We start from the raw sequence: 261,456 nt of genomic DNA, 5'->3' as shown, positions 1-261,456 counted from the left end.
ATGTGGCAACCATTCCACTAATGATTGGTTCCCAAACAAACGGGAAACATACAGACAGACAGACCACAACAAAATGGGCCCTCCCATTGCACGGTCTGTAGATGGTGACATCATTTCCTAATATCACCCCATTACTGAGGAGCTGCAACATTCCGCGATTGCAGCAGGGCTCGGGTAGTAAAGACAGCTGCTTAAAGCACCTGCTGGTAGTACAAGCAAAAATATGGAATAACAGCTCCAACTGCATCATCGGTGCCGATTGTTCTGGAGGGTTCTTGGATACGTGTGCGTGTGTGGATGCAGAAATGTGAATGAGAGAGCGAGGGAGTGATGTGACCTGAGTCTGACCACCCACTTCCCTCAGTAATCATCTACAAACACACTAATCAATGGCAGCTGCCCTGATGCCAGATCAAAAGACCACAGGGAGAACATTAACACCACAGGCTTCCGGACCTCATGTTCTCTTATCCCGCCTCTCTGAACATCCATCTCAGCAAAGGCATGAAAATTTGGGAGGGGAGATGAAGACGGGACGGTGAGAGACGGACTCCCAAATTCATCCAATAAAAAACAAAAGCGGTCCAAGCCACGGGAATCCACACAGGAGAGCGTTTACCTTGAGGCGATAGTATATTGCCCCATAATAGTCATTTAAGGGAATCACCGAGACAAATGATTTATACTGCTGAAGTAAATTCCACCATGACGGTCAGGGCAACATATGGAATACTGTTTCATGACTGTCTCTGACATTTTCTCGGCTCACTCAAGTGATTGTGCAATGTGGTGTGGCCGTTGCACTTCTGAGGCCGGATTTACAACTGTGGCCTGAGGACAAACCTTTAGATGTTACCATAGAAGTAAGATTAGGAGTCGATAGTTCAGCTGAGGGGCTACTCGGGTAAATTTATGAATGAATATTACTGAAAAGATTTAGATTTAGAGAGAATACACAATAGGAATGTTAATGTGGTCTCTGGTATGATATTAGACCACATACAGTCACACTGTATTTCTCCTTGATTCCCTTTTAATTGGACTCTGTGACCTAATGATGCAGCCAATAAACAACCAGGGATTTATTTGGATAAAACTAAAAACTACACTTTTTAGCATTCAAAATATGTGGTGATGAGTACTCGCGTGCCCCCCCCCCCCCCCCCCCCCCCCGCCCCTCACTCGACAAAATCCTGCTCATTTGTCATCTTGAGCATTCCTGAGACTTGTGAATGTTTGAACTCCCTCCAAGACACTGGCATGGGTAGGGGGGGAGAAACAGCAATAACAGAAAATAGGGGCAGCAATCTTTTATCAAAGTGGGTCTCCGCATTTCTGGCACGGGAATTCTCTGTGGCATAATGTGATCCAGCTTTGGGAACCAAGTGGAAAATGACTGGAGGCTAAAACAACTAATGAATACTTACACTGAGAGGTCTGGTGCAACACATGTTTGTAGTGGGCAGCTACTGAGTGAGCTTAGGGAGAGAGGCACTTCTGAGGGGTTGCACAGGTCCAGAGCCTTCTCTCTGATGCATAAATGGTTGTTTGCTCTATCAGTTACATGTAATTACACAACCCCTGGTGCCTTGACAAATATTTTAGATCGATACAGGGTTTATTTAACCCACTCGACTACACATACCCTCACAGGTCCATCATTATGTGTTCATGTTGTGCAGACAACCACCGCCTGAACCCACAAACAGGGCAGTAGTTAACAGTGAAGACACGGAGGTCAAGTCTACGGAGGACAGAAACAGCCAAAATAAAAAATATATGTGATTGAATTAACCAAAAATTATATGTTAAATAAATAAATGTAAAAAAAGATTGTTCTTATCTAATTAGCCTCAGTATTTATTCATCATTGCATTGATCCTCCTATTTATTTTCTTTTTTCTAACTTTTATATGTTTTAATTTCACAAAGCTGTAAATACACACATTACACGGACAAACCAATTGAAATAATTATAAGATTGTGTGAAGTGAGGCAAATAATGATGATGAAAGGAGATGCCAAAAATAAAACAAAATGGAGAGAAATAAAGCATCGAATAAAAAGTAATTACAAATTAAACAGAGGTGTAACAGAGGTGGGCTGCAGGAGTAAAGTCCGGGTTGGTTGTAATTCCAGTCTTAGAAAAAGTTGGAAACTTCTCAATCAATTAAACAACCTTGGAATGTTCTTGGCTTTGTGGCAACCTTCTCCATTAACATGTCCAGAAACCTGACTTTTTACTACATTCTAATTAAATGTCTCATTACTTTTTCATTCACTCATTTATATTCATTCATTTATTCTCGATAAGACAGTTTTTGTCCTCCATAATATCTGTTATGGATTGAAACAAAATAAAATAAAACAGTATTTTTTGTCACCATTCTTTGCAGTGGAATGATTATTCTGACAGAGCATGTAAATGTATAAACATACATAGCATTTGATTTAATAGGCCTAAACATCATGATTTGAATTAAAGATTTTCAAACAGCTTCTGGCTTGTAACCTCAGAATTCCCCAACAGCAGCTGATAATGAAGGACAGTCAGGGAGTATAATTCTTTTTTTCTTTTTCTTTTCTTTTCTTTTTTTTTTTAACAAAACACACTGTTAGTATTTACACTTTACACTATGTTATACTTCTACACCATTTCAAGGGGAAATATTGTACCACCGACTATAAATAGTTTGGCGATGTGAAACTGTGGAGCTAATGTCCGAACATGATTCAGTTAAAAAAAAACACCAAGGAGATGATTTTTAAAAGATACTGGGATGAGGGACGGCTTTGAAAATCACTAGGTGTTTTCGTAGATGTATGAATGTGTTTTGTGTGTAGAAAATATGAATATATGTTATGAAATATAAATGTGTGGTAATTACTTTTATAATAAGATATAATTGGTGAATGTGTATAAATTATGTATATCATATTATAAGCTATGTATACTTGTATGTGTGTGAGTGTATGTATGTACATAGATGAATGTGCATGTAGGTATGTATATGTACATGTGCTCAGTACATATGTATATAAACATATATGGGTGTGTATGTAAATATATTTATATATAATATGTGATCATTGATTGTACATATTAGTTTCTCAAATTGTATATATTTAGATGGGAGCGTACAAAGGTACATAAGCTCAAAAATGGAAGTAAATTGATTGTTGCTGAGTTGTAGAGAAGAGGGGTAGGATTAAAGAAGGGTATACTCCTTCCTACTCTTTCTCAGGCATGTCAATGCTTGTTAATGGAATATACTTTGTAACATACTTTTCCTTTTATCATGCTTTTTGTCAAGCTATTTTAACTTTTGTTTTGTTTCACATGTCTGAAACACATTTGCATGTATTCATTCATTCATTCTTTCAAAATGGCCCCATTTTTTGCATGGGGACTGATTTAGCCTTTTCTTTTCCTTTCCTTTTTTTTTTGGTAGCTGATTTTATTTTTATTAAAAATGTACTAACACTCAATGGACCCTCCCTTTACATGTTTTGCTATTATACAACAAAGAAAAAGTTAGAGGGAACTCACCTGCTCTCCCAAAGTAACTAATACCCTTAATTTAGTAAAAAGAAAATGTACATAATATATTATACAATACAATAATGGTGTCATTTGCATTTACTCAAGTAAATAATCTTGATAATTGTGCCATTCTCGGCAGAGCGCTGCTGTATTAATGGCTGCGCTTCCACTCCGCGCCACTAGAGGGAGCCGGTTCTATTTGATATCAAGCATCGTGGTGGATAAACATCCATGATAATCAGCGGCAACGAGTTTGTTAAAGGAAGTTGCCAAAAAAAAGTTGTGTATATGCTGCGATACTCTCCGATAGAGAAAAAAGCCATGAAAGAGAGATAGGGCGTGTTTTGCTGGGAAAACACAAGCAATAAGCATTTGTTGCCGTGAACAACATCCTCACCCCTTTCTGATGCTGCTTTGAGAGTCGCGGCTGACAAACCAGCAGTCATGGAAGAGAATTTCGACCGAGCTCCAGGTGCAGGGAGGACCCGCAATCTTCCAGTGGACCCCGGGCTGGTGGGAAACGCCGGGGCTGGTGACACCAAAACCGCGCTCTTCAACCAAAGGGAACCGCTGAGACAACCGCGAACATTACCGCCTTTTGCCGAGAACAACATTAGCACGGCCAACGATATGGCTGCTGGAGGTGAGGAGCTGTCAGCTAGCTAGCTAGCAATAACTGAGCTAAGTTTGCTAACGGCTAGTTTCAGATTCGTTTTAATGGAATCGTGAAATGACCACCAAGGGCCCAAGCGGTGTTTGTCTGATTTTAACAGTGTCCAGAACATTTACTCCGGCACATAGTTACCCTGAGAAACGGAGGGAGGGTAACGCTATTCGCTGCCATTAGCTAGCTGTCTGCTAAATACCATTGATGTAACGTTAAGCCAAAGTTAGCATGTTGCCGTAGCTACATGCACCTGTTGGATTGTTGTTTCATATGAGATAACGCAACATCTAAATAAAGCTCCCGCTCAGATGACACAGAGAGGACTAGTTGGGTGCCACAGTTAAGGCAATCTTACACAGCCAAGTCTTGACTTCGAGCAGCTATTATTCACTCGAGCAAACCTATCGTTATGGTGAATTAGCAGCGCAGAGCAAAGAGGAAGAATGAGTTCCCTCTTCCAAATCTGATTAAGTAACTGGGGTTAAGCAGTAGGTGGTGAGCTAGGTTAGTTCACGGTGTAGCTGTGTGTATTAAAACTTATTCTGGGCATCCGCCGCAATATTGGCTCGAAAATTAGCTCACTGTCTGGAAGATTTGAAATCCTTTTTGTGATCTTTCTCTAAATAGACGTTTTCAGTGCTGTAAAAAAACACAAGTATTGTCAAAACAAGTGAAAAACAGTCTTCCCGAAATTAGCCATGTCACTTAAGCACTGTAGTTAATGCTACATTATACATTACACATTATTGAGATATTATGTAATATGGACAATCAACAAAATATTCTTGAAAATAAAAAGTTCACTGAAATATCCTGGAATCACTTTAACCTTACATTTTGTTATACAACAAATATTTTGATTGCATCTCAGACAGGACACACATCTTCTTTAATGAAAAACAATCATTAATCTTCAGTAAGTAATCATAAATCATGAGGTCTTCCTTCACTCTGTTGTATTTAGACACATACGACTTAACTTGCATTTGTGGCGCATTCGGTGTGCAAGCCATTTTGACAGGGTTGGGCAATTCAAAATAAATTGTTGTATTGGTTAGTTTTGTATTGTGCCTTTTGAACTCAACTTACAGTAGGTATTAGTTTTTTCATATTCTAAAAGCATTGCAGGACATTGCGGGGATGTTTGGCATATGCTGACTATGTCTAAGGTTTCACATGCATCAAAAATATGAGGCTGAAAATGGTCCCAAACAGAAGCCAGATGTTCTCCCGTTTGAGTAATGTTTGCTACAAACTACAGTGGCAGCTACTTTTGGAAATTAGATGACGTGTTTGAATGAAAAGTTAAAGAAAAAGAGGATTTGCCCAAGTGAAATGAGTTGTGCCACATATAACACAGACTGATAATTTCTTTCTTCCCCCTCAGATTTAAGGAGACCGAGCAAACCGCAACAAAGTGCAAATGCCAACAGTATGTCTGCCTCTAGAAGTGGTAATGAAGTGGACACCATAGTCAAGTCCTCAAAGCTTTCAGCCAGTGCCCCAGAGTTTGTCCCCTCTGGAATTAACCAGTACGAGGTAAGATGAATTATTAACTATTTTGCATGAGCACAACAGAGTGCTTTGGATTTGTGTTTCATGTTTGTATTGTGACTTTTGTACAGGAAAACACTTTTTATGATGACAGCGAAGGATATTACGGTGAACCAACCTTGGCTGATATGGTCACAGAGTTCCTTGGCCACCTGAGCTCCTCACCAGGGTCCTTTGAGTCGGATATTGAATACATAACTGGCATGTTCAATTCCTGGGTTAATACTGAAGAGTTGTTAAATGAACTGGTTGAACTGATCTACACACAGGTACGGAGAGACACATTCACTCCTCATTTTGCTTTTGCATCGATATATACACATTTGATATATACACATTTGATATAAGTATACTAGCATGGATCTGACAAAACCCACAACTGTATAAAGTACCGTGTTGGGTATTGTTTTCTTTTCATTTCAGTCTACAGCCATTCCAAACTTCGCTTACACAGGTGCCAGGCTCTGTAACTACCTGTCCCATCACCTCACTATCAGCCCACAAAGTGGGAACTTTCGTCAGCTGCTCCTGAAGAGGTGATCTATTTCTGTTTTTACGTAACTTAATATGTGTTTATATCAGAGGCAGACAAGACCTTGTGACAAAAATCATCTTAACTTTTAAACATTCTTTTTTTATTAAATTAGGTTTCTGTGCTACAAACTGAATAAGGAGGAATTGATTTTTTTCACAGATGTCGAATCGAGTATGAACAGAGGGAAGTAGCTGTGCGAGGAGACGCAGAGACTCAGAAGAAACTCCACTCCTATGTGCTCTTTCTGGGAGAGCTCTATCTAAACCTGGAGGTAAGAGCTGCTCTTTGAGACAGCATTATTTATCATTCCTTAAATTGTGTAAATATATTTTTCCTGCAGGTTGTGACCTTATTGGGGCCCAGCGTGTTACTTTTTACGGCACTGAGGCAAAGACTCTGCTGGACATGTTATCCCTTCATATAAAATGGACAAAAGCGGTCTGCAGTTGTCCACCTTTGTATTTGCTGTATATTTCAGATGATGGGCCATCTTTTCAAGTTGGTTTCATCAAAAACTGCTAACAACAATCTACTACTTTTCATGCCTTAAACCTTTACGTTGTATCAGTTGGTTAATTTGTGTATATTTATTCCAACCTGTATTTATTTGTTTAGGTAAAGAGTGCAAAAGGACATCCAAATCGAGCAGATATCCTCCTCCAAGCACTGAATGATCTGATGAACAGTCTGTTCAACAATCCTGTGGATGCGAATCTGATCTGTGCCGTCAAACTGCTTAAGGTTTAAAATCTCTATTAGATACATCTACAGATTTTTAGGTAGTTCTGTTGTTTAAGGAGGATATGAGCTTGTGTTCTTAATTAACAGCTGACAGGTTCTGTCCTTGATGACGCGTGGAAAGAGAGTGGAAAACCCCACATGGAAAAACTAATCCAAAGAATAGAAACTATTCTACTGGATGCCACCTGCAGTAGGTGTGTATATCAATAAATGTTCTTTTTTTGTGCAGTTGCTAATGAAGGCTTGTGATTAAGGTTACCTGAAACATGCTTCTGCATCTGAGATGCTGCAGAGACATTCACAGGTGTCTATCAACATAGCTGCACCTGACAATCCGGTGTTTCTTGGAGGCACTGTGAAAGACAATCATCCATCATTAAAAATGTGATGAAGAATATTAAAAAAATATCTGCTGTTTTTCTTAGAAATTTTATAAACAACTCAGATAAAACAAATGTTTGCCAAAGAGTTAAAGTTGTATAACACACACACACACACACAAACACACACTCACAGCATCGGGAATATGTACCAGTATTAAAATGTCTGCCTTAAACTTGCCAAAGGCTTAAGTGCCAAGAGGCAGTACAGTTGAGAGTTACACCCTCGGACATGGTTAGGGTGAAACTTTCTGATCTGAGTTGTTCTGTCCTCAGGGATGTTAGACAGATGCTTCTGAAACTAGTGGAGCTGAGATCTAGTGACTGGGGCAGAGTTCGTGCTGCTGCAGCAGCCAGCAACGCCACACCAGACAACGACCCCAACTACTTCATGGTGAGTGTCAACTGCACAACACTCCCCATGTTTCTTATTTAATTTCTCTTTTTTTTTCTGTAGTTCTGTTTGTCATGGATTTGTGTCTTCTCAGAATGAACCAACGTTCTACACAGAAGATGGCACTCCTTTTACAGCAGCAGACCCAGGTGAGCCTATTAAAACATATCTGTGGTCAAAACATATCTAGGGCAAAATAGGGTGCACTCTCTACCACAAACCACGGGTACATGCAAGATCATTCTCAGGTCTTAAAACCATTGGAGTAATGTTAAGTGGTCTCGGTATAGTTTGTGCACAAAACTAAAAGGGCTAGAGAACTATAAAAGTGACAGAAGACTTATTTCTTTATTTTTGTTATTTCTAGCTTATAACATCTGATTGTATTATTACAAGAACTCCATCTGTGCAAGCAAAAGTTTAGATATTTACATTTATATAAATTGTGTCAACAGTTTAATATGGAGCTACACTGTTTTTAATACAAGGCTCAAATTCAAAATCGTCCCAGTGTTGATACAAACAGACTTGTTTTTGAATGCATGATTGTGTTGAATATGACAAAAATAAGTTATTTGATTTGAATGGCAGTATGCAGACAGAATGCTATATTTGTGTTAAAAAAGCAGGTTGATCAGTTTTAAATGGGCATCTTGGCTTGACTCATCATGGTTTCTCTTCTCAGCAAAGTCACTGAATGTGTTTTGTAAATGAAAAACTTTCAGCTTCTTTTGTGCTTGAATGTTGGTCTCTCTGCTTTTACAGAATATGCTGAGAAATACCAAGAGATCCTGGACAGGCAGGACTATTTCAGTGACGCTGATGGAGAAAATGGAAACGAGTTGTAAGTATCTATGATAGTGTTAATGGTCATACACACCTTTTTTTTTAAAGCCACGGCCAGCAACTTTACCGTGGGACTCGTTGACGCTCGTTACTAAGGATGCCATTCAAAGATGAAAAACAGTCATCACTTGTTGAGCCTGTTGAGCTGTTGTTTCTTTACATTGGTTTAATAGAAGGCAACTACAATGTCCGTCCCATCACATTAGTTGGATAAGCCATTTCAGTAGCTCCATGTGCTTCATACATTTAGTGGTCTTAGGTGGCATCGACAAGAGCATCAGCAGAAATTAATAGAACCCTAACCCTACATCCCATTTATTTTAGATTTAGATTTTCTATTGACAGACTGATGTTATTGATTATCCCAATGGTTTTATTTAGATTCAAATCTGTCAGAGATCAGCAGTACCACCCTGCTGGCACATCTTCCATCATGTGACTGCATGGCGCCTTCACACAGATCACATGACCACAGCCGACGTGTGGGCCCCTGAGCTTAGCAAATGTGTTTGACTGGCCCACAATGCAACAGGGTCAACCATGGCCTCAGATTCGGTGTAGTCAGCAGTTGGGTGTGAAAGAGGGCTTAGCTTGCTCCTGTTCTCTCTCTCTGAAAAGTGTGTGTGTGTGTGTGTGTGTGTGTGTGTGTGTGTGTGTGTGTGTGTGTGTGTGTGTGTGTGTGTGTGTGTGTGTGAGCGTGTGGATCATGTAAATGTCAGTTACACACACTCATTGCAAGTTATTATTATTTATGATATTAGTTACATAAACTGTTTATCAGAACATCAGAAACACATTTGTCTCAATCGCTCGTCTTATTGGGTTCACAGGTACGACGACTCTGAAGATGAGATGGAGCCTGAGATGGAGGAAGCTTTTGAGCATTTTTGTCGAGAATCAGAGAGGAAACGACAACAATGACTTGAGAGCGAGAACCTGTGAGACTCAACAGGCACATACTGTACTTTTCCCACTCAACCTGCTGGAATGTTGAAAAGCAAAGGAAACTAGCATCAGATAGGTTCAAACGTTTATTTTACTGCAAACAAGCATTTTAACAAAAAGAGCTGTTCATAGTTGCACTTCTGACACTTTTTTCAGTCAGGGTTGATTTAGAAAACGGGGACAATCAGCTGGATAATTGTTTGAAGTATTGAGATGTTTTTGGACACAGGAGTTCTGTTTTCTTGTTTTGAGTTCTTTCAGAAACTTCTCTCCTTTACGCTTAAACTAAATGCCAAGAGGGAAATGGTGTGCTGTGAATTTTTCTTTAGAGTTCTTTTCTGAAGACGGACATATTTCATCAACTGTGTGCATAATTTCTAACGTAATAATTGATCCCCCAATGCATAAACTGCATGCCAAAAATCTAAAGTAGGTTATCAGAGATGCATAAAACATCACGTCAAATGCACTGAAGATGGGTGAGGTAGTTGCTTTACTACATACCTATATACAGCCTGTATCTTCATGGTTGTGAACTTGTGTCTCTTGTCAGGATGCCAATGCTAAACACTATATTCTCCTGCAGTGAAGCTGCAAGTGGTCAGAAACTCTGAAAAGCCGTGCAGCGGGAAACTGGAAGTGTAGATAAATTAAAGTTTTTCCTTTTTTTAACACCTTCTGTGGGTAAAGTCAACATTTTAATTTTTAATTTTCAAGTCAAATGATTCGAAATTCTGAGAACACAGTAAATCTGAATATGTTTTATTTCCTGAATGTAGCCTCAAATATCAACCCATTTTGCAGCGGTCGGTGTGACATAACTCAACTGCAGAGAGGATTCATCCTTATCCAAGACTAAAAGACTGTTTATCGAGAATTCCTGGAACCCATAAAAAGGAATGTTGTTTTATAGTTTGTAAATATTATTTATGGTATTGTTTGCCTGCAATAAATTCTTTATAATGTGAGATTTTATTTGCTTGATTTGTGTCTGAGCCTTTTTGAAGAGCCATGAGATACAGTCTGTATTTTGGTACTTCCACACTAATGTTTGGCTCCAGAGATTTGATTGTGAGTTACCAGTTTATTGAGTACACAAAAACAACGTAGTACATTTTAATTACAGTCATCCAGAGTTTTGTTTACAATATAAACTTTGTTTTTACGCTGTCAGTGGTGTCAATTAAATATAACCGTAAACTGCTGAATCAAAAACTCAATTTACTGTTAACTCGGTTTAATCTTATCAAAGACAAAATCAAAGTAAGATCACAGATACCATCTTTCTGAGAACTGAAGAAGTCCCTGGGTTCTGCACATTAACAAGAAAAAGCGCATAATGTATGACTCAAAGCAAAACAATATCAAGCCCCAGTTTGGTAATTTGCAATGGTTTCTTTTGAAAGTAACCTTTCCTGCTCTCCCTGTGGAATAAAGACAAAACCTATCCCAAAGTAGAAACAAGTCAGTTTGAACAAACTCTGCCATCATGTGGTGACTTTGTGTCCATGCAACACTTTGCAGCTCATTTTGTATTCATTTGATGCTGATTGTTCCAAGTCTCTGTCAGTTAGATGAGAGAATTTACAAAAGATTTGTGCAGAGATACTCTAGTTTACTGATATACAGTTAACTATTAATAGAAAGAGAACACAAATCTCTCCTAGCTAACCCCATTTGATGTAATCCTATAGAGGTATGCGGTCAGACATTTATTGTTTGTACCACATCTTTCCAGTCTAATAATCCAATACTCTGCAGTCAGAGACATTTTTTAATGAGACAGAGAAGTCTTGACTTAGATTCATGCTAATTCTAGAGGAGCTAGTTTGTTACTTAGTTGGAGAAATTGTTCTTAATCGGTTGTAAGGGGTATACATACACACATGTATGTGCCATATGGTACAGCGCAGCATTAACTGCACCATTTATAACAAAACATTTTCTTAATTACATATGCTGTCTTGGTTTTACACTTACTGTACCCAAGTTTGCAGCCTTTCAGCTATATGAGCACGTCCTCTGTAGTAAGTAAACACTGGCAGTGTTTAAATGAGGTTTTAACTTTCAGGTTTTGAGAGTTTTAGGATGTATTTCTCCAACATACAGAATACAATTACTGTTGTGCTAGTTATGCTATACAGATTGCTGCAAATCAACAGGCACATTATATTTGAGCTTTTGCTGCCACCTGGTGACCAAGTTGAGTATTATTATAAAAGTCAGTCCTTGCCAAGACACTGCCTCAGTGACTTATCAGAGGGCTATTAGTACTTAAGTAACTTTTAATATAAGATTCTTCCTATTTTATCTTCAGTATAAGCCTGATTTAAGGACTTTGAATGGAGATTTAAAAGATGAAGATTGAAGCAGCACCATTCTACAAGAAAACAGGATGGTGAAAAAATCAGGTCCAAGTGTTAAATATAACAACATTCAGTTTTAAGCCTGTTTCTCTGATCACCACTTCCTCATATGTTTCATATATTGTTTGTCCCTTGGCTCCTACAGGAACCTTTCACCCACAAAGAAAAGATAGCGCAGTAACGTGTTTGCTGCCATGTCAGAAATTTGTCGTGTGTTCAGAGCGGCCTTGAGAATTCTTAGCGGTCGCCTGAGCTGAGAAGAAAATGACAAACAGTCATACAATAACACTCCCTTAACCTCACTGACACACCACAGCTATTTTTCCTGCCGCCATTAAAAAAGATCTTTTGTGCTTTGTAACTCTCAGCACCAATGTTGAAATTACAAAGACTTATAAAGAAATTGCTTTGCTCTCCTGACACGGTCAACATTTCTTTTATGTCCGTCAGGGGTACAGTATCCTGAGGCATCCTGGTGCCTTAAAACCCACAACAACCAGCCTCCAGCCCTGCTCAAGGCCTTTGTTGTGTGTCACACGCCGGGTGTCAAAAAGAAAACTCACTTGAAGCTAGGTAGCAAACTTAAATGTGGTCGTCCCGTTATTATTTTAAACGTAAGATATCAAGTTTTTAGCTCACAGTGTAAATGCTGAGTACAATGCCTCGCAGTGAGTTCAAGTAAATTGTTAACATCTGCCATCTGCCTTTTGTTACTACTGTAGACGAAGGACCGTTCTCCCACAAGTCTGTCTCCAATTTATTGCCAGCAAGCATCTATGGCACTTATCTAAACCCAGAAAAGATCAGAGCGTGTTGTTCTGCTGTAGATGTTGTGCAGGGTTCGGTCAGATTACTTCTACATATCTGACTACTTTTAATTTGATTACTTCTGGGTTTCTTTAACATCGTCATTCAAATAAACATCGGAAATGTTGCACGTCCAAGCAAATACAACTATTTAGCATATTTAGCATTGAACGTTGGTCTATAGCACTTTTCTAGTCTTACCGGCCACTGAAAGTGCTACCATGCAAGGCACCACTACACACTGATGCAACGTGGGCTTCATAACACCCCCAAGGACCCTTTTGACAGTAGACAGCAGTGGCTGCGAATCGAACTACAACCCTCCACTTGATGGACAACAGCTCTACACCCAAATCTGATCACATAAAAACATTACGGGCACAAACTCCAGGTGAACTGTGTGTGCTCTTCATCACGTGGGAGGTTGTTTGTGTACGCTTGTGGCACAAGAGGAGCACTTACTAAAAATGTTCGTCTTCCATTTTCAATATAAAGAAAAAGAAACAACCACACACATTTTACACATTAATTAAAGCGTCTTCACAGGTCTTGGGGAGCCTTACTGCATATATAAAAACAAGTAGTGTATAGTCGTGCCTACATTACCCATAATCCAATTTAGCCAAGTGACATCACTAGAAGCAGTTTAGCAGATTACATGCAGCTTCCTCTGGAGCCACCAAAGGCTTCATACTGCTTTTTACGCATATGCAGTAGAACTCTACCTATAAATGCATTATAATGTGTCAGATTAGTGGATTTGCTATTAACAGAACTGACAACCAGAGAGGAGTAACTTACTCTGATATACAAGAACCTCTTGAGCAAGTTAATATTCATAAAACAGTTTCATAATTTGACATTTTTGGTGTTTTTAAAGACAATCAAAAACGTGATCAAGTTCTCACTGAACATGTAACTATAATGTGATTACACAATTTTCTTCAAATGTAATGTGGGGTTGATTATTGTGACTTTTTTTTTTTGGTAATCTGATTACATGATCCCGATGCAGCCCGACATTACAACTCAAACCTGTTTTCATACATGGCTTCTGCTTTTTTATTCATTTTTCTGAACAGAAAATGATGTTTGTTAGTATGTGAGTGTGTTTTGAATGAGCGCGTCATCCTTAAGGATGTCGAGGAAGCATATTGCACACTGCTGATATCTTTATCTGCAAACCGCCGGCTGCCAACTAAACTCCTCCACCGTCTTGCTCACATTTACACATAAATTGCATTCTTTGCTGTCTGTGCTTCCTTTGAGGATCGTTGGAAAAAAGCACCTGCACAGATCTTACAAAGGGAAAAATAATCTTGGGTCATGTGACAGGACAGTAACTTCACCCACAAGTCACATTACCAGCGTGTCTGTCTGTGTGCAGTCATTGACTCGTGAGCCCCTCTGAGCCTGCTGGATGTGACTGTCTGGCTCACAATGCAACAGGGAAAACCAGGGCCTTACATTCCCATTGGTCAGCAGATGGGTGTGAAAGAGGGATTAGCTTCGTGCTACAGTCCTCTCACCCAGAGCACTGTGTGCAAGTTTCTGTATCTGTATTCATGTCTCTGAATATATTACATACAGAATGTGGTTTTTAAAACATAGGATTTCGTTATGAAAGCACGAAGAGGGACGTTTTTCTTCGAAGCATATTTGTCTAAAAGCTGTAGAGACTCTGAATCCAAGTTTTTGTTTTTATAATGTTCGCAAATTATTCTGTGTACTCTTGAGGACTGAAGGACTGTTTGTGAATATTTCCCTTAAATCAAAGAGGATTTTCAGACCTGGTATAAACATGCATCTCTGGGGTGATCAGATCTATGTACGGGTGTAAACACCCCCAAGACGAATTGTCTGAAATCTTCTTATCATCTTACATCCCAGCATTTTGACGTTTAGAATTTACACAAAAATGTATGGGAGGACAACATTTTATTGAAAAATGTTAATAAATATGCCAAATTTTAAACATACAGTAAACAGTACGGAGTATAGGCGACAGCTTTGACGCCTGTGGAGAAAGTCCCCAGACTCCCTTAAAGATATCGCTCAATTTTGTTTGTTGTAGAGTTATGAGAAACTTTATAAACATTTGAAATGCTGTCTATAACAATGTTTTAACTATTTGGACCTCCGTGTTAATTCGGCAAATGTTATACATGAAGACATGTCTTTATTTTTCCAAGAGATGTACATTAGGTATTTATTTGCATATTGAGTGGGGATGTGAGTGTTGCTGGAATGATTCTGACATGGTAGTTTGATATATATACAATTTCTGTTTTTACATTGGCCATATAGTTTGCTGTGAATGGCTTATCTGAAATGATCTGAATAACCCTTGAACATGAAGTGGAGAGTGTTGACGTAAATATGAATATCTGTAAAAAAATTTAAAAAGCAATCGTCCTGCAATGAACGACACCTTTCTGAATCTTTTGTTTTGACTGGATCAGAGAGCAGGTGAGACTCATCTAAGTGTGGAAATAAATGTACAGGAAAACCCCAAAAAACACTATTTCTCCAGCCGAAAGTAGTTCCAAGGAAAACTGCTTGCATACCACAACTACTAGGATGGCAAGAGGCCAACAGGTGCAAGGGAGAAATACCCTTTTTCAAATAGTGACAATAGCTCGTCCTGTGATTATACGTGTCATGCACCCATGCCAACTTCAAATGATTCATGATCCTCCTCAGGGGGGGATTTTTAATGACATGCCCGCACTGTTCCATTATGTCGGGGCCTGACAGGAAAATAGACCACAGGCCTCGCTAATTCGAGATCCTTCCTTAGATTGTTCAACATGGTTTAACAGAGAGAGCTGCCAAAAGCCCTCTGGACTGTTCTCAGAGGCATAATGTATACAAATGTTAAAGGGGATTTAACAGATGACGTGTGTTTGTGTTGTTACCTTTTTTGTGAGAGGTGAATGACTCTGCTTCTTAAAGCAAGCAACACAAATGACTGACCTTTTCCAGGAACCGCTCCGAGTCACTACCACACAAGTGCTCAGTCCTGCTCGTTTTGATTTTCCCAAGGTGATACGGCTCACCACATGAATCATGAGTGCACAGAAAGAGGAGTGAGCAGAGGGGGTCATCTGCTGAATGAAGGTTGAACATTGTTTCTCCGAGGCTGCCCGAGCCCAATGAAACATCCACTTTATGACTCACACAACTGAGGGGTCATGGGTCTGTGCTCATAATCACTGAGCAAGATCAGCCAATAGGTAAATCAGTTATAGTTGCTTCAAGACTTGGAGCGAACATCTTGTGTTTGCTTCACACTCTCTCTTTGCACTCAATAGGAAAGTTTGCTGCTGGTTTTGAAGACCAGAGCGAGAGCCTTTAATGAATTTCTGTGGTCATTTAATATGAAAGACTAAAGTTTGGCAACTTGCTGTAGAGGATCCGCCTATGTTCATAAATGTGATTTAAGGATTGACATGAGCCGGCTTACTTGGGAAGGGTGGAGACAGCTAATGATTTTCAACTCATCTTTTTTTATTAGTTTATACGTTTATTGGTCTTAGCAGGGCCGGCAGCACAGAGGCACCAAGACCGACTGTCTATAGGCAAGAGAGAGGGCAGGGTTCTTTCAGTCTTTGCTGTTCTTTAAGCTCTGGCTGTCCAAGTAAAATGCAGGTAGCTAGACTGTAATTAGTAAGTATCCACATGTTCTGACAGCCTTTTAAAGAGATAGCACTCTTCAAAAGCCAAATAGCTTCATTTTAACCACCAGTGTCGTCCAGTGAAAGTGGTAAAGAGGTGATTTGTTGATTGCAGTATAGAGAGGTGAAGTCCCAAACCCTCCCAGTGTGCCCACTAGGGCCTATCTTGGGGAGAAATCTGCATAGTAGTCAGTGGGGAGAGACGAATACATTTTAAATTCTGTTTGAATTGTGCCATGAGGTAAACATATGATGTTTGTCAATTTACAGATTACTTTACAAGTAAAGAAAGTCTCAGTTTGTGGTAAAGATAGTGAAGTATCATAGCAACAACATCGACTCGCTCAGTGTATGTCACCAACACCAACATGGCCGATAATCACATATCAAAAGCTGCAGTTATCTGAAAAGGAGATTGCTGTGTTCTGTGAGCTAGCTGATATACATCAGCGACTCTACGCAGCTTCATTCATGGTTTTTGGTGGGCGTTAAACGAGATGACACCTCGTACGCAACTGTTGGGCGTTTAGTCTTTCTCCCAGTCATATACTTCATTAATTTTATGACAAACTGCAACTTTCTCAAGCTGAAAACATGTATATTAAATTGTCAAAGATCAAATGTGTCACTCGTGGCACAGCTCAAACAGGATCGAGTGTTATTTGTCACTTGCCATTAACTAGAGCAATATCCCACCTTTAACTCTGGAACGATGTATCCTACATTTCCCATAATGCAACCAATACTAATCCTTGGAGTCTCCCTGCCCGGAAAGCGCCCACATCTTACAAAATTCCACAACCCCCGGTTCACAATGCAGGCCTTCTGTCCACCAAAGATCTGCAGCCTAGATGATGTCATGAGGGTTATTTTCTGGGACTTCCTCCAGAGCCACTGCAGACATTATTCAACAGTGTTCAGAGGCTGACTTGTACTTCCAGTGACCACTAAACTGATGTTTTTCTTGCACAATTTCAGCAGAACGTCTCCTTTCATGATGATAATGATGGTGACAACGAAATAGTAACATACGGTAACTGTTGAGTTATTTGCTCACAAAACAGTGTGACATTAGGAGGATGTAATTTTCTGTCCTGGTATGAAGCAACACACTCCATCCAGCAAATCACTTCGAAATGAAACCACTCATTGGAGAATTAATTGAGACTTGATCCAATGGGGGCTCCTACGTCATTGTTTTCCAATAAAGGAACCTCTGGTGTTTCTTGTCACAGATCTCACAATAGACTTTACATTGTTTGGGCTTCAGTTTATAGGTTCTAGATATTCTAAATATCTTGAGCCATTCTTTGTCTGAACCATAACTCTTTCTCTCTCTCTCTCTTTCTCTCTCTCTCTCTCTCTCTCTCTCTCTCTTTGAATGTTGAAATTAAATGAATTACAGGGATGATGAGACAAGTGTCAAACTGTGAGTTCTCAACTGATGATGTTCATTTTATTTATTTCATCTGACATCTGATGATTTGTGTGTTTGTCCGCTCATGATGTGGCTTTGGAGCGGATTAAAAAGACATTCAAATGAGTTCTGGGTGGGTGTGGACATTTTTTTTTTTTAAATGTTATATTTGCTTCCTGACTTCAATTACAGTTCAAACCATTAAATTACTTTAAACTTGAGACGTCATGTCTCAGGCTCTTTTTTCTTTTTCTTTTTTCTTTTTTCTCTACGTCTTGTTATGGCTGACTCCGGCTGAATCATAGCTGGTCCCTTTGGTGTCCCAGTCAGACTTTTATTACAGACTTCACTTCACGCCCTCTGATAACACTTTGGGTCATGTTTGTATGGGCAGGTAAGAGAGGAAGAACACAAGTCCTTATTTAGGAGCTCTATCCGGCGCGTCACGGGCTGAGCTCCCTGCGCGCAGCGGAGCCTCACACTCTGACAAGTGCTTCGTCCCATCACAAATGGAATAAAGACGACGATGGAGTTCTTCCGGGGGTATATCTTCTTCTTTATAGCAGTCATCGGTAAGTTTTTTTGTTCACTTTGAAACTTTTATTCTACCTCACCCGAAGAGTTAAAACATCTAAAACATTCTCGCCGGTTTCATAACTGTGGAGTTCGGAAAAGTTCAGCCCTGTGAGTTGCTCGTCCCGGCTCTGAATGCGACTGTATACTTGTTTTTTTTTTTTTTTTTTTTACACTTTAAACACACGTGAAGAGCAACAGAGGGGTTTGCACGCTCACCATGCAGTCTGTTTTACTGATTGGATCTGCCTGGAAGTGCTTTTTGTTTTGTGCTTCACTTCACTTCATCCTGCAGCGTTTTCCTGTCCATTCTGCTCCTAAATGCAGGATCCACAGCAAACCTACATGGATAAGAAAAGAAAGAAAAAAAAGAAAAGAAAAAAGAGCAGACTCGTTCTATCACAAGTCATCATTTGTGTTGAGTCGGTAACCTGTGGAAGCCTTCCAAGCAGAAGACACTTTTAATTACTCCCCATTTTGTGAACTGAGAGGAAACATGAATATGTTATGGGCTTTGCAGAGAGCCCCAAGAGAGGAGGCAAAGTGCTACTCTGTGCTGCAGGTAAACAGGCGTGGCACAGGAGCCTGTGAAGGTCTCCCAAGTCCAGAACCAATCCAGTCCACATTCCTCCTGCCTGCCAACTGAGTGGAAGGCAGGCTGATAGCTGAGCTCTGCCTGTATGGGCTTGTGGCTCTGTGTCTGCATCAGGAGTCACTGTAGACAGGCAGATTCCATGTCCTGAGGGGGCTCAGAGGGCTGTGTTTGAAGGTGGTTTGTGATTATGGAGAAACACTGGCAAATGTCTGTTAACGCAATCCTCGACACCTCACGGATAGCATCACCTTTGTGTGTTGTGAAGCTGTTTTAGTGGGGTGCCTTCTCCTCATGAGTCAAACCGATGTGGTTTTTTAAAGAAGTCAATGATTCAGCCACAAAAACCACCCACTCATCTCAAAGGAGGAAGTGAGGATGTCTGACACATGAGAATTAAGATTGGAACTGTAAGACGCACGAGTGCAAAAATTCAAAATAAAGATAATATGATCAGTCGTGTTTATAGTAGGAGCGGCTTCTTTGATAGTCACAAGAGGTATATGATGTCATAAACTATCCGTGTCACTGTCATGCACCCTCATCTGTCTCCTCCACCAGCTGACACAGTCTGGCGCTCACAGTCCTTCAACGTCGGCACTGCAGGTGCCAAGATTTTCAGCGGACCAGCGGCGGAAGAGTTTGGCTACACGGTCCAACAAACGACAAACCATGAAGGGAAATGGTATGAATTCAAGTTATGGATCAATGATTTACTTCAAGGAAAGAAAATGACTTTCTCAGCCAGCGTGAGTGTCTTATCAATATGTTCAACACTGGTCAGTCCCAAGTGGATACCAGTTAGTCATTCATTTCATGAACGTTTCTTTGGGTTAGGGTTAGGGTTAGGGGTTAGAGAGTAGAGAATAGATGCAGAGAGCAGTTTGGTCTAGAGCAAATAAAGGGGCAGGCTTTTGAGGATACTGCATCAGTACAAGCCTGTAGACTAGAACAGACTCAAGTCCAGATTCAGCGAGGTGCCTGACATTATCAGCCTCCATGCTGAGAAAAAATTCCATTCATCAAATCCCAGCGTTAAGATCTCAAGGCTGTGCAAGTTGTTGTTGTACAGCAACTGTAATATTTCTCAGTCTTTGAGCTGATAGGTGCATCTTCATCACATCATGGACAGTTCTGCACGTGGAGGTATCCATTTTGCAAATGAAGGCCTGATGCTGTAAAGCGGTGCACCTTGTTATCAGTAATCTCTAGGTATTCAGTGACAAGTAAACAACTCACCGCGCTGTTATACTAACACCAAGCCTGCACTGCTGGCACGAGACACTGTGATACAATCTCACTTCATTTGTTCAGCTATATCATTTTCAATCCAGCACTTTGGTCCAGACTGAAAGATCTGAGCAGCCTCGAGATGGATTGTTATGAAATCGCCTGACTTATCCTCGAGTCCCACCACCAGGTTGACGTTTGTGGTTTTTTTTTTTACAGAGCTGTGAACGTGTTAGCACACAGACGTTAACATTTACAAGTCAAAGCACCAATGTGCCTAAGTACAGACACACCAAGCTGCTAGCATGGCCGTAGACTCTAAAGGCTATGTTCGGACAGTTCAAGTGGCCCAAATCTGTGACTGTGATCAAGACATCTGAATCTGACCTTAATTCTGATTTGGGCCTCTTTAAGGTCTGACTTTTACTCCACTCACTAACTTGAGCTGAGTGTCTTGCCTCCAGAGTCTTGTGGAGAGGCACTGATAGATGGAGTTCAGGTACTCATCATACATCATGAAGATTTGGGATGGAATAGTTTTTGGGAAGATGTTCACATCACCTCAAACTGATTACGCTGACTTCAGTGACGGACAACGTGCATTGACCAAATTTAAAGCACTTAGAATGACACACGGTCGAGGGCATAACTCCGACAAAGCCCAACAGTCTCTTTGAATTCAATCAGGCCTAATTCGGTATCAAATACAACATATTTAAATCTGCTAGAGCCGAATTCATAGATACCGGCGACCTAAGTGTGCCTGTTCATGATCCATTCATTATATCCTGAGAAAATGAACGCTGCAATAACTCAACATCAACTTCATCTAATTAAGTTGATGTTGAGTTATTACACCCTCCTGCAGCACCGTAGAAGCTGTTGTCTTAAAACCCCCTCGGCGCTTCTACAAACAGTCCCGCCATGTTTAAAGCCGCTGACATTGGCCCTGCTCATTTGTATCAGTTAGTAAAACATTAACTGACTGTCTCAGTGATGTCTGGATATTGTGCGGCTTGAGTCACAGTTTCTTGAAGCAACCCACTGTCTGAGGGAGTGTCCCGTTTGCGCAACTTGGTGAAGTGCGCCGTATCCGATAGCGGTCTCTGACTGTAATGTATATTCCACATGAGTGTCCGTGAGAAAACAGCAGTGATTCATCCTGTTTCCTGTCCTCTCACGTCTAATGAGGAATGATGCCTCCCACTCATTGGACACTGGTCACCCTCAGAGTCTCTACTGAGATTTATTTTCTGATATCTGGATTTGAGAAATGTCCGAATGTTCAACAGCTTCAGCAGCTGGCGGCGTCTGGATGTTGTGACTGATGTGGGAAAAAAAGGCTTTGAAGTGGATAATTATCTGTGAAAACTTGTAGAATGTTGCTGTTTCATGAGACGTTAGAAGAATGACATGTCTCGCTTGTTGGAACTCGCTCAGAGCAAGACAACATGAGCTTACTGCCACGCTGATGAAGACTGATATTTATGTATATTAAGTGTTGTTTTTGTTTTAGAGGTTACAGCAGTGAGGTTTGGTTCCAGTATCATTTTGACACGCACTTAAAGTAGCAAAATAACAAAAGTTTGTTCTTGTTACAGATATTCTGAAGCCACTTTCCGGCATCAAGTAAATTCTGATGAGTCTTATTAAAATACTGTGTGTTCAGCTGGTCATGCGCTGTACACAGAAACATTCAGAGTTACAGCTCATGTTTATGAGAGGGTGGACGAGATTAATATTGTTGTCCTCCGCAGGCTCCTGGTTGGTGCTCCGTGGAGTGGTTTCAGTCGAAACAGGAAGGGGGATGTTTACAAGTGTCCAGTCTCGGGGTCCAAAAACAGCTGCGACAAGCTCAATCTGCAAGGTGAGGTTTGGTGATTTATCGTTCAACTTTGACCTCTCTGCCAAACACTGGTCGTGTACTTAAAATGCCTGAACAGACGCCGGAGAGATGTGTGTCACCTTAAACTATCCAGACATTTGGATTTTTGTCTGTTTTAAAAATGGAAAACAGGTACACGCAACATCAGTGGATTACAGAGAAGCTTTTTATTCACTTCCACAGATTCTCTCAGTATCCCGGATGTTAAAAACGTCAACGTAAACATGTCCCTGGGTTTGACTCTGACCCGGATGCCCACGGCCACGCAGCCTGGTTTGATGGTACGTGTGTTTACTCGTGTGTGTGATTTTTTGTCTGCTTTTAAAACTGTGCAGATGTCTTATGAGCCCATTTCATGTGTTTGTGCTTTTACGGGGTATATTCATACTTTTGATGCTTAATTAGAAGCCTCGAGGTCCTGACAGATATGTTCTAAGCACAGCAGAAGATGAACACACTTTGACAACACAGCAATGTGCTGAGTTAAAATTTCCTCCAAAATGTACGTGTAAATGCTATTTTTAAGAGAAAAGGAAGGAAATGTGTCAGTGGCCGAGGTAAGTTGCTTGTTCTCAGTAGGAAGTAGTGCCAGTCCTCTGTGCTACTCAACACTGCACAAAAACCTTTGTTGCACTTTTCACTTTTTCGTCATTTACACATCAGTTACACTGAATTTACAATTGAAATTGCTGGTGAACTCAGACATCAGAGCTTTTAAAAATGCAGTGACAAACCTTTCTTTATGTCTTTTCCTTTCTGTTATAGATGTGTGGTCCTCTTTGGGGACAGCAGTGTGGCAATCAGGACTTCTACCCAGGAATATGTGCCAAACTGAACCCCCTCTTCCAGCCTCAAGCTGCCTTCTCTCCTGCCGTCCAGAGTAAGATCAGTGTTCTCCGATATTTTGAAACAAGTTTGCTGATATTTTTGTTGTTGGCTGCATGGAAGCTAGAAAATAAATATAAATATATACAGAAAATGTTCAGAGGTGTGACCTCGCTGCTGTTCAAACGTCTCCTGTTGTGACTTTACCAGCATGCGGAGGACCTATGGACATAGTGGTCGTTTTGGACGGCTCCAACAGCATTTATCCGTGGCCTCCGATGACCCATTTCCTGCAGAAGCTGATACCTGCGCTTGACATCGGGCCCCAAAGCACGCAGGTGACGGCATGCCTCATCAGCCCAGAGTGGCAAATCAAAGCGGCGATGAAGCGGATAACACTTTCTGTCTTGACGTCGTCACTGAGGGTTTTCTGTGCTTTCATAATGCCAGGTCAGCGTCATTCAGTATGCAGTCAATCCCAAGTTTGAATTCAAACTGAACGAGTATAAAACCAAAGATGAGGTGATTGCTGCAGCATCCAGAATTACACAGATGTACGGTCACTCTACCAACACCTTCGAGGCGATCCGATTTGCCAGGTTGGTGTTGTCTTTTACGCGTGTGTATGTGTTTGTCTAGTTGCTTTGGTTTCTTCTTTCTCATAATTTGTAAGTTGCTGTCTGTGTCGCCTATTTATGTGCTTTATTGTTGGCCAAACAGAACTGAATGATTGTTTTTTTTTAACATCTGTCAATACATTTCCATTGCGTCTGCTGTCTTCAGTCAGTGGGGTTTCCATGGTAAATACGGCGGTCGACCAAAAGCGGCCAAGGTGATGGTGGTCGTCACTGATGGGGAGTCTCACGACGAGGCCCTCTGGGATTCAGTCATTCCAGAGTGCGAGGCAAAAGGCATCACCCGCTTCGGTATCGCTGTAAGTGGTGATCCTCAGTTTACTCTCACCATGCCAGACAGTAATGGTACAGTAATGAAAGCTTGGTGAAGTGAAGTGTAGTAGTTGTAGTCTGTGTTCTGACATGGAACCAGAAATATAGCTGTAGTTTGTGAATTTAAATGGCTTCAAACTACTTACACAATCTATATTTTGATAATCTTTATATTTACTGGAGATGTGAATGGGCCTCAAGAGGTTATGTTTTGATGTGCCGGTGTCTTTGCCTAGATGTTTTTTTCTTCCTCTTTGAAGTCCTGACTTTGTGGTGTTTCCTTTTCTTCTGCAGGTCCTGGGTTATTACATCAGAAACAACATCGACACGGAGAACCTGATCAAAGAGATCAAATCCATCGCCAGTTCACCCACAGAGAAGTACTTCTTCAACGTGTCGGAGGAGGCGGCCCTCTCCACCATCGCTGGAACACTGGGGAGCCGCATCTTCAACATAGAAGGTGAGTATTTTTGTTGTCATGCTGGTACTGCCTGTTAATTCATACACAAAAAAAGAAACTGATCCAGGCACGCCCAAGCGTGTCTGTCAGGGCTGAAGATTCCAAGAGAGATCATAAGAAAATCTTGCACTTTGTCTTGATTCTGGATCTGCTCCTCTGTTTTTTCGATACTGGCGGTTATGTAATGCTCTGTTAATCCACAAGGAACTGGCAAAGGGGGCGATAACTTCAAGATGGAGATGTCCCAGGTGGGATTCAGCGCTCACTACTCCAGCCAACAGGTACGGAGTGCTTGCTGCCTTGTACTCCTCTAAAACTTTTCTATGACAAACAAGACCCAGCTCACATGGTCGCTTTTATGTTTCTGTCCTAGTTTAATGTTTTAACACTCCAGCACCTCAGCTAAGTTTGATAACGGGTGTGTTTTTGTCCTTGTGTCCTTATTCCCAAATTCAACAATCAGACGTGCACCACTCCACAAGATTGTGGATCTCCTCCCGATGTAAAGTCTACTCGATGTCTGGGAGTGCAGTCATGGGTGCACAGTGCTCACAAACTGACAAACAATTTCAAACATCAGTGTTTGTATATGTTTGTGGGAGGATGTTAGATTGGTGTGACACTGGATGCCAGGAGGGAATTCTACAAATCTGTAAAGTTATGACAGCAGCAATAATCTTGTCTGACGTACGAGGCTAGCGAGTACAGGCTAAACTGTATTCTTCACTGCCTGCTTTGTATATTTGGCCATAGCAGTGTTGATGAACAAGTACAAAAGTTCATCCATCTCCTGCATTTCTTCGCGAGACTATCATTTCATTTTCGGCTGTTGTTACTCTTCAGTCTGTCACACATTGAACAGATATTGTTGGTTGTGCTTGCTCCGCCACTCACTTCTGCAATCAAAGTTACGAAAAATGTCTGACAGCTATCGTAAAACTACATGTGGCCACGGTTTGAAGAAACAATAAAGTCTGTCACAGACCCTCCTGCTGTACCGGTGCAGCGTTCTTACTAAAAGGAAAGAGGAAGCTGCATTTGCTACAGAAGCCTGACCAAGATTTTAACCAATGTTCTCTTCTCACGCTATTTGCCTTCTGTGGTTTGTGGTTGTATTCTGATGATATCTGTTGACTGCTCTTTGTGCTGTTGAAGGATGTGATGATGCTGGGAGCAGTGGGAGCCTACGCTTGGAGCGGCACCGTCGTCCATCAAAAAGGGTCCCGAGCAGACATTCTCCCTTTCTCAGCCTTTGAGGGAACACTTCAGGACAGAAACCACAGCTCATTACTGGGTAGGCATTTAGACTTGTCCTCTGCAGCTATTCGACCAAATCTGATGCTTTAAAGTCTTTGCATGAAACAATGAAGGAGTGGGGTGAGGGGGACAGGGTGACTGTTCACTAAGCTAGAAACACTGTAGCTACCCTGCTTTGGCAGCCATAGTGGACCGTGGGGAAAAAAAACCATATAGGTGCTGTTTTTAAATTTGAAACCAATTTGTGTTATTGAGAAACAGCTTCTCAGCAGGCTAACCACTTTGTCTGTCAGCCGACCACATCTTTCCTCTTGTTTACAATTCAGAGAAGCAGAACATGGGCGCGCAGGTGGTCGAGTGGTTAAAGCGCATGCCATAAACGCAGCCGACCCCGGTTCGATTCCGGCCGGAGGTCCTTTGCTGCATGTCATATCCCCCTCTCTCTCCCATATTTCCTATCTGTCTACTGCTTAATAAAGGTGTCTATGCCAAAAAAATCTTTAAAAAAAAAAAAAAAGAGAAGCAGAACATCACGGAAAAACAAGAACGACCTTATCTGTACTGAGTATTTGAGAGATAACATTCATTCGACTAAACTCTAGATATCACAGGGTTAAAGTCAATGTGAGTGGATATCTGTTATGACACATTGTGCTGACTGTCAGTGTAATTATGGTGCATCCTCAAACCTTAACATTAACTTAAAATACATGTTGAAGCAGTAAATGGTTTGTTTGCATTTGTGTGGCAACTCCAGTCAAATGATTATCATTTCAATAGCTTTTAGAGAATCCGTGAACCTACGGTAATTATGTTACAGATATTTTTTAGAAATTGCGATATGTATTCCACGGGTCTTTTGCAATGTTTGGTTCTTTGTCGACATGTCCGTGGCGTTTAAGTACACTGGGGACATCCTTAAGTCAGATTATTTACTTCAGTAGCGCTCAAACTGGCAACAGACACGTTTTTTTTTTACGGCAGGTTGCACAATGTAATAGATGTAGAAGAATTAAACCATCTGCGTCAACATTGGTTCCCTGTTTACACTGGTGGCCTTTACTATACAATTTGGTTTGCCACCGGACACACAGTCAATCTGTAAAAGTAAGCTTCAGTGGTGATCCAGCCAGGATGGCAATTCTCTCTGCTTTCACATTTCTATTATAGACTAAATGATTGAGTAACCTTGTGTGTCCTCCTGTGTTGTTTTCATCTGGGACTCTGGCGAGAAAAGAAAACATCCAGTTTTCTTTGCAACAGGAGCACCAAGAATAACACCACTTGGAAAAACACAAGGGGGTGTGAAAGTTGTTTGTTGCCAGTAAAAGTACAAAATCATGTCAGGAAAAGTCTGGAAATCTTGTATTTTTTTCACTTTAATGTATCATAATGTAGCAAATGTTGAATCCACAAAGTAATAGTTATGAGACACAATCTCGTTTAACCTCGCTTTCACTATGCAGTTTTTGTCAAGCTTCTTTGAAATCGCCTTTGACAAAGATGCTTGATTGGCCATGTAGTCAGGCACCATTTCTATCTGCTAACATGTCTGTATAGACTAAATGAAAGAATAAACTCACGTGTTGCCCTGTGTTGTTGTTGGTAGCTGCTACTCGAAGGAAAACAAAAAAAGCTAAACTGATTGTCTTTGCGACAGCCGTGGCGACTATACACAGTACCACCATTTTTTTAATGTTGTAAAAAAAAATTGAACTGTTTGTTATAGTTTGTTTTTCTGTTCCCGACCTCGCTTTGGGACAGTGTGGGTTTACAACCTGTCCAGGCAGGACAACTAACCGTGTTATCATTCTTTCTAGTACACTGAACGTAGTGGAGTCATTTAATTCCCAGCAAAGTTCCACCCAACTCACACCTGACTGGATGTCTAATCAGCCAGTGTAATTGCAAACACATGTGTAGGTGTGCAGAGCCTTTCATTTGCAAAGTTGTTGTTGATTATACCTTTTCAGTGAATGTACTTCCTCTGTTGAAGAGTAACAGGAAAAGCAGCATTTAAAGTACAGATACCTGAAAAATGATCTTGAGATCAGTATTTGAGTCAGATACTATTTACTGCCAAAAAGTTCAGATGTTGACCCTTAAATGTGCTACTCGTGGTCATTTCCAGGTTACGCTGTCACCACACTGAGCGACGGAAGGACAGAATACTTTGTGGCTGGTGCACCTCGCTCCAACCACTCTGGACAAGTTATTGTCTACACCGTCAATGCCCAGAAGGAACTTGATGTCATCGATTCAGAAAGAGGGAAACAGGTACTGACATCGGAGGATTTTGCAGTGGACTGTGTGTGTAGTTGACAGCCTAGACAAGTTTCGCTCATTATCAGTTGCCAACTGTTGTCCTAGATTGGCTCGTACTTTGGAAGCGTCCTGTGCTCCCTGGACGTGGACAAGGACGGAGCGACAGACCTGTTGCTGGTTGGCGCGCCCATGTTCATGAGCGACCTGAAGAGAGAGGAGGGCAGGGTCTACCTCTTCTCTGTCACCAAGGTATCAAATGTCAGAAAAATGTTTGGAGTAACATTTTTAGTGACACGATCATTACTGTTCACACTGTGGCGTGATGATTACACTTTCTTTTGTGATTTAAAAATTCTATCAGCACTGGTTGGTATGGAAAATTGGTGTATTTTAAGATTAAGCTGATCTATTTAATTTCTTTACAATTCAAAACCGCCTTTACTACATTGTTATTCAGCCTTTTGAGTAAAAAAGACATGGTTTTAATCCATAGTTTTCTTAAAGCCACATACTTTCTTTTTCCCCCCATTTGAAGGGTATACTGAACGAGCAGGGTGTCCTCAGCGGTCCGTCCCCGACTGAAAATGCACGTTTTGGGATGGCAATCTCTGTCGTCCCTGACCTGGACCTCGACGGTTACAACGACGTCGTAGTTGGAGCTCCACTGGAGGACAAAGGAAAAGGTGTCATCTATATTTACAATGGGGAGAAGAAGACATTAAAGAAAGAGTTCTCGCAGGTACAGAGAAAAACAAGGTGTTGTTTACTTGGCCCTGTGCATTCAGAGCTTATTTTGTTTTATTTTGTATCTTTTATATGATGATTATGTATAATGTAGTGGTTGATCATTTTTTTCAGAGAATCTTCGGCTCCAAACTGGATCCTCAGTTGAAGTATTTTGGAAGATCCCTCGACAGCTTCACAGACCTGAATGATGACTCACTCCCCGACATCTCCATCGGTGCATATGGCAAAGTGGTGCAGCTTTGGTAAATAGCGTGATAAAGTTAACCTAACCTTAATTGACCCTAATTAACTGTGAATTATCATCATTACTATCAAGTTCAGTTAATAAACCCATCATTCACAGAATTGACATGGACGGTAGTATTTAAACATTGCGCTTGGTTTTTCAGGTCCAGAGGTGTGGCGTCGGTCAGCGCCAAGGCTTCTTTCAACCCCGATAAAATCAACATTTTCAACAAACCCTGTGACATCAACGGACGCAAGCTTACATGTTTCACCACCAACCTGTGTTTCAGTGCTGCGTTCAGGCCTAAAAACCCTGTTGGACCTCTCGGTAAATCTCACGACCTGTTTGTGTTCTTGGGACTATGTTGCTGTTTCCTGTTAAATGGATTTGTTTCCTTCAGACAGAGCCGGGCTAGCTGTTTTGTTTTAGTCTTCAGTCTAAGCTAAGCTAATAAGCTGCTAGCTATAACCTTATATTAAACATACAGACCGAGTGTGGTATCAATCCTCTCATCTAACTCTTGGCAAGAAAATTAACAAGTGCGTCACCAAAAATGTCCAACTATTGCTTAAACATATTCAAATATGATTGTTAAAAAGTGTCTGATATACTGCACTATTTTCACTTCTTTCAGATATATCCTACACTTTGACTCTGGACGCTGACTTGCAGGCGTCACGAGTGACGTCAAGAGGACTGTTCACCAAAAACAACGAACGCTTCCTCACAGAAAAGGCAAAAATATCATCTGCCCCCGTGTGTCGAGACTACAAGGTTTATATTCAGGTACAGAATGAAAATCACCTCCTTTCTCTTAATGTTCACTTGTCAGTACGGAGCATGTACTATTTGTTTTTCCAAAATTGCCAAAAAGTACTGGTAGAATATCTCCTGATTTGTGCGTATGTGGTCTCTTCAACAGGAGGCACCGGACTTTGTCAACTCCCTGAGTCTGAAAGTAGAAATCGAGCAGCAGAGCGCAGATGTGAACCCCGTCCTCGATATGTCTTCTCCAAGTGCCTGGGAGTTCTTTGTAAGTGACTGACTCACTGCAGGAAATCTCAGAGACCGTGTTGACATTTTAGGAAAGGAAACAGACGAGGTGACAGAAGACTGTAGACGTAGTGGTTATTTAGAGATTTTTGTACAGTCATTTAAATTGACATGCCGAGCGTGTGTCGTGATGATTACTGGCTATTAAAACCAGAGTCGCTCCTCTGAGTCACGTCATGTCCTCAGATTAACACGGACTCACAGTAAAAATGTAATACGTTTTGTACATATGTGAAATTATGTTATGCTTTTGGAAATCCGTTGACATTAAAGGAGAATGGGCATCTATTGAAAATGCAGCCTTTGAATGGTAAAAACAGCTCTGTTGTGGTTTCAGAACCCCTTCACTAAAGACTGCGGCTCTGATGACGTGTGTGTCAGCGATCTGGTGCTGAGCGTGAAGACAGACACAAAGGCGACCAGGTGAGAATGACTGACCTGTCTCAGGTGTCTGGTACAAGATGTGATACCCCATACCTGCTCGACGTTACATGCTCGATATACTGCAGTAGACAGTAACGGATGTTTATCACACAGGTTTCAAAATAAAGACAAGGTGTGCTCTGTTTCATGGTTTCACTTGTGTGATGATCCGGATAAAGAATTTTGTTGCGTGTTCTGTGTGAGACGGAGCAAGCTCGGGCAAGTCTGTCAATACTGAGTCAGTTGTTAAATGATGATCTGAACGGCCATGGACACCAGTTTTCTACATCAGGTTCTAACTATCAGAAAGGGGGCCTTATAGTACACACATACATATTTTCTTCACCAGTTATTGTTTGTCTCAATTTCTGTATTTGAGCCTTTTTAGTTAAAATGGCGGCGTTAAAAAAGGCTTCCCAAAATACATCCAAGCAAAATCAAAACAGAGCATGTTAATAACAGAGAAATCGTTTTGTCAGATGCTGATGACAGCGACGACCAAGAATGTTTTCTTGGAACTGTAAAGGTGCAGTATCTAAGAACTTTTGTTTAAAACGTTCAACAAAATGTGAAGAATTAATGAACAGTTTTGACATTATGTTAAAGACGTCTATGTGTTGTGTCGCGGAGGTATCTAGTTAGATTAGCGTGCTAACATGCTAGCAGTATAAACACCAACACTCCCTCTTGTGCTCTGAGCTCCCAGTCCAGCCAGCGATAGCTAATAGGACTGCGACTAACTGAGATAATAGCTAACGGCTACTGTCAGCAGCAGGGATACGCTATCAGCTTTTTGTTTGAGCACGAATTCTACAGGTGGCACCTTTAACTTCTGAGTGTTGCTCATCTGGTCATCAATAATTAATGTCATAAAGAAATACTTAATAATCAATGTGAGAGTCTAATGAAAGATCCTCAGTGACACTGCCTCTGTCTCACATTCTTTCCGTTATGCCACGTGGTGCTACATATTAATGTTTAATAAATGTGAATAGGACTTTGTCAAAGCCCATTTTGTTTTCCCTGGAGGCAGAACTTAACTCACCTACCGACTTGCACCAACCTGTATTTCTCCAAAAATCATGACTGGTGTGAAATAGCTATGACTGCGCAACATACAGGCAGCGTATACTATAGTAATGTACAGTTGTATTAAACAGAGAAGAAAGGATTTTCTGAGTATCAGATCAATTCTGGCAAATGGAGTGATCCTCTATTTAATGTTACACCCTGGTAACTCCTGACAAACATGACATCGTTTTCTATTTTCTCTGTTTTATGAGTCTGTCTTAATTGCTCTTAGCTGCGCGAATTAGAGTTTTCCAGTTTACACAGAGACTTCATACCTTGTAAAATGGGTGGATTAGACTTGTGAGCTTGGAAGAAATAAACTTTTTAAACAAAGATGTTTGGGTGATACATGCTCAGAGAATTAACTCAGATGAAAAGACATGAACAAGGACTCGTTAGAGAGTAAACAACATTTTATAATGCACATGCAGCTGCATTGCATTTTCATTGTTGCAGACTTGGCTGTACACTGTGCCTCTCTTTGTGCTTCTTATCCTTAATGAAGGCCTGGCCCAGAGGAAAGACCACTTTAACCATTCCTTCTTATTCCTATCCGACTTTCGTCAATTAAAAAATACATATACAGTGGTTTATGTCACTTTAATCTCTGACAGGAGATTAATCTGTGCTCTTGTGTTGCAGCTCCAGTCCTGTTCAGGGTCAGCGCTAATAACCGAGAACTGTCCTTTCAAGTCGCCGTTAAGAACAGAAAGGAGAACGCGTACAACACCCAGCTGTTGGCCACGTTCTCCAACAACCTCTACTACTCATCCATCTCGCCTCCTGTGAGTGAAAAGTGTTTGTGTTGACATGATGTTAATGTGGAAAAAAAAATAGTGAACAAGTATTTTCTTCACTTTTCTGTCTTTGCTTATTTAGGTATTATCAGTGTAATAAAGTCTCATAGTATTCATCTACTGTTCTGATATATACACTCACAGACAGATGAAGTAAAATGCACCTCAACGCAAACTCAGACTGTGACGTGCCAGGTGGGATACCCAGCACTAACAAAAGACCAAGAGGTAAGAGCAAGAAAAGGAAATCTATTTCATGACTAAACTATTGACTTATTATGATTCCTTTGTTCGACTGCTTATTGTAAATGATGCGAAACGTCACGTTATGTCATTGCAGATGAAATTTCAGATCAATTTTGATTACAATTTCGATCAGCTGCAAAACCGAGCCGAGGTGAAATTTGAGGCCAAGAGGTACGCTCGATTAATAATAAAAACTCAAATTGAAAAGTGAGACTCTTAATTACATTGTAGACATATTAATGTTATGTACCTGTTTTGTTTACAGTGATAGTAAAGAGGACAGACCTGCAGACAACAAGGCGGACATATCCATTCCTGTCCTCTATGATGCAGGGGTTGTTTTATCGAGGTGATCTTACTTTTTATTACTATTTTCTCTCAGTTGAAGTCATGCAGGGTAGAATTGATGGTTAAAGATGACGAATGCCTTTAAATGTCTATTTCTATTTTTTTCTTATCCTAGAGAGACCAATATCAATTTCTATGTGGCAGACGCCTCCATCCCAGTAATAACGATGGTGAAAACTCTGGACGACATCGGCCCGGAGTTTAACTTCACAGTGAAGGTGCATTCAAGGAATCCATCTGTTCAAACATCATCATCTAATTTCTCTTTTATTTGTTAAAAAAAGTGATATTAATTCAGACAATTTGTATTTAAAAGGTTTCAACAGGCAACTTCCCTGTCAACCTCCTGTATCTGACCATTGCTCTGCCGATGACCACTAACGGTGGAAACCCGCTCCTCTACGTCACCAAAGTGGACACTCAAGTGAGTACTAAGCTCGAATGCCATTAACTTTTTACAGATTTTTTATTTCATACATATCTTTATAGAGTGTGTAACTGAGCTGACAGGAGCTGGTGGTGATCTGATGGTTAACGCTAACGAAGTGCTCAGTTTGGTCAGTTACCGCTCAATAGCCCCAAAACATTATCTGAGTCACGTCAAAATGTTACTTTTTTGACGCCAACTGTATAATTTGGAGTAGGATATTTTGGATATCTGACTTAAAGCCTCGCTACCTGTAGGGAGGTTCTGTCACCTGTGACTCCAGCGACCTGGTTGATCCTCTGAAGATTGGTGTGAAGAACCACAAACAGTCGTTCTCTGAGGAGAGCCTCCGAGGCATCAAGATGCTGGTCAGTCACCTCCATCTTCTCTTTATTGTATCAACTTAAATGGTCACTGTGCTATAAGTTATCTATTGTATATTTTTAATACATAATATCAAGTGATTATGATTTGATGGATAATTTGTGTGGCTTTTTATCTTTTTTGAAGCTACATATATGAATGTACACTTATAAAACTGCAAAGTGCATACATGGATGTTATTTAGCAAATTTAGGTTTTTTGTTTTGTATTTTTAAATCATTTTTTATGTTAATTTATGCTATATTTCTGTTGTGCTGTACTTTATACCTTAATTTCACCCTTCAAATTTAACAGCTCCACAGCAGAATATACATATTTCTTTTTAAAAATTACCCAGATTGAGAAGAAATTCAGTGATGTTGATTTCCTTTTCTTAACGGTGTTCGACTGACAGGACTGCAAGAGCGCAAAATGCAAGTATATCAAGTGCATCCTCAAAGACACTGAAGATAAGAGCGACTACATTGTGAAGGTTAAAACGAGGATCTGGAGTGGCACATTTCTTCAGGTAAAAATATTCAACAATTAATTTTGTGATGCTGGTTGTTTTATCTGCTTTTATTACTATGTATTTTCTGATGTTGCTGATCGAGAAGTTCATGCTGAACTTTCAGTGCATTCATTCGTGTATTTGTCTCACGTCAGGCAACATACCAGACCGTCGAGCTGACCTCCACGGTTGATGTTGAGACCTCCAACCCTGATCTGCTCGTTATTGACTACAAGCAGCTGCCGGTAAGATCACGTTCCTTTTTTTTTTTTTTTTTTTAATGTGGTGCCTCACATTAAGAAACAAAGAGGTTTATGATACTGAGCACATTAAATTGGTAACGTAGAGCATTTCAAGTCCCAGTTAAGATTGTTGAGCAGTCTGTCAGCCATATGCCAACATATAAAAGAAAACATGTTATTTTAGGAGATTCAACACAAGAACGAAGTTGATTTTAGTCCATGGAATGCAGCATGCAACAAAATTGTTTTATTTATGTGTTCCTTGCAAATTCAGTCGGCATAGTCTGACATGTGAAATAGCTGTTTATTTATATGCCTTTGCGCCAGAGATAGTCGAAGAAGGAATTTTGGCACCAACGTCCACTTCTACTCAATAATGAACTGAATAGAATTTAGTGGTGAAAGGTCAAAGTTACTGAGACTTCACCAAACACGCTCGATACTTTCGTTTCTAATGCATTTGGGGGGAATTATCGATAACTTACCATGCTTAACCAACAACCCAAACAAACAGCTTAGACAATCTTACTGATTCTACCCTAACTTTAATACTCTTTGAATTATTTCTACTTAAGTACTTTATATTGAGCTTCAGTCCTCTGTACTTCACATGTGTCACATGTTATCATATGATATCGCCATATCTGGACAGACAGGGATGTAAACTGTAACCTGACTGGTGTGTGCAGACATACAACCATACCTGAGCGAGACAGCGGTGTAATTACCTCTCCTGTCCTCCCGCTGTCCAGGTGGTGCTGACGGTCAGTAAACCCGGCGAGAAAGGTGACGTTCCAGTGGGAGTGATAGCAGGCAGCGTCATCGGCGGACTGCTGCTGTTGGCTCTGGCTGTCGGGCTGCTGTGGAAGGTAAGTGTCTGTGCTGTCATCGAAATGTGCGGCTTTGTGTTTTATAGATTCATTCAGAAAACTTGACTGCAGTGTATTTAGAAGAATGTAAAAATGTGTAAATGTAATTATCTAGCAGTAACACTGGAATCTCTCTTCCTAGTTTGGGTTTTTCAAGAGAAAGTACCAGCAGCTTCAGAAGGAGGCGGAGGAAGACGGGCAGAGCAGACTCGACAATGAGGTGCTGTGATCCAAAGAGGAAAACTTGCAGCTTTTTCTCTATACTGGGTTGTTCCCAGTGTAGATACTGGTACTTGTCACTGGTTCCTGTAAAGTGCAAATGGACTACAGCTCAATCACTGGCATTAGAATGAAATGGAAGCTGTTCAGTTTGTAAATAAGCAGGGTTCAAACTTCTGTCCATTTTACAGAGGATTACTGTTATATGTCTTTATTTCTGAGCATTTTGGACTGTACATTGACTTTTTTGTGGTTATGCACTGATTTAAATAAATGTAAAAACTGTATTTTTCTTCACATGACAGAACCATACACAATGCTTTTCTTAGGCCTTAAGTAACACTGGATGTAAATGTTGGCATCTTGAGTTTTACACCGACAAATTCTGGGCAAGGCAGCTGACAGACAACAATTAAGAACATCGTGACTTTTGCTCATTTGTCCAATCATTAGACACACACACACACTCCAGCCAGTCAGTCGGGCATGAACTAGACTTGACATGCGCTGTCGCCTCGGGCACTCAGGGCTTTTCGACTATTGATTTCAATAGTTTAGATGCACACAGGACACAATACATATCTTGGAAAGGGTTCATTCTGTCATGACTCTGTTTCACTGTTTGTACTGTACATACTGTAAGATAAAAATTATGATCTTTTGTATTGGGTTTTAAATATGGAAAGAACTGCGACAATGTAAGTCAATGGAGTGTTATTGGTGATGTTTGTGATATTAATGATTTCTTCTTTTTTACCTCTTGTGGCACAACTAGTCAGGTATGAGTACTTTAGTAGCACATGTTCAGGTCTGCAAGTGACCATTATTTTCAGAATGGAATGGTTTTCTCAATAAAAGGTCCAGTGTGTAGGATTTGGTGGCACTGAGGGGTGAGGTTTGGAGATTGCAACTAAGTGAACATCCCTGGTCCCTACAGTGGCCGCAAAAAAAATGTGAAAAGCCCTTTCTAGAGCCAGTGTTTATCCCTTCCGGGCTACCGTAGAAATACATTGCATTGCAACATGATGAAGCCTGCTCAGTCTGTAGGTACAAAAGGCTCAACTGTTGTTAGCTTCAGGTGATTTAACACCAATAAGCAGACAATTATGAACAGAGGTGCCAAGTAACAAAGTGCAAATGCTTGATTACTTTACCTTTTACTTTGAATCACTACATTTTAACACAAATATCTCAACAATCAGCCATCTTTGTGGTGCATTTACAAACAGCTTGGACAAATCCTACTGATTCTACCTTTAAGTTTTATAGTCTTTGAATTATATTGATATGATGTGAGGTTTAGTTAGCTTTGCACAGAAATGGCTGATAGAAGAGTGTATTTTTCTACTTGAACGTCTGTATTTTTGCCACCACTGATTATAATATTCTGTTCCTGCCCCCGAATTCTCCTAAATCCTACGCACTGGACCTTTAATCGATTCATAGTTGATGGTTCATGTTTTTTAAAAGTGCCTGTCACAGTTTCACAGGTTTCAACGGGATGTTTTCAAATTCCAAAATACCCAATATTCACAAAGAGAAGCAGCTTGAACCAGCAAATGTTCTGCGTGTTTGCTCAAACCAATAAATCGTTTATCAAGTTAGCTGAAGACAAATTTTGTGTGGATCGACTGATTGATTAGTTGACCGGCTGTGTCAGCTTTAATGTTATTCATCTGTAGGGCAGAATGTCACAGTGCCCTACATCAACAAAACACACTGTAAATCTTGTTCCCTACAAAGTGTCTTACTCAGAAATGTACCTGAGGTGGCTCTTGGTGGCTACTTGAAGCAGAACCCTGTTTGGTTTCCTCCCCAAATACTCCCAGTTTGTTCCTTTTCTTGCTTTCAGAGGGAAGTTTGATTGAAGCTAATCCTGCAGGAGCTAAACGTGTATTATCACGGCTTTGCCACAAGATGGCAGCATGATATAAATGACATGTTCATTATGTTTTCACTGCTCTGTTGATGACTTGAACTCTCATTTATTAATTAATACATCATAATTTATGACTTTGTTTTGGTTTGTGTGTCTCCCGTCCTCTCCTGTCTTCTGTTCCGCTCTCCGGCTGGAACACCTCTAGAAAACCCCCGAACTTGCATGCAACCCCACTTGGACCACGTCCCTCCAAGCATCAGTACAATTTTCAGCCTTCCCTCAAACTCGATTACTTTCCTCTCACATTTCTGACTGTCTTGTTCTCCCACAGCTACATGACTCTCTCCCTGGACTGTTTAGGAATGTGTTTCGGACTGTTTTCCTTCTGAACAAGCCAACTCCAGCACCCAGCAGAGTCTTTAGTATTCGTTTCTTCGGATCTGGCAAGGTGGAATATGCTATTTGTCTCTAATAAGTAGCATATTTTCTGGGAGCTGGGCTCGAGCTCTCCTTGTTGGAGGGGGTATATAGAATTTGATAAACGACCGGACTGCCCTGTTTCACAATTGCTCATGCGCTACGCTGTTGTGAAACAGCCTTTGGATTCTATGTACATGTATATGTGTACAGGGAGCAGTGTGGAAATAGTTGATGAAATGAGATACGGTGGATGTGTTTGAGTACCTTTGTACAACTCGTCCCTCCAGGAATTACCGCAGATGATTGGCAGGTACAGCCAAAGTACTGACCCAGCATGATTGCTCACAAATTGCTGCAATGTTGTTGTAAATCACAAATGATGTCATAGCAAATTATTCAATAACTGTTGGCTCGTTTTGCACTTTGCAAGACCTTTGGCGTTACATAAATCTTGGCTGTGATCCTCTCTGGTTTCACTGTAGCTGCTTAAAGACTTTTCTAAAGAGGATTCTCTCTAACTTGAAAAACAGCTGATGAGCTGGCACGCAGGAGGCCCTGAACATTTTGTCACACGTTTAGAGTAGATGGTTCACAGTTTCACAGCTTCAACTTTGGGCTTTCTTTAATGGGAAAAATTCCGAATCAAATGAAAAGAACATCAGCGTCAACTCTGCCATCAGGAACATGTACAAGCAGTCCCAATCGGAACTATGACAGCAATTTTAAGTTCATCTCAAAAAGTTCCCATCAGTGCCAGTCATTCGCTGCGTGGGTCCGTGTGAGCCTCATGCAGCTCAGACCCCAGGACAGAGATCACTGGTGGGACCCTCTGCTAATGCCATTAACGGCTTCAGGACAACAGCCAGCACTTTAAAGTTGATACAGTGGGGCAGAGAGGTGCTCGCATGTCGGGAAATGTTTTGGACGCTTTTGACTCTTCAAAGACACACAGGAGGCACTCAGTGATCGGCCAAACATAACTCAACATCACGTGAGGTAATGGTCGCGACTGGTGCCTCGCTGCTTTTGCAACAGGTTTAATACTCAGTAGATTCCCAAAACAACAAGACATAAATCTTAAAGGTCTGTGTGTCAGAATAGAGATTGATGGCAGTCACAGTGACAAATTGGTCAGACTTTTGATTCACTACTAACTCAAAACATGTCAGTTTTCCTTCCTTCATGTTTATTTCTGCTTTATGGAATTAAATACAACTTCAGTGTAGGCATTAATGGGTCTAATGCTAAAGTACAACTCAGTAACTTCGCTTTCAACACATGAAAACTGTGTGAAATACTAAAAACAGTGAAATTCATGATGTGACATCGTCTAATTGACCCATATTATAATCATCACAGGTTAGAAATGATTGTGACTAGCCTTTTTTCTGCAGTGCAGCAGAGCAGTGCACTCTGCAGATACAGTCACTGAGAACTGGCTTGCAAGGAGGGAAAAATTGCAAAATAGGGCCATCAAGAGAATCAAAAACATCTGGAGATAACTGTGACAAGGACAGAATATGTGTTAATAGTTGGATATTCTGAGTATTTAGGAGTAATTTTAAAAGATGTTATGCATCCTCGATCTCTGAGTCTTTTAAGTGACTGCCGATTTAAGCAGGTGAACTATGAAATCTGACAAAATGACTTACTACTTTTAAAAAAAACACAAGTAAACCGATTATCTCATCGGTGTCCAAGTAAGATAGTCTAATATTTTTACAGTTATTATGGGTTTTTTTTGCTGTACAACCTAAATTTAATCATGTACCTTACTTGGTAATTCTGAGGTAATCAGATTCCTGTTGGACCTTCAGTATGTATCATGAACAATAAAAGGTACACGTCTTAAATAATACTCCAACAACTTCTTCCATGTAAGAAGCATAAAATGCATCTGGCTAAAATCCTCTTTGCCTTGGTGTCAGATTAGAAGATGAGGATAGTCTTGATAGATAATGTGTATAATTGACAGTATTCTTTATTGCAGAAATGTAAACCAGTTTGTTTCCTGTGTGTCTCCTTCTGCTCCTCAGATGTTTGTGTCAGTGATCAGTGTGTAACCAAATCAACAGCACATCCAACAGAAGTCAATGCCTGGGGCTGTTTGTAATGAAAAATGAAAATAAATCTAAATCTGTGATCATATTGGGTTTTGGTGGGAACGTAAAGTGACGTTCCCGCCACTCTCATCCACCTCTGGATACTTGCGGTTATGATGTTCATGTGTTGTCACGTTTAGTTACATAAACGGTACCTAATTGGTACTTCGGTGGAATTAAAGCAGAGATTACAGTGTCTTCTTCCTGTCCGAGGGATAATTAACTCCCTGGTGTCTGATTCACGCAGCAGACTCTGCTGCTCCGGAGAGCTGTAACCAGAGTTCCGCTCAAGAGGTCGCGCAAGGACTTCAGAGGGAGTCCAGCCTGTGCGTCAGTGTGCGTGCGTGCGTGCGTGCGTGTGCGTGTCTGTGTGTGCGTGTCTGTGTTTCATTCAATGAAACGCAACACCCTGCTCCTCTCTCTCTCTCTCTCTCTCTCTCTCTCTGTCTGTCTGAAGCCTCTCAAACAGGTTGATTATATTTAAAAGCTTGACCCGGGAGAGAAACCCAAACAACTGTCTGTTCTAATATTAGCAGTGCGGCTGCGGACTACTATGAATTCTATTATTGTCTGGGCTCGGATACGTTACAAAAGGCAACTCTCATCAAAAGATTTACACTTTTGTCTGCAGTTGGTGGAAAAAATATCAGTTACCAGACAAGTAGTGCCCTTAATTTGAAGGAGCGGTGGTATGTCCGGATAGGTATCCTAGTCGTGGGCCTGTTTGATTATACAGTAATAAAAGACTTTGATACATGAGTGACCTTCATTATTATAATCAATATTATTATTATCAATATTGTTATTATTATTGTTATTATTATTATTATTATTGATATTATTATCATTCTTATCAATATTAATCAAAAGCCATGCGTAAAACCCATGCTGCCCACTTTAAAATATCACATGATCAGAAATCAAAAAAATGAAAAAAAAGACACATAAATATTAATATTCTCCATCAAAAAACAAATTCATATCAACTGACACATTTCTATCTGATCTGCTTTTGTCCGCTTCTGTGTCGCCGCAAAGCCGCTTTATTCTGAAAGTCTGGCGTTCTGTCGCAAATTCACACATATTTCCACGTTCTTTGATTATTGTGGCGAGAGAGAGTTGTTTGTAACGATGTCACCTGATTGGGATTGAAAGAACTTTGGTAAGAAGAAAAAAAAAAAATCTCTCCACCCCCACAGAAAAGGAGACCGCCCACCAGAGACAGTCAACCCCAGACCCCTTATAGATTTAAAAAGAGAGGCTGCATTCTCAGACTGACACTTATTCAACACTGCCACCGTAAGCAGATTACTTTTGCGCTGCCTGTGTCAAATACGTAGTTCACTTTGCCTCTCCATCATGTTTAGGATGCTGAAACACCACCTCCACCCGGGCATTTTTCTCTTCTTCATATGGCTTTGTCACCTCATGGAACATCAAAAAGTTCAAGGTAAGCTTCTCTTCATCAGTTCTCCTGTAATTCTCTCCGTTTCTGGAAGAAAAGAAAAGAAAAACTTCGACTTGCTGTCAGCCTTCAGAAACGCGCCCGCGGTGCCGAACACTTGCTTTGCAACCGAGAAACTTTTTCAAACTCAAGTTTCCTGTCTTGTTTTTTCCTCCCGCTGATAAAAAAAGGAAGAAAAAAAGTGTCTCCGCATCAGACGGTGCGTAAAGCGTCCATAAAACAGGTGCCATATGGGACACTTCAAAGTGAGACTATACGGTTAAGTTTTGCAGCCCTCGCCAGGCGCACACACTTAAGCCGCCACGCTGTGTTTGTTGGTGGCAGCCTGAGCTCTCCATAATACCTGAGCATATTCTAAGACTTTTGTATGAGCGTGTGTGTGCGTGCGTCGCGCGTTTTCAAAACTTCAGAATGTCCTCTTTGAGTTTATGGGCGTGTTATTTATATATTTCCCGAGCGGAGCCATCAGCTTTGTGCGCAAAAATGCTTCTTCTTCTTCTTTTTTTTTTTTTTTTTTTTTTTTTTTTTTTTTAGTTATGTCAGAAAAAAAAAGAAAAAAAAAGGTGACTTTGTGCACCTAGCATTTTTTTTGTTTTGTTTGGGAGCTTACAGTGCAAAATATAAACCTGTCTTCAATTGAAGAAAAACACAGCAGTCCATGAACACTTCATGTCATGTGTGTCTGAGTCGGTGCAGACATCCTTCTGCTGTCTGGATCAAAAGCTGTTTCTGTGGATTACTCTTCTGCGTTTGAAATAAACTTTACTCCGGGTTGTTAATAAGCAGGACATTGTCTGCTGGGTACATGTCTGGGATATTGTTCTGTGGCGTTGGAGACGGCGGTGTGCTCAGCTAACGACCGTGGTTTCTTCTGAAGGAGATTGGCTGCTATTTAACGCTGTCTAGACGCTCCACTTTCTGTCCAGTGATAACAAGGAGGCTCTAGGAATAAAGAACACCCCCCCTCCCTTCAAAGATTCTTCTTACTTTTTGAGTTTGTGGCCGCATTGTAAGGGCTGTCAGTCACAGATGGGGATAGGCAAGTGGTAACAGTCTCGCAAAAAAAAAAAAAAAAGAAAAAGAAAGAAAAAAAAGACAAAATACAGCCGGGAGGGCGAAAGGGAGGGAGGGAGAGTCTCGGATAATACAGGCTGCGTGTGTGTGTAGTGAGTCTGGGTCAGCGGATTCAGACGTTCAGCTTGCGACACTCGAGCTTTTTGTGTTTGTCTGTTTACAGCTGGGAACTGCTGGTTGCAGCAGGGGAAGAACGGGAGGTGCCAGGTGCTCTACATGCCCGGGATGAGCAGGGAGGAGTGCTGTCGGAGTGGAAGGCTGGGGACGTCCTGGACCGAGGAGGACGTCCCCAACAGCACGCTCTTTAGGTGGATGATCTTCAATGGCGGAGCCCCCAATTGCATACCTTGCAAAGGTGGAGGTGCACTCATTTCCCTTCGTTTTTCTCACAATACACATACACCGCAGTCATTTCGTTTAATAAATCCGACTGATGACCTGATTTACGCACAACAACGTGCGTAAGCGACCGCTGTAATGTGTGCTTTATGCGCAATTTGCATTTTTATAAGTAATTCTACGCACAAGGCCAGCATCACATAACACTAACTCCTTTGTTTTTTAATCGTAGAAACCTGCGACAATGTTGACTGTGGGCCTGGGAAGAGGTGCAAGATGAACAGAAGAAGTAAGCCGCGCTGCGTGTGCGCACCAGACTGCTCCAACATCACCTGGAAGGGACCGGTGTGCGGCTCGGACGGAAAGACGTACAAAGACGAATGCGCCCTGCTGAAAGCAAAATGCAAAGGCCACCCCGACCTGGACGTGCAGTACCAGGGGAAGTGCAAGAGTAAGTACATATTATTTCAAATCTGCCCCCTGCCAGTGAGATTCCACATTTCTCAAAGCTGCATGTGCCAAGAATCCAGCGCTCCTGTTTTTCTGCTTCTTCCTCTTCTCACATTTCGTGTCGTTTTTCACCAAATCTTCCACTGTCTTTGTCTCGACAGAAACGTGCCGTGACGTCTTGTGCCCCGGCAGCTCCACATGCGTCGTGGACCAGACAAACAACGCATATTGTGTGACGTGTAATCGGATTTGCCCCGAGGTGACGTCGCCTGAGCAGTACCTGTGTGGAAACGACGGGATCATCTATGCCAGCGCGTGTCACCTGAGAAGAGCTACCTGTCTCCTCGGCAGATCCATTGGAGTGGCATACGAGGGAAAATGCATCAGTAAGTCTGCAACGAGAGACGTGAGAGTGTGAGGCTCGACTCTGCGAGAGCGCCTCCAGCTACTCGCTCTGAATATTGTTTGAGTGCAGTTTCTTCCTGGCCAGCTCTGCAGCTATTCACTCTTCATTTTTGCCAACATTCCACTGAGGAAGGGGTCTTAGCGAGAGGGAGTGTTTGGTAGTTGCTTGTGTTTGCTCAAGAAATGATAGACATCTTATTATTTCCTGATGTTGGCAGCACTATCCCATATGGGAAAAGGGGAAGGGGAGGGGGAGGGAAACAGGGGAGTGCTGGGGGCCATGAAGACATGCTTCAAGTTAATATTTGAGTCAGATGGATTCTTATCCAGAAAGCAGTCCATCTAAGTCATGTAGCCTTAAAAATGCTAATTAAAACATGACTTTTTGTTCCCCTGCCACAAGGCCCAACACCATAAAACAGGATTTAGTTTTTTATTCTGAGCTTAGTTCTCCCAAAAACTCAGCAGCCATCTGATCCTGCTTGAAAAGGATTCATGATAATCCATCTAATCAAAGATTTCCCCTGTGCTCACTCCTTCCCCTCTGCTTCTAGAGGCCAAGTCGTGTGAGGACATCCAGTGCAGCGCGGGGAAAAAGTGTCTGTGGGATGCTCGGATGAGCCGGGGTCGCTGCTCGCTGTGCGATGAGACCTGTCCAGAGAGCAGGACGGACGAGGCGGTGTGCGCCAGCGACAACACCACATATCCCAGCGAATGTGCCATGAAGCAAGCTGCTTGTTCAATGGGGGTGCTGCTGGAGGTCAAGCACTCGGGATCTTGCAACTGTAAGTAAACAACAAAACCAAAAAAAAAAAAAAAAAAACAACAAAAAAAACAAACAAAATGGGAAAATGAAACACCCTCCTCCCTCTCCAAGCAAAAGACAATATTCCATGTTGCTTCCCCTGAAAGTGCCCCCCCAACCCATCCCACATCCTAACTTTCCCCAAACTCCTACCCCAGCCACACCACCAAGCACAGCTTAAGCAAGCAGAAAAAGGACTTTGGAATAGAAGAACTTGCATGACGTTGTCTTTGTCGCTGGCTTTTGTTCTTGTGTTTTTGTTTTGTTTTGTTTTGTTTTTTTTTCTTTTTTCCTATTCTTCTGCAAAAACAAAATAACAGAAAGAGGTGGACAAAAGCTACAGATCTATCTCAACAGACTCAGTCTAAGAGTCTGTGAGAAGCTAACTCCATTAAACTAATAACAAAAAAAGAGTCATTTTGTTTGCAGTGGAACAATCCTGATATTTAAAAAGTCCAGTTACGCTCATGGTCATCATGCTCGTGACCTACGGGGGGCAGGTTGCCTTAAATCTCATGAACTTTTTTGTTTTGTTTTATCTTTTAATGACAGTGGTCATATCTTTACAGCTTGTAAATTCCATGGTCACATTGCTAATTTTCAAGTTAATGGTATATTTGTGTTTTTGTATTATTTTTTTTCTTTTCGTTGCTTTTGGCTGTAATCAATCAATTCGAGAAAAAAAAAATGCACTGCCTCTTGTGACATATACCACACTGCCAACATGTCAATAAGAACAGAACACTCATATGATGTGCATAAGGTGATTGTAACATTGGTGCCATGTTAGCGATAACGACGACGGGTGTTGACGTCGATGTTCACGTCGACCAGTTTATCCGTAGAGCCATTCGTGCACCATCCAATCTGTCAAATCCGAAAAATAGCCTCAAGGAAGTCTCGTATTAACATTCCAAGAAAGAGTGTCTCCTTGTTAGTTTCTCCCTCCTGACCGAGTACCTTAATGTGATGTGCCTAAGGTATGCGACGGAATCCAAGGGACCAACTTTATGATCACCTCATGAGCTGAATAGAAAGGTACCACTTCACACAGGAGCTTGTAGAAACCGCGCTGTCTCATCTCTTCACTAGGGAAAAAAAAAAAAAGTTCATCAGCTTACCTTTACTGTCCGTGCTGTTTCCAGTGAATGTGTTGTCTACCAGAATATGTATCAGTAATTACAAATCCATTTGGATTGATGAGGGACTGCCTGTTTTTTTTTTTTTTTTTTTTTTTTTTTTGTGTATTGTCACTCCTGCTCTTGCTTCTGTGCTCTTTTTTTCTTCCTCTTTTTTTTTTTTTTTGTCCGATGTAAATCTCACCTGTAAAAAGAAAAGAAAAAATACCTCAAAACTGTGTTGATGATCTCTGACCTGCTTGCTGAGGCCGAGCTGTGACACAGGGTCCTCCCTCCCTCCCTGTACGTTTGAGCCAGAAACTAAAACAATAGTAACTGGAGCAAGGAAAAAAATCCAAGAGCACAGAAACACTTTTCTGTGTTATGTGCGTCTGCTTTCAGGAAAAAAAGAGACCCTCCACCCACCCGAATCCACCCTGTGACCCCCTTTCAACCTCCCAACCTTCCCTTTTTTCCATCATCCCACTTTTTTCTCTTGTTGCAGCCTTGACTTGCTAGATTATGTAAGTTGCATAATTGAGGATGCCACAGTAATTGTTACACACAGACCCTTCCTCACACACACACACACACACACACACACACACACACACACACACACACACACACACACAAACATTAACATGTACACACACGAAAAAAAAAGAAACAAAAGGGAGGCTGTGTGCCAGTGGCTTTTTTTTCTGAGAACATTCAGTGATATTCTGCGCTGTTGTGGTCCACATTCATACAACAGCTACCGTATATTCTCCCACATAGCCATTACAGAAGACCAGGAGGAGGATGAGGAAGATGAGGACACAGACTACATGCCCTATGTCCATATATCTTCTATACTGGATGGATAGGTCCCCGTCACTAGGGGAACAGTTCTAGGGCAAGGAATCATGTCCATACTGTACATTATGTGTATGCTTATTTATTTTTTAAAGAAAAAGGAAGTATACATATAGTTCAGTCTGCTAGATGTTTATTTATACTTTTTTTGTGTTTTATAATTTATACATTTACAATGTCAGGCTTACTATCTACCATGATATATATTGTGTTACCACTCATTTCTCCCCTTTTTGTTGTTGTTGTCCCTTTTACTTTCTTTTTTTTATCATGAAGAAATATATTTGTCCAAAGAGAAGCAGTGTTATTTATTTGTCATGTTACCGTGTAAGTATAAGTCCTCTACAAGCTGTAAATTGCATTCCCTGAGCTGTAAAAATCTGCTTGTTTCTGTCAAATCTCTATCACAGATGTTTATGTCACACATACGTAAATGCATGTTTAGGCTGTGTGTTTATTTATTGGGAATATATCAATCATTTTATGTACAGAAGTGTTTCTGGTTTGTTTACAACTCATAATAACTGACCAAAGGGATTCTCTCAATGGTATTTGCAAAAGAGCATTGTAAAGGTGGCAACACAGCAGTGATGAAATGGAAGAGAAAAAAAAAGAGCCATTTGTTTTTTCTTTTCTTCTTTTTTATTTTTTTGGTCACTAGCCCTTTAGATTTGATTCCACATGGAGACCACAACTCTAGACATCATTCGATAGCATTTATTTTATGATATTTCTCACCACTTTAGAGCAGAGGTAAGTTTTGGACGATACTTGATTATTTTCTTGGAAACAATGTGCCATTTATTAACATTTGTGTGCTGTCTTCTTGCCAATGTGCTCCATATTGCTCTCGCAGAGCTAAAATAGGACTAACGTATAGCAGTACTCTACACTATATCAGACTTCATCACTTCGTTTCTTTTTTTTTCTTTTTTTTCAGAATACATTTTTATTTTAAAGCGTCACAAGAGAAATACAAAATTCTGTTATGAATATATAGTTTTGTATTTTTTATGTAAATGTCATATGTACATACAAAGTTTGATGGTATTTGTACAGATATGAAGAGTGAAACAATAAAAGTTTTTTTCCTTATACTTCTTCTGACTCTGCTGTTTTATTGATTTGTAATTAAAACGTAGCCAGACATATTCAGTGTCAATGCATGTGTTTAATTCAAAGGAGAAGTCAGACCTTAATCTTATTTTTAGACCTACATACAGTTAAGGGTTGGGCAATGTGATGATAGGTCGTCCACTGTGAGATGAGATACATTTATCTACCGTCAGACATTTTACAAATCTATTTTAACTGTGGAATCAATCCTTTTATACCATAGGGGGGATTTCGCTAAATTGGTGATTGCATTGCACCATTTGTATGGTTTGGTGATTATATCCATAAACAGTTTATGAACTGATTTGCCAGAAACTTTACTATGATGATACAGAATTAGATATGCACTGACAAAAAGACAACTCTGATACAGTGTTCTTTTAAAAAAAAACTGATTCAATACAGAAACAAACTCGCATGTACTGTTACGTGTTAATAATATTCTCCAGCAAGACAGTCACTCTATAAACTAAATTAAAAAAAAAAGGTATTTAAAAAAAGACAGAAACCTGTCGCTACGTTAGACGGATTATTCCTTTACATTGATTGGTCAATATCAGAAAGCTCGTTTTCACTTAAGTAAACCAAAGTTAAGCCGAACTTGATTACGATAGCTGCGTGGTACACTTTATACTGATAATTCTATCAAGCAAAAACGTAAGAAAGGGGAAGAGAAGAGAAATATTCATGTTTTAGAGCTTCTGGGAGTGTGAAGCAATTACTTGACGCCAAAGGCGAAGGCGAAGTTCCCTTGGATGAGCCGAGTTTCTTTCCATTATCACCATCATCGTCGTTATTTCTGATATGAAACAACCATCAGCGGCGTAAATAGACGCTAGATATGTCTGGACATGTCTCTCTGTATGTAACGAATCCCTGTAGTAAATTTAGTCGCTGGCTTCCGTCCTCCTCCATCTCTCTGCCAGCTGCAGCTGTCTCCGTCAGCCGCTCGCACTGTTTGTCCCTCCACGGTTGCCGTACGTCAGTGTTGACAACAATCATGGCGTCCTCAATGTCACTTCTCGGCTTGGGACGTTTGTCTGTTATCAATGCAGCTTCTAAATTGGCCCTGAATCCTATCAGGTAATTCACATCAATTGTTTATCAGTTTTGTACTCGAGCGTGCTACTGTGAGTCATTTTGTCGGAAATATTTAACTCCAAGTCGACGTAAGACGAAGGAACGAGGCCGTATGCCTGGTGTGTCACAGGCTAGTAAGCTAGCCACCGTGAAAGTAATACGCACGTAAATGAAGCGTGTTAAAGGTTTCTGGCACTTTACTGGACACATTGTGTGAGTTAACACACTCAACTACGTACGTGTTTGTACACTTAGTCTTTATCTGTCCGGGCAAGTTGCCAATGTTATGTTATGCCATGTCCTTACAGCACTCGGCTAGCCAGCCAATTAGCTACCTCTTACGTCTAACAAGTCAAGTAATAACAGCTAGGAATCAATTTAAGAGCTAACGCAATTAAAGGTTGCTCGGTGCTTAATAGAACACGTACTACATACCATTACTAATATTATGCGAGACGGGAACTTTATTCAAAACAGACTTTGCTGGAAAGGTCATTATCACTTACTGACTCACCACAGCTAGCCCAACAGTCAACTCTTACTGGTGCCTGCAAGTAAGCTAACACTTGGTGTCAAGATAACACATCACAGTCCACGTTTGTTATGTTCAGACTCATTGCATTATTGCAGACTCATCTGCATCCTGAGATAAACTTAGTTCACATACTCCTCTCCATTATCCATTTAATTGATAATGTGTATACAATGTGCACTTAAAAATAATATATCATCAAACTCGTTTAGTAAGCTGCATACTACTGCACGAATAATGCTGCAGCAAGATGTGGTTAAGGTATCTTGAAGTTACATTTGATCACAGTGATGATATTTCTAAGCCTGTTTTCCTGCACAGATTAGTTGATCAATAAAGTCTTAAACAATGGTAACCAACAGTAGCTAATAATTAGGGAGCACCCAGAAATATGCTGCAGTGAATGAGTTGGTGGCAAGTGATTCTACTTTTAAAGATATGGCACAAAATAGGAAATTGCTTTTTCCAGGGTTGGCTTTAAGATGGAAGATCCACACTGAAAATTTGATAGAAATTTTATGTGACTTTGGCTGACAAATACTTTGATTCAGCAGTGTTCTGCTTTCCTGACAGTAAGAGCAGAATAACAGTTCAATGATGGGTTTCAAGTCTCATATGACACATTTTACCATCTCTATGAAATGATCAATATGTGCCTAGTTACTTGGTTATCATCAAAACATTGCTTATAATTTTTGAATTCAATCCATGCAAATAGTCTTCAATACAAATATAAAATAAAAAAACTAATAGCAATAACAGTAGCCACAGTAGTTCTGTATTGAGGTACTGATTCAAACATATCACAGTATTTTATTGTGTCAGTATCTGTCTGCTCTAACTAAGCATGTGGTCTAGCAGACATCAGTTGGATATCACATGATGATATACGATATGCTGACATGATTTATCCTCATGGATTTATTCATAAGCCTGCAGCAGATGCTGCTCTTCATGCAGTGATTATTGCCCAATTGTTGAATTGTCCCTTTAACAGTTGGGATGGAATGTTAATGTAATAACGTTATGAAAAAATTTTTGTGAAAAAGATGCTATCCAAAACTGACTTTATGTACATTACAGAGGCTCCTGAAATAGTGGATATTAAGGCAGGACAGGTTTAGATTTTATTTTGTCTTACAGAATGAAAGAATGTGAGATATTCTCTCAACAAAATCCATGTGTCCTCCTCAGCTTGTATAATTAGACACTGGCCTCAGCATGCACAAGATAAGATAATACATGATAAATAACAGGTTTGATTGCATTTTTATGCCAAAAGATACATGCTGTTGTCCAAGTGGAAATTAAATTGTCAAGTATGGAATAAATTGTATGGCCTAAACATTAATGGAGATAAAGATGATAAGAAAGCGCTGCCATTGGTCGCTAAGACAGTTTTTTAGCCAAGAAAGTTTGCTTTTGAAACAACATTTCTTTGAAGATTGACCTAAAAATATTTTCACTACTGACTGATCAGTCAATTCATAAATGTTTTCCTTGTCAAATATTATACGTTAACTTGTAAAATGATGCACTTCATCTGATGGGCAGATAAAAGCTCAAAGCATTTAATTTAAAAGTAGACAGTCTTTCTCATATCTGCAGCTAAAGCAAACACGTTTGAATATTTGCTATTTTTACTTAAAGTTAAAAGACTAATACTAAATCAGTTATCAGGAGTAGAATCTGTTCATTTTCACTACACTATAATCACAATAGTGTTGTGTTTCTCTAATCAATCATTTAACTGAAATATGAGTGTAAAAACCAAATCATTAACATAAATATAAAAATCAGATTATCTGGGTACAGTCTAGAATGTGATTATCTGGAATAGCCCTTTGCTGGCTCAACCATGATGGCACATTGCCGTTTTGTGACAGGACACGGCTGCACATTCACAAAGAGCTGCACAGTCCTCGCCTGACGGTTGACCACAGCCAACATTAAGCACGTCCTGTCATTAGGATGAGAGCGAGAGTCTGCCAGAGATGCACCAGACAGAACTAATAGGTGGCGGGGGGGATTCCCTCCTTGTCTCTTCCTTTTCACTGTATCCTCGCCCCACCGCTTCCTCCAAGATAGTCAGCGTTTGCAGAGTGTACCGTGGTTGTGTAATTTACCTCTTTGTTGCTTGTCTGCCTTTGGCAGGTTGTGCTTTGCGTGTAATGTCTTTCTAATGGTTTTCAGGTCTACAAGCACATCAACGTTGAGGCTGGCAGAGAAACCAGGACAAGACACGCAACTTATTACAGTTGATGAGAAATTGGTAAGAATCCCTCCCTGGTCAACGTGACACTCTTTGTTTGTCTTCCAATTACATGCCTGGAAAAATTGTTAAAAAACTCTGCATCCACTGCCAACATGAGTTTGTAGTAGACAGTGGGCTTTTGTAGCAATATGATGGTAATGGCAAATGTGTTGGTACTTCTGTGTGTGATCACAGCCCCCATTAATCCTCTCTTTTCAACTTTTGATGAAAACTAATTAAAAAAGTTACTACTGTTTAGTTTAATCCATTGAGTTTAGGTGAAAACTTGTTTTACTACGACATGGTTTGATGCCACTCAGATCATCTTTAATTTAGATTATAATTAATCATAATTTGTTGTCTCCACTGGCCAAAACTAATAGTTACATTGTATTATTTTTATTTTAAAGCATCAACAACAATGAAACAGTTTAGGCCATCTACACTTTTCCAGCTCCAGAGCTGGTTATGGCCACTGATTCCCAGATGCAATTTACTGATTCAAATTCTGATTTGAGTTGATTTAATTTGGTTAGGAGTATTTCAGTTGTAAATCCCTGTTGTCAAATCGGTACCTGTCATGCATCCACAGGAGAAGGCATATATCATATGTGTTTTGGGATATTATGAATAGATATTGCTTCATTCAAATTAAGATTGATTTAAATTTGAAAACCAGTTATTTTAAACCAGCCCTATCTAGCTCTCAGTTTATCATTATTCAGTCACTTTGAATAGTGGTAATGATAATTTTTGCGTTAAATTTAATTTTTACGGAGAAATCTGCTATAATAACGGTGATGGGACATTTGTTGGGTCTCTACCAAACAGACATGTTTTCTTAGGCCAGGGCATCTGTGCAGCTCTACAGTACTTCATTATAACGCTGTTTTATCACTCATTTGACATTGGTCAAATCATAGCTGCTTTCTGTGATTTGGGTATTACACTGAGCCATATTGCGATTTTTATCTTCTTATAAAACTTTTTCATTACTTGTGGAATTTGAATCAGTATGTGAACATACACACAAGAAACCAGGTTACACAGGAAATTAGGTACCATGTTTACAGTCAAGTAACTTTGATACTATAATTAAAATGTTTACCCAAAACACTGACAAACAGTCAAACGTCTGATAGTCGAAACCAATATTAAATACTAAGAGAGGCTATTTGGACTTTCTGCACTTCTGCTGCTTCTGCAATACTTGTCTGTCTGAAGTCTTTGTCATTCTTGATGATGATTAGTCGATAAATCAGTTTGTAGATAACAGAAAATTATTTACTTATGAATCTACTTCTTTGATTACAAACATTCTCTCAGTCAATCTTTATGCAAAAATGCCAAACTTCCAGTTTTTCCTGTTCTTCCATTGTGATGAGTTGCAATTTTTTCCATTTTACATGATTGCAAACTCAATATATTTTAGATTTTTGGCTATTGTTTGAACAAAACGAGCAAGCTTTAATCCTGTATTTTTCTCAGTTTACCTAGTGGTTGTAGACTACTTCCGTGGCTTTGTTTCATGATTTTCTTTGTGCAATCGTACACGTGAGCACACACCATATTTCTAAAAGCAGTTGAAGAGCAAGTTTCAGTTAAAATACGTAGCTAAATTTAGTTCACAGGTCAATGGGTTACTATGAAGTCATTGTTTAGAATGACCTTTAATATGAAGTATGTGGTACAGCTGTATTTAGCTTTAAGTTTCATCGGACAGGTTCTTTGTTGCTTCTTTTCATGAAGTTCTGAAGCACAGCTTAAACAGCAATAATCATTTGAAGTGATGAAGGTTAGAAATGTACCAACTGTACAAAACAAAGGAGGGTCTTTTGAAGTGAACGCTTTGTCATTAAAAGATGAAGGAGATAGGAGATAACGGAGAAAGAGGGAGTTTAGGGAGAATGTGGGAGTCTGTTGTGGACTCGTTTGGGGGGGTTTTGCTGTGTGTGGGCAGCGTCAGTGCGCTTTTGTTCCAGAGCAAAGCTGACCATACTGGCAGACAAACCTTTGGCTGGGCGGAGTGTCTGTCTCTGTCCTCTCAGTAGGGGCCACTGAGAGGAACAGCAGAGGAGAGGAAAAAAAGGGCCTCTAAAAAATGGGGAGGGGGTGAAAGAAAAGAAGCTTGCATGGAAAAAAGTTTGTGAGACACCCTGAGACTCACGAAAAAGACAGTGGCCACTTCAGTGTTGGCGGTCACAGAGGTTCCTTTGTGGCATGCTGTTGCTGGCGACGGCGGGAAGTACTCTAATGCTCACCCAGACAGGCCAAAAAGAGAGGCCCTCAGCTGTTTACAGTACAGTGGTCTCCGTCTCACATGGAAGAGGGCAATGAGAGCACTCTCCCTTTTGGGCATTCAGCATATGTCAGCACGCTAGTCATTCATCAGGCTGTCAATAAGTGTGAATTGCTTTCTGGTTTGACCAATCAAACAAAGGTCTCGATCCATTGAGGGGTTACGTGGGGTTCGCACGCTGTCTCTCTTTCTCTTGGGCAGCCTGAGGAGAAAGTGGTGTGCCGGTTTTTCTGTAGTGAACATTTCTGAATAACCTCGTTTAGATGAGGTTGCATTTTGGCTGGTGCAAATGATATTTTGCAAATGCGCTCCAAAAAACTCTGTCTGAATATTTGTGTGACACTCATTATCCTGTCCTTCGTTCTCGTCTGTCCAAAAAAATGCAAGCCTAGCAGGAACTTCCGTCTATGCAGTTTGTTTGGCCGTCTCCATTACAGGTAAATTTAGGCGATGAAGGGCGACAATCTCCTGCAGGTCAAATATATAAACTCATCCAGTAAATAGGGTTTTTAATCGCATTTGTGAACAATTTTACTGAGGGTTGCAGACGGAGGAATCATGGGAACTGCTTTGATAATTGATTAGTTATAAAAGAGGCAAAATGTTCTGATCAGTTGTTATTATAAAAAGACTGCAAAAAGCCACTAAAGCTGCGTTTCAACTCAACAGTTCTGGTATAGTACCCTGAAACTTGTACGTACGCGTGACTAGATAAACCTAGATCTGTTTTTAATTGCCACAGCGGACACAACGCTTAAAGAGGGATGGGAATTAAGAACCAGAACTGTTAAGAACTGGTTCCAAATTGTTGAATCCATCGAAATAATATGCTTCCAATGCCTCATAAGAATCAAACTGATAAGCAGATAAAGGGATGTTTGTACCAATGAAATCTTATCGATTTCTATCCCTATTCTTAAATGTAGGCATGGTTGTTACTGGGGCAGTTAGGAAACAACAAACAAGACTTTTCTTAGTCTTGAGAAGCTGCGTTTGTTCACTGACGCACTTTACCATTTACCAAACATTTCCTGCCAGACTGACGTCTAACTGCTAACCTTTTCCTCCTGCTCTCACTGTTAATTTTTCTGCTGTCTTCTCGCAGTCATTTGCCAAACCAACATGCTCATTTTGCTTACTAAGTGATGGTCAATGACGTCAGATGTTTCATCTTCATTCTTCTCTGTGATATTACAACAAGCAGACAAGCTTTTTTTGAGAAATGGCTGCAGGTGGCAAAACATACCAATAAGGTCAGAGAGACTCTGACCTTTAAGCTTCATTCAGACCAAATCAGGCGTTGCTGCAGTGAGGGTTGTGCCGCGGTGTGGGAGTGTCATTCCATGGCCTGTTCGTGTGACGCAGTGTTGCAAACTGTAACCCCCACCAATCCAGAACGTGGCAAAAATGCACCTAAAAGCAGTTTACCAACCGCCATTAAACGATAATCTGCAATGTTGCTGTTCCTACGAGTGATTCTATGTCCAATTTTCCGGATGCAACAACATGATGCAAGGCCTTCCATTAGAGTGGGATTCAAACTTGTGCATAAGCCCAAACTGAGTGAATACAAGTAAAACATATGTTACACAGAGAAATTTCCATTGAGTTCCCCGTGTGGCATTTAAAGAAGCTACTAACACACACCGACTGACCTGATCTACTCTGCCTTGACAAAGGAATATCCGTAATTAAGTATGCTAATCTGTATTGACGGATGAAAAAAAGGTCAAATTGAGTGAAAGCTCATGAAACATTACATTACATGCGACTGACCACCGCAAAATTATATCTGGTATCTCCAAAAGCTGATTCTGCTTCAACTTTTTCACCACAGTTTCTGTGTTTCTTTACAGCACCCCTTTCGGTCTGCAAGCTACACACTAGCTCATTCAAGACTGCTGATTTTACCATTAAGCCTGATTCTGTCTGGCTGCAAGTGACTGCTCAGCTCGCTCAGAACCTCAACATAGGTGCAACAAGAAAAAACAGGATGTAATTGAGTGATTCTATCGGTCCCTTCCACAACTTGATCCCGTGGTATAAGTGTCCAGTAGTAAATGGAGGACAGTTAAAGTTAGCAAATAGCTGGTGAAGATAATGCAGTAATCTAGGGCCTGAAGAGTCAAACATTACCCTTAGTAGTCAGTGCAGACAAAAAGTAGAGCTAAAGAAGAATGAATATTGGATTTGATTTTTCCAAGTTGACAAAAAACAACTCTTGATGAATGATAATCTCACTCTGTTTCTGATGGATGTGTTATGGGTCATGTTTGGTTTTGTTTTCTGAGCAAAAATGCCAAACTTTGCCAGTTCTTGCTTCTAAACGGTTCACACACTATGATAATGCCACAAAGGGCTTTAGGAAATTTCGACGGGTGTCCTTTTATGAAGACGCTAATGTGTTTATTAAATAATGAAAACAGTTTGCTGCAGCCCGACTGACCTCATATTTCCCTCTTAATTTAAATAAAAAAAACCTGGCCAAAGTTTTAGCTTTTTACGTCCAAGGCTTTGAAGGCATTGTCTGAATTTCAGAAATAATGCCAAACCAATAGACCTGCGTGATGGAGCTTCTGTGTTCCCCGGAGTGCCCATGCCGACCTGCTTTTGTTTGTAATTACTGTTTGATTAAGCATGCTGGGCAGCTCCCAGGGTCCGGCTGGCCGGCCAGTGATACACAGCTTTACACGGAATGTCTGCGACCTCCCTCAATTAGAGTCGGGTTTGCTTTACTCTCTAACCCTCTGCAGAAACAACTGCGGTTAAAACCACAGCAGCTGCCTCAATATGCAATAATACAATATCTCCCGCGTATGGCTAAGTGTGTGAGCGTCTGCCCCTCCTACAGCAGGGGCCAAGTGTGCTCCCTCTCTACACATAAAGACAACACCATAATCTTAAAGCGCTTGTGAAGCCTTGTTATAGAGTTCTCTAAAGGCACTAGGGTTTTATGAGACCGAGGAGGACAGTTATTAGAGTGTGGGGAATTGAGGGGGGAGGAGGGAGGAAGACTGGGAGAGGAAGAGAATATGAAATTGGTAGGACCATTTGATGCTTTGCATGTTGAATTTGCTAATTCAAAACCTTTTCTTGCAAATTATTCGAGCACAGAGCTCGCTTGGCAAGTAACGTCACATCTGGACAAAAGATGTTTGGTTTGATTGGGGTTGAGTAGTTGAGTGTAAAGGCAGGTTGTTGCTTGTTTTTGAAAGACCCAAATTGAAATCAGATTGAAGGATCCCGACTAAGTCAGTCAAGATTGATCTTCCAGATATATCAGAAAACATCCTGATACAGAGGTCACTCAAAGGAAGCTGGTCAACACCGGATCATCCTCAGCTCTATACAATTAGACACGCCAGTTTGCTTTGTGACACTCGAGAACTCAATTTCCGCTAAATGTAATGTGTGGCTGAGAGTGTTGTTAGCCAGAGGACTCTCAACCACCGTGACCTCAAACAGGTATTTGCTTTCACATGCTGAAACTGGAAAGATTTCAGCACGAAGACACAGATTCCCAATAAAAATCCAGCAATCCCAACTATGAGGATATATTTAGCACAGGCAGTTTAAGTCTGCAGTACAGGGGTGTATATTCTCTAAGCCTGTCTAGCCTCAGACACACAGTGACCTACAGTGGAGCAGACCACATTGACCACCCCACCCCCCTTCCCCTACCTCTCATCCTACTCTCCCACCCTCCCTCCCTCGCACATAGACAACTTAAGTGTCTGTTTTGTCTGGTTGCCCTCTCATATGGCGCACTTATGCAAAAAAAAAAAAATAAATAAAAATCTCGCGGCTCAAGTTTTGAGTAGCGGGTCAGAGGATGCTGGTCTTTGAAGAGTGCCAGACAAGAGGCTTTATCATGTATCATCCACTAAATAGTATTTCATTCATTAACACTCTCTTCCATAGAGACTAAGCCTCTTAAGAGGACTCCTCAGCCCTGTTAGCGCTGGGTAGTTTTAGGAAGTGTCTAGCTGCTAAGTGTTATGTTTGCAGAGCGGATAAAAAGAGGCTTGCTACTTCTGTTGATCTACACATCCTGTTTGTTCATTAGTTGTAAGCAATCAGCTCTTTCTTGTATTTCACAAACTAGTTCTGGTGTTTCCTAAGTAAGTCTGTGACTTTCAAAATGTTCTTGGTACTCCGAAAAACTACAAAAAGAAAACTTTTATCATTTGTAATCCAGTTACCTCAGGTTACTGCCCGATTTAAGTAGAGGGGACTAGGCCATTCTCGTTTGTTTTGCATTTTGAATTTTATGAAACACGTGATGTGTATTAGAGCTGTAGCGATAAGTGTTTTTACTCCATTAGCCGTAGCAGGATTTGTTGGCATCTTTGATAATGAGTTAATAGTTTGTCTTTTTAGGGTTGGGAATACTTTTAATTTTAAAAACATTATAATGAAAATCATTTTAGTCTTTGGCAAAACAAGACATTCTCAGATGTCATCATCAGCTCTGGGAACTTGTGATGGGGAAAATTTCAGTAATTGCTGAAATTGACCGAATGATTAATCCACATATTAAGAAAATAATTGGTTAGTGAGTTATGAACATAATCATTAATGTGCACAACAAAAAAATGAGTGTTGTCATACTGTTTTAAGGCTGATACTAATGTATAATCATTCAAAATGTTTCTACTTTCCAATTATTTTCATTCATTCATTGTTAACATATATAATCAGATACTTATTTCCAGGGGGAAATTTTTTCAATTATCAAATTGAATAAAATGTTGAAAGACCGTTGTGACCAATGCCACCGGTTCCCAGAGTTTAAAGAGACGTCTTCATATTGCTTGTCTTGTCCGACTCACAGTAAAAAATTCAAATAATCATGAAAAAAAAATACACAAAACAGAGAGAAAGGAGCACATAAGTTTTCCTTAATAACTTTAATTGTTTTGGGTTATTAATTAACAAACGGAAACCTTTCAGCGGCTGTCTTTTACATGCCGTCCAGCCAACAAACAAATAAGCTTGTCTACATCTGACATCTTCATAAATGCCCCCTCCTCTATCCCCTCTCTCCGATCCTCGCAGGTATGTGTAATGTGAGAGTGACGATGACCCTCTCGCCTGCTGCTTCTTGTTCCCCGGGGTTGAACCACTCCCGCACATGGACAGGCAACATAATATTTGTTTCTATTAGAGACGCCCCCTATGTCCAATCAGTAATTGGCACGCTTTCTCCACTTCAAAGACGTCTGAAGGTGGGAACCGGCAGAGGCTGATGAGTGACGCTCTTGGTCTGGGTGTGAGCCGGACAGTGGGGGGTTAAGGGTGATGTGTTTGGGCTTTCACCACATGCTGACTCAACATGATTCAGCTTGGCCGACCTTGTGACCCCTTCTGGCTGCCGAGCTGCAGTTTTGGCATATGGATGTTCGTGCTATAATGGGCTGGACCGTACTTGTGTCATGGCTGTCACTGTGTCCACCATTACCCCCAACAATGTGGCAGTGACGCTGGAAATGTTCAGTGTGACCTGGTCATGCAAAGACATTCTTTATTTGTTTGTTTGTTTGGTTACTACACTAACAGGAAAATACACTGTGCCTCAGTTTACATTAGTAAACCCTAACAAGTCTTAAAATAAGGACTGCCACCACCAGTGTGTTTAGACAGTTTTACCTTGTATCTGGGCTATTTTCCTACGAATAAAAGACGCGTCTGCAACTAATGATTTCTTTCATCGTTCATTAATTTGTTCAATATGTTTTTCCTATCAGGAAAATAATCCTTTAGTCCTTTGTTATGTCTTTTGATGACCTAAACCCAAATGTACTCCAGCGATAAAAAAAGCAGAAAATCCTCACATTGTAGAAGCTTGAACCAGATGATGTTCGGTCTACTTGCTTCAATTAAATTAAACCAACCAGTTATTAAACAAGTTCACAATCAAATCTTCACTTCAAATAAATCAATAACTTATTTCAGCGCAAGTCTGGTTATGGATGGTTATTCATTAAAACTGCTTTTGTAAGTCTAACGCAGTCCACATTTCTGGTTTATTGAACAGTCGATCATTTTCACATCTATTGTTTTAGCTGCTCAGAGTCATTGCAAGAACAGATGTTAACTTCCTCTTTATGGTTTATTTTAGCGTTAAAATAATCCTCTTTCTCTAAATGAGCACAGAGGGAGTATCAAGTGAATGAGTGAAAAAGACTGGGCTGCTCAGTTCACTAAGTGAGTGAGCAGTAATGTATTCAGAGGATAAAATCCTTATACGTATCTCATATTTCAAGTCCTCGTCTACATTTTGCCAAACCCCAGGATGCTCCAAGTACCACGGTGTGAACCGCCTTTCAAATCTGCCCGTGCAATTGATATTTTCATCAAAACTGTCCCTGGTTAAAAACACTCATCTCATTTGTGTATACTTACTTTACATTTTTTTCACAGATACATCCAAAAGCATTGCCTGATGCATGAAGAGACATTTTCTTACTGGAAAACCACTTTTGGGCGGCAGGAAATGTTGACGTGTACCTGCAAATCATCTAAAACTGACAAGATGCGCTGAATGACATAGGGACTGTAGGACAGTTTAAGAGTCCAGTGAAGCTATACAGGAAGATGTGTTCTCCTGATTTCTGTCAACCACATCTCCAGTTTCTTTGACTTATTCAGTTCTTCTTGGTATTGTTGCTCTTTCGAAGCTGTTTCCCTTGTTTGAAAATGGCAGCTGAGGAGAGATTTGTAGGTGGGGTTTAGAATGACGACGTAACCTCATGGATGAGAGCGTCGCACCTTGACAAGTTGTTAAAAGTCGACCTGCACAAGTAACAGCTCTCAAAGGAATAGTACTGTGCTGGTTCCACTTTGGTTTGGATTTAACAAATGAGACGTTAATTGGTGAACTTTAGAGTTATACAATCTGTATGACATCCTATATGAAGATATATTTAGGGAAAGTCACACCAACTGTTTGCAGTCTTTAATGCTAAGCTAAGATAACCGGTTCCTGGCTCTAGTTTCATATGAAACAGACAGACAACTAACTCCATCTTAAGCCACGGTTCCACCCAACTTTCAGTCTTGTGAGCTACTTTTCAAGGGACTAAAATGTTGTCTGCATTTCCACGGCGGTGTAAAGACCCACAATGATTAGGCAAACCAGTCGGCTGACGAATAGAAAAACAACAGCTGTTTTTACATGTCATTTTTGAGCTCGTTGGTCCATGTGTGGTACGGTTTCCTCTATCTTCAAGTTGATGTGTCAAAGCACAATAACCAAAAAAAACGATCTTGTTTTTAGCTACAGATTTTCAAAAAGGGTAGCTAAGAAATAGGCCACGAGTACCAGACCAATCAGAAAACACTGCCATCCCTACCCCCACATTACGGTGAATACGATTAATCTGAGAACAGTTTGGAACAAATGTTTAGACTTTGATATCATGCCTCAGCCCTCCCATACCCCAAAGAAAAAAAATACTCTCCTTTTTACTTTTCTTGCTTTTTTAAAATCTCATTATTTCCTTCACTTAAGTATACCGAGATCATTGAATCTTGTTTACACAGAAATCCTCTACCCCAGGTCTCTGCTGGAGCATTAGGGGTACCAGCTTTCAGCATTCTGGTGGGCCCAGTGGCCCCACAGCGACAAGCCCCTATGCTCTTTATTTGGCACGTAGCCTGGAGGTGTCAGAAATATCGACACGCTTTCACGTGACGGAGACTTTGCCAGCCTTTTTCCCCCCTTTCTTAAGCCCGGCATTCTGCCTGCCCAGCCAGGTATTGTAGGGCCCCGTGAAGGCCCTGTGAATAGTGTCAAACTTGATAGTTCTCATTTTGCTTCCTGTACGTGGCAGAAGAAAAAGTGCCCACCGTGTGGGTTTTCCTTTTGTGATGGCCCTCTCTAGTCTTCCTGGGAACACACCACATTCCAGCCACAATCATTCCCTTTGTGAATCCGGGTATTGTGGGTGAGCCTGTTATGCCGATAACCCTACTAGCTTTCAGTGTAATGCATGCAAGTATCATAGAAGTCTAGACTCGTATTTTTGCAAACAATGCCAAATAATGAGCAGAGTGTTTTCAGTGATTTGGCAGAGCTTTTGTTTTGACACATCCTCCCTCATTCATGAAGGACCTTTTGTGCTCATCCACGCCGAAGATGTGATTTAAGGTCTGCTACATCTGGACAAATTATTGCACCAGTTTACCATACATGGGCCTCATGTGTCAGTTATGATTTATGTAACGTACATACGCGTAACCATAGTCTGGCCTGCTAATCCCAAGGGTATAATTTCTAATGCGTCTCGAAGAGGGATTGTCATGCATCTATCCCCCTGAACAGACCAGACCAACTACTAAATGTTTCAGACCGCAAATTTGATTTTACCTCGACATAGATTTGTACATGTTTTTTTTTTCCCCCTTGATTCACAGCTCTGAATGTGTTACGGTTCACAGTGTACAAAGCATTTTTATGGTTCTTGTGTTTTCTCCAAAACTCCCAGGAAGTTTTTCTTACCTCTCAGTTTTTGTAGTACAGATCTTTTGAACATCTTCCATTGAGAATAAATTATATCCCGCAGACATCGACGTATTAAACAGCTTTGATTACCTGCCGCAGGCTCCAAGACGAAAACAAAAAACCCTGGCATCTCATTTTGCTGCTCTCTCACACTGTCTTGTGTGTTATTGTGTCATGAACCGTCCACCATTACCCCCTTTGGGTGAAGAGAACATGTTTTCTTCCTCTCTGTGACAAGAAGGAATTGTTAAGGTTAAGTAGATAGGGCAGCCGGAAATAATTACCAAGCACTTGTGAAGTCCCCCCCACCCCCCCCCCTTTGTTCGTCCTTTCCCTTTCATTTTAACCATCTTTTCAATGTGCAGATCTTGTTTATGATTAAATTCAGACTGCCTCTAAGCATGGCAAAAAGATGTTTCACTGAAACAAGCAGTGGCCTAGCAGTTGGACCTGTAATTTACTGGGTTTAAATACTGCTGGAATCTCCTTTGCCAAAAGGAAAGGCGGGCTTTTGTGTGGGGTTCATGCAAAACGACCCCCTTTCTACAAATCAACTGGCAGATGACAGACAATGATGAAAATTTGATTCTTTGAAGTTGTATTGGCCATTGAAATGTGTAAAATTCTTGTATTGAAAGGAGAGCGCTCTGGAAAGCCCTCAGTCTTGGGTGGCTGGTGCCTGCGTGCTGGGAGGTTCGTCTGTGTTTTGTCGCCGACTTCCCATTGCTTGTTTGCTAATTCCCTGAAGAATTGGACCAGATCCTTGATCGGAGCTTGTAGGGGCTCCAGTTGCTCAGGAATATGCATTTAGTGCACCCAAAGGCCCCTCCTCCTCCTCTTGTCGCGCTGGCCTACTTTCTGATGGTCTGGAATAAATCACCTCAAGTATAAGACATTAATTTCATCCACCTCAATGCAAACGAGTATGAATAACAACATGAAGATGGCTTTATTCCATTTTTCTTTTTTGGTCTTTGAGTCCTCGTTTTGTTTTTCCATTGCTGTTGTTCAGTTATTGCACATAAATTAACACCGATGTCTGAAAACTCAAAACAATACAAAATAAGAAATCAAAGACAAAATCAGCACAGCAAAAAAGACGAAAATGCCCACAATTGTGAACAACAGATCCCAAAAACAATAACAACACAATCCAAACTTGAAGTTAATTTGATTGTACCTATAAAAAGCGCTCACTCTTTGAATTGTTCATGTTTTATTGTTTCTCTGATGCTGAAGATGTATTTGAGCTTTTTTTCTTGTGCTGATATTTAAACGGGGAAATAAATCTCTACAGATTTAGAACACGAATATAAAACTTCTTTCTACTTTCACAACAAAGTACTTTTTTATAGCCACTGAACATTTTCCTAACCCCATTTCTCTGACAGTTAAGAACACGTCAGAGCTTCAAGTTATATTTATTAACACCTGCAAGCTCACTTTCAGATGACCTTTCCTGACAAACACGAACGCACATATATCTTTTCATGAACTCTTAATCTTTGCAAGGAAAGAAAAAGACATAAGTTACCGAGTTTAATGAAAGGCAGAAAACCGCGGGCTGATCTGCAACCAAAAACATGTCAAGTTATTTTCATACACGTGGAAGTAGAAATGGGAAGCTTTGACTGCTCAGTTAAAACCTGTAAGATTATGGGTTATAAAGTTGATGCACTTTACAAATATTTTTAATTCACTGTAGTTTTACAGATCTTTAACACATCAGCTATAACATACGTTTGTAACATGGGATTGATCTGAATAGATGTTAGTGTTAATTCATGATATTCTCCAGTGTGAAAAACACTTCGGTGAGCTGTATTTCTGTGTGCCCCTCAGGACATCACCACTTTGACAGGGGTCCCGGAGGAGCACATCAAAACACGTAAAGTTCACATCTTTGTGCCCGCCAAATCGGCCATGCAGTCAGGAGCCAACACCAAGAAGTGGAAGATGGACTTCGATACCAGAGAGCGCTGGGAGAACCCTCTGATGGGCTGGGCTTCAACGTAAGAACCTCCGAGCTGAACCTGCTTGTTTCAACAGCACATAAACAGAAACCAGATTAGGTTTTTTTTTTTTTGGTGTGCGTCAAGACTTTTGTATTATTTTTAGCACATTATTTTTGCTATAAAGTCAAATTATTTATATAGCCCAAAAGTGCTAATTAGCCTTAAAGCATTTTTACAATCTGTATGACATCCTTTTTTCTGCCTTTCAGCGCTGATCCCTTATCCAACATGGTGATGTCCTTCTCCTCTAAGGAAGACGCCATTGCTTTTGCAGAGAAAAATGGTAAAGAATTTTTTGATACGCTGCCACTAATTATGGCCAATTAGGCACACACACACACCATCCCTTGAGTATCACTGAAATATAATCAGTGGAATCAACAGACTGTTAGACATTTAAATAAACACAATTTAAGTACATTTAACTATGATTAGATGTATTATTAGCACTGTTAAGAGCCATGGTACGTCAATAGGAGGCTTGTGATGCTGAAGTGAGGCGGTTGCCAGTTTTGCTGCACCGACTGCATCAGAGAGTGATTTGTTCTGTGCAGGAGTGAATTGGATTTCATCTGGATCAATGTGCACTCGTAGCCAAAATCTCTAAAATAGTTCCAGTAACAGCATGAATACAGTATGATGTCAAGTATAACTGGAGCACGTGTGCATCCTGAATAGTATATGAAAAGCTTATGTTCATTTATTTAATGAACAGAAATACTGCTTGCGTGAACTGTACATTGAATGTGTGAGAAAGAACCCTCTACATGTGAGAAGCTGCAGTTTATGCTCAGGAAAGATAAATGGTTATGATTTTTTCCAGCGAGTACGTGAGTCCAAGCACTGATCCCACAGCACGTAATTTAGATACAGGACCCTGCTATTTCTCAGTTAGCGCTGTTAGCTCTGCTTAACCACTGTTTTTAGAGCGGTGAAAAAAAGTTGATGTCACTAGAGTCAGACAGACCAATACCCAGTATTGAATTGATACTAGTTTCAGCTGATACCCAGGTATTGGAAACGGTATTGGAAACGGTATCGGGAAGGGGAAAAAAATTGCATCGGAACATTTCTACTTATAACAAATCAAATAATCAATTACGAAGAGAATTCTTTTGGTTACTAGACAATTTTAAAACAGTCACATGTGAGTTAAAGTGAAACGTAGTTGATGTATTTTTCCATCTAACAGAGAGTTCCCTTCACTCAGAGGACTGAACCATCTGGCCGTTTGTTGAAACTAAGCAGAGGAAACTGGCTTACTCTGTTTATTGCACCATGAAAGTGATTAGTGCAGTTCTGACTACATGCAGCCTGTTGATGTCTCCAAAACACCTCATTGTGGTTGGAACTCATCCAAAGTGAATATACGTGACGTTCTCGGACCTCATCACTTATTCTCGTGTTTGTCCTTTCAGGCTGGAGCTACGACGTAACGGAGAAGAGGAGCTCAAAGCCCCGGGTGAAGTCCTACGGATCAAACTTCTCCTGGGACAAGAGGACCAGGAGGTCTACTAAGTAAACTGAAGACGGCCATCTGTTCGCCAGCTTGACCTCAGTGTGTCCCTTTATCATTTTCGTCAATAAATGCATAATTATATACTCGTGAACCAAACATTTTGGTCATTATCGCTTTTTTCCTTCTAACACTCACCTCATTACCGACTACCCAATGTGGTCCACTCGATTAATGAAGTGTTTGTTTCTTTGAGTCAGCGACACAAAGGGGAACATATTATTACAATTAGAACCTGTTTAAACACAGTGATAAATATATCTGTAGGCCAAAAGCAGCAATATTTTTCCACCCTGTTATCCTGGATCGTTTCAGTGTTTGGAGAGCCGCTCGACTGGAACCATCTTCTTTTACTAAAACATGTGTTTTATGACCATTTTCATAAAATATTAACCGTCACTGCTATTTTTAGAGAGACCTGCAACATTAACATGTGATTCTGATTTCTTTGGTATTATTTATCTGTAAGTACCTGGCCTTGAGCAGCAGTTAACAAATACTTCAAATGATTAATTATGTCTTCAAAAGTCTTCAGAAAATGAAAAAATGATCACAGGTGAAAAGCTAAAATTAAGGATTTGGCAATTTGCTTGTAAAATAACTTTAGAAATAGTTGCCAACTGACAGGGTGTCTGCAAATCCGGCAAAAAACGTTTAATATATTAAATATTAAAGGTGCTATATATGACATTTAGAGACATTTGTCAGTTACAACATTTGAAGAAAAAAAACAGAATATTGGTACCCATCATTGGTTAATAAACTATCATGCCCACTCTAGCGTGTAACATTACATACACAACCAGTTACTCTTAGCAGCTTGTAGCACTTAACTCACACACAAACCAGCCTGGCTACTAAAACAAAGAGCAGAGAAGCTTGGATTACAACACACACAGGAAGTGGTCGGGATATCATGACACCTTATTTTATAGTAAATAAAAGCCTTAATAGTGTTTAATTTGTTTGCCACCCTGTATTTAATTTCCCCATTATTACTCCACATATTTATTTCCCAAAATGGGTCAAGCCACATTCCTATGGTATATTTAGTTTTTACTTCCTCTTACCTGTTGGCAGAATGTAGACTTACCCAACTCACTCTTATAACCATAACCCTACATAAAACCTACCTCTGCACGGGACCACATGATGGATACCTCGAAGGTTACCTGAAATGCTTGAAAAATAAAGAACAAAAAATGTCCAAAAAGTGAGATGTAATCTTGAAAACACCTTTTAAAAAACATCAAAGTGTCTGATGCCTGTAGACACTCAGCTGATACTGATGCAGGTTTTCTGGAGCTATACATTAAACCATCACATGAAAACAACAGTTTGGATCAAGTTTTTAGGCCTTTTCATATACCCAGATATATGGTTGAATTCCAAATGGTGAAGAAAATGGAGATTTTTAATGCAGGAGAATTATTCTTTAGTTTTTAATGTGGGTGTGTTTAACATGAAGCTCCTACTGAGGAAAGGCCTCAGTCTTGTTATTGGCCTAAAAACGAAGTTTCTCAACCAGAGAACAAAACAGTTAACTGTGCTGAGATCTTTGGAAAAGCCATAAATTCTTTGAAATGCCCAGCTATTCACACTTGGCAGTGTATTGGTTGCCAGCGCTTGTTTATGGTCTTTGTGTTCAGTAAACAGTGGTGTTACTCTGCGCCCAGTCCCAAACTGCGTGACTGCACTGATATTCACACACCAATCATGGGCGCCTAATTGGTATAGCCCTTCGTTAATTAACGCACTGCGTTGCAAATCTTTCACAGCCTTGCGCTCGCTATTTATTTTGTTCTGTCCCTCGGCACATCAAAAGGGCCGATCTGATATGAGCGTAATGGTCCATCTGAACGTCGGGACATGAATGACAGCATGTGTTGCTTTTCCCCTTTGAAATCGCTTCAGAGTGAAGCAGCAGGGAAAAACGCACTTGGCACAACTTTGTATCATAAAAAGTTGAAAGCATTCCACCAGTCTTGGCCTATAAGCACAGTGATGTATGTGAAATGAGAATGGCGGCGCAGCGGCATTGTTCAAAATCATCATTACAACGCAAATGGCATCAGAGATACAACTGCTGTGATTGGCCGGGACACAAACATCAGCCATACACCATTTCAAAACTGTAGAAACAATGCTGTCTGTGTTGGCAGCGATGGAAATACATGTTACAAGTGTGCTGACGTTACTTGTTGGTCATTTATTTGTAAGTAATTCAGTATCGTCGTACGTAAAGGCTCAGTTCACTTTAAGTACAAAACGTTCAGTTTACTACTCTCCATCATCATGACATGCATTCGCTCAGACGTTTTGATATTTACAGTACAATAGAGATGCAGGGCATTTTGTCTGCAGTGCTCAGAAATTACAATTAAAAGAACTGGCCACACGTTTGATTAGGTAACACTACTCAACCATTAACTGGTCGATTATCACCATATACTGAATATTAGTACCATATTGGCTTTATTTTATTTCCCCTATTCTCCTCTACCTCTATAAGTACGAGGTCACCAAGAGTTTAACCTTAATGACCGAATCCACTAATAATACGTTTCCAACTAGAGGTGAATTGATTATGAGCAAGGCATCATTTGGAATGGACATAATTAACAGGGTAACAGTTTTGACCCAACAAATTTTTTGTGACACTCACCACTTTACTTACACTGATGCTCTTCTAGAACACAAAACGTTACAGTGAAGCGTTTTTTCAAGCAAAAAAAAACAACCTGTGATCATTCCATTAAAGGTTATTTATAGAGTGAGAATTTTCTTTTTTTTTCTGGTAGTCTGATCTAAATTATTTTCTCTCGTGTGTTTATGACTTGCAGTGTGGTGGGAAAAAAGGGGTTTGCCAGGCTAATGTTTCTTAGTTCTTTGAAAAAAACAAAAAACAAATTCCATCTGTGAACAAACTGTAAAAACAATTTTCTCGTAAAAAAAAAAACCCAACTAATTTCACTTTAACGCATGAAATGTTTTCCACATGTTTTCACGGATGGATTGAGGAAAATGAAGGAACTTCGAAAGATTATCCTGGCAAAACTTTAACATCAGATCGCAAGTCACAAACACGGGAGAGAGAATAACTTGGATCAAAGTCTCACTTGTCCCTCAGGGCTTCCATAGTTCTTGTATCTGATAATGATTGTAATAACTGTGTCTGACCGTTTACCCCGATACCATGAAACTGAGATTTTCTAAAATGTCGTTCTTACCATGAAAATCTCATACTGTCACAACACTACACCTTCAAGTTTGTGAACGTAATGTGCAACATGAAGAGCAGCACGTCATCACACGAAGCGGCTACGCATTTCTTACTCACGCCCCGTCGGATCCAGACACCAGATCCACATCACTCCGGGCGATTCAAAAGATGAAGCAAATTAACTTCTCCCTCGTGGCTGTGTCTAGATAAACTGTCACCACAATAACAATCAATACCAGAATCCAATTTGGTCACGGTGTTGGGGGTAACAGTTCAAGTTGGTTGAACTTTTGTCGCCAAAAACCTGGTGGAAAATCGATACAGCGCCGGCTGCTGCAACGCACGCCCCTGCTGTTTGTCGTAAATAATGTTCTGTTCGGCGGTGAACTTAAACTCTTTCCCGATCAAATGTTTCCATTTACATAAACTGCAACGAGAGTAGGCTGTTAGCTTATCAGCATGTATAAACTGGATTAAAGACAATCGTCAGCGTACTTTACACATAGCACATAGGTTGCATATGTGCCAAGCAGATTTGGAGATCATTACAGGATTTGCCTGGACTAATGCAGTGCAGCACCTGCTCGTTATAGCAGTGTTTTATAGTGTTTTCAGTCACTAACGCTGTCATAATGTTTTATTGTTTTATGGGTTAAGTAATAATTGGCCTCTCCAGCTGGAAGATACGATGAAAACCTCTGCAGCGGGTGATGCTGAGACAAACCACAATCTGTGTTACACTTCATTCACTCATGCAGGCAGATTTTTTTTATAGAGCTGACTGGGAAAATGTGGCTCCCACGAGTGAAATGTTTTCACAAAAAGAAAGCCATGTCGGATAGTTCAGATTGTAACCAAAGGAATTCCTGTAGGAGTCTACAAGTGGTGTTTTCCATCGGGGGGACTAAAATGCAAATCCATCATGAGTTGTTTTTGTTTTCTCTTGTAAAGAGTTCATCCCGGTGTCATTAAATAAAATACTCTGCTACACGCTGCTGGAACGTGTGCAGGCCGTTATCGAGCCACGCGTCCTGCTTTGACTCAGCAGCTGGACAGAAGACCTGACGTGAAAGTTTTGGCATGAACGAGTGCCAAGATGATCAGATGTTTGCTAATGGAGCTTCTCTAAATAAAACACACACACACACACACACACACACCCACACACACACCCACACACACCCACACACACCCACCTCTCTTCACTCACGCAAACCCACTATGACCTAATGATCACTGTCTGCGGCCGCTCACCACTGTGAACTCCCCAACCCAGCCGATGAGGCACGCAAGCCTGCTCGTCTGCAGCCAAAGACCTGCTTCCCCTGTGTGTGTGTGTGTGTGTGTGTGTGTGTGTGTTCTGTGGACCGCAGGTTGTTTTGAAGGGCACAGATCACAGATTGATGATGACTCCTGGTCATCCAAACAAAAGTTCATAGTGAGCAACACTGAAGAGAACCTGTTTACCTCAAGTGTGCTGTTTATTATCCTCTGTACAGTGAGACAACAGCAGCAGCAGCTGTGTCATACAGTCTAAAATAATCAGGAGCTCTTAAAGGGTCTGTTCGCCTTAATGACACCTAGAAGGCTGAGCCACACCATGATTCATTAAATGGGAAAATACACGTTCTTATCATCAGAGAACATCTCTTTGTGTGTGTGTGAGGTCCGTGTTGGTAAATCAGTGAGTCATTGAGTTTGTATATTCGCATGACTTTCGATGTGACGATGTTCCTAACTTGTTTAGATCAGCTCAAACATTTTTATTCTATCCACAATTTATTTTTTTAGGATTTTCCAGAAACGTAACTAGGTCAGCAAACATATTGATAGACAATTGTATAGAACCATGATGAAGGTGTTGGCAACTTTTCTACAATATGTGTCATATCACAATCACATTACATGTGTGTAAGCTGACTGTCATATCGGGAAGTTTGCAGAGTCCGAAGCCACAGTCTGAGCTGGCCATTGAACACGTTGGCAAGAAAACCGCAAGATATTTCGAGGGAAACGTCTGTGGCTGCAAAATTTGAATTTTTTTCAGCGTTGTCACTGAAAGCTCCACGTAAAGAGTGTTAATCATGAAGCCTTACGCAATTGGCACGACGCGTACGTGTTATTTATCCACGCAGAGTTTGTTTTATTTGCTACGTTTTTTTATTTCTTACATTTCAGTTGCTACTGCGATACAGTGGAAGTGATTGAAGTCTAATTTGTGGCGCTCACAACATTTAAAAAAGTCAACAGCAACACGTTTCTGTTGAGTAACAAAGACCAAACTGCACAGGACAGCGCTGACACAACTGTTTCAGAGGGTCCAGTGGAAACGGTTCACTGCGAGGTCTATTGATTATCCTAAGAAGTTGGGACACTGTATATGAGTAGAAGATCGTGCTTATGAACTTGTCTATGTGTGACAGAAGAAATCTCAGAGACAGCCATCTTAGATCCTCTGCCAGGATTTGACAAGAGGTAAGTCGGAAAAAATATACTGCGTCGTTATTATGGCATTGTGATTTACTCCTGGATTCCCTCCCCTTACATTTTGTACATTCTTCCTGTCAAGAAAGTCAATGAAAATAAAAAAAAATAACCAAATGTTAATACATCTCTTCTTCCTTATCTTGTCTGTGACCAATGTTTCGTGATAAAAGCTTTAATCTAAAAAAAAAGAAAAAAGAAAAAAGGTCAAATGATTTCCTTAAACAGCTGAGCGCTGTGGGTTTGAGCAAACAGTTCTCAAACAGGAGTAAATGTTGTGGACGATTTTCAGCTGCGGATTGATACACATTGCCCTTGGATTGAGTGCTCACGGCAGCAGGATGGTGGGACCGATCAAAATAAAACGCAGTCACGTGGACACTACCTGTCAGTACCATTCCGTCTTGGTTTTAGTCTCTTCGTGTACAAAAACAAAAACATAAAGTGCCACATAAAGTTCCGATAGATTAGGTTTCCAAACATGTGTGAGGTACCTCACCCAAAACTAGCAGAAAGTATTTGAGGCATGCTGCTTGATTTCAGCGTCGTCCTCTTCAAAGGGAACCGCTGTCAGATGGCGCGACGTCTCCCTTTTTGCTTCTCGGGTCTCGGGCAGAAGAAAAGGTCCGGGGTTAGGAAGGCCCTTCTCCTGGGACTGAAGGCATCCACAGCATAACACACTCATGTTCCGCTGTTAAGCAATTGCCGTATTCATCTCTTCTGTTTTCCCATTCACACCGCTATCAGGTTGGATGTGACACCACCCCCTCGGGAAGGTCAGCGTAACCCCCCACCACACACACACACACACACACACACACACATACACCATAGAGTTATCCTCCTGAAAGAGATCAAAGATGCCACTGGTCAGCGGAGAAGACAAAAGGAGTTAGCTGTAGCTCAGTTAGCATGCCGATCTCCTCGACGTCTATTTCAACGCCCCCCCGCCCCGTCTGACGTCGAAGATAAATTCCGTCGCCGAACGTTAATGTCTTATTAATGTGTGGAGCAGACCGTAGACATGCCTCGACAGACAACTTAATGCAGTTCTCCCAGACATAAATCACCTTAAAAGCATATTTCATAGCGTAATTTCCGCCTCACATGCTCTTGAGAAGGCATTTAGGGCGATTACAAATTCAACTAGAATTTTTACAAATGTCTGGAAAAGCAATTCATTCTGCCGGTGTTTGAAGTTGTCTGGCACATGGCGGGTGACGATGAATTGTCCCCCAAAGAGTTAATTGATGGAGAGGAGAAAAACCTTCAGGGAGGGAAAAGTTCAGTTTTCTTACCTCCCTGTCCTGTTTGAAGGAGATGTGAGTTGGCAGTGCAGGAGAGGCTTGAAGATTAATGTTGCAAAAGGGGGCTCTGACAGCCTCTCCGCTGGTTGCGGTTCTCTTGGGTGGCCCGATTGGTCTTGGATGTCACTTTTGCTACTTAATCTTGTGTATGTGAACCAGGCAGATTCAGGGGCTGGTGTTTGTGTGTGTGTGTGTGTGTGTGTGTGTGTGTGTGTGTGTGTGTGTCGAGGGGGGGGGGCGTCCGCTGGGCAGAAACAGGAGAGACAGACTGAGGAGAACGCAAGAATGTCACTCCTTCAAACTTTTCGGCAGCACGATTCTCACTTTGTCCAGGTGGGAAAAAAAAAAGCTGCAAATTCAATTTCTTGATTTCGATCCTTTGTACAGTTTTGTTGTGCTGTTTCTTGCACATTTAACAAGGGACGATGTGGATTTAGAGAAGAAAATTCACACTCGGATTTTAAAAATTCAAATATTTACATTATTAATGAGGTAATTATACAAACTGAGGAATATTAATCTTCTCCATAACTGAACAAACAAGCTGTTCTCAGAGGAAAATGAGGTCCACAGAACACTGTCTGAAGCAAGAAAAGGTGGCAGGGTCCGCCAAGGTAAAACTTACTGTTGTCCTTTAAGGTCTGTTTGTTTATTCAGTCATGTAAATGAAGAGAGTTTGTTTATTTAGTTTGGTTAGGAATAAAAAAAATCAGTAGACGTTGCCAAGAGGTTATAAATATTAATATACATGAGTTGGAACTAAATTATTGCACATTAATTGCTTTGTAGTAACCAAATATAACACTGGGTGACACTTAACATTAACTGTCATTAATAAAATGTAAATAGTTAATTCAACTTTACCTAATGGTCGGAATGCTTCAGAAACCATTTATGAAGCAGTCGTAAAGGTTTATAAACATCAGCTGCAACTTTATAATAAACAATTGCTATTAACTAAAGTTTAATTAATGGAACATTTACCATTTTTGAATGATAGTTATCATAATGTATAAGTGTTGCTGTTTAGTGTATCCATTTTAATGCCTGTTTGTTTATCAGTCAGGCACAAGGTGTTTAGATACTTTACATAAGTAAACACTGTATTACCATAAGCACTCCAATTAAGTCCTGCATGTCAAAAATTAACCAAGTATTAGCTAAATTTATCTAAAGTGACGAAGGTAAAAGTAGTAATGAAAGATTTGTATTTAGCTGTAAGGCCGTTAACTGCACTTCTTATCTGATACAACTCTGCGATCAGCTCATTAACATGCTATAACATGCATGAATGTCAGCATCAGTCCAAAAGTGTTTTAAAAGAAAATTGATTGAAATTAAATCTTTAATAGATTAGAACCTACCTGTGTAGGAACAGATCACTGCTCCGTCAAAGTTAGGACATTTAACGGGACAGAAATTAAACTTAAATAATGAAAACAATGAATGAATTAATTATTAAATCAAAAAAATATATATAATGCAAATATACTAAATGCAAAGCAAGGTGTAAGCAGCGTGGAATCATGGGAGTTGTTGTCTCCATTGTTAAACAACCATCATTGCTGATGAAAATCTACGTTGATACAATCTGAAGTCTGTGTTCTGATGTTTTAAAGTTTTATTCACGGTGCTTTGAGTCACGTTCCTCGACCGGCGACCAAATCCTATTCACTGTTATCCTAAATTAAATGACGGATTCTTGGATTTGAACGTTTGTCGAGAACATCGTGGATGATGTTACGTACACAACTCAACAAAATACACAACAAGAGATCTAGTCGTTGACAGAACTTCAATGCAGAGATGTTACATATTATATCTTTAAACAAAATAAAGAAAACATTTTCACTGGATTTGATTAATAGTGTAGGCAAAATATCGGCTTGAGAATGATCACGTTATATTTTGGGGCTTCACTGTCAACTCGTTGGCAGGTAAACATTTTCTTCTTCTGGGTTTCTCTCGTTGGCTAATCCCATTAGAGGATGTTTAGGCTTAATTCTCGACAGTAAACAGAACGGAGGCTGTGCCATGTGATCCCACAACACCAGACTGCAGACATTTCATAAAAACAACCACCGGCCTCATGTGGAGAATGTTTATCACTACACATTTGCTTTCATGTAAAATAATTAATATGTTTAATTCATCTGTGGACTGAGTTTTTATCTCTGTGCTTTTCTTTTTTTTCTTTTACATTGAGACAAAATAAAATGTCAGATTCACAAATTATCCGAGTTTCTGTAACATTTTGAACATTTTGAGTTGAACATTTGAAGCTCATCACCTGGTGAATACGCTGCATACCGCTGGTTACTGTAAAAGAATAGGCAGACTGGGAGCTCTAACTGCTAGTTGACCTCTCTAAGCCAATCTAAACTGGTCTCTTACTTGACCTTTTTAACATTTAACCTTAATCCTCTACACCTTAAACACTATTTCTGGCCTCAGCTCTAAGCTCATTCCCACTATCCAACCCGTGTTTGTCTCCAGTCAGAGCTGAATCATCTCAGCGCCCCGCTGTTCACCTTCTCCTGTTTTCTGTTGTCCACTCACATCTTATTTGTGACTGACTTTGCAGTTTCCTGCCTGACTCAGGGTGCGTTTCGTCATCGCTGTAAAGACAACACTCAATTTGCACTCGACCAAATATGGCCCCGGCAGTGATCAAACCGCTCCGTGCCAGAACTTTGGTAAAACACAGGTGTTCTCTCTCTCTGCGTAGCGACCGTGTTTACTAGATTGTTCCTGTGAAAGACTCACTTTTTCTCCTTTTTTTTGCTTTCACACGGAACGTTTGTATTTTGAGAGCTGCAAGCTGCCCACATAGTGTCGTCACTGGAGCTGCTTTCCCAGTAAACTGTTTGGATTCAATGAGCTAATCCACCTACGGTGTTTGGCTCTGTGCCATGCAGCACACCAAACACAGGATAATGTATAAGAGGCTAAATTTATGGCAGCACTTAAATATTTACTACATTAACGACTGATTAATCTCCTGTGGTTTCCTCCGAAAAACATCCACTGCGTCGGCTCGTTATCAGGGGACAAGGCTCATAAAAGCTATGATTAAAGACGCTCATTGAAGCAAAATTGACTTGCGTTACTGTTAAAGTAATGTCACTCGGGGCAAAGCTCTAATTTAATTTGAGCTCGTCTCATAGAAAACATCCCCTTCCGACCACATCCGTCCGTCCTGATGCTCGCACTTCGAGCCAATACGACTTAAAAGCTGTTGTCTGCACTACATGAAAGCCTCAACACCTTGTCAAAGCACAGCTGTACCCTGCACATGTTCATGCGAGAGAGGCAGCGCATGTCAGAGCCCTCCCCTCTGTTATTCTGTTTTTCTGAGCCCTGACAGTAAATTCTACAGAGATCCACAAAAAGGACAGTTGAGGCGTCATGTCGGCTCGTCTTCAAACAGTTATGACAAGAGAGAATCAGCGGTTAAAACCGAAAGAAAAGTCTGATAGCCATCAGTGGGACGGGGACTCTAGTAAACAGAGCGCTGAGTCTAGACCACTTGAGACGGGCATGTTAAGGTCACGCTCATAAAAGTCCCCTAGACACGGTTGCTCCTTATAGGCCTGGAGGGGATGAACCAGAGCAGGAGTCACCTGCACAGATGGGCGAGGAGCCGCTCCACCGCGAGCCGCTACTGGGCCCCCATCACACGGCCTGCAGGAGCAATAGGTTTCATATGCGGCACATCGTGAATCAGGCTCAGCTTCAAATAACTCACAGTAGACTAAACTGTGCGGCAGGAATGCAGGGCAGTTATCTCCAAAACATGGACTGCAACGTGACAGAGGTGTCATCATATAGAGGGATTTAAAATAGAGAGCGGCGGAGAGAGGAAGTAAATATGTCACTGGACTGGCTGATCTCGGAGAGGATTTTTTAAAATAGTCTTAAACACGCAACAGATCCTTCAGTGGCCACCACTAATTGACCTTTTGAAGGAATGCAATGCCGTCTCCTTGACTGACATTTGCTTTTAGCGGCTCTTGTGGGATGGGGTGGTGGGCTGGTGGAAGGCGATAGCGGGGGGAGATCCTCTGGAGATAAACCGCCGTGCCCCCTGTCCCTCAGACAACAAAGAAAGTGAGTGATGTTTGTCTGAAAACCAAGAGCCGCGATCCCTCTTGTTTTGATGTGTGGGCCACCTGGGATGCGGGTCTCCATCAGCACTCGGGCCCAAGGAGAGAGGAAGAGAAACAGGACTCACACAGATCTCGTCCCCAGGACAAACAATCTGAGTGACAAGCCTGCTGGAATCCCACGGAAGTCACCCAACAGACGAGGCATTCAAACACGCTGGAAAAACAAGAGGCGTTTAGGTGGCCACAAAGGGCCCCGAGGAGAATTGCACAGCAGGGTTTCCTCGATTTTTCCTTTTTTTTTTTTTTTCACAAGCGTGAGTTTAAGTCCTTTAATATCCAAACAGGGTTACCTGAAAGCATCGTGGGGATTTCATCTCAAACCCACAAAATCTGCAGATACTGTAACACGAGGCCTCTGTAAGGTTTTAGACATGTGTTGTACTTTAATCGTAGTTTCACATTTATTTGGCAGCTATAGTTACAAGTTAGAGGTCGTGGTCTCACAGACAGAAGACGTGACGGTGAGGCAGCTTTCAGATCGTCCGTGCCTGACGTGCCGACGTCATTAAAGGTGCACTATGTAGTTTTGAGGAAGAAATTTAAGAGAGGAGAATGAGAGAAAAGGGGGAGAAAAACATCAGCAGTGATTGAGGCGGAATGAACAGAATGTTCTCAAAGGGCGACACACCGAGATACACTCAGAGGCGGAGACACATCAAATGAATATGTCTGAGTTTGTTTCATTTTCCTGTTAATATTGTAAATATAAACTGAGCTAGAATTTCTTTTTCCAAAACTACACAGTGCACCTTTAAATCATAAATTTAAAAGCCTACCTCTACAGCCTGGCTTTTGATTACAAAGGTTTTACAGACATTATTTATTCTATTTTAGTCACTGATTAATAGTATTTTTGTTGTGCTTTTGTCTATCAGCATTATCACTGTTTACGCTATTATCTGTTATAGCTTGTAAATCTAGTTTATTGCTTTTACTTTGTCATCGTTTTGATCTTCTTGATTTGTTTTATGTAGTTAACTTTTTATCTATATAGTCTTAGGTTCACATTCACATTGTCTCAGCGGGCTTTAAGATTCGTACGGTGACATCTACTTTCCAAACCCTCGTGTGAGGAGGAACACTTGAAGGAGGCAGGAAAGGAGGAAAAGTAAATGGAAGAAACCTCAGGAGGAGCCACAGAGGGGGGATCTCTCTCCCAGGATGGACAGACATGCACTGGATCACAGAGTCACAAAAGTCACAGAGTATAGGAACTTCATTGACTGAATATCTGAGTGATATAAGCGATCTGTCTTCTTATTGGCTCGTCAGTCATCTGTGAAACCTTGTCCCGCTTATGACTCTGTATGTTTAGCAGCACTTCTGCACTTCATCTTTAGTTAATACCTTCACTTGTCAATTTATTGTGAGGTTTTGCAACTTTGACTGAAGTAAAAGATCTGAATACGTCTTCCACAACTGTTAAAAGGAAGAAACTGGCGTAGAAAGTGTTAGTTTGACGTGACGGATCCAAAATTTCTACAGAACCAACTACGGCAAAAAATATCAAGATTTACCTGCAGGGGTTCATCAAATCTGTGGATGTATGGGACGTTTGTGAGGCTGGGGTCACAAGTTTCAGAACGCCGAATCGGTTCCAGAAAGAGACACATTTGCTGGGGGTTTATTTATTGTTACATCAAGAAAAATGTTTTGTTAAGTGATGAGAAATGAGAATGAGCGAGTCTGAGCGGCCAGTCTAGACTAATTGGATTGATTGGAAAGAAATGACTGTGGCAGCTGTCTGGTTCAGTGCCCAATATCCTCAATTTCCACTTCTGATTGAATTACTTAAATAAATCCAGACTGATTTAATTTGCTCAAATGTGCTCGTGTATCATGATCTTTCTATCAGATGTAATGAAACTGAAGGAGTATGCGGGGACAAGTAGAACATCAAACGCTAAATCAAGTTTATCCTCAGGTGAACCAAAGTTTAATCAAGGATTAAACTCAGGTTCAAAAGAAAAACAACAGTGACTCATAAAGCTCCTCGAAGGGAAAAATCAAGTGGATCAAGTCAAATATTAATTAGTGGGAAGAATGATTGTGGCATGTCGCCGCAGAGCGCGCTCACTCACTGCTTGGCAGGAGAGGAACTCGTTAAGATCAGATCAGCTTCGAGTTGTTCGTTGGTTTTACGGCTCAATTGCAAACCTGCACAATCACAAGCACAACAGGAGGGATTCCTCGGAATCAGGGACGTCAGCTCTGAAGAATCTCCTGCTGCACATCTAAAAGCACAAAGCTGGTGGGAAAAAAAACACCTGTAAGTTACTGCTACAACACTCATTATCAACACACAACAACAAGACGGTTCATGACTCAGTGTTTAAATAAGTCAAAACAAGAAGTGACAGTTTATTTGCTTTGGTGGGAAGGATGGAATTTCTTATCAGGCAAAGCTTGAATACATTTCACAACATATTTGACTTTTACTTTGTTACTTAGAGCTCCATGTGTGTTGTGTTGTTTGAGATTGTTCTTAAAGTTGTAGTATCATCATATAAACTTAAGATTCTACTGAAGTAGATTCTTATTAATTAAAATTATTATAATTTTTTTGCTTTTCTTCAATGCTCTGTTGTCGTCAGTGGTGCTGGCTCAGGTGTGTGTGAGTTGACCAATCACAGGAGACTGGGTGTTAAAGAGGAGGGGCCTCAAAAAGACAGGAGCTAAAACGGTGACAGAGGGGGAATACAGAGCTGCAGTTCTGGACAGAATGAGAGAACTCATGTGTTTTTGAGCATTAAAACATGTAAAGCTATTCTAGAAGAAACCAAAAATACAACTATGACCCCAAAAATGAGCATCATATGTCTCCTTTAAAATAATTCAAACTGGAAACATCACCATTTAACACTGAAAAATACTAATATTTACCCACTGCTGCTTTGTCATATGTATTAATCCACCCAATTAAAATAAAATTGACATGTGGGGTGGACATCAACCAGACGACTTGGCTCTCACACCTTCAGGAAAAACAAAACTAACAACTTTCCAGTGTAAAAGTGCAACATTACAGGGAAAGATGGCTTATTCTTAGGCTCATTTCCTGGAAATGAGAACCAAAAATCAACTCTGATACAATTTCACCTTGAAATAAATGAAAACATGTGGAGTAACACGAATCAAGACAATTTTGTGACTTGGTGGAACCTTCGTCTAACATATTTGGAAATGATTATTCGGTCCAGGGAACATTTTCTCACAAGCCTACGTCATATCGATGCATTTCCGTCATTTGTGTTTGTTTTTCAAAAGGGTGTGTGTGCGAGAGAGTGTTGAAACAAAGAGGAAACACCTCGAATGAACCCAAAAGTCCTGCCTGATAACTGACTGGTATCTCTCTCCGTCACACGCAACACGAATGAAAGCAGCATCAAGGCGGTTTCTGTGCTGCGTCATTGCTCGAAGGATCCAGAGCAGGGGAGCTTTCTTTTCGTAGGAGCGGCCCCTTGCTGTGCGGGGTCGGGAATGCGGGGTATCCCGCGTGGAGCGTCGGCTGTGGGAGGCAGAGCAGGGGTACGAGGCCCAGATGGATGTCAGGGCAACATCTGTTCCACCTCCTGGCTGGGTCTTATCAGCAGAAAATGCTGCCACACACACACTGGACGGGAGAAGAACTGAGAGAAAAGGGGAATTCTTTGCAGAGTTTAAGAAAACATGTCGTCTTTTGTTTGTCATGTAAACGAAAGTTAGGTTCCCCGTCGGGTCGCGCAATTTGCATTTCACAAAGCTCCCAGGATTCGTTTTGTTGTGTGTGATGGTATTTGTTTGTACTTGCGGTGGGTCGTTATACTGTATGTGGCATCGAGCCGTACCTACCAAAATATTCAACGCTGGCACTAAAATTCCTGTAACTTTGTTTTATATAATATAGTTTCACAGTATTCTGGAAGGAGGTTAAAGTTGAGCTTTTTCGGGTTAAAATAAAAAAAGCTTAACAATTCAATACAATCTTTACATGGGATTTTTTGTTTGGAGAGCTTAAACTGCAGCTGTTTGGACGCACTAATGTTTACTTCAGACATTTTTCCTAAAATCTGTCATTAATTTGATATTGCCAGTACTTGTTCTTGTTTTTGTTGATATTTTATGTAACATCTATTGTTTTTGGCAGGTGTGGGTGGATTTATCAAACACAGCACTGTTCTTCTTCACTTGGGCCGATCATCAGATGCGCTTGAAATGCAGAAAAACAGATTTTCTGTCTGTTCAGTGTAAAGAGCAGTGAAAGCACACTCCTGAAGCTACTAGCAATATTTTACAAAGGCCCACATAGCTCCATTCATTCTGCTGGTTTTTAGTCCTCGAGTGAACACAGGTCTGTACGGAGGAAGAAAATGAGATAAATGAAGAAAATCAAAACCAAAAAAGTGCGATGATTAAAATCTCTGCTGGAAGCTGCAGATTTGCAAGAATGTTTGGGGTTGGCATGTTCGAACTCTACTGCAAGTTCATTTTTTTTGCATGGCGTCATTCTTTACATGCTAAGGAAAAAAACTAAACTTGCAACACGTCATATTAGTGCCAACAATTAGGCTTGTTGGTTAGATTCCTCAGTGTTTTTTTCCTCCCTTCCAGGCAGCCATTAATTACCATTCATTTTAGTAAATTATAAAAAATCAACTTGCAGAGACTTGAAAGTTTTAATATCCATCACAGTAACACATCGAGCTATTGTTGCTTGATAATGCGACTGTGAGCGCAGGCGGATTGTGAAAGTCTGGACCATATTACCGCAAAACAACAACATAACTTTCTTCTTATCTGTAAACCACACTGAGGGTCTGCTGCCAAACAAGACAAGAGGAAACAACCCCCTCCCCCCCAATCCAACACCACGGCCAGACACCAGCAATTAAACAGGTAGAGCAGGTAAAGGTTCAGTGTGGGAGGAATTTCAGCGGAATAAAATCAACTGTACAGACAGAAAGAGCAAGTGAGGAGGAGTGGAAGGGAGAAGGAGAGATCCTCTCACTCTCTCTTATTTCTCCCGGGAGGGCTGCTTCGCTGAGGTCCTGGCCTCTTCCCTTCCCTTGGGCATCTTCGATGCCCATGCTGAGGGAGGGCTGCTTCGGCGTGACCAAAGGGAAGCAGAGCGAGTGAGAGAGAGAGAGAAAGAGAGAGAGAAAGATGGAGAGAACCTTACAGAGAGGAAAAAAAGAGCAAGAAGAGAGAGAGAGATGGAGAGGACTCAAAAAAACAGAAAGTGAGAGCGACAGGAAGAAGAGGGGGGAGCGAGACGAGCGCAGCAGCCCATGGTTTGTCTCAGGGCTGCAGCAGCTTCCAGAGCTGGTGTGCAGCAGACTGAAGAGAAGCACGTCTGCCCCAGAGGCAGAGACTGGAAAACAGGATCAAAGAGTCGCCAGGGCAACCTGCATGACACACATTGTATTAAAGCCACACGGTTAATTTGAAAGAGATGGAAGAAGGGCAAGAGGAGAAGAAAAGGGGAGGCAGAGGTAGCAGAGAGTGGAGTATATTTATCAGGAACTCCTGTCTCACTCGGTTAACTTTCCACTCAAAACTTTCTTCAGCGGCTACACTTTGACTTTGGGTGATTTTTTTTTTTTTAAATAAAAGAAAAACCCTGGCTCAACCCCCACTCGCTCATCTGTGCTTTCCAGATTAACCTCCACTGTCTCAGATTTCCACAGGTCACCTTAAATGACAAATGAGAGACACTGAAGAAAAATGTTTCCAGACGCATGTTTACATTCAACTGATCACACATTTCATAAAGATGGGATGTAGTAGGATATTCATACCTCTGAATGTCTCCTTCTAATAAACACGTAAAACATTAATAACATGAGCTACATACATAAAACTTTTGGAAGAAGTCATTATAAGAACATAATCAAAATGTAAATAATTAGGAAGACACTATTCAAATTCTTAAAACTTTAATTGCCATTTTAGACAAAACACATGATTGAAAAAAAAAAATACAAAAGAAAAAAAAACGGCTACAGTGAATGTTTTAAAACCTATGTGTGAGCAGATGATACGCAAAGTCCAACACTGGTATGTTCTTCAGTTGACAGATTTATTTGCATTCAAGTGACTGAATGCACCGGTCTTTTCAGATTGTAAAAAACTACCTGGCTGATCTCACGTCAGGTACAAAAATTGATGAGATCTCTAAAAACCTGACAAAATACTACACAAAGCAACAACAACAAGACAAGCACCTAGGGAGGAGGTGTGAACATCGTCCACACACCTGTGGCACAATCAGAACGACTCATTTTAGAGGTGTGGAGTCCACACGAGGGCAGCCGGACTGAAAGGTGTAGGATTCAAACCCCACTGAGCAGTAACCGGAACAGGGAGCAGAGCTGCAGTGGAAGGGCAGTGCCGGTTGGGAAGTGCTGGGATGAGGTTGGGCATGGGTCTGCGATGGAGAGCAGACAGGGAGGGGTCTTCACAGACAGTTGGAAGGCATAAGGGTGTCGGACAGGGACTTGTCAGATGCAGCTGTTGCTGTGGCTGATTGATAGAGTTTGTATTCCATCCTGATGGGAGACTGGAGTCACTCGCCAGTGTTAAGAGGGATTGTGTTAATTTCAAAAGGAAAGGAAAAGAAATACAGTAAAAATGTAGAAAAACAAAGAAAGAACAAACAAACATGACATTTGCTTAACACTGAAACAAAACTAAATCCATCAGATCTCTCTATCTTGTGGCAACATCCAGCCTGGTCAATCATCGCAGTGTTTTTTTTTGTTTGCTTTTTAATCTTTTTTGGTCTTTGATTTGAAAGAATTAATAATTGTGGTATGATATATAAAACAATCTGAACGTAGCTCTATAATGTTAACATACAGAGCTATAAAATATATTCTAAGTTGCACATTTATAAAAGCATTCAGACTTGTTCCCACTTTCTCCTCACTTCTCCAAAAAAATCACGTCGCACTTAGTCACATGATTAGTAGTACTTGTGTATGGCTGCACAGGAGGCTACACGGCAATGTACTTGTTTGCATGTACATAATACTCCATGGAGATACTCAGACTACACTATTCAGATTAGATATTCAGACACGGTGTGACACACCGATATGTAACTACCGTACATAACACAAGGCTTTGGACTACGCACTCCAATCACACAACGACATTCGTTGTTACCGAGTCAACAGAAGAAGCACACTTGACAGCTGTACAGTACTTCTCAGTGGAAAGAACATCAACAGTGCCCACCCAAACATCCTGTAAAGTAATTACTGGAGATGTTAAACATATCTACAGACAACCTGGGCTCCACTTTGTGTGTGACAGTGTGTGTGTGTGTGTGTGTGTGTGTGTGTGTGTGTGTGTGCATGTGCGTGTGTGTGTGTGCAAGAGAGAGTGAGAATGTGTGTGTTAGTGTCCTATGGTGGCTGAGGGAATGCCACATGTCCCACATGCCACTGGTTTAATCACAATGGCACAGACAATAGTAAACAAGATTTCCATTTCCGGCAAAGTTCGGAAGTAATTTTTTCTTGATTGCTTTACATCGGGTGGCTTTGATGGCAGCTCTTCTCTGTCAGGCTGCAGTGGCCGACTGCTGCTTTGTGCACACTCATCCAATTTGAAAAATGAGAGCGCAGTGAAGGGAAGATAACATACAATACACTTCTCGAAGAGAGAGGCCAACTTCTGCTTTATTTTTTTCATGTGCATGTTTGTGTCTGTGCATGAGTGTGTGTACATGGGCACCAGCAGGACGTTGCGTTTTCCTCATGGTCAGCTGCTAATGTCTCTTAGCATTAGCAGCGTTAGCATCATATCCTTGCAGGCTCTGTGTCTTTGTCTTCCAACAGACTAATAAACTGACCAAATATCTCCTTCACTGCCTCCATATTGTCGGTGGAGCTGCCCTCCAAGATCCAGCGCTTCCCTCTGGCCAGAGGCTCCAGCTCAAAGTACTTCTTAACCTGCAGGAAAACCGAGAGAAACCGTCAGTCAAAACAGTCAATCAGTTTTAGCAAGAGTGAGTATGCTAAATGGTATTTTCATGGCATGATATGATATGGCTGTGTTGTTCCTACAACAGCATAGTGAATGTGGCTTCAGGATCATCATCGCTACTATTGAAATTGGAGAAATCTCTTTAAATATCAGAAAAATATCAAAAAATCCTTCAGAGCTCTTTCATTCAAGTTCAAACAAATGTTTATTCTTTCATAAATGTTCAAACTATCACTTCCATCACAATGTGTTTTCTTCACATAATCACTCACAAATACACAAAGGCACAGCCATGAAACTGTCCAAACACTGCTTTGCATCCAGAATGCCGCCAAAGTAAAGACATATATAAATAAAAAAGAACAAAAAAACTAAATGAAATAAAACAGTCTTCCCATGTGAGACGCCTGTGGCCCGCTGGCTTGGCACTGTTCTTTGTAACAGTTGATTATAAAGTTCATATGCAGGCTCTTAGCAGCTCATGACAGTGGGGGTGCAGCAAGGTTGAGGGGAGAACCAGAACCAGCTGTTACGTAAAAACAAATCTCAGCAGAGGGAAACAATGTCTTAGACCTCCACTGAAGGTACAGCAGGTTGTTAGGGTTTCTGACATTTTCAAGCCGAGAGTAATGGAAGCAATTTCGCTTGCCCGACATGAGCGAAGTTCAGCCATCTCCTCCTGTTTGTCTGATAGCCAGTGAGGAATGCACAAAGACAAATGTGTACTGTCAGCAGCTCGGAGACAAAAATCTAAATGCTAATAATGTCACTGATGCAATACAAGAACAATTTCCCGCCATGTTTAGTCAGTTTCATGTTTTATCACTTATGATAATTATCAGTTGGACCAGTATATGATGAAGTATTCAAAACTGATTTAAAAAGATGACAGAAAATATTCAAATTTAAACCATAAATACAAAGAGCTTGATGATACATTCCCAAAGTCGACCCTAATGGTTTCTTGTACTGATTACTGTGATCTGGTTTTCACATTGAGTGTCTGTGGACACAAGCTGGAAAGGGGACACTCATCAATACCAATGCTGTGAAGACATTACATGACTAGAAATTATGAGTTTAATCAAAATCTGTTTAGATTCAGATAGTATCTCTGCATATTTTCTGCAAACATAAAATGAAGATTGATGACTGAACAAATTCCTAAAATCAATGTAGCAGATAACCGTCTCAAAAACTTGTGTCCAACACAAGAAGACAGATACATCAGCGCACGCTGTAAACACCAGCGTATCCACACAGGTGCCCGTCACACAGTCAAATGACTTTTCAACTTCAAGTGAAATTGCTTTTGTCTAGACCGTGCTGGGCTGTCTAGCTGTGCCATGGTGTGTGGCATGAAGAGGATGGGGAGGAGGAGGAGGAGGAGGAGGGTATTCTTTGTGTCTGCTCAAATCCAGCCAGCCATGCCACTGAGTGGGAGAGTGAGCGCTGTCTCTGCCCCTGAGCCGAGTCTCTGTCCGGGTGTAATGTGAGTTTAATGACAGATTAAGTCACCTCAGCCACGTTTGGCTCAGAGGCCTGGCTAGAAAGCCGAGCGGACCCAAACAGTGTTAACAAATCTGTCTGGGTAACTTGAGCTGCCCTAGTCCAGGCTGTAGCCCCAGACCTAGACTGTAGACGATGCGGCTGGCTGCCTGTCTGGCTGGCTGGCTCACTTGTCTGCCCGTAGCCAAGGCCCTCTTCTGGAAGACTCTGGCCCCTGCACTGGCAGACAGTCAAAAGGCCAGCAGTGACCTCTTTGCAAGTGCAGACAGGCTCAAGCTTCTCTCACTTCCCCTCCTTGCTTCGAAACACACCCATGGGCGCGGCAGATGCCTTCTGTCGTTGGTAAGATTGGTTGTATGAACTCAGATGACTTATTAAGTTTTTAGTGCAGCTTTACAGTTGTGCAGTCATGAGAACATGAAAAGCTTGAAATTAAAAAGAATCCCCAATGTATTAAATACCTTGTTGGTATGACCACCTTCATACAGGCCACATTTCATTGACAGGGCACATCCAATCCACAGACTTTAATCCTACAACAGGCGGCCACAATTGCCAAAAACTCTGTCTCAGTGTTACATGAGCGAAGGAACCCCGTGACCCATGAACAGCCGGGTGCATCTACACCAGCAGTCAACACTGTGGCCCAAACCAGTTTCTCTGAGATTAAGTCCTCCTAAGCACACTTATGCTTGCTTAAGGAATTGCGTGAGGCAGTGGTAAGGGTAAGCCACACAAGACGTTGGCTGCCAGATGGCTCCTAGGATGACCACTGGGTCATCCAGTCTAGCTTCTTCTAGGTCATATAGACTGGGGGCCTCGCCTGGTGCATGGGAGAAAGCGGCTTATACATGCATAAGGGTGCCAAAAAATCTTTAATCACCTGTGTCTGTGTCAACTGTATTCCTGCTGCTGGAACCTTGCTGTGTTAACCACCGAGGTATACTGTTGTGGGGAGAGCCATAAAACCCAGGAAAGCAGAACCTTCTGGCAACAGACCTGAAGAGTTGGAGTGATGTCTGAATGTAACAAGTTGTTCAGAGCTGGATTATAGATTTAATTTTCATTAGACATTTTTCAATTACAGTGACTTTCAGCATTACTGCATTATTCTATTGGAAGAATAACTTTGACAGAAATGTGTCACCATTTTTTGCAAGGTGAACATGCGGTCAATCAAACCCACTTTTAGTGCATGACTTCTTAAAAAAAGACCTGTGTTAGAGGTCAAAGCCTTGCAAACTGACTCTAATGCCAACAATGCTGCAAAATTATGCAGGAGGCTCATTCAGTGTGTGGAAGATTACTGCAAAGCTAAGAGTGCTACAGGGAGAGCTGGCATCACAGCAATGTAGTTTTATTATGTGAAATCCCGGTTTTTAAGCAAATTAACAGAGACTAAATTTTGTGATATAGGCAATTCAAGGTTGATGCGTGCAATTCCTATTTCACCACCTCAGTGTTGGTGAATTGAACTACTACACTTGAATAACTTTGTAATAACTGTCTGCCTGCACCAACATCTGATCATTCTTGAACAAAAAAGGTAACATAGTTTAGTTTATATAGATGATGGCTTACAGTTGTTTTAACAATTATTCACACTCAGGAACAGCAAAGAAAGATTGGGTGATAAACTGATGACGGAGGACATAAATAAGTGTTTAAGTATGCAAGCGATTTATTGATTTTATGAAGGAGAGGTGAGGGAGAAGTTGGTCGGGATGGGAAATTGTAAGTACCTATTCTATCACTTTTGGAAATCAGTCTTGCTGGCCAAGTTTGTTTTGGTATCTGACCCACCAATAGCCCAGATACTAAGTTTCCTTCAGTAAGAATAAATTTTTCGTGTTGATTAAAAGAGAAAATTCAGCAATCACTTTTATGGAAAATTAGTCTGGAGGGAATGTCACTTCATTTAAGATACATCGTTAGAGTTGACAATTTGTGACCCAGTGTCTGCACAGCGAGTCAGCTTAGCTTAAGCTCCAACCCTGGCAAGACTACTTCAGGCTCTTTAAGGCAGCGGATGGGCATGCATGGCACGTGTACGCAGCTTCTTCCTGACCTGTGCCAGATTACTACATGCGATGGTCACTGTTGGCATCATGTCGAGTCAAGAGGATATCCTGGTAGAATAAAAGGAGCTTAAGCGGCTGTCTGCTGCCAGCAGAGCCCTGCTCTGGCCTCCTGACCAACTAAACACACCAGGGAGGCAGACAGAGGCAAAAAAAAAAAAAAAAGTCTGACTGGACAGGAGAGAATAGAAGGATGCCTGAGGCCAAGTTGTAGTCATGGAGGTGCATAATGTTGGCCACTGAGAATATATGTTTAGGAAATCCCTCTGACAAAATATATGTCCTCTGTTCTGCAGTGGTGTTCAGATGAAAACAAACGAAGGATTCAAGCCATAAAGCAGGTGCATTCTGCTCAAATGCCTATATCCTTAAATTAAATTGAATCTGTTGATTGTAAAATTGTACAAGTTTAGCCTAATTACAATCCACCTTGACCATGTTTGCAATGGTGATTTATTTACTTAACAATTTCCATAGAGCGATCCCATTATTTTATCTCTACCCTGTATTTTTCCTATAGTCATTCTGGCAGTCGAGTTCGTGCCGAGTAATTCAGGTTAAGTGCCCTTCTCACGGGTGTGATGGCAAAGATCCAAGACAACAGAGTACACTCAGTCAACATGCCATGTTCAGGATCTTTCTGATAAAAGGACTTGCTGTGCTTCAATGGTCTTGCGCTATGTACAAGAACGTATTTGGGAAATTTAAAGTCAGATCCAGCGTTCTTGCAGGGGCTAACAGCAAAGCCAGATGGAGCAGACTCAGCTTTGTTGGATACACTCCGACAGCAGATCAGTATCGTAAAAGAAAGTTAAATGACCTGCGCTGTCAACTCTCAGTTTTTTCTTTTAGGGCAATTTCTGTCTGGCTCTTGCAGTTGCCTCGGGTTCCAAAAGTCTGAGAAAAATATTGAAACTAAATTCAATAATATCAAATAATGGTAATAATCTCTTCCTGTTTAAGTAATACGATCATAAGAGGAAGAACAGGAAATGTTCACTTGAGAAGATTTTGCCTTTGAGCCTTGTTTAAAAAAAAAAGGAGCTGATAAAAAAGACTTACTCAAACAGATAGATTATCCTTTAAACGTTGCTTTCCTGCAGGCAACTATCAAAACTCCTGTGGAGAATCAACTCATTGGAGAACCAATGATTTACGCCTTGAGGTTTTCATTTGGACAAACTTCCGCAGGGATCCTTTATCAACTAAAATAACATCCTTAGTTCGAGGGCTACTTAAGAGCATGTGTGCATTAAGTTACCTTTGGCAAGCAGAAAGCAGCCAAACATATTGTTATATACAGCATTAGATATTTTCAAAGGGCATTTTTTATTAGACAGTTAGCTGTAAAATATCAGTGTCTCAGTCACTCAGTGGTGGATATGGCCTCCAATGCCCTTGTCCTAATATGTACCATGACCACATGTCTATCCTGCTTCACTGTCATGTGTCAAATCCTCACCACACGAGTAAGCTATATAACTGGAGAAGGAAGCATTAGGGGGTCTAGGGAAAGTGCCATACTCGAATATCCAAGACAATCAATTACACCATCCCTTGACATGTTGGCCCCTGTGAAAATATCAGTCACTTGGAAAGTGGCCCACACTGGCGACTGCATTGAAATGGAAGGGTAATGTGAGATCCACTTACCATATAATAGATATGCCTTTGTTTGCTTTTCCGGCTTACCTAAAGAGCCTTAAAGACATGAGAAAGCCCGGAGGTCCCCAAGAGAGGAACACTTGGGAAGCCTGTGAAAAAACAAACATTGCACCACAAACTGTGGGAGGTGTCAAATGAAACAGCCCACTAGCCAGTAAGTAAAACCTAAAGCCTATTTAAGCAAGGCTGTAACACCTCGGGCAACGAACCCACGGTTTTCCATCGGGGGGGGGGGGATTACTGTTCGTGAGCCCTGCCCAAGGTAGCTAATGACCTGATCACCTGTTAAGAGAAAGTATCAGCTGTAGGTGAGGGACATGACACGACTGCCTTTGTTTCCAGATTATGTGAGGTGAGGACTTCAGCCCCCCGCCCCCCCCCCCCCCCCCCCCCCGAAGTTTGTTGGGATAGCTTCTCAGATGGCACAGCACAGAGGGAGTAGTTAAAAAGGCTCAGTATGGTCCTCGTGCCAAACCCTGCCCCATCTCGAGTACACAACATTTCATTCAGGCATCCTCTCAGGACTTGTCAAGAGCCATGTTTCCATCAACATGTTTTTAATTTCAAGTATTGCATTAGAAAAAAAATTATGGAGACTGCAAAATTCTGAAAAAAAAAAGGCCTTCATTTTGCTTAAAAGTTTTTAGGCTTTCCTGAGATGTTTCAGTTTAATCGGAGATGGATCACCTTTTCTGAATAAATTCTGAACAAGCAAACATTTAATTGTTTTCTTTGTTTATTTGCTGTTGGCAAACAACCACTTGCTGCATGTTGCCATTTTACAGCATGACCTGTTTTTTTCTAATCTCTTCTTGTTGTCTTGAAATATACCTCAACTATCTGTTGGCTGTAATATTTTTGCCGCAGGTTTTTGCAGAGGGGTAACAAAGGCCAAGGTCAATCATCAGTAATCAGTAAAGTTTAAAACCTATGACAACACAAGCAGATAATACAAGGACCAAAATCTGAAGTCCGAGCATGTAGCGAGGGAGTGGTAGAAGGACACAAAGATATGGACTTTCAATTTAGTACTTCCATTTGTTATGGAAACGATCTAGGCTAGCCAGCACGTAAAAGCGTTTAGGCCACCCTGGCTCCAAGCCATAGTTGTAGAACTGTTGGACCAGAGGATTCTGCAGGCAACAAATTAAGACTTACGTCCCCGTGTCACGGTGCAAAAACTGAGCCGCCTTTAGATTTACTGTCCTGCTCCACTCAGGTGGGACCATGGGTCTCCCTCAGGCTCAGTTCAGTGCAGGTTCAAAGTGATTCACTTGCGGTACACTTCTCTTCAAAGCCAACTGACCACTGCCAGATCAAGAGCCATCCTCAGAGGTGCTGTAAATCCAAGTAAGACTGCACAGGGGATGTTCTTCCCTAACCCTTCAGTAGCACAGAGGCATTTATTTTTATTTTTCTTGCAGGAGATCAGATGACTTCCAAAAACACTGGCTGCTCTTACCTGGGTAAATGACCCATGCGTCAAGTCTTGTAGCGTCAACAGCAGATGCAGTGTGTGCAATACACATATTCAGAAATACTTAAACACTGAGAACTGGGGCTAGGTGATAATTCAATGTTTATCCACTTTCAGCAGAAGCATCCATAATACTTCTGAGCAAACTTATGAAAACCAGATCAACACCCCCCTCAGATTTTGGCACATAAAACAAGCAGACCTAATGCACATTTGCCCAAACAAGATTATTAAACTAAAGCCATGAGTTCAATAAAATCTCAAAATACCTTTCCTTTAGGGTCAGGTCTCTGAACAAGATCAAGGGCTGAAGATCAGAAACCAGGTGATCCAACAGTCTAGAAGCATGAATGACATTTTCCAATACTTAGCGTGCGGGTTGGGGGCAAAAGGAAAGAATAACATCCGTCCTCGCGTGCAGGGTGAAAAGTAACTGGCAGGTTCAGTAGCTGGGACATGGCCCCTTCACCAGGGGTTGACCTGTGGGACTCTAAGAAATGTCTGTGAGGGCACAATATCTGGGATGTGTGTGAAGCGGGGGACGTGGGGTGCCTATGTTTGCCTTGCCTTATTACAGATTTACAGTAACTCAATTTATTAAAGGCCAAGAGCTCGCTGACAAGGAACATCTGGTCTCTGGGACTTGAACGGGTGAGCTGGCGTTCTGCCCATGCTCCCTGTTGCAGCGGCAAATGCGCCAGCACCTTCCCTCGAGCTCGCCTGCCCTCCCTTTCTTCTTCTTGTGAAGAAGGCCGCCTTGCTGTAGCAGCCCACACAGAGGGCCCTCAAAGCCCAGGAGGTCCGTTACAAGCCACCCCTCCTCCTCCAGGACCCCCCTAGTGGGACCCTCCACCCCTTTCACTCTGGGGCCCCCCTTTCACGCTCCAGTCCTGACAGTTGACCAGCTTTAAAGCTGCAGCAGACCTCCGCTTTAGCACACAGCACGCGGCATTACAATCAAAGTGCTCCCCTTCTGCAAAAGATTTAAACCATGCATCAGGTTGGAGACTGGACACACACTCGCACACATTCACGCTCTCTGACATAGACGAACAGACACACACAACACACTCTCATATGCCATGGGACCATCATATTTGAAAGTCAAGGTTTCTGGGTTTCTTAACTTTTCTGCCTTGCATACCTTCTCCTACTCGTAATGATGAACACAGCTCTACAGTGTTTCTTTCTGCGTCAGTGCATATGTACATGGTTGTGTGCTTGTTCTGTAAGTTATTCACAGAGACATTTCTTACTGTAGATGGCATTGGAGGGGATGAATGGGACAAAAGACTACTCAGAAAACGAATCATAAATTGAAGGTTATAATAAAACCACGGCTTGTTTGTTCAAATACACAACAGGGATTAAATTGCAACTTTTCCAGCTGTTGAAAGTCCAACTTTAACCAACCGTGGGTTACGTCACTCTACAAAACTTGTGTTTGTTAAATCCACACATCAGTGGTGTCTGATGAATGCTCCCTGGGCGGAGAATCAAAATGAAAGGAGATATACGTAGAAAATGTGTTTACTTTTATGCACAATTAATTCCCTCTGTTACAGAATAGCTTCTGAACGGTTTTAATCATTACCAGGAAAATCAGCAGTGTACAGCCAATGCTGCAGCCAAGGCCAAGCATTTTTGTACCCCAATTGTAGGGGATGACAGCTGTCCCATGAGCTCCATCTTTTTCAGTTAATTATGTGTAAACTCAATGACAGTACGGTATTTCAGAAGTGAATGACTGAAACAGAGGTGCTCTCTTGCGGCCACTTCTGTAGATAAATTGCTATGCCATCACGGAACCTTTTTAGAAAAAATCATTCGTCATTTCAAGATTTGTCAAAAGGGTTCGTTTCAATGGATGAAAAACTCCATGCTAGAGAACCCCCAGGGATTCCCAGCGTTTGATCCCTGTGAGTCAGCAATGGAACCTGGGGGTCAAATCACATGCTGAATAGGCTTTTCGGAAGTCTTGTCCTGGCTAGTGGCGGCCGGTCGTCCGACCCTGCTTGGCCAGCAGACAAAAGGGAGGGCAGTGACCACAATTGGGATGGGGGGAGATTTTTTTCTCACCCAATGGTGAGTCCAGTCCTGAATAGGGTCTGGCTGGTTGAATTGCGTTCCACACTGATTTTCAGAGTGAGGACCCACTGGGGTCAGGGTTCAGCAGCATTTGACGTGGGCTGTGGGAAAAGGCGAGCACGGTGCCCGCACAACCTGCCTACTTCCCTCTCACCCACGGTGCCCCTTAACCTCCCCAAGGGACGGACCACCAGCCCAGGGATGACAGGATGAGAAAGGCTGTATGGGTGGGAAAAGGAGAGAAAGCGGAGATGAAGGTGGGCGGGAGGGCTGCACTAGTGGGATAGACAAAGATGTAAGAGAGATAAACCTTCAAAGAAACAAGAAGTTTCTAAGTAGCTTCACATATTGCGCTCGGCCCACATTCTCTAGGGGGTAATCAATATGTGCTGCTTGACTGGTTTTCCAACCCTTGCCTCCCAAGGTGTTATGGATGAAGCACTGGGTACACTTCTGTGAGATCTCTCCTGACACTGAGGGTCTGCAGTCCTTTCTTGTGTAATCAGTCACACATCACACATGCAAGCAGAGGTTAATAGGCACTATGGAAATGTATGCTACAGTACCTCTGAAAGTGGTTCACCATTTATGGAAGAGTCAGATATATTTACTAGCAAAAACATCTGGACTCTCTTCCTCTTTGTAGTGTAGTCTGACATAAGGCCACCTATACTGCATGGAAATGTAAGGTTAGAGTTTCTCTGACAAACACATTGCCCCACACTCTGACTCTGTCCTGTTTTTAAAAGTAATAACTGGTGACTGATGACCTGTGTAGAACTGGTTTTCCCATCCATCCTGAGCAAGCTGATCACAGGTGGACAGCTCTTAGTCCAGCAGTTCACACCTGGCATTAACATGCATCTCGAGTGACCATCTGTGATCAGATCTCATGTTCCCCTCTATATGCAAATAAACAGAAACTTCACCTGGGCAAACGGACACTGTGTTTTATACAGTAAGAATGAACCAAATCTCCAGCATTTGCCAAATTTACAAATGGTCCAAATAATTCAGGGCTTGTCATGTTTTTTTTGTCAAAGTTTCTTATCTCAAGAACTCTCAAAACTGAACGTTTTTTTAAGGGAGCCTGGGGACTTCTGCCGTGTAAACTATATTGGTTACCATTTACTGTCAATTTATGAATTTGATCTTAATGATAAAATCAACTTAAACAGGTTCACAGACGTAATAAAGTATGACACATAATGCTGGGTCAGCGATGTCATGACAGTTTTTACAAGGAAAAAAAAATACTTGCATTGCATTTAATTCCAAATTTACGAGAATGCAGAAATTAGTTATAATTTGTCATACACAGCACATTTTTAAAGTTTATTCTCACTAAAAAATGCTCAAAATTGTACGAATTGTTGAGGGTTTCAGTTGAATCTTTAACAAAGCATTTACTAAGTTCAACAGTTGGAGCCGTTGAAACATACAGTGTATTCAGAAACATTTGCTGCTCATATTAGCTGGTTAAGAGAGCACAAACATGTCATGCACATTACAGATTGAACTCAGCCACTGTGTCATCTTTTATGCCCCTTTTGTTGTGGCTTCTTATTGTTTTTTTCGGATGTCAGTTGAGCAGTTGGCTTTAATGTGGCTCAGGACACCTAAAGAATGAGGTCTGGGTAGTGCTGTGCGATATGGACAAAATTTTATATCTTGATATAGCTAATTTTAAATCCCGATAACTACATATATACACATATATATACATACATATACATATATATATATACATACATATACATATATATATACATACATATACATATATAATACACATATACTAATATACATAGAACAATATATATATAAATACATAAATACACATAACGAACATACACAATACATATAATACAAATAATATATATATATATATACATATATATATAACAGATATATATATACCATAATACTATAGATATAATACATATATACATATAATATATACATACATATAATATATATACATATTAATATATAACATATATATATATATATACATATATATAATACATATACATACACATATTAGAATACATATCATATACATATACATATACATATACATATATATAATAATATATATATACATATATATAATATACATATATATATATATACATATATATACATACATATACATATACATATATACATATACATAAACATAATCATATATATACAAATAATAAGTATAAATATACATATATATATATATACACATAAGACAATATATATATAAACATATAGAACATATACAACAAAATATATAAGATATACATACAATATAATAATATACATATATATTACATAAACATTATAACATAACAACATATAACATAGATAATACATATATACATATACATATACATAATACATAATACATAACATATAAAAATAACATATAGAATATACATACATACAACTATACATATACATACATATATACAGATACAACATACATAGATAAAGATACATAATACAACATATATTATATACAACAATATATAATATAGAGACATACAATATATATATAATAACAATATAAATATACAATACTATACATATTACATATACAACATAACATACATATACATACATATACATATAGACACACATACATATATACATAGATACACACATACATATATACAGATATACACATAATAGACAAGATAACACACAAATAATACATAAGATACACACATACAAATATACAGACACATATAGACATAATATACATAACACATAACAATAATACAATACACAAATATAGACACATATAAACAACACCTATATATATACACATAAACACACACAATATATATAATACATACACACATAGATATATACAGAAAATACAAACACAATAATAACATATATACATACACACATAAGATATAAGTAAAAATATTCCAAGCTCTGAGGCTCGTATGGTGTTTTTTTTTTTCTTTTCGCCACATTGTGGTTTTGAGGTTTTATCCCATCTTCTCGCTGTCTCTGTACTGTTTTTCATGTCGTGTCTTTTAGTGGTAGAAAAGTTTAGATGTGCTCGAGTCGCTTGTAACAACTTGTTGGCAGCATGTTTTGCAGATTCACGTTGTCTGGTCGGTGTCTGACTTTTTAATACCAAACCAAAGCCAAACGATTGAATTCCGGTTCCCCCTTTTCGGCTCGGCTTCTTGGGGTTCTGCTTCTGTATCTGCGTCTGATGTAACTTTACTAGTAATGTTATTTTCGTCTTCCATTGCGCTCTCCTCCGTCTTTGCCTCTGTCAACTCCCAAGCGATTGGTGCCGTAAACGAGTCTTTGCGGGTGACGTGAAAATGCAACCACAAAGCAGTAGCGTTGCTGCAGTTACATTCGCCTTCATACAATGAACTTGTTTTGAGCTCAAAATTTGGATATCCAACGGTCATTCCGACATTGAGTTGTGCTTTACACGCCGTATCAAATCACAACCGTAGTGTATGTTAACGTTAGTGTAGCAACAGTGCTAAACAAGTAGCCTACATGTTAAAATTATGATATAAACGACAGAGGGATGCTACGGTAGACATTTTCATATCGTACTGCAATATATATCGTAATATCGCACAGCTCTAGGTCTGGGTGATTGGACCTCAAATCCTCGATGTGTCTTGGGGAGCATTTACACTTGCTGTCCACTTGTGATCGGATCATTCAGGACGAATGTTGATATCAGGTCTAAACAGGGCCCGAAAGTCAAGAGAACTTTCTGGTCACCATGAAAAGAAGTTGAAAAACTTCCTGCTACTTTATTTACTCCCACAAACTTAAGAAGGTATGATAACCAGACCAATGAAGAGCAATGGCAGGATTGCAAAGCAGACTCTGGCATTTAAAGTCAGCTTAATTGATCCAGTTTAATGTTCTGTTGGAAAATCAAGCTGTCAGTGCAGTGGAGGAAAGAGTCATCTTACTGCACATGGCGGGGCCACTGGCTGGCTGGAGACACCTCTTAAAAAACCATCACGCGCTGCTTTACATGGAATGTCACACTTCAGGGTGCTGTACACTACACCTCATCAACTGACAGGAGGAAAATGATACACTTGCAAGAAGAATGCAGTGTTTCTCTCAATGCTAAAATAACATGAGCTGTGCGCTACCGCAAGCTGTACTATTCAAATGTCTGACAGCTAATTCATACGGTAGGTTTCCCAACTAAATGATTTGTTTGTGCACTGTAAAGTACAATTAACCACAATTATACCAAGCGTGCGTTAAGTAAATCAGTTTGTGGCTACTGGTGTCCAAAACAGGAAGTTAAAAATTACTCATAAAACCAAACATCAAAAGAGTAACAGGCAGCAGACTGTGAAGTTTCACTTCGGCACAGGAGTTTGTACATTATCTGGAGAGTGTGTGCTCTCATTTACATACCTCTGACACCTTGTAAAGAAGATTAGGCTCTCGATTGATGTATCTCTTTTTACATGTAAACAGCAGAACACTGATACACATTCTATTTTCATGTGATGAAAATAATAAGAGATACTTAACATAAATTCAGGTGTTGCCATTACATTGCTTGTTTTATCAGTGAATCTGTCCAAGAGTATAAGATTATCGTCACACTGTTAATGTGTCCAGGCCCAGCTTGAGCTTAGCTTTCAGTGTATTGTTACATAGTGGTAATTATGCTTATATAATAGCCATAGCGCCATATTGCACTTGGTTAGAAATGAGGGACAGAGCTCAGCAAGGTCACCTGCTCCTCATCCGTTTTTCCACTGTAGCCAGCAACTTACAAGTCGGGGGTTGGGGAGGGGAGTTGGGGGGTGGGGAGGGTAGGTTGCTGACCGGCTTCAGTCTAGACGGCTCAATGCGCAGTTGACTTTTTAAACCCGCTTGTCTGGTAAAAGAGCAGACGTGAGGTAAGAGGGGGTGAGTCGCAGCAGAGAGATGGTGGTGCATTTTGGTCACAGCCAGCAGGCTAGACTCACTACGAGCAAGCGGATAGAGAGGAAGAGAGAGGAAGAGAGGGAGAAACAGACAGCGAGGCAGAGAGTGAGAGTGAGAGACGCTACCGGAGAGAGCTATCCGAGTCGCTGGCTGTGGCTCCATTGTCAAGGTCAGTGAGCCGCGGAGTAAAAAGTCACGCCACCTGACCCCCTCCCCTCCCTCTCCGCCTGTCTGCTTTCCTGCTGTTCATCCCCTGTCCTCCCCCTCAGTACCTCCATCAGTCTCGTCTGCTCACTCAGCACACACGTGGAGAGAATCTGATCTCACCGATTGCACAAATATTCTATCCTTACACCGTCGTCATTCCAGAGGTATTTACAATTAATCTTGTTATATAATCTGATTAAAGCAAAAGCATAAAAAAGTTAAAAGAGCCACCCAGCTGCATGATGTTGCTGAACATCTGAATGCTTCCCTTTCTCTAATAAAATAGATTGTTAATTCCTGAAATGTTTGAAAACACAATGGTGGTCTCTCTGCTGATGCTGGGTCTAAACTCCAGACATCAGAACACTAGAAACACTTATCCAGCAGCTGGACCTTTAAAGTTTAGAGCACATTCATCTTCATTTGGCATCCTGAAGAGTGGTTTTATTGGGAAATTAGCAGATTTCAAAAAAAGAATGTCTCTTTGAAATGCTGACTGCACTCAATTTGCAGTTTTCATTAGTCCCAATCTTTGGCAGTCTAGCTGATAAAAAATATTTGACACTGCGCAATGATCTCATCTTTACAAGACTGGCACTGAGCCCTTTTGGAAGTCCTCTTAATTATTTTTCTGCAGAGAAGAGAAGACAGATTATATTGGCTCACTTCTACTTTTGCAACAATATTTAACTCTCTTAAGGCAAAAGCCGCCCAATGAAGGATTCTGGCATCTGCTGAATCATTTGACGGGGGCTGCAGCAAACTGTTACTGATTGTCTGGTGGCTATGAATGCTAATTACTGATAATTAAACGAAAAGACTGAGAGAGGTTATAGCTCACAGACTGCCCCTATGATGATTAAGCACCGACCATAGTTTATTCCGGCCATGAGTTATGTGAAAAAACAAAGCCGACGCAATAGTGACACGCTGTGCAGTGTTAAGAATGGCATGTTGTGAGTGTCAGTGTTTCTATACAAGCCAACATCCCCCCTCCAGGCATTTTAATGTCACCATACCTTCCTTTCCTAAAAAAAAGGATTTAATCAAAAACAAACAGGGGGGACAGAACACACCCATCAGGACCAATCACAGGGATAGGGGTAGGGATAAAGACACACACAACTGCACCACACACACCCATGGCTGGATAAAAATTCAAAGGGCATTGATGGTGTCAGAGTTGTGTGAAAGCAGCGATTCTGGTGACAGACTGATTAATCTTTTTGATGAGATGTGGATTTGCTCACAGCTGACCCTATGTAATTATGTTTCATCACCCTACTTTGTTTGACGTGTCCCCCACTCATAAATGACCTGCAAAGACCCCAAATTAATTAAGATCCTCAACCTCTAATACAGCCCATTTGAACTGAACGCGATTCTGTCTAGTGATCAAGCCTTTATTCTTTTGGAATTGTAATGACCAATCTAACATTTTACTGCAGTAGGTTTTGCAGGAAAGTCTGTGGTTGTTGCTGATGCTGTCTATATGTCAGAGATGGCAAAGGAACACACATTCTTCACTAAGTTGAACTATAGATACTTGTGTAAAAACTTGAATGTACTAAAAGTATAAAAGTATCTCTCTCAAGGACATTTCTTCTGGACATTTTTTTGCAAAGCTAACTGAACCTCACGTCAAATTAATATAATTCAAAGAGGGGATATCGTATCTGGCAAAGTTTCCAAGGTAGACTATCAAGTACAGTAAGTACGGAGACCTGAGAATCTACTTAGTACAGTGACAAAGTATTTGCAATCTGATGCTTCCCACCTCTGCTGTATGTTCATGTATGTGAATGGATGTGTTCTAGTGTCTCATCATTTCATTTGTCCTTCTGTAGTCACATCTCTTACAATGCAATCTTAATCTCAAAGAGATTGTTTCTAGTCAATAACTGAGTAGTTTTTTGATATTATAAACTAAAAGAAAATAAAAGTAAAACCAGCAACTTCCTGTTAAGAAGCAACTAAGAGAAGACGGGAGTATTTCCAAAAATACTTAAAACTAAAATATCACTTAACCTTATTTGTGAGTGATGTACAACTTTCATCCTGTTGATTATTCTAAATGAGCTGGCAATAACCAGACAATTCCACTCAGTGATGACGCAAGTGCAAGGTATTGTAAGGGTGATCTTAACAAGTTAGATAGAGCCATTTGGTAGCAGAGTTGGTCACACTGTGTTGTTCATTGTTTCATTCATTCATTTCGTCCATTGATTGGCCCTTACCTGTGCCTCATCTTCAACACAACCAATCAGCAGACACTGGGTAATTTAGAGCCACCAGCGTCACAGGCCACAATGACACACACACCATGTGCCAGACGTTTGACGAAAGTTTCAGACACTGGGCGCCACATGAGTCACTGAGCACAGCCACCACCCAATGAGTGCCAAGACCTGCAAGTTCACCATGTGCAAAATGTGACAGAGGACAGTGGTTGACTAGCCATTTCCGGCTCCCAACACAGTTTCATCAAAAGTTATCATTGCACTTTCGTCAATGTCAAGTGACTGCAATGGACACTGAAAATAGAATAACTGCTACAGCTACAAGAGGAATGTAAAACCTGTGGGACTTCTTTGGGCCAGTCTTTAACAGCTGAACATCAGAACATGTTATTCTGAGCATGAGGAACAAATCCTTCAACAGCAACTCCCCCTTATTTTCAAAGAATACATAACTTTGTTAAAATTGATTTCCCTTGGCCCGCAGGCTGTCATTTTACTTAAATTGTGTTATTAAGTGCTTATAAATGAGTGAACTTCTAGGTCATAATTTCTGAAACATTAGAACAGTATTTACATATATTTAGGATAAAAGTCAAGCACCTTGGTAGTTTATAGTACCCTCTAATGAATTTCATAAAAGAGTCCAAACAAGGTTGAGAAAAATAAAAACATGATATATCTGCTGCCTGTCAATGTGTGAGGCTCAATCTTCAATCATCCTGAAAGCCTCAATTTTAACAAATTACCTGTTTTGATCATGACTGCCAGATAGTGAGCCAACAATTATTAGGAACCTCCTCACATTCATGTGTTATATATTGAAGATGCAAAGAAGGCATACAAGATTGAGCATGTGCTGAGCTCCGTAAGTTGGGGCAGGACACACAGCATCGCATTACATACTTGGCAGTGTAACTACCTACGTGCTACATGCCGAGAGAACATTTAAACTAATTAATGGCTAAAAGTAAGTTGTCTATCGGATGTAACATTCAAGTAGCCATCTGGATGAATACCACCTGTCGAGGGTGAGTAAGAACATTATGTTGCTAGGAACGAGATGCGTCATATTTCAAACTAGTCACTGTTTACTAACTTTGGCCATTACTACAATAGTTAAAGAGCATTTCTAACAAATCAACCAACCAATCTATCCAATTACCGGTTTAGCCATCATTTACAAATCTTTTCACACAGCTATTATCTTTGACTATCATCACGGCTATTAGTCATGATGCACATAATTAGATATATTAAGCTGTTGCAAATGCAGTCAATTAATGTGAGCCTTGACAGGATGCAACCATTTGACATAAAACTGCAATCATACATGCCTAAATATTGTTAACCTGCCACACACTGTATTATGAAATTCATTTTTGTACTTACTTCTCATATTTCACTTGATTTGATGTTGTTTAGTTATGTCCTTGATTCTGTTATTTTGACCATCTCTTTTAAACTTAATTTGACTTCCTAGTTAAATAAAGGTTATATATACATAATTATAACACTGTACTTTAGTAACTCTGTGGAAGAGGAAATCCTAAAATAAAAAGGTAGACATATGCTCCTCCATTAGTAAAAAAGGAACTACTATTAAAAAAAGCAAGTTTTGAAAATAGGGACTGCTTAATAACAGTGCCTTTTGACAGAAAGCATAACAATGTTTAAAAGGTTTGTGACAAGTTGAACACTGTATCATCCTGTCTATAGAAATGTAAGTGACTATGCAGACTGCAATTCTGAAGTGACATAGTATTACCTTTTTTTGCAAATGTTGGATTGGTCTTTCTAAAAATGACAATAATTAATTTAACATAATAGTAATGCAACTCATTTCCAGTGCTACAGCATAAACATTATGAACACAGTCAGTTGGAACATTGTGGTATCGACTCCCTTTACATTGACAGCAGGTGTTGCAGTCTGTAGACTTTTTTTCTTTAAAAGAACTGATCCACATATTTACAAATATCTTTCGCAGTGCTCAGACTCTTTTGGTCGGCACACAAGCAGCAAGAACGCAGAGCCGAGTGTGTGTTTTCTTTGAGCGAGAGGCAAACCGGGGACATGTGACATGTGTGTTAGCCGTCACACTCACAGGCGGGAGAGAGAGACAGACCAAGTCTGCTGAGGCAGATCATTTTGAATGAAGAATCGCAATGAAAGTAGAAACAACTGATTATTATTAGATGTTAACAGTTCTGGTTAATAAAACCAAAGCTCAACACAAGCTGTTGGAGCTAAGGAAGCCCAATGAGTTCAAAACTTCAGACCCATGGATCATCACACTTATAACCCCCAGCACATGCAGCTCTGTTTTCCCTATCTATTTTTAAAAAACTGTGGGCTTTCCCTCGCCTGGAGCTAGAACACACATCAAACAAATAAACTAAACTGAATAAATACAGAAATAAATAAAGCATGTATAATTGAGACATTGCTCTGTGTATTGTTATGTTTCAATTATTCTCTGGATTGCTCAATACGTTTATTAGCCTGTTATTGGTTTTGTCCAACAGTGCATTAACATTACCTGAGTGCAAGAACTTTTATTAACACCTTTGAGTTTAGTTTACGTTTCTTACGGAAACAGAAACAAATGTGTTGCAGAGTGCAGACCTCATATTCTGTCCAGGACAAGTTGAATGAATTAAACTAACTACAGACAGATTTTTGCGTTTTGTTTTGTTTGGTTCTAGTTTGCAAATTTGGATATTGCTAGATGTTAATGTATGTCATCATCATCATCATCATCATCATCAACATCACCATCGTTATGCGTGGAGCTTGCACATGGCAGAAGAAAACATGACCCAGGTACTTCAACTGCAGAGAGTATTACAAGTATTACAATAATCTGGACATCTGGCCAATATTTGTATTTGTAGATTTTCCCTAATTGGATGTGAATCTACTGCTGTAACACTAAAAATGTCAGTGTCAATTTGGCGCCTCTATTTTCTGTATGACGTTGGCACAGTTACAATTTTATAAACTACATGCTGACATTATATGATACATCTGTATATTTGGAAGAGTGTTACAGTCTAGAACAATGGTCAATTGGTACCAATGATCCACTGTGAGGAAAGCCCAGGCGATGCTTTCAAAGGCGAGCAAACCTCTACATGATGACAGCGAGAAATGCATCCAGTTCATGGTGTTTGTATTCATCTCTTTTAATGAATCAGTGAGTCAAACAAATGTCTAAACTGAAGCCGATAATCGTACTATCACTTCATTGAGATTTCCGTTAGAAACACAAACCGTCACCGACTGTCAGAGCAATGCTGGGAAGTTCAAAATCATTATCACCAAACCCAAGGATCTAGGACACTTGTTTAAACAAATGTCCTGAATGTGTATTAAACAAAAGACAACAAGGAAGCTGTCTGTGATGGATTGAAATCAGATCGTACCATTATTTTGTTTTGAGTGAACCAGTTTCTACAGAATCAGGGGAGTAGAATAAAAAAGTTTAATGATACAGTTGTGAAGATTTAGTGACATTAAAAGTAAAAAAAAACTTTAGCAAGTGCTGTTCATGATTCATTAAAAGTAAAACATTTCAATCAAATGACACTCATCAGATTAATGAGGCATCTGTGACACTAGAGAAATGCCTCTTCGGTTTACGGTATCTGTATCTGTTGTTGTGCAACATTTACTGTACCTAAAACGTACTTGGAGGTGAGAGCCTCGAGAAAGAACTCTTCTCCAGTGTTATCTACAAATTACCTCCAAGTGATTAAGTGAAGCCTTCCCCGCGGGGAGTTAATTATTACATTTTGGATAAGAGTCAAACGCACATAAATTACTAAATCAAAGTCAAATCAAATCAAAGCAGATAAAGCATAGTTTGCTGAGTGAGCATTGTTGTGGCAGTTGGAGCTGTTCCAAAACTTGGCAGTGGCTTGCTTAGTTGCACAAAGAGCTGTTCATTTTCATTGTCTGGCTGCTGTTCCAATGCTTTCATCTTTCTTTATTAAGACCCTTTGGGTCTGTCAGTCTGATCAGACCAGTCGGACTGCAATGAAGAAGCTACTACAGGGGTGTCACCTGTTTCCGTTTAATAGTTACAATGACTGCTCACAATATACATGTCATAATAAAATGCTTTGCAGCGGTGGAAAGTAACTTGGTACATTTACGATGTTTAAGGGGAGCTTCATCATTTTCACACATCATGTGAATGGGTATTTGCAGGCGTTGTGGAGTTCTGCTGCATGTGTTATAAATATATAAAGAGTATAAAACCTCTTGTGACATCAGAGGGAGCTGCATGTAATCGGATAAATTGCCTCCAGTGATGTCACTTGGTGGCTAAGTGGGTAATGTAGGTGCCACGTGTTGAACAGCAGTCTTCTGGTCTGCACTCGTAAACCACTGCTGGACTCATTATGGACAGTTTGAAAACAACTGATCAAAGTCGATACAGCAGAACCAGAATTGTTACCATTTCTATTCCACACAGTCTTCTTCCTTTTCAAAACCTGGCTCCTACACTACCCACAATGCAACTTAACCACTTCAGTGACATCACAGGAGGTCATTTCTCTGATTACATAAAGCTTCCTTTGGAGCCTACTTTTTTCACATGCAGTAGAACTCCACAAAAGCTGTAAACACTCTTCAATGTGTACAATTAGTGTATTTATTATATGGTACCTGTATTGCAGTTATTTTGCAAATTTTAAAAATCTAGAATGAACTTATAATACACAATACATTGTACCAAAAGCATGATAATAAGATACGAAAGATACGGTACAGTAACACATATATATCAATGTAGCAATGACAGAATTCATTTGGCTGCAAAGTGAGTCAATTTTTTTTCTAGATGATACTTTTACTAGAAGTTTTACTAGATTGTGAATGCAGGAGTTTTACTTCTAACAGAATATTTTTCAATTTTGGCATTGCTACTGTAAATAACGTAAAAGAGCTAATAAATCTTCCACTATTATTTTTGTGGTGAAGTCACTGGAGGTGCGAGTGTACTGTAACTGTTTGGTGTGTATGTCAAGTAAACAATAACGCCTCTCATCACCCATGCATTACTTCAAAAGGCCTCAATTACACGAGATCATTACACATAAACGTTTCCGTTAAACATGCCATTGTCCGGACGTATTCAGTTTTCAGCAGTAATTGTGTGAGTGTTGGAATGCCATCCTCTCCATTGTCAATGACTGGCAGTTCATTTTCACAGGTGATAAACAGACTATCTTTCCACAGGCTAGGATTACCAGAGAAAAGAGGAAACAATATCGTAAATGTTGTATAGCGGAAAGCCCCTTCTGCACAACAAACACTAAAGGAGTCATTTAAAGAGAGCAGGAAGGAGGAGAAAAGCTTTTAACATTGGAAAATAAAAGATTTGTGACCCTTCCCTAGAATAAAAGCAAAGGAAATAGTATTCTGGTTGAGCTTCTGCATCAATGTCCTTATAGAAGGCAGAGCTACCCGCAGCCTTCATCCGGAATCGATGCCACAGCCGCTTGTCAAACACCCAAAATCATTTGATTCACTTCCAGTAAGTGCCTGAATCTAATCAGCAGAAGCGGAGTGTTCTGAGAGGATGTCAGCGCTGAGGACTGGTCATGCCGCGGGGTGCAGACATTAGGCAGACTCCCTGCGAGCTAACCCATGTAAGGTCATTCTGGTCATATCACATCAGAGACCTTTCACATTTCACCATTAGCCCTAATTAGGTCTTAGTGGGCTTAGTCATATCCCTAGACATTTTGTTTGTTCCCTCGCATTCACTGGTTAAACCTGAGGGGCAGTGACTAGACTTCAAGACTGTCATAACATGCCATGTGCAAGGAGGATGCATGCAGGGATACGCATTCACTCATCTAAGGCAAACTGCTTTTGTAAATTTGTGTTACATAAAAACCTTTTTCTTTAATCAAAATATGATAAAGTGAACACTTATATGTGCCTGGTTCCAAAATTGCCTCCAATCTGCCAACCAACACCAAAAACACGCCATACCACCAGCCCACAACTCCTTCATGGTATAATACAACATGGCACACCGGGGGAAATGCTTTCAGTCGGTGCTCACGTATCCACAATGATAAAAAAAGGATGAATAGGTGGTTTTGCAAATCTGGTACATGTCGGTGGTACCGAGACAATTATGTGCTGTGCCCACAGTTTAAGAGGCAAAATTGACAACAATTACCACCACCCACTTGGGGACTGGAAAGAATAATGTTTGTGTGTGGGAAACGAGACAGATTTTCTTTCATATTTGCACTTAGCAACAGGACAAATTGCACTTTGGGCATGACAAAACATGAGCTACCAAAAACAAACACATCATTAGGATTTTGACTGGTGTACATTACAGTGGCTCAGCAAAACTTTGATCACATTTTGGATGAGGGGGTGATTATTTAAAAAAGTTCACCAGTGAAACACCAAAGCAGATGCAACACTGGTGAAATCCTCAGCAAGTTAATTATGTATGTAGTGTAGTTTCATTTTTTTCCCAAAATGACAGGAGAAAGCAGAAGCTAACTAATGGAAACACAGAATTACTTTACATGGGTTTAACAGTCATGTGGCTTTGGGACAACACAACCATTTGGATTCAGATCACTTTAAGTACGTTACTGTTATTTAACTTGACTTCAGTTGTTTCAGGGACTATAAAACTGACATGCACCTACACAGTTAACTGGCTGTGTGTTATGGGAGTAACTACAATGTTTTCAGTACACACAGACAACATTTTGGCTTCTGTAAGAATTAGTCTTTCAAGTCATAATTTTGTCTTCTTTCAATTTGAATCAAATATTAGAGGGAGGATCACAGTCTTTGGTGTGTATGGGTAAACCAGTTGATCAAACACACTGTCAGAGCAGGGTTACAATAGACTTTTCTGCAGCCCTTTTTGTTAGGAGATGTTTGCATATTAGAGTAGCTCTGAGATTCAGGTGTAGGCCCCCAGGCTTGACTAATCCTACTTGAAGTGCCCGTCCCATTAGAGCGTGTAATCAGGAATGTGCTGCAAAGCAGGTGTGTTAATAATGCTTATTAAACAAATACCCGTTTACTGCCGTCTGCTTTGGATACCTGATGCTGGTGATGTCATGACAGACATGAGAGAGGGAGGCAGGGAGGGAGAGAGGAGGAGGAGGAGGTAAGGTTAGTGAGGAGTATTTTCACAGACTGGCGAGTCCAGACAGAGAGGCAGAGCGAAAATAGCTCAAGGGGCAAACAAGGTAACCTTTTTCAAAAGACGCTTCAGGGGGTGTCTGCCAAGTCCCACACAATACTGTCTGCAGTCAATGTCTGTGTTGCAGTTTTGTTGCACTGCAGAACAAAATATCTTAAAACGTCTCGCTGCATCGTCTTGAGGCAGATCAAATCTACTTAAACAGTCCAAAGCTGCTCATCTGAATGCCAAAAATATATCACCGTCTGACGTGCAATCTAATATGTTCCTTCAAAAATATGCATTTTACCCGGCAATTGTGGCAGTTTTATGACCCTTACATCTGGGATTACCTGTGAATCCGTATTGGCCCAACAACGAGCCCTGTAACTCACCTCCTTTTACAGTTAAATGAAAACTACTAAAATATAAAATATGAATCATGACAAAAGATCAGTGGACGATCCATGAGAAGAACGTTGGATAATGTTAGCTGTGCATGCAATCTGATTATCAGACACAAAAGGAACAGCATGAAGCATTCCCTTACTACCTTTCTACAGTAATTACACTCATGTGTAATACACCAATGTGCAGAACCATGCCCACTTTGGACTATAAAGTACCATGCCATTGTCAATCATTTACTGCAGTTCAAATGTGGCACCACATGCACTCAGTCATAGCAGATTACTTAAGGTAACTTAAGTATCATTACTACTGTGTCTCGTTTTTCTGATGCCTACTGTGGGGGCCTTTTTTATCATCTGTAATGATATACTTCAGGTACAGATCAAGGAACCTTGAATCCTACATGTCATGAGATCATAATGCATGAATGCAGACCTATACTCACTGCTGGTGACGTGGATTAAGTCAGGCACAGTAACATGTCACACTGAGGTCACGGCCATCTCTTATGTTCATGACATCAACACCGCAGATTAAACACAATCACCTCGTATGGGGTTATAATCAGATCTCCTACACGGTAACTGTTGTCAAGGCCAGAGGGATAACGCTGCTCAATTTAGTTGAAAGATGAGCATATCCATTCTAAGGCATCTCCATGATTCATGGGGGAGTGCCTCTGTCATTGAAGGGAGGGGGGCTTAGACTCTGCGACAAGTCTGGACACACCCATGCCAGTTGGGACATCCCCATGAAGAGGCCACTTGGTTCTAAAAGTGGAAAGAGATGGGGACAGGGATCAAATGGCCACTTGTTTACAGGGTGTTTGCCCACTGACATAGATAAGAACTCAAGGGGAAAAGAAAGTAAGTGATGCTCAGTCTCAGTCTGACACTGAAGTCAGGGGAAGAAAAATTAAAGCATTACATAAAAGTTCCCCTGCTGGTAGTGTTTTTATATGTTTTCTGAGCTTTCTTTGAAAATATTGGGGGTTTTGTGGAAGTAACAGTAATTGTTTGAAGCCTTCTAAGAAATAACTTGTATACTTGATTGTTAAAGCACACAAGGGTCACCTACTTGTTGAGGATGTGAACTGCATCCAAAAAAAAAAAAAAACTACAAAAAGCCCAGAAATGACTAAAGTGAATGATGTGTGGAAGCAGGAGTGGAGGATTTAAGTGCTACAAAGTGACTGGCCATGCCCTCTCTTTGTGTCCTAAGGCCAGAGTGCATCCTCTATGAGTCCCCTGACATGCTCAAACCTCATTCATGGGTAATGTACCAGACAGGGCAGATTACTCCCCTTTCTTCATGCTACTCCGCCCAGCCGAGGAGGCAGTCCGTGGTCATACCGTTTCTCCCACTTTCTCTGTTGTCATGTTTGTTGAGGGAGGAGCCACTAACGTGCCTGAATTTGAAAAGATGGAACCTGCCATATAGAAAAAACTACAACAAGATTTGAGCTCTCATGTTTCAGTCATGAAAAGACTAATGACCACAAAGAATATCCTAAAGTTTTTAAACTTTAGATCAAACTTAGTAACTATTGACTACTTGTCACTGTGCTTCAGATAGAAGATACAGGAACAATCTGTTCATTTGTTCTTGTTCCATAACTTCTGCACACTGTTCCTCTGAGTAAACACATCAGCATCAGGGATTGTTTGAAGTGATGGCTACAACCGGATCTCTGAGACGGACCGATTGCTATCAGCTACTTGTGTTTCTTTAAGTCCTTCAAGTGCAATCTGAAGATTTCCACATTGGTTCTGCTCCATGAGCAATGCTGGGACACTATGCAGTGTTTACATACACTCACTCATCCATCTCGCACACAACGGTGATGGTGGAGTGTTGAGCACTGAGGCATTCACGTCTAGTCCATGGCCTATTTGCCTCCAATGAGCAGTGGCTGCTCAAATGCAAATAGTTGAGAAAATACAACCATTACTTGTTTCTTAACTTGCTCAAGTAAAAAACACTACTTCTGTAAAAATAAAAAAGTTTGTTTCTGACGATGATCATTTGTAAAATAAATGTAAAGTTAATGGGTTTATTCTCGGCCGAGAGCCATCTTCTATCAAAGTTTCGAGGAAATCCTTTTCTGTGTAATCCTGCTGAAAAAAATAAAATAAACAGACGCAGGTGAAAACATGACCTCCGTGGTGGTGGTTATGTATCATCACTAATCTACAACATATTTTGTCAAACATTCACTCAGGTCAGTGAAATGTGTTGTCTTTCATTAATTCTCCTTGGATCATGGCGTACACAGTGAGATTGATTCACTATCACATAGCCACACACAGATAGTCCCTTCTCAGGACCCTTCACCACTGACTTAGACATTGGCACTGCCAGAAACTCAGGCAGACAAAGTGAAAGAAAGTAAAAGAAAAGGAAGAGCTGGCATATGAGTAAGGTCCACAGGTTTGGCATCCAGTGGGGCTGGCAGAAACACAGCTAAAGATGGCTGAGTGCATTCCCAGCCCTGGCAAAACAAATGGAACTGTTGTTTGGGTTCAGAGGAGCTGGCCCTCAGAAAGGACACCGCGGGAGGGAGGTAGAGGGGTGGGCAGGCCAGACAGGGACAGACGAGGACACTGGAGCAGGGTGGCAGGGTTGCATGGCTCACACCACCCACATCAGCTCCAACGAACAGCATCAAACTATTCCCACAGGGGATGGTTTGTGGATGAAAAAAAAGGGTCAAACTCAGTTGAAGTCACAGCTTAAAAACGTACGCTTGTGTTATATGTGGGGGGAAAGTATTTGCATCAGAGAAGGAAAGAGTTAAAAATATGATGCTAGTACATGCCATGACGTGTCGCTTGATTCTATGATTCTTGACTATACAGTCGCCATCAAAGAGTTTTTTTGTTTACATTTTCTTAACGGAGGTGACTGTAAACATCTGTTATGAGAATCTGTTCGATAAAGATGTGGTGAAGTTAAGTTAAGACATTACAATCTTAAATTATCTGTAAGGATAATAATGCCATATTGTCTTCTTTTGGCGTTGCTCTAAAGCACTTTTGGAGGGTAAACCTGATCCCAGGAAGCTGAGGAGGAGCGTCTCATGTGGCGCAGACAGCCCAGGGGACTCATCTGTCATTTTGAGCGAATAAGATGAGCAATCGGGCTGTGACAGTGAAACTGCCCAATGCAGCACGCACCGCAAACAGTGATGGGCAGGCCTTGTGACGTGTGTGGGAATGACTTAGGAGAAAAAGAGTCATGCTGGTTGAGTTTAAGCGGCAGTTTAGGAGTTGAGGAGGTCCCTCGTCAGCTTTTCAGATCCTCTGGACCTTTCAGTTAAAATAGTTCAAAGAGCTAATCATAGTATTTATGTCAGAAACTAAAAGTTGCTTTTGTGTTCAGACAAATAATGTATCAGCTTTGATTGAAATTTTGCAAGCAACATCACAACAGTTTGAGAACATGATTTTTTTTGTTCCTGGAAATGTGGATCAGTTCCATTTATTGGAACAAGAGCGGTGGGTTTTGGTTATCTGTCTCCTGGATAATCATAAAACATATCAGTCAACCCCTAATTTCTATAGCCATTTTCTTAACTACTTACTCAAAGTGCTTCACAACACCAGCCACACACCAATGGAACAGCCATCAGGTGCAATTTGGGATTCGGTATATTGCTGAAGGACACTGCAACATCTGGGGGATCTGGTAAATCGGACTACTGATCTTCCAATAAATGGCTGACCTGCTCTACCTCCTGTGTCACAGCCGCCCTGTACAGTACTTCCTGCTCTGACTCCACAAAGCATTGCTCACACACCCTGTCTGCCAACAGTCATCACTAATTTTCCTTACTATAGTATGGCTGGCTAAAAATAAATCATTCTGTTTCCTACTGTGAGTCAAACAACCCAGAACTGGCAGCACCGCATCATGTCTAATGTCCTACATCTGCCTGGTCTATTCTTGCTCACCACACTCACCTTTGTTCTTTGGTCTAGATGAAAAGCGAGACAAGATCACAATGCGGACAGCATGCAGACAACAAAACACATAAATAACATGTGTAAACACACGTGGCGTGGGTGGATTAATGATTATACAAATAGCATATCCAGACACGGATCACATTTTAGTCCCATGGGTGTGTGGGGTCCATGTGTACTGGCCAGATGAAAACAAAAAGCACATGCACTTAGACCACACTCAAAGTCTTTCTAAATATAGGAGCATTTCTATAATTGTATCATCAAAACCTACATGTAGCAACTCTACCCAGCCTATTCAATAACTGGAAGTGATGTGAGAACTGGTTAATTGCATACACTCAGTAAGTAGAAAGCAGTAATAGGTATGGTTCAGTAACCCCATTAGGATGATATGCTATTTCGCTTGAAGAATGTTTGCGATAATGTGGAGGCTTTAATCGTAACCAGGCAGGACTGTGCTGCTCAAAACACCTGGCTGCCAAATCCTGCCGGTCACATCTCCATTTTTGGTCTAAGATTTTCAGAGCCATTAAATGTGCCTTGGTTTGTGTCTGCAGACAGGGTGGCCATGGCTGTTTACCAGCTTTGGCTTGGGCATGAGAGTGAAAGAATGGTGTTTTTTTAGTCTTTTTTTGACTGCATCGGAACTCTCAGACGTGTTTGGTGAGGAGGCACAAACATTAGCTTCTGCACCAAATTACATTTTTTTGCTTCTGTATTAGTACTGGACAGGGTTGCTCAATATTGTTTCTGTCCATGTTTAGAAATTAAGTCAAAAAGAGCAAGAATGTGGATGGTTGCCAATTTTATCATTATCTGCTCAATTTTCTTTTATGCTCAAACAGTCAAGCCGGTTAATTCAGCATCAGTTTAATGATCTTTCAGTCATGCTTAAAAATGTCATCAATCTTTCTTAATCATCCTTCATATTCTTTAGACACTGCACTCAGTATATCATTTATTGCTACTTGATTGGGCTTTTCCTTTGAAAGGGGTTGAAAAAACAGAAAAAACCTTTAAGCAAGAGAAAGTAAATTCAACCAGACCAAATTAGGGAACACTACCAAACCATCTTTTAAGCCTATATATGAAGAAAAAATGCATTTCTATCAATAAAAACTCTCAAGCAAACACTGTTGTAATCATTGAGTAGATTCTTTCAATTGCTGGCCTACAAGTTCTGGATACATCATGAAACTGAACCTGTTGTACCAGCTGAGGGCCCTCAAACTCTTGTGTTAGAGACACTGGCAGTGTAAAAAGCTTTTACTGTAATGCTCTGCATTTCCCACGTTTCTCCTGTCATCTTATGGTTAGTAACAACCTGTAATACATGGTGTTATCACTTGAATATGTCTTCAATAACATCAACACTTTTTACTGTTATTATGGAAAAAGTATTGAGAGTATTTTAAATTAAAACAGTTCAGAAGAAACTGATTCAAAATATATATGGTATATATAAATATCAACTCATTCACACTAACTTTGAAGACAGTAACTGAAAAAGCATTGACATTGACTTCTGAGTGACAGGACACATGAGGTTATGTTCTGTGACCATATTACAAAAATACTAAACCCCACTATCAGTGAGTCTATGGGCCTTTTTACATGTCTTCACAATAAGTTCATATTTGTCTCAAAGGAGTAAATACTTGTACAAAAGCAGTTCCTTTTTTCACTCACAGGCAAAGATACAAACTAGATCTCAATGACATGCGTCCTGGCTGTGTGGCATAACTGCAGTGCTGACAGATGTGCACGCAACTGTATCAATCCAAAAAATATACAGGTGTGAATAACCTCACACGTGCAAACAAGCCTTAACATCTGCTTCCTTCGACAACCAACAACACAAACTACCTCTTCTCCCTTTGACAACTACAACATACAAAACCTTAGACTGTTTACATGAAAGACAATGCTTGCTGATGCAGATGAGCACCTCCCCGCAACTACCTCACTCCTAACCTCCCTCTTGGCAGAGCATACCAATTTCCACCTGGATGGTCTTCAACTATGTGCCAAGAGGATATCACGGCAGCTCCATATCCTCTGTGTGACAGTGTAATTCCCTTTGCCCTGCAGCAATGTCTGCAAAACTCAGACAGTTTACATGTTCATGTAGCTACATTGCACTGGGGAAAAGTGATCTGCCAAGTATTCTGTGCATTCATTTGATTTCTGGCTCACACACTTTAACCCTTCCAATGTGTGCTGTCACAGGTGTAACAAAGTCAAAGGGGGAGTTGTGTTTGATCTTTCTTTCAATTCAGCGAAGGGCAACCAAAACCCACCGCTCTTGACTGATTGATTCTTCTGCTTTGTTACATTTTAATATCCAGCACCATTCCAGTTGAGTGAAAAGAACATCATTTCAGTGCTGAGCAGCACAGTGATGGCTGAATGCAATGGGGGTCCAAGGATGTATCAAGTTCCAGACATTATTTAACCCAGGTATGCAGAAAAAAAAATCTGCTGTAATTAGGTAATATTGTATGTCACACTCGATTACAGTACAAAGGAAAGTAGTAAAATACTTTTCAATCACTTAGATTCAACCTTTAATTAAATCTCCTAAAACGTCAGATCACTGACAGTTGAGGTTTCTTTAATCTGTGATAAAATGTAACATGTTTTCAATCAAATACAGTAAAGTACAGTGAGCCACACCATTGTTATTAAGATCGCAAAACCTTCTGGCTGAGTGCCAGTATATTACCGTAACTATAATACCACCTACACTGCATAGATGAGATAAACTTAATACATGTCCAGGAGCAGACTGCTTCATTATTCATTGACTGGGAAGGTCAGACATCAAACTCCCACAAAACAAGCAACACCTTGACGCCATGATTTCCAAGTGAGTCATCCCAACTCAGTGGAGTAACAAACTTGCTAAAAGGGTTCTGGGCCGCCCCCTATCGGGAAAATAAGCCATCCCAGAGTATCTGCAGGGCTGAAGAGAGCTGACAGGAACCAGAAAGTTTAGTGGTGTGTGTATGCATGCATGTGTGTGATTGCATGCTGGCCTTGCATTATAAAGTGCCAATCAAGGTTGCCTAGCATGAGTCAAATGATCTCACACAATGTCAAGCGGGACCGCAAGCTATAGTGTGAGTCATGAAACCACTGACCCTTAAATTTGAGGCGTGCATTAAATCTTTAAATGTTTCACAGTGATCCAAGCATGTGGCTTGACTCCAGGTATGGTGCATCGAACATTTGGTCTTTAAAGGATTTAGAGTTGGTTTGTTTGCACTACCTTTCAATAATAAAGGTGCAAGTGTGCTAAAATGACAGATCACACTTCTCATCCAAGTCTTGACTACATCTCCACAGTCTAATTCATTTTACAGACTGGTATTTAGTCTTCATATCTTTCAAACATCTACAAAACTGTCAGACTTCGCCGTTCTTTCCGAGTGTCTGGCAGATTGTCAGACAGCATTTCCCTATCATGTCTACATTTCTTTTCCTCAACACATTCACAGCCAACTGAATGTCTTTGGTCAGACTCTTCTTACACATGAGGACAGAAAAGGCAGCACAAGGCTCTCTGAGTGCTCTGTGAAAGCCCTTAAATGTGTTCACAGACAGTGTGAAACCTGACTAAAGGATTTTTATATAGAGGGTGTTACACCCGTAAGAATGAGCTTGGGGCAACTAACAATCAGCTGAAGGAACAAACAGAGGCATATGTTTTTTTAAAAACCAATTCTCCACCGTAGACACAAAACACCCCCCACCCCAAGCTAAGGCTATCAGACAACTAAAGCTGCAAAAGTAAAATGACCTGGTGACTGGTAAATCTCTTGGGAGAGTTTCTGTCTGGTTTCTGGGCTCATCTATCAATCCTTGAGACTGGATTATATATACTACAGTGTTTCCACAGACCAAAGCATAGACCTGACTGCAGAAACACACAACTCAGTGAATGACAGGTTTGGATTTTAAGGAAGTGGCTCTGTCAGGTTTTATAGATGTTTGTGTGCATATTCCTGAGTAAATGTTACCAAAATAGAACAAAAATTAATATCGAACCGTCAAAAAAAGGGATCCATGAAAATCATAATATTAATATAGTAGGGATTTAAGAAAAAAAGTTACTTTCAGATACAAGCAGCTAATAATGTATTTTTTAATCTCCTGAACTTTAGGTCTGGGAGGACCCAGAGGATGGATCCTCTAGTTCATGTCGCCCATCCTCGTTCTCTTAATACAGACTGGCCACAGCGCTGTGGTCCTGCCCTCCTGCCCTGTAGGTCAGCGGACGCACCGATTACCCGCAAGTCCTTGACACAAGACAAATCTGAGTGCTTTCATCTGTGTTGGTGGGTCACCCCTCAAAGCCTTGTTACAGGATTGGCGCTCGGCAATTAGCACAATTAGCTTTTGGCAAGCCGCCGGGGGCGTCACATGGGACCAGCTTTGCACTGATGGTACCTGACAAGCCTGCAGATCAGTCATGTCTGCCATAGCAGGGGGTAAGATGGTTGCAGGATGGACAGGAAAACAAAGATGCAACTCTTGGATAAAACATACAAACCCACGCATGTACACAGGTCAGTGACACATGAGCGCTAAGACACAAAAATGTATCAATTAAAAGATAAAATGAAGACACAAGCAGAATGCGAAATTAAGGAACAGGCAGGCAGTTCAAAAAGATTACAAAACAGTACAGTCACCACAGTCACGATATTTTGAATAATGCATTTCAGAATATATTCCTTCAGCAAAGTATGATAGCAGAAAACCTTGAAAACAATTTGGTCTTGTGATGACCCTGTGCAGACTTTCTCTTGCTTTTTCATAAACCTACACAGTCATATATCTCAAGCTGTCATTTGTCTTTTTAGGACAGGGAGAGAGTTTGTTTGTGAGGCCTGGTTTCCTTAATGTTTTATCCAGAATGTGCTGTTGAGGGGCTCCAATGTCAAAGCCTTTTTGTAGAGATGAAAAACATTGGCAAATAAAGCAGCTTTATGGGGGAAAATCCAACCCAAGCAAGGGTTCCCTGACTTTTTCAGAAAAAGATTTGTACATGGGTACAGTATAGGAGGAGAACATCTGGAGGTGGTTGTGCCATAAGGAATGCAGACGCTTAAAAAATGGATGATGTGGACAGAGTGCAGAGCATAATTATATTAGTTTGACTGTGTCTTTTGTATGTGTGTACTAACCCTAACCCTAACCGGCAATAAGGCTGAACAATACTTTCAACAATTACTTTCATCTTTCTCCAAAGTCACTTACTTCACCTGTAATAAAATTCAAATTGGAAATTCAAATTGTGCTTAGAGGTAAATATTTAAACTAGGCATCATGATCAAAATTATGTAAATATGTTGGACTTCTTTTGGACTTTTTCCATCCTAAAAAATACAGGATAATGAAAAAACCTGCCACTGAATGTTATTCAAACGTTTGAGTCATGGTCAGGTCACATACCAGCTGAGGAAAACACTGGTGACTTAAGAAAACAGCTTTAATACAACAGGGTGGCATCAGGGTGGCACTAGAGTTCTATATCCCTCTGAACAACTAATGGGAAATCGTGAAGGTCAAGAACTAAAGGGCAATCATCCTAAACAATGATGCACTCCACAAAAAAATCTTGATTCTGCACTCTAAGTTTCAATCTGCAAGAGACAAACCACAAAGAAAACCCACATTCAAGGTTGCTTTGGTTATTAAATAGACTTCAACAACACCAATAAAAACAAATACAAATATTTAAAAATAGTCCAGTGGAGGACAATCATAGAAGTGAGGGCTGGGTGATAATATGGGGTTTAGGAAAGAGAAGTTACGGCGAAAATATTTTAATAGAGGAGGGTTAAGAGAGGTATATAATCAGGGCAGGACAAACAGTGTCTGGTGACCTCTGCGCTTTGGGTCTGAAAAGCAAATACAACTTAGAATAAAAGGAAAAAAGTCTGGAGCTGTCCATTAATTCCTCATCACTGATGTGGCAGGTTGATTAGACTGTGTTCCAGTGCGACGACCAAGTACAGCTACAAACTAAAACACAGGCACGACCCGTGTCCTGGATACAATTGGTGTGTTGATAAGAGTCGCAGACGATAGCCAGACAGATAAGCAGAAAGGGAGTTCTGGGGCACTGCCATTCTCATTTGCAGCTTTGTGTTTCCTCGACCTCTTGCTTTTCCTCAGCCTTGTCAGAGTAATCTCTGTACCTGGCTAAGCTTAGGTAACACCGTTTGAGCATTTGTATTTGTATCTCCCCCTCAAAACAAGAAGCCAGGAAGTGTCTTGTCTGTCATTATCACAATTCAACCAGCACTGTGGTTTTCCTCTTCACATCAAATCTATCTTTTATGGTTTCCTTCCCAGGAATCTTGTGCAAGTTTCGTTTTTTAAACCTTTCCAGCTGAAGACAGTAAAGGAGAGGGAGACCACAGCGTGTGTGTGCGTGTGTGTGTGTTTGTGCGCGTGTGTGGTGTAGTCGGGGTGCAGCTACATTCCTGAGGGTGAGCAGTGAATTGACCACATAACACCATGGTGTGTGTGGGAGTGTGACACAACGAGGAAGGGAAATTGTGGTGAAAAGGTTTGTGATGTAAAACACAACGGTTTGATATCCACAAGTGTGTGCATAAATGAACACATCCGCACAGCTGCTCATGGACGGACATGTCAGAGCGACACACCTTGTCTGACAACACTCAGACACATCTGGAGGTCTTGAAGAAGAGACAAGTTAAAAGAGACACTTAATTATCTGGCCTGAATACCAAAGACAGTCAAATGAAAACATTCCCATCTCTTCCTCTCTTTGCCCTTCCTGGCACGATGTATCTTCTCCTCACAAAACCGGTAGATGTTTGCAATCCACATGAAAGCTGCACCAAAAGAGTGCACCAAAACACCTTTCTCATCAGTTGTTAATTGCACTAGGAAGGAGCAGTTACAGAGAGAAGAAAACATAGTGACCTCAATAAACTGTGTTGCAAAACTGTGATTTATGTCAGCAAAACAAAAATCAAAGGGAAGAGGCTTAACATTCCAGCTTTAGTCAGAAGTCATTACGCACAAAACGTGTTTCAAAACAACCTTGTGTGAGTTATTCCCTGTAATCAAATCAAATGGACCACCTGAATCAGTCAGTTGCTCTAACCCTTGGGTGTTGTGGATGTTAATCTGCTGAAGTGATTATAAACTAAGGGGACTGCTTGGGAAATAAGTCACAAACAGTGACTTCATCTAATGTCTGGTAGTGGACAGAGTGTGTTGGCAATACCCTGTGTTAATTGCTCTTGTTCAGCTGACAACAACTCTTTTTCATCCATCTAGGGCAGAATGTAAAAGCTATGTGATATTTCTACATAAATGCACAAATTCCCAATGATTTGATGAATTCTGGAGGTTCAAACCGGCTGCAACAGAGGTTTGAGATGCATTCTTGGCAGATGTTGAAAATGTGTAAATGCATCAATCTCTCCAATAAGCATATGTAATCTTTACTCCTCCGACGGTATAGCACAGTATCAGTCTATAGAAAAAGCCACTCACAGTCGTAAAATTACACTAACATTGTTCATTGTTCTCTGTCTCATTAAAGAAAAATGGGAAAATAGATCCAGCTATCCCCAAGCATACAACCAAATACACACTGAGTTGTTGCAGCGTTTATCTGATCCCTGAGTTGTTCAACCACTGAATGATGTGTGTGGGTGAGGAAGCATTGATCTGTATAGGTGACAGAGCGGCATGAGTTGCAGCCTGTGAAAATGATATACATTTGGTCTCCCTCAAATTCTGAAGAACTATTCATTTATATGTCTGTGCTAGGTTTTGGGATAGAAGTGTAGCTGTTATTGCTGTAACTAAAGTTAAAAGCTTGAGTCAAGAAATGATTATTCTTCTGGCAATTTTTTGCAATTTTCAGATGCATTCACACCTCTTTCTGACCTGGAGGAGGACGGACCAGATGTAGACTGGGAAAGCAAAGACTAGGCATGCGCGATATGGATTTATTTCTGTTGGTACCGATAACCAATAATTACCTGCTTCTAACAGCCAATACCAATAACTGATAACATTTTCACATTTTTGTATTTTAAAAATAAATTCATAACCTGCAGAATTGCACCCCTAAATGACTTATAAAAAAGGTTTTCTTGAAGAAAAGCCAATGTATTGTTTTTGACCGTTCACTGACAAATAAAACTACCCCCAAAAAACTATTTTGAAAACTATTAGTCATACTGTGCTTTGAGAGGACATGAAGAGTCATGGTTAACTTCTATATAAAAAAAGATATGAGTAATTCTTGCAGACAAGTACATACACCAGTCTGAAGTATAAAAACGTATTATGTCAATTCCACACAGACCCTTGTCAATTAGCACCATGATGAGGATATGGACAACGCGATTGGTTTAGTCTATGAAGCTGTTGATTGTGGTGCCGATCTATGTGAAAGGGTGCAGTCTGGTTGTCCTGTCACAACATTCAGTTTGAGCCCTGAAGACAGAGACAGTGTTATCCTCTTATTGTCATGGAGAGTAGTGCTTTGGAGACTTGAGGGCACAAAGGCTGAAGGAAAGTTAGCCTTAAATCTTCTTTGGGGATAGAGTTAGACATTTGCATGATGGAAGAACATCCTCAGAGGAAGGCTCCATGTTCAGTCAGTGTGGTTAGAACAGAAAATCACCTTTACGCCAGCTGGATATCAATGCATTTGCTGGTATAGTTTTATGCCCTTATATTTTATGAGGTATAGAAACTATACTACTACTTCACTACTACTAGTTGTAGTATTAGTAGTAATAATAATAATACAGCTCAAAAAGCTTTGAAAGGAGCAAAGAGAGAGGAGAGAGAACACAGAATAGGGGATATATTTGTCTAAACTATGTGATACAGATCAGTTTTACCAGAAATTACACAACAAAAACTGTACATAAAAGGCAAGTTATTGCTAGACAACAAAACCACAAATCCTATCTGAAAGTCCCTGTGCGTCGGTGAGGTAGGCCTAAGTAAACTTTGATGGTGAAATTTACCAAGTTTTGAATTTCTGTGGTTGAGCACTTTGCATAAAGTTCCATACCTCAGATTTGCACACACTTGTGCATGTGCACACGTGTGTATCCACACACCTTCCAGGCACATTACGCCCCTGCATCTCCACTCAAGTGAAAAAACACCCCCATCACTTTCCCCACAGCATCCTAACAGCCTTGCTAGCTCCCAGACAACATCCACCCCTGTCACCCCTTCCTCAACAAAATCCTTGAAGAGGTCAACTGAGAGATTAAGACCCTTCAAATGGGGTCATGGAGATCAATGATCAAACAGAGAGTGCCACCCAGCCCCCTCCATGCCCCCACTTTATTTGAGGAAGCATGATAATAGAGACAAAAAGGCTGGCTAACAACTTCCCCACACCATGACCCAACCACGTTCTTAATCTCTGGCAGTGGCCCAAATCATAGCTGACAGTTCCCCCAGTCACTGATCAGAACATCTCCATTATTAGTTGTGATTCTCAGCAACGTGGGAGTAAAAGTCGCTGGGTGCAATGCAATGCTTACATTTTGAGTTCATTACCATCTCTTGAGTTTGCCAGGGCTGTACAATCATTACACACTTAGATAATGAGAATAAGAAAAGAATGTTACATGTAAAAATAAATTTCCTCTCACAATGGGTCCATTAATTATAAGACTTGGCAAAAACACGCAGTGACACCTGTCACACAGTGATCTATTTCACCTCCCCTGCTGTGCTCTCTCATCTGTATTGTATGCATCCAGAAGGGGCACACATGCATTGGTCGAACAAAACCGCATACATGGGAAAAATCTTTTGGTGTGGGTTTTCAATCATTATGTGAGCCACATTCCTGTGGACCACAGGAGAACAGATCATGCTGCAGAAAAACCCAGTCAGCTGTGGGGTTGGCGAGGTTGTTCCCTGCAGAAAACATGCCTTCCAATCAGTCTTCACACACTGGAGCAGAATCAATGATTTGAGAACTAAAAGCTAAAAAATTACATTGGGAGCTTAAAAGTGAAGAAAGAGAAAAGGAGGATATGGAAAGAGATCAAAGAATTAATGACACAATAGTTTGGCAGACTATAAAGGAACTACCCTGCGGCTATCTATCACATGAAGCTATGAGCACTATACGAAAACAAGGTACAGAGTTGTACCATTAGTCACTCACACTCTACATTGTAAGCGCAGTTAGGCAGATGAATTAATCTTTACAAGAGCAAGAAAGAAGAAAGGAGTAGGCATAAAGTGAGGGATATGATGAATCTGCAGAACCTTGCAGGAAAAGAGGAGAGAAAGCAAACATTTATTAAGAAATCGGCATACCTTTCTTTCATACTTTAATTCTGAATTTTAAAAAATCCTTCAGATTCAGATATAAAACATTTTTGATTACTCCTTTAATGGTTGGAATCCCTTTACAGGCGATCTCGGTAAAAATGACAAAAATGTACAGTGTAAAGACAAGAAAATAAAAGATGCACACCACAGTGCAGAACGAGTATATGTGTCAATAAAGGGTTAAATCCAAGGGGACTGGCCAACGGTGACTTCATCTGTGCAGTGCAGATGCAAAGTCTCACTTCACCACTCATCAGATGGCATTTCAGGATATGTGCAATGCTTTCTTTCGCTGTCTATCACCCCCTCTCAGTGTGTGTAAGTGAGTCTCTCTGACACATTCATACATACACAGTATGTAAGTGTTACAACGTAGATATTAGACTGGAACGCGTTGAAGTGAATGTAAAAGGCTGCAACATCTTGTGACAACAGTACTCACACAGTGGGATTTCCACTCTATGCTCCATTAGCATCATCAATCAATCAATCATCATTCACAAACTGTACTTTAACGCAATTACATCAAGTTATGCCTGACATAAAGTCTAATGGGCAAGCACAGGAGTTTACAGCAGAACTGGACGTCTGACTGATTTTTCTCATGACATACTGTAGAAGAAAGGCTTGTTTATGCAGGTCTTGATAACAAGTAACAAGTCCTCAGTCTAGCTTGCGATCACGTCAGCGGCGCTAAAAAGCAGCCAAGAGAAAATATTCTATTTGTGAGTAAAATGATTCCCTCTCAGATAAACTGAAGGCGGAAAACATGTCACATATGGCATATATGAAACAAACAGTGTCTGCGTCATACATACACTGTGTCTGAGTGCATTTCTGCCAATCTGTTTCGATCAAAATATGGCAAACTGATGATTAATATTTGTTTGTATGTTGGTTGGTGAGGAGGTGAAAATCTGTCAGTCTGGCTACAGTCGACTTGATTTCCTGGAAATTGATACGAGAGCTGGAACAGTGTTTGAAAACACAATTAAAGAATTAACGCCAACCTTCTGTAATTTACTTGATTATTTTCACTGGTGTGGCAGAAAATGTCCTCTGAGTGTATGACGCATTTGAATGGCTGCTTGTCTGTCTGGTGTAACTTTGTCACAATGAATAAGCACATCAGATTTAGCTTTGGTACACTGAAAACAGATGTGCTCCAATTCATACCAGGCACTGTTTTTCCTCACAGTGGACTAAAGGATAAAGGGACTGTTCCGGACTGGATCGACTTGAGTTTGTGCGTGTGTGTGGATGAGTGAAGGACTGAGAGTGTGACAGAAAGAAAAGATAGTGTAGAAGGGGTTCCGTTTCTGTTCAGTCATTTGGAGACTTTGACCACATTGTTTCAATGCTTCCATCTAGGGGCGCTGTCACACTCCCACTTTCGAGTTTGGCATTTTACTGCTGTTGCCACCCCTTTTTACGCTGCTTGAAGATTTTTTTTTTCTTTTTATTTCATTCCAACTTGCCGGTTTTCTCTTATGTTTTCAGCACATGTCAACCCAACATGTCACCCACTGATTTGTGGACTCCCATTTTCCAGCTGGGCATCTTACAGCCATTGCCATCTTGTTTTTTCGTGGCCAGAAATAACCATATTTAGATGATGGATGTGTCGTAGAGGATGTATACAATGTGAGCTGAGGAGGATATCCTGATTGGATCTGACTGAGAACACACCGTGGTTGCAACTTCTCAGTCACAAGGTAGCCATGCCTTAAAAAAGCATACCCTGCTTTACCTATTTTACTCTAATTGGGACCATAATTTACAAAATTAACATGATGCTGTGTTGGAGAAGATTTGAAACTAGTGACTGAGACTATAAACTCATTAGAAAACTGCTTTCTGAGGTACTAAATCAAGTGAGAATTGAGGTCATTTTCTCATAAGCTTACATACGATTGGACTTCTCTATGCAGGCAATGGAGACACCCCCTGCTGGCCATTAGAAAGAATGCAGATTTAAAGCACTTTGCATGGGCTTCCATTTTCAGTCCCAGAAGCTCCATCTATATTTTATAAGGTAATGGTTTCCACATGAGACAGTTCTACCGTGCAACTCAACCCATGTTCTTTTGCACTCTTCAGGCAGTGTTTCATCAGTTTTGTTCTGTCTTCTATCTCTTCTTCAAATAAGACAAGCGCCAATAGAAGACCTCTCCCTCTGCCTTCAAACACTGACAGCCTTTTCTCAAACAAGAGCCTCTCGTGGATGCAGTCCATTAGGCCCATCCATCCAAACAGACCTGCTTTGTTGAGGTGTTATATCAACAGGGTGACCTCCCCTCCACTCCTCCCCAGCTTCCTTGGGCCCCCAACAGCAGGAGATTGATGTCAACAAGGAATTTTGTCCCACATTTCCTCGTCCAGACCCACCCTGCTCCTGAAAAACACTTGCACCAGCACAGTGGGCCCCAGTGAGGCCTTAACAGGCCCAGTGAGCTGCATTACCCCACCGCCACCTTCTCTCACCCCTCGCTCAAGCAGTGCCAGAAACACCCTAAGTCCCTAACATGACACCGTAAACAAGGAGTGCCCCAGAAAACAGCAATAGCAAATGGTATGTATGTGTGTTAAGGAAATGAGCCACCTTGTTCTGTCAACAGTGTGGTTGCTGTGAGAAGAGGGCCAACATGTCAGAAGAGCTGCCAATAGAATTCAGACCAACTAAAGTTGGGCTTGTTTCATGGATGGTGCTCATCAAATATTCACTGGAATCGGCAAGCTACTACTGTTTTTGGAGGAGTTCAGATGGAGAGCTGTTGCAGAAGTCTTCTAATACATGTTCCAATGTTCCAACACGACAACACATAATTTCATCTGTGGGCCTAATCGAATTTAACAATTCTCTCTCTCTCTCTCTCTCTGAGGAGATCAGAGAGAGATGCGCCCTCCTATATCTAGTCTCGAAGATAGGTGAGAGAGCAGCGAGATAAGATACGCTCTCTCTCTCTCTCTCTCTCTCTCTCTCTCTCTCTCTCTCTCTCTCTCTCTCTCTCTCTCTCTATATATATATATATACACATACATATATATATATATAGAGATAGATAGATAGATAGTATATCTGTTGAGTAAGCCACAGTTAGAGAGCTATGTATCAGTATTTTACTGTTTATTTCTTAAGCAAACCTGGTTTTGACTTTTTTTTAAATTCCGCTGCAGTTTATCATGTTGTCATATAGTGCCAATTTATTTTTGCTCCAAGCAATTGAATATTTGTAGTAGGGATTTCCTTGAGGTGCTATTAAAAAATATCAACCCCTTTATGGAACTTGCCTAAACTGGAAAAGGTCACACTTACACAAAGTTTGATCAGATTTAAAACCATAGTTTCACCATAGTTTTTTTACTTGAGTCAGGGATTTAAGGGGGGCACTCTGGCTAGACCAGCAGCTTTATATCCATGCATCACATATGACCATGCATGACCTCTTGTTTTAATTTAGAGTGACCTGTTTAACAAACATTTAGACATGCTTAAATCATTTAAACATTTCAAAAGGGATTACTAAGGATGTAACTTTTCTGGAGAAAATTGTTATGGTGGATCAAAGGTTATGACTCTTGTTGAAAAGGTTATCCTAAAAGTGTTGTGGATTACAGTAATCTGAATATTATCAAAGCATTTACTTAAAAAAAAAAAAGATTATTGATGAGTGGCTGATTATGAGAAAAACATGCAATTCACATTCTAATGTTGCTCAAATTACCTTCTACCACTTAAATTTAGCATCTATTAAGGTTGAAACCTACAATGGTGAAAAAAAAGAGAAAACAATAATCTTCTCTACAAAGTACAGTATTTGTACACTGTACCCTCCTAACCCGGCGATGACCTAATGAACAGTACAGCTTCTATGATGCAAAAGTTTGAGTGAAGTAACTCCACTGGCCCATAGCATCTCAAAGTAATGTGCACTGACCCTTAGCAGGACTTAATAAATAATGAAAAGATACATTACATACTAGGTATATATATGGCGTCTTACACAAGACCATGAAAGGATACAAGCGTAACTAAGATTTTTTGGGTCCTGCGGAAACAGACATCGCAGTGCGACTAACGCAGAGACTTTTTCTGGTATGGATGTGGGAGCAAGAGGAAAATGAGAATGTAAACCCACTTTAATTGGACTTAAAATCATCACTTTTTCCTCATTGTATATTTTAAAATTCTTAGTGTAGTAACGTTGTTGTATGTATGCCCACACAGAGCATATAACCACATATAATATCTCATATAATGTAGTTCTGCAACAAATTCAATAAGAAACATAATGCAAGCACACATACCCCAGAATCTAAATAAATTAGTGATACTGTATGTGTTAAGTGTTTTCAACAATGCAGCTAGACACACTGTACCTAAACAGACACTTTCTAGGGTTCACTCGGAGGCCTTGCTGTGATGCTCCCAACAACCTTGCTGTTGCTGCAGAGGATGATAAAATCTTAGAAATAGGAAGTGGCACATCTTTAATTGAGCTTTTATCTTCAGCTGAGGAGACACGCTGCACTTATACTGTACCAGCACAGCCAGTTTTAAGAGTGGTTTGCCACCTGTTTCTGACATGTACCTTGGTACTTTTAGTGTAACTTTCATTTAATATTAAGCAACTCAGCTCTACAGTAGAGCATTTTGACAACCTTTATCAATAAGTAATGTGAACACATAAATATTCCCAAACTTCCTGAAGACTAACCATAACCAAGGAACCCTAAGGAACAATGTACTCACCGGTGGGCATAACGAGCAAAACCCTCTCAATTCTGTTTATAACTACAAGACAAATATCAATTTTAGCGTTGCGTTAGTGTGTGAGGATACGTAATAACTGCTAATAGTTAAAAAAACATTAACTTTGAAACCTGTACAAGTTTTCCATTTGCAACAGAATTCTGTAATAATGTTTTAATCACAAGCTATACCATATTTTATCTTTGTATGTTTCTTAAATGTAAAGTCCCATAACCAAGGTGAAAGCTGCTGTGAACTGAAAGCGATAACATGGGAACCTGGGGAGAACTGAAAATAAACTCCCGGAAGACCCCTGCAGATGTTGAACAAATGTTTGGTTAACATATGGAGAGTTTGCCCTCTTGCACTCTCCAGTGGTTGAGTGGGCATCAATTTCCAGCCTTTTTTGCTGCTTTATTTTTAACAGTGTGGCTCGGGATATTACTTGAAACTAGAATGCTGTTAATGAGAACAAGCAAGGGTGAGCTTGACGTACAATAGAGGCAGAGAATCAATTATTTCTTTCATAGTTGGTCTAAAATGTTGTTTCATCTTAGCAAAGATTAATCATGAGTCACCGAACACCAAGCTCCCTCAGTGACACAGCCATGAGTCAGACAGGGATGGTAACACTTATAACAAAGAAATTTCAACCACATTACGAACAATATACACACACTTATAAATCCATGGAAAATAAGGGACTTCTTTGCACCAACTACTGAGCCCAGCGCTAAGAATGCAGCATTCAGAGACCCAGTCTATTATTAGTCTGCGCAAATTAAATGAGCAAATTAGATGTCTGGCTCCACTGACATAAGATTTCAAAGCTTTATGTCAAGATTTAAGATCAACAACTTGACATAAATAAATTTAAAAGGGAGGTATGAAAGTGGATGTTTACCTAACCATAGTCTGTATAAGAAATATATAAAAGCAACTAGAAAATAAGTAAAATATTGCAATCTGCATGTAAGGGTTTCTTTTGTTAAATGCATATAAGGACAGTGTAACTGAAAATCAGAATCAGAAATCCTTTAATGTCCCGCAGACGGGGAAATTTGTTTGTCACAGCAGCGACAGAATATTACAAAAACAGAAACAATAGCAAAAATAAGCAATAAAATTAAAAAGGGAAGAGATAGACAAATATACATATTTACATGATAAATGCATAAATGTCCACATGCCCAGTTATGTTTAGCTGATAGACACAGTATGAAAGCAACTACAGCAGTAACAACAGAATCCTCAGCTGCCCTGAACAACTCATTTTATGTAAGTCCTTCACAATGAACTGAAATGGACCTTCTGTCAAGGTGCGAAAAAAGCCTTTAGGCAACATTTTCGTCATCCCTCCATGCCCCATCAGTCCGTCTCACGTGTGATCAGTGTTTGCAAACAGCTCAGATAAGTCAATACTTCCAGAGATTGATGCAATGGTGGCAGAGGACATATCACGCTAAAACCAGTGGGCAAATATGGGCAGCTCACAGACTGGATTAACTGGCTACGTTATGTGGGCCGACAAAGAGACCGGTGTTGTTGGGCTAGAAGTAAGCTCTTTCCATTTAAAATATCAATAAGATTAGTGGGTTTCCTTGACTATAGTGGCTTGTGGCTCAAGTGCAACCATGTCCATGCTAATTGGCTTACTAAGTTAAACTGATTCAGGTGGAATTGTAGAATTTCCTTCAGATGCATTTTGTTTAGGTCACAGCAGAATCTGGTATAAAAAAACTCTCTTTATAATATTCCACTGCAGATTTCACATCACTGAAGAGCAGCAACACCGGTGGTCTAGGCTAGGAAATGCAGATGGTCCTTTCTCCAGGCATCAGAAACATTTAGTAGGCCTCTGTAGATGATACATGTGTATACTGTATGTCTGCATAGGTGTGATTTTGTCAGTGTCCAGGAAAGTGAGGTTCCCGGTTTTTGAAACTTGAGTGAGCATTGCACAGGGAATGTTATCCACAACATGCCACTCTAAGAGGCTCCTTCTTGGAGGAAAGTAGCGTGGTAAAGCATGGCTGGTAGAGAGGGAGAGGGAGAGGGAGAGAGAGAAGTGGGACGGGCTGCCCAAGTTGTGCTGTATTTTATTACTGCCTCCACTAACAGTGATTAATTCTGTCCTCAGGGGAGGTGGTGATATGACCTACGACCAATGACCACTACATGACATTTCTACTATCTTTGAACTATTACAACCTGCCTGTTGGTGGAGTGGAAACTGCTATTTGCCTATAGACCTATGCTATTCATACATTTTCACTACCACCGACCATTTACCAGCATGAATACAAAAAACGCATCATAGAAGCACATGCCCTACAACAAATATGAATGTATTCAAATCGCTGAGATTGAATCCTGCTGCATTAAAAAAAACTCACTGATATTGAAAAATTGTTTTGTCAGATATTTGTGTTAAATGTTTTCTGTTTATACTGACGGGATAAGTGTTTTTTGTTCAATTTGAGTGAGCAGTGGTTTCTCAAAGTTTTATTCAGATAATCACGTTCCTTCTTTTCCCCAAAGGAACACATTTCTGCTGTTTGAATCCATATTCATATTTATCTAGGCACTTAAAACAGTATCCTTACAAGGGTAAAAAGTTGGTCTGTTCATCAATCAGGATGACATTTGCAAGCCTCTTTTTCAGCAGGATGGGCAGTGTAATACTATCGAAAAACGAAGCACACCTTGGTGCACCACTGAAGAGACACGTTGACCAAGTAAACCAAACAGCATTAAGAGCCTTTTGAATCGCGTGAACCTTAAATTTAAGATTTGTAATGCTTTGAAGTTACAATTGTTCCTCCAACACAAAAGGCATGTTTGTTGAGTTCAAGAATGTCTCAAGAGTAACTCCCACATCACCCATTATCATCCTCAGTTGAGGTCAGTAGTCCTTGTCCTCTGATGAGAAGCTCTGATAACTCCTTCTTGAGCCATCAGATGGTTTGGGGAGAGCCTTGTTCAAGTCATCCAAAAGTCCACATTCATCCTTTATGACAAGAGAAGCTGTAGTCCTTCATGACTTCAATTTAATTTGAGCAAACCCAATTTTGGTTAATTTTGGTACGTGTGGACATGGCCTAAAGAGTCTCTTTTTTGACAGCCTCCCTCAATGGTAGTGTCCACATCAGGTAATCGGGCTACTTGCAATGACAGGCACTTAAGACCCTCTGGCCAAAACTCATAGAAGACGCTATGGTGCCCCTTATCATGGCTCAAATGAAAATCCTGCTCCCACCCTCCACTGAGGTCTGGAAATTAGTCTTCTAGAGATGAGGTTGGACACCAATATGTCAACAGCGCTCAGTATCTAATTCTCAGGCAGCCAATAACTAAAACAGAAGTCTAAAATTAAATGCAACTCGTCAGGCTATTCCAGCCCCATGGCTATCTCTGTTATTACCCAAATGAGTCTTGAAGTTACAGTGAAAAACTTTGGAGTATCCACCCAGAGACATAAAAAAAAAGAAAAAAGGATTAAATCAACACCAGAACTGTGAGTGGGCTCGGTTACCTGGTTTGGCGTCCTTGCAGCAGGCTTGTCCTGGTGGTTGGCAAGGATGAGGAAAGGCAGTGTGCAGAGCTGCGGGTGCTGCAGGGCTGAGTGGAGCTCGTTACGTGCTGCCTCAAGGTCCTCATCTGATGAAGCGCTGTCCAGCACGAAGACTACACCCTGCGACCCTTGGTAGTAACGACTCCAATATTTCTTGATGTTGTCAGCTCCTGTAGACAGATGTGATGCCATTTAACTTCTGGAGTGGTGATTATCATAACTGATGTTACTGTTGTCATGTGAAACCTAATGAAAGAAATGCCCACAGTACAGATTGGACAGTGGATTTTCAGCAACCAAGGTATTTTCTAGGTAAAAAACGTTTTTATTTCCAAGCCATTACTGCTGTAGTACTGTTTGGAATGGTATACAATCATTTGGTGGAAAAGTATCATGAAAGTATGCAGTACAATTTGAAGTAAAACATCCAAAGTATTTATTACATTTGATTTGACCAAAATCACTAATCTCTTCAGCGTGAATTTCAGTTCACCTCTTTTCAAGCCAAATTTCCCAGTGGATGAACAAGCTATTGTTAAGAGTCTGGGCTTATTTTCAAAACCACGCTGACATTGAGCTCGGTGAACAACATGTGGTTTCTCTCTTGTCTCATAATTGGGAACAAGAACATCCGTTCACAATGGCTTAGTTTGCAACAACTTTATTTGTCTGTATAACTAACTTGAGGAAGAAACTGACATGCTCACAAAATGAATCACTCGTGTCCGTTCTGCACTTCTTCACTTCCCCCCTGCTTCAACTACCAACCAGTCCTGTCAGATGATTACTTTACCCATTTCTCACCTAAGGCAAAACATTGTCACGTGATTAGCAGAGCTCTGTGGGGGCATTTCCTGATTGACCAATATCAGGACAATAAAATCCAGGTCCCTGTCATAGCAAATTTCTCATATCGAACACTATATCTCTATTTAATACCCAGAAAAGTGAATCAGTCTGCATGTACCAGTCTTGAAATGGGGTCATGAACCAATGTTTCAGTGCTTCCAATGTATCTGGATAACAGATGCACAAATATAATTGGTGAATACAACCGTGACTACAAACAGAAACCCAAATATTCTTGATACCATAATCTTGTCCCTTGCCAACGTATTCTGGATGCAGTTGTAGATGTTGTCAAACTGGACACCGACAGTACTCTGGATCCGGCCACCTTTTAGAATCAGATCTAAAACCTTTGCTCCTAGATTTAGTAGTGAGAAAATGCAATTTCTGCTCAGTATTTATGGCAGATTCTCATCATATTACTTGTCAGTCCATGAAAAAAAGAAAGAATCTTGGTTAGGTTAGGAATGACAGCCAGACGACAGCGTCTGCTGTCACCCTCTAGTCGTGATGCAGACAAACTCACTCAACAGCACAAACCATGATATGCTAGTCATATCCTCCACGTTACTCATGCACCTTTAGAACTGGGACATCTTGCTCTTTTTTGGATGACTATTGACATCAATTGTGACTGACTGAACACATGTTGACCACAAATGCTGATCTTCTTTGAAGAACAGGAGGTCTGTATAACTCCAAAGATATATTTAAGATGGACTGTCATTACAGAGAGATAGTGTCCCAGGTTATCTTTGACAAGGGGAAAAAACCATCATAATCTTGAAAGAATTTTCTTCTTTACATTAATTATGAAGGTTTGCTCAGTTTGAGGTTGTTTTTTTTTTTTTTTTTAAAAGATGTTCAAGTAAGGCCAGATGGAGGGGGAGATACTTTCGTTAACTCAGCTCAATGGTGTCCTCTTCACAACATGTTTTCCATTACGTAGTCCTCAGTGTTTGTTTGTACATGCTCACCAAACTTGTAACCACCACAACTCATCAACTCCAAAAGTCCTATCACACTGCATTAGCAAGTACATGTATTTTCCTCTATAAGGTTTTACTTGTACTGGTTAAAATCATCCTCCTGCGTCTGGTGAGGTTCCTTCCTTTGCAATCTTGTGACCTGTTGTTTTGCTATTGTTGCTCATAGTAAGGTTATTGCCAAAGAAGTGACGAACTGTGGGGCTGGCAAATGTTTGAACATCACGAAGTGCTCTCAGTGACATTTACTCCCTTCCCGTGTGCTCTCCCTCCCTTCCTTCTTTCCTCCCCCACTCTTTCTACTCACACCTCTCGAAGGAGTGGAAAGCTATCAGACAAAGTGGCACTTGAGAGATTGACTAGGAAGTTTCTCTCATCTTTGCCTGGAAATGGTGGAATGTCAGTCACGTCTCATTGGATCTTGTTGGCAACTTCTGCCACCTATTGGTCTGACAGGAGGATTTCCAAACATGACATCATGATTCTTAGGGGATGCTGGCAGTCAAACTACATACCATAAATCAAATAAGTGCACCATGAGTAATACCTCATTGCTTTGCTAATTTCCTTCCTGTTCCCTCTCCTTTTCTGCCCTTTAACAGTTTCGTTTATAGTCTCTATATCCACTGAGACAGAATTAGCCAAAAGTCACCAGCACAGCACATGAGGCAAAAATAGCATGTCAGTTAAAGTCATGTGTTTTACTGACCCTGTCAACCACTGACTCATCAGTTGAAGAATTTGTGTCTCATTTACTCACTGTACAGATTTTGCTTAATTTTTTATTAATTTATTTTGAATGACTACAAAAAAATCTAAATCAACGACCTATTGTATTTTTTGTATCAAAAGTTGACTCGTGTTCACCTTTATCTTATATTACGACTTTTATTTCACGGAACAACTTTCAAAATTCTTTTTACTTGCCCGTCACTGACACATCTGGCTGTTAGTTCACCATGTAGGTGCAGAGAGTAACAAAGCAAACTATCATGTTAGCAATGGAAATAGAGCAACAATTTCCAGTCAGGACAAGATATCATAAAACATATCTTGTGGCTGCAATACAAAATAGTCTACCGAGGCCACCCTTGGCAAAGAAAATTGGTATCCTTTGCTTTTCCAAGAAGGATTAAATCCCTGTTTGAGTTGTTAAATATTTATGCAAAATGTTACATCATATTTAGGGTATTTTCTCATTAGTTTTGAGAGAATAGTCCTAAAACTGAATATTTACCACAAGTGTTTATGCGTATTTGTTAATTAGCTATCAAACAAAATTAAGGTCAGGGCTCATAATCATGACCAGCCACCAGCCATGGTAAACTATGCAAGATGCTGCTAGATTTCGTTCACGTTCTAGCCAAAGATACAATGATAATCTATTGAGTGGCTTGTACTCACTAGCCATTTGGCAGGTGGAAACATACTCTGTTTTGCACCCTTATTAAATTCACTAAAGTTCTCTTAGAAATATCTTGATGTGATAAAACAATTTCTGACAAAATACCACTGTGGGAAAAAAGTATGTGATGTCAGCCTGTGATTCAAAAGAGAAACCCTCTCCGGGATCAAATGGATAGAAATCTGATCTGGGGAAAACACCTTGCCCAGCCATCCCTCCCTCCGTCCCTCTGCTCTCAGTCAACCAGACTTTTTCAACCGTCTGTCACAAATGAAGGCAGCCTGAAACAAGGAGTATAATTACTTATTCTATGTTCTGCATACAATATATGCATGTTTAACATATATGCATGGTTTGAGATCTGGGAGACATGCATCTTAATGATTGTATTGCATGCAGATGTGTTATGCTTCTTGGAAATTTGATGATTCATTGTGTATTCAAAGCCAACACAGGGACACTGCGTGAAACACAGCTCATACCAGAGCTGTCGTTCATTATTGACACAGTTAGGTTTCCCTGTCCATAAAACATTTCTTATCATTCTTTTCCTGCTGTGTTTTGAGAAAATGTAATAACCAACAGTAAACTTTTTATACACCTTATCGCTTTTGTATTCATTAGGGTTGAGGAAGTACTCGCTGAAACAACTATCAGATAAAGTTAATATACTTTTTTTGACTATATGTACAATCCAAGTAAAATGTGTCAGTAACCGAAACGGAACATGATAACGGAAAATTCACACTGGGTGGCTGACTGAAGTTTAATCAGTCTGCTTATATATATTTTTTTTTAAAAAAAGGCTGTTCTGTAAATAAATAACGTCTGGTGTACTTCTGATACTTTCGGATGTCATCTTGTGGGTTACTTAATTGTAACAAGCAGTTTTCACCTTTTTCTGACATTTTCAGATGGAACAATTAGTCAGTTAAATAAAAAAAAAACTATTGGTAGATTAAAGGAGCACTATGTAGTATTGGGGGAAGAAATTTAAGTCAGTAGAGAAAGATCTTCATTGACCTATTTTACCATTTTTTTTGTGTGTTTTTTTTTCTTTACGCCTGAACAAACTAAATAAACAAACTCTTTGTTTTCATGACTGAATAAACTAACAGACCTTAAAGGACAACACAATTTCATACTGTTCTACGTTGTTTGTATTTGGCGGTCCCTCAAACACTGAGTTCTAGGGATCTTACCTTCCTTTGAACAGATTGTCAGCTTATTCAGATGTGCTAGTTTGCCTCATTAATATTGTAAATATTACACTTTGGAGGTTGGATTTCTTCTCAAAGACTACATAGTGCCCCTTTAATTTGTAATGAAACTAATCATTGGTTGCAGCCAAGTAGTACATACTAAATCATATTAAAGTCACTATAGGATCAGAAAACCATGTGTCATGTTTCATCTAATAAAGACAAGAACATTTGAAAAATGTAGGGAAACTCAGACATTTGCTGTTTATCTAGAAATGCAGTATATGCATTTGTTGTGGTGTATCTTATTAGCTTTATTGGAACTAGTTGGTTTTTGTTGAGAGATTGAGGGGGTAAGGGTTCAGGGAAACCAAAAGTGAAGCTCAAAACACGCTGTGAAAATACATAGTAGAGCAATTTAGGATTCTGTGGAAGTCATGATGCTAATAGTGCAGGAAGAGTTTACCGAGTGTGACTACGAGTTAATAAACCAAACTTAGAGACGAATGCCAGTAAAACATATGAAAGCAATTACACAGCGAAATTAAAAGCAGATAGTCTTCTTCTTGATTCATCTTCTCTCTTTTCTGGCTGGTGTCTCAGATTTCATCCGAAAATGTAACCAGCTTGAAATGGTCTTCATTTCAAATATGAGTCAAAGCAGTTTGAACCTACAACCCTGTATTCCCATTTGTTCTAAATTAGGCTACTGTTGAAGCTTGCTGTTTGTTGTTGGGTATGGATGCAGGTATGGTTTCAGATTCACAGTCAGCATGAACAACACTTTTCTCTTACATTTCTTCCTTCACGCTTTTTACCAGCTTTTATATCTTGAACAAAACGCAAGCATGTTGCTAATCAGCTTCTTTTTTTTTCTTTTTTTTTCACTCTTCAGAAAGTTGAAAACACTGAAACCCTCTTTGAAGTCTGCCTAACGAAAAGCAGACAGTGTTTTCGAACAAAACAGCTACAATATAGTGATGGGAGGGAGCACTGGGACCAGTGAGGGAGGCCTCTAGTAATAAAGTTTGCTTACTTCATTGAGGAACGAGCTGCGGCTGGAGCTGGAGTGAGGTGAAAAACACTTCAGCTGTTGATACACCCATCAACCTGCAGTCACAGCACTGTCTGTTTTTAAGTAAACAGTTCCTGCGTCAGGCCATGCCTAAAACACACACCAATCCCTCTCGTTTACGCACATAATTAACAAATGTGATTTAAACAAATGCGGCACCTCTTAATATTTGAAGATAATAAGTGTTGATAGTGTATGTAAATAATCCTTGTTGATACTCTGGACCCCTCCTTTCCACTGGGTGTACCATTTTAATCACAAGCCATTGTGACTGACAAAGGTGTTCAAAGTTGAAGTCACTGGTTGAAAGTATAGTATACAGTATAGGCTGCTTTTCCTATACAATATGCAATGCACATGGACGTATGCTTGTTGTTGTTGCTAACTTGTTGCCCATAGTGTATATCTGTCTTCATCTCCCTTGATATTTATCTATTTAATCTATATTATATACTTTTAATATTACAGCTCTATAAAACAAAACAAACTAGAGCTGCAACAACTACTATATGAATTGATCGTGTCTACAATTAGTTTTATCATAGATTATCATTTTTCAGTCATTTTTCAAGTAAGAATGTTAAACATTTGCAGATTTCAGCTTCTTAAATGCATGGATTTGCTGCTTTTCTTTGTCATTTACGGAAGCAAATGAAGAGTTTGGGGTTTTGGACTGTTGATTGTAGAAACAAAGACAACACTGCACTTTTATTGATTAAATTATTCATTGATTAATCGTGACTGGCAAATTTATAGATGATGAATATAATTGTTAGTTGCAGCCCTACTTCAAACAGCATTCAGAGTATAAAGCACAAACATGATTTCACTGTAGAGGGAAACTTTTTTATGTATTTATTTTTTTAATTGTGCATATGATTAATGTGTTAACTGGACTGCCTTGACACTAGACCTTGCACTATAAACTTGAATTGTAGAAAAGAGACATCCATCTCTTGCTTAATGATTTAGACATTTTAACTTCAAAAGTTGGTTCGGCTAATGCACTTTAAGATATAAATGGGCTGTCCCTTATAGTATCTGTGATACACCATTCACCAAGTGAAACAAAAAACCTTACATCAAACAGGGTAATATCCTTGAATGAGGCCTCAAATAGAGATCAGTTACACGTTTGTCCTCAGAACTCCCAAATCAGAACCGTCTGCAACTGCCAGCATCTGCTTTAAACCCAAATGACAATTTACAAATTATTTCACTTTTGGTTGAGTCGTTTCCAGCACAAAAGAAAAGCTGCCCTGCTGGGCAAAGTAACACACACTGTGGTCCTATTTGATAGTAATAAGAACCACATTGGGTCGATGATGACTACAGCGCTGTGATTTTGTTCTGAGATATGTTTGCATACTTTCTCTGCCCGTTGGTGATCATGGACAACTGGTAAATGTTCTGTGATGCTCCTTCATCTTGTTTGTCTTCCCCCCATGTTCTCTGTGTTTGTACATGATGGACTAATAATGGTCAATATGACAGAATTCTTTTATTCCTTGATTAGTCACTAAAAGAAAATCAACATCATATCACTAATTTCTTTCAAAATGTCAAACATTTCCTAGTTCAAGCTTCTAAAATATAAGTAATTGTTGCTTTTCTTTGACAGATATGGCAGTAAATGTTGAGTCTTTGAGTCTTGGACTATTGGTTGGACAAAGCAAACAATGTAAAGTCACTTTGGGCTGTGGTGAACTGTGAATTTTTCGCTTTTTTTCTTTTATAAATTATTAGTTTATTAATTTCTGTAACAATCAATAATCGTTATGAAAACAGTAACTAGTTGCAGCCATAGACTGTACGTATCTGGTAAGTGACAAATTCAAGTTTACACAAATGACAATTACAAACAGTGTATCCACCATAAGCACACGATAATCTACAAATAAAAGCACATAAACATTTTAAATTGCCAGAATGAAGCAAATAATGGAATAATGAGAAATATTGAAAAGACTGGTGACACTTCAAATCGAAAGCCTCAACAGCAACGAGTGGTGATTATTAGGAGCACTTCTTCATCAGCTGTCATTGCGTGGCATGAATGCACACTGTGAAATGGCCTGTCTAGACTTGACGTCATGACACACACACACACGCACACACACACGCACACACGCACACACACACACACACACACACACACACACACACACACACACACACACACACACACACACACACACTTTCCTCCCTGTGTCCCCAGAGGTGCCCTTCCCACCTAATCCCATACCTGGCACCAGCTGTGTCGCAAATGTCTGCCATGCTAAAGATCCCAGAATGCTACATTTTCAGTGTCAACCACCTGAAAAGACTTCATTACAATTATTCAGATGAGTGCAAAGAGATTTCATTAACATAGTTGATACCCAGTTCTGCTGCAGTGTTGCAGCCTGCTGATTAAATGAATGGCAAATCCAACTCTTCATGCCAACGATCCTTGATGAAAACACACATTTCTCTCTGGGTACCAATCTGATTTCTGATTACAATGTCAGATTCTTTCCAAGTGAGTAAGTAATATAAGGTTCGATAGAGGTGAAATTTGATTTGATTGATGATTTTCTTAAACATAGTTTGCTGTTCAGCTGTAGCAATCAATTCATTTTGACTTTATTTATTAAACGGTTAAGTTTCATTCGGCTTTGGATTTAATTATTTTGTCCTTTCATCCTGCCATTCTTCTGTCACAGGGATACAGGGAAAAACAAGCTAGGAAACCTGTTATTTGTATGACTGACTGAGAAATAAATTTTTTCTACAATTATTTACAGTTTTTTTCTTAATCCTTTACTCCAATGAGGTGAACTGGGTTTTTTTGCATACATAATATTTAAGAAACCAGGGCACAGCAGAAAGCTGACAATAACTAGGTTATTTGAACACATGCTTGAAGATTGGAAGAGGCACAATCTGGAAGTATTGGGAAAGGGAATAAGGAATGGGAGGCAGAAGGGAGACAAAGAAAACAGAAACAAAATAGCAGAGGTGTAGATGCGAAAGAAAACATGAAAACAAAGACAGCTGGGACCTCAATGACAAATGCATGACTGAGACAAACATATAGCCCGGTCTGAATCATTACAGGCACCATACCATCAGGGTCATCTGTACATAAGCTGCTTTGTGCCTCTGGTTTAAAAGGACATCTTGCGCTTATGACGATCTGGCACATTGCGCTCAAGGCAGGGAGAGTTAAAAATGCATTACCAGGCTTAGTAACATTACAAGTTACAGTTATGAGTCAACTGCACTTACATGTGTTCATAGCCTGCATCAGTTTAATGACAGAGAATAGCCTGGGCTCCTAAGCCAACCTCAAGCGTCATGTTAGGGTCACGCTCTGCTCTTTGGCATGCACAGAAATCTTGCATACACAACAATGGTATTGAACTTAACATTTGCTCGTTTCATTTGTCCCCTCATCCTGTTTGAACTTTAACCACTTTAACTCCCAGATGAAATGGGTTGAGCAATGATCACGCTTAGTTATGCAATGTGTCAGCATTTGTGCCTTCAATGTTTTTTCTCTCATCTCCAGCACTAAAGGTCACCTGCACACTTAAGACTTGCTTTACATTACTTACTGTAAAGGGAGAATACCTCATTGACATTTAATGGGCTTTCCGGTGGGAGAAGAAAGGAAATACACAGGAAGTGCTTCACTTCTTCGTGCTTCTTAACAAGCGCCTCTTCCCTTTCCTTAGTCAAGGCTGACTGAAGAGAACAAGCCACAAAGGTATTGTGTAAAACAAGGTTTTTGGGGTCAGGAATACTGATGTCTGTGCGTCACATCTTAAGTCATTTTTCTGCATCAGTGATGCAGTGCAAAATAACATAAAACTAAACCAGGCATGTTTGCTTGTTTTAAAGCCATAGGGAAATGGGAGAAACAAGAATACTGACAGAAAAGGGAAGTGTTGAGTAAGTTTCTTACAGTGTGGAAAGGGGTTGCTTTAATCAGAAAACAATCTGAAAGGCTCATGATGAAAAGTGACTAGTGGAACATTTTGCAAGAACACCAACTCTCCTGACTCCAGATTTGCGTCATATACATTTGGAACTCAAAGAGTACGCCATCATTCAGCCAAACAAACGGGTTGCGTATCAGGATTTCACCTTGGACAGAAACCAAAACCGATACTGCTCTTCCAAATGAAAAGTAGTCGGTAGAGGAATCAAAACATCATGTGCTTGTTTTAACCCTCTTCCAACCATCCATAATGGATGGCACAGTAAATCGTTCAAATTCTTGTGCTCTATGTATTCAGAAGGCGCAGAGAGGGTCCAAGCAGGGGGGGCAAAGAAAAAAAAAGAACAGATTTCATCATCCTTTGCTGTGGTGGCAGCCTATACTAACGTATCTAAATCAAACGTGTCATGCGTGGGACCAGTGTTTTTCCAACCACAATAATGTCCCACCAGACTGGCTTTGAACCAATCCAGAAAAAACTCTTTTGAAAACCCCCTAATGCACTCAGTCCAAATTTGGTAGCACCCTCGTTGGTGGTCCCCCAGTGCCTCTTTGTGTATGTGTGTGCGTGTGTGTGTGTGTGTGTATGTTTTTCATCTTTTCAAGAGAGGTTGGGTGAGCCTTCAAAATATACACTGCACCTGTCATGTGCCTATAGTGCGCAGAAAACAACATAAATTATTTCAACTCTCGACAAAACAATGAATTGTTGTGTGTCACTGCGCTGCTTGTAGGAGAAAAGACTCCCTTTAAGGACTGGAAGCCTCCCATTGCATTTGGTGTGTTTACAGATTTCCACCTCAAGATCCCTCATCTGTGCTTATTAAACTGCTTCCTCGAGCATCGTACATTTCCAGGAATAACAGTGTGCAGATTGCATAGCCACTTCAAAGAACACTAACAGGTCTGACGTCTGTACTTAAGTGTCAGTCTGTGACTGAAGGGTGTGATGCTACTGGAGGTAAAAACAAACAGTGTACTTGCGTTCACAGTTTTCTTTTCTTTTTTAATAGTTCATGTTAAGAGATGAGATTATCTCAGAATACGTAATTAAAGTAAACATTTGTACAATAATTTAAATGATTAAGTTTTACAGGCTGTGGTTTGGCATGTGTTTCTTACCTCCAAGTTCTTTTACATTCAAGATGGCATTTGGAAATGGCACTGCTTTGATGCTGAAACCTGACGAGAGAAATGAAAATCTGTTATTGCAATGGCATACAAAACATGTGCATGTGTGTATGCATATGTGTGGACAGCACATGTTAGGAGTAATGAGAGTCAACTTTTAGGAATGTTGGCTGGATAGTGAGGGAATGGTAAAAAAAAAATTGATTTAAAAAATCCGCTTAATCATTTTCTTTCCCCAGGATATTTGGTGCACCTTCTCCGAACCACCAGCTGGTGAACACAAAGCGGGCTGACAGCATATTTGTATAGTAACTAAAGAAAATAACACTTTGTGTGGTCTGGGTTAGCAAAACAGAAAAACAAGAAAAGCTCAACAGAAAAGTGTTTTGTTCTATGTTGCAGTTTGAGTAGGATGATGCTTAAGTCTGAAATGCCGCCATGTAATATGTGGTTTGATTCTGCGGTTGCACACGGTGGGGAATAGTAGTGAAACCCACTGAAGGAAGTGATTTAATGTTGCTCAAATTATGCTAAATTATCTTGGTGGGAATTCCTTTTCTGGAAACATTCACAAACAGGAGGAGAGATGGAGAGACAAGCGATGACTTTGTAAACATCTACATTAACTACTAAATGAGTTTTTAAGTACATTACAATAGTGCAAAATCATGAAGTAAGAAGTGGGGGGGAAACACAGAAGACTTTTTCCTCATTGCTCTTCATTATCTTCCCTCTGTAGATGTTGGCAGATGCAGACAGTGCTGACACCTAAATCTCATTTCAGAGAAGAACGCTCAGCAAGTAATCGACATATTTGATCTATTAAGGCCTGCTCAGTGGCAAACACAGACAGGTGTTCACTCCCTTGAACCACCCCCGTCACAAAGACATACACACCAACACTTACAGACAGGTCATTTGGGAATTACTTTATATTTAGCTTCTCCTAGTGAAAGTGCACAATGACTAAATCTAAAATGGGACTTCTGCAACAGCTCAAAGCCGACTGCTGACAAAGCCAGGGGAGGAAAGAGGAATGTCCTTGAGGGATTGCATTGCGTATATGGAAAGCAGAGCATTGACTACCAAGAGAATGATGTACTAACCCTAAAGCCTCCTCTTCTGGACATACTTAACACCAGCCTCCCACTTGACCAGAAGAAAGAAGCAGAGTGTTGGCTGGTGAGATACAGCAGAGCGTTTCTGGCATGAGCGCTGGTAGACATACTAAAGACATACTTCCCCCTATTGGAGAGCTGTAATACCTGGCTAGTATTAGCAATGTCTCTAATCCAGAGGACAACATGTTCTTGAAACATAAAAATGAATACTGTGAAGAAAAGGAGATGATAAACTGTGGATGCATCTATTTAAAGGAGATATGATATGCCCTTTTTTCGGTTCATAATATCATTTCGGGTAATAAATAGAATAGGGTCTTTAGGTGCACATACTTCTTAATCTGAAAAAATTGCTCCATGTAGGGTATGTGCACATACCTGTCGTAGGTACGATGCCGTCGCTGCCCTCACTACAGAGGCGTGAGAGCAGGCTGGTCTTTCCAGCACCTGTAAGGCCAATGCACACCACGTCATACTCTGGTCTTGGCGGCGGGGGTCCTTTACAGCACAGTGCCCGGAAACACTAAAACAAAACAAAACAAATAAGAAAATGAGTGCACTGGAAAGGACCAACTACACCTGGGACTGGCGGAGTTATGAGTAAGATTCTGCATTTGAAATCACAACAAGCTCTCCCCTTAAAGTGAATATTGCTGGGAAAGACGCATTACAGCGGTCTTCTTATGATAAAGCAGGAAACCCATGAAACTACATTTCAAAAACAGGTCTAGTCTATGAAACACTTCCAGATTGTCAGTTTATGTATAAGGAGCAGCATGTTTTTGTTTTTTTAAAGGAAAGAGCATTGAAAAAATGTAGAACCATGCACGGTTAAACTTTTATGACTGACAACAATCAGGTCATACAGAGTAAAAGTCTTCATGACAAAAGATGTGAAGGGGATCAAGAGTGTGAGATGCATCAGCTTAGCCCAAATGCAACATGTTTTTGTGTCTATGTATGTGGACCTTGTCTTACTGGGCCCTTATGGCGGCCAGAGGCAGACCTGTCACTCCATGAATCACGGCCTGGGACTGAGGGCCTGCTGTGAGACATTAAGGGGCAAATGCAGTGTGAACCGTGAATGAGATCTTTAAACTTGTGTGAAGAGATCGGTCTCCAAAACTAAAAAGAGATCTCTTTTATTAGCAAGACAGGAACCAGTCTGGACAAGGCAGGGCACAGACACACACACACACACACACACACACACACACACACACACACACACACACTACCATCGATATCACATTTCAAGTGGTAGAACATCAACACAAGATTGGTTACTGCTCTTGTCAGAGGACGACCCCATTCAACACACTGCTACTCTGTTCAATCAAAGTCTCTGACAGGAAGGAAAACACACGCACAAGTGTACGTGAACTGCTCCACATCTGTGCGCACATTCTCCAGGTGTGCTTGGGCATGCCATTACAAACATATACCTCAGCAAGGAGACGCAGCTATAAACAAATGAAAAGATAAACAAATAATCTATGTCAGCGTTCAAGTATCTTGGGCAAATGTTCAAGATTTAGGTTCAGGACAAGACTCCCTTCGAAAATTTGATCGTTACAGCAGCTGACTTCTTGAAGAAAGGATTTTCCTCACATTTGCGATTGCTCCCAATACACACACACCTTCTTTCAAACTGGAGGAGAACAAGAGAGCAACAGAGAGTGTTGCAGCCTCAATTCTTCCGCATACCCCTCAGACATCAGTGACCACCAGGGTCAGTTTTCAGAGCCATGCCAAAACAGAGCTGCTGTTTGATGGAGATGTGGGGAATCTGCTTCAACAGAACCAGACGTCGGCTGAGCAACCCGACCCCCCCGACTCCTTGGTGAACCCGCCAGTCTGCTCAAACAGGAAACATTCTCCTTTTCCAGAAAAACGTTGAGATCAGAAACACACGCGCGTCAGATGGGGGAACACATGTAAAAACCTGGTCTGATGAGGTCACTCTATTCTCTTTCTTGTCCTATTCTCCCATTGATGCCTCTGCCCCCCACCCAAATTCCCTGAAGCCACATGTAAAGACTTGTGTAGAAGGTAAAATCTGCTCTTCAGCTGTCAGTCCCCTGAACTGACAGTTGATCTTTCAGAAGAAGCCATGGGTCGAGTCGAAGAGTGATGGAAGAACTATGCAAGAAATATAGTAGCTATGAAGTTGCTATGAGTTGGATGATTATTTATTCAAACCCTCACAAAACGATTACATACATACAGGCAAAACACTTTCCAAAGGAGCATCCAGTGCCTGACCCTGGGGTCCCTCTATATACAGTGGCCCCTGTGAGAGAAACAGAGATGGGAACTCCCAACTCTGGCCCTCCGTGACAGGACAAGATTGACGAGGAGAGCTTGCTCAAAAGGCTCACAAGAGAAAAATAAATATGTCCAAAGGCCTTTGCTTACCTTGAGAGGAGCCCCTCCCCTGTCAACTGCACACTCAATGAGAGATCTGAGAGTCAGTGGGCTGTGTCACTGACACTGAGAGCTCAAATGAGACTGTCCGATGAAGACTGTCTCCATAAATCTCAGAGGCATCCAGACGAACAGCTGAGATTAAAACTGGAAATTGAATTCAATATACACAGTCAACAGCTCCCTGAATGTTGTTTGACTGATTTACAGTATGTTCAACACAAGCTGGAAGTGACCGAGTTGTAAAAATATTCTCAAATGTACGGTCACAAAGACAAACATGTGCCTGTGGAAGCCTATCAGCTTTAATTCCTGTTTTTGTCAGGCTACTTTTAAACTATGAGGCCACCTGTGCATGAAAAAGGGGCAATCATAAAAAAAAATAAAACAAATACAACCTTGCAACTCCTTGCCAAAACACCCCTATAAAAAGTCTGCCATTCCAAGACTTTATTGATCGGCTGCCTCTTATAGGATTGTGTTTTGATTATGCTTCCCTGAAAGACCTGTGAGACATTACCTCACTGTTGTTGTGAAAGCTGATTAGCTAGGCTTTATGTAAATGAAAAAAAACTGCTGAATATAAATATGGCTAAAGACATAGCCAGGCTGCATTCTTTCCTTTCGATCCTTAAAAGATGCATGACAGAAAGACGGAACAAATAGCCCCCCCGCCTCCAATTTGCAAAAGATGCAGAGACATTTAATGTGTGACATAACTGGGCCTCCTGGCAGCGGACCAGAGCTCGAGTACACAAGCAGAGAAGCTGAAGACACTGTTGGTTGACCAGTGGTTGTGAAAAGAATATGTCAGGGCAGCTCTATAGATCTACAGAGGCTGAACTTAATGGCATTTGGCCTCATGTAAATAAAAGAGCACTTAAAAAGGAAAATCAGTAGCATCAAAGGAAAATAAGTACCGCAGTTCCTTTTTCTCTAATGTTTTCCTTTAAACAATGTTCCAAGTCGTACCACATGCAGCCTTACTAACACCACCATGGAGCCTACTGACCTCAAGTGACTGTCTGTTGATTTGCATACTGTTAACACACAGCATGTGCATAGACAGTGCATGCATGGAAAAAGATCAAGGCAGAGAGTTTAGCCTCTACAAACTGAGGGGTTCAGTCAGAGTTGAAATATTCAAAGGAAAACAGTTTTGTCAATGAGTCATAACCCATCGTGTTGCGAATTCACCTGACGTAGTTGGACAGAACAGGAGCCAGGCTCTTTTTAGAAAACCACTTTGTATTTTTAGAGGTAATAAATGTGGGTTAGAGGGAAGCCACTACCGCCGCAGCAGACTAGTTCGTGTTTCACTCTCGTACTCTCTGGCTACTGTCGAGACACCACAGGACAGGAAAATAAGCACTGGCATGACAGCATGTTCCAAAGAGGGGCTCCCAAGAAAGCTGCTTAGTAACACATACATATAAATGCTAATAGTAATAAAACACATACTGCTCCTGCTCAGTGATAACACATTAAAGCAGGTGTAAGGCATCAGCTAATGTTGTTGCTGGAATACACAGGACAATTGCATAATTAATCCAATGTCTTGCCCAGAAAGGGTTCTTTTGGGATCATCACTAGTATTGTGTCAATCCAGATGTTTGGCTAACATTATCCAAACTTAATTTGCACAGTTGTTATACATAATTGCTTTGTAGATGAGTACAGAAATGGAAATACAGTTACAAAGTGTTAACATTGGACAATAATGCTGCTGAGTTATTACAAATGTTTCCAAAAATAACAAATATTTCATACTGACAAATGTATTAACAAGGGTGAACAAGACATGAATTTTCCATTTGAACTGTTGCAGCCATAAAAAACAATATGAAATTGAGTGCTGGAGCAAGTAAGGAGTGTGTGTGATATATCAAAAAGTACAAGGAAAGAAGTGTATTTAAATGTTAAGAGCAGGGTTCATGAGTGACTGATGACTGAGTCACCTGAACTGGGCATATGTCTTGCCCACATTTTGGCGAAAACAAAAGGATGTTAGTCTGGAAACTATGGGTAACAGAAATCTGTTACCAAGATGGAGATGCACTGGCTATACACAGCCACCCAATAACCATGTGCACCCTCAATAAAAACCAACAAAGTGGGTCATGTCCTTGCTCTATACACTTCCTCTTGAAAGGTAGGATACACATCAACTGATATGCTTGAACTGTTTGCACTCAGCCCAGCAATGGTGCTAATGAGTCTAATAATGCCTGTTAAAATCTGTGGTATCACATTTACCCTCCCGGCATTTCCAATAGCAAGGCACACCAAAAGGCAAATATGACTTCCTCCTTGGCTGCCAATTTACACAAGCTGTGTATCCTAATTCCCCAACAACAGTGGAGCGAGCAAAGGAAAGACGAGAGGAGGAGGAGAAAAGGGAAAGGACATCCGAGACACTTGCCATGGAAGTCATACCCACTCTAGACAGACAGACACAGGACACGGATGGGGCAAGCAGGCCGTTTTTATTTTTCCAGACCAAGTGTCGGGACAACACTTGTGTGCAGGGCTCACTCCTGACCTTTGGAAATGACAGTCCTTTATATGGGCGTCCCGACGGAGGAGCGGCGCTAACAGATACGTGTGTAATACACACCGGCCACAGTCATAACACAGGCCCGCAAAACCAGGGGTAAGCGGAGGGCGGGACACAGAAGGGCATGCAGGAAGGCAGTCTGTCGGGGATGGAAGGAAGGGTAGAGGGGAGCAGGGGAGGTGGAGGGGGTGTGCGGGCAAACGGGGGGATGGAAGGGGGGCACATTCATTCATCCTCATTCATCTTCTCCCCCCCTTCAGTTGTTGTTGTTATTTGCCGCTTTGAAGCTGGATGGGGGGTGCACGGTGGGACACAGTGTGGCTCAGTACAGTGAGGGAAGGGGGTGTGTGGGGCGCACTGCATGCCATTCTCGTTAAGGGGCGAGAGAGACATGCTAGACACACAAGGCAGCTCCCTGGACTCTTCCCATGCTTAGTTGCTACTGCACCAAACACAGACAGCTTCAGCCCCGGGTCTCCACCGCACCTTACCAAACCACCCATCACCCATTTTCCTGCCTCACATCATAACACATATTTTCAGTACAAGACATTCAGCTGCTCAAGTCCCCCTAATGTTGTGATAACACCTCCTCTAGCAGCCTTCTAACCACCATGGCTGCCACCGCTCACATCTCATAGCAGCACTTTTTCCTCCCTGAGGGTTCAGGAGAGATGATACTGGAGGCACGATACTTGTAACTACATGCATGATCGACTGGTTTCTTAAAACCTTAATTTCAAGATAAAACAAACAAAATGTGGATTTGGCAGCCAGGGCTGGGACATGCTTTCAACTGTAGCCGCGGGTGATGAAATACAAGATTTACTGCACTTCAAAAATGATGGCCAAGTGAGGACACTAAACAGGTGCCATTCATTACCCCCACATCGGAAATAGATCCCTGCACAAACACAGTCACCTACACACACACAAGCATGGACACACACATATACACTGAAAGAGTAGACTGGAACATTTGGGGGATGCGCGTCACTCCCATTCCTTGCCTTGACAATGCACATCCAGTTGTGTGGAATTTTTTTGATGTAGTGAATGCTGAACTTGTCCACTGTTGACTCCAACGTCTTAAAACACGACATCACCGAGATCTACTGGACTGTAATGACAGACGTACAGCAATAATAAGATGACCCCGTCTGCGCCAGCTCAACATCTTGTCTGGTGAAGTAGACCGTGTCTTACTTAAGTCGACAAAACAACCCACAACCCATTATGCTTGCGTGTCTGTGTGTGTACGGGGAGGCCCTGTAAAGCTGATTTGCTTGTCACTGTTTTGCAGGCACATCATCCCCTTATTCTGAAGGAACATCCTTTCTACCTCTCTTTCTCTCGGTCCATCTCTCCTATCACCCCCTCTACCCAACTCATTCATCCCACTACTGTCTGTCTGGCCCTCGTTTCAGAGCTTGATCACTGTTGTCCTGACGCTAAGGTGTCTGGACAAGGAGACAAGCTGGAACACACACACACACACACACACACACACACACACACACACACACACACACTACACACACACACAGCCAGAGAGTGAAGTTAGAGCGCCCCCCAGCTTTCTGCTGAAATACACTGCATTTTTTGCACTGCAAAGTTAGAAGCAATGTATTGTGGTAACTTGTTTCCTGTAACAGAGTTAGCATCTTGTAATCTTCTAGTAACAAAAACACTTGACAAAAAAGACAAAACAAAGTCAACAAAATACAATAAGCCAAATTGCATGTCAGGTAAGAGGAGGAAATCTAGCCTGTCAAAAAACACACAAGAATCAAGATTCGGTTTCATCACAGTGAAAACTGTAAAACAGACAAGTATCGCCTGCTGCTTACGAACAGGGTTGCAACGTGAAGTTTCGTAAGACTGAATGAGGTGATGTGACCAACTGACCATCTGGAGCGTAAAGTCCACTTTTTAAGAGGCAAGCAAGACAGGTCTAGACTATGAGGCAAGATTTTTGAAAAACAGCCGGGAGCGACCCCCCTGCTCCCCTTCTCTTTCCCTTTTCAGTAAGCAGCTCCATTGCTGGCCTTCTCCTATCTGGCCTGACATGGTAGCTTGTGACCCTGTGTGGTTGAGGAGGAGGCCAGATCAAAGGCAGAGGAGCAGCCTTGGAAAAACATTTGGGCTGGGAATGGACGGGATATCTGTCAGGAAGCCTTTCCCACTGGGCTCACTAGTGCTAGGGCCCACAGATCGGGTTACCACCCAAAAACGCCGACATGAAAGAGGAAGCGACGCTAATCCACATACATGGGGCTCTTTGTCCATGCTCGACTCGCACTACACCACAACCACCAATAATGTACATGTATCCCTTCTTCTCCTCTGCTCCTCGCCCTCTAAACTCTCGACCACTTTGTATCTGTGTGTTCCCCAAATTACACCAGCCTAACACGCCCCCACCCCCTCCCCACCCCAAGCGTCTATGCACCACCACCTCACCCTCCTCCACAACCCTTCACCTCAAAAACACTCGAGCTTCATCACAGAGGATTAACAGGAAACCCTGACACAAGCCATTGTTATGGAGGCAGAGGGGGCTTGGGTGGTTTTGCCACCCCGTGTGGGTCTCTTTTTTTTCCACTGGGGTTGTGATGCTTTAGAGAAGGAGACAGGGGACTTCATTGCCTCAGCATTCTTTCTAACCTCCCTGATGCACACACACAACTACTTCCACAACCTCTCCACCCAGTTGCATACATGACGGCTGGTGATGGGCGAAAGTTGTTCAGTAGCAGTGAGCAGGGGCAAAGAAATGAAGGATGGAGAGGGATGGAGCAGGGGGTGCATCTATAGGCGGGAGCGGGATAAAGGGAGTGCTCAGGATGAGGATGGTGTATATGTGTGTATCTGTGTGGCAGAGGGGGTGGGGATGGGTGTCAGTGCTGTAAATCTTGATGTCACTGACAGGAAGACTGTTGCGGACCATTACCATAAATCTGACAAACGCTAATTTGATGGGAGGCTGTATCTGTCTGGTCAGGGACCAGTCTAGACGCTCCTATTGAGGGGTCCTACAGCGTAGCACTGTTTGTTTCCAACACCATCTGGATGTGGCAGTAAGTGCCCGCTGCTATGGTTCACATGCACACACACACTAAGACAGACACACAAACATACATCATAGCTAGAAATTGCACCATTCCTAAAGCCATTGAAAAGGCTTTGACCTTTATGTGCCTGAACAATAACTTGAATTAATTATTGCAATGCAATGACAGTAACAAGAACACTCAAGGCACTCAAGGCAAGTGGTTAACTCATAATATCTACAGGTGCTATGCTCAACATTCCTATACAATAAAACCTTTTAGAGTTTACATCACTTATTAAATAAAATATCTGGTTGATATTATAAAACATTTAAAAAGCACAGCAGGGTGTAGTAGTGCCATTTCTTGGTGCACATAAAAAAGTGCACCACAACATAAGGTTTCCATAATGCCAAACGTATTCAATACCTCTTGTAATGCCATGGAAAAAAAGGGAAAACACCCTAAGCACATTTCTTTCAGTGACAACCTACACACGGTGCTGAACAGACACAGTGTCACTGAACACATCACATTTGCAATAATGTTAAAATCTGTGTAGCCGTGGGTTGAAATGTGATTGTACATCGTTTTTAGAGCTTTGGTACTTTCGATACTATCGAATATGCAGATCATATCTTTTAAAACATGTGGTATTGAATAAAGTATAAAGTATCAATAACTAAAAAATACATTGTCCGGTGGAATAGCACTACTTCCATTCCTGTAACTGGCCACAGTAACCACAAATGGAACCTGCAACAAAGACGCCATTTGTCAGGTAAGAGCAAACCTACGCCACACACTCTCTCCAGGACATGTTCTCATACCAATTCCCTCTGCAACTGACTAATGCTGAGGAGGCCAAAAAAAGACTGCATCTTGTAAAAGAAGCAATTATAGCCCCGAAAAGAAGCACAACACTGAAATCAGCCCTCTTGAATATTTCATCCGCATCCATAAATCTCTCTGACGTTTTTAATTTTTTTTCAAATCTAAAAATACTGTGGCACGGATTTGATTGTGGTGAAATATTTTTTTGTCTCATGCCCGAGTTAGTGCTTAGCTTTGGGGTTAATTTTTGACATTAAAAATGTCCAAATAAAATTCCCATTATCTGTTAAGACTTGATATTCAGTTGACCGAAAATAGATTTTCTTTTGAGTTACTGCCCTTTTATTTGAAAGAACATGTTCTCCCTCTCAACAAGCAGAACTAGAGTTCACCTAAGGAGAACCTGGGACAGATCCAAGAGCTCTGGCGGGTTCAGCCAGCACCGCACGGGCTCAACGTTTGTCTCATTCAGAGGGGCCAGGAGTAGGCCACAGCACAGACTGGGGTTGAACAGTGCTTCCTTATTGCTACTTACACTTTGTTTACTTTCAAATGTTAAAACTACCCCTCATCAAGAAAGTTTGCAAGCTCGCTGCCCTCCAACACCATTAAAATGAGTACTGAGCAATCTGAAAGGAAGAAAGGGAAGCAAAGAAGAGTAAATGAGGATGTGTTTTCTCACACTGAGGGAGCTCACTCATATGATGGTTAGAAGATGAAACGGGTTTGATGGCTAAAATATTGATTGGAGGAATATAATCCAAGCAGCAGGTCCACCAGACATGCTGAGGGGACTGAGGGGCCACAACTCCCCCCCGACACATTTATCTGTCTGGGGCCTACCTTGGAGCTCCTGTGTGTTTCATGACATTTACTGGAAAAGTACATTAGGTAGAGAATGGGGGGGACAGCGTTAAGGGGCCCACCCATGGGACTGTTTTCATGTTATCCTCATTTTGCAAAAGAAAGCAAGAGGCTGAGGTGGTGGCAAGGCAGCTGCATTCACAGACAGAAGACACCTTTGCTCCATGGGACATCCGGAGGGTAGATAAGGGGGCCACAGAATTGAGGGGTACCACTGGGCGCCATTATAGTATATAAATCTTGTAAGTGGGAAGGGTGATTAGCTTGGCTACATTAGCATACAGCAGCAGCAAAAACGTTGGTTTCCTGGGCACAGTGTAGGGCAAAAAGATGTTTTTCCGCACCCATGTAGAGGATCAAAGCTTGAGGGGCCCCCTTTTGAAGGCCCTGAAACCAGTGTGCAAGAACCAAGGGGGGTGGGGGGCGCCCCATCTCATAGACATAAAAAGGGTGGGTGGATGGGGAGGGCACTTGTCCCACTTACATCAGTTATGGCACATTTTCATAGAGCATCTATCTATCGACCACTAACTCAATTTTTGATAAAAAATCTTAGGGCCCCCATTCTCTCTGAAATAAGTGTGGGAAAGTTTTGAGCTTAAGGACGTTGTCATTAAAAGAGAAAGACCCCTCCCCATCACCTATTTCTAGGCCCCTTTGAGACAAAAAAAAAAAAAAACCTGACGGGAACCAACTGAACAATAAATCTGTTTTTACACATTGTGTGGTAGCCGAGAATTAGGTTGATGAGTGGGGAGGGGGACAAACTGGAAAAGTCCTTTCAATGAAAACAGATTCTCACAGGATATGAAAATCTTGGATTCTTAATGGAGTGACCTATTCCTAATATCACATCATACAAACGAGGCTGAGCCACAATGACGTGTTCAACGAGGTCATCGGGGATGTTGTGAGTGATCAAAGTGTGCAGATTAAGAGGGAGGAGATGGGAAAAGCTTTTTTTGGCGATCTATGACGAACTATGGACATAGAAAAGAAATCATTCTGTTCTACAAATCCTGAACAGGGGATGGTAGATAGGGGCCCTGGAGGCCAACAAAATGGAAAATCCATTAATAGGAGAAAACCACAAATAGAGAACAGAGAGACATTTTTCAGGAAGAGGAATTGTGAGTATTGTTGTACATTAAGGGAGTGTCAAGTGGTTAGAGCAACATGAGAAAACACTTGTGATCACGCATTAACGACCGTATTAGACCCTAAGGATGCTGGTCTTGGTTTATTGAATATTTTTGGGTTTAACGTAAAACAAACTGATCAATTTTAACTAATTCGCCCACTCATTACAGTAATGCTAATTACCTGTGTAACTACACTTCATCATTCATCATTGAAATAAATGAAATTTTCAATAAACGTGGTTCAGATTTTTTTTTTTTTTTAATTACTTTTAAAACAAAATTACTGAGCAGTGAATGAGCCAATTCATAAGGCAACACATCAATATACTTAGTAGTCTGTCAGTGTTAAAGAGTGCTTTGCACAACAGAAGCACAGGCTACAGCCCTTTCTAACCACACACCTCTAGTTCACAAAGTGTTGGCTTTCACATGATTTCTGGTGTGTTAATGGCCAATAGGTGGCTGGTGCCACCCTTCTCTGATAATAGATAATAGCCTTGCACATGCAAGCCAAAAACAACTCCTTACAAATCACATATCTACAAATTCAAGCGTAATCCCAAAGGCCCTAGACATTCCCATTAGTCTGGAATATGACACTGTTATTGCTTGAACATAACATATAAAATACTGCGTTACCCCTTGATGTATTTGTTGGGCCTCATGCCACATGGCTCAAACAAAGAGAAGACCTGCAAGGGAAATCAAAAGCCTAACTACTAGGGCCTTATCAACCTGAGGAGTCAAGAACAAAGGAACTGAACCAACGTCCAAAAGGTGTGAAGAACTGTAACTCAAGGTATGACACACCCCCAAAACTTTCACCCGGTCCCTACTGACTGCGAGCCATGAAACTCTGCCAGGATGACCTTGACGTCACTCAGAGTTAAAAGGTCAGGATACCCTCTGCACGTTGCATTCCCATGGTAACGTGATGCTATGAAGAAACTCCAGGTTCATTCAGTAGTTACCGTAAGGGTGCATGGTGAAACGTTTTTCACTTCGCTTGGCCTAGGCTTCAGTTCTTTCCTCGCTGGATCCATAGAGGAACACTGCACAACCCAGTCGTTCCCCACCACCTGCAGAAGGAAGAAATTATCTTCAGAAGGAGACTGAACCACCGAGGTCCGGTCCTTCAATCAGAGTTTTGAGTCGAATGGACACACACTAGTCGCAATAAGCGACCCAAGTAAGAGGCTACTGTTTGGGCAGAAACATATAGTATACAGTGTGCTTTTGTTGCGCTTATGTTTTTGTTGTGAAGGGACCGCCGAGTCCTACGTATGGTTGACTGTACTGTATGCCAACTGTGTTATTACGCTGGCTAGGAGCTCATTCATGCTGATCCACTCTGTAAATAGCTTGTGTAGTTTTGCCGCCGTGTGTGATCACAGTACGTCGTATTCCGGCTCAATCAACGGATGATAAACGAACCTCAATTCGCTCGCCTACCACCGGTTGAGGGAGAGACGAAGGTAGCATGACTATCCTTTTCGGAACCGTGGGTAATATCCCTCCAAATTCACCTCACATGCAATCAAACCGCACGTGAAGCCAAAGACGACGTAACCGCCATCTTTGTTCAAACTCTGCGCGCAACTGTAGTGATCGCCTGGGGTCGACACATTCACTGCCGCCATTTTTGAATTCCAGGTATATGATTCAGTTGAATCAGAATCATAATCTCGGAATCCATGTTCTCATGCGTCTTCACTAAGTGACATTCGGCACTTCCAGTAGTCTCTCCGACGAGATTTCGCAAGTCACGCCCACTAGTTTGTAGTCCGGTGAACATGACTTCTCAAGCCACGTTTGGCTATGTTTGTAGTTTTTACAAAAGGACACCCTCCTTGATTATTAATTAATAATCAATTATCAATATCTATTCCCAACATTTTCTTTTAGTCTTAAATATGGCCAAAGAAAAATGAAATAAGGAGATACTGGCAGGAGGTACAAAAATATTTAACTGAGATGTTCCCTTTTACTGGAAAAGCAACATTTTTCCAAAAAAGATTACAGACTAAAACAATAATCATCACTGCTGAGATTTCTTTCTCCAACCATATACACACAATTGAAGCCAGTGTGCGCATGGCTCTGCATGGATTCCTGATCAAAAATAACGCTATCTGATACTGTTCCACAAACCTGATAACAAATTAGTTTGCATGTTATTAGGTAAATTCTGTAGAAAAAAAATAATGAGGGATGAGACACCAAAGCCAAACATCTGGTGGTGTTTCAAAGCTGGGAAATCGCAGGTCGTTCTGTGCCATAACCTCTTCCATTGAGTATGAATCTTTGAGACTTTGGGGCGTTTCGGCACGTTTGTCGGAAGTTAACCAGACACATTGTTTTAACCTTTGCCGGAGGAGCCTCTGTCTCATTCCCAGGGGCTGGCTGTGTAAAAGGGTCAATGACTTCAATAGGCCTTCATTAAGCACAGTAAGTGTCAACAGTTAATTATGTAAATTAGGAGACCCCTCATGTGGTCATGTGGGTCCCTGGCCTCCCCCTTTCATTACAGCCCCACACACACAAAAACATACCACCCTGCAGACACACACACACACACCATATAGCACATACATTCACTTATACACACTGTATCCCTTTCATACATTACTTTTCCTCCTCACTCATTTCTTGTCAGGAATCAGAAATGGAGTGTTATGGTGCTGATACATAAATGGAGGCCAATGAGGCCCCTGAGGTCTCCAGTGGCTTTTCTTGCCATCAAAGAACCTCCGGAAGGTTCTTGCTGGGTGAAGCTGAAAGCCCACCAAGTTCTCCTCATCAAGACTGGGGAGTAGGGGGCATCAGTGCCCCCTCAAAAACAAAATGGAGAAAAAAAAAAGCTGCATCAAAACAGTCAATTAGGCAAATATGCATGACAGCCAAATTCGAACATTGTTTCGGTGATGGTAATGACAGGCCTTTCGCTCCTCTGCCTCTTCCACACATCTGATGTCTGCGGCCCCCTGATTTTCAAAGGCTGGGAAGCCATCAGTAATTAATAATCACACGCTTTGGGCCCCTCAGTTGTGACTGGCGGATTCTTTGTAGGGCCAGCCTCAAAACCCCTCAAATCCACTCTCACCTACCTCTTCTCACCATCGTCGCTAGTTTGTGTCTATCTCCCTGGTAAATGCCTCCATCACTGCCTGCTGTTTGGTTCAGGTACATTGTTTATCCAACATTTCAGGGGGTCCTCTCCATTGTATCTTGTGGGCGCCAATTTTAACCAGCTCCCCCTCAACCCTCCGTCTAAACCCGTTCACCTCCCACTAATTGTGTCGCGATAGGGTTGTTGGGGGTTGCAGGGGTAGACAGATAATATGGCCTCCGTTGTGAGTGAACACCAAAACCACCCCAAGAACTGTCTAACAATACTTTTGCTTTTGGAACCACTTTTATTTGTTATTTTATTTTCCTTAGCTTTTTTCCCGTACAAAACAAACTTCTCAAAAATAACAGGCTCAAAGGGCTTATGTAATAGGCTAGTAAATCAGAACCAGATTGTGGCCTCCACTAGTCCAAACCCACCCAAGTGAAGCTCTGAGAGCCTTCACCATGTGATACAGGTGTCACATGTTCTTTTGATTCAAGCAAGAACATCTTGGTGTAAACTCAGCATAAGTCTATTCCTGAATCAGACTATGCTGAGGCGCTCATGCAAAAATTTGTGATGATGCCCGCATTACTGGATTTCATTTCAATAATCAAGTGACAAGCTTACAGTGCAAATTTCAAAATAAATGCTGAACACGTGCTGGTCTAGTATGCAGGTATTATATAGTGCTTATCCAAATGTAACTAGCTGATGAATGAGCATTGGCCAGGAAACAGAGGAGGTCAGTGAGGTTCAGCTGTGCCTAGCTGACCCATATGTGTGCATGCAGTGCAGTCAGAAAGTCTAAGGATAGTGATGACTGTTTGTCATGTTAACATCACATTTGACATATAACCAAAACAGCTAAACTGACTTAACAATAAAAAAGGTGACAGATGTCAGAAATCTACAAGGTATATGTCATGCTATGTCATCTCCAGCCAAAAGGTAGGGCAGGTAGGCGTTTGTCCACTTTCATTTAACACTTAAGTATTTTATATATTTTAAGATATTCAAAGACTGGACATCTTGTATGTTGTTTTCGTTTAAGACCATGGGAAAAAGTCCCTTGCTTAACAGAATGAATGGAAATTAAGTTTTATTTGTTTCCTTTTTTCCTTTTGAGAAATGCTTGGATCGGTGACTCAACAATCGTTATGCAATCCGAATCATGAGTATGTGATTGCACATTGCACAACTAATTAATCATAATGACTTTATGTGTCTATTAACTTAGTTCACATCCCCTACATGGGGGGGACTTTAACCTCAAAGCCATTGTTTCCTTTGAAATTAAATGTGCTAGAGTACAGAGTCAAGACCACAAAACATGTGTCACTTTCCTAATACTTTGTGACTGCAGTGTACATGTGTGTGAAAGATGGTGAAGATAGGAAAGTCTTTGGGCTGAACCAGAGAAACATGTGTGTGAAGGCTACCACTATACAAACTGTACCACTAAATCCCAAACGGGGAGCATTCGACTAAAGCCAATGGACTCCACATGTCTCCCCTACTTCAAAGGGGGACAAAAGATGTATTACATCATACCAGCCCATCCTTCCGCCGGCATAAAAGTCAATATATGATATTAATAGAACAAATAATCTAAAACTGCTTATTTTCTACAGTAACAATACAGGAGTCTAAACTGTGAAAATATCGAAAGCTTTGGAAGTGGCCAGGAGCAAAACCAATATTATTCAGGAACTACCATTTCGTCTTCTTCCCCGAGTCAATTCATGTATTCTCTGCATTATCCTGACACCTACTGATTTGTAGTAATACATACAGAGTGGCAAATAAACACTAAAAAAGGTCTACCAGAGTTATCTCAGCCAGAAAAATGTGACTGTTTCCCCTTGTAACATCAATAATCAGTGCAGAATTGCATCTGGTAAATGACAAAATAAATAATAACGTATAAACAGAGCAGATCAACAACATGTGAGACTGTGTAACAACTTGCTATGATCCAGAAAGATCCCCAGATGACTCCACATTACTGACAAAATCATACTTTACCGGAAGAAGAAATTAACACCAGACACAAGGCACATGCACACACACACACACACACACACACACAGACTAAGAGCCAAGGCTGGTGGATAGATGTGCGTATGGCAGTATTGCGCAAAAGGAGCTTTCATAAATGACTGAGCACAGAGGGAAACGTTTACTTAGTCAAAGACAGGAAAGAACAGACTGAGGCCAACTGTGCCATGATCCATCACAGGCCTATCCATGACATTGCACAGTGCAACTTGATTCAGAGGTAGCCCAAGCCCTTCCCGGGGCTGCCCTCCCCAGAGAGAGAGCATCCAACCTACCAACTGTGGATGAGTGGGTATTATAGGGCGCCAGGAAAATGTCTACATGTCAGGAAAGTGAAACAGAAAATCTAGAAAAACTACATGGAATAAATCACCTGATGATAACCTGCTGGGGAGATTCAAGGTGTTTCTAATTCTGAGAAACATTGGAATTGATTTCAGACTGCAGATCCTGAATAATCCTGAACTGTTGTTGATTGATGACAAAGAAAAGTTATCATCATGGTCTGATAAACTCTTTCTTGAAGTACTCTGCTTTGTAAAATCCCCCGTGTAAAGTTAGTCTGGTATCATTTACAGAAATAGAAATGGCACAGTAAAATGTACACAGGTTAATGGTTTTCATAGAGTCAAATAGTTCCAGGGCTTAATCATCGATGACGTTCTTGGCCCCCTTTCACTTGTGTTTTAAAAAGAGTGAAAACAATTGCACACAATAAACAAGCTTGAAGATAAAAAACAGTGATCTGTCCTCAGACAAAACCCTTTAAAGTGTACATTTCTTTGATGTGGCTTTTGTAAGCTATTACACATCACCACAAAAAATTCACCACTTTCATTTGCCCTTTACTACCCAGAGGTTTTCAATACATCCTCCTATGACCATGCTGGTTAATGCCTCTTAAAACAAACCACAGTTAAGCATGTGACATAAAATCAAAAGACGAAGGGAATTTCCTGTACTGGGTTAGGTGCCCCCAGTTGACTCCTTGAGCACAATAGCATATGATTTACTTTGTATGGTACATATTAAAAGCCTTGCATCCAACAGCCTATGTTCATCTAATAGTGACGACTCCACAAGTCCATACTGACAAAGCTTAATTTACGGCTGTGTGTGCTGTTAGTTAGAAAAGGTAGCTCGCAGCGTATTAATGAATAAATATTATACTCTAAGAAATGGAGTTTGTTTGAATGGAAGTCATCGTATCAATCTTCCGTAGTAAATCTACAACTGAGCTGATGAGCTGATCAGTGACTATATGGCTCCACCCAGAGGACGCAAGAGTGAATTTTATGGACTGAACCATGTGCATGAATCACACATAAAGATATTTTATTTATTTTACTGAAATTCAAACTTCATTATTTACATCAGTTCTGAAAACCTTTCAGCATTTGGTTTTGATAAACTTCAAAAAATAACCACGAGGTCTTAATTTACAACAAAAGCACTGGTTTCAGATAAAAACGCTTCAGGTTGTAGGGATACCAAGGCAACAGAAATATGCCTAATGCCTTTGAGCTAATCAGGAAAGAATGCTACTGTCAAGTCTGCTGTTGTTTGTTAATCTCTAAAGAAATATGAGAGATAAGTGGAGGTGAAACGTATAATCAACTGATGAAAGTGCCAACAGACAACTATCCCCCACAGCGTTTGTAGGCGTTTATGGTGGCGCCACTATTGTTAAAACAACTTGATCGTTTTTCTTGGAGTCACAAATAAAAACAACATCATATGGCAAATCGTGAGTTTATTCAATCATTTAGTCTTTAACAGAAATGGATGGCCAGTTAGCCTTCCTTTTCCCAGGTGACTTTGTGCCTGCTGGCAAGCAAGCCTGTACAGGGATAGCCTGGTTCATAAGGAACCAATGTAAACGCTGTCGGTTTCATTATTCTAAATCCATTACACTGTGAAATCAACATTTACTTCATACTAATACATTGAAGCAGAACACTTGTCTATTGACAGCGTAATAGATAAGTTGATTGACAGAATCATATATCTGGTGAAAGCATCATATTTGCTGATTCAAGCTCCTCAAATGTAATCACTTCCTGTTTTTCTCAGTCAGAAACTGGATACTGTGGGTAGTTGATCCAAAAAACAAAAACAGCTTGAAGGCATCCCTTTTACTCTGATAACTTGCGCAGGGTATATGTTGATTATTATTTAACTAGTCATCCTAGTGGTCACAACTGACTTATAGACAAACTTTAACGCCTCAGATAAATGACCACACGCTGGACAATATTTGATGATCCTCTTCCAAAGGATTAGGCCCTTGCGCATCGATCTGTGTTAGATGGTGTCATTCATGCGCTAAGCTCTGTCTGTTGGGATATTAGACTGTTCTTCAAGAGGGAAAATCTCAAGCTCTTTGACAGATGAGGGGGATTTGGAAACCAAATGTACACTCTGTGCTAAACTACATCCCATAAGAGTTCTGTGAACAGTAGAGCCAGTAATCTTGGAAGACATAGGAGACAATCTTTCTCTCATAAAAACACAGAATTTGTCTAGTTTTATTTAAAGGGAAATCATCACGCTGGAAAGCAGGAATATCATGAGAGAACAAGTATTTGTACATGAGTGCACTGAGTCCTCAAAGTGGTCTCATGTTTCGTGCCCATTACATAATTACAGACAGCAATCATCGACTCAATATGGCTGCCAGCTCAATCGCAGATATTATTGGATTAAGACATCTTTTAGCTTTATATCCAAACATGATCTCCAGGTAAAAAGGTGAAAAATGACTCATCCGGCCAGCCATTTTCCATCCGTTTGCAGTGAATGTTATACCAGCTCTCAACTCTTGTCAGAACTACTTTACTTTTCTGTGTCTCTTATTTGCATCTAAACAAGTCTTGAATTCCAGTGAGGTGAGTTGCAACCACTCGTCTTCTTTGAAAAGCAGCGAAGAATACTTTTTAATCACTTCAAGATTCAAGAAGACTTTTATAGACTTGTTTTTAAGTAACACTTTCTGATGTTTTAATGTTGTGTTGTTGTCTTTAGTCTTTCACATCACTGTGAAAAGCTGTAACCCACTTTGAAACATGAAATGCATTTGCAACATTAGTCTCAAAAGCTGCAGGGATTAGGGTATTGCCAATTTCCCTGTTTTGCTTCTTCACTGATTTGTGATCTTTAGAAAACACATCAATGTCAGATGACTGTCAGATGTCTTAACAATAACAAAAAATGCACTAAAAGGCATTAAATAGGAACTTGTAATTGTGGACTATTTAGTACAGAGGTTAAGTCTTTCTTCATGTGGTGCTGCCAGTTTTTCCCAGCATAAAACAATAACCACTAAATTCCTATGTAGAGTTTAAAGGGCTAAAGTTCTAACATGATCACACCAAGTCTCGGCAATGGGCTGTGTGCTTTAAACAACAGTCTAGTGGGGTCTGCAGTAAAAGATGCATGACATAGATGACCTCAACAGCATACTACAACTTCCTCTGGTTGTCAGCAGTGCCTGCTTGGTAACATTAGAGGGCGCCATTACCCTTTATTTGAATCAGCGCCTCAGTCAGACATACCAGGCATGCCCAGACACAAATCCTTTATTCACTTCCACAACACTGGTGTGAAGCTTATCTTAAGTATGCTAGAACATCAGCACTGATCTTAGATGTAACCAGTTTGGGAAGTTTAGCTGCCAATTTGATCTAAGAACTGGACATATATCAGCTAAAGTGTAACTGAAAATGTTATTCCATTAAAAAGCCATAAGAAAGCAGTCATTTTCTGTTCCTGTTTTTAAAATGTACGTAACAAATGGGAATACTGGGAATGGAAATACCATGACTCTTCATCTCACTGGTATGGTTGGTAACCATCTGATATTTTTCAGTACTGCTGTTAGCTTCGGTAATGATGAAGCTAACAGCTATTTCATACCAGGTTTTGTTCTTTTGTATCATTCCACAAAAGAAGCCAAACTTCACAACTTGAATCTGTCTAAACATAAGCGTCCCAACAACCCTAATACAATAACGTCTAACACTGACCAACATACAATTTATCTGCCCTACCACCAGATCCGTAAACATCCATGTGAGATTGAACCTCCTTGAGATCAAGATGTGTGAGCGCAGGGTTTATTTTTACTTCTGAATTACATATACATTATGTAGGGTGCTTACAGTTTATAAATGATTCAATGTGGGTGTATGCATCTGGGCATATCCGTACACACATCAACAACACAGCTGCCCACATTTATAACACTTCCTCCACACAAGGCCAAAAATATATGCGCTCATTGAAAAAATTGGAAGAGGAAACCCCTTTTTATGGGATTGGGTCGCTCTCTCACCACTGTTATCAAAGAGGATTACATCTGGGGGTGGGGACAAGCTTCAGCGGGTACAACAGTTATGTGGCCACAATGTGTTGTGTAATATTTTCATCTCACAGACCAGACAGTTAACAAATACAGAAGCTCCAACGCTACAATGTCAGGTCTCACAATTGCATTTCTACAGAAAACATTGTTTCAAAAAGTTCATAAGACCTGGTTTTGTTCTTGAGGTGATATAGCAGTAAGTGATTTAATTGCTTGTGCTTAACAAGGATTGATGTCTATTATATGGCCCCACAAAATAGAGCTGTCAGAAATAGTAACTGGAGCATGATCTGCACCAGCTCCATTGTCATAATTAGGAGTCCCTCAGAGATTGCATTGACTGTGGTGCTGACAGTTATTGTACAACATTAGGCAGAGAATTGTTCCAGTTCTCTGTGACTTTACCTTAAGTCTCTATCAGAGTGACTGCTAGTGGCAAACTAAGTTAGGTTTATAGATATGTGTAGACACTTTTCAAAGAAAGCCTCATGTAGCTTTATCTCTTCCTAGGATCTGAGAGGTGTCAGAGTTTCAACTACTTAAAACACGCATGGACTCCATGAATGTGTGGAGCTTTGTCACAAGTCAGATTTCATTGTTTAGGGATTTGACATTTTATCTCAATAAGTAACCAAAGAAGATTTTCCCAGGCCACAGATCAGTCCTGCCCATGGTCCAATGCAGGTCCCAAATGACAGAAAACATGAGGTGTATTAAAAGGCATCTCAGCTTGTGTAGGTGGACATGTACAGAATTTTGTAGATATTCCAAATTCAGAAAAAACATTTACTGTACATGACATATGTTACCCCCTGGCTGGTTTATAAGCAAGAACTGAATATCTTGAAACAGTTTAATCAAGTCGCAACATGATTTTATTCTGATTCCACCCTTTATGGATTGACACAAATCACAGTGAAATGGGTGTTACAAAACTACTAGGTACTAACATCCCTATCCTCTAGTTTTTAGTTTTTTGACAATTTTTTGATACATGACATTATACACTAAATGTCTAATCCAGTGTTCCTCAATCCTGGTCATCAGCCCCCTGCCATACATGTTCTAGGTTTTTCCCTGCCCCAACACACCTGATTCAAATGAATGGATTGTTATCAGGCTTCAGCACAGTTCAATGAAGGGCAGAGAATCATCTGAAACATGTAAGGCTGGGAGCCCCAAGGACCAGGATTTAAGAACACTGGTCTCATCCATAGATTATTTCAAAAATTAGAGCTTCCAACCTGAGCCGGTTTTATAAAAAATCAGATTCTCAGACACTAAACATAAATAATTTAGCATACAAGCTGGAAAACTCACTCACTCACTGTATTTTCAAATATGTATCCCCAAAGAGTTATGCAAGAAAATTATAGAAAAAATAGTAAAGTAAAATAATATTTCCCAGTCATTTAGAGCTGTATAACTAAGCTTTTAAATAAAAGTCAGAACTTTTTAAATCCAAGCACATTTATCCTCAGCTGCTCTTGATGTAAATTAGCAAATGATTACAGTTACAGCTACAAAACACATTTGGCAAGTACTAATCATGCAGCAATTGTCACTGGAAACTGACCCCGAGCACTGGAAAAACAATCAATATCTGTTTCTTTGGAACAATTCCAAGATAAAAACGTGTAGTGGATCAAAGCCACCATTGGAAAAAAGCTTTAACAATAGTAAGTTTGGTTCAAGGTGGTGCCAGCTGAACGTTGTTAGATAAAATAACAACCATAAACAGATTCAAATTGTTATTCTGAAATGATCATATTTCACCAAAACCAGCTGCTACTTTGGAGACTGATAAACACAGATGCCAGATGTATCAAAGGACATTTTTTAATGACTGAGATGTATTAGAAATTAGGCAGGTTCACGGCAGGGATGTTCACCCACTGTGATTTTCTCAAAAAGCTAGTTATCTCAAAAGGCAGCTTGTGCTGTTTTCAAAAAGATAACATGCAATATGTTTAAATGTTTTTTCTAGCAAAATAAAAAGTCACCAGCAACATTTAGATCACACATATTGAAGTAGAACAACTGGATTCATCATCATACTGTATCATTGTAAATCAGAATTCATTAACATTAAATTGCTGTTGTATTCCCGAGGGTTACGGATCTTAAAAAGAAAAAAAGGAACAGGGAAATTAAGAAATGTCAGACATAATGAGGTGGTAGTGTTATGATTGTTGTCAAGGTTGAGCAGTCACTAAGATTACTTTCCCAACTTAACTTTTACTCTTCATATTCGTAGAGTTGACTTAAAAAAAACTGAACAAATATTTCTACTTCCTTGTCTGAACTACCAGGTTCCATCTTAAAAAAGGGATTCACACACACACACACACACACACTAGTATTACAATTATGCTAGCAACAAAGAAATATTATCAATCCATCAGATTTTTTTAACAATGAATCAAGTGCCTGCTATACTTCAAAGTGTGATGTCTTCAAACAGCTTGTTTATTCAACTAACAGTCAAAAATGTTGACAGGAAAAACTAAAGTTATTCAAATAGTGGCCAGTGTATTATTCTCAATCACATGATTTATCGGTCTCACCTCTAATTAAAATAACAATACTTATATAGCAGACAAAATGTAATATCATACACCACAGAATCAATATGTAGTCCTGTTGCTGTTATAGACATAGTCCCCAAATCAATGCAGACTGTGACTAACAATGACTGGTAGACTGATTGTAAAAAGAAGAGAGGCCCTCATGCTTGGATTATAAAAAGGAATTTGCAGCCCACTCATGTATTACAATGTCTTGTGGATAAGCATATTACAATATGTGCCTCAGGCCCTGAGCTTAGTGTGAAGATTGGTCCTTGTCATGTCGTGGGGACAAAGAGTATTGTATATAGCAGAAAGACGCTTTAGGCGTCTTGCAACAAAAGCCTACGGCGAGAGGGTTCACATTCAAGGGCACAGTGAGAGAGGCTTCTGACAATATAAAATAGGGTTAGGGCCGTGTAAATACACAGTTTTGTATTCAAACTGCATTTTAATTGTAAACTATTTTTTGCAACAAAATCTAAGTCACCTTCCACAAACTAATCAATTAATTCTTGGATGTTTGACCACTACTGTGCAGAAGCACTAAGTGTTTGATGGAAGATGGCTGTTTCCTTAATTGTTTCCTTAATTATCTGCTGATGGGGGAAAGTTGATCTGTTCTTGCCTTAAGCCTGATGTATAAGTCCGAAATCCTGCGACATCAGAACTAATTTTAAGATTAACTGTGGTCCAATATGTTACAAGTGACAAGTCACATATTGGTAACATAAGGGATGTCCCGATCAGGTTTTTTTTACCCCGATCCCAATCCAAGTCCTTTAATACTTTTTTCCGATCTGATACTTAGCCTTAACTAATATTTTCCTGGATAATACAGCTGCATTAAGAAAAAAAAGTACCTGCATCCAAGCTGTGCTTTCATAGTTTTTTTTTATTTTGTTGAAATAAAGTATACACGGAAGAAGAAGGAGCCATATGAATATGGCTGGACCGTCCAGCCACGCCTTCCCGCAGGCTGCTTCCATTACTTTCTCAAATGATATGCAAACCACGCTCTACTTGCCCCTCCCCTCAGGCCCCTCCCTCTCGACGCCAAAACAGTGACAGAAAGTTGAAACTGAAAATCAGTGACATTGAAAAAAAAGTGACATGGTAAAAAAAATATGTCACTGAAAACAAAGTGACATGAAGAAAAAATCTGAAGATTGTCATTGAAAAATACAAAAAAATCCCAATAAAATAAAATGATAAGATTTTCAGATTTGAATTATTTGAATTACTTTCTTTTTTCAGTGCCAATACTTGTTTCAATGCCAATACAACTGTTTTCAATACAAATGTTTCAATGACAATGTTTCTTTTTTCAGTACTGGTTTTGTTTTCAATGCCAATGTTTTTTTTGGATGCCACATTTTAAAGTCACCATTCTGGCTCCATAGTGGGTCCTCTCCATCCTAATGCTGTGTCCTGTATGGCATATTTAACTTCATCGGGAGGAAAGTACCAAGTGCTAATGCTTTCACTATTTTGGGTTAGCCCAACCCACTCCAGACAAACAGATTGAACAACGTACTAGAAGGCGTAGGTCCAGTGCTTTGTTAAATATTTATTTATTTATTTGCGTTTCATTTACAGTCATTCCTATTCTACCATGTCAAAGACATCAGCAGTGTGGCAGCATTTTATAAAAAAGGAAAAAAAGTCGAGTTTGCAAGCAACAGTTTGTATATCACAGCTCGACTACAAACATGGCATATCACCTAAAAACGGTAAGCTGACTTGTCTGCATTAGGTTGCTCCGTCCGTTTTAAGTATTTGAACAATTATTTTTTTCTTAAAGTGGAATTGCCATTTGTGTTTAAAGGAGAACTTCGGTCGATTTAAACATGCAGCTTCATTGCTCAAGCTACCCTTGACTTGCCAGTACCGAAGACGCGAACAAATTTGATCCAGCCACTACAGAGCTCCGTGAACGGAGACGTAGCATTGAACGCTAACAGCATGGGGTCAGAACTTCACACTGTGTTTTAAGCGTCTTAACATGCTCCACATCTCACACCAAAAGTTATGCAACATCAGCAGACACCTTAGCACACAGCACTGTAGCGTGTATGACTCAAAATGAATAAAAAAGTAGTTAAAACAGTGTGTTTGTGCAAGGAGCTACTTACCTGTTTGTTGACATCCGTGTGTTCCGGTAGCTAGACCAAACTAGCGTATCCATCGAGTGTGCACTTAACAGGCTTAACAGGCTATTGTAAGGCTCATGGCTCATGACAGGCTGCAACATGGACATGTACATTATGAACATAAACACGAAAATGCTGGATTACGTTTCCGTCTCCGCCAGTGAGGGAGTAAATGCACGCTCGACGGATCAGCTAGTTTAGTCTAGCTACCGGAAGACGCCGATGTCAACAAACAGGTAAGTAGCTCCTTGCACAAACACATTGTTTTAACTACTTTTTTATTCATTTTGAGTCATACACACTACAGTGCTGTGTGCTAAGGTGTCTGCTGATGTTGCATAACTTTTGGTGTGAGATGTGGAGCATGTTAAGACGCTTAAAACACAGTCTAAAGTTCTGACCCCATGCTGTTAGCGTTCAATGCTACGTCTCCGTTCACGGAGCTCTGTAATGGCTGGACCAAATTTGTTCGCGTCTTCGGTACTGGCAAGTCAAGGGTAGCTTGAGCAATGAAGCTGCATGTTTAAATCGACCGAAATTCTCCTTTAAGAGTAAAAGTTTTAGGTTAACAGTTCGTGTCTCAGCCACGAAGCTGAGCTCCTGTGTTCAGTTTCGCTCTGTGCGAGGACATGCACAGAGCGAAATGACAGTGTCTGTCAATTATTATAACATGACAAAAACAATTGTCTAAATATTCCTCAACAGTTCTTGTGCTGATATCACTAGCTGACATAGTATATTTTCGGAAATCATGGGCTATGATATTGCGCAGATGCACGTGATGCAAAATGCTGTCAGAGCTAGAATCGAGTGTGTTTATTAATTAATTCATTTGAATTAATTAATTTCAGTGCAAAATAATAGGGTCAAAAACGATTTAATCTAAAGCAAATAGACTACTAGTCTTCATGTTTATTTTTAATTAATTAGGGGGAAGACTACCAAGATTAGTCGATTTTTAGTCGAAATTTCATGGCTTCAGTCGACCAAGGATTTCTTTGGTTGATTACAGCCCTACTGTCAAGTTACTTGGCCCAACGACCTTCGTCGCCTGGCTACCCCCTTTTACCAATTTCTACCCCTTTTCCATTGTGATGATATGACGTGGGTGTAAATTAAATATTTTCCAGTGGCCTGCAATTCAAACAGTGCTCGAACATTGTTATGTCAACATTTAGTTTGAAAGATAAACCAAATTAAAATATGTTTTTTAAAAGTAACCACCATAACATTGTCAATGGCCTCCATAGGGTCAATCACCTATCTTTAGTGGAATTACCAGCATCAGAAAAAAAAACTGCAAATCACTAAGCGACTGCTTTGTCTGTGTCCTATAGACATACAAACCCATATTCTGACTGACAAGTCGTGACTCCAGCTTTTCTAGATAGAACTTCACCCCTGCAAACAATCATTCATAATCCACACAATGTGCAACTTGCTGGGCAAGACTACTGCATAATAGGTGCTACTGAAGGATGTGGCCCAGAAAAAAATCTCCTCCAAGTTCCTGGTATACATGGTACACAAAGGCCAAGTAGCCAATAGATCTCCTTCAGGAAGTTATTCTTTGTAGTTTCCCAAACAACCAGAGCCAAATTCCACCTCAAAATATCCTTGATGCAACAAAACAAATCAGTAAGGACTGGCAGCCGCGTTTTAGGAAACAGTACTCGATAGTGGGTGGGTGACCCTTGGGTGTTCTCTTAATCATCATCCCACCAGGTTCAGTGGTTATTTTAAAGTGTGGGATATTCATGGGCCAGGATGGGGCAATGGCTGCTCCCATCCTGCCTTTCAAAAGAACGGAAGCAGGTTGGACATGTATGCTGCTTTCACGCTGTGAGAAAAACGGTTTATTTACTGCACAGAAAGATTTCTATGGCCTAATAGGCTGGACAAAAAACAATAACTCATTGGGAGTTATGAGCCCCAAGGGCTTAAAAACATTCTAAAGCCATTACTGCTTTGAATTCAGAGGATCAATTCGAGCTCAAGATTTGTGTCACTTTGTGTGACAATAAAAAAAAATATATATGATGTGATAAATAAGATTCTTAGTAGAACTGTAGCTTTAATATCCAAAGTACTAGGTCAACAATCTATATATATAATCCAACACAAAAATACGCACATAAAGGAGCATTTGGAGTTTCAGGTTCATGTTATGTTATTATCTGTGAGATAAAGTCTTAACAAGATCAGTGGATTACACCCATTGCCCGAGGTATCTTAAGATAAGAGACCTAAAAATACCACTTCCTGAAAACAGGATGGCTTTTATGTCTGACAATAACAACACAGTTTCAAAGGTAGGTATTGGGATTTCCTCTAAAAAGTGTTGTTGGGATTTCTTTGTGTGACCTTAAGTTTCCTTTGCAAACAGACACTGGAAATGACAAGTAGTGTTTTAACTTTGTGACACCAACTACTAAAATGACAAATGTAGTGCACCGTGACAGATAGTCTCCATTTTTAATTATATGTTTAATATATAATATTCTATGTAGTTCTCCGACAGCCTGTGCCATGCTTTCTCATTTTCTTCACTCTACAGAGTAGACAAAGCTCAGGTTCATCAAAACCACACAATCCTTGGTGCTGGTAGATATAATGTCTTGGTCATTAACACTTTGGATGTCTTAGTGACGAGGTATTTACAGAGGTCCTTCCAGGTGAGCCATCTCACTAACCTGCCCAACTGCAATCCCACTCCCTTTCTCTAATTAGTGATAAAGAAATGGCTGTCAGATCGTAGAGTTACTTTTCAATCTGTACCAAAAATGTCTGTACCAAAACATATGACATCAGCTGTTGATATTTAATGCGTTTTACACATTACATATTACAAGAGCTAAAAATTAAGAGCCAAAAGGAACAATGCAAATATGATGTTCCCATTAAAATAAAAGTGTGCCCTTGTTTTGGAATTTTACATGCATATTTCATTAACAATTAGACAGTTCACACCAGAATTTTAACATCACAGCTCAAAGAGCACCATGGTGAATCATTTGAGTTTTCCCACTTTGTACACCCACCAAGGGGTCTTTTTGAACTTTGTAGCCATTTGGCAATGTCTAGCAGTTATCCATTCAAAACCTAGCAGGCATAACAACAGTGGTAGGAGAGCTATCCTATTATTAAGTTGCAAGCTTAGCTGAACGGTTCTAACTTGGAACAAATTCCTGAGTCACGCTCTACGTCAAATGGATTACTGTCATTTTAAAACAAATGTGCTGTATATAAAGAAATAACGAACAACTTTTAGCTGGGCTATCGAAGGAAACATACAACAGTGTGCTACATCAAAGTCATCTCATCTCAACATAAAGCCCAACTGAAAAAAGAACAGAGAGGACACTGAACATGATGATAATCACAGCTCTCAGCTAATATGAAGATGGTAAGAGAAGGAGTACGCTGCTCATAGCTGATGATTGAAGACTATATGTATCATGCCAGTGGTAACAGGAAAAGGGTGAATCCTTTGCAGTGACACAGCAAGGAAACCCAGGAGACTAGAAGGAACAAAACAACCTCACAACACTCTGCCTACTCAGGTGTCAAAAACAGCCTTCAGCAAGAGCCTGATAACTGGATCAAGTACAATGATACAGAGACATTGGTATTCTGCACTTTTTTCTAAAAGAAAAATAAGAGCACAGCGCTCTTCAATTCTGGACAGTCACTGTACAGCAGTTGTTTTGCGTTCATGCTCAAAGTCAGAAGTTTTTCTCTGATGCAATTATGTGATTGAATGTGTGACAATTATGTATAAAAACAAATGAACTAGATCTCTTTAAAAGTATGACACTGACACAAAAAGATGTTGCATTTTTGGGTACAATACTCGTTTATCTTCATTAGGTAAACAGGATGCAGGTGTTACAACTGTGGTGGCAGCTGCAAAAAACACAAAACTTTAAGACATTTTTTACTCAGGTCTGTTTTTCCATTTTTACCATCTCTGTTCTTTATTTTACCATTTTGATAACCTATTAAAACATAACCTTGTTTATAACAACCATCCACTACTATAGCATAACCTAAATGTTTAAAAAGAAAAATAGTTATAGTCAATATAGTCCCTCCTTTGTTATATGCAGTCCTGTCTGGAGGTGCTGCTGCAGTATCCATGTTGTTTCAGGGCTTAGGAAGTGTTCTGCTCCAATGTGCATTTAACTTCAGTCAGGTCATTATCATTTAGCACACTTCGGCCGATTTCTTTCCAAATTAAGCATGAACCAGCCCCAACTCTTCTGGTGTGAAAGATGTGGCCCAGGCCTGGGGGTTGGAGCCACCATATCAGTGGAGCAGCCATTTTCCACCCCATTAATAACATAATGAGGTGACCATGAAGGGCCTAATACGATCTCTTAGAACCTTAATGGTTACAGCACCCTGCAAAGACAGGGTCCAAAGAGCAGTAGCTATGGTACCCACAGCACATGGTAACTATACTAATATCCCATGGAACCTGCTGTTACCAACAACTTAAAGGGATATTCCGGTGTAAGTTTAGTCCATGGTCTAAATCACTGTGAAACTGTGTTACACTCCCTCTCGAGAGATCAAGTTAGCAGACCGCTAATTTACGGAGTTTTATCAAGCTCAGAAACGACCGCACGACAACAATACACTGCAGTAAATGGATCCAAATATAAACCGCCACCAAAAAGCCACAAATAATGCTCAGAACAGCACCAAACTTCAGCAACAGTACAGATAGGGTCTCAGCACATAGTCCGGGGCATCTTACCTCCGCTAGCTTAGCTAGGGAAGCTATTGGGAAGCTAAAAACAGACCTCAACTCTCCTCCATCATGTTCCGGGTCGGGGAAGTCCCGACACGACGATTACTGAGTGCGGTTAGAAATGCTCAATTCCGTTCTTTTCCCTGTCCGCTCTCGATAATAACTGTTATAAACTGGCAGGTAAGACACATATGAACTTTGATTGCTTTTCCATGGAGTCATAATCATACATTTTCATCCATGAGCCGCGGAACTCTACTTCACTCGGCAATCGGGTCGTCGGGACTTCCCGTCAACAGGAAGCTGCTGCGAAAGAGTGGTAAATTTTGTCAGCTTTTCAGAAGAAATCCAGCTAAGCTAGCGGAGGTTAGATGCCCCGGACTATGTGCTGAGACCCTATTTGTACTGTTGCTGAAGTTTGGTGCTGTTCTGAGCATTATTTGTGGCTTTTTGGTGGTTTATATTTGGACCCATTTACTGCAGTGTATTGTTGTCGTGCGGTCGTTTCTGAGGTTGATAAAACTCCGTAAATTAGCGGTCTGCTAACTTGATCTCTCGAGAGGGAGTCTAACACAGTTTCACGGTGATTTAGACCATGGATTAAATTTACACCGGAATATCCCTTTAACCAAATTCTACAGTGACAGCATCTACTCTGAGCAGGGTCCAGGGCCGACTGGACTGCTAAGCTGGATGATGCAGGAGGTGAACTTAAATAAATTAGTGTGTGGGTTTTTGATTTATAGTTCAGCACCAGACTTCATATGTGGGTACCATTAGTGCAACACTAATTGGTTGTACTCAAGTTGATTAGGCCATAACAAGCTTTACTATTTTCACACATATCAGTGTACATGGTCAGTTAATATGGGACTATTCAGCGCAGCGATGCATTTACTTTGTTTCATTCACTGTGATAGTGTGGTTCATGGTGAGCAGAAGGTTTGCAGTGGTATTGGTTTTGATGTAAGTTACCGAAAAGGAGGACACAACTGAGCTTATTTAGTGATATGCTTTATGTTGTCTTCACTACAGCATCAGATAGGTCAAAAGAAAAAACACAAGCAGCTAATCACACTTCTTGCTGTGCTATCTGCTTAGCCCCAGTAGCCCCAACATGTAGTTATATTTTACATTTAACATGTAGTCACCATACATATAGCATAACCCCTCAATGCAAAGTTTTGAAAGAGCTTTTGCCTCAGAATTTACAAACTTATAAAAACTCAGGTAACAGACAGGACATCATGACATGCTAATCTGATTACTCTCAAGCAAATGTATGATCTGATCAATCACCTGCTGTATCAGACAGATCCTCATTTCATTATCGATGTGGTTATTAAATGACAATTCAGAAAATTGCTCTTTATGCATGGCCTAAACAGTGTGTTGTAGCACTACTATTTGTTTTTTTCTTAAAGTTTATTAAGCCTTACATTAAATCATGAAGTATTTTATTCCGTCCTATGAAGAACAGAAGATTATTTTAGGTGAAGCAGTTTAAAACCCTGGTGCAAACCTTGCTGGGCTGACAGTGATAACAGATAACAGTTGTACAGGGGTCGGGCAGGAGCACTGGAATATTGCAATAACAGCAAAAGTGTCATTTTCATTACAATCACATATCTATTCCTCCTTTGGATAGAAAGGTTAAAGACAACGGAATGTACAAACAATTTGGTAGCAACAAAGAATACAACTCCTGCTATATGGCAGCATTTTAAGGTTACACTAAAAGAAAAAAGGAGCACTGGCCGCTGGCAAATCTCTCTCCATCCTAGAAATACGTGACATTACAGGATGAATGTTACGAATGAGATTTTTAAGGCTGAACATGACTAGATGTAGAAACTTTTAGACAGGCTAGGGTAGGGTAGGGTATGGTATTAGATGGTAGAAGCACGGATTAAACAGTAGGGTCTTGTACTGAAAAGTCCTCTGCTACAGCCCAATAGGCGTTACTGACATTGTGATTACACAGACTGATGAAAAGTACTGTATAATATTGGCAAAAGCCTAATACGCTGTCTCTTCTGCTATTTTTAGTGTGCACAATAAGTGGGGGACTTTACAGAGAGGAATCGGCAGGAACATGGGAGAGTCTGAAGCGTCGAAAACAGTGTGATTATTTCCAGTCATAACAAGAACGGGTTGTTGTTAATACCGAGCTGATTCAGAGCTAAACGGCACGTCATATTGTAAATCTGGTGTGTAATGATTGATGAGGCCAATTTAAATAAACAAGAAAAGCTTTTTTCTGATTTTCACAGTGGCATAACTCTTTAAGAATCACTACCACGGTCAAGATCAATTGTCTGATACTTAGTTATTACAATTTCAGACTCAAAAGTTTGTTTTTAATCATAACACAGTTATAAATTGGTATTACAGAGATGCAACAGCACTGGTAATAGATCATATTATTACTCTCCCGCAGGATCACACATGTCAGGGTTTGATTCTGCACACCACTGTAGAGGATATTGTGGTGACTCAGCAGGGGTCTCAATGCTCGCAAGCCAATAAAAATAAACATTTCTTTGAAATTCTCCATGGTAGTCTTATTCTCATATTGATCCCCATTTTAAGCACTCTGTGATCCCACAGCATATCTTAGGGGGGCTGAAAACTAACCAAAGGTTCAAAGGGGAAATTAACCCTCTTTTCACATGCATGGAGTGCACCGATTTCAGAGTTTCAAGGATTCAAGTTTAAAGATGAAAAAATATATCCATAAAATGTTATGTTACTTCATGGGGGAAATGGGGATAGAGACTAATTGTAGCTACAACAAAAAAAGTATTACCAATGATCCCTTTTTTTGGCAACATGCAACATGGTTCTTGGGATAATGATGTGACCCCCAGAAGACAAAGCCTACAGAGAGATGAGCCATCAGGTAATGAAAAATACCCAATTTGATCCTTGAACGAGACAGTCCATAGTCACACAATGGCTAATTGTCCTATTATTACAATAGGTCCACATTGGTTTACAAAACTGCCATTGAAAATAGTCATTACAAGCAATAGCTATTCTTACAACCTCTGATACCAAAAAATTGGGACACTGTGTAAAACAGAATGTGATATTTGTTTTTACTATAACCATCTCAGAAAATATGAAGGTTACTCAGTATCAATTTACAGTATAACATTTTTATTATTATAGTGCTTCCAACAGAGTCAGGTTTTAATTGTGGTGGTGGCTGGCTGGCAATCAATACATTAAATAAGCAAACATACACGGTGTGGTTACAGTACATTTTCTTACCACTGTATACCTTAAAACCACTGCAACCCTGGTAACAGTTGACAGTGTCCTGATTGGGTCTGAAAGGGGCATCCTCAAAAGGCTTGGTCATTCACAAGCAAGGACGGACCGAGGTTAACCACTTTGTGAAACACGTGATTGTATGAAGGATATTACCATAAGTCTCAGGCATACTATGTAACTGTTAACATGTAATACTTTTTTTTTTTTAATCAACATTTTACAAAAAGCCCAAACTGTTGGCGAACTGGGAATTTACTATCAGCCTTCAAATTCCTCAAAATTTTGAGAGTTATGTTTCTACAGTCCATTTTCAATGCATTCGATACACGTCATGAACATCACTGCTAAAGGCTATGCTCGCCATTTACTGTAGCTGTGCACAGGCTTCCTGTTAAACACTTCCATTTCCAAATAAGCCTCTCTGTTATTGTTCATTAAGATTCACCAGCTGGTCAGGGAATAACAGAGGACCTGACAATACGCAACATGACTCATCAGCTGTGGTTAAAATACAACTACCTGAAACATGTTACAAACGCATTCAAAGGGAGACAATGTGCTTTAAAAGGTATTTTTTGTCTAACTCAACATGGTTACAGTACTTAACATGCACACTGATCAATAAACCAATGAGTTTATATTTAAACGTGATTATTACAGATGAATACTGCAGTGTTACTGAACATTAATTTTTAACCACTCTCACACAAGTATCACTGCAATAACAAAAAAAACAAAAAAACGTAATTAACATTTCCAGCATTGCCTCCATAGCACAATACTCATGGATCCATTCATAACTGCACTGTACTTAAGACTGCCTGAACTACAACCATTTACCAAGCCACTTACTAGGAGCTGCAGGGGGGAAAAAAGACCATAATCTATCTTGTTTCTGTTCTCAGAGAAACTGCCTTCACTCAAAGACCGCTTGCTCTCTGTAGGTTTAATTCACATCTCAGTCTGTGACGTCCACCTGTTCCACCTTAATATCATGTGAACACCCACTCAAATGAATCGAAGCGTACTCTCCATTCAGTGGCCAAGCAACAGTGAAGCAGCAGCCGCTGTCGCTTGGTCAGTATCTCTTTCAAAACACATGAAGGAGAGATTAAACCACAGCGAATCTAACGGTATTCAACCCAGCACACACTCAACACAGCACGTCCCTAGCATTCTCTAACTAGACAGATAACAGTTTGTACGCGTTTTCTTACCGTGTAAAGCCCAATCCTGCACAAGGCAAGGGAGAGCTGCATGTGCTCCGACATTGTGCTCAGCAACAAGCGTAACCCCCGGCAACAAACAAGCCAAGCCTCTGGAGTAAGTGAATGGATGGAGGAGGATCAGGAGTGTCAGGTCAACAACATGGGTCCAGCCCTTCACCAGTCAGCAGCCCGTATCCACAAACCATCCTTCTAAATCTGAGCTTTACAGAGGGCTTTTGTCCGGGTGTAGATGAGCATTATTGAAGGCTGTCTCGTGTTTACTCAGCGTGTTCATTCATTGAAAAATAAAAAACTATTGCCACAAGGATAAGCGGACAGACACAAGCTTGAGATTAGTTTGTGAGGATCTCTCTCTCCACAGAGATTAAGGTCTCAGCAACAACTGGGGATCCAGAATAAGACTACAAATTGGATTAGTCACCATTACCCACCCACACAACTATGCCCATACTGTACACAGCTTCATGAAGTATGAAAACCATTGCTTTCTATGCGTGGAGGAGGATGAAGGGATCGACCACTTGAGCCTAAAGCGGTCGAGGGGATTTCAGTAACTGTTGTGGGATGCTTTGTTGGAAGTCGGTCTGCTCAGTGAGAACTGTGAGTCAGGTGTGTTTAGTTGCTGCTACATTCTGCTGAGCAGTTATAGTGCTAGTAGTGTGGCAACCAGTTCAATGGCAACAGGCAACCTGGAAATTCAAATTCATTACATTTTAGAACATTGCTAACATCCATCAAGGCCCGAGTATTAAGGATGGACCAATGTCGTTTTTTCAGAGCCAATTGGATATTGATTACTAGTAATCAGATAACCCATATTTTGGAGTCAATGCTGGTACCAATATATCGGCTGACATACACGCCTTTTTTTGCAATGATGCCTCAAATGTGTTTATCAAAGACAGTTGATGTCTACAATGACATCAATGAACTGAAACAGTTAACTACACTTCAAAATCATTAATTATAATTCAACCCAAGCATGTGTTATGCACTGTGATCTTAAAGGTCCCATATTATGAAAAACAAGTTTTCTCTGGTGTCTACATATATAAAATGGTCCTCCCTAAGCCTACCAACTCCTAGAATGAAGAAAGCAAACAAGTCCTGCATTGTCTCTGCAGCCCAACCACTGGTAAAACGGCACTCCTACAGGCTGTTCAGATTCAGCTCCTGTCGTTATGTAATGACAGGGGGGATTTTCATAGGCCAGCCTCCTCTGCGCGAAGACACTCCCCCCTCTCCCCAGAGACATCTGAGAGGGGGGCGTTCATCCCAGAGGCAAAGTTTGGTGTGTCCAGTGGGAAGATAGCAGTGTTGCTGCAGAGCACGCAAATTGATTTGTTTTTGGTTGTAAAAATCAACTTAAGTGCCTATATTCATCCCAGCTCCAGAAGAACAGAAGAGACACTCAGTGCGTTTACATGACACTCAAGAAAACCGAATTACTGCGTTAGTCTGACTATGATTGGATTTTTAAGATGCATGTATACACCTTAGTCTGACTAAAATCGGACCGGATCGGATTTCTCATAGTCGAATTACACCACATAGATTATTCGATTGAAAGTCGCATTAACTCCTGCATGTATACGTTTCCAGCGGATCGGATCGGATCGGATTTTGTGTTCTGCGCAGGCGCGAGATTTTTCCCCGGGGCCGTGAGCCGGAAGTAGACGGACGGCGGCGTCAGCGTCTTTCCTCCCAAATCACCGCAAGAAAGAGCGCCATTGTGCATCTAGTTTGTGTAATTATCATGTACACCACATACGAAGTGTACAAAGATGTAGCTTCATCTCGCTCTTCGTACGCCATCTTTCTTGAATGCCGAGGCAGCTGGTGACATAAAGAGGTCAGCCGGAGGGGGCCCCGTTAACACTAGTTGAAATGGGCACAGCGCCACCTAGCGTACCGGGGTATGGCATGCTTTCGGCAGTAATTCGATTTTCTCACCGGCATGTATACTCGGATAATTGCAGTTGTCCAATTGAGCAGCATAGTCGAACTATGGCTGTAATCTGACTAAGCTGTGCATGTAAACGCACTGAGTGGTAGGTCGTAGGCCTATTCACTCAGTGCTTTACGGCGCCTGAGTGTGCAGGCTGCCCTTGGCTGCTCGGCGTGAGTGACTGAATGGATACTGAATTTCCCTTGGGATAAATAAAGTATCCATCTATCCATCTATCTATCTATCTATCTATCTATCTATCTATCTATCTATCTGGTTGCATTTCTGTTTTAATGACAAGATGCCGGCTACGGTTCATGTAAGTTTGTTTGTGTGTGCTAACCACTTCACATCGGACTCTTTCAGGTAAGTGTTGCCATGTTTTGACAGTATTGCCAAAGAACTGTAAGTTACCTTTACCCTTAGCAGGAGCTAGCATTAGCTACATGGTAGTAACTGTAACAACACATACGAACAAAGAACATATTCAGACACACCAACCATTCTGAAACGTCCTGCTGCAGCCGCAGAGTCTGTATCGCTTCAGGAGCCTCTCCTTCTTGGTCCGATTCTGGGTCAAACTGGTATGGTGGAACGACAGCATCTCGGCAAGCCATAGCGATGTATCCACCATAAACTTTAGCGTATGCTACTGCTAGCGTAAGCGGCATCCTCTCCCTGAAAGGAGCGTGTAGCAGGCAAGGCACAGAAACAGCCTGCTCTCAGTAGAGCTCACTTTAGCGACTTTTCGAATACAGTGTTGTTGGACTTCTGACAGCTGTGTGAAATTGATGAAAAACAGTATAATATGGGACCTTTAAATTAGGGCTGGGACGACGCGTCGACACAAACAACTTGCGTCGACGCGTCGTCCAAAACCGGAAGTGGTGTGACCTGCGGAGGCTGAGAATAGCCCCTCTCACACAGAGACACTGCATTAACGTCATAGCAGCGGTTCGTCAATTCTCGGCCGTTGGTCATTCACACAGAGTGAATCACCACTTGAATAAAGACGAACCGCCATGCAATTCACACAGAAAGCTGCACTGCCGCTCCTAAAGAGACGTGCGGTACACATCATGATGATGACGTTGGGGTGTTTCCCAGGTGTCCCCCTTGTCAGTCTAAACCCGCGGACCATTTATAATGTGTAGTGATTGAGAACCCGGCCCCCTAAACATCCTGGAACGTGTAAGAGTTGCGTTTTTCGCGCTAAATTACATAATTACATGACCACCATCAGTAAACAGGTCGCTGCGTGACTGTCACCTGCGGGGATGGAGGCTGTTTTCTGGGGGGAAGTTCACTGAAGTCTCGGTCGGGAGGGCTGACCATCGAGGTGATTTCCATCAACACAACCACTTGAGTGAGTTAAAGGTTTTTGCCGGTGACAGACACTGTTTTTCCGGGCAGAAATGTGACGAAGAGTCGGTAGGACAGGCGGGAGGACAGACGCTGCTCCGCCTACAACTCAGGGCTTTCCACTAAGACACAGACTAGCCAGCCATAATACATAAGTATTATTAAATGTAATAATAATAATAATAATAATAATGTTACATTATTATTATTATTATTAGCCTAAGTGTGCCTGCAGAACAGGCAGCCTATATTAATTTCTCAGACATTTGCTCTATTATTATTATTATTAATATTATTATTATTATTATTATTATTATTATCAGCATCAATATCTACTCTATATATTATATTATTATTATTACAAAATATCGCATCTTCTTTTATTCATTAGTGTAACTAAGTATGCCAGACGCTAATGCACCAATAAAAACTGTGATTTGCGCACTGAAAATAATAAATAATAGGCTATACAAGCTCACATAATATTGCATCATGAGGCGTTCTGGGCTTGTAAATATCTTATTGTCGGTGCATGACACCTTCACAGTCTGCAGTGGTGGCTACACAATTAAACACTCAGTGAACGTTTCTCCCTTAGCAACTAATGAAAATACACTCTTAGAGTCCGTTTGGTTTCATTGGTACAACCGACAGTGTTTTTTGATGCCAGCACGTGTCGCAGGTATTGCTAAATGGACGCTGGAAGAGAAGAGTGGATTACCGGTGACAAAATAAGAGTATTATGGTGAGCCCTGCTTCTCGCCTCCGACGGCCAACACACTGACTCAACTGAGTGCGCGCGCACACACACCGCGTGTCGGGGCCGCGGATGAGTTTCTCTCCCTTGTGATCAATGAAGTCGGCGATGATCGGAGTAATTTGTGATTATTATCAGTACAAGCACAGCGAATCACAATTTTAATGAGTGCGGTTCAGTTTGACATTATTGTAAGTCTGTTAGAAAAACATTTAACTTTATTAAAATCGAAAAATAATAGTCATTAAAGTAGCCGGCTGGAGTTAACTGTGTAGTCGGCTATATGGCCGGCAGCCGGCGCTTGTGGAAAGCACTGCAACTGCGGTATTTTTTTCCTCATAAAAGTTACTAACGACAGTTACTACGTTACTTTTGTTTGGTCATATATCCTTTGAGCATAGCCATCGCGATGTAGGTGTGTGCAATAGTCATGTAGGACGCCACTCAACTCATCTAATTTCAAGGGTACCTGACACACACACTGTCCATCGATCGATGCTGTCAATCCACCAATCAAGTTAGTTCTTAATCAGTGTGCCGAAGCAGACCATGCCCCTGCACATGGAGTAAGTCGCTGGTAACAACATTCAAAAATCAGCAACGAACAAGAGAAAATCGCGAAAACGAAGACTTGGTGCCAAAAAGAAAAGCAGCTTTCAGTTATCTGGAATTATTTCGGCTACAAGAAGGATGATATTGAACAAACACGTGTTCTGTGCCAACAGTGCCTGCATCTGTTGCCACAACGAGAGGTGACACAACAAATTTGTTTGACCATTTACGTCGGTACCACACAGCAGAGTCCTGCACAGGTCTTATTTTGAAAACCCGCCCGTACACGCCATACTTAAAACTGCATCCGACCCGTTTTCCTACAGTAGCACAAATTACATTTCACACCGAGCCGACCCTCTATAAATTGTTACCGACGTCCGACCCGCACCCGAAGGAAAATTAGACAGACGTAATTTTAAAAAATAAAAGTAAGCCAGCACGGGAATGGAAGTTCTGGGAGGGCGCAAGCACGCATGAATGAGCTCATATGAAATATAAATGCTTATCATTTTGAAATGCAGCATAACATAAAGTGCTATTCAAGTCACCTGATGAAAATTCCTGTATTTTTTCATATCGCAATATATAGGCTATCGCAGGGTTAAAAAAAATCGCAATGTCAGTTTTTTCCAATATCGTGCAGCCCTAGTTGTGGGGCAGGACACTAAGTGAGACCACAGATGCGCATCAGAGCCAAAGTAGCAGATCTTTTTAAATTAATTTACTATCAGCATTAAGACACATAAAAACACCAAAACCAATAATTGGAAAAAAGCTGTACATCAGCCAGGTCAATAATTGGCCTATCCCTTCCATGCTATTGCAGCAATTTTGAAGTTTGTAGAAAGAGAGCATAACAACAGTACAACAGTGATTGCCACCCTCCTCACTGCAGTGAAACACAGCTCTACTTTGCATTGTATGACTCCAGGCTCAACATTGGAAACATTGACACAAACTGAATCTGCCAACTGAAAAGTATGCTTTTCTGGCTATTCAGACCCACAATCCTCTGCGCAGTGGAAGATACATCACATACATCACGGTGTGTTGCACCAATGTAAACCAAGCTGAGAAAGCACAAACATCTGACAGCTTACTTACAGTTGACAGAAACTACAATGACAGTTGAAAGCACATTTAAGTTGTACTACGTTCTTTGTACTCCAAATGTTTGTGCTACGGCCGAGATGAATATAGGAGCAAGAGGGTAAAATGCTTGAGGCACACGTCATGACAAAGGTGTATGTCAAAACTGTATGCATAATGCAGGCAATGGTATCTCCTTTGTAGGGGCAGCTGCAGTGTACTAAAGTATAAAGAAAAAGTATGCAATACAGAGCGTACCCCTGGTGTCTGCCTCAGGATCAGTACGACACAATCAAGACTTCCCGGGTCACAATTGTCCAGAAGCATTCTTGAGCATTTTGAGTCCAGACCTTTCTCTTTCTATTCCTCTCTCTCAAAAATATTTCCATGGCATACAGAGTACATAAGTTAGAACAACAACGGCACAAAAGTTTGTACATAAGTTTGTACATAAGGGGTCTTCATTTTTAATGCAACTCCTCATGTAACAAGGCACCAAAGCAGTTCCACTGTAGTTTATTTAGTCTGATTGTAGGTCAGCAAGATATGAGTTCCTATGAAAGCCTCGAGTCATTTATAGTGCTCTGCTTATCAAACTGCATTTGTTTATAACTTTTATGGAACCATCCTACAACCCTAAAATAAAAGTGGAACAATAAACCACTGACAACAAATGCCTCCACCTATCCATGTCAATAATAAGTGAAGAAATACTGAAGAACAGCAATGGGAGTGGTTGTGGCCTGACAGAATGTAAAGGAAATGAATGCAATCAAAAAAAAATGAAAACAGCTCACTAATGCCTCAGCAATGAGCCATCAAATATTTGCTTTATCAAATAATAGCCACAAATATTCTCCGATCTCCAACCGCAACACAGATGTTCCTGCTTCAGCTTGAAGATGCTAACTCACTAGCACTCTCCACAGACACAAGAGAATCACTGCATCGAGATGCTAGCAAGCACACAGAATCCGAGCTGATTTGTTGTTGGCAGGTTAAAATCAGGGATGGGAGGAATGCTGTTGAGCACTGAAAGGTTTTTCACATTGCAGCTTGAGGCTGTGCACTGTAAATAAAAAGGACAGGTCTTGTGACAAGGGTGTGGGTATATATCATTTACCAAACTGAAGACTGAGTAAACCTGCTCTCATCAATGGATTGAGTGAATGATTAGCTTTATATCAATCCCAGTATTAAAAGCACATACCACTGCTGAAAGATGTTATTGGTGCTCTACTCTTATCTGCATACAATAGGTCATTTTTGTTTGCCTCTGAAAGGAGGTTGGCGCAGACCTCTGCCAACACCAGTGAGGTGTGGAACGCGGTCACATAGAGGACAAAACTGAGAGGACAAGTAACACCAGCCTTGTATCCCATAGGCGAACAAGCTGGATTCATACGCTGCCAAAAACTTCCCAACAGCTTTCTTTCCTCTGTGTTCACTGGTCAGATGACAACCTGCTACAGCTTAATATGCGCCCCTTGGACAGGAGATCAGCTCTGGGATACTGTTGGTCATCTTAAAAAAAGCAAGCTTCAGCTAAAACAAATGTATTTTCATGAAGTGTGATCTTCTCTGTGCAGGCCATATAAACAACGGAGTGTTCTAGTAGCTGAATGGTTAAGGTGCATATCACATAACCACAGCCTCTCTGATACAGTTCTGGCCCGTCGGGACCTTTGTTGCAAGTCATGTCCCTCTCTTTCCCCTTGTAACGCTTTATTTCAAAATACAGCTTATGTTCCCAAGAAATCTGCGGAACTACACAAACATCCTCTGTTAACTCCCAACTCATGTAAACTAATGGCATCAAGCACTAAAATGCTTTCAGCATAATGATAGCAATCATCAGAGGAGATCTCATGTTTCAAACTCATCATTTTTAGTATATTTACTGAGGGAAACTTGGCAATGTGTATTTTTCACAGACTACAGATTAAAGCTCGGAGGCCTGGCTGTGTGCCTCCTACCAATTTATTCTGATTTTTCAATCAAAAAGGATGAAGAGTACATACTGTAAATGTAATGTTCTTAGATTTGCCGTGTGAGTAATACCAGTATTTCAAAAGTACCTTCACTTAGATTATGTTGCTTGTTGTTAATGTTATGGAGGTGGCTAAACAATGCCTGTTTTTTTACAAGCATCATACCTGCTCACATTTTAAGGTATAAAAGTCCAACCATGACACTTTCAACTCTGATCCATCCAATCAGCCAAACCAGGTCTAATTTTTAAAAGTTTTAGTGCTGGTCCAATCTACTTAGAACAACAACGGCACAAAAGTGGAAAAAGCAACACACCAAACAGGTGGCAGCTTGCTTTGGTAAATTTCAAACTGACTGAAAACAGGTGTTTGACCAGTCAGTTTGCCCTGACAAAACTATTAATAGTAATGACAGCTGATATATGGAGCACTTTACTCTAAACTGCCTTCTCAGCTAATGTTTATGGTATAACAGCTCCCTTTACAGAAATATGGAACAAGTACACACTGGGTTCACAATCTCAAAGTTTGTACTCATTAGCCTGCTAGTAATATGCAAGACAAGTCTGCTTTTTCCAAAATAAAGTGCAAACGAAATTATGTTGCGAAGTGTTGTTTTAACATAATGTGTCCACATTATATCATCTAGAAAAGGAAAGCTTCAGCCATTAGCTGGCAGATCCTCTGTCACTAGGCATGGTTAAACCAAATTTTATACATTAACTTTTGGACAGAGGCAATGATTTAACTCGATAAACATCACCCAACATTTTTTTTACAATACTCCAAATTCATATTTTCCTTTTCCCAAAATATTTCCTCCTATTTATGCTTTCTGAACCAACTGATGGGAGGCGTGGCCCAGCCCATTAACGGAGGAAGCTGCATTCAGTTATCTGTCACACCCATCATTACCATATGGTTTGAGGTCAGGGCTTGGTGGCTAATGGTGTCACTAATCTTTGTCATACGCCAAATTCGACAAAAAAACATTTATTTATTATTTTACAGTAGACAATATGAGTGTAAAAACATTTGTTTGTTTTTTTGCAGAACTTGTTTTCACAGATCTGACTTCCTTCTGAGCAAAGCTACAAAAGTGACCTGAATGTCATTCCACCTGCGGGTTTAGACACTTGCATTTGTAGTGGGAATAAATAGTCATCCCTTCAACAGATGTTGTATAACACTGAAGGAATAGCATACTGCCTGTGAATTTACCTACAGCCATTAGTGAGCACAAATAATGCAGTGGAATAGTATAGGTATAGGACCATGCAAGCATACAGCATGTTAGGAAAGAACAGACAATGAAAGTCTCAGTTTACAAAAGTAGTCTCTGCTACAGTGAAACCTCAGGAGAATGATGCTGCATGTTCTTGTATGGGATTTTAGAAATTATCATTAAAGCCACAGTTTGGTTTTCTCACATTCAAAGTGCCGTCCGCTTGATGTGACTCGCAACACATTCGATGTGTCATATCTGATGAAGTCAAAGAGTTGGTCAGTCACACGGTGCACTTGTAATTTGGTAAGGTTGTATCATGGCAACGGCTAGCACCGAATTCCTCTGTCGGTGCTGCCGTTTTGTGTGATCCTTTTTCACACTACGCTGCTGACCGTGCAGGAGTACAGTCCTTCACTTTGTTCCAGCACCCAGTTGAAACTGAATCCACCAGAAGGCCAGATCTGCACTACAGTCATAATTCAAACCCCAGTTATTACCCAGCAATGTGCAGTAATTATGTGCTTCTATCCCTGTTCATCCCATACACTCTTTAAGGCCTTACCTGACATGAAACCTTACCCTAAAGCATGCACAGGACTAGCAAAGTTTCATAAAAGTTTTAGTGAAAACCTCCTATTGATTTATAGGCAAGAGAGAGACATAGTTTTGGCCTGGGTTTTGTGCCAGGTCTCCAGTGTTTCACAGCAGGAAAGGAGGCCCTGCGCCTATGAGTGCCTGACCTCTGAGGACAGCCAAGCACTCGGCTCCAACAGTCCACAGAGTTACAGCTGTGCTCTCCACAGAAAACTGTTTGTCATAGAGAAAATCCTCAAGCAAGTAAGTGTTTTCCTCCAAAAGGTTAAACATGGTCATACCTGACCAAAATATATATAGCTTACTGCCAGGAGAAGAACAAAAGCTGAGCTGACGGCGAAATCAATTTCTATCATTTCATGTCAGGAGTGTGTGCTCCCTTTGATAACAATGCGTGTCTCTCTCTGGACTATGACTGCTCCATGCCCCCTTTTGTTTCCCACAAGATGTGTTTCTCCCAGGCCAAACAAGCCAAAGAGAAACTAAACTTGAATCAGTTTGTTTTAACTATAGCACAACTGTCCTGGCGCCGGCCAACGGATAGACCTTTGTAAGCTCGACTCGAGAAACGTCTACAGTTCAAAGTTCCTCTTAGGTCCCACATCTTGGGAGGCCCATTATAAACAAGCTGATAACACTGGGTGGGCAAGTTCCTCTGCATTTCACACTATCTCTCCGTCCCCCTTTGTGACATGACAGGACAATGTCTGTGTATCCATTTTCCCTCTGATTTTATGTATTCCCACGGAAAGCCTTCAGTTACAGCTTCCACTCTATTGTTGCACTTTTTTCAGCAGCAAACCATCCCATCCCTACAATGCGGGCAAAGACCCAAAAAACACAATCTCCCCCCCACCCCCCACCCCCACTGAATTGGCACAGTGGCCTGGACTGAAATCATTTGTTTGGGTCACAGGTATTATCACACATGGGGGCCAATATCTCAAACCACTGTCTCACATCTTGACTTATCCAAGACATTGAGCACCTTTATACTCAAGAGTTGACATCCTCATGCCACATCACATAGCTAATAGTTGTTCTAAGGGTGTAGCTAGTTGGCCAGTTATCGTGTTTCACATGTAAACAGATCTGGGTCTGGGTCAACCAGTTAGACCTTGTTCACACAACAGTGACAGGCAGCAGCTACAGGCTACAGAGCTGACACATTAGCATAAAACACAACCCGGTGCCACAGCTAGCTGTTGATGGTCACACACCTGGGGGACGCGACTGTCTTGATTGACCAGGAGCCCAAAATGGCAAAAGAAACCAAAGCAGAGTTTTGATCATGGAAACACCAGCCACACCACGTCGTTTTTTTATGCTTTTACTCACCAGATAATCCATGTACTATCGCTGACCAGGCACTGCAGCACGAACTGGCTTCGTAGTAATTCCGTTTTTGCTTCAATGAGTCCAAAATGTAATGCTTTTGACCACACGTCGCTTTGTATTCCCCGCCTTCCGACAGCCACAGCTAAAATAAAAACCAACCTTTCGGTGGGTTAAAAGGCAGGATTCTCTCGCCGTCTTCCTCACCAGCGACACCGGCTTGTGTGCGGAAACAACCCAGTTTGTTTACAACGACGAGGGTTTGGGTCGGTTCGTGTGCTTTTCCCCGAAAAAACAGCCCCCTCGTCCACCGGCTGACTTCTAGTTTTTATCACAATTATCAGTTGAGTGTTTGGTTGAGGAAACTAGCGTAGCCTACACCGCTACGTCACGCACGTCGCCCTGCGCACGTAGCGTGGTCACATGACCAAACACATGGTGGCTATTTTCATTCTGAGGAGGATCCCTTCGTCAGAGAGAAGGGATCAACTTCTCTGCATTTTTATTTTGATTATTATTATTTTTCATGATTAAAAATAAATAAATACATAATCTCTCTTTTGTCGACATGCAGAGGGAAATACTCGGTCACGTCCTCTGCTCAGTGATGTAACACCAATGTACAGATGTTTATTCGTGAAACAGTGCAGAAGTGGCACAGCTGGAGCAATGTGATTGTGACGTAACTTTGTTTATTTCGAGGGCAAACGGTTGCAGCACAAAGTAGTGCAACTATAAAGAGTGCAAATGTAAATAATGTTGCCAGTGTAAAAATGAAAATAAAAAGTGAATTAAATAAAAAAGTGTATAACACTTTACATTTACAATTGTTAAAACATTTCACCAATGAACTAAAAAACATTAAAACACAATAAAACAGTGTGGAGTAAAAAATAACTTAAAATATAACCCCCAAAAAAGAAAAAATATATGTAATTTTCCGCACTTTTTGATTAAAAGCAAGGCTAATTTTAAAGCAAGGCTTCAGTTTTTTCTTAAATATCCAGACATGTGTTTACTTACAACACTGTGTTTTGGCAAATACTGTACAATAAGGTAGGGATATTGGGATATGAGTGCATATATGCATGTGCATGGATATGCAATGAAAATCAAATTAAATGTGTCACATTATTTTTGGGGACCAAAACTTATCACAAAACACAATCCATAAATAAATACATAATCTCTTTTACATTGCCAAGTAGAGGGGAATACTCGGTCATGTCCCCAGCTCAGTGATGTAACACCAATGTACAGATATACAGGGTTTATTCCTGAAACAGTGCAGAGATGGCACAGCTGGAGCGATGTGATTGTGACATAACTTTATTAATTTCGAGGGGGAAACTGTTGTGCATCAGCTGCAGCACAAAGTGCAATTATTAAGAGTAAAATGTAAATACTGTTGCATGTGTGAAAATGAAAATAAAAAGTTAATTTAATTAAAAGTTCTTTACATTTTACATTTACAATTGTTTGAAAATGTAAAATCAATAAAAAAGTGGCAAGCACGAACATTACAACGCAATAAAAGAGTGTGGAGCAAAAAACAATTTAACATGTAACAAAATACAACTTTCAGCACTTCTGAATAAAGGCAAGGTTAAAAAGATGGGCTTTCGTTTCTTGAAGCTCCCCCTCCAGATATCCTGTATGTCGTGTTTTTTAGGGAATGTGCCACTGTGTCTGATCTGCTGCAGTATGTCAGATTAAGCAATTGACAATATAAGAAAACCAAACTCTATGTGATTGAAGTGTTTTGGCTAATAATGTACAACTAGTTAGGGATACTGGAATATGGCTGCATTTATGCAATAAAAGTAAAAAATGAAATGTGTCGTATTAATTGTGGGGACCAAAAATATTCATAAAACCCAAAATAAGAATTCAGCTACATCACTGAATAATACATCCAATACCCCTTACTAATTTTCAATTGTGTATTTTGATATGGTTATTCCACAAAAACGTTCTATTATCTTGTTAAAGTCCTTAAAATTACATCTAGTCCTTCTCCTAAATCTATGATTCTGCAAATATATGCCATTACTTAATATATGAAGTACTTTACTGTAAATCCCCTTCTCAGTGTATTAGCAAAGCTTCACACTTGTTTTTGCTGAATATGAAATTGGGGTTGGCTTCAGAACTACTTGTGATATCACAAATCATGCTCATATAGGCCTGCATATTAAAATTTGATTTTCAATGGGGAAAAAAAGTGTACATTTCACAGATGAATGTGAAACCAAACCTAATTTTACAGTGAAGCTCAAGAAAAATCCATTTTGGAGGTATGGATGACTTTAAAGGAATCTACAGTTAAAAAAATATATAAAAAAAGAGTAATATGATCATATTAGCAAAAATATAATTGCATTTCCAGCATAATATCTACTTATACTAAAATGTAATTCACCACTAGGTGGCTCCTCTGTATTGAATCACTACTAATTCTGTTTTCCATTTTGAGCAAGTATATCAATACCAAACTAAAGAAATCGACCTTGTGCCGACACATTCATGCACTTGCAGTTTTCCAGCTTATAATCAAGCTTGAAGAAGCACAAAATGCAACAGGCTCTGACATAAGACATTACACAATACATAATGAATGAAAGGGGATGACACAGTTAGGCAGAGACACAGTTCAAAGTCAAACGCTGGTTCCTCTGAAGCATGTAGGCCTGGTGTCAGACGTTACAGACAGAGGAAGGTAAATTAAAGAAAGGATGTGTATTTGTCAGATGAATATCAAACATTATGGAGTGTTTTTGTGTACATTTGTGTAATTTTGGAGTTGGTTACTGTGTACTTCCAGTAAGTGTTCTTTCAAATGAGACGTAAAACAAATCTAACTTATATTTACGAGGTCTGACAGTATTATATAATCTAAGACACCCTTTAGTCTGCACAGATAATTTCATTGGAATTGGAAAGCCATTGTGCCAGATAGGATCTTACTAACAAGAAAATAATTTGCAAATTCAATCTCATTGGAAACAAACACTGAGCCCAGACAAAGCAATTATGTGATATCATCCTGATTAGAAGACCGGTATAAATCACAAGTCTGCTAATGTGATGTGAGCTGCGTACTGAAGTTATCCTTGTTCCCTGGGGACCACACTCCTCTTCAATATTTCATGTGCTGTGCTATAAAGGAAATCTCCCTGAACACAGTTAAGTGGGAAGTGAACTGGATGTCCTCTGTGCAGGTCTGCCAGGTATAGAGGATGTGAAGAAGACACTGGAGGACTTATTGCTTTTAGCAGAATATTTGAATAAAGTAATTTTGTCCTCCTCAGGATATCTGACCGAGTCCAATGTGAGAGGAGAGACCTCTGGTGGCCGGTAGTGAAATGTTTCAGTGGTTGAGTTGAGCAACTGATTGTGTTTTGAAAGGGGCTTTTGTCCAAAATGAGTCATTCATCAGGAGCTAGTTAGAGGTCAATGTCTTAATCAAGCACATTTTACAAAAGGACAGACACCAGGACCACAGCTAATATTCATGGCCCACCTGCTTGGCCACCTGAGCTACAGGTGACCACATGACTTACATGATCATAAGGCCCTATACTGACTTATCACAGATCATAATTCATACTGAATACATTGCTTCATTTAGGTACAAATGAGGCAGCAAGAAGGTCAGGTGCATTCGGGAAAGCTTTAAAAGGTTGAAGGAAATAATAAAAATGAACTAAAATGAGAAACAGAATGTAAAATCTAACAGTTTGACATTATGATGTCTATAAATTGTGTTGCATGCTAACCGGATCGCCCCATCTCATACTGGTCCAAAACTCCTGCGCTGGCAGTGTAGCACCAACCTGTCCCTGGTAATCAGCGCTCCCATTCTGGACTGCTACAAGCACTGCTAACTGAGCTAACTAGCTAATGATAGCTAATTAGCACGTTGTTGGTTAGTCTCGTGATATTCTGCTCTAAATTTGAGCACGAATTCGACAGGATGCCAATTGTTACATATTGCTCCTTTAAGAAAAAATAGAAATTCCCTAATAATGACTTGGCCCAAACTCTTTCTTCTTTTAGATTTTTATATTGTTTATTCTTTTTCTCACCACAGTACTGGGAAGAATTAAAGGGATAGTTCGTTTTTTTTTAAGTGGGGTCATATAAAGTACATATCTATAGTCGATTTGTTTCCTACCGTAATCACCGATCAGCACAGCCTCCGTTTGGAGAAGTAGAGAGCTGCTCCAGCCCAGACACTCAGCTTTGTACTGCAGTGAACGGGGTCCAGCAAAAAAGCGAAATTAACCACCAAAAACAAGGCTCACCTAAAAATTTTTACATCAGTTCAAGTGTACGTTGTATATGTAAAATTCACACCGCGTTACATTGCAGTCAGACCGCGCTTTCTTTTGGCACTACATTTTCTCAACCGCAGAACCCCCGTATCCCTACGCACTAGCGTAACTGGGCAACAGCTGATCTGCGAGCGGTGGAATACAGGGCGAGGCCCAGCTGCTGGACGAGAGGTTTACTTTCGATAAAAACGAAACTTAACTCTCCGTATCCTTCTGCATTAGCGCTCATGCGTAGGGATACGGGGGTTCTGCGGTTGAGAAAATGTAGTGCCAAAAGAAAGCGCGCATGACGGCGATGTAAAGCGCTGTGAATTTTACCTATACAACGTACACTTGACCTTATGTAAAAAATGTTAGGTGAGCCTTGTTTTAGGTGGTTAATTTCGATTTTTGCTGGACCCCGTTCACTGCAGTACAAAGCTGAGCCTCTGGGCTGGAGCAGCTCTCTACTTCTCCAAACTGAGGCTGCGCTGATCGGTGATTACGGTATTTATTTATTTATTTATTTATTTATTTATGTATTTATTTAGTTAGTTAGTTAGTTAGTTAGTTAGTTTATTTCGGGCATGTCAATTCATAAACATCACATTTCATCATTGTTCAAATAATACAATACACATGGCCGAAAGGGAAAAGCGGGAGAAGCCAAAGTTTATCAAGTCCCGCCCCCATTACCCACAGGATAAAATCTTCATCCTGATCTTTTCTTGTCATTTGCATTTTACATTTTCTTTTCTCTTTTTTTTTTTCAACTTCTTTTGTTATGACCTTTGACAAAACATATTACAGCAGTAGCATACAGAGCTGAATTCAAGCTCTAGACAGTACATACAGATTACATGTGTGTCTACTGTTGTGTGCCGATTTACAGGGCTAGCTGAGTTCTTCACAGCTCAGAAGAACTTCTGATAACTCACAGTAGTGTCACAGTGTTCGTACCCAAGTTATCTCACATTGTTGATACACATTATAACAACATCCTGCTATGTACAACTGGCATTGGCCTTGGACCATACAATTTTCTCAGGTTCAACTTATTGTTTGGGTACAAATGGTATTTGTTATGCTCACATGCCATCTCAACACAGTGTCTGCACAGTGTCTGTTGATTCGTGCCTCTGACCTTTATCAACCCTCCTGTATTGATCTGTACTGATCAACGATTGAATGTACATAGTTTTTACTAGATTATATCCATCCAGGAAAAAATCTGTGCCTTTGTCTTCATTCTGTAGGAAACAGATAGACTATAGATATGTACTTTATATGACCCCACTTCAAAAAAAACGAACTATACCTTTAATGGGCCTGAAAATGATCCAAATACAGCCACAAGGTGGCAGCATCTACCAGAGGAGTGCTGACACACCATCACTGCAGGCTTTGTCTTTTCAATTATGCATTTTGTTCCCGAAGGAAATAGTTTGTTGATGTAACAGGATGTCAACAAAACACATCATGGGTGGTTTAGGACGTGCAGATCTGTCTCTGAACAAGTACAAATGATTACTCTGAGTCATTACATTCAAGCAAAATCTTGCAAAAACTTGAATAAATGTGACTTTTAGATTATAGTAGTTGATAAAAAAAAGAAAACGTCATTCATTTCAGGATTTTGTGTTATTCTTGTGGACTAGAATTACAACCAGCATTTGTGAACTTGCAGTGTTCACCAATGAAGTCATGAGGGAACAACTTCTGCTGGTGATGTATCAGTGAAACTCCCACTGATTAGAGGGATTCAGTGTTTCTGTAAGAATTGTATTCTTTAGAGTGAGAAGAAGCAGTTTGTAATCTATGGGGAAATAAAATGCTCTAAAATTTAGCAGGGTGATGAGTCGGTTAGAAGCTTCATAAGACAGGTATCATTGCAGGTTTTACAGACTGTCAGCCCTGAATCAGCTGAAGCTGAGCTTGCTGCGCCATAGAAATGATCGGATAAGCTGTTGGAACTAAATGCTGAAATGAAACTAATCATTATGAAAATATACATGAAAAGTATCCTTACCAATGTCAGAGTCACCTTCATTCTACAGTCCCCATTTTATGTTCCTGAAAGTGTGTATTTGAGTGGCATCCCTTATTAGTTGATGGTACAGAGGACAGAGTATTAGCTGTTTCCTGTTAATGACAGGCAGCAGTTAAAGATTTCATTAACAAACTGCATCAGCAACTTCAGCGCATCTCATCAATAAACCATTCCACCCAGAGCAAACTGTCCCACTGGAACAGGTTTTTAAATATTTAGATGGCCAGGAAATGTGTCCCGTCATTGTGCTTTTACTGCGTTCATGTTTTATGTTTTTAAGCTGCCTCGCAGAAAAAAAAAGGATTGCCCCTCCTGAGGGTAGTGAATTTGTGAGATGAGTTTCATTCTAATGAAGGGTAAAGATTTGCTGGGTATAACAAACTCACACAGGGTGAAGACATTCAGCCATGTTTGTCTAGGATTGTATGACGGCCTGTTTAAATGATCAGTAGATATGTTCATGTATTTGTAGATCAGGCTACATGACACTGGACTGAGGAAGAAACAGACAGTAAGGGATTTCGTCTTGAACTAATAATGGTTCAGAGCGTTGAACCATCTAATGTGAACCGGTCAGTGTTTGTTCAACGACATTCCTTTCAGATGATGACAAAGTTTAACCTGATGTACCACCTCCATCGGTTTCGTTCTTATTCAGTCACCTCACACTTTTTGTTCTTTTTGTCTTGACTGGGCATGAGTCACTGTTTCTGAATGAGGCTGCTGCTAACAACTGATGTAACTGAGGTCATGTTTTCTTGACTTCTCTGGAAATTGTGTGTTTTTTTAACAGCTTAGTGGGCATTTGCACTCTTCGATTTAAATCTTTGACATTGTTGGGTTTCACTGACTGATTCCATCAAAATGATTAAAGGGTTTGTTAATTTTCCCATCCGATTCTTGTTTCCTTGAGTATGCTTTGAAATTGCTTTTAGACTTTACCCTGTGGAAGTAAAGTTGAGAATTTACAGAAAGCTAAATTAAATAAAACATGAATAATCCATTCAGGGGACCTGGACTAATGACCTCAGTGTTTCTAAAATCTAGAAATAGCTATGGCTGTGTTTTACACTAGTAAATTCAGGCCCATAGCCACCAATCAGAACACTGAGATGATTCAGGGGAATGTGCCCCTCTGTGTCTGCTCTGCAGCAGCATGCCAGATTAAGAAATGGACAATATAAGAAAACAAAACTTTTTATGTGGTTGAAAAAATAAATTTAAATGCTTAGGCTGAATAGTTTAATCTATAATAATGCATTTCAAAGCTTGTTATAGCTTATGATATTATATGTATCATCTTAATCTGGAAAGTAATTAATATCTATGTCATCAGATCTAGATGGTGTAGTAAATAGTATTTTTTTTCTTTTTTCTTTCTTTTTTTTTTTTTTTTTTTACATATGACAGTATTATGGTAGATATATTTTTAAAGAGAGTCTTCATATTGGCCCATATTGGACAACACATATGCCGATACCGATATATCCAATATCGAACCAATAATATCAGCCAACTCATAAATTCCAATTCTGGAGAAAAATAACTTATTATCAATAAAATATGTAACATTGTACCAATTCAGTTTTGATTTCTTTGGACTCTATTTGTTTCCACTTTACATAAATGCTCACTTGTATGAATACATTGTACAGTGCTTGTCATTGCTTTTTTTTTTGTAATACATCTTTATATATAGTCTATTATTTGTATGCTCTGTGTCCACTTACTTTTCCTTGTTTTCAGCTGTGAGTCTATTTCTGTCTTCCTGTGAGTTATTCTTGGAACTGTATTGATAACAACTTGAATAAGGAGTCAGATTTTTTATGGGATGTGTGTAATTGGCCAGAAAAGACTCATGACCTCAGTATTTAAAACTGTTAGCACTGGCACTGCCTTTTTTCCACTGTTATCTCCCTGCTCACAAAACAATTCTTGTTAACTGGGACAAACCTGACAGGCTTGCTGAGGCTGGTCTGTGGTGTGAAGCTCTCAACATGTGCACAGCAGCCTTGTTTGGAGAGCTCGAGAGGTTGATTTGTGTTGTCTGGGAGGAATCGCAGCATCTCGTGGCTCCGCCCTCGATTATTCAGCCTGCTCGACGTGCGGTTGCTGCGCAGGCAGCGCGTGAAGGCAGAAGAGTCTGAGTGGGACAGGAGGGAGAGTCCGGAGGAGCTCACTTTAGTAGTGTTGTTGTTGTTGTTGTTTTTGTTGTTGAGGAATATATCAGTTTAACACGCTGCAGCCTCTGGGGTTGAAACACCGCAGTTTCCGCTCCGGGTCTGACCAAGAGGATTGACCGCTTCAGGAGGGGACATAAAGCGGGGGTTTTCTCGCACGCCGAGAAGTTTTGACCGCGGAGTTTCCAGAGTAGTTTTTCGGGTGGGCTGACTGAGCTAGCCTGCCAGCTCCTGCCCCGGTCAGCCAGCCAGAAGTTAGCCCGCTGCCCTGCTCGTCTTCTTCTTCTTCTTCTTCTTTCTCATCCAGCTGTGTGGTGCTGGTGCTGGTGGTGGTGCTGGTGAATCATGGCGCTCAGAGCCAGAGCGCTGTACGACTTTAACTCTGAGAACCCAGGAGAGGTGTCGGTGAAGGAAAACGAGATCCTCACGTTGTACAGCGAGCGGGACATTGACGGCTGGTTCGAGGGGACGAACAGCCGAGGGGAGCGGGGACTGTTCCCCGCGTCCTACGTGGAGATCCTGAGGAGCGACGCCGCTTCAACGCTCAACAACAACAGCAGCAGCAGCACATCTGGGGACACTTACCCGGACTCCCGATACGCGAACGTTCCATCCGGAGGTTTTGACGGCTCTTATAAGCCTCAGAATAAAGTTGAGAACTTTTCCAAACCGCCTGCTTTCACCTCTTTCACACAGCAGCAGCCTCAGCTGCAGCAGACCTACCAGCAGCCCAGTCAAGGGAGCGATGATGACTGGGATGATGACTGGGATGACAGCTCTACTGTTGCAGATGAACCAGGGACTGTAGGAGGAAGGTATCATGAATATGAAGGCAATGGGCCATCCACTTACAGAGTGTCAACGTCCTCAATGGCAAGAGGTAACGCACAGCAGGCGAAGAGCTCTGCCACGGTCAGTAGAAACCTGAACAGGTTCTCAACCTTTGTGAAGTCAGGGGGAGAGGCGTTTGTGCTCGGGGAGGCATCCGGTTTTGTGAAGGACGGGGATAAGATCTGCGTGGTGATGGGACAGTACGGTCCTGAGTGGCAGGAGAACCCATACCCGTTCTCTTGCACAATTGACGACCCCACTAAACAGACAAAGTTCAAGGGCATGAAAAGCTACATCGCCTACAAGCTGACACCCACCCACACTCAGACCCAGGTGAACAGGAGGTATAAGCACTTCGACTGGCTGTACGCTCGGCTTGTGGAGAAATTCCCTGTCATATCAGTCCCACACATCCCGGAGAAGCAGGCCACGGGGCGCTTCGAGGAGGACTTCATCTCCAAGAGGAGGAAAGGCCTCATATGGTGGATGAACCACATGACCAGCCACCCTGTCCTGGCCAGGTGTGATGTGTTCCAGCACTTCCTCACCTGCAACAGCACCGACGAGAAGGCCTGGAAGCAGGGCAAGAGGAAGGCGGAGAAGGACGAGATGGTTGGAGCCAACTTTTTCCTCACCATCAGCACCCCGGCGGCTCCGCTCGACTTCCAGGAGGTGGAGAGCAAAATAGACGGATTCAAGACGTTCACCAAGAGGATGGATGACAGCACCTTGCAGCTCAATGCCACTGTCAACGAGTTCGCCCGCAAGCAGATCACTGGCTTTAAGAAGGAGTATCAGAAAGTGGGTATGTCATTCAAGGTCCTCAGCCAGGCCTTCGAGATGGACCAGCAGACGTACTCTGCTGGACTCAACCAGGCCATCTCCTTCACCGGGGACGCGTATGAAGCCATCGGAGAGTATTTTGCTGAGCAGCCCAGCAAGGATCTGGACCCGATCATGGATTTGTTATGTCTTTACCAAGGACACCTGGCAAATTACCCAGACATCATCCATGTCCAGAAAGGTAGAGTAAACACAGTGTCACACTGACTTCGTACTTTTGTTTATCTATTTTGTGAAGGTTGCTTTCACAGGAGCCTCCCAGTTGTCAAATTCTTATTTACAGCTAATATTTTCTTAATTGATTAACCTGTCAATTATTTCCTTGATTAGTTGATTAGTCCTTTGATGGTTTGTCTATAAAATGTGAGAAAATGGGGAGAACTATCAACTATGTTTCCTTAAGATCAAGACAACTTCCTCAAATGTCTTGTATTGGACGCAGAGATTCAGCTTTCAGATTCAATTTACTGTCATTGAAAAGTCTGTCATGACAAGTAATCAAATAATTGATCAATCGTTGCAGCTCTAGTGAAATCAAGACACAGATTGTTGCCAGCCTTGAATGTGTAGTTGGATTTCCAATAGACAATGAAGCAACTATTAATAAAAAGAAATAGACTAAAGATGGCATGATTTGTAAATTAAACATGTACAGAGAACGAACAGTATAATTAAAACCCCTCACAAAAAACATCTACTTCTACTTAAATGTTTCATAATCCCAGGGCTCCAGTTAAAACACAACAACAAACACACATATAAAATAAAATATAAGGCACCTGTGGGATCATAAATCCAATTTACACACCTTACTTTCTACCATAAGTTGGGCTGAGGTACAATCACCAGGTTTTTAAAGGGAATTGCCCTGTGTGGTTGTTGGCAGTATAAAGATAAACAGCGTAATTAGTTTCAAGGAGTTTGACTTGTTTGACTTGTCTGCAGCAGACAGCAGCCAAGTCACAACTCAAGCGTCTGTCCTTTTGCTAAACAAATATGCAGTGTTTGCATTTGGATATTGGTTTACGTGTTTGTCCACACCTGCTCAAATGGGCGGCACTTGTTTGGCTGTGTTTGATTTTCCATTACAGATCAAGTATGACACATTAGCGCCCCGGAGATAGAGATCGTCCTTCCTGGCACCACACTGACCCAAAAATAAGATTAGCGACTGAATCCTTCTCAAATGATTGTCCACATGTTTTTTGTGGTCTCTGCACAGAAAGTCAATGTTACACTAATCTTTGTCGTCATTCTACATGACCCTAAACCGCTGATTGTTCTCATTGTGAGGCAAAATGTCATACTCATGAGAGGCAACACTGTTATGCAAGAGGCACAGCATTGTGTGACTTGAGGGAAGCTCTCAGTGCTGTTTACCATGTTTGAGAAAGTGGCACAATTGCTTCCCCATGACGGGGGAAGAAACAATCTATCATCATCAAATCATGCAACTCAAACCAACGCCCGTGTACTGTAGGTTACAACTTGCCTGTTTTCTGAACATTTATGTGTATGCTTTTATGCTTTTATAGAGTAGATCTTGATATAAATCACATACAACATACATCTTCACAACCACAGAGAACTGGAAACCTACCTGAAGCAGTGCCAACAGTGTAGGGCACCATAAAGGACATGGGTCTGTATACACTATGAACATTAAAAGGTTGATGGGAACTAATACCTCTCAGTCCATGTATTATGATCAGTCCTGGTGACTCTCAGGATCAGGGTGGAAAAAATAATCTTTTCATCCACCAGTCACAGCCTCCTGTGGTGTCCAGCATTTAACTTACCAGGTACATGAATCCAATAAATGACTTTCAACCCATAATTTGCAAAAGTGACAAAGAAGAGCCACATTTGAATACAACTATCACCCCAAAATCCAAAAAGTTATTGAGATGTTAGCCTTCTCTCAAATTCAATGGGATCACTGTTGAGACGTACCAAAGTACTCAATATTTTAAACAGTTTAAATACTTATCCCCTGAAGGATGGATATACCAGTAAGCTGCATTCCTCCCTCCCTTTTTTTCTCTGACAGGGAGTGTCAGTGTGATCTCTAAGAAATGTTCTATTTTGTGCTAGCACTAAATGGAAATAGGTGACACTCGTCTTGTGGCGCTCAAAATGCCAGCATACAAACACTTGGAAAACTCTTGCTTGTGACAGCATGGGATATAAACATTAATCGCATCATCCTTGTCAGAATTTCGAATAGTTAGCTTAGTAAGTTAACCTTTCCTCCTTGAGCGGATGCTGCTTCATTCGCCCTTCCGACATGAAACTGCTCCAGATTTCTGGAAGGCGACATCTTTTTAAATGTATTGTTTGGGTATTTGTCTTTGGAGCACCACAAGCCAAGTATCATCTAGTTCCATTGTATTTGAGAGAAGGTAGACCGCCGATATCTCCAAAAGTCATCAACTGACTACTTGTAACTGGAAAATATGTCATTTTGATTTGGGGTGACTTGACTCCCCCCGCCTTGCCTTCTGTGGACATCTTGGTTTATCATTTGGCTCCCTCACAAACACTGGGCCCATTCACTCCACAATAGACAACACTGAGGGAAGTGGCACAGACTGTGTTTTGGCTACCGCGGGACACAAACTTTCCAGTCAGCTCAAATCAAGTTCCCCACATAAGGCCACACACAGCCCCAAATAAGGTGACGCGGGCCGTTTACGCAGTCTGATAAAGCCCCGGCCTTAATTCTACAGATAAGAAACTCTGGATTTGATGGCACACGGGGAAGACCTTGTTGCAGGCACGATGTCGAAGGGCTTCACCACACTGGCCAACTGGAAACAGAGCTGATGAAGCCAGGGCACATGAAAGGAGAGGCACGTGCAGCATATTGAATTCAAATTGACCCTGATCTCATCTTCCTTTTAGAGGACTGTTAAACTTCTCTGTTTATTTTGAATCCGGTCGAGCCAGTTTGTTTTCATGCCTGCATTCCTTTTCTATTTAATCATTACATGAGCGACAAGCCCATTCCTAATTTATTTTTCCTATTTATACGGAAAAGCAAAAATAGATTCACAGCAGTTTATCCTTAAACCTCAGTGTGTGTGAGTAGACTTTACATGTTAACACTCATACTGCGAGGCCTGCTAGTTCAATACCTGCACGAGGCTATAAACACCTATGCAGCCGTGTGGCTGTCACAGTGATATATCAGAACAGTTAATGTGCATGCATTACATTAAGTATAGTAGTGCACTCGTTTAGGACAACTGAATGCCTTCTTACTAGTCAAATTGCCTGCATGTTTCCAGGTAGCCTTAAATGCAGATACCCCCTGCAGAGGCACTTGACATTCACTTAAGTTGTGCACTCACCTGAAGGTCTTGCAGAACATTGCAGCACTTGACAACTGTTATTACTAGGGATCGACTGATATGGATTTTTTAGGGCTGATACCGATTTTTTTTTTCATCAGCCTTAGCCGATGACCGATATGAACTGCCGATTTTCTTGAGCCGATATTTGGAGCCGATACTACTTTTGCTCCCTCAATTTACATCATAAAAATTACAAAATGATGATAACAAATATTACGAGTCTCAATTTAAAAAAAAGGAACATTTATTGAAATTAAAAAAGGTGAAGTAGAACAAGAACAAGTGAACAATATTTAACAAATATTAAAAACAGGTGAGGTAGAACAGTGCTCTGTGAAATGCTGCCATACTGGATTGGTTTTCTGCTCTGCCATTTCTTGCAGTGTCTCCAGCAACACGGAGCTTCCTGTGGACGCTTGTCTGTAAATAATGCCGCATCGGCGAACACAGCAGCCCGCATCGGCGATGCCGATACACGTAAAAACACACACAAAAATCGTCCGATAATATCGGCTGGCCAATGTTTCGGTCTATCACTAGTTAATACTGCACTAAAATGACTGTAATTGGAGGGAACAGTGGAAAGAATAGGTGTTTTTGAATGAAAACACAGACTGCTTAAATCTCAACTGACATTATATCATTGTGCAGGGAAGAAACTGTGAAGCTACGAGCTAAAACGCACGCCGCTCATGCACGTCGGCCTTTCTCTCAGTCTGTGTATTTCATCCATCGCTTCCTTTTCCATCCCATCTGTTGCCCCGTTTTTAATACGCCTCTCCTGATAAAATGTGCGCAGGAAATGTCCACAAGTGCCATTCTTCTCCTGTTATGAAGTGAGCTTTATTGCTGTCCCTTCTCCCCGTCAGGCACCCGAAGAGAGGCTAGGCCACATCCTCTGTTGTCTCAAACCAGAGTGCACATTTCCGCAGCAGAAGTGGTCGCACAGATACTCATCAGGCCAAGTAGGGCCGAGTAGCGTTCTGGTCGTGCATTGGTGGAGCTTAGTCGAGAGTGGAAGTCGCTAAGAAGCTGCACTCTCCCAGTGTAAGAGGTTATCTCTTGAGGCGGCCCTGCAGTCTAATCATTGTTGCTGTCTTCAGTTGAAACCTGTCAAAACATTGCGTCTCAGTCAATTCCATTTTTAGCTCCCTGCATCCGTCTCATTAGGAGCTCAGACACCAGACGGGGTTTTATTTGATCTGATGAAAGTGACCAGTGAAATCTGAGCTTTCCCACAGAGGGAAACTGAACATCACCCTATTGATCTCCACCTCTTCAGGGGCCCCATTAGCCATTAGCGTGGAGCTTGACCGGGACAATGATATTGACATCATAGCCGTTGTTGCTTTCAAAAACGAATTGAGCTTCACATGTTTTATTTTGGTCCTAATCTGATAGCGTGGTCTCAACGGCATTTTTGTTTTAGTTTTTTGTTTTTCAGAGAAAGAGGAAGGAGGACAGAGGTTTTATACTGTTAATGTGTTCACTGTATGCCAGTCCAAAATTAGCATCAACTCGAGTTTCGTTGATTACCAGTGAAGGAACTAAGAATCTTTTCTCGTATAGAAACTCAAGAAAGAGGGGAAATGAACGTTAAGGGAGATCTATTATACTTTTTAGTTTTCTTTCAGTGTTTCATATCTTGGTTTTAGTGCATATGAGACTTACGAAATTTAAAAAAGCACTAAGTCCACACCAACAGAAGCTCCTCTCTTCCACAGAAAAAAACTATTTGTACAGCTCATAGTATTTGTCAGGTGAAACCCTTCAAACACTTTAGTCAGTGTGATCATTTTTAAGAACTTCGATGCTGCACCACAATTATCTGTTTGTCTAATTAGATTAGTTTGCTTGAAAGCATAGGCCGCCTGCAGAGCAAATTAAGTTGATAAGTAATTAAAGTGGTAAAATGCTGTTTAGCTTGGCCTACTTTGTTTCCATTCTGACTTTCTTCATTTGATCAATTCAGCACATCCCTGCGAGCTGATTCTGTCCGATGTCATCAAAGTTTTATCACCAGATGCAGTGATAAAACAATGGCAGGCGAGTCAGCGAAGGCACAGATTTACAAAGACGTCAGGTCTGCCTGCTGAGTCAGCCTTTCAACCGACACGCCTTCTGCGCAAACACCGTCTGATGTATTGTTTCGGGCTAGTTAAATGTCCTCCGAAGCACGAGCGGATGACCAGGGTGTGGAGTGATAAAGATGGGGATTGCCACTGGTTTGCTTAAGTCACAGGCTCGCTGTAGCTCAGTGTTGTGTAACCAGGGATTACGTAAGAGCTGTAGCTGCTGCCTGCAGTGAGTCCAGGAGGGCTCAGTGCCACCTCCGTATACTCAGGGAGGATCTCTGCAGAGGCGTACAGCAGGATCTCTTCATGTAGTGTGACACTGCAGTATGCCACAGACATCGTTAATCACTGCAGGTAATGCTGGGGTGTTACATCTTGAATCTCCAAAGGTTTATAGCAACACACGAGCATTATCTCAAATATCAGTGATATCAAGGGCTGCAATATAAGCCAAATTTCATTTCTGAGTAACTCGCCGATCATTTTCACTTTCAATCATCTTCAGATTTATTGTTTAGTTTGTCCAAAACCCAAAGGCTCTTGGTTTACCCTCATAAATGACCCCAAAAAGCTACAAATCCTGATGTTTAAGAAGCTGGAATTGGCCAATATTTGACATTTTTTGCCTGAAATATTACTGATATAATTAGTCTATTATCAACTAATCAATCAGCCAGCTAATTGTTCTATTATCTCCCTGTCAGTCACCCACTAGCAGCAGTCTGAACAGCAAAGATAGCAGAAGAGGAAGCAGTGGTTCTACAACAAGACATCAGATGCAGCAGCATGGCACAATTTTGCAATCTAAAAGAGGATCTATTCTGAAGAAATTAGTTCACCAGATATATTTATTTTTATCTATTTGGAGGTTACTCTCACTAAAAAGTTCCTATAGTCTACTTTCTGCTACTTTCTTGCTCGTAAACTCTGACTGTGGAAGAACGCTTCCTGACTGTGTTGCTCTGCTGGTTGGACAAAACAAGCAATTTGAAGACTTCACGTTGGTCTCTGGGTAGTTGTGACAAGCATTTTAAAACTATTTTCGCAACAAATCATAGAGCAAAGAACCAATGACTCTAGAAGATTAGTCAACAATGAAAATAGTCTACTTGCAGCCACGCTTGACAGACTCAGCATCTTATTGGTGGTCGGGTCTTGGCAGCGAGCCTGCAGAGCTTACTTCCAGCAGCTATAAAAGTAATGTGGCTCTGTCTATTGCAGTTTGCTGACACGTCTTCTCTGACTGATCTATTGCCTTTCTCATAAAGTCACCATGGTAACAAGTATTCCTCCATAGTCGATTAGTGGGGCTTTTAAAACGCAGGAAGCCGCAGACCTTCAAGGTACAGCAAACACCTTTGGGATCGGCATTTAAGTCTTTGGACAGCTGTGTTTGTTCTCCGTTCCACCCCGTCTCTGTTCCCTTGTTATCTCAGCGTCTCTCTCTGTCATGTTCAGTCTGTTGTGCGTTGGAGGAATTTCAGAGATCTGGGTTAAACTGCAGCTGAGGAAAGTACAGCCAGAAGGCAAACTGGGCAGATTTTGGGGGGGAAGGGCAGAGAGATGTCTTTGAGGAGGGATTTTGTCTTGATTTTGCTCAGTATGCTTTATAGTCTTACACATTTGCAAGAGTTGCTCCATTCAAAAAAGAAAAAAAGGCAGCCATCTTCTTTTTTAAATTTTTTTTTATTTATTACTTCAAGTCTAGACCAAAGCCAACAGAGTGCAGGGTTAGGTCAGTGAGTCTCCCATTTCAGTAAACAAGCAGTCTGAATCTGACTTTCAAGAAGAGAGATGGTGACTCAGCTCACATAATGACTTGAAAGTCCCATGACAGGCCAATACAGGAAGTTTTGCTGCATGTCTCCAGGGCAAAAATCTCACCTTCACACTTAGACCTCAAGCCACTCAGAAACAACATTGTCAGTCAGCCATGTGTGGAGTTAAACTCATCTTACAACACGCGACTTACAACACGTCTGTGTTGACATTACACCTACATATACCAGCCGTGGTTTGTGTGTTTCAAACATTGAGACCAACGTTTTGTCAGTATCCGAATTCCTTTATTTGTCCCGCAAAGGGGGACATTTCTTTGTCACAACAGCCAAAGGACTGTTCTGCCGCATAAAACAAGGAAATAGGACACATCACATGGGCTCATAGCTGGATCATTTAAACCAACTTAAGGTTACAAGTATGATTATTTTAATAATCAGTTAATCTACTAATGGTTTTCTCATTTAATTGTTTGGTGAATCAGATGTCAGAAGATACAAAGGTGTCACCAAAAAAGGCAACCTGCACACTTACGCCATAACACGAGACTTTGATTTAAGTAATTTAATTTTATATAGACCGTATGTGGGCAGAGCCTCGACAATATTATACTACCACCATTGATTTTTTTAGAGGACACATTAGATCTCATTCTCTTTGATTCAAATCTCGTGCAGAGGATGTAAAAGTACACACATTCTTTACTCAAGTAGATTGAGACCAGAAGTAAAGACTCTGAAATGTTCTCAAAGTATAAAAGTGAAAAGTATTCCTCTGAAGAACCTCACATCATATTAACATGATTGACACTTTTAAACTTAAAGGTACAATCAGTAGGATTTGTCTGAACTGTTAAGACTGATGGATAGGTGATTGTTGAGTCTCATTCCCAGGACTTCAAATACCAACATTTTAGTTTGGTAAAATGTCCCGAGCAGCAAAACATTGAGCCGGTAAGAAAATCCAGGCAGAGGTTAGAGTCTCTGCAGATTTGAGACTCTAACACGCCTTTTCCTCCTCATTCAGATCTCCCTCTCTGTGGGCTGAAATCACACTTGCGGTGTTGAGAAGGCGGCGTGCAACGATGCACAATTAAAATAATGGATGATTCCCCTGAAATGCATTAAAACTAAAGCAACTAGTCTGTTTGTGAAAGAGTAAGGAGTAGAAAGTGAAGAAATTTAGTAAAAAGTCAGAAAAATAAGTACTCAAGTAAAAATACATGAAAAATCTACTTAACTACAGTAGCAAAGTGCTTGCACTTCGTCATAATCGAGACGCTGGGACAAGGAAATGTTCTGTATTTTTGACAAGTACTTTGTGTGATGCTCTACCACCTGCTTCTATATCACACGATAATATCACAAGAGCTGCGAAGTTAATTAAAGAAGTAGAAAACCTCCCCCCCTTTTCTCCCCTCTGGCCTGCAATCAATTTCAGAGAATTATTTCTTTGACATGAGCAAACACTAAGAAATCATGTTCGCACACATACATTAGCATTCATGTCACAACCCATGAACGTCCTCTTCGGGTCCAGCTGTGACATGTAATCTTTAAGTACCAAGATCAGACAGAAGGTCATATCCTTTCAGTTTCTTTGGGTTTCATCTTAATACTTATTGCTCGGGACATTTCTTCCTTTACTCGGTTTGTAAAATGTTTGATATGTCATCTGTCATGAGCTCCTGGTGTTTTGACCTCTGCCTTCTGCTCCCATCGAACCATCTGTCTGGAAAGTTGGAGGGTCATTTTTTTTTTTGGTACAGCTAAAGGCTCATTCTGCAGCAAGAACAGCTCTGCATTTTTTTTTTTAAGGAAGCAGCAGCAGTTGCAGTTCACAAGTGTCAAGATGGGAGGATTGTGAACCACTATGTCTCGATTTTCTCTTGCCACAATAGTCCACCACAGTGACGACAGCAAGTACCTCTTCCTGGCAGAGTGAGGGGTGTTTTACTCTCTGTATGAGTGTGACCTGCTGGATTTCTTTTTCACAGAGTTTAGTTTATGATTTGATAATTCATTTAAAGTCAGTTTTAGTGATCAAAGCCATGTCTAACAGCTGAAATCAAGATGTCGAGACGTTAGAATCAGACGTCACTGAAGAGTGTAAGTTGTTTTTTGATGAAATATTGTGTGTGAACGGATCTGATAAATGTCAAAATATGATTGACTGCCAACTTTTACTTCATGCACAATTAACTCAATTCATCATAACTTCCCTAATGTCAGACAAACTTGGACAAAAAAAACATTTGATTCTAACATAACAATATGTGGTTGCTTAGCATTTATTATTTATTTTAAAACATATGTTTCAGTTTTAACAATACAAAAGTACTCTCTTTCCCAAATCCAGTAAAGAGCAGAAAGGAACCACTGATATCATCCTAAACTCTGACAGCATCCAGGACCAGCCTCTAAATCTAGCTTTATTTTGGAGGGACATCTCTTATACTACAGCCAACCTGTTCATTGTTTGTTCAAAAAATGTGGAGAAATCCAAAATAAGTCATACACACTGTACCTGGTTCTGTTTGCAAAGCTATTATTGGTCAGTCGTTGTTCAGGAGGAATTTAGGACACGATGATTTGCCTCACCATGACATCATCATTAAAAATATCTTCCAAAACAGACGTGTTCACATATTGTTCGGTTATCTATTATCATAACACGTGCTTGAAGCTGCCAGCTTTCCCTGGTGGATGGTATCAAACCGCCAACATCCCCTTACATGGCTGTTAAGAGGCGGCCTTTGAAGTGACATAATGTAAGAGACATTTTTTAGAGTCAGGCCTCCTCCCATTTCCTAACTATAGACACAGATGTGGTTCTCAGGAACACACTGTTCTTTAAACTATTTTTGGCCACTTACTTGAAGTTATAAATGTCCTGTCATACTGTGCTCTTGAATCTTAATAGCAAAGATGATTAAGAATATTAATTAACTGAAAGTCAGTTGTCAGTTTGATGAGTTTAATGCGAGGTTTAAGGACATAAGTCTCGTGTCTTAAGAGAAGAAAAATGTGACCTATGTGTGTCCTGTTTTCTGGCACTGGTTATTAAATTATCTAAATGTCTTCTTCCTGGATTGAACAGTGATGACTTTCTTATTCCTGAACAGGAGCCCTGACGAAGGTGAAAGAGAGCCAGAAGCACGTGGAGGAGGGCAAGATGGACCGGGCGCAGGCGGAGGGCATCGACGAGCGCTGCAACATCATCTCCTGCGCCACACTGGCCGAGATCCAGCACTTCCACCAGATCCGCGTGCGTGACTTCAAGGCGCAGATGCAGCACTACCTGCAGCAGCAGATCGCCTTCTTCCAGAAGATCACAGGCAAGCTGGAGGAGGCTCTGCAGAAGTACGACAACGCGTAGTGCACCGCTCGCCTCAGCCCGTCGGTTTAGACCCTGGTGATCCATGACCATGCACCTCCCTCTGCCAGCCAGTGGAATTCGGCAAACAGCCACACACACGCTGCTGAATGCTGCTCATCCGGCAGGGAGGGACATTCAAGGAGATTACGCTCCAGTAATAATGACAAATCCAGGTTTCTGTGTGTGTTGGCCACATTTTTTGGGGGGGACTGGATGAATTAAGGAGAGGACGAGTAATCGAATGAAGTTTAGGCCAACGTGAAACACAAACAAACAGTCTTTTGCCTTTAAGATTTGATGAGAATCAGCGATAATGACGGTGCGCCACCTGATCCGGGTGCATGGGTGAATTCAATCTGATCATATGTAATGACCTGCAGAGAGAGAACCTTGTATCTGCTGCTGCCTACACATCCCTGTGCAAGATTTCATATATCAAGTGTTTTTAGCCTTACAACACAGTTTTTAAATGACTGCCACCTCAGTGGCTCACACACTGCCTTCTGGAAACACTCAAGCCCTTCCCGGTATCTCTCTTTCTTGGACAAACAGGACAAAATGTTTACAGTCTCCTCGCTGAGCAGCCGCTGTCACCACTGTCTCGCTGTGCCTTCTGATTACGTCTCTCTGGTCAGTTTTTGTTACTAGTTACTAAAAAGCTTTATATCCTGTATATGTAGAAATATATTGTATTTGTTTTTAAAATCCTACCAGTTTTGCAGTCTTTAAAAAAACAAAAGGGACACTGTGCTTTGAGCCAGGGCAGTGTCTTTAATGGGAGACAATATTGTTTGATTGTGCCGTTTCCACCCAGGTTTAATTTTCAACGCTCACAGTGTGACAAAAATCAGGATCAAGAGAGGATTACCTGCTTTGACAATAGGAGCCCACGCCTTACACACGGCACAGCCAGCACTGGTGCTGATTTAAGCTTGCAGAATTTAAGGGACGACTACTTGCTACGCCGGATACCTGAATTTGTGCTGACAAAACATTGGTTTTCTGGCTTAGTTTTCTGGGGTAGAGGTTACAGGGTTCCTCATCTGTTTTAATAATGCAGTCATTTTAATAGCACACATCAGCTGTGCTGCTGTTTGTAACCTTTATGATGCCGGTTGCATCATGAAGAGATTAACATAGAAGCAGAGACACAAAAATAAATTCCTCCTTCACAGAAAGCTGTTGGTTGGTCCTGTGTGTTTTGTTAAGGACTTGAAAAGATGTAATTCCTCTTGTCTTTTGGCCTCTTGTCTATCCTCTTCCCAGGGAAAAAGCCACTAAAAATCCTGTATGTGCCGACGGGTTCAACAGTCCCTCAGACACAGAATCTATACGACCCGTGTAATGCGGCTACCTTACTGTTTTATAAAGGCACAAAGACAAAGAGAGCGAGCTGTACGGCTCTGCAGGTCTCCTTGGCTGCATCCCTGGAGGACTGGTGTGCCGTGTCAATGTTTCATGCTAAGCTCACACTCGGCTCACAGATCTGCTGACAGCGCACAGCCCAGCCCGCCATCTGGGACATCTGGCCACCGTTAGACGTGCCGGAGCGGATGACAGTGAACAGGAAAAGGTCAAAAAAAAAAGAGCTGGGGTGGTTTCTTATTAGCTGTCGTCGCCGCCAACTCTAACCACGATAACCAACAGTGCTTTTATGAGATAACATTTTGTCCTCGCACGGATGTTCTGATTCTTGTTTCCCATGCTGGCCTTTTGTTTACCATCTTGAGGCGAACGAACTGTGAAGTCTCTTTTCTTGCCCGACGACGAGAATCCAGTTCGACAGATTGGACGGTGAGCAGAGGATAACAGATAACGGCAGCTTTCCCCCCTCCGACCGCCCGGTTCTGTAAATGTGTTTATATGTTAATATCTTCCCACCGGCAGATTATCTATTCAGACCTCCCTCCTCTGCGCCGTCCTCTTCTGTCACTGCCTGAAACCAGAATACAGTTATATACACAAACAACGCTAGAAGAGGTTTACCAGCTGCATTGTCTCCTCTATCTAATTGAACTTTAGAATGATATTAATTAAATGTGCTGCGATTACTACTCTGTGCTGTGATAAAAATGCAGCGAGACGTCCTCTCAAGCATTAGAGCTTCTTAATGTGTAGTTAATGAATCCACTTCCTGAGGGATAGGCAGCTCTGTGTGGCTGCACTGAGGCGCAGCAGCGCTTGAGTTGAACGCTAACATGCTCATGACAGCATTGCTGTTCAGCAGGTATAACATGTACCGTGTTCTCGATCGTAGTTTTGTGTGTTGGCACGGTAACATTTGCTGGTGATCACTAAACACAAAGTAGCTGAAGCTGAGGGGAATCTCGAGGCGAAGATGAGGCTTTTTACCTGAAGGAGGGGTTTATTGTGAGGAGGGACATGGATGTTTGTACCAAATTTCATGACATTCAACCAAAAGTCGTGATAAATGTTCACTCGAAACTACAAATGTCAGCCCCCCACGGTGGCATTTGAAGTCAAGATGAGTCGAAATGCACGCCGCATACTTTATCTCTTTTTGGGCCACGGGGAATCAAATCAAATCAAAATATTTTTTTTTTGGAGCCAGATGTGACGGTGTTTGAATGAGAGGGCGGAGCTGGGGAGGATGTCCTGATGGATCTAGCAACCTTGCTGTCACAAGGTAGTGATGACCTCATGCTTCATGGTCTGTTTTACTCCAAATGTGTCCTCGGTTTACTAAATGAACCTCATGCCGTGTTAGAGAAGACTTTAAACTAGCGTTTGAGACCATAAACTCATTAGGAAACTGTTTACTGAGGTAATAAATCAAGTTAGAAGTAGTGTCAATTTCTCATAAGCTTCCATGCAATCAGACGTATGTGCAGTCGGTGGAGTTGCCCCCTGCTGGCCGTTAGACACAATGCTTCGCTTTTCTGACCCAGATTTTCTGCCAAAATTGTACACAAGGTACGCTAGCATGGCTAATTAGATCCTGTAATGTGGAGGTCCACTTGGAAAGAGCAAAATCTCACCTTCTCCTTTCTCTTTCCTGTCCTCTTTTTGTTTTCCAGTATAATCTCTGGATTTTGTTTTCCACAAGATGCACACAGCCCATAGTAATCTCATCCCTCGGGCCTTTTGTCAATACTGCCAACGCCCGGGGAAATGGGTGCTCCTGTTTCTACGTCCTCGCTCCTCTCGGCTTTAAGCTTCGGTCGTTCTGCAATGACTGATACATTTGAGGCACATCTCCGAGGAAAGGATTTGGTCGAGCAGGTTTACGCACAGCTACTTTTCCTACACAGTTGTTGGGAAAGATGATATGAACAATAACGTCATAGTGTGTGTTTGTTTTTGTTTATTGAGACAAATAAAGGGGGGGGGGTTCCTCCTCACCACAGTCTAGCACGCAGGAAACAACGGCGCTTGATTCAGGCTTGGATTTTTTTCTTGAGACAGAACAGTGTCAGCAGCTGACCGCATTCCACAGACACAAACGTCGAGTGTGTGAAACCGATTGCCACAGGAGCGCCGGAAATACCTTCCAGATGTGGCGGGGGAGCATGATAACAGAGCATGACACAAGTGTAATCACTAATCGGAGAAAAACATGGAGGGTTGAGCGTGATTCCTCCGGAGGATTTGTTCTGGGAGAGTTTGTAATTGAGGCGGTCGAAGCCTGCCAGCTGAGAATAAGGAACATTCACGTGTCCAAAGTGAGTTGTCATCGCCGCTCCTGTGGGACTTGGCTCTCCTCCTTGTTTGGACGAGCAGTGGCTCTCTGGAATTTACTGAATGTAACCCGCAAAACACTCAGATCACAGTGTTGACCAAAAAATGAGAAAATCTGGCGGAACCCCTTCCCAGCTGCTCATTAACTGCTCTCACAGGGGGAAAAAAAGAAGTGATTTGAAGGCATATTTCCACCTCGACAGCATCAGAGCTGAAAAGCAGCGTTCAGTTAGTTTTTTTTACCTCTTGAGTATTTTTCTGTTTTCTTGAGACCTGTTGAGAAGTGGCTTTGTTTGCCTCCAGAAGCAGAACCAAAGTCGAGAGAAGCACTCTAATGGCCTGGCACTGACGCCACATATAACCAGATTGCTTTCATAAGCACTGAATCAGTGTCTCGAGATCCTTGGCTAGATTACACCTAATTCCTGTTGCACCCTCCCCGTGCAACACTTGGGTCTCAGTCCTCGGCGAAACCAAGAGTCAAAAGAATCTGGCTCGTTTCCCATTTTGTATGAGATAAAGGGCTTCCCAACAAGACACCTGTGCGTCGTTTCACATCTGCTGTCGTGAATCAATTCACCCTCAACCTTTCACCTCAATCCTACACGTACCCTCTCGTGACATAATTTCACAAAAAAAATGGCATGGTGAGGTCGAGCCCGACTTCCTCTGGCTGCTTCAGCTGATTAAACATTATAATGCCAGGAAATGCCCCGAGGCAAACCACAGAGATTTCATCCCACATATTCCGTCTAGTGGTCTAACTGTATTGAAAGAGGAAGCACAAAACCAAACACAGGATTTCTGTTGAAAGGAAATGGTTTGTTTGAGATTGCAGGACCATATTTCAAATCAAGGTGTGACTATGAGAAAACAGAACGTTATTATTGCATGGTGTGCTGAAATGGCTGCGTTGGTAACTCCCCCACCCCTCCTCCCACCCCAGTCACAACGAACATGACCTCAAACCAGTGGTTCAACATTTTGGACAACGTGCATGTCTGCATAGAGATTTTGCTACCGCCGTCAGGTCTGTAGGGTCATTATGAAGCAAGGGGCTGGTAGCCCATTAGCTTGGCTTATCTTAGCACAAAGACCGGAGGCAGATGGAATTGACTCGGCCCAAAATTAAAATATATTCCTACCAAGGACTCTAATCCTCACTGTAAACACACATCTTGTTTTTTTAATCTGTACACAGACCTGGATGTAAAAAGGGACGTATTGTGGTTTTATGGGACATTGCGTTCTGCTTTGTCTTTGCAGACGACGGCAGGGCACAGTCCTGTCACTGTCAGGTTGCCAGACAACAAGCAAAGACACTATGCAAACATGTTGGGCTACCGGATCGTGCGTCATCTCATTTCTGAGTGCAACAGCTGATCTGGATTCAGCAGAAAACAAGCGGTGAACACAACATCGACGTATTTGCTCCAATATCAAGCTGACACGGTGAACCTGTTCACTAAAGACTACCATTTCATGCACCAGAAATGTGTGTGTTGTGTTGCTGAACCACCTGGTAAATGGAAGCAAACTCGTAATTACTCCTAATTTTCGGAGGAGCTTCCCTGTTTTTCTATCTATAACCCCTTTCTCCTGTTGAGCCGTTAATCTACCAATTTCATCGTGATTACGAATCAGAGGAGTGTTTCTCATTTCCGTGTGGTAAATGTGTCAGGGTACCTGGCAGCCCGACCCAGAGGCAGAGGTGAGCATGCACAAACAACCCACAACTTTGCCTGAACAACGCTGTCAGAGCCTCGTGAGTGAACCAAAACAATGAGCTGAAAGACGTTAACATGCTGTGTGTAGGCGACAGGAGCTGTAGTCGGGCGTTACTTCTCATCACAGCAAGTGACCCTTCCACATTCAAGTGATCCGTTGTTGATATAAAAATTTGAAATTTTAGCTGCTTTAGCTCAACGACATGTGAGTGGTATCAATCTTTTCATCTCATCCCAAGCAAACTATAAAATCTTTAACTGTTTCCGTCATAGTCAGATTGTAATTTTAAGCATGAAACTGACGTGAGCGCCAAACCAGAGAAACCACAATCCAGAATCCACACATCACAGCCTGCCATCGCAGACACGCTTATCTCCATGTTCATCACCTCACGTGTGCATCGTGAAGAAGCACCTGCACATTTAATAAACCGACTGAGGCAGCACCTCATATTGTGTCGCCTCGGGCTTAAATCTGGCGCTTGCGTGTCGTGGTCGATTGAACTGTTCATTACAACACTACGATCCTGTTGCAGGCGTCGTCGCTCTTCATTCTCATTTCTTCCCCCACAATGCTGCCACTCAACAATAAGATGCAGGTTGATTGTGTGCACTTGCTGAGATGGATAAAATCCTCCTTGCACAGAGCGCACTCCCCTCCCTCCCTTCCTTTGCCTGCACATGGCAGAAGCAAAACTTCAAGTGCTGCTTCTCCTCTGTCTGAGTTTTCTTTTTTTTTTGCAGAGTTCATGCTTTTGGAATGTGAGGCGTTTGCCTGTACTCAGCATATTCCTGCTGGAGGGGGATTCTGGCTGGATCTGTTTTCTATTACAGCCGGGTCTGTGCTGGCCTTTGATCAGAGTCTGGGCCGACGGAGGCAGAGGGGGAGACCCTGTCCTGACACAGCTGACGGACTCGGGAGCAGAGGGGATGCTGAGCACCGAGGCTCTGGGACTGAACAGATCACCGTCTCTGGGGGAAGAAACACAGAACCACTCCCTCGAACGCTGACTTCTTGTTACAGCCCAAGAGGTACAATCCCTTTATGAAAAACAGTGTGTGCGCGTGTGTGTGTGCGCGGTGAAACACGTGTTCGGCGCTTCTGGCCAGTTCCTGAGACTTGTTTTAAATTGGTCCCCTGTGAGTTTTTCATTACAGTTTCATAATCTACTTAACAGTAATGAACTGAGAACTCCTTGAATTGGAGCTGCTTGTTTCCATTTCAACACGCGTAACACCATAAAAATACATATGAAACATAATAGAATGACACTGGACAGGTATGGGAAAACAGCTTCTTCAGCAGCCGCTTAACTGGAACATCTGGTCAGTGTCATTATCTTCTGACGGCGGATGACTCGACAGAAGCTGGATGATGAAGTCGAACACATTCCCCTCGTTTAAAAAAACGAGATTACATCGACGTTCTGTCCTCTTCTGCCGCACGCTTAGCACGCAACATACCTGGAATGTTTTAACTGTGTCACGAGGAAACTGAAAGCACCTGAGTGTGTTACTGTCAGCGCTGTAGGTGAAGTATGTATCGTCCTGTGATCTAAGTAAGTCTAACAAGCACTTAAATCACTCCCAAGAGGTCACATCGCTTGGCAGGAAAGTGAACTGCTCACCACTGCAACTACACTCACCACTCAGTGAGTACGAGCCTGAGGGTATAGTCCAAAATATTCTGTAGATTTTTTTGAAAAACAACAACAAAAAAAACCTGCTGAAAACTACTTTAACCCGAGTCGAACCCACATTTAGATAATGACACAGCAAAATAGGAGGCCCTCTTTGTTTTTTGCAGGAAGCTTGATTGGACAAACACGTGGGCCGGGTCAGCAGCTCCCATGAGATCATCCGCCGACCTCGGCAACAGCAGCACCCTGCCCGTGCGGGGACGAGGCCCCTCTCTCCTGGAAACGGCTCTCAGACATGCTACACCCTGCTTATAAAACATTATTCCAGGCTAAAATCACACTTCCTGTGTCTGAAAATTCCATATGCTGGGCTTAATGTGACCTAGAGTGAATACAGTATCGGTTTGAAATAGCAGAATAAAAACACAGGAAAGGATGCTACATTTGGGTTAATATGGAACGGGCATATAATGACATCAACATCCTGCCAGAGACACACCCAACGTCAGTGTTCCTGGAAACTGGGGGGCTGGGGGAGAGTACAGATGTCTACCAATGACTTTGTTTGCCAGTGAAAATAGTTTTCATTACTTGAGGCTACTGGAGCTTCTCCATTACTAAGATACTTTCTTGTTTTTACCCTTTATTTTGGTCTGTCCATGATCTGTCCGACCAAAAGTTTTGGCATCGGTCCAGCAGATTGCCTCAGCTGCAGCGTAACGCTTTGGGGCAACTCCAGCTCACTAAAGGTGCTGGTTTCCGCCAAGGTCTTCATTTTATGTGTCTAACAACATAACAGAGAGAGGATTGTTTGTTAAAGGATAAGAAATATTTTTCTCGCTCTAGGAGAAGTCTCGATCCAAACAAATCTCCCGAGATGCGACCTGTTGCTGGAGGACGACGGTGGAAACGTGAGTCAGGTGGGAGACAGGAATCTGGAGTTTACCGAGAGGAACTGCCGGCAATAACTCTACGAGACTGAGACTTGTGTTTCTTGTAACAAAAAGGTTTTTAAAATACTGGAATTCCCCTTTAAGGTCTGGTTCAAAAAAACAAAAAAAAATACTTGGTTAGGGTCAGGAAAAAGATCGTGTTGTGGCTGTTATCTCGCCACAAACACACCTAGACAAAGTCACAACGCTTCATCAGAAAAGATCCGCAAAGAAGGCCGCCTGCTTTTACACACAAGATATTGAACGTTTGAAAAATTTGCTTAAGGCATGCCTGGTTTCAAGGGGATAGATATCTTTGAGCCAGCAACAAGAGAATAAGAATGAATCTATTTCTCGTCCGTTGAGCAGCACTTTTGTACTGCGGGATTGTAATGAACATGGCAGCCAGAGCGCCAGCAGGCCCCCCAAACATTTGGATAAAATAAATCCTCTACGATGTTTTTCGTGTTTTTTCTTGTTTTCGGTTCAGGCAGTGCATCCTGGGAGTTGTTGTATTTGTTCAAGGAAACAGAGGGGGGACATGCTTTGTGTCCTGTACCTGCAGAACGTTCAGGAATGTGGGAGCACTCGGCATTCTTTGGCCCCGGTTTTGTTTTTACAGCCCTCACACAGGAAGCTCGCTCCGGTGGGGCCTCATTCATGTAGTCTGAAAAAAACGCTGACTGCCCTCCCACCCCCACCTCTCTGGCTGCTCTCCAAGATAGACACACACACACACGCACACACACACATAAAAACACAACACACATTTTTTTGTCTTTGTGGGCCGCTGTGCATTCTCCCCTCCCCCCCTCCCCCATCAGAGAGTTTCATTTATAGCTCTAATTACAATAAACAAGCAAGAACAGAGGCCACTTCCCTCGCTCACACAATCATTATCTCACTCTGGGGCTGAGATGAACCACCACCGAAAGTCTGTCAATCATATATCCCGGGCTAAGTCATTTTCTTGTTTTCAAAATAAACCTCATGGTGGCAGTTTGGCGATAAAGAAGCACGTTTTCTTGTTATCGAGGCCATCGGTGCTGAAATCTGAGGAAGCGTGAGATTCCCACCGTCTCTCTGTTGTCGAGCTGACTTTGCTAAAAATGAAATAAGGTTTGTGAGAGACTCGCTGAGTCATCTGCACTGGGAGGACCTGCTCATGGATGACACAACGTCATGCTCTTTTACTTTGTTAATACGTGGCGGACCCTGCCACCTTTCTAGCTTCAAACAGTGTCCTGGGGACCTTATTTTCCTCTGAGCAGCAGCTTGTTGATCTAGTTATGAGGTATTGTTACCTCATTCATATTTTAAATACTAAAATTCCGAGTTTTAGTTTCTTCTCTGAAACTACACAGTGCCTCTGTAAAGACATGATATGTAACATTTTTTCATTAAGACATCCCGACCTCTGTCACTTATTTCAAAGGATTCCCCTCAAAGGATTTTTCTCTTCATGTGACTTACTTGCCCTGATTTATATCAAAAGAAGAACACACACACACTCTCTCATATAACATCAAGCACACACACTCTCATATAACATCAAGCACACTCTCACTCTTTCCCTTCAACACACACACACTGTGCTGACCAGCTGACAGCCCTCTTTGTCCGCCGCCTCCCACAGACCACAGTCATCAAATATGGTCGCTGACACGGCCTGCTGGTGGTCTGACCTCTCTCACATACACCTCCTACTGTACAGGTTCATTGTTCGCCGGCTCACACATGGGTGCGGATCGGTGTCTCCGTGAAGCTCCACGTGCTAGCGCCGCAGAGGATTTGATTTTGGCTCATGATCCTTTTCACACATCAACAGTCCCATCACATCACATCACATCACATCACATCACATCACATCACATCACATCTCGTCTCTTGCGCCGACTGATGAGAATATGCTTCACGAGGGACCCCGTGCAGCTGTGCGAGGCATGCCGAGAGCGCGGCATCAGGCCGAACATCTGATGCATGACGTCGGTCCGCGATCCCGCTGTGGATGAATCTATTGACCGGGCCTGACAGAGCTTGCCAAATCAATGAGCAGAGGGGGCACGTGGGCGTTGGCCACATGTGCGTTTGCACATGTGTGTTTGTAGCGGGTGTGAACAGACGCAGAAAGATATTAGATGATGCAGAAACACTGAGCTGGTTTGACTTTGTGTTCCAGGAGGAAGAGCGGCAGGCTTCAAATTCAGGTAAGACGCTGAGGCCAATAGGACCAAAGTTTTTGAAAAGCTGCCTCAGTCTGCAGAAGAAAAAACCCTTTTGTATAAGAACACTGATGACGTAAACATATGAGCTATGCCTACAAGTCTATCTGAAGCATCAGAGAACATTTCTTGGACATTTCTTGGGTTAGCCTAGTTGAATCTTTGCTATTTGACTTTGTAGTGGTCCGGTGCACCAGTGCAGGAGTGTCACCGCAGTCATGATGTTTTTAAAACTCTGGTATACTGAAATACATAGATTTTTTTCAAGATCTTAATCAGCATTGTATAAACTCCGCTCAGATGTTACAGTCCTGCATTACAGCTTAATAATATATTAAACATTGGACGGTCAATGACTCAAAAGTGGCCCCAACGACTCAGAAACTGAGAGCTCACACGTGTCCTGAACAGCTCTGTGAGGACACTCCCACACAGTTTAAAACCCTGCAACTCCCCTCCAGTTAGTTAGAACTGAAGAAGGCTCTTAAGGTGAAACGTCCTCAAGACACTGCAACGCGCCCAGTTTCCTACGTTACAACCTTTAGTATTACCTGGATGACTGAAGTCATCAGCATTAAAAATAGGGTTTGTATTCTATTTAATAGAAATGTATTCTAATGTTACTGATACTTGTGACAGATGTAATATAGCAACACAAAGTCTAGTCTAATCTAGTCATACTTTATGGTCTTGTGACAGGAATTTATGATCTAAATATTGGACGTAATGATTGATAATTGTTCCGAAGCCTCTCTTTCACTGCCACATATTGTCCAGCAGACTCTTATGTTCGATGTGTTTCTGGCAAAGAGATTAATTCTGAAGGAATGGAAAGCTACCAGTGCTCCTTGTTTTTCTAGGTGGATGAGGGAACTCGTCTCAGGGATACATCTTGAAAGGCCCCATAGCAACACACAGGGGCTTTGTAATTGGGGCCCAATTATTAGACATCTTAATTCTCCTGGATGTTAGTGAGACATTCTTTGTCTTGTGTTTTGTTCAGGCTGAAACTTTGATGTATGTACAGCGTCTCTGTCTGGTCTGGCTTTCTGTGGCTGTCTTTTATTGCCGTTGTTCTGTTTTTGTGTTCGGTAGTTGGTTTGTAGTTGTCATTTTGCTTGGTATGTATGATGAAAATATAATAACAAAAGATTATATGGGTTTGTATCCAATTTAGCACATCACGCAGTCCTACAAAGACAAGTCAAAGGGTAGAAAAGATCCACATATACCATTCACCAAAATGTGTCCAAAACCTTCCAAATAAAGACAATAAAATAAGATGAATGAACATCAGTGAGGTTTTCCTCGCTATATATTACTTTCACGTGAGCATGACCTGCTTCTCTCAGATCACGTCGGCCGTGTGCAGAGCAGAGAGGAAAAGCTCTGCTAGCTGCCAAAGAAAACAGAGAAAAGCCTGTCAATGAATCAGGCAGCTAATCCTTTCCCCCAGCAGATGAGAAACGCAAAAGGACCCAGTTTAGCAGCAGATAAAAAAAAAAACACAGCGCCTGATACTGATGCCACTCGGGCGAGGAGCTCTGGGAAGAGAGAGAAAAATAATCGAGAATGCATAGTGGCTTCTTTTTTTTGTTTTTGTTTGTTTTACTTCATCGTTTGTGCAACTGTGCCTTTCTCCTAAAAGGCAAGCGCCACGACTTTCAACACCAGCGCGCCACATTCTGAAGCCCTCTGCAGTATTTTACAGGCCTTGATTAGCTTTTATGAATAAACCAAGTGACACTTTGCGGACGGCTACGTGATCGGTGCTTCAGATGCACTACACATTGTTATTCTTGCAACGGTTCATAAGATGTGGGTGAATGAGAGAGAGAGAGAGAGAGAAAAAAGGGAGTGTTTTTCTAGAAGTGAAACAAAGTCGTTGTAAAATGCAGCCAGCGGTCGATGTGATTCAATTAACCATCTGGGTTCGTCTGCGTGGAACCTTATTAAACCAGACGAGCCGGGGCTGCTTTGTCTCGTCTTGTAGGGTGCCATTGTTCCGAAACCCTCTGCCCCACAATTACCGAGCCCTTAAATTATAATGATCACTCTGAGATCTAATATCTGAGGGCAAGGACTCATATTCACCAATTATTTCTCTCTGGCTCTCTCATACACACTCGGGGGAAACTGCATTCGACGTCGTGCAAGCTCACTTTTAACCCTCGGAGTGGAAAGTGTGTAACACCGCAGACAGCTAACCAAATGATAGTTTAAACCCTGACTGCTCCCTGAGTGTCCAACATGTGACCGTTTCCTGCCAGACATCCACATTTTGTAACTTTAAATACCATGATGTCAGCATGTTCTCTCCGCTGACTTCCTCTGGTTGAGACTATAATTTGACTTTTGTTCATGGAAGTACAAATCACTCATACTTCGAGGCATGCAGCGTGCGGGCTGAGTGCCAATTTGGATGAGCATGATTCACAGTTTTCTCACGCATCAGTGTGAACAACACAAACAATATCTCTCTAAAGTTGCTTTTCTTTATTTTTCCTCTGGGCATCATTAATGTCTACACTCATTTGAATTAGTTCTAAATTCAAAAACACTTTCAATAAATCCTAGTATGTAATATTGTATCATTGCGTAAAGACGCATCATAACAGTTGAACTATATCTTATATCTGAAGATTTTATAGTGCAGACTGATGATGGTCAGAGACGCCTTTAGGAGGAGACATGTTTTTTCAGATAGTCAAAGCTGAAAAAGATCTCAGATTACAGCAGAACAATGTCATGTCACATTGTCCGACCCACCTAATATGCAATACGTAGTGACGTGACACATCATGATTATTCCTTCCTTGTCATTGTAGGTGCACTACTCCAGACTGGAATATCTCAACAACTACTGGACAGTGGGTTGATGGTTGCCTGAGAAAGAAAAATCCTAATTAAATGTTCTAATAAAGGGGCTAATTAGCAAAGGTAAGCATGCTAACATGATTAACTAGTATGGTTAGCATGCAGACGTTAGCATTCAACTCAAGCACCACTGTGCCAAGGCACAGCGTCACAGAGGCCCTACTGTGGCCGCTTTCCAAATAAACGGATCAGTTTATTCAAGAGAATCTAAGAAAGCGAAACCTCTTATCGCTTTACATGTTGTAAATTATAGAATACATTCACCCAAAAATGAACATTTGGTGATTAGATTTATTATATTTTATATCACAGTGCAAATGTAACGAATACATGTTGGACTTTTGAAAGCCTGCTGTGTTCCGCCAGACAAAAGACTGTAAATCTGACGTGACCAAACCTTGCATCCCTGTGACTGATACCAGGCAGTCAGTACAGTCTGGCTTGTTATACTCTCTCGATAATCTCGGTTCAGTCTTTTCAGATCGTAAGCATTCCTCTACACTGAGGATGTGTCCGTAGAAATGTGTGAATGATTTCACTTCTGATGTTTCTTTTTGCCACAAATAAACAAAGTTGGTTCGATGCTTTGGGATTGAGGTTAGAACTCAAGTTTGGATTCAGATTGGGGAAGTACAGACAAGCGGAGACTGTCTTTGTGTTTCTGTTTGTGTGTTTGTATGTGAAGGGGTGAGTGTGTGATCTAAATCCTCTAAATCCTGTCTCACTCTGAAGCTGCAAGTCTTTTTCAAACCTCCCTGATACCTCCTTCCCGTACCGTGGCTTAGCATTACAGTGCCATATCATCATCACAGTTTTTTTTTTAATATATGTTCTGAGGAACTGTGATCATGACAAGGCAACAGCCTGATAACAGATGTCCCTGATCACAGCACAGCATCTGTTTGAGTCGCAGAATTATCTGGGAAGTGGGCAGTGATTCAGGAGACTGAAACAGAGCGAGTAAAGCACCACACCAGCACGGCCTTAGCCTAACAACAAATCTCTGTCTGCCCTCTGTCCGGATGGGAATGGTGAAGAAGTTCAGCCTTTGTGTCAGTGGACCTCTTGCGTGCTCGGGATTAAAGGCACATTTTGAATTGTGTGTCAGACTTCTGGCTCTGCATACGCTCGTTCCTGATGTCCGTCCAGAAGATGTGCTGGAATTTCCGTTTAAGAAATGGCAATGTTGTGGTTAACACCAGTATCCCAGTGAAGTTCCTGTTGGCCTGACATCATCGTGCTAAGTTTGCAACTCACATGTGATGCCATTGCTCACCCCTGCTATTAGCTCATTTACTGTCAACAAGATCATTCAGCAGCACAGCAGCACTGATTGTGTACAAAGCCTGAGCTGGGTGCGTCTTTGATGAAACACCTTGTATCCCTCCTGACCTGTACAATAATCTTCAGCCAACACTTGCGCACATGTGGCAGACACCCTTAACATCCAAAGCATTCAGTGTATTTGGGCTCAGGAAAACAATGAATCGCTTTGTTTGCATGATACCGTGTGTCATGTGGACTGACTCACGGCTGCAGAAGAAGATCCTCGTGCTTTGCCAAATTACATTACGTGTTTACCTTCTGAGATGTTTGGCATTGACACACTGACAACACCCTGTGCAGATCATGTGGATTCTGCTGATTGTATTGTTTTCGGATGTGAGAAAGTCACATTTTAGGTAATTGCAGGAAACTGGGAGAAGTGATGATGATCATTAATCTTTTTCTAATTGGTCGCCTGGTGCAATGTGTCTTTTGTTGCAATGCGTACAGTGCCATTAAGAGGGGGGCAACAGGCTGCAACTACAGTCTAAATTACAGTGATAAAGGAAACTGCCAAAGATTCATTTCAGTGGAAGAAATAAGGGATAATTTAGACACTCAAAGTCAAAGACTGCACAGGTTATAAACGCACACAAGTCCTTGGAAATGTTTTAAAGTGGTTTATTAAAAATATGGTATAAATAAATATGACACTTCGGGTTACATCATTCAAATGAGACGGAATACACTGGATAGACTCTTCAGTACAAAATGATTTCATAACATCAGTTTACAGTATTCTTTTATCTGTGACAGCTATTCTCATCTCCCATAGCCTTTAATTTACAGTAGATACATTATTACAGTGTCAAACAAGAAAAATGCCTACAGTAGATAATGTTAGGACTCAGATGACACAAGTGTTAAATAATCAATATAAATACCAGCACTCATTTCAGTCAAAGATATTCTCATTGTTTCTGTCATAGTTAGATGTATAAGATGGACTTTAGCTTGTTTTAGACCCAACTGTTGGGAAACTAGAAAACAGATTACACATAATGCTTTCTATTTGAATTTGAATCACTGAGGTGAAGGCAGTAGAATACAGTGTAGATTTGTTTAATCAGTGCCTTGATTTTTTGTGCACAGTAGTCGAAAATATATAAATACTATGAATAGTAAAATAGAAAAAACATTAAAAACAGTGGTAACATCTTAACCAGTGTGTTTTAACCTCCTATTTCGATATATAACCATGCTGGGGGCCTTTTGTGACAAAACCGTCAGTATTAAAATAAACATAGTCAATTCTTAACAATACATGCAACCCTTATTAATGGTACCATGAAGTAAAATGAATGTTAACAAAATACCTGAGTTTACAAAAAGTCACTATACTATAATATATAATACATAACCACAAAATAAAATCTGCACAATCAATTGAAATGCTTAGCGAGGACATCTTTACGGCCAGTCTCAGTATTTCACAGTTTCAAGCTGTCATTTTAGCATCATCTTCCATTTCTCATGATCATAGTTCACAATGGAAGACTTCAACGTGCATGAGGACCAGGTAACAATGGAGCAATTATACATATATTAGGCACCAAACATAGGTTATAATTTAACACAATGACGACGCTTTGTAAATGCTCGAGCGAACAAAGTACGTCCCACCAGCTCAACATACAGCAGTGGTTGGTGTTGGATCGTTAACCAGTGTTTCAATAGACTCTAAGAAAACCTAAAGCTGCCCCGTCTCCTTAATGTGTTGTAAAGGACTGTGGCGGCTATTTTCTTCTTTATCCTTACTCAAAGCTGCATGAATCAATGTTTGACCACTAGGAGTCAGAAACAAGCTAGTAAACACAACCACTCAGATACAGTAGTATGGCCTTCTTGCTAAGTTGCTAGCAAACAATTGCCTAATTACACATCCAGCAAGAGCTGAGTTTCTGGCCATACAGTGACATTCAAGCCTCCTCAAACACTCCAAAAAGCTTGATCTTGAGCTTGTTATATGTTTGATTTGCTTCCTTAGGTAGTTGCTAACTTAATCAAATTGCCATTAGGTAATTGCTGCTTGTTGCTGCCAATAAAACCGTACAGTAATGTGCTGTAATAAACAAAACAATTTGCTAGAAGAGGAAAAAAGCTCCACGAAGCTGCAGAGTTAGGTGATAATTCTCAGTTTGTCACTATGAGCCAAATCATACACGTGGCACAGTTACTTGATTCAGTATTAATAGAAAAATATTGGTTGATGCAGCTTTAAGCTAATAACCCACAACAGCAGCCTCATTGGAGGGGGAATTTCCGTATTTTTAACCCTGAGCCCTATGATTACACACTTTGGTCTGTCCATGATTCATTCTTACCAAAAGATTTGGAACTGGTCCAGTCAGTCTCTTCAGTTGGCAGCTGCAACACAGCTGTAATGGCTGCAACACAATCTTTTGGTGCAAGTGTGACTCTCAAAGTTCTGTCCAATAAAATGGCTTGTTTTGCAGTCTGAGGTTGTTTCTGTCAGTGTCTGACAACATTACAGAAACGATTAATACAGAGATAGACCTTTTTGTCCAAGACTAAGATCTCTTTTTGTAATCAGATACACAAGTCTCTCTCAAGGAGAAGTCTCTGAAATCTTGCGAGATCTGAGTTGTTGCAGGAAGACGACGGTGGAAACATGAGTAAGAGTTGGAGAGAGGAGTTTGGAGCTACTATGAGGAACTGCCAGCAAGAATTTGGTTAAAAAGTCCAAAATATTTTGCCAGAGAGGTGATCTACTAGACCTGAACTGTAATCTGAAAACTTTTGGTATGAGTCATTTTAACACCAAAATATGTACACATAGGGCCCAGGCTCAGCAAATGCAGAAATTCCCCTTTTGAACACGCAACACATTTCAATCCGGTGTCAAAACCTGTAACAGAATTCTCCAACACATTTAGCTACAAGTTGTCTTGTGGCAGATCATACCCAGTACTGACTCTTTTGCAGTGTGGGAGTGGCTGTTTGAATTATTTGGGAAGATGACGTCGGAGAATTATTACTCCAAGAACTTATGAACATGTGGGAATCCATTGTGTTGTAAGCTGAGCCTTGATTTGGTTTCATCAACCGATCTAGAACAGGGCTACCTGGGCAGGGGTGGTTTAATGGAGTAACAGTCACTGTGGGAACTGTTGCGCTCCTCTGGGTTTGGCCCTGGTAGGACTGGCTGCTTGGAAGGCCATTGGAAGATGGTTCCTTTTGTGCGGTAGTGCTCTGCTTCCTTTGCCTTTGATGTCGAAGAAAGACAACCAGGACTACAAAGATGATTACGAGCAGCAGCAGAGCCAGCAGGGGTAAGATAACCAGCAGTGGATTGGAGGTTTTTTGAGGGTAGGACTCTACGCGTACTGGTGTGTTCCTGAAGGGAAAATCCTCTGTTCCACGCGTTGGTTTGCCAAGAGTCGTACCTAAAATGCTAGTTCTGTTAGAGTTTCCCCATCGGTCACGTCCCTTGAATTTCTGCTGGTTTTTACTTGGCTGCTGGGTGGAGAGGAAAGCTGTAGAAAGGACTGACGAAGCAGTTCCATTCCTGGACGTCTGTAATGGTGTCAGAGGAACCGATGATGTGGTTGCAACAGGACTTTTTGTGGTTGGGAAAAGCGCTGGATCATATGGCACAATTGTAAAGTGTAGCTCCCCTTTAGCAGGCGGGATGTTATCAGCTTTCAGCACAAACACCAATGAGTCATTTAGCTCCTGAACGCCTGTCATGTTGGCATTCAGCTCCAAGGCTATCTTCTCCTGCATCACCTCTTGAAAGGTGAAAGACTGAGCTGGTACAGCTTTTTTGGACATTTTAGGTTTTGTTCGAACCACCTTCCCATACTTAGGATGGGAGATCATCTCAAATACAGGGTCACTATTGGTGATATTAGCCAATTCGGAGGCATTTAGAAAGCCAGTGTTGAGTCTGACAGCAATACCATTAGGAATCCTCAAACCCTTACCAACCTTGACCAAAGGTCTGACAGTTATGTTTAGTACTTGGCCGGTCAGATTGGCCTCTGAAGTAAAAGCAGTGAAGTCAAAGCTGTCTTCTGCAGAGGAAAGGGAGATCATATGGTAGGACAACCTTCCAGACTGGAGATCCTCCTGTTCGAACTGTGCTACCTCTTGGTTGTCCTTTAGAAGTTTGCCAAAGTTTGGGGGCCGTGTAATCTGGTAGTGAACGGTAACGTTTTTCCCATTTGACTGAGCAGCAAGGCTGTCCTGGGTCAGTGATACTGATGTCTTGCCTTGCTCCAGTGTCAATCCAGAGTAGTTGACCAGAGAAATGGTGATTTCTGTCACTTCTAGGTTGAAGAGTTTATATATTGGTTTATGATGGCCATCTGTGACACTGAAGTAAAACACTCCCGAGATGGAGCTTCCATCATGGATGAAATAGACACTTCCGTTATTAATTTGGGCTTGGGTGAAGGCCACTATTGACTCATTCAGACTTCCTTCAATAGCTAGATAGCCATTGTTTGGCTTACTAATCACAGAGAACTTAATATCATCAGGAGGATTGTCCAAGTCTTCCACTTTGAGATTCTCAGGCCTGATTGCTACTGTCTCTCCTTGTACCACCCTCAGACTTGGAGCTTTGGTTTTCAGCAAAGGTGGCTGATCATTTACAGGTGTGACTGTAATCTTAAAATACTCCTCAACAACATCGTCGTCATCTTGAGGGCGCTGCGCTGTTTTGCCCTTGGGATTTATCCATGCGCTGAACAGGAAAGAATCACGAGTTGTCTCCGAGTTGTCGTGCTTGTAGGTGATACCGTATTTGTTAACAATGAACTGGGAGAAATTTGGTTTCTCCTTGGTGAGGTTTCTCTCACCCACAACTATGACACCATGCTGAGGCAGAGACGTCACCTGGAACCAGACCTCATGGGAGCTCCGCTGAGGTGTCGGCAGCTTAGACATCAGGTTAGTTGCATCCAGCTTGGATTCATCAATGACAACACTTTCCCCTTCTGTTACCTCAGCACCTAGCACCAGGCAAACATTAAGTTAATCACAGAGAACAACATTGTTAAACATTTTTAAGTAATAAAACCATAAACAACAGCCAAGTCAGTGGGCTCTAGCCATGCTTGTGACATGGCTTGAGGTATGGCAACCTAAATTGGATGAACAACATTTTTTAGACATCTGTCTCTCTAGAGGATAAGCCTGCTGACTTTACATTACCTATAGTGCCACCATGAGGCTGACATTATAAGTTTTACGTGCAATGTCTCAACAACTACTTAGGTACAAACCTTACTGTCCCCATCAGGATAAAGTGTAATTTGATAAACCCTTATCTTTTCTTGTATCATCGAGTCACAAACTGTATTTTGTTTGTCCCAGTTTATGACCAAAAAGTGATGACATTCCCCTTCAGCCTGAGATGAACTTTGGGTTATGTGCTAATTACAGGGTTTCTATGACTTTAAACACATTCAATCTCAGCCTTTTAATAGTTAATTAGACAAGTTTCAATTGATTTAATGCCCATGCTGGCAAAAAGTGCTTAGAATATGAAAGAGTCCCAGAATTACTTGCAGTATAGATTAATTTACTCTTTGGTGATGCTCCCAATGTGAATACTGAATGACTTTGTGTGATGGCAGGCATTCAATCCTTATCCTTATTCTGGGAACCACTTCACAATACACTAGCTGGGTGTGCTCTGATAAATTCTGACCAGCATGCACCGTTTACATTCATGGTTACTGATTCTATGTTCAAAAGTGAGACTTAAGTAAATGCAACTTTGTAAAAGTACATCAAACATTTAAATCCAATAATTTATTACAAAATGTCAAAACTGGATTTTAGACACGCATTTTAAGCCTCACAGATTTGAGACTTTTTAAGGACCTGTAGAAACCCAGTAATTAAGAAATGTTAGTGTTAATGTTAACTCGCTAATCTAAGATGGGTAACAGTAACAATTATACCTGCTTTAAGTCAGCATGTTAGCACCATTGTACAACCTTCAAAAAACTGTAGTGTGACTGTAGACTGTTCATACCTGTGTTTGCAAGCAGGACTGTCTTGTGTTCAGGTCCAGTATTCTCATATGAAATGTCTATTTTGAAGGTCTGGCTGTCCAGAGAAGTGGGCGGTGAAGTAACAGAGAAGGTCATGGAGTCCATGGCTTCCCAGCCCACTGACTCGATGGGGGTTTGAATGTACACAACCTCTTTCCTGTTCACCTGATGTACAAAAACAGCACAGATCCTCAGGCGACTGCTGGTTTAATCAACTTTATAAACACTTCAGTGGCCTTAATAATTCTTCACCTTTCTGAAAGTCATTACTACAGCATGGATAAAATATCATCGCTCATTTAAAACTGCGTTGCTCAGCAGTAAATAAAGTACACTGAGCTTTACAGCTTCAACTGTGTCACATCACAATCCATCAGAAATAATTGATGACATAAGAGCCTTACATTTCACATTTAGCTAAAGAAGCACATTTCCTGAATGAGGATGCAGAATATCAATTATTCATATTGTGGAAATCTGCCAACTTTCCACACGAATAGAGGAACTCTGTTTCCTCTTAAACTGGCTCACATCCCTTTTATTTCATTTCATCATACTGCGTTATGTTGATATGACCTCCAGTTGTTCACTCACCATGTCTTGTGTGAAAGTGGAGATGTCCACTGTTGAATTATCAGGGTTCCTCATCACCAGACGTCCAAGTTTGGGATGGCGAATCAAAGTGAACGTAATGACGCGGCTCGAGGTGTTACTGATGTCATTTGTCACTACTTGTAAATCCTCATTTGTAATGGGTGTAGAAGAGCCTGGAGGAAAGACGAGAAACTGAATTAAGAAAAATTACCGATGAAGTGGATTGGATAATCCAGCATGAAACTGTCTTTGTCAAGCAAATTTGTTTTTTTCTTGTCTGGTATTCAGTTTAGCTGTGGCCACGCGGTTAAATCGCTTGTGTGGCTGCATCAAATGTTGCAAGTTTTCCCCTCTGGAAGCGTTTCACATCTTTTTCACTCCAAATTATACAAAACAAGCTCTGGAATAGGCCGATGAGAGTCCTTTGATGTGTCACATTAAAGCTGCACTGCAGACATCACAGACTTTTTACAGCACTGTCCAACTGCAGTGCGGGGTGTTACATAAAATACAAACAAGAAATTAAAAGTGGATCAGCTCCTTGTAGGCATGGAAATCTTCCACTGGTGGAAAATGAGAAGAGAAACATCTCCTGTGCATGATGATAGGAGACGACTACCGAGAGATTCTTTTCTCTCTAGATGAACTTCACAGATTTCCGTTGCTCTGCTGCCACTGTGGGGATTTTATGTTGCCTAAAAAAAGACTGATGATAAATGATTGAAGGCAATGATAGAAGGAAAGAGGGGTCGAAGCACAGTGAAATTCATTCATCACTTGTCATGAGAACTCCCACCATCCTTGTCTGGCTCTCATGGGAAATTTCTCAGACGAAGAGGGAGGTGGGCTTTCTCGTTTTGTTTTTTTACACTGAAAACCTATCTTGCTCTAAATCTGCATATGGCGTGTTTTTCTGTCAGTCTGCATGTAAAATGTAGAGAATATGATCAAAATACGTTAAAATACTCTTGTGAGCTGTTTAGTCCAGCGAGATGAGAAAATGTGCTATATATTGTGACAAACAGGCTGCAACCGCTGTAGACACACCAATGTTCACTGTGTTTGAATCTTTTTGAGGCAATTACTTTTTAAAATTGTGAATACTGATGAAAGGTGATTAGAGTTAGTTGGCAACAACATGAGACTGAGAGAGTCCATGTTAGAATAATGTTTGTGCGCCACTATTCTCCATCACAAGTACTGGTCAGATGGCTGAACAGCTGAGAAAACCCCTCAAACTAAACCTTTCTGACGTTGGAGTTAAATGGGCGGAGTCTAACATTTCACCCACGTCATGCTGCCAGCTGTGCAGAAGTGAAAAAAGTTTGGTGGGTTTGAGCTTCTCTTGTACGTCTGCTTTTTGAGCTCATGGGCAGCAGGGGTAGTGACTGCCAGTAAAAGTTGTCTGCTCTGGGTTCCCCCTCTCAAGTGACATTAAAATTGTGGAGGTTGTTGTGGCTGTTTGCAACCTAAATGGATGACCTGCCAACACTACACAGGTATGAACTACAGGTTATTATTATTCATAATTAAAGCAGCTACAAGGAACTTTCATTTTGTGTTGGTTTTGGCGGCCCCTGTGGACAATAGTGGTATGAGCACCACTGCCTTTTTCATTAAAATCTTAAAGGGTTAGTGTGTGCATTGGCCTTGAAGGGGAAACAAAGACGTAATTGACGTAACTGTCAGCTGGATGCAGGACAATGAGGTAATGTATCTATTTGTGGCCATCAAAAACTTTAATATGATGCTAGTAAAACAAAGTAAATTTAATTGAAGTGCCGTACCAACAGACTACAGAGCAGCAGCTTCCCTCAGACTGAAAGGTCCTCAATTCACTCTCAGCACTTCACTAAAAAAAATAGCTTTGATTTTATGATGCTCCAACCCCAGATAAGTCAGAATCCACCCTGTTGAGAGGCATTAAGACAGGAAATAATTGCTACGTGGAAATAGAAAATCTTTCTGCTGATAGTCCTGTTCACGCCTGTGGGTCATATAGGGAGGCACCATGAAAGAAATGAGACTGTTTATGAACATCAGTCAAAACTAAGACACAAATACATCATTATCATATCAGCTGTTTAAAGGAAAGGAGAGGAAAGGATTCCTATAGAGGTTAATATAGCATTTATATTTCATGTGGAAAGCACAACACATTTGCCTTGAAAGAATTGTGAGTAAAGTTCCTTTTATGAAGAATCACTTTGGTAAATCTGGTGCAATATTTGCAGCCACCACAATGACTTCCTGTCAAAACATTTTCAGGTAAAAACACTGGTGTCTTAACGAGCCATATGCAACCATTTAGTGAGGAGTCCTTGCAGTTTTACAGACAGCACCCAGACATTTGAGGACTTTGAGGAAGAGGAGAAAAAAAAAAATCTCACCTCCACATTGTGAAAGTGTTTCATGTCACCCCTCACCCCATCAAAACCCTTCATTGTCAGTTAAAGCTCCCGGCCCAACCACCCCCAACCCCCTCCCTCTGCCCCGCTTGGCACAAAGCACAAACAGGGCTGCCTCAGACAGACAGTGGCACAGCTTTTCAAGTACCCACTCACCCTGTGGCTGGGAAGCTCAGCAGAGCGTGCCAGTTGGCAGTTTCCTACCCTCACAATATCCTTTCTAATCTAACTCACAAACCAGACCACTGGAAATCTCAGAAAACCTTGAAATGTGTTTGAGGACACAGATGACACCCAGTCGGCCTATTTTTAGCTTCTGAGAATTAAAAGTAGCATTTCAAAAACGTTAAGCAATAACAGCAGCTGATTCACCAGTCTGGTATTTGGGTAAAGTAATGACTTGGCTGTTGGGAAGGTGCTCAATTATTTAACCAAAGGGATTACAGCCAGTGCTGTACATAGATGCTGGTTGAATCTTACTAAAGACAGCAAATGAGAGAGCAATGTGTGACCAACACACACGCTTATAATGTTCAGCCAAGCTCTAACAAAAGAAACTAAAAAGAGGAATTACTTTGCATATAGATATTAATGGTGCAACTAAAAATAACTAAAATTATTTTCTGTTTCTGTTCATTTTTATAGTTTATCGCATGACCCAACATCCTATAAATAACTTGTCTTTTTGTGAGACCTAAAAAAAACAGCCATCAAAAGATGATTATAAGCACAGGTGGAAGGTAAAGTTTGGCCTTTTTTATATACCCCACAACCTTTAGCTTTCTTTTTTCACCTTACTTGTTTTAACTTTATTAGTAACTTCTTTATGCTGCACCCACTCTTAACATTCTGGTAGGGAGCATTCTTTTAGGGTTTTTTTTGCCGTGGAAGCACACACGTAATATCCCCCATGGGGATCAAAAACACACTATTCTGATTTTCTGGTTTAAATGATGATTTTCGTTATCATTTAATCTACCGATTATTTGTACGAATAAAAAACAATCTTTAACCAACAGCCCAAAACCCAAAACTCACTGTCATAACTGACACATCAATTTGAAGCTGGAAACAGCAAGTGGCATTCTTGGCTTCAAAAATTACTGAAATTATTAATCACTAGTTAGCAACTCATTTTCTTTTGATTGACTAATCGCTTATTTGACTTACTTGTATGAAACCAGTGACTTGAGAAAATCAAGTTGCTGATTTGAAGGATGTGTTACAGTAAAGGATACATCTAGTGATAACAAATATCCCAAAATACATTCATTCTACTAACAAGTGTTGGCTGTTTAGCTTAAGCCTGATGTTGCCTGTTTGTCTGGACAATAGACGCCCATTGTTGTTCAAAAACTGGAACAATGAGCCACATTATGGCACCGGGTGACCTGTGCCTTCATTGAGTTTATTTTCAATCAAGTGAACAAACATCGTTCTGCTGTAAATGCTTGAGCACCAAATGTGTGTTAATAAGTGTTTGAAAAAGTCCCCACCGACTCAATTATTTAGTCCCCTTTGAGTAAAACTTGTCAAAAACAGAAACAGACATGTTTCAGTAAATTACATAATCTCTTTTCAAAGTTAAACCAAATATGTGTGACCTGTTTTCACGCTTTTATGTTTTGCAGAGTGCCACAGAGTAGAGAAGAGCAAAAGGATAAGAGATGCACTAGCACATCATTGTTTGCTGACCATAATATAAATCTAGTCTTTAATGAGAAGTCTCCAGTCTAAAGGTTAGTTTACCTGGAAAAACCTTGAGTGGACGGTTTATTTCCAAACTGAGTACCAAAGCTCTGGCAGTAATGCTGAAGATCTGCCTGGGAGTGAAGTTCACACCATCGTTGGCTTGGAAGTTGAATCCTCCCGACATGGCGCCTGGAAATGCAATGAAAACAAAAAATTAAATCAAGAGCTCCACCTGTCAAGAAGCCTCTGAGGCAAAGTTGTTACATTCTGTCCGTCTGCAGTGAATCAATAAACAACTGCTTGTAGTTTTGTGAGTACGTGTTTTCATTTAGTTCTTGTGCTGGAGCAAATTGACAAATAAACTGCGTCTGGTCCCTGCTAATAAACATAAAACATAAAAATGTACCAGATGCTGCTTTCAGGAAACTACAATGTGAGCTAAACCTTGTCAGTAAGGGAGTGTTCGACCAAAATCAACTGTCTACACCACTGCAGGTGTGTGTATGGTATGTGTGTGTACAAAGAGACATTCTTCAACATATGGGACGGATGGGACGGGTCCCTCGCACACTATTATTACAACCTTTCCTTGCGGTTCGAGTACAGGCAAATAAAAAGTAGATAGGAATCAGAGCGTAAGCAGAAACCGGATATGACACCACCAAATGTTCACAGACCGTCTCCACTGTTTTTACTGACTATAAAATATTATCACCTACAACCTGGTTTTAGTCCAGCCTGTCTGTATCAGAGTTGCAAATCATTAAACGGCTGATGATATAAATTGCAAATTTTTCCTGCTGATGATTACATGTGTTGACAAAGCAAATGGAACCACTAGGAAGAGCCAACGACACCTTCTACTGGACACAAAGGGAACAACAACAGCAAGTTATTAGGAGCCTTGAATTACCTCTACCTACATAAGAAATAATCATTTTACAGTATCAACAAATATTACATTACCTCAATACATCGGACAAAACTTCACACATGAAAAACAAAATTGTCAAACACCCCTTTTTTTGTTTCTGATAACAATTTGCTTAGAAATCATTTATTTGCACAGCAGAATCACAACATGATGTGACCGTGCAACCAAAATACAAATCTAGTTAAGACAATACATTATACAATGAAGTACACTACCCTTACAAATGGAAATAGTCTTTCTTCTTCGCTAACCCTCTGATCAAAAAAATACAGTTGTGTCAGTTCTGTTGTTATTCAAATGAGTTTATACTAATCATTTATTGTTTTGCAAATAGTTTTTCATTCTTTTGTAATTAGTTTGTAATTTGGAGGTTGATGCAATTCTTTGGCTCGTTGACTTCTCCTGTACCCACTGAAGCCCAACTTCATTATTAATTAATCTGACAATTATTTTCTGTTAAACTGATTAACTGCTCAATCTATAATATATGTCAATATTATTTAACATCAATATTGATTGGTCGACTAATTGTTGCAGCTTTAACCACCTGTTCACTTCTGTTGTCTGTATTTATGCTGTTTGTATGGTGTGTAAGTCTTTTAGGCTCCCCAAAAATGTTTTTACCTTTGTGAACAAACAGTAGCTGTCCCTGGTCTATGTGTGCCTGGGTGAAGTTGAGCACCTCCTTCATGGGAGCGCTCTTCAGGGCCAGATGTCCGTTACTGGGTGGGGTCACCATGAAATGTAGTTCCTGTGGGGGCGAGTCCAGGTCCTGTGCCCTTAGATCCTCCGGCCTGATCTCTGTCACTGAGGACACCCAAACCTGGACACAAGATGGATGAGGACAGAACAGGTGCAATCTGAAATCTACATGACAATACAGACCTCCAGGAAGAAGGGAACAGAGATGCTTTGTTTGACATGACTCACGATGTTATTTGACAGCCAAATGTGAGTTTGACATTTATTTGGATAGATGGAAGGGATTACCGTCACAGTTTGTTGACATTACAGCCTGTTTCCATTTGTAGATGCCAGTCTTTGAATACATTTTTTTTTAAATATGATTGTCTGTCAAATAGAACAGGATTGTGTCTCCTACTTTTTTGTTCCACCTTTTCTCTGCACATATAAGAGCCAATTTAAGAAGGAAGAGAGACACATAAAGGTCCAGTGGAAACAGCTGATGTGTCCTTGACATTCATCACATACAATGCAGCCAGGAGGATGTGGGTGTGAGCTCTAAGGCAGTTTCACATATTTCTCTCTCTTGCCTTTCTCCCGTTATTTTCCACTGTACAGTTCATCACCCAACAAAGATGAACTGAAAAAAATGATCTCTGTCGGAGGCGCCTAAAGACGGCAAGACAATAACAACCTATGGAAAAAATGTCACTCTGAGCATCACCCAAGTCACCTTGAACAACATAATTCAAATGGAGGACGTCTCAGGACTAAATATAGCCATGCAGACTGTAAACACAGTTGGATGTACTGCAGAGTGTTCGTGAGGCGCAGTTAAGGTCCTGCTTCCATGTAAATTCAAAGGCCTCGCGCTGACATGAAGGAACAGAGGAACTCATTGAGACACAGAACACAAAGCTACTGAAGCGTGCAAAGACTTGACAACAAAGGATGAGCTTCTATAGTCCAGACCGGAGCAACTATTGCATAATATGATGTCACTGTCCCTCATGCAGGTTGCAATTCCACAGTAATTACTGGAAGGATGAGACAAAAATCACAGCAGACATTTAGACTTTGTCAGAGCAGGAAAAGCACAGGTGTTACAACATTAACAATGTCCAAGTGAGTGAATACAACTGAAGCAGCTAAGTTGAATTAAGCCATCATTAATTTCTATTAAAACAAACTGTTCAAATACAACTGTACTCAGATTTAGTTAAAACCCACAAGTTAGCATGGCAACTACTGTATTTTATTAGTTTGCTTTTTGTTTTTGAGGTTGGGTAACAATTAAACCCATTAAACTCTTTTTTAGCCTCACTTTGACTAGGGAAATGGAAACAAGTTGTGTGACATACTGACATATAACTACTTCATCAAGTTGATTAAGAAAAGTTACTTACTGAAGTGTATAAATACTTTTCTAACTCTAAGTGCTGTATCCCAGGCAAGTGGGCATGTTTCAGTTTCTTGAAGATGTTTTACCTCTCATCCAAGAGGCTTGTTCAGTTCTAACTAACTGAGTGAGCACTGAGAGCTCACATGTGTCCTGAACGACTCTGTAAGGACACTCCCACACAGTGTTTAATAGCCTGCAACTCCCCAAGTCCAGTTGCCTACAATTCAGCACTTACCATGACATGGATGACTGAGAACCTTCATCAGTTCTTCTGTTTATGTATTTTTTTTATGGGTAATTTGCTTTGGCAATGTAAGAGTTTGTTTTCGATTCCTAGTCAACCTGTTTTGAAAATAAATTAATTAATTATCGCCAGATAGAAAGCCACATTACTTGGAGTTATTTTTCTTGCATTTTTATTATATACACTCTATCTTATCTCCATGTTGGTCTAGAGAAATAGAGAGAAATATCTGGCTCTTCAGCCGCTTAATACTCCACAATATTCACCAAGAAGTTGCTGTCTTTGTCTGTCTGACTGTGCTGGTGAGCTGTGAGATTTAAGAGCTTTTCACCTAAAACAGCTGCCTGTTGTGGTTGGAAACAACACTGATGCAATATGTAAATGAGAACCGAAACCACAGTTGTGGATCTTGAACCCAAATGCGAGATGCTCTATTGAGCTGAGAGGACAGCGGAGTTGTAATAAATAACTGAAGGTTCAACACTATGATGGACACCTTTCACATTACATGTAGTCATTTGACCCATTCTTTAAATCAAAATAATGATTATAGCAGCTTTAGAGTCACAATAAATGACATCATTAGGTTTGGTTGCCTACTCTGGAGTGTTTGCTCATGTACCATATATCTTTATTTATACATATATATAAATTCATATTCATAAATTACAAACAGATACATTTCCTGTTAGAACTGTTTTTAGCAGGCCATGTGATGTGCTAGGCAGCCACAAGATACATAGCATTTCACATGAAGGGTGTGATCACACCAATATCTCAGTGATCACACTCTAACTAGCATTTTTGCAGGAAAGTTCCCACATTTGTTTGTGAGAAGCTGATGCACAACAGTTGCTGCAGCCTACACTCATCACATGATACACGAGAGTGTGATACAATCTGATTGTAAAAAATAATGTCCCCAAACTGAAGGCTGAGGTGTCACACTGGTCTCTTACTTGGCTGTAAAAAGCGTTGGTCACTGGAACAGAAGCATGGGGTACTTTTTCAATTAGCACATGTAAACCACTTCCACCAAGCACACGGGAGGACACCTACGAGTCTGGTGACCCTGTGAGAAATTACTTCATGTCCACTGATCTCCCACTAAACAGGAAGTCACAGCATGGATTTGTCTGATGAGTCGGATGAACAGTGTGACTCACCGTGTTCAAAGAAAAGACATATGAGATCAATTTGCACAAACGGCCCTCCCTCAGAGTCGAGATCAATCCCTCAAAAATGACGGGGTGTCTACCGCTCATCAGACCACAGAGATAATACCCAGGTACAAAACAAAGTTACACCTTTGATCTTTCTTAACGAATCCCCATGAGGCTTTACCGCCTAACCTCGACTGTTATGATGTCTTTTTGTTGAGGTGTTTTCGAAAAAAAAAAGTTTTTTTTATCTCAGCTACACATAACACATTTTTATCTTAACTTCATTTAATCACATGTTGCCTGGTCTTAAGCTTCCCTCCTTTTGTCAGAATCAAATAAAACTACAGGAGACTTGCAGCTGTATGACACAACCCCAAATGCCAAAATATGTCAATGTAGTTTTTATTATTTCTTAGTGTCTGTCATAAACCTTGGAAAACAGTATCAAGTCAGAAGAAGGTCACCTATTAATGCCACACCTAAATAGACATTTGTTTTGAATTAAAACATGTCAGCAGATTCTACATCATAGCTAGGTAACTCAAGTTGTTTGATGGCATAATGATAAGATTACACCTAGAAATCATTGCGTGATGTTTCTTTTGTCTGTATTGTTTGTTTTAATTTTTGTCAGAAACAAATAATGAATTATGTATAAGAAAGATTTGTCCATTTTACAGTAAATGTTATTTCGTGCTGTACTGATATATCTAGTGTCTACGCTTTTATTTAACTTTTGCCAAGCTTATATGACATATAAAGATAATCTCTGTGGCACGGTTCAGAAATAAAAGTGTCCCTTTTAAATAATGACTCAGAAAACATCAAATCTGTTTCAAAACTAATATGCTCCAATGAATGATATGACAGAAACATAACTCTGTGACTGTAAGAAAACCTGTACATCTCTCAAGATCTACCACAGCTCAAGCGCTGAGATGAACTGCAGTGGTAGAGAGCCACCTTGTGGACGATAAGACTCCAGCTTCCTGCCACCTAACATCAAGTAAAACATGATATAATTACTACTGATCACATTGAACAAGACGGATTATAGATATGTCCTAACTAGTTTGTCCAGATCCTTTTCAAAAAAATTCTTGGAGTTTCTGAGTAAAACTACTTGCACTGAGATGGCTTCCCAGTCTTCTTCAGTGCAGTTAACTCAAGAAGTTGCTCTTCTCTGAGTCTGCAGGATCCCAGAGGAATTTGAGGCATTTGGGGCAAAGCTGCAGAGACAATAGAGACCTACACTTCAGCTTCTCCTTCCAGCTGGACCTCGTTCAGCTCTCACCACTAAAGCTGACTGTGCACAAGTCAGCACTGCTCAGCACACTGACACACACGAGAACTGTGCGTCACATATTCACAATGTGTGTGAGCAGACAGGTAGTAAATAAGCAGTAGTGTTTTCTTTGTATGCCTAGAGAGATGTGAAGTGGATGAAAGTGTCATGATCTGAACCCACGTGGTCACAGTGTTTGCTATTTCCAGGCCATGCCATCGTGTCACTCAACACTAGGATGCTGTGAAATAGGACTCAATACAAGCAACATATTTTTGACCTTATGTCCATGTAATGCCTGAGGTTTATTTTCCATTTGATTTAAACTCTGTTGTCTTTATAAGAAGCCTTACAAATCATTTCCAGTCAACCCAAAGTATGCAAAATAGCAGCAGCTCCCTCTTCAGTTCACTGAAGCAGTATTGCTTGCAACTGACCCACTAAAAAACAGCTTTATTTTCAAGCTAGGAGAATCTGTTTAACAACTTAACACCATAACAGACCGCCCTACAAGTCCAAGGCATCTCTGAAAGTATGTCAGCGTCTGTTCTGTGCTGCCAGCCACCCTAGACCCTCCTCCACATAGCAAACATACTTTCCCTCATCCAGCCAGCCAGGGCTACTTGCAACACTGCCCGCATGAAAATTGTCTGACGGAGCGCTATGGTGCCAGACCTGCTGGTTAAAAAAAAAAGTCCAGAGTTTAAATTTAGAGCAGCAGTGCAGACTCACCCTGAGGACCCTGTTGGCTGTAATAACAGGAGGCTCATCGTTGACAGCTGTAACCTGGATGTACACCGTTTTGGGTGCACTCTGCTTCCTCAGGCCTGTATCGTTGGCGACCACGGAGAAGTTGTCAGCTAAGGTTTCGCTGCTGTCATGGACATAGTAGATGAATTCGTGTTCCACCTGATTAAAGAAGATGGCAATTGTTAGGGAATACCTGGAAGAATTTGATCAAAAGACAGGTATAAAACACTATAATTATTTGTGACTCTCGGGTCACTGTCATCCGTTACTGCATATGGAGACAGAAAATGAACACATAACTGCTTTGTTAAATTTTAGAATTAATTGGGAGCACTTACATCAAGTGATTCTGGCTTGGGTAGGGGAAATGAAAAGGGGGTCAAGCCAGGTTAATGCTATTTTTGCAGCCCTTTTGTTTTAAAAAGTTTCAGATAAAATTTTAGGTTATAAATATTGTAAAAAAGCTGGTCGATTAGGGTAAAATGTATTTATTAAGATGGTAGGACATGAGCTCTGTGGCTTCACTACTATTTTCACTATTTTCTGACATAAATACTGCAGTAATTATGAATCAAATTATTTATGCATGAGTTGACCAGCAAATGACCTTAGCAAATTATGCTTAATATTGCTATACAGTAATTCAATTAAGAAGGCACTTTAGCTCAGAAACATTGTCAAAATGCCTCTAAATATGGGTCAATTTCCAGAACAACCTCTGCTCTAAATCATTCCATGTCATTCCACAATGAGATGATAGACATGACATTTGTGTCTTCAGAGTTAGTTATAGGCATAGAAAGTATTAATGTCATTCTAAATCAAATAATTTTTTCTAATCGAGCAACTTTAAGAGAGTCTGTAAAAAATATCTCACCTGCCTCCTGCTGAAAGAAGTTATTGCCACACCGGGTAGTCGGGAGTGCTCAATGTGACCGTGCTGCGGGGGCACAGTCAAACTGTACAGGAAGTTGATTCCAGCAAAATGTCGGTTGGTAACTTTGAGCACGTCCATGGTCAGTGCCTTGGAGGCGCCCTCGTCCAGAGTGATATTAGAGACCTGAAGTGGGATGAGGCGTGGGATGATGTCAACAGACATCCTAATGTCGTTGACATCAGTGACCCCGTTGGTGGCATCGAGGATGAAAGTGTCGTTGACTTTGCCGGGCTCCACCTGCATGTACTGGATGTTCCCACTGTTAATGTCCTCTTGGGTAAATGTCTTGACAGGGGATTGTTTGGTTCCGATGTAGCGCTCCTTGACAAAACGCCGGAGAAAGCCATGAGACGGGGCTACCTTGATGGTGAATACAATCTCAGATGGCAGGTTGTCCTCGTGAGTGACCTGCAGCAATCAGAAAACATATTCATTGGTTCTATTTGAAATGTTCCACGTGTCACTCAAGTTTAATTTTCATTTGCTCTTAATGTTACTTGGCATCATTGTAAAATGTAAATGCAAACACTGGTCAGCATTCGGTTTCTACCTTTTCAGTAGCCTTAAAATTAAAACTGGTCTTCCACTGTAACATTAGTATCAAATTGTCCTTTAATTATAATTTAGATTATCTGACAGATGTTGTTCCCTTGTGATACCAGAACTAAGTCACAGGATGAAGGTTGTTTGCATACATTTTTTTTCAAAGCTCATGTTAGGTTTTAGAAGCAGAAAAGAAGAATATGTTTAAAATCCAACACTGTTTGCATATGAACAGATTTTTGCCAATATCTGATATGCTGATATTTTCCAACTTGTTTTGGCCAATTATTGATAGCAATACACACATATCTTATCCAGACTACAGGCAGAGAACATAAATATACCATCTCATATTATGATAATGATATACACTATAGCTTTATATTGGTGAGCCCATTGTGAAACCCTAATTGTTATTAATGTTATAACTAGAATTCTCATCATTATTATTCTCTGTAAAGAAAAAATGTTGTGATCACTGGTCAAACAACAAACAATAAGAAATATAGTATTTCAATTATTAAATGAAATGAAATCAAATTAAATTATTAATAAAACATTTGTTTCTGTTGAGTAAAATATGACAGCACTGGCCTTCAAAATAGCCATCATGTTATTTAAATTAAAATTAATTCTGCATGAACATTGATGAAACATCAAGTCGCCTGTCTGTCTACTAAACCACTCACCTCTAGTTTAGTTTCGTCGATCTTCACTGGTTTTTCCTCTTCTACCAGTAAGCTGTTGTGATGCTGCACAATAGGTGGCCTCTGATGACTTTCCAGGTAAACCTTCACATTAATCCTCACTTCAAGTTGAAGACCTTTGGCTTTTACTGTTAAGTTGAAATAGTCTCCCAGGTGTTTGCTGTCATTGTGCCGATATGAGATGAGCCCATCCTTTAAGTCAGCCTGTGAGAATGAGTCCACCTTTGTTTCACTGCGGTAAAGTCCTCCATACTTTGGAGCCTTATCTAATTTGAGGACGACCTCCTGGTCATCTCTGATGTCCAAATTTGATATGACACTAAAATTACTAGAGGAAAAGGTTACAGATTTGCCCTTCTGAACCAGGAGGCCAGTGTTGTTGCCAACCCTCAAGAATGGGTCATGTGCACTGATGTCTAAAAGGCTTGATATAAAATGTTTTCCATCTGAGACAAAGAGCACAAACCTGCCAGTGCTCACACCTTTGTGAATGAACAACACTCGCTTTTCTTCCAAATCCTTCTGTCGAAACTGAAACAATCGGTGAGTAGTATCATTAACCAGCACAAGGTTTCCCATCGGGATTCCACGTCGAGTGTAAATCAACTGACCATCATCAAAGTCAGAGTCTGCATCATGATAACGCAAATCCTCTATAGTGAGTAACTTCTGTCCATCCCTTACTACATGGAAAACTTTATCAATAACACGTACTGGCTTTTGGTCATTGAGTAACTGGATAGAAATATTGAACATTCCCTCTTTGGAACCAATTTCATCTTCTGCAATGGTAGATTTGAACCCTTGGCTGGTTGAGGCTATGAAAGTGAACTCATCTTGGGTTGTTTCGCTGTCATCGTGGATGTACATTATGCGTTCCTCTAAGATATCCTGATTAGTGAAGGTTAGGATATTGTTGTAGCTAGCATTGGAATTTGACTGACTAATACGGGCTAGCTTTCCATGTGTGGGGCTGTTTATGACTGTGTAGTACATATCTTTTGTACTCAAAGTCTCCGCAAACAGCTCATTTTTTGTGATAAGTTTACTTTCACCCTCGAGAAGTGAAAGGCCATCATTTCTCATAAACACATTGTTGACATCAGCTTTAATGGAAAACTGGAAATCATAGTTTTGTGACTGAGCATGTCTGGAAACAAGCTGAAATTTGAACCTGTCACTGGTATCCTCAAAAGGCCTGTCGACTAGCTCGTAATGTACTTTGAGATCGGTCACATCTCTCTGGCTAAAGGTTGAGTTCTTCCTCAAGACTGTGGTGTCAAGCAGGAGTTTACCTTTCTTTGGTATGGTGAGAACCCGAAAATAAAGGTCATCCTCTGAGATCTTCACACCTTCGGCTGTGGCGAAAAGATGGTCAGAGTTTAGAGTCACTTTTCTGGCTTTATCCATGTCTATCATGACATTCCTCACTAAGAAGTACTTCACCCACTTTACTGTGATTGGGAAGAGAATCTCAGTGGTTGCCCTTCCAGCCACATTAACTTTGCTCTTAAAGTAATCATTGGCACTGGATGTCTGGATTTCTTGAAAAGTGCTAACATACCTCAGGCGCTCTTTTTCTAGAAGCCTTTGGGAAAACGAGTCAGTATGCCTCCATTCACCACTTGAGTGAAGTCTCTGGAGTTCTCCATACTGAGGGGGCTCAATAACATCATACCGGATGTCTACAACTTGTTTCATAGCATTGGTTTGCACAGCCAGCTGCTTTGAACCAATTATAGCTGACTCTCCTTGAACAATTTCCATGCCTGTGTTATTGGCAATCTTATACTCCAACGCTATGGCCATGACCCTTAGAACCACAGTGTTGCTCACCTTTTCCCCATCGCTAACTCTAAGAACTATCCTTGAGTTTCGAACCCCTGTGTGAACATAGTACACCCTTAGTTCCTCCAAGTCTAAATACGAGAATGAGGTCACTACCTTGCCAGGATTGTTTTCTAATTCTAAATATCCTGCATCAGCATTAAGGCTCCCGAGCACAGAAAAGACAAGATCGGTGTAGGGACTGTCAATGTCTGTGGCCTTCAGAATGTCTGTGGTGAGGCGTTTCTTTGTGTTCTCCAAGAGGACAAAGAGATTTCCTTCAGGGAGACTTAATTCAGGTGCATCATTGGTGGGTGTCACAGTAATATTGTAGCGATACAATTTGTTGCTCTTCAGATAATTAGGAACCTGCTTTCTACTGCTGGAATAAATTGAAAACAGGAAGAAGTCATCTGGTTCCTCAGAGCCTCCATGGATATACATCACTCGTCCATGCCAAAGATCCAACATACTGAAAGTGTTCTCCTCTTGATCCTGATCAACATCAAGCCTTATCTGACCATGAATTGGTTGCTCCTGAATTCTGAACATAATCTGGGACTGTCGAATGCCAAGCTTTTTGAAGTCCAAAAGTACCTTGACGTGTTTGGCCTCGAGAGACGCTCGACCACCTTCCTGGACCAGAAGGTTTTTGAGCTGCACAAAATTCGAGCCATACCTTCGGTCCATGCCCCTTGCTAAGGTGGACATGTGAAGTGACGGTGTTGGTGTCACCAAGTGAAAGAGGGATCCTGGAGCACTTGTTGGACTCATCGTGGTTGATGGTTCTGGTTCTTTCTCTGGCTCACAACCAACTGAGATATCCTTGGTGACTACAGCACCGGAGAGAGCCATCTTCACTTTGTTAACTTCAATGTTCTTCAAACATCCTTTAAAGGAACCTCCTCTGACTCGCCTTCCAGAAACAGAAACAAGTCCTACCTTTCTGACTTCTGCTCTGGTGCTGTCATCAATACCTCCAACAAAAAGATAACCTTTAAGCTGAAGCCCCTTGGAGCGAGAGCTAATGCTGCTTTTCACCATCTCTCCATTGACGGTAAGCTCAAGGCTTTTTGAACTGAAATTCAACTTGATAGAATGCCATTTCCTGTCACTGATGAATGTGAGGGAACGAAGCTCAGTTTTTGTCCCACCTCTTCCAACAATGGCCACTGGCAAACCCTCCTGAATCTCCACAGCAACAAAGTCCCCTTCTCTGGCTGAACTGTACAAAATAATTCCCTCTTTTGCTGAAGTGTGCACAACACACTCAAATACTGCTTCTTGCTGGGTGCTCCAGGTTGGAAGAGAAATATAAGCCCTGGAGCTGAAGAAGCTGACTGGGTCCTCCTCTGTGGCAAAGAATTGAGGACTGCAGCCTAAAGACACCTCATAGACATTCTTAAATCCAGTATATGGCCTCAGTGATGACAGCAGGTCGTGTTCGTTGAAGACCAAATCCTCCATGCAGCCTCGGAAGCCAATCAGATCTCTGGGGAGATAACTTCTATCCAGGCCTCCTGAGCCTCCTACATAGATACCATCTAAAACTTGGAGATTGTGATGGGAGCCAGGCATCTTTGTACTGGTGTGAGAGTTCTTGTCGACAGTCAGAGTGATATTTTGCTGCACATGGTGAACCTCCACAGAGTGCCAGGCCAAGTCGTTGAGCTGAGAGCCTCTTTCTGATTGTAACACTTGCTCCCCCGATCCCAGGTCAAGCTTCAGCTAAGAGAATAAACAAGGAACAAAATATAAATGCAAATACTGATCTGAGCAGAAATTCAAATTAAATTCAGGTTTACCAGTTTAAAAAATATCTTTTTTGTGATGCCCCAGTTTAGATTTTATTACTGTTATTGTTTTCCACGTTCACAGCATTTCTCTAGGAATAATAGGGTTAGTCAGTTGGTCCATCACACTGAAATACCTCGATTTGGTTGAGATTTTGAGTAAAATGTCTCAGTAACTATTGAATGGATTGCCAATAATTTAATGGATGTTCACTGGGGGTGAAATGTAGTGAGTTGGCTGATTCCTTCAGTTTTTTATCTAGCACCATATCAGGTCATGTTAAACTAAGATGATGAGCATTGTACACATTACACACACTACTTACATCCTAGTTCAACCTTACACCATAGCTGTATATTCAGGGACAATCTTGTTTTATGAACATATAAATATATCATTACTACTCTTTATGGATTTTTCATATAACTTATGACATTATGATTTGTAAGAATTAAAGGCTCAACTGTAGACACTGTGACACCTGGAAAGGAAAACACAGGATATAGACTGTGATGTCACATTGTTTTTATAACACTGAGCTTTCTCTGTGATTTTAAGCAGGAAGACAACTATTATCTCTTTGCCTTCAGCTACGTCCTCAGAGCATCATGTCACCATCTCAAACTAATGCTGCATTTAGATGACGTGCTTGTCAAGGCTTGCTGCTGAGTCCCCGCAATTCATGCACGGGTTTCCAGGGAGCAAACACTCATGACTGACTCACATGGAATGAGACCCCAAGCCCGAGGATAGCTTGTGCAAGTGAACAAAAAAATATTTGGTGACCTGTGCCAGTTTAAGGAACAGGGAAGAGCAGTTCACTCCTTGTGCTCACTGAAGTATGACAATATAAGACCGTCGACAGAGAGATTAATTGCCAATAGCACAAGACACACGACACGAATAGAAGCTTAATCACAAGGAATTCTCAAGTTTGATGCACAGAAGCTATAATGCATATCTGAGGACTGTGTTTCTTATGAATGTCCTCATATTAAAGAGGATTCCTACAGTACATCTGTCCATTCTGTATGCTGATTTAGCTTGGCAGAGCTGCTTACTGGATGCTTGAGAAGCAGTCTTAAAAGGACAAATGTATTTCACCCTTAAATCCTCCCAGCAAGGCTTGTGTTGTGGGCTAAAAATAGTACACCAACTTGAAACACAAACCCATCCTAAATGTCTGAAGTTTGCCCAAAGTATACATACTTGTTATTAAATCATAAGTTAATGTCCAGGGGTGTATATTGTATGCTATTGTATGGTAAATACTGTGGAAATGTTGATCTACTCTACTGCTGGCACACAGTTTGACACTTTGAATTTTGACATTAAAGTGGTCTTCTCATAATTTAGGCTCTAATGTGGAATTCAGTACCTTGAAAAAAGGGATACAAAACCTTTGGGGGACGCTCATCATTAGATTATTCCAATCCACTGATTGGTTCAAATTTCAGTTCAACGTTTAAAAAATGTGTTTAATGCATAATTAAAATTTCAGCTTTTTGAAAATGTCTTTCTTTTCAACTGACTGAGCTTTGAAGGCCTATTTTAAGGGGTACGTCTCTTGTTCGAATTGAGTCAAGCCAGTGTAGTCACTGAGCAGACACATTTATGGCTGCACAGCGGTACAGCATCATCACAGTTTTGATAACAAAAATACTGCACAAAGATAAGAATACTATCTTTTTATTAAGGCTAAAATTATGAGTCATTTAATCTATTAATGGTTCAACAGAAAAGTTGTAATTTAACTCAAATACAATAAACACATATCTTCTGCTTTCATAATCTTCTAGATGCCACTGTGACAAGTGATTGGTATGGAGTAAACACTCAGCTGACACCACGCAGGCTTGTCTGCTTGTGTTACCGTGCTGAGAGACTGACACTGTCAACTGAGATAGAGCAATAGCTTACGGTGGTCAGTGTGTGTGTCTTTTCATGCGCGTGCACGGTCAAGCACAGAGATCTGTGTGTATTGTAAGCCTAACCCTATACACATGTATGCATGCGTGTGCTCATGTATGCTTGAGCACATATACTCATGTGCTGGGGCCGTGGATGTACCCACCTGCAGGCGACCAGCATAGAGCTCTAGTAGGAAGAAGTCGGTCTGGCCAGCGGCGAGAAACAGCAGGCCATTGGTGCTGGAGGTTCGGAAGCGAATGCGGAGTGTGTTATGGTCGGACGACTCTGTTGCCTTGAGCTGTACAAAGCCATCGCCATAGAAGGAAGCTGGAGAAGGAAAGATTGGAGAGAGATATGCTTAAAAAAAAGAAGAAAAAAAAAGGAAACGGAGAACAAGACGGGGAACATATATGCGTTCAAATATGGTGTTCACTGTCTTTTGGCAGCTGTTTGAAGCCATGCTTTGAAAGTGAGATGAGTATGAAGAAAAAATTGGAACAGAAAGTACAGTAGCAGTGAAAACAGCAAACGCAGAGCAAGTCAAGTCAAGCACTGTGGTCTTATTATAGCCAACATGTGACATTTAAATATAAAAGCCAGCCTAATTATCATCTTGGCTGTTCTTTACAAGCAGAGAAGAGTGTGTGTACGTGGAAAGCATGCACGCACATACGCACGCAAACACAGATACATATACACACACGCGCGCACACACACAGCTTTCTAACACTGTGCGCAAATTATACCTCACCTGATTTAAAGGAATGTTTTTAAGACTCTTTGGTCCTAGCCTTCCTGGTGGGCCAGTTGAGTTTGCTCTTTATGTGCTCAACTGTGATGATTTACATGCATTCAAGTAGCACAAGTGTATAATTATGATGCATTAAAGTTTTTAAATAATAATCGCCCATAGGATGAAACAAAAGCCTGTGCATCGCGCCTGAATTGCAGGTTTATGTTTCCGCTCGTTTGCAGTGTTTGGAGAAAGTTCCTCCTGGACTGTCCAAAACTGTAGGAGTGACATCGCTGATTTTTAAAGGTATTTGACTTTAATGCCACAAAGGCTGTATACAAACTGGATGTGGAGGTGGCTCGGAGGGAGTCAGACATGTTTGGGCCTGTCCCGCCCTGACAGGAACCTTCAACCTGAACATGAAAGGCTCTGACGTCCCCACATTGTCTGTGGCCCCATGTTCCAGGAAGAGCGCAGCGGACGGACCCAGCTGTTTCTTCTACCTCACCTCCCAGCCATCTCACATCACCCTGTAATCTGGGCTAACGTGCTCTGAAGCTTTCTCATCTAAAGCCACTGTGCCCAGGCACCACCAGTTCAGCTTCTAATGAGTCCCACGCTTCGTCAAAAGGTTAACAGGCATCTTCACCTCTGCAAAGAAACATGTCGGATAAATCTATCGTTCATGGCTGAGGGCAAAAAAATGGAGGACTGTTAATGGGCCAAAGTGATGAACTGGGGAATATAGATTCAGTTAATGTGAGCTAATGCATTATTCTTACTCTCAAAAGGGTTAATGCACTAATGGGTAGTTAGCTTGACTAATCCAATTGGTATGTGCTGTGCAGCATAAATTAACACAGTTAAAGTAGTGAAGCATGTAAATTAACGCTTCAGGCAAGTCAATATACAACCACCATTGCTGAGGGACAACGAGGATCACCCACATCAAAGATAATGCATCTTCTGATAACATCAATACTAAAATAAAAGAAACACTTAAAACATTTTATGCACTAATACTTAAAAAAAATATGTTTGTGCAATATGGTTTATCTTACATGTTTTTATATATGTTTTCCCATCTTATATGTTTTTAATGTATTTTATTCTTTCGCATTCAGTTTTGTCATGTATAGTAATTACTTTTAAAGCACATTGAGTGTAGGCTTGTTGCATGAAATATCCTATATAAATAGACTTGACTTGAATGTGAACAGCCTTCAAGTCTAAATGCATCATCCATATATCAAAAATTTAAATTCAGCATTGTATGGTAAAGTACAGAATCGCAACTGGCCGTATGAAGACCTTCACTCCTTAGATTTATTTACAACATGATTTTCTATACAGATGTCATATTTTCTTATCCTTAACATAAACAGTTAGTTAATTATTTTCTTGATTTGTCGATTGTTTGCATTAAAATGCCAGAAAATGGTGAAAAATCACAATTTCCTAAATCTTTTTTTTTTTTTAATAAATCTTTTTATTGGAGGATCAAGGATGTTACAATTTACAGGAAGTGAAACAGTTCTCCAGTTTCATTTTATCTTAAACAAAAAAAACCCCTAAAAAAACCTTATACAAACCCCCCAAGAGAGAAAAGAGAACATTGCTTAGTAATTTCCTAAATCTTAACGAGACATCCTCTAATGTCTTGTTTTGTTCAACCAACAGTTATTTAGTTTACTATCAGAGAAGAAGAATGCAGCACTTTCTTAGAATAAAGAAGCTCAAACTGCTGAATATTTTGTTTGAGAAGTGACTTTAAATGAATAATTGACTCACAGGGCTCAAATCCCCAATCCTTTAATTATTAATAACGAAATATTTTACCAAAGCCATTGCTGTAAAACAAAATTTGCGGGTCGTTTGACCAAATGCATTCATTTGTTTATCCCAAATAAAAGCATCTCAGTAGCTGCACATAGTTTTTCAGAACCTCAAATGGTTGATCCCATCTAATGTTCCCCACTGCAGTCAGCTTTCATGCATATTTGTGCACACAACCAAAAGATAATTCCTATTGTTGGATTAAATTAAATTTACTGTCATTAACTGACCAGTCAGGTGTAATGTGCCGTTAAATACAGCCGGAAATAAACAAATATACTGAACCACAGACACACGCAGCAGCCAGCATTACCTATCCTCGCTGTGGCCCTGAGTCAGACTGACTTTATTTCTCATTTATACGACATGTTCATTCATCTGACTGGCTCTGTGTACATAACAGGGGGGGGAGCATTCCCTACAACTGGCCAAGAGGAACGAAATGACATTTTTCCCTTAAATTCACAAGGATGGACAAGCTCAATTGTATTTTAGTGCTGTCACGATGACGTCATTATTAAATGTCAAGTTGGGTTTAAACCAAAGGGTCTCCCACACAGTTCACTGCCCTGTAGGGAACTGGATTATTCAAGTGCTGTCAAAAAAGATGCCAACGAGGTCAATTAAGTGTTTGGAAGAAAAACTTCTATTGTTGCAGCTTTTCACATGCTGAAGAACAGACAATTTTGGGGGGAGGGTATGTAAATGAAAGAGCCTGGAAACAATGCCCTCTGATAAACATACCCGTGTACACCTGACAGTGTGCCTCAGGAGGCAGAAACAGGAGGCGTTTGGACGGTGTTCTGTAATCTACATGTTTGCAGGGGCAGTTTTCTGAACGTCAGGGACATTTTTTGGTGAGACTTCCCAACAACAAAGCTGCTGACCTTTTAGCGAATGCAGTTAATTTGAGGGGTACGACTAGTGCTTGTCACTGCCTGTGTGCTCAGTTTATACATCAAAATCAGAGATGCAACTCGACTGAAGTGCCTCTTTGCTTATTTTTGTTTCTTTTTTAAATTGGGTGACTGTCGTGACTCTCTGTTGCTGATGCACTGTCACAGCCTGGGACGTGGATTTGTCAGGGCTTCGACAGGAGCACTGAAGTAAAACAAATGTCTCTACTGTAACTATTTTCAATGAAGGATATGGCGAGTGTGAGTCATGGTGAAATAATTCTTGATTATCCCCGGGGGCAAAGCATGGATGAATGCTGAATATGATGACACATGCCCAGGATCAAATCAACCAGAGAGGCTAATGCATGCACACACGGATATATATGATCATCCGCAGCTGGAAGAAAAAATAATTCCACCTTAGACCTCTCAAGGCAGCAACGACTGTCCCTTTCTATGATTTTATTTGCTGTTGTCACAGGCGGATAGTTCTTCCAGTGCAGTGGGCATCACAGTGCCATGTCTGCTGCTGCTGCTGCTGCCTCTAATAGACTGCATGTCCCTGTGTGTGTGCGTGTGTGTGTGTGTGCGCACACTATGCATGCACATATTATCCTGTCTAATGCCAGCCATTTATATAAGGAAAATATTGATAATATCTGCCTTATCAATTTGGAAAAAAATCAGTAAAAGCTTAGAAAAAGAAGAAGAAAAGACTGTTGTTGCTGGACCTGCCCGTCCTCATTAAAAATACTGCAAGGTGTTGCATTTAAAGACCTGAGAACTAAAACAGCACGTACAGACAACATAATAACAATCCTCTGTAAAATTAAACTGAGCCTGCCTTTGGACACACACCCATGATGTTACAGAATTACAGATGTAGTCTGCATGTGAAGGAAATCACAGCCAGTAACAAAAGCTAAATGGTAATGTTTACTACCACCGAATAAGGTATTTATACCCTGTGAAGTAGCCTTCAGGGTGCAGTTGTTTCCCCAGTAAACTACAAACACTGGAACAAACTCGATAAAGTGAACCAGTTAAATTAAATAATCAACAAACTGTCATATACTGCGTCATGAATCTCTCTTTATGTGTATATGTCACTTGTCTCATTGAGAAACATGAAGTTGTATTGTTACCTCCGGACGCCAGTTCGAGCAGGAGCGACCACCAGAGCAGACCGCGGAGCCACAACTTCTTCTGGGTGTCCATCTTACTTCTTTCTCCCGGTGGAAAAACTACAATGTTCGCCGACTGAGCGGTTACATATTTACAGACCTGTGCTCACTTCTTCACGCCTCGGCACCGTCAAACACAACAGTCACCGCTAACTAATCCCCCCAGAATGGCGAGAGAGAGAGAGAGAGACACACACACAGAGAGGCGGTGAGACAGACCGACCGGACTGTGAGGCTCCACCACCAGGCTGTGAGTCCTCCGTAAACTCCGCCTCGTGCGCGTGAGAGTGCGTGTTAATCTCAGTTTTCAAAATAAAAGCAAGAAGAAGAAGAAGAAGAAGAAGAACGACAAGAAATGAATAAGGGGAGAAGAAGGAAAAAAGTAAGAACAAGCACAAGAAGAGAGAGACAGACAGACAGAAAGAAAGAAAGAAAGAGAAAGAAAGAAAGAAAGAAAGAAAGAAAAAGGGGGATAAGAAGAGGAAGACGAAAGAAAGAACGAAAGAAAGAAAAAGCTCGAAAGCTTCATCAAATTCCCAGTTCAGTCATTTGGTGGCTTTAATACTGATAAATCATTTTGCAGCTTTTAATTAAATATTTCAAACTGGCTGCATTTATCCTAACTTGCATTAACACAAAATAAATGGTGCAAATGCTCTCTTTAAAGGTGCAATATGCATACCTTTTTTGCTTAAAACATCCTAAAATGGACTAAAACTATGGATAGAATAAAAAAAAAAATCATAGTGTTGATTGTGTTACAGAGCTATCTACTTAGGTTAGCATACTAGTCAGCTAGCCCTGACAGGTGGTCAATTCTTATTAATAGATATATAGCTGAATAAAAAATGAAATTCCACCTTAGACCTCTCAAGGCAGCGACGACTGTCCCTTTCTATGATTTTATTTGCTGTTGTCACAGGCGGATAGTTCTTCCAGTGCAGTGGGCATTACAGTGCCGTGTCTGCTGCTGCTGCTGCCTCTAATAGACTGCATGTCCCTGTGTGTGTGCACATGCATGCACACATTATCCTGTCTAATGCCAGCCATTTATATAAGGTAAATATTGATGTTATCAATTTGACAGGTGGCCAATTCGTACATACTGTATCTTTAAAGAGTAGTGTGGTACTGACAAAAAAAGTCACTGCATCATTCACTGATGATGTAAAATGTGTCATTTAGTTTATCTAAGAGGGGACACGGCGAAGTGATGTGTGTCCTTGGAAGGAGCTTTATGTAAATAAACGTATTATCATAACTGTTGTAATACATTAAAATGCCAGAACCAGCCAAAAGGCTACTCTTTCATCTGTAGTCCCCAGGCCAAGGTGTTGAAAAAGGTTCCTAAAAAACAACAAAGACAAGAGAAAAAACAAAACAAGTAGAACAAAACTGGCCACATATCAGAACAACACAGGACACACAAAGCAATATAACACACAGCATGCAGCTTAAAGATTTGCAAAAGAAAGCCACATTAAAACCAGTGATGGCATATATACACTACATACATGCACGACATGCAACAAGCAGAACACTGCAAGTTTAGTGCTAAAAGGTTTATTGTATTAATCATACATCGCTTTAACTGGTTACTAAAAGACCTGTAATGGTGATCTACTCTCTTGCTCATGTGCTCATATTAGATGTATTTGAAAGTTTTCACATGAACTCTTACATTTTTCCCTCAGTAAATTCTGTACATTGTACTTACATACGTATTTTAAATGATTTCAACCAGATTATTACAATACTGATGCTATATATTTACCATAGTAGTATGTAATATATAGCACAAGCATGTGCTAAAAACAAACACTATACTTGCATAAAGCTGAACATCTGAGCTAACGTCTAATTTACAATTCATATGATTTTTCTGTTAAAAATACAAGGATAAAATGCTACAAAACTCTATGTGAGATCTGTGGTCAGTTAATAAAGACAAAAGGCAAAAATATGATCAATTCCTTCAGCAGGGTTTAATTGGTCAATAATTAGAATAAATGAATCCTGGACATTTCAGTAGTTTGCATCAGTGTGCTTCACTTGTTTTACATAATACTGTTATTGCTTCACATCTGATTTCACTTCATGTTTACTGATTTTACTTAACATAAAAAAAGATGTCATTTATATGACATTTATGGAGTCTAAAAAGCAAAGCTGTTGTTTTTATGGATTATAGATTAAAAATCAATCGACACATTTCATGAATTTACTAAAATACAATCACAGAAGTGTGCAAATTATAAATCATTATCATGGTATACCAACTTAGAGTTAAACTCAAGGCTAAATATGATTTATTTTGAGGTATTAGAGCGGAAACTGTAAACAAAGTGAGTGTATGGCACAATCAGTAAATATTAGGGATGAATGGATGTTTTTCTGATCTGATGGGACGTCAGCAGGTTCCCATAAGTTTTCTGTACTCCTGTTTGATGCAGCTGTAAATGGGATGGTAGAATCGCCTGTCTGACGTCATGAGGTCCGTGACGATCTCAGTGTGGTCGACTCTGGGTAGCAGGTACAGCGACGCCTTAATGGACAACGAGGTGAGGAGCTCAGAGAACTTTGTGGAAGATTCAGAAGGAACAATAATGTCGCTGGTCCCGTGGAGCAAAGCGAACGGAGGAACTCTGCCAGAACAGAAAACAAGAGACGACCGTGGGTGAAAAATGTTCATGTTCAACAGATTTCATGAACATCACTGTTGTTTAATCCAATATCATTGTATTTTTTGGTCACCTGCTCAGTTTGTCCTGGCTGAAATTCTTCAGTATGTGTGTTGGGGAGTAGTAAGGGAAGTTCTCCACTCCGTTCATGGCTTTGTGCATGGTGGAGACGTATTCGACTGCTCGCATCTGCTCATGCTCATAATGGTCCATGATGTTGTACACACCACTCAGACCTGTCCACGGGATATCGACGATTAACAAAAGTGTTTAAATTTTAACTTTGCTGCCATCAGGCCATACGATAAAAACAAGACAACAATTCAAAAGTTTTCTTTAGCGTAAAATGTGGGTGACAACTGTGACTGAAACTCAGTAATACACCTTACAATGTTCCTTACCGATAACTCCTTTCAAAGCCAGTGTAACGTCCCTCTGCTTTCTGGCCTCTATGAAAAGCTCATCTCTTACATCAATGAGGAACAGTGTGGTCAGAGCACACAAATGTGCCCCCGCTGAATGGCCGATTAACACAATGTTGTCCTATGAAAGACAGAAAACAACACGGCAACGACACGGTAAATTTGGATGCTCGACTACAGAACGATGTAAAAAAAACATGTCTCGGTACGAATATCTTAAAGTAAAACTGAACAAGTATTTCAATTTGTTGGTTGTAATATAAACAGATTTAACAGTCAGTGCAGCTCAAACTTAAAACAGTTCAGATATTTATTAATAATATGAGTTTTGACTGTAGGCTTCAGGTTCCCATGAAATTGCTTAAATGTTTTAATTATTTTCATCCATGCTTGGACAATTTTCGACAAAACTGGACTGGATTTAGGTTTTATATGATTTCATGGAGCCTTTTAAAAATACAGGTTTATAACAAATTGTGAATCTTGCCATTATTATCTGAAAGTTTTCCTCAATTTCAGCAGAACACTTCATATTTCTTACTTTGTCAAAGTTGAACTTTGGTCCACTCTCTTGGGCCCACACCAAGCAATCAGCAATATCTTGGACCATCGCTAAAACGTTCCCCTGGCGATCAGATGAAACCAGCCGTCAGTTCAGATACCAGAGTCACACTTATGATTACATTTCTTATCTGAAGTTTGGGTTACTGCAGTCTAACTCTCACCTAAAGTTCACAGAGTTCAGAGAGGTACTTCTGTCTCCCAGTCATCTATGCTCTACATACAGTATGTGCTATAAATCTTAAATCAGAATGCCTATAGCTCATACCTTTGGATAGGTACAGTAATCAGGACAAATGACCGTTGCACTCAGTTCTTCAGCCATCTGCCTGGCCAGCAAACAGTAAGTGGATCTTTCCCCGGAGCCCCACGCACCACCGTAGATAAAAACCACCAGTGGTGCTGGCGCATCTTTAGACATGCCTGCATTCGGAGGGTGGTACAAGTCCAGCTTATTGCTTCGGCGGCCAAATGTGATGCCCTTTGAAGGGTCCAAACAGACGAGAATGTCAACTTTAACAAGCAAATTTTCAAGGGACTGCATTGAATGGTGAAAGAGGAAAACATGACAGTGTGACCATTATACTTTTAGATATGTACGGATGTGTCTCGTGGCTATCATACAAAGATACACAGACAGATGAATTAAACAACTTATCCTTAACACACCTTTTCATAATGCTTGCGGTTTTCATCATTCTTATACCAAGACTTCCACTGAAAGTAAAGTCTTCCATATTGGAGATATTTGAGAGTTTCCAGTACGGCTCTGCTCAAACAGTATATTCGCCTGATGGAGAAACCAAACACGCAATAGGGATTTAATAACCAGCACTTCTTCGTGAGGACATGAACGACAACAACATTATTTGCCAAGTTACCTTGGTCTCAGTGCTTCTATGTACTTCTTATATCCAGGCTTGTTGGGCCAGCCATAAAGCCACTGAGCAGCTACAGAGATGGAGTATGGGAGGCCCACCAACATGACGCCCACCGTCATAGGAAGTGACATGTGATGTTTTAACGCAGACCTTCAAAAGTAGAGAGAAAGTATTAAGATATTACTCTGTCAGGAGATGCCACTAGTAAAATGTTGTATTTGAGAGGCTCTTACATGTTGTGGCTCAGTCGGTCTGTCTTACCTGCATATATAAAGAGGTTAAGGACACTTATCACTTGTTGTATTGGTTATCAAACACATCACAGGTTAGGTGTAAACTAACTTTACTTTAATGCAGCCTTTAAAACCAGGAAAAGACAACATTTATGACATATTACGATCATCAAAGATGATATATAGTCTCATATAATCATAACTACATATATCACATATATTGCCCAGCCCTACTTATTAGTTAACACTTCTAACTGCTTGTTTGTTAATTAAACACTTGTTTAACTCAATTAATGACTTAAGTTACCAGCCAGAGAGGGTTTTTCATAACATGGCAACCCAAATGTTTTTCTCATTAACAGCTTCAGACTTATAGAGCATTAGTTTGTGGTTTATATATCACAATAATGACAAGTTCAGAGAGGGTGGCTTAGAAAAAGGTACAAGTAACTGTTTTTTCTTTAGCCTTTACATGTACCAGGACGCCACCTAGTGGGTTTTTATACATAATGTAGCAAGGCTTCAAGCTTTATCAGTGCTACCTCTGCTCGGTTCAAAAATAACACCGAAATATGACAGATTAACCTTTAAATATGGGCTGCTAACAGCACCGTGTATCATAAACAGATGTTAGCTAACGTTGGCTGTGTGCTACACTGACAATGCCATCAAACAAACATCTGTTGTTTCCGGCTACTTTTCCTTAACAATGTCGGTGTTAACTAACGTTAAGTAACGAGGCGAAATACACATCATGGAAACACAAGAGTTGTTTGAAGATTAGTTAGCATTAAGCTAGCAGTGGAGTTTTCCTTTAGCTTGCTTAATATTTGCATCAGAAAACAACGATAAAGGTCGAGAAGACACGGGGAGTCAACGCGAACATACCCAGATGTAATCATTAAACGCTCTACATGCCGAAGCCAGTGTCTCGGGTTGATGTCTTATTATTAAAATGGTTGTATCAGATCGATGATGCTGTGGATAACCTCAGTGGACAACCGAGCTGTCCTCGGAAAGCCGGTGCTTGACACGTACAAGGAGAAATGCAGCGGCGCGAGAGGAAAATCTTCGTTCACTTCCGCGTTGGTGAAAATAACCAAAAAAGGCTTCCCGTTTGGTTCAGAAGCGTTGTAAATCCGACCAGGTGAGTTGCTGTTCGCTAATAATTACACGAATTCTAATCTACTTATAACTGTCATCCTATAATTCATTAATTTAGGTTCAAGCGGTAGAGCCCACGTAAATAGAGGTGTTGATGTCGCATGACCTCCTAATCGGTAGGCAAAGACGGATTTTTATCTTGTGACAGCCAATATCTCTGCTCTGATACCCCGGAAATACATACCCAACAATGATCCCCCTTCATGAGCACCAGGAATACTGCATGTCAGGCTTTTTGATAGTAATCTTGCATTTCATTTCCATTTTTTTATTTTATTTTATTATTATTGGAAACTTTAATTCCATGAGAACTCAGTAAAGGTAATCTTCTAGGGAAGGCCGTGAGCCTCCCCAAAACCTGCCTTTAGGTGAGTTTTGATGTTTTTTTGAAGTTTGTATAGTTTTCCTTACTAAAGCTGAGCTGGGTGGAACTGAAGTAGCTGCTAAATAATGTTTATGTTTAATTTTAATTCGTAATCGGATCTTAAGTCTTGTCTTGTCTTGTTTTCTTTTTGTGAAACAATTTGATTTTATTTGAGGGTCCACATCTGGACAATTAGGCTCATACTGAGTTATGTGTCAAGTCGAAAGTTACTGTCAAAGTGTGATAATCAAAAGCGTCATCACTGTTTTAACTGTCTAATTTGAATTGCTCATTATGGATTGAATACATGTGAAGTACTAATCAGAAGGGCCTTAATGTTTCTAAAATGATATATATTATTCAGATTCTGAATAATCTGACATTCTCTTTGGTACACACACACTGATACCCTGGTTTGCTTACCTCAGGAATAGCAGTCAGCTCTGCATAAGTCCAGTCTGGTTGTTTCCACACAATTATACAATAACTGTGGTCAATTATTTACCCCTCACACTTCTTGCTACAGAGCAGTGACTATAACAATAAATGATCCTGGGATTTTCCACACAGTGTTGATGAAAGCTCTCATGACCACTGCTCGGGTCACAGTTTTATTATTAGGAGGCACACCGAAGTTCATAAACAAGGATCATACAGTCTTCAGGTCCAGTTATACGTCCTCATTTCCAGACGGCTTCAGCATTGACAAATGTTTATGAATCCTAGCAAAGTGTTTCGTAATGACACTGGGCTTAATATATGTGAACAAATGCATTTCTAGTTTTTATATTGAAATAAATGTAATCAAAACATTATATAAACATATTTCTTTGCAAGTTATTAAGGTCAGCTATCTCTGTTTCCTTCTAGCACTAAGTTTAGGGGATTACAAAAATAATTTTATTTTGTATGTTAACCAGTTGAAACTGATTCTGTTAGCAAAAGAAGATGTTATAAGTGTGAAATGTAAAAAATACATTTTTAATATCATTTTAAATGCTTTTCTATTTTAGTTTTGATTGTGGTTTTGTTATTTGTCCTAAATTTATCTTATATATATTTTTAAATCTTTTTTTTATTGTTATTCTATTCTGCACTGAAAATATAAGTTTGTTGTGTTTTTATGTTGTATTGTTATTTTACGTTTCTTCACTCTTGAGCATCTCATCGGTAAATCTGAATGTTCAAACTGTATCTAATCCTTACATAATCAAGTGTAATTGGTGTTAGAGTATACTTAGGGATTACTTTTATCGATTGCAATTTGTGTAAGTGTAACAAAATTAATAACGTTTCACTGTTTCTGCTGGGGGATAATGTGTCAGTGAGCTTTTAGAAAGCGGCACTGCCAGCTCATGTCCAGCAGAGGGAGGAAGAATGCTGTCACTCTGTCGCTCTTGGATTGTAGTTTAATTGATTTTTCTGATCGACTTGCCTTCAGTAACTCAGCCAGATGGTATCTACACTAATAAAAGAGACTAAAAACAAGACAAACAGATGTGAATATAAAGCACTAATGATTGCTTTAGATGAGAACAAACAAGACTGCAGCTCAAAATCAGAAACAGCTTTAAGGACTGTTCCAGTGGTTCTGCAAGTTCGAGCCATCGAACTTCACAGGTATATTATATAATACTGGGCGATTATTTGAGGTTTTTTGCAAGGTCATCCTCACAGTGTGTCAACCTGAATGAAAAGCATGTGCAGTTGCATGAAGTACAGTATTTAAGTATTTATGATGTGTAGAAAATTGAAAAACCACTCAAATCCAGTATGGAGTAATTTAATACACTACAGGTATTGTTTTATCACCGCACGTGTATATATCCAATTATCACACATTTGTGGTCTATTAAAGCCCACCCAGCACTTAATCATCCTCTGTGAATTCACAGTGGGTACTGCAGTGCTGGACAGAGGTTTCATTGGCCGTGACCATGGAAAACCTTGGATTCAACATTGCAGATTCATTGAAAGCAGAGCAGCGTACGAGGGCTGACCGGCCTCGAGGGTTATTGTTATGCTTGGCCCCACAGAGCGGCGCCT

At 40.8% G+C, this 261,456-nt stretch overlaps 8 protein-coding genes across 14 annotated transcripts; 5 read left to right on the top strand and 3 right to left on the bottom strand.

Annotated features, from left to right (window-relative positions):
- Positions 1–3,771: 3,771 nt before the first annotated feature.
- Positions 3,772–10,581, top strand: paip1 (poly(A) binding protein interacting protein 1). Its single transcript, XM_030416699.1, has 11 exons — positions 3,772–4,187; positions 5,599–5,750; positions 5,837–6,034; positions 6,189–6,301; positions 6,460–6,571; positions 6,916–7,041; positions 7,129–7,235; positions 7,698–7,815; positions 7,910–7,964; positions 8,581–8,659; positions 9,492–10,581. Exons 1-11 carry the CDS (start codon positions 3,989–3,991, stop codon positions 9,580–9,582), a joined length of 1,350 nt encoding a protein of 449 aa, XP_030272559.1. The 5' UTR covers positions 3,772–3,988; the 3' UTR covers positions 9,583–10,581.
- Positions 10,582–18,361: 7,780 nt separating this feature from the next.
- On the top strand, positions 18,362–37,455 carry itga2.2 (integrin, alpha 2 (CD49B, alpha 2 subunit of VLA-2 receptor), tandem duplicate 2). The gene is made up of 31 exons (XM_030416743.1): positions 18,362–18,445; positions 19,600–19,723; positions 22,026–22,135; positions 22,337–22,434; positions 22,919–23,033; positions 23,189–23,316; positions 23,429–23,577; positions 23,762–23,912; positions 24,220–24,385; positions 24,590–24,666; positions 25,541–25,679; positions 27,774–27,919; positions 28,013–28,156; positions 28,443–28,646; positions 28,766–28,896; positions 29,044–29,207; positions 29,515–29,666; positions 29,803–29,913; positions 30,271–30,356; positions 30,571–30,575; positions 32,070–32,212; positions 32,369–32,452; positions 32,565–32,641; positions 32,736–32,819; positions 32,934–33,036; positions 33,135–33,242; positions 33,503–33,613; positions 34,024–34,137; positions 34,275–34,364; positions 35,114–35,230; positions 35,373–37,455. Exons 1-31 carry the CDS (start codon positions 18,400–18,402, stop codon positions 35,457–35,459), a joined length of 3,564 nt encoding a protein of 1,187 aa, XP_030272603.1. The 5' UTR covers positions 18,362–18,399; the 3' UTR covers positions 35,460–37,455.
- A 3,628-nt stretch (positions 37,456–41,083) lies between these two features.
- fsta (follistatin a) lies at positions 41,084–47,452 on the top strand. 3 transcript variants are annotated; one of them, XM_030416715.1, is made up of 6 exons: positions 41,084–41,300; positions 42,553–42,750; positions 42,961–43,179; positions 43,340–43,564; positions 44,138–44,368; positions 46,287–47,452. In XM_030416715.1, exons 1-6 carry the CDS (start codon positions 41,210–41,212, stop codon positions 46,373–46,375), a joined length of 1,053 nt encoding a protein of 350 aa, XP_030272575.1. In that variant the 5' UTR covers positions 41,084–41,209; the 3' UTR covers positions 46,376–47,452. The 3 variants fall into 3 exon arrangements, with proteins under 3 accessions (XP_030272575.1, XP_030272577.1, XP_030272576.1); XM_030416716.1 differs by having other exon boundaries at positions 41,085–41,300; positions 42,553–42,744; XM_030416717.1 differs by lacking the exon at positions 46,287–47,452 and having other exon boundaries at positions 44,138–44,376.
- Positions 47,453–48,376: 924 nt separating this feature from the next.
- Positions 48,377–65,781, top strand: ndufs4 (NADH:ubiquinone oxidoreductase subunit S4). Its single transcript, XM_030416730.1, has 5 exons — positions 48,377–48,563; positions 51,286–51,364; positions 63,994–64,163; positions 64,376–64,449; positions 65,585–65,781. Exons 1-5 carry the CDS (start codon positions 48,481–48,483, stop codon positions 65,686–65,688), a joined length of 510 nt encoding a protein of 169 aa, XP_030272590.1. The 5' UTR covers positions 48,377–48,480; the 3' UTR covers positions 65,689–65,781.
- A 16,982-nt stretch (positions 65,782–82,763) lies between these two features.
- On the bottom strand, positions 82,764–188,730 carry LOC115581552 (ADP-ribosylation factor-like protein 15). 4 transcript variants are annotated; one of them, XM_030416726.1, is made up of 6 exons: positions 188,321–188,730; positions 154,910–155,017; positions 143,440–143,584; positions 141,932–141,991; positions 131,269–131,477; positions 82,764–84,802 (listed from the first exon to the last, which is right to left on the bottom strand). In XM_030416726.1, the coding sequence occupies exons 1-6, from the start codon at positions 188,330–188,332 to the stop codon at positions 84,650–84,652; spliced, it is 687 nt and encodes a 228-aa protein (XP_030272586.1). In that variant the 5' UTR covers positions 188,333–188,730; the 3' UTR covers positions 82,764–84,649. The 4 variants fall into 4 exon arrangements, with proteins under 4 accessions (XP_030272586.1, XP_030272585.1, XP_030272588.1 ...); XM_030416725.1 differs by lacking the exon at positions 188,321–188,730 and adding an exon at positions 177,447–177,829; XM_030416728.1 differs by lacking the exon at positions 154,910–155,017 and having other exon boundaries at positions 188,321–188,729.
- Positions 188,731–196,773: 8,043 nt separating this feature from the next.
- Positions 196,774–210,307, top strand: snx18a (sorting nexin 18a). The gene is made up of 2 exons (XM_030416687.1): positions 196,774–198,718; positions 208,872–210,307. Exons 1-2 carry the CDS (start codon positions 197,209–197,211, stop codon positions 209,123–209,125), a joined length of 1,764 nt encoding a protein of 587 aa, XP_030272547.1. The 5' UTR covers positions 196,774–197,208; the 3' UTR covers positions 209,126–210,307.
- Positions 210,308–224,152: 13,845 nt separating this feature from the next.
- On the bottom strand, positions 224,153–253,349 carry cspg4ba (chondroitin sulfate proteoglycan 4ba). Of its 2 annotated transcripts, XM_030416656.1 has the most exons (10): positions 253,066–253,349; positions 248,616–248,779; positions 242,903–246,475; positions 241,611–242,078; positions 240,716–240,892; positions 235,830–236,028; positions 234,329–234,460; positions 230,172–230,344; positions 229,559–229,742; positions 224,153–228,527 (listed from the first exon to the last, which is right to left on the bottom strand). In XM_030416656.1, exons 1-10 carry the CDS (start codon positions 253,136–253,138, stop codon positions 226,468–226,470), a joined length of 7,203 nt encoding a protein of 2,400 aa, XP_030272516.1. In that variant the 5' UTR covers positions 253,139–253,349; the 3' UTR covers positions 224,153–226,467. The 2 variants fall into 2 exon arrangements, with proteins under 2 accessions (XP_030272516.1, XP_030272517.1); XM_030416657.1 differs by lacking the exon at positions 248,616–248,779.
- Positions 253,350–255,065: 1,716 nt separating this feature from the next.
- On the bottom strand, positions 255,066–258,938 carry LOC115581541 (probable isoprenylcysteine alpha-carbonyl methylesterase ICMEL1). Its single transcript, XM_030416710.1, has 9 exons — positions 258,771–258,938; positions 257,883–257,910; positions 257,650–257,799; positions 257,438–257,558; positions 257,037–257,249; positions 256,749–256,832; positions 256,187–256,328; positions 255,859–256,021; positions 255,066–255,749 (listed from the first exon to the last, which is right to left on the bottom strand). Coding segments are annotated over exons 2-9 (1,110 nt in total). The 5' UTR covers positions 257,885–257,910; positions 258,771–258,938; the 3' UTR covers positions 255,066–255,514.
- Positions 258,939–261,456: the final 2,518 nt, after the last annotated feature.

The sequence above is a fragment of the Sparus aurata genome, chromosome 5, assembly GCF_900880675.1.
Source record: "Sparus aurata chromosome 5, fSpaAur1.1, whole genome shotgun sequence".
Taxonomy (NCBI): Eukaryota; Metazoa; Chordata; class Actinopteri; order Spariformes; family Sparidae; genus Sparus; species Sparus aurata.
Note: the sequence above shows the minus strand (reverse complement) of the source record. Positions and strands in the feature narration are given on the sequence as shown.

Bases quoted from the DNA above. Each gene is read 5' to 3' on its own strand.
- paip1 (XM_030416699.1), top strand. From the start codon at position 3,989: ATGGAAGAGAATTTCGACCGAGCTCCAGGTGCAGGGAGGACCCGCAAT. The intron at 7,042-7,128 runs GTTTAAAATCTC...CTTAATTAACAG, and splicing joins GTGCCGTCAAACTGCTTAAG to CTGACAGGTTCTGTCCTTGA. The intron at 7,236-7,697 runs GTGTGTATATCA...TTCTGTCCTCAG, and splicing joins CTGGATGCCACCTGCAGTAG to GGATGTTAGACAGATGCTTC.
- itga2.2 (XM_030416743.1), top strand. From the start codon at position 18,400: ATGGAGTTCTTCCGGGGGTATATCTTCTTCTTTATAGCAGTCATCG. The intron at 18,446-19,599 runs GTAAGTTTTTTT...CTCCTCCACCAG, and splicing joins CTTCTTTATAGCAGTCATCG to CTGACACAGTCTGGCGCTCA. The intron at 19,724-22,025 runs GTATGAATTCAA...TGTCCTCCGCAG, and splicing joins ACAAACCATGAAGGGAAATG to GCTCCTGGTTGGTGCTCCGT.
- fsta (XM_030416715.1), top strand. From the start codon at position 41,210: ATGTTTAGGATGCTGAAACACCACCTCCACCCGGGCATTTTTCTCTTC. The intron at 43,180-43,339 runs GTAAGTACATAT...TTGTCTCGACAG, and splicing joins GTACCAGGGGAAGTGCAAGA to AAACGTGCCGTGACGTCTTG. The intron at 43,565-44,137 runs GTAAGTCTGCAA...CTCTGCTTCTAG, and splicing joins ATACGAGGGAAAATGCATCA to AGGCCAAGTCGTGTGAGGAC.
- ndufs4 (XM_030416730.1), top strand. From the start codon at position 48,481: ATGGCGTCCTCAATGTCACTTCTCGGCTTGGGACGTTTGTCTGTTATC. The intron at 64,164-64,375 runs GTAAGAACCTCC...TCTGCCTTTCAG, and splicing joins CTGATGGGCTGGGCTTCAAC to CGCTGATCCCTTATCCAACA. The intron at 64,450-65,584 runs GTAAAGAATTTT...TTGTCCTTTCAG, and splicing joins TGCTTTTGCAGAGAAAAATG to GCTGGAGCTACGACGTAACG.
- LOC115581552 (XM_030416725.1), bottom strand. From the start codon at position 177,500: ATGTCGGAGCACATGCAGCTCTCCCTTGCCTTGTGCAGGATTGGGCTT. The intron at 141,992-143,439 runs GTATGTGCACAT...TTCTCTCGTCAG, and splicing joins CGGCATCGTACCTACGACAG to GTTTCAGCATCAAAGCAGTG. The intron at 84,803-131,268 runs GTAACCGAGCCC...GTTTTCCTGCAG, and splicing joins CTGCAAGGACGCCAAACCAG to GTTAAGAAGTACTTTGAGCT.
- snx18a (XM_030416687.1), top strand. From the start codon at position 197,209: ATGGCGCTCAGAGCCAGAGCGCTGTACGACTTTAACTCTGAGAACCCA. The intron at 198,719-208,871 runs GTAGAGTAAACA...ATTCCTGAACAG, and splicing joins CATCATCCATGTCCAGAAAG to GAGCCCTGACGAAGGTGAAA.
- cspg4ba (XM_030416656.1), bottom strand. From the start codon at position 253,138: ATGGACACCCAGAAGAAGTTGTGGCTCCGCGGTCTGCTCTGGTGGTCG. The intron at 236,029-240,715 runs GTGAGTCTGCAC...TCTTGTGTCCAG, and splicing joins CAGCCAACAGGGTCCTCAGG to GTTTGGGTGTCCTCAGTGAC. The intron at 230,345-234,328 runs GTAAACTAACCT...TCTTTCCTCCAG, and splicing joins TCCACTCAAGGTTTTTCCAG to GCTCTTCTACACCCATTACA.
- LOC115581541 (XM_030416710.1), bottom strand. The intron at 257,250-257,437 runs GTGTGTTAAGGA...GACCCTTCAAAG, and splicing joins ACCGCAAGCATTATGAAAAG to GGCATCACATTTGGCCGCCG. The intron at 256,833-257,036 runs GTATGAGCTATA...TCTGATCGCCAG, and splicing joins ATTACTGTACCTATCCAAAG to GGGAACGTTTTAGCGATGGT.